The sequence below is a fragment of the Chiloscyllium punctatum genome, chromosome 37 (assembly GCF_047496795.1).
Source record: "Chiloscyllium punctatum isolate Juve2018m chromosome 37, sChiPun1.3, whole genome shotgun sequence".
NCBI lineage: Eukaryota > Metazoa > Chordata > Chondrichthyes > Orectolobiformes > Hemiscylliidae > Chiloscyllium > Chiloscyllium punctatum.
In genome coordinates, this window is record NC_092775.1 from 68,259,094 (window position 1) to 68,547,451 (window position 288,358).

The 288,358-nt window shown below is 41.0% G+C and overlaps 4 protein-coding genes and 1 long non-coding RNA gene across 10 annotated transcripts; 2 read left to right on the forward strand and 3 right to left on the reverse strand.

Moving 5' to 3' along the window:
- Window positions 1-7,609: 7,609 nt before the first annotated feature.
- Window positions 7,610-40,095, reverse strand: ccndbp1 (cyclin D-type binding-protein 1). 2 transcript variants are annotated; one of them, XM_072556971.1, is made up of 11 exons: window positions 39,945-40,095; window positions 35,479-35,538; window positions 31,564-31,643; window positions 31,400-31,481; window positions 29,488-29,584; window positions 26,616-26,689; window positions 24,500-24,576; window positions 20,885-21,135; window positions 20,200-20,260; window positions 19,216-19,262; window positions 7,610-8,307 (listed from the first exon to the last, which is right to left on the reverse strand). In XM_072556971.1, the coding sequence occupies exons 1-11, from the start codon at window positions 40,060-40,062 to the stop codon at window positions 8,199-8,201; spliced, it is 1,056 nt and encodes a 351-aa protein (XP_072413072.1). In that variant the 5' UTR covers window positions 40,063-40,095; the 3' UTR covers window positions 7,610-8,198. The 2 variants fall into 2 exon arrangements, with proteins under 2 accessions (XP_072413072.1, XP_072413074.1); XM_072556973.1 differs by lacking the exon at window positions 19,216-19,262.
- A 1,046-nt stretch (window positions 40,096-41,141) lies between these two features.
- Window positions 41,142-84,418, forward strand: LOC140463188 (uncharacterized). The gene is made up of 5 exons (XR_011954625.1): window positions 41,142-41,223; window positions 42,185-42,374; window positions 46,967-47,097; window positions 79,352-79,462; window positions 83,826-84,418. It is a non-coding gene; the product is annotated as an uncharacterized lncRNA (long non-coding RNA).
- znfx1 (zinc finger, NFX1-type containing 1) lies at window positions 50,391-113,644 on the reverse strand. Of its 3 annotated transcripts, none has more exons than XM_072556976.1 (15): window positions 113,266-113,644; window positions 112,696-112,711; window positions 101,879-102,013; window positions 94,909-96,816; window positions 90,030-90,161; window positions 83,339-83,487; window positions 83,106-83,249; window positions 82,241-82,361; window positions 73,168-73,400; window positions 71,931-72,070; window positions 70,057-70,211; window positions 67,190-67,335; window positions 62,829-62,939; window positions 60,062-60,157; window positions 50,391-55,361 (listed from the first exon to the last, which is right to left on the reverse strand). In XM_072556976.1, exons 3-15 carry the CDS (start codon window positions 101,997-101,999, stop codon window positions 52,920-52,922), a joined length of 5,898 nt encoding a protein of 1,965 aa, XP_072413077.1. In that variant the 5' UTR covers window positions 102,000-102,013; window positions 112,696-112,711; window positions 113,266-113,644; the 3' UTR covers window positions 50,391-52,919. The 3 variants fall into 3 exon arrangements, with proteins under 3 accessions (XP_072413077.1, XP_072413076.1, XP_072413075.1); XM_072556975.1 differs by having other exon boundaries at window positions 112,653-112,711; XM_072556974.1 differs by lacking the exon at window positions 112,696-112,711.
- Window positions 113,645-121,595: 7,951 nt separating this feature from the next.
- On the forward strand, window positions 121,596-150,685 carry LOC140463189 (aurora kinase C-like). 3 transcript variants are annotated; one of them, XM_072556977.1, is made up of 9 exons: window positions 121,596-121,647; window positions 123,176-123,232; window positions 129,988-130,297; window positions 138,369-138,423; window positions 139,080-139,271; window positions 143,565-143,703; window positions 145,397-145,545; window positions 148,781-148,955; window positions 149,658-150,685. In XM_072556977.1, exons 2-9 carry the CDS (start codon window positions 123,191-123,193, stop codon window positions 149,844-149,846), a joined length of 1,251 nt encoding a protein of 416 aa, XP_072413078.1. In that variant the 5' UTR covers window positions 121,596-121,647; window positions 123,176-123,190; the 3' UTR covers window positions 149,847-150,685. The 3 variants fall into 3 exon arrangements, with proteins under 3 accessions (XP_072413078.1, XP_072413079.1, XP_072413080.1); XM_072556978.1 differs by lacking the exon at window positions 121,596-121,647 and adding an exon at window positions 122,072-122,093; XM_072556979.1 differs by lacking the exon at window positions 121,596-121,647 and adding an exon at window positions 122,275-122,295.
- A 5,438-nt stretch (window positions 150,686-156,123) lies between these two features.
- fam210b (family with sequence similarity 210 member B) lies at window positions 156,124-213,839 on the reverse strand. Its single transcript, XM_072556980.1, has 3 exons — window positions 213,343-213,839; window positions 171,741-171,922; window positions 156,124-157,710 (listed from the first exon to the last, which is right to left on the reverse strand). The coding sequence occupies exons 1-3, from the start codon at window positions 213,601-213,603 to the stop codon at window positions 157,494-157,496; spliced, it is 660 nt and encodes a 219-aa protein (XP_072413081.1). The 5' UTR covers window positions 213,604-213,839; the 3' UTR covers window positions 156,124-157,493.
- Window positions 213,840-288,358: the final 74,519 nt, after the last annotated feature.

The window sequence follows — 288,358 nt, forward strand, 5'->3', positions numbered from 1 at the left end:
TCAAGGTACGAGCTTCATGGTGAATAGTAGGGCCGTAAGGAGTGTAGTGAAACAGAGGGACTTTGGAGTTCAGGTTCACGGTTCTCTGAAAGTGGAGTTGCAGGTAGACAGGGCAGTGAAGGCAGCTTTTGGCACACTGGCCTTCATCAGTCAGGGCACTGAGTACAGAAGTTGGGAAGTTATGTTGCAGTTATACAGGATGTTGGTGAGGCCACACTTGGAGTATTGTGTTCAGTTTTGGTCACCTTGTTATAGGAAAGATGATATTACACTGGAAAGAGTACAGAAAACATCTACAAGGATGTTGCCTGGAGGTCAATGGTCTGAGTTATAGCAAGGGATTACACAAGCTAGGTAAGCATTGTGTTCAATTTTGGTCACCTTGCTTTCAGAAGGATGTTATTAAACATTAAAGAGTGCAGAAGAAATTTACAAGGATGCTGCCAGAACTCAATGGTGTGAGTCATAGGAAAAGATCGGACAAGCTAAGACTTTTTTCTTTACAGTGTAAGAGACTGAGGGGAGATCTTACAGAAGTGGATAAGATTATGCGAGGTATGGATAGGGTGAATGCACTGAGTCGTTTTCCCAGGGCTGGGGAATCAAAGATAAGAGGGCATCAGTTTAAGGTTAGAGGGGCAAGAATAAAAGGGAACCTGAGGGGCAACTTTTTTTTTTACACAGAGGGCAGTATATATATGGAATGAGCTGCCAGCGGAAGTGGTTGAGGTAGGTACATTACCAATGTTTAAAAGGCATTTAAACAAATACATGGATAGGCAAGGTTTAGAAGGATATGGGCCAACTGCAGGGAAATGGGGTTAGTGTGGATGGACGTTTTGGTCAGCATGGACCAGTTTGGGCAAAAGGGCCTGTTTCCATGCTGTAGGACTCTATGACTCATGTCATTTGAAAAATTAGCGAGACAAAGGAATTGGGAAAAGACGACTGGACATTGCTCATGCAGAATAAGTTGACAAGTAAAGCACAGGAGTTTCATTCTTCACAGTCAGAAAAAGTTTCACAGGATTGTGACTCTGTAAAGACAAGTTAGTGGCTAAGGCATATAGGCAAAGCTTCCTGAATTTAAGAAAAAAGCGGGAGTAAATCTATATTAAATTCAAAGGGGTTAAAGCAAAGTAATTTTAGCATTAGAAGCTGAAACCATGTATGGAGAACTTAGACAGGTTGCTCTCTGAGAATAATTTACAAATGCACTGCATTTCATAATAAGAACCTACATCAAGAACTAACTGGTTACAACTAATAAACAGGCAGCAATAATGACAATTAAAAGCTATTCCATAAAACTACCTTTTTCTGTCGCTCAAATTCAAAAGGGATAGAAATTGGGTGAGTGAAAAGTAAAGCAGCCAAAGTAAAGAATGGGGAGCTGGGAATTCCCTAAACTTTCCTCAGGTCAGAAAGGTATGTTCTGAGGGTCGAGGGGAAAGTCAGAAGTTGAGGTGTTTCCATTTCAATAAGGAGGGGCATGCTTGTTCAGTATTCTGGAAGTTACAACGAAAACTCTTCAGAGTTAGAGCTGATATAAAAAAAAGCCCACAAAGTAAACTCAAAAGGAAAATGCATACCTAAGAGGTAAACACTGCTGAGTGCAGAGGAAATACATAGGATGGTTGAGAAATATGAAGTGTTTTTGATGAAAGGGAATACAACCCATATGTCTTCAAAGGAAGCATCCAAACCATAGGTATAATCAAGAGATACATCAGTACGCAAACTCGTTTACTGGAGAAAGATTAGGTTTCCCATTTACTAGCACTTTTGTTTTGACAATGAAAGCCAAAGTGCTGGTAAATGGGATAGGTGGAAAGTACATCCTGATTCTATTATACAAAGTTGAGTGACTTTTAATTGGACTAATGTTAGACAGGATAATTAAGATGGAATTGATTTACTTCTGGTGAATGATATACCAATAGTCAACATTATAGCTTCATCTATAATCACAAAGTCCAACTGAGGCTGAAAACATGCAACAGTTTCGCGAACGGGTTCCAGCTATTTTGCCATCATGCGCAGTAACCAGAGCAGCAAAATCCATCATCACAGATTGCAATAATACAGCACTTCACCTGATGAAGGAGCTGCATTCGGAAAGCTTGCGATTTCAAATAAACCTAGTGTCGTGTGACCTCTGAATAATATAAAAGCAAATGTTAGGAGAGCTGAAACTCTGTTTACGAATGAGGACAGTTCAAACAAAATGTTTGGCATAACTTTGGTAATTGAGACTCAGGAATCAGATTCAGAGTTAAGTAAATTAGCACAGACAGTTCACACTAAAACTGAAGAGTTTCAGAGTATTATTATATTAGAAACAGTTCTGATAAAGAAGTGGAGACATCTTTACAGACCTGTGAGTGAAGAATGGATAGTTGCTCATCAGATAATGGTGCTGCCTGGATATTGTGACGAAATATTGCAAATAGCACAGGAAATTCCTATGGCAAGATATATACAAATAAAGAAAATGCAGGCATCAATAAACAGATATTTTACATGGCCAGGACTTCATAAAGGTGCAAAGTGGTTCCGTAAAATGTGTCATATATGTCAGATCGTACAAAAAACATCAATTAAACCAGCAACTTTGGTATTTTTAGCAACTTTGAAGAACCTTTCAGTTGAGTGTTAGTGGATTGTGTAGGACTTGGTAATGATTTGGATGAGGGAACCGGGGGCATTCTAGCGAAGTTTGCCGATGATACAAAGTTAGGTAGACAGGCAGGTAGTACTGAGGAAGTGGGGAGGCTACAGAAGGATCTAGACAGGTTGGGAGAGTGGTCCAGGAAATGGCTGATGGAATTTAACGTGAGCAAGTGCGAGGTCTTGCACTTTGGCAAAAAGAATATAGGAATGGACTACTTTCTAAATGGTGAGAAACTTAATAAAGCCAAAGCACAAAGGGATCTGGGAGTGCTAGTCGAGGATTCTCTAAAGGTAAACATGCAGGTTGAGTCTGTGATTAAGAAAGCGAATGCAATGTTGTCTCTTATCTCAAGAGGGTTGGAATATAAAAGCAGAGATGTACTACTAAGACTTTATAAAGCTCTGGTTAGGCCCCATTTGGAGTACTGTGTCCAGTTTTGGTCCCCACACCTCAGGAAGGACATACTGGCACTGGAACGTGTCCAGCGGAGATTCACACGGATGATCCCTGGAATGACAGGTCTAGCATATGAGGAACGGCTGAGGATACTGGGGTTGTATTCGTTGGAGTTTAGAAGATTAAGGGGAGATCTAATAGAGACGTACAAAATAATACATGGCTTTGAAAAGGTGGATGCTAGAAAATTGTTTCTGTTAGGCGAGGAGACTAGGACCCGTGGACACAGCCTTAGAATTAGAGGGGGTCATTTCAGAACGGAAATGCGGAGACATTTCTTCAGCCAGAGAGTGGTGGGCCTGTGGAATTCATTGCCACGGAGTGCAGTGGAAGCCGGGACGCTAAATGTCTTCAAGGCCGAGATTGATAGGTTCTTGTTGTCTAGAGGAATTAAGGGCTACGGGGAGAACGCTGGCAAGTGGAGCTGAAATGCGCATCAGCCATGATTGAATGGCGGAGTGGACTCGATGGGCCGAATGGCCTTACTTCCACTCCTATGTCTTATGGTCTTATGGTCTTATGGACCATAACTGAAAACTGCAATGTCCTTACAATTATGAATATTCCAATCCTATTTTCAGAAGCCATTCCTTTAAGGACAACTAAAGTTAGGATATTGGCAGAAAGTTTAACTGTTTTTCTTTATTCATTATGGGCCATCAGTTGAGGTACAATCTGATCTGGGTTCAAACTTTAAGTCCAAAGTTTGAGAACATCATTAGCATTTTGGGCATAAAACGATGACATTAACTTTATCAATCAGGAAATACAGGGAGCTGTGGACAGGTACCATAAGAATCTCAAAACCATGATTTAGAAATAGTCACAAATACACAAGATCTGGAAAAAGGAATAGTTTTTTTTTGCTATATTCTACCAGAGTTTTTCCAAATACATCTACTAGGTTTAGTCCATTTGAATTCGATTATCAGATTGTAGAAAGTATCGGTTGTATCACATTAACATATTGAAAAGATTTCATCATAGGGAAGAGAATAAGGAGACATTAGACTGTCAAGTGGTAAGAGCACTTGAAGACAACAGAGAAGAGTTAGCAGTCATGAGACTAAAGGTCCATTAAGATTGATTAAGAAGTTCTTGAACCAAAAAGATGAATCCTCAATGTTGGACTACGTGCTCATGTTTATAGAAAGACCCACAGGAGCACGTAGGGTAGCACTGGAACATTTGAAAATTCCACAGGACAGAATAAAAGAATAGGCAGATATGCATTCAGCAGCTAGAATGTTTCAAGTGGGAGATAAACCACTGGTACTGTTGCCTTTGCAAGGTGTTAGTCATTTCTTCTAGAACGCAATAGTTATATTCCTGTGCGACACCATGCTGTACAAAAAAATCGCACAATACAAACACTTAAAGTGTTGATGATGTAATTGCATTATAGCCAACACATACTTTAAATGTTCGTGTTTTAGAAACAGCATTCCCTATTTACCCAATCACATTACCGCTCATTTGTGTTAATAAAAGGCACGTCATAGCAGAACTGACTGTACTGCTGAACTTTGCTTTCAGAGATCTACATAAAGCCGTTGAGAGGGCTTGTAATATAACTTATCTGGTAAATACACCAGATCGTAGGAAGAATCAGTTATGTCACATTAACATGTTGAAAAGGTTTCATCGTAGAGGAGAGAATAAGGAGACATAAGACTGTCAAGTGGTAAGCCTACTTAAAGATGACAGAGATAAGCATTGTGGAAGGACGACAATTAGGCAGTTCTCAAAACAAACCTCCTACATTTTGACTAGCTAACATATAAACATTGAGTCAATTAGACTCTATGTTCTCATATTTATGGAAAGAAAAATGGGAGGATCTTGTAAGACTGAGGTGGTAAAAGATGATAGAACATAGAGCACAGAACAGTACAGCACAGCACACAAACAGATGCTAAATGCAAACTTAAACTTTGCTGATATATCTACTCCTACCACTTCCCCTTACAGCACATTGCACCTGACCAAACTATGTATAAAAAAGTTTCCTCATGCAGCTCCCTTAAACTTTTCCCTTCTCAAATTAAACCAATGCCTCTAACATGTCATTTCCAGCCTGTGAAAAAAAGACTGACTACGGGTGGAATTAATGAACTAATTCCAGTTGTTTTAAATTCCTTTGCTTAAGAACCTTATTCACACCTTATCATGCCACTTGATCATGGCTTCAATTCATTGAAATGATTCATCTGCATAAGATCATAAAATCACAGAATGAAACAGATCAGGAAACTAATTAGCTTAATTTGTGTCCAGCTCCATGAAAGATAGCCATTTAGTTTCACTCACACTCATTCACCAGAGTCCTGAATGAGATTCACTGGAAGTACTTAGTATATATACATATACTTGCAGAGAAATTATTTCAGGTCTCTGACAAATGACTATGAGAGTGGAATTAAATGGCGATCTCGCTGTAGAGATACATGTGTGTATATTAGCTAAACATGATGTAGATGTAAGGTAAAAACAATGACTGCAGATGCTGAAAACCAAATACTGGATTAGTGGTGCTGGAAGAGCACAGCAGTTCAGGCAGCATCCAACGAGTAGCGAAATCGATGTTTCGGGCAAAAGCCCTCTCTCCACGCTTCAGGCTCACTGCTTTTATTCCTGATGAAGGGCTTTTGCCCGAAACGTCGATTTCGCTGCTCGTTGGATGATGTAGATGTAGGCGAGTCAGGACCAATAAAACGGTATCCTTATTAATTGGGTCTTTTGGCTAAGGTCAGTTCAAGGTAACAATAGCACCACTTGGCAGCAGGTTTGATGAAAACCTTAGGGTTACACATGGGAGAACAGCGCAAGTTCCAAAGGAAATAAAATAGAGTGAACAGTGGGCACAAGCAAGGGCCCTTGACCAAAGTCATTCCATTTCCTTCTTACTCCTTCCTCTCCCTTCAGTGTTGTTTCTCTTCATCCTCATCTTCCACTTCACCAGCCTTTATGTGCAACACATCACCCATCATCTCTCCTCTCAGTACTCTGGAGGGACCATTCCCTCACTGATACGGTAGTCGTCTCCTTAGTCACCCTCAACAGAGCCTCCCTTTCTGGCAGAACCTTTCCACAAATGCAAGAAGTTGCAAACACCTGCTCTTTTATGACCTTCCTTCTCATTATCCAAGGCTCCATTCTTCAGGCAAAGCAGCAAATTACTTATACTTGTTTTACTTTAACTGTGGTGACTGGTCACATGCTGTCTTCTCTATATTAGTAAGATAAACACAGATTGAGTGATCACTCATAGGTATTGCCATTCTGTTTATCAGTATGATTCCTATCTTTTAGTTGCTTATCATTTTCATTCTTCACCTCACTCTCATTGAACACGATAGTCCAAGGTCAGAAAAGCAATAAAGCCCAATATAGGTTGGGGGGGGGGGTGCGGGGGGAGTGCATTTTGTATTTCTCATTAGGTGCTGTACAGATGTCAGTTGTTCACAATTCTGCTATTCACACCTCTAATTATTTTGTTTCTTCTCCCAGTATCACTGCTCTAGCACTATATTATCCATTCTTTTGCCATTTATGCTCACCAGTCTTCCAAACATATCTCAGTCCATTTTTCTTCTTACTCTTCTCCATTTCACCAGCTTAAAACCAAATACATTTCTAACTTTATCCAATTCTGATAAAAAGGTAAAATGATCTGAACATCATTTCTCTCTCCAAGATGCTGTGTGACGAGTTAAATATTAAGCATTTGGCTTGACTTCCAGATTTCCTATATTTGCAGTACTTTTACTTTTGTAATGTCATTTATCTGATTTTGCTGACAATAATTAAGATCAGTCATTGCTGATATGCCTGGCTTGATTTTGTAAAGGTAAAATGGGACTCGACTAAGGGAATGAGAGTTCTCCAGATAGATTTATGATCTGTTTTAATATACTTTAACAGGCAATTTCTGGTCTGAATTACCTAGAATTGGACTAGATTGGAGATGTTTAACATCATGCTCATAAAACAAATAGTTTTCTCTACAGATGAAAGTTACAACTCATTTCATCCTAAGTAAAATTGCTACTGATTATAGAAGTAAGACAAAGGTTATAAAGTCATCAGATTCATTGGCTGGTTGTACAAATGGGAAAAGTGAGGCAACAGTTTACTGTTCAGTGAGTTCTACTAGAACAGGATTGGGAGGGGTTGGGAGCGAGGGGGGAAGGAGTGTGTTAGCAAAGGCTAGGGATCAAAGATGCCTGCCAGCAAAGCACAGAAATGCAGGAGTATCAACCAGGACTGTTAAAGCATACAAATGATGGGATGCTTCTAACGTGACACCTGAAAGAACAGCATTAGGGCCCAACTTCAAACTTACAATGACCTATTGATCGATGAATTGTTCGTAACCAACCAAATAATAGACCTGAACTAGAATTCAAGGTTAAAGGAGCCAACTTGCATCTGATATGAAATATGTGCCAGTTATTTTACAAAAGACACCAGAACAAATTATTAATAAAGAGCAGAATGACTTTATTGAACTCAAAACAAGCAAAAAAATTGCCTTTGACACAAACACCATTTCACTTGAAGAGTTTTTAGGTATCTCAAGTGCCATAATTTACTTCATATGCACAAAGAGTAATCAAAATTAATACCAACTTGCATTCAATTATTCCTTATTCTTTGTAATAAATGTACATGTAATGAAAGCTGGGCTAAGAGTGTTAAACATATTTCATAAGCAACTTTTAGCTTAACAGGGAGATTTCTATTCCAATGGAAGGAAAACTATCATAGGCCACAACTATTCCCAAAAACAAAAGCCATCCAATTTGATGGTGAAATGTTGCTGCAATTTTCAAACATGAGTGCTGAAATCCACACAAGTACATCAGTAAGTCAGGAGACCAGTGTGTCTTGAAGGAAAGGAATAGTGAACAGCTTTGATAATACATGTTCACCTAGAGAAATTGTAGGCTTATATATAGAAACACTCACTCATTTGCTAAAATGTTTACAACTATTTTTATTCAATGCTGTGTGCTTCTTAAATGTTCTATAGTTGATGATTTCGCCAAACAACACTATAGAAAACTTATGTACTGCTTTGTGTTAAATTCTTGACTTTATCCATATTGTGCTCAATTGCTCCACTTAGAAATTGCAACCAGCTGTTCTCAGATTCAGGGCACATGTGACTAGATCTAAACAAAGAAAAAAACAGCACTTGAAATGGCAGTATTATACAGTGCAGAAAAACAGTATGCAGACTGCTTATTTTGTCAGTTCCAAAAACGACAATTAAAACAGTTTGATAATTACATTGTAGAAACACATTAATGATGAATACTTAACATTTTCAAGTCAAAAGTAATTTATAGTACTGCCATTTGGTGTTTTTATACTGAAGCTATTCATCCCAGATTTAGTTCTTTCTTAGAAATCCAATTCTTCAGCTCTGAGTAGAGTTCTGCATGCAAGTGGCTACATATGGATACACAGAGCTTCTCACAGAATAACTTACAGACAGAATAACACACAAGACAGAATCTATGCTGTAACAACTTAAAATGATTAGATTAGATTACTTACAGTGTGGAAACAGGCCCTTCGGCCCAACAAGTCCACACCGCCCCGCCGAAGCGCAACCCACCCATACCCCTACATCTACCCCTTACCTAACACTACGGGCAATTTAACATGGCCAATTCACCTGACCTGCACATCTTTGGACTGTGGGAGGAAACCGGAGCACCCGGAGGAAACCCACGCAGACACGGGGAGAATGTGCAAACTCCACACAGTCAGTTGCTTGAAGCGGGAATTGAACCCAGGTCTCTGGCGCTGTGAGGCAGCAGCGCTAACCACTGTGCCACCGTGCCGCCCTAATTGCAGTTTGATTCATAGTCTACAGGATATTTATAAGTATCTTTCATTCCTGGCTTAACATTACATTCACTGTCAAGAAATGGATGAAGGGACACTTGGTTATGCAAATACATGAAGAAGGGCACACAATATAATTATCAAATAGTAATATGACACTTTTTAAGGCTTCTTAGGTTTAATATTTGAGAATTATGCGTTCAGTACAATAGAAGCATAAACTTTTTTCCGTAATAACTATGAAGATATGCTGTCTTGCATTTGAGATTCTTATCCATTTGAGGAAATCATTACCTCAGCGATTTCAAATTTTCCTGCTCCGAGCTGTTTTTTGTTGACATTTCAAAAACTGTTCTCTCTTTGCTGCCTGCCTTCCCCTCTTGCAGTCGCCACCTCCCCTTTCTGGCAGCCTGTCACCACTTTATCAGCCCCCCCTTAATCCCCTATTGTTTGCAGCCTCCCATTTCCCCCCTCCAATTTCCACACACATTCTTGTGGCCCTCCCCTTGCAGCTTTCTCACACTTTTCTGCAGGCTCCACCCCCCCTTCACCCTCACATACAGCCCCCTTCACCCAAACATTCTACTTGCTACCTCTCTTACCTTCCAACACCCTTGCAGCCTCTCCCTCTCTCGTCTGCTGCAAGAGCATGAAGATATTTCCACTTCTCCCAAAATCCACTTGAATCCTTCCTCACCTCTTGCTCTTCCATCAATTTTTGTTTTAATTTCAAATTGCCAGAATCTGTCCTGCTTTGTTTTGTATTCATACTTTACCTAATCAGCCTTCTCTACTGCACCAAAGTAGGTGAAACAGCACAGCAGTGAGCTAAAACATGTGGACTGTCAGTGCATACTTCCCCACATCTCCAACTCCCCCAAAGTAAATTAACATACTTCTGACCTTATCAAGAATTTCAATCGTCATTAGGAACTACATAATTCAGGATGAAACAAGAGAGACCTCATAACCTTTCATTGTTTGATATGGTGTGTTATCTCTACACTTTTTTTATATTTAATGCTTCTCATCATGTATGTGTTAAGCAGACTACAGGCTGAAGAGCCCAAATCGCAAGATAAATTTTCTGGTCCCTGAAATTCTTTCATCTTCACTGTGCCTTTTTCACCCATTCTGGCTCTGCCACTACACTCTGGAACCCTAAACTATGCTACGTAGGGACAGAAGTAGGCTAATCTGCTCCTTGAGCTTCTTCCACCATTCAGAGACCATGGCTGCTCTGTGGCCTCACCTGCCTCTGGCTCATACAAAAGGAAAACCTCAGATTTGAAATGATTTAACAACAGAATGTTTTGTCCTTAATAGGTGAATTTCACAAATGTTGTGTATTTGAACCATTTCTAAGCTTATGTCATCTGGATTACCATTATTACAAGCAATTCATCTCCCCTCTTTCAAAAGCCCTGAAGATTCCCAATTCTTTGTACACATTTTTGCCTTTCTTTATCTCCCCATCTTGATGTCAAATACCATAGAAATTATTCGGAGATATTTCTTTAAAATATAATGAGCTCTGTAGAGCGAAGTATTGTGAATGCTCAAGATCTGCAGTGTTGGAAAGCATCCATACAAAGTCCTAGGGCAATCAGCACAGATTCCCCACAGCTTCTGACGCACCCAATGGGTATTCTCAGCACATTCTGTTCTCATTGTAGAAAGGTAACTTGTTGACCTGGAGGTTGTGAGATTACAAGCAAGACACTGGCAGACAGAAGAATTGGATCTTACCGTCAGAATTTAGGGATCTAGGATTTAGGTCAGAAAACAGCCAACTTTAAAGCTTTATAAATAAAGACATTAAGTACAAGACCAGGGACATTATTTTAAATTTGCATAAAACTCTGGTTCAGCTTCAACTGTAATATGGTTTCCAGGTCTAAGCATCAGGCTTTGGGAAGGATATGAAGGCGTTGTTGTGACGGCAGTAATGGCTGGGGTAAAGTGTAGTGGAGACATTTACAACAGCTGTTCCAGAGCTGAGGAACTTCAGTTAGATAGATAGATAGGACAATGTGTGAAGGATGCTGAAAAGAATGTTTCTAGTAAATCTCCTTTGAAACATTCAAAATTATGAGGTGTGGACAGTATAGCTAGCTGGTAGAAGGATAAAAAGTGGTAAGGCACAGTTTTAAAAGAAACTGTAAAGGGTGTAGTGGCAAAACCTCTTTACAAAGAGTGGTTAAGATCTGGAACATATTGCCTTACAGTGTGGTGGAGATAGGTTCAACTGGGGAATTCAAAAGGGCAACTAGTTCAGCATTTGAAAAGGAACATGTGCAGGGTTGAGGGGGGGGGGGAAGAGGGGGGGGGGGCGGAAGGGGAGTGGCACCAAGGAAGTGCCTCCTGCACAGAATACAAGCACGATAGGCTGAGCAAAAACATTCCTAGCAATTTAGAATACAATTGTCAGGTGAACACAAAGCAAACAGGATCTAATAAAGATGTGCACTGCATCTTTAAAATTCTGATTTTTTAAAATTAAGAACGATAACAATTTAGCTCACAAATTTCTTGATTGTCGTGTTCAAATACAGAAGACTTGAATGAACTGTTCACTTCAATACACCCCTTTTACATTTACAGGAACATCCTATTTATGATAATCTACATCTATGTGGGAATTCTCACAATATTTTCAAAGTGCATGGGAGGGAATGGTGACAGGAACTCAAACTGTTAACCAGCCAACATTTCATTCTGGAATCAAGGCATTCCATTTCATAGCACACCGAGAAAGGGAAGGGAGCTGTACAATTGGGACTGGCTGCCATTGAAGGGTACAAGGCCCAAGTGGAAAGTATAATTAGAGTGGTAAAAATGACAACAAATAAACACATGAACTAACACTGGTCACAATGAGAATTTTTTAAACTGTTTCAAGATTTGAAAAATTACAATTAGATTTCAGGTCACAGTGCTCAAGTGAAAACAAAAAGTTGTGTTATGACCCAAATGTTGGTATGCCTTCAAGAGACATGTTCATAATATAATTTCCACATCATATGGGCGGCACGGTGGCACAGTGGTTAGCACTGCTGCCTCACCGCACCAGAGACCCGGGTTCAATTCCCACCTCGGGCAATGGTCTGTGTGGAGTCCAAAGATGTGCAGGTTAGGTGAATTGGCCATGCCTAAAATTGCCCACATTGTTCAGTGTACGGAAATGGGTCTGGGTGGGTTGCTCTTCGGAGGGTTGGTGTGGACTTGTTGGGCCGAAGGGCCTGTTTCCACACAGTAAGTAATCTAATCTAATCATAGCATACAAACAGAAGACATAAATATCCCAGATCCATTTTCCTTTTAAAGCATGATACTCTATTGTGCGTCTGTTGTAGTTCATAGCTTAATATTAGCCATTGGCTATATTGACACTTGTGTGCCTAAAGAATGAGATGCTCGTACATAGCAGTTGGTTGTAATAAATGTCTGCTTGATTCTTCAATATCACGATGTCTATGCCAAATTTCTTATTTTAGCGGTGATAACATAAGCATCAGGTAAAAATACCCTGCTGGAGGCAAACTCATTCCACTAAAATAACAAAAGTTAATGATTAGATCATTTATTCTTGCAAACAGTCAGCGAGTATACAACAGGCCTAAAGTCCTCCGCTGTGCTTAATAATTTCTATGACAGAAAGACCCTAGCAATTTACGCCACTTACTAATTGTTACATGAACTGTACACAAAACAAGGTAAATGAGCTTGTAGCATAGATTGAAATTAGTGGGTACAATACTGGGGGCATCACAGATGTGGCAGCAAGGAGATCAAGGCTGAGAACTAAATATCCAAAGATATGCGCCCTATTCAAAGGGCAGGCGGATGGGCAGAGGGGTCAGGGATGCCTCGTTGGTAAGAAATGAAATTAAATCAATAGCAACAAGTAATGTAAGGTCAGAAAGTGAAGAATCTGTGTGGGTAGAGTGGAGGATCTGCAAAAAAGGACCCTGATGACAGTTACGTACAGGTATCCTAGCAGTAGTCAGAATGTGGAGAAGAAAATAAATTAGGAGCTAGAAAAGGCACTATTACAATAATCATGGGGGGACTGGCAGACAGAAAATCTGATTGGTAGCAGATTCCAAGAAAAGGAATTTGTGGAATGTCTGCAAGACTTTCTTTGGAGCAGCTTGGCGTAGAACCCACTAGAGAACATGCAATTCTACATTTGGTGACGTGTAATGAAGCAGACCTGATTAGGGAGCTTTAGGTGAACGAACTGCAAGGGGGCAGAGACCACAATGTGATAGTACTCACCCTGCAGTTTGAAAGGCAAGAGCTAGAATTGGATGTAACACTTTATATTTGAGTAGAGCTAACTACAAAGGCATGAGGGAGGAACTGGTCAGAGTAAAGTGAAAGGAAAGTTTAGCAGAGAAGATGGTGGAGCAACAATGGCAAGTGTTTCTATGGGTTATTCAGAGGCACAGCACAAATTTACACCAAGGAAAAAGAAATAAGGGAAGTCAGGAACAGCATAGAAATAAAAGGGCAAACAATGTTGTGAAGATTAGTGGGAAGCTTTTAAAAACCAGCTGAGGATAACTACAAAATGAATAAGAGGGGAGAAGATGAAATAATAAGTTAAGCTAGCTAGTCATACATATGAAGAATTCAAGAGTTTTTTTTGATTTATGAAAGGTAAGTGGAAGAACATTGGAACACTGGAAAACGTAGCTGGAGAAATGGTAATAGGAAGCAAAGAAATGGCAAAGGAACTGCATAGGTACTTTGCATCAGTCTTCATGGGGGAAGATACCAGTGGCATACCAGAACTTTAAGAGGATAGTGGTGAGTGTAGTGGCCATTATTAAGGAGGCAGTATTGGGGGAGTAAGGACAGGCCAGGAAACTATAGACTGATGAGCCTGACGTTGGTGGTGGGCAAGTTGTTGGAGAGAATCCTAAGGGACAGAATGTACATGTAATTGAAAAGCCAAGGACTGATTAGGGATAGTCAACATGGCTTTGTGCATGGGAAATCATGTCTCACAAACTTGGTTGAGTTTTTTTTGAAGAAGTAAAAAGAGGACTGATGAGGGCAGAGCAGTAGATGTAATCTATATGGATTTCAGTAAAGTGTTCGACAAGGTTCCCCATGGGAGACTGGTTAGCAAGGTTAGATCTCATGGAATACAGGGAGAACTCGCCATTTGAATACAGAACTGGCTCAAAGGTAGAAGACAGAGGGTGGTGGTGGACGGTTGTTTTTCAGACTGGAGACCTGTGACCAGTGGAGTGCCACAACGATCAGTGCTGGGTCCTCTACTTTTGGTCATTTATATAAATAATTTGGATGTATGCATAAGAGGTATAGTTAGTAAGTTTGCAGATGACACCAAAATTGGAGATGTAGTGAACAGCAAGCAAGGTTACCTCAGATTACAACAGGATCTTGATCAGATGGGCCAATGGGTCGAGAAGTAGTAGATGAAGTTTAATTCAGATAAATGTGAGGTGCTGCATTTTGGGAAATTAAAACTTAGCAGTACTTAGACACTTGATGGTAAGGTCCTAGGGAGTGTTGCTGAACAAAGTGACCTTGGAGTGCAGATTCATAACTCTTCGAAAGTGGAGTCGTAGGTAGATAGGATAGTGAAGGCAGCGTTTGGTATGCTTTCCTTTATTGGTCAGATTATGGAGTACAGGAGTTGGGAGGTCATGTTGCGGCTATACAGGACATTGGTTAGGCCACTGTGGGAATATTGCGTGCAATTCTGGTCTCCTTGTTGTGAAACTTGAAAAGGTTCAGAAAATATTTACAAGGATCTTGCCAGGGTTGAAGGATTTGAGTTACAGGGAGAGGCTGAACAGGCTGTGGCTGTGTTCCCTGGAGTGTCAGAGGCTGAGGGGTGACCTTACAGAAGTTTACAAAATTACGAGGGGCATGGATAGGATAAACAGACAAAGTCTTTTCCCTGGGGTGGGGGATTCCAGGACTAGAGGGCATAGGTTTAGAGTGAGGGGAGAAAGATACAAAAGGGACCTCAGGGGCAAGTTTTTCATGCAGAGGGTGGTACGTGTATGGAATGAGCTGCCAGAGGAAATGGTGGAGGCTGGTGCAATTGCAGCATTTAAAAGGCACTGGAATGGGTATATGAATAGGAAGGATTTGGAGGGATATGGGCCGGGTGCTGACAAGTAGGACTAGATTGGGTTAGGATATCTGATTGGCATGGGCAGTTTGAACCGAAAGGTCTGTTTCCTTGCTGTACATCTCTACGTCTATGTCTATGTCTGAAGATGGATAAATCCCCTGGACTGGATGGACTACATCTCAGAGTTCGGAAGGAGATAGTTGAGGAGATTTGGATATGTTGGCGTTGATTCTTTCAGAAACACTGGAGTCTGGAGAGGATCCCAAGAGGACTGGAAAATGGACAATGTTACACACCTGTTTAAAGGAGGGAGGCAGAAGATGGGAAATTATGGACCAGTTAGCTGGACCTCGGTCATTAGTAATATTTTAACATCCATTGCTAATGCTGAGATTGCAAAGTACTTGGAACTGCACAGTAAAAATGGGCTGAGTTAGCACAGCTTTGTCAGAGTTGCCATGTCTGATAAATCCAATAGAATTATTTGGAGTAACAAGCACAATAGGTAAAGGAGCCACTGGACATAACTTATTTAGATTTCCAGAAGACTTTGGCAAAGTGCCGTGCTGGAGGCCACTAAGTAAGCTAAGATCCCATGATGTTAGGGGCAAGGTACTGGCAGAAAGTAGAGAGTGGAGATAAAGTGGTCTTTTTTGGGATAGCAGCCAGTGACTAGGGGTTCTGCAGGGAGCAGTGTTGGGACTGCAACTATTCATGTTATACATTAAGGAACTAGATGAAGGAACTGAGGGCATGGTTGCTAAGTTTGCAAATGACACAAAGATAGGGCAGGGACAGGAAGTGCTGAGGAGGCAGGGAGGCTGCAAAAGGACTTCAACAGATTAGGACAGAGGGTAACGAAGTGGCAGATGAAAAGCAATGTGGGAAAGTGTGAGGGTTATGCACTTTGGTAGGAAGAAAAGAGGCAAAGACTATTTTCTAAATGGGAAAAAGCTTTGGGAATCTGAAGCACAAAGGGACTTAGTAGTCCTAGCTCAGGATTCTCTCAAGATTAACTTGCAGGCCCAATTGGCAGTTAGGAAGGCAAATGCAATGTTGGCATTCAATTTGAGGGGGCTACAATACAACTGCAGGGATGCTCTGCTGAAGCTTCACAAGGTTCTGATCAGACTGCATTTGGAATACTGCCAGCAATTTTGGACCCTGTATCTCAGGAAGGATAGGCTGGCTTTGGAGGGGCCAGAGAAGGTTCAAAAGAAATACAGGAAGAATTAAGTGCTTGCCATATGAGGAGCGATTGAGCGTTCTGGGTCTATACTAAATGGAGTTCAGAAGGATTGGGGCGGTGGTGGTGGTGGTGAATTCTCATTCAAACTTACAGAATACAGAGGGATCTGGACAAAGTGGACATGGAGAAGATGTTTCCAATAGTATGCGTGACTAGAATCGGGAGGGCACAGCTCAGGGTCAAGAGATGATTCTTTAGAACGGTTATCAGGAGGGATTTCTTCAGCCAGAGGGTGGTGACTCTGTGGAACTCATTACCACAGAAAGGCTGTGAAGGGCAAGTCATACAGTGTATTTAAGACAGAGACAGATGGGTTCTTGATTAGCATGGGGATCAAAGGTTACAGGGATATGGCAGGAGAATGAGGTTGAGAAACATATCAGACATGGGCCAAATGGCTCGATTCTGCTCCTATATCTTACAGTCCAACACATAACAAACATGATCATAAAAATGATGCATATCGCCCCAATTTAAAAAAAATGCTATGCTAAATGATATGAGGAAGTCCTAAGGATAGGTTAGCTTCACTTGCCCAAATAAGAGAGTCTCTACACTCAAAGAAAATAAATAAATTCATTAATTTGGAAATTTAAATATAGCTGAAGTGAGTAGGCATAACTGTGGAAATTGTTTTGGATAAGAAAGGGATAGTGGGTACTTTTAAAAATCATGTAAACAATAATGGAAGTTCAGAAAGATGTCGTCACAGCGATCATCAAAACAAAACAAAGTAAAATTCTTTTTGGCATTTTGGCCTTTAAAGCTAGGGCTAGAATATAAAGGAGAAATGTTTGCTACAACTGTATAAAGTCCTTACTGGATCACATTTGGAGCAGTGTGTAAAATTCTGCACATCACATCGGAGAAAAATTATACTAGCTTTGGAAGAAACCTAACAGAGAAACACTACCATGTTACCATGGTTCCAAGATTAGATAAATTCAATTTGTACTCTATGGAATATAGAGAATCAAATGGTGATTTGACTGGCTGGATAGAGACCAGCTTTTTTTCCTATTGACAGCGAGAATGTAGGTTACAAAAAGGCATAACTTTAAAATCAGGGCCAAAACCTTCAGGGAAGGGCTGGCAAACACAATTTTACTAACAGGTGGTTGAGTTACCAATCTCACGCCCACAGAAATAGTAAATTGTTGCTTAATCGGTAATTTGATCAAGCAAAAAAACAATCGAGACTCAGAACACCAAAAGTTATATGATTTGAGGTGACACTTTAATACTGGTGTTTAAGTTGTTAAAATATTGTCTGAAATTTCACAATATGCCAAACTAAATGGAGCTAGAATATAAAATAATGATCATTCATTTCAACAAATGGTGGAGAAAGCCTAAGGTACTGATCAGTCACATTTCCCTTTCAAATCAATAGGAGGGTGTTAGGATTTAGACAAGTGACACTGTCGCCACCTAGTGACAGACAGTGCACAATTGAACAGACGAATGCTGTAAGGTAAAAACAATAACTGCAGATGCTGGAAACCAAATACTGGATTAGTGGTGCTGGAAGAGCACAGCAGTTCAGGCAGCAACCAACGAGCAGCGAAATCAACGTTTCGGGCAAAAGCCCTTCATCAGGAATAAAGGCAGTGAGCCTGAAGCGTGTAGAGATAAGCTAGAGGAGGGTGGGGGTAGGGAGAGAGTAGCATAGAGTACAATGGGTGAGTGGGGGAGGAGATGAAGGTGATAGGTCAAGGAGGAGAGGGTGGAGTGGATAGGTGGAGTCTGTGTGGGATGAGTTGGTTACGGAGGCATGCACTGAGGAATCAAATGTGGCTGTGGTACCGAGTTTGTTTCACGACATGGTTGAAGAGCTTCAGAGCAGAGGAAATGACCTGGGAGTTGCAGTGGGAGAGGGACTCCCTGAGATTCTTGGAGAGAGAAGAGGAAAACTTCTTCAAGGCAGGCATCCTTGCGAGAGGATTCGCAGTAGGGTTAAAATCAACAAGGTAAAAACAATAACTGCAGATGCTGGAAACCAAACACTGGATTAGTGGTGCTGGAAGAGCACAGCAGTTCAGGCAGCATCCAACGAGCAGCAAAATCGACGTTTCGGGCAAAAGCCTGCCTATTCCAGAACTCGAAGTGGTCACTCTTAAACTAAGTTCTTCCATTTAAAACAGAGAAGACAAGGTCTTGTTCTGCTCTGAGGGTCACAAGTCTTTGGAACTTTCTACTTCACAGACTGAAGGAGATGGGATCATTTGAATACTTTTAAGGCAGAGGTAGACAATTTCTTGACTAACGGATGAGTCTAAAGTTATGGGAGGAGGAGAATGTGGAGTTTAGACTACAATCAATTCAGCAACAATCTTACTGAATAGCAGAGCAGGACAGAGGGAACAAATGGTTCACTTCTGCTCCTAATTCATATGTTCATACATACATAGAAAGCATTTAATTTTATCTTTACACTTTGCATTCGATCTCTATCCCTTGCAAAGATGTAGAGTGATTTGAGTATGGAATGAACAGCCTAAGGAAGGGGCGGATGCAGATATAGTTACAACATTAAAAGACAACATTTCACTAAGTACATGAATAGGAAAGGCTTGGAGGGATATGGGCCAAATACAGACAGATGGGACTAGTTTAGTTTGGGAACATAGTCAGCATGAACTCGTTGGACCGACAGGTCTGTTTCCAATGCTGTGTGACTGTTTAGAGCATCGCTCATGTTTGAAGGCAAATGTGAAAGTGCGATAGATAGTCTTCAGATATTAAAAGAAAAATATACAGTATGCACACTGCAATGTGTTTAGAAATAAAAATTAAAAACCAAGAAATGCCAAGAAGAAAATATTTTAGGTTTTCTCAGCAGATCATTTAACTCACTTGGTTATTTCCAGAACTTTGTTCAAGACCATAGCAACATTTGCAGCCTGAAACACAATAATACTTTAATTATTTCAAAATAATTCAGATAAGAACATTTTGACAATATTCAAATAGTAAATCTGTGACTTTCTACTGGTGAGCAGAAGTGATCAAATATATCACGCACAGTAATTGTGGCCAACACATGGCAGTTTGAAAGTTCTCTTAGGGGTCTACAGGCCAGAAGAAAATAGCAGAAATCAAAAAAATTAGTTGATCACAACTTTCGCTTCAAGGAAAAACTGAAGAAGTCAACCTGTCTGATCGAGTCAGTGGCCTTTGCACCGAACATTTTGTTTTAATGACGCTTGGATGTCTAACACATGGATAAAAAGTTGAGCTGGAAAAAGCACAACAGGTCAAGCAGCATCAGAGGAGAAGGGGAGTCAATGATTCAGGTCAGAACCTTACACATGGCTATTTATCAAGATATGCTACAACAAAATGCTGCTTAAATCAGTTCATCAGCATTCCTTCCTATCTATATAGTGCCATGCCTAAAATTTCCAGAGTTCACTTCCAGGTAACCCCGGCAGTGATTTAGTAGAGACAAACCACTTTTTCAAAAAAGAGAAATACTGAAAAAAAGACAGATGGTGGGTGACAGAGGCCAACCTGTGCATTTGTTAGTAGGCACACAGCATATTGCCTCATTGTCTAGAATTGACCTAATTAAAGAAACAAGAAATAAACAGATTCCACCACAAATCTATTTGTACACTCAATGAGGTACGAGGGAATAAGTTGAGGACAAAAACATTCTAATTTTGTATTTCTGTACAAATCTGCACTGAGCACTCCTGGAATCAAGTTCCATCGTACCATTAAACAAAATACAAAAGAAACAAACAGTGCCATTTTGCCATTCCTACATTCTGCTTGAATCAAGACAAGCATAGTACAGTGCAACACTGCTGAATGCTTTTCAAGGCAAATACTCACATTTGTTCGCACAGTCAGGTAGTCCATTGGAGGGTAAAGACTCAAGACCAATTCATCAACACTAGAAGAGGTAAGCAATACATTTACCAACAACGCCTATAAACCTATCATGGCTTGTAAGGTTAGTACAGTATTCAAGTCAGGCAAGATTAATACAATGAATCCCTTGTCTACAAATGCATATTTACAGAAACATAATGTGTAAAATTTATTAGGAATCCATTAAAAAGAACTTTTATTTTTGTAGTGTCCAAAGCAATTTATGGATGAAATAGTATTTTTGAACTGTAATAAATGTTATTCCAGCAAATGTGTCAGCTAATTTGCAAACCACATTGAACTAAATGATCGATAACCACTTTTGGCCATGTTATTTTAGGAATGATGTTGGGCATGGCAACCCAAGAAATCTCCTTACACTTTCTCAAATAATGTCATGGGATCTTGTCCACTATCAGAGTCACTGATTTAACATCTCCCACCAAAGGTGGCAGCTCGGATAATGTAGATCCCTATTGCCTAATGATAGCTCAAGCTGGAATTGTTCACACGAGCTAATATTTGATTAAAAGGAAAATAAAACTCAAGTTCAAACCCAACCCAACCCAACCATATTTGCCTATCCCACAGATGTAGAAGATCTGTCACAGACAGGTTTGCATTTTATAGTAATACCACAACTTACCTGGGGCTAATTTCACTGGTAATGTCACCCAAATCATCCAACTGCGTTATGTGTTGTAAGTTGTTTACCTTCCCATGAGTTTTCATTGCTCCAGAGACCTTTTTCAAACAGGCTTTGGCTGCTTTTACTAGTCCCAAGCAAGGAGCTATGATTTGCTTGTCCGCTTCTGACCAGTAAGTGTCCCGATTTTCTCGAGAATCTGCATCATCAAAAATGTCACTGAATGGATCGGGATTGTCTGCGTTCTGAGCCTGCCAAATACATGCAACTTATTATTACACAGCTTCGAGAGAATTTATTTACCACTATCTTTAAACGGCTCAGTATAGTCAGCTCTTACAAATATCAGGTCAGTCTTAGACAGTGCCTCTGTTCCAGCATTGAAAGCTTAAATTTAACTTCTTTAGAAGTCAATCACTGGACCTAAAACATTGACTCTGATTTCTTTCCGCAGATACTGTCAAAGTTTGAGATTTTCCAGAAATGTATTTTTGTTTCAAACTTCCAGCATCCAGTTCATGGTTTTCAACGACATGCTTGGATCAACCATTTTTGATATGGAATATGTCCCTCAAATTACCACTTCTGGTGACAGGCTAATCAGACACAAACAAGTTTTTTTGTCTGCCTCAGACATCACTAGGCGTGAGAAAAGAAGAGGAAAGTTGTTTTCCTAACCTCTGGTCTTTGTACTTCTGGTTCAAGTCCTTATTGGCTGATTTTAGCTGAAAGTGATCATCATTTTAGATGCCACTTTTTCATTCAGTTAGTTTGTAACGAGAAGAAAACACACTGACAAGCCTTTTAATTATTACCAAGTTTCCATTTTTCTACCTCTCTCTAATCTCCGATTATACAATAAGCAAAGGCTCAGTAAAGAATGTGCAGTGATGTGGCACAATTGGAAAAGTTTTCAAGACATCTGAATGTACATATGAAAAATAAAACTGAAGCATTGAGAGATTAAATAAGAACAGAAAATGCCAGAATATTCAGCTGCTCATGTACTATTTGCAACCACTACCTTTCATGAGAACAGTGATCTACATTTCCACCAAGTGGTCAAAATGGGAAGCACAGTGTTCAATTTTTTTTTTGGTCAAACTATTTAAGAACATATTGATTTGCTTTCCACATTTTTTCATAAAAATGATAGCAGCTAATTTGCCCCACTTCAGATGCCACAGAACCGCTCTAACCAATGTGAACACCTTGCCCAATGTCGTACATGTGACAAATAAAAACAGAAAATGCTGGAAGTACTCAGGCAACATGTGTGGCAAGAAAAATATTCTAATCAATGACCTTTCATCAGAAAGAAGAGAAGTTGGAAATATGATAGACTTGAAGTAAATGGAAAATAGGGAACCTGGGTAAAGAACAAATGGGAAAATGTGTGATAAGGTGATAGAATCAGATCACCAAACCATACTTAACTGCATTTTCACATTTGGATCGTCAAAGAAAATATTTAAAATGGAATCCCCATTTAAACAAGTTACTTTTTTAAAGCACTTTTATTAGTATTTTGGTAATTTTTGTTTAAAAAGGTGCACTGCGCTCTGTGCTATTTTGGATGAAGTTTCCTACCCCACAATGTGAACTGTGAAGATGATTGCAACAAACTGGTAAATTAAGAAACTGTAGTCACATGCAATTTCACACAAATTAATGGAAAGAATGAGCAACAATAACATCACCAAAATCATGTAGTTTTAAAGAGAATGCAAAGACAAAGCTACTTGAACAGAGAGGATGAGTTGAGACAGTTACATAGCTTTTGACAGATTATGCAAGGAGAAACTGATTCAGTGGGCTGAAGGGTCAGTAATTAGAGGACACATTTTTGAAGGCAAAAGAGCCAGAGGTACAATGTGCAGATACTTCATTCCAAAGCACGGTTTGATTTGAAGCGAAGTCCTAGCTTCAATAGTGACTTACAAAGGGAATTTGTTAATCATTAGAAGAGACGAGTACAAACCAAAAGGAAAAGGGCAGGGATACAGGGACAGGGCAGGGACTAATTGAGAGCTTTATTCAGAACCAATACAGACAGATTAGCATCTAAATATATTTCCAAATTTGCAGATGGTACAAAACTAAGCAGCATTCTGTGTTGTGAAGAGGATGTAAACAGCGTTAGGAAGATTTGGACACGCTTAATCAGTGGGCAAGAACATGGCAGATAGAAGATAATATAGAAAAATGTAAGGTCATCCACATTCTTTTGGATGAGCACATGTAACATATACCTTGAATGGCAAGAGGTTGGAAACTGCAGATGTTAAAAGAGACCAGAGTGTCTTTATGAATAGGAAAGTGAAAGCTAACATGCAGGTGCAGCAAGCTATTAGGAAAGCTAATGGAACGTTAGCCTTTAATTCAAGAGGATTGGAGTACAGGAGCAGTGAAACCTTGCTTCAATTGCATAGGAGCTTGGTCAGATCATAGCTGGAGTATTGTAGGCAACTCGGTCTCTATGTAAGAGAGGGTGTCACAGCCATAGAAAGAATACAAAGGAAATTCACCAGATTTTTTCCCAGGATGGTGAGTGCTGTCCTATGAAGACAGATGAGGACAACTGAGCCTGTAATCTTTGGAGTTTCCAAGAATGAGAGGTGATCGCATTGAAATCTACCAAATATTTAACAAGATAGAAAATGTAGGTGAGGTTTCCCCATGTGGGGTGTCAATAACTAGGAGCCACGAGTTAAACATAAGGCAGGTGTCATTCAGGAGCAGGTTGCGAGAGGGTTAGTAAGTTTTGGAATTCTGTCCATTGGGCTGTGGAAACTTATTTGAGCATGGTTAAGTGAATAGTTCATTGATTTTTGATAACAAATGGTGTAAAGTATTGTGTGGACAATGTGGATTAAAGACTTTGGCATATTCAATCCATGATGATCACATTAAATGGCACAGCAGGTTTGAGGGGCTGAAAGATCTCATCCTCCTTCCTAAAGGATTGTATGCTCTCTGCATTCTGTATTACTCAATGAAATTAAAATATTATAGAGACACTTTAAAGTTACAACATGGACACAGCTATTCAGCTCAACTGGTCCAAGTCAGCAGTTACCTACATCTCCTTCTAATGTTTTGTTCGGTTATATTGAAAAACAACCATTTTTTCTAGGACTTAATTAGTTATTCATTCTTGACATGTTCAAATCAAATCAGCATTGCAACCATTGTACAATTTTTCTAATAGAACAGAATCCAATACTGCACAGATAAAGCTCCTAAAATTTCACAGACACATTAAGTTAATTTAGATTACTTACAGTGTGGAAACAGGCCCTTCGGCCCAACAAGTCCACACCACCCCGCCGAAGCGCAACCCACCCATACCCCTACATCTACCCCTTACCTAACATTACGGACAATTTAGCGTGGCCAATTCACCTGACCTGCACATCTTTGGAGTGTGGGAGGAAACCAGAGCACCCGGAGGAAACCCACGCAGACACGGGAAGAATGTGCAAACTCCACACAGTCAGTCGCCTGAGGCAGGAATTGAACCCAGGTCTCTGGCGCTGTGAGGCAGCAGTGCTAACCACTGTGCCACCGTGTTGTAGGTTACAAGTCTTGATTTGTATGTTCTATTTTTTGTACCTGTTCAATTTCTTCCAAAGCATCTTCCACAATAGCTGCATAAGAAGACATCAATGATAGAACAGCTGCCTGGTTATCTGTTGAGTACAAAGCAGGCAGACTGTCATTCATTATTATTGCTAAAAAAAATTAGAATAGGTAACTAGGTATGCTTGGCAAATTCAGAACACCTCTGTTACCTGAACATCAATTATCCGAACTTTGGATTATCTAAACAAGATCTCAAGGTCCCGTAAATGCTTCCTATGTTTACGATCAGATCAGAACAAAATACTCCCCACCTGTCCTGTTTGGATAATCAAAGTTGCTCTATAAATATGAGAAATTGGCTAGCTGAAAGAAGACAGAGTGGTGGTTTATGGGAAATATTCATCCTCGAGTTCAGTTACTAGTGGTCTACCACAAGGATCTGTTTTGGGTCCATTTTTATAAATAACCTGGATGAGGGCATAGAAGGATGGGACAGTAAATTTGTGGATGACACTAAGGTCGGTAGAGTTGCGGATAGTGACAAAGGATGTTGTAGGTTACAGAGGGACATTGGTAAGCTGCAGAGCTGGGCTGAGAGGTGGCAAATGGAGTTTAATGCAGGTAATGTGAGGTGATTCACTTAGGAAAGAGTAACAGGAATAATAAATGAAAAAAAAGAGTACGGGGCTAATAGTAAAATTCTTGGTAGCAGAGATATCTCTATGTCCAGATACATAGATCCTTGAAAGTTGCCACCCAGGTTGATCATGTTGTTAAGGAGGCTTATACGGTGTGTCAGCTTTTATTGATAGAGGGATTGAGTTTCAGAACCATGAGGTCATACAGCAGCTGTACAAAACTCTGGTGCGGCCACACTAGGAGTTTTGCGTACAGTTCTGGTCACCACATTAAAGGAAGAATGTGAAAACTTTGGAAAAGTTTCAGGGGTGATTCACTAGGATGTTGGCTGGTATGGAGGTAAAGTCTTACAAGGAAAGGCTGAGGAACTTGAGGCTGTTTTCATTAGAGAGAAGGTTGATAGGTGACTTAATTGAGACAGATGAGATAATCAGAGGGTTAGACAGGGTGGATCATGACAGCCTGGTTCCTTGGATGGAGATGGCTAGCACAAGGGTACATAGTTTTAAATTTAGGGATGACAGATATAGGACAGATGCCAGAGGTAGTTTTTTTAGATTAGATTACCTATCTTCTGCCCAACAAGTCCACACCAACCCTCTGAAGAGTAATCCACCCAGAGCCATTTCCTTCTGACTAATGCACCTAATACTATGGGCAATTTAGCATGGCCAATTCACCTAATCTGCACATCTCTGGACTGTGGGAGGAAACCTGAGCAACCAGAGGAAACCCACACAAACACAGGGAGAGTATCTGTGTGGAGTTTGCACAGTCATCGGAGGTTGGAATCGAACCTGGGTCCCTGGTGCTATGAAGGAGCAGTGTTAACCACTGTGCCCTTTTCTTTACTCAGTAGTAGAGGCGTGGAATGCACTGCCTGCAACAGTAGTAGACTCATCAACTTTAAGGACATTTAAACGGTCATTGGATAGGCACATGGACAAGAATTGAATAGTGTAGCTTAGAGGGGCTTCAGATTGTCACACCAACCTGTGAAACCATCGAGGGCCAAAGGGCCTGTACTACGTTGTAATGTTCTGTGTTCTATGTATTACACTTAAAAGAAAAAATATCACCTCAACATTTTGTTAATGACAAATCTCATGAGTAACTCGAACCCAATCATACATGACTCTTAGCAAAAAAGGTTCGAAGTGGTAGAGGCTCAGTAATCAATTCTTCAATTCCAAAGCACCTCCAAAACTTTATATGAGCCACAGTTAAATATTGATACGAAAAACATCAAAGTACGAATATTTATAGAGGAATCGACAGATGGTCGAAAAAGAGAAATGGGAGTGAGGAATGGGAGAGGGGGAGAGAAAGCAGAATGGGAGAAACAGATGAAAGGTGAATACCAGGAGAGCAAAATGGGGTTGAGGGGGGACAGGGCGGATAAACAAGGATTTTTGGTGGGGTTAGTGAGAATTGGGAAGGGAGAAAGGAATGAGGGGGAAAAGGAAGAGGAGAGGAAATTTATGACATATTTTGAAATCTACATTACCTTTTGGCAATTTAGAAAACTTGTCACAAGCTTCCCAAACTCCCCCTGTGGATGTCAGTTGGCCCTGTGATAAACTGAAGCCAAAAAAAATGTCACATACAAATCATGCAAATCTACAAGGGAAGAAAAGAGTACAATCGTAGCCAAAGCTTTAAGATCAAAATTATCTTATGAAGAATAATTCTTCAGCACATAAACACGCAGGGCTAAAATGGTGGTAAAGTTTAAAAAGAAAAATCAAACCGACTTCAAGACAAACTGAATTTCATCAAGTGGGTTTCACTGTCAGTTCATGAGCACATGGCCATAATGATCAAATTCTGAATTGCCAATTACAAGATTTTTTAGAAGTTGCAGTCATCTTTTACAAAGTTTGCTTTGAATTTACATTCATGCTAAAAGAAAATGAGACCATAATTTTAATTCTCTCTTTTCATCTTATCCTTTAACTTAAAATGAAACCTTGAGGTATTTCAAAAATCTGATTACACAGAAACATAGAAGATAGAAGCATGAGGTGGCTATTTGGCCCTTTGAGCCTGCCCCACCATTTATCATGATCATGGCTGATCGTCCAACTCAATAGCCTATACCTGCTTTCTCCCCATAACCTTTGATTCCTTTTGTTGCAAGTTCTAAATCTACGCACCTCTTGTATACACTCAATGTTTTGGCATCAACTACTTTCTGTGGTAATGAATTCCACAGGCTCACCACTCTTTGGGTGAAGAAATGTCTCCTCATATCTGTCCCAAATGGTCTATCCTGAACCCTCAAACTGTGACCCCTGGTTCTGGATACATCTATCATTGGGAACATCTTCCCTGCATCTACGCAGTCTAGTTATAGAACAGTACAGCACAGTGTAGGCCCTTTGGCCCTCGATGTTGTGCCAGCCTTTTATCTTCCTCTAAGATGAGACTAACCTATACACCCTTCATTGTACTAACTTCATGTGCCTATCTAAGGATCACTTAATGCCTCCAACGTGCTGGCAGTGCATTCCACGCACACACCACTCTCTGAGTAAAGAACCTACCTCTGACATCTCCCTTGAATCTTCCTCTAATAACATTAAAATTGTGCCCCCTCATGATAGATACTTCCACCATGGGAAAAAGTCTCTGCCTATCCACTATCTACGCCTTTCAACATCTTGTACATCTCTGTCAAGTCACCGCTCATCCTTCTTCACTCCAATGAGAAAAGCCCTAGCTCCCTCAAATCATTTTCACAGGACATGCCCTCCAGTCCAGGCAGCATCCTAATAAATCTCCTCTGCAGCTTCCACATCCTCCCAGTAATTAGGCGACCAGAACTGAACACAATATTCCAAGTGTGGTCTAACCAGGACTCTACAGAGCTGTAGCTTAATCGTGTGGGTCTTAAAACTCAATCCTCCTGCTAATTAAAGCTAATACACCACATATTTTCTTAATAACCCTATCAACCTAAATGACAACTTTGAGGGATCTATTAGAATAGTCCTGTTGGAATTTTATAAGTGTCTATGAGATATCCTTCGCTTCGCACCATCCCCTCCCCCTCCCCCTCCCCCCCCGCCCCCTCACCCCCAACCCATTTGAACTCCAGGAAAAATAATCCTAACCGAGTCAGTCAATCTCTCCTCATATTAGTCCCTTCATCCCCAGAATCAGCCAGGTAAACCTTCGCTGCACTCCCTCGAGAAAAGGAGACAGAAACTGCACACAATATTGTTGGCTGATCTCACCAAGGCCCTGCCACAACACATCCCTGCTCCTGTACTCTAAACCTCTCACAATGAAGGCCAACATACCATTTGCCTTCTTTACCACCTGTTGCACCTACATGCTTATCTTCAGCCACTGGTGCACAAGGATACCCAGGTCCTGCTGCTCACTCCCCTCTCCCAATGTACAGCCATTCAGGTAGTTACTTGCCTTCTTGTTTTTGCTTCTAAAGTGAATAATCTCACACTTATCCAAATTATACTGCATCATTCCACTGATGTGCCCACTCGCTCAACCTGTCCAGATCATGCTGAAGGATCTCTGCATCCACGTCACAGTTCAGCCTCCCACCCAACTTGGTATTATCTGCAAACTTTGAGATGTTACATTTTGTTCTTTCATCCAAATCATTAATATCTATTGTGAAAGCTGGGACCCCAGCAATTCACAATAAATATTAATGATTTGTATAACCCCTGTGGCACCCCACTAGTTACAGGTACTGCTTACCAATTTGAAAAAGGACCCACTCATTCTTAGTGCTTCCTCTCTGCCAGTTTTCTATTCGTCTCAACATGAGTCCATCATAAATTTACCTTTCGGAAAACTGTTTTGTGTTTGAATTTTGGGGAAAACAGCAAAGCTGGCTGAGTGACAGAATGCAAAATCCAAAATCAGATTCACTTTAAACTATTTACTACAAATTTTCCTCTTTTCCTTTTACCACCACATTCGCACCATGTAATGCACAAATTGTTTAATGTTAGACAAAAACAAAACACTAACATTATCCTGCTTGCTTAGATTAATGTCTTTGAATGTAATGTGTGGAGGATCTACTGGAGGCATTCCAAACAGGAGTTCAGTGCATATGGTAGGGTGTCTGCCGCTTTTGCATTGACAATCCATTCTGTAACCAGACTACTATAAATAACAGTTACAGTCAGTTCATGGAGAACTGTATATCTGAATTAAACTCACAGGTGAAGATTAAACATGGAAAGAGAGGTACCAAAGTTCACCAGTTTTAAAAGAATATCTGAGCAAAACATTTCTTGTTCTCCTGAAGGTATCATAGGCTTTGTTAAGTACTGGATTTTAAATAACAATGCAAGTTTGTTTTATATCGTCAGATGAATTGCGTAACTGAAATTTTGCACCTTTGAAGGGGTGTGCTCAGTATCACATTTAAAAGCTGAATGACTCCTTCCACTATGTCCACTGTGGCATCTCGAACTAATCGTCGTAGAGTTACACCTGATGTAGAAGAGACAATCATTAGCTTCTCTTGACCATCACAATCAATGATTTCTATCCATAATTTTTGTCGATACAAAATACATCACACTTAAACGCAATGTACTCAGATCCTTTTTGAACAACTTATTCAAAATCAATTTTTAAAAGAACAATATTAGAATACAGAAAATGCAAAACTTTCTATTATATACTCCTAACAGAAATGTTGAAAAAAACAGAAACTTCCCATTAAGTATACAAAATCATCTTTCCAAATATACCATTGTCAAATTTCAGCATAACCACAGAAACATTCTTCCAAGCATTATACACTAGAAAAGTGATTACAATGGGTGCATTAGCAGCAATGCTGAGTCCACAGATAACACCAGAATCTTTGAAAAGTTGTCACTTATTGGTGACAATTATTCTTCAGAATAAAATTGTGACAACTAATATTTTCCAAAACAGAACTTCAGCCCATCAGTTTTATGACTGTTGTTTAGATTATATCACATACTTATGTCGAATCCACAAGTTCCCTCCCAAATCACTTCTTATTCTAATTTGAAAATATTGCCTTTCTTTCAATGTCACTAGATCAAAAGCTTAGAACTTTCTCCTAATTCTTTGCCACAGAAAGCTGTGGATGCAGAGTCCTTGTATATATTTAAGGCCCAGGCAGTTAGATTCTTGATCAATAGAGGAATTGAGGATTATGTGAAAGAACAGGATGTGAGGGGTGTTGAACCTTCTGAATAGCAGAACAGGCTTGATGAGCTGAACAGCCTACTCCCGTTCCTTTTTAGTCTGGTGCAATGGCATTGTGGGGATACTTACACAAAATTTATTGCAGCAATTCAGGGTGACAGACTACCACTACTTTCCCAAGGACAACTAGATATGGACAAAGCATGCTGGGCAGGCAAGTAATGACAATATTCTATTAATGATTTTATTTTAAAAATGGGACCTATAAATTATCAGACACATTGTAATTTTCTTTCCCCTTCTGAAGTGACAGTGAGCCTGGCCAAGATGTTAAAGGAGCTTTCAGAGGCAGAGTGGGACATGGCTAGAAGGCTTTGGAAGTAAAAACAAAGACTTGAAATTAATACCAGAGAATGCAAGGAACCAACATACATGATTTTGCTGATGGGAAACGGGGTTGTGAAACATGCAAAATCGTTCAAATCAAACAGAATACAAGATTCCAAATTATGGGATGGGAACAAAAGGGCATGTAGGAAGGCTGGTGGAGTTAAGAGGAGAGGTATGAAAAACTGAGAAGATGCAGAAGAGTGACTTTGTTTTTATCTTCACTGGCCAGGAGCGCCATTTGATTGCTGCAAGGGTTAAGATGGTTAAATTACAGTCATAGCACTACATGCATTTCAAGATGCCTTACATTTCACCAACATGGACTGAAAAGGTCCACAACTGCATTAAATTCTGCAGTTTGACAGGAGGTATATGCAGATAATTGGAACTAACTACAAAGATCTCTTGGTAGGCTTATTTGGAAGGTCAAGTAAAGTTGTTTGCACTCAACTCAGTCACACAGAACAGGAAGGCAACTCAAACTTTCAAGTTGTAACTTAAAATTTAACAATGTCTTTCAGAACTGAGTTATGGTTCAAATGCAGTTCATGAGGAATAACAGTTTATAAAAGGTTAAAGCTGTGCAAGGTCAACATTCCAAGTCACTGACATACTTAATCTCACGCAAGAGAAATAATCCATCCAACATGTTTGCTAATTTTTCACAGCTATGGTATCTTTTTAACCTTTTTCATTCCAATGATCAATGTGTAGCGCTTCAGTAGCACTTGCCTTGACTCTTGGGTAACCAAAAGTATACAGTGGTTAAATTAAGGGTGCTCTTCTGAAAGTCTGCAGTGAGTTTCTGACAGTCCTAATATGGAAAAAAAAAAACTTTAAATACAGTATTGCTTCAACATGTTCAAGAATTGCAATCAGAAGTGCAGGTTACATACTTGTACAGATGGTAAGGGTGGTTTTGAAAAGGCCAGACTTAGCTTTGTTGCTTCGTGTGAGATTGCTTTGTAGCAGTCACCTAAAAGAAACATGTTCAGATAAGCTAGGCAATAGTTCAAACAAATAAAATAAAAGCTGGATGTAGTTACAGTGACCACAACTGAAACCACAAAGAGTGGAATAAGCCAGGCCTAATACAAGCTTAAATCTAAAATTTATTATGGAGGCAGAGTTTAAATTGCTATTGCAAAATTTTCCCCATTGTATTGTATTTGCTTTTAGTGCTACACGTTAACCTCATGGAAGTCATTAGTATAATCACGTTAGCAAAAGTTTCGATGAATTCAATGAAATTTTGATTCTGTCAAATAATAAAAATAATGCCAGATATTGGTTGGAATGAATATTGTCCTTTTCTTCAATCACAAGTTTTTGTAGAATTACAACAAAATAATGCTAAATTCCAACCTCCTATGTATCGTTAGTTTTACTTTCGAGAATTAACTTTTACTTTATTCAATAAGAACAGAGAAGATGGTAAAGGAGGAGGAGGTATGGCATTGTTAGTCAAGGACATATTATGGTGGCAGAAAGGACATTTGAGGACTCGTCTACGGAGGTTAGAAACAGGAAAGGAGCGGTCACCCCGTTGAGAGTTTTCTATAGGCCTCCAAATAGTTGCAGAGATGTAGAGGAAAGGACAGCAAAGATAACTCTAGATAGCAGTGAGAGTAACAGGGTAGTTGCCATGGAGGCTTTAACTTTCCAAATATTGACTGGAAATGCTATAGTTCAAGTATTTTAGATGGGTCAGTTTTTGTCCAATCTGTGCATCCTGACACAGTATGTAGACAGGTCAACAAGGGCCGAGGCCACTGTGGATTTTGTACTCGGTAATGAACCTGGCAAGGTCTTAGATTTGGAGGTAGATGAGCATTTTGGTGATAGCGACCACAGTTTGGTTATGTTTACTTTAACGATGGAAAGGGATACATATATATACATATATTATACACACACCACAGGCCAAGAGTTATAGCTGGAGGAAAGGCAATTAAGATACAAATAAGCAAGACTTAGAATGCGTAGGATCAGGAAGGTAAGTGCAGGGGATGGGCACAATTGAAATGTGGAACTTATTCAAGGAACAGCTACTGTGTGTCCTTGATAAGTATGTATCTGTCAGACAGGGAGGAAGTGGTCGAGCAAGGGAGCCGTGATTTACTAAAGAAGTTGAATCTCTTGTTAAAAGGAAGAAGGCAACTTATGTTAGGGTGAGACGTGAAGGCTCAGTTAGGGCACTTGAGGATTACAAGTAACCTACAGACTTATAAAGACCTAAAAAGAGCGCTAAGAGTCAAGAGAGGACATGAGAAGTTGTTGGCAGGCAGAATCATGGAAAAGCTTTAATCATGGAAAACCCTAAAGCTTTTTGTTGGTCGTATTAGGAATAAAAGAACGACTAGAGAAAGATTAAGTCCCAATCAAGGATAATAGTGGGAAGTTGTGCGTGGAGTCAGATGAGATAGGGGAAGCGCTAAATGAATGTTTTTCATCAGTATTCACACTGGAAAAAGACAATGTTGCCGAGAAGAATACTGAGATACAGACAACTAGACTAATTGGGTTTGAGGTTCACAAAGAGATGTTAGCATTTCTGGAAAGACAGAGATTGGGTAAGTCCACTGGGCCAGATGAAATTTATTCTAGGATTCTCTGGGAAGCCAGGGAGGAGATTGCCAAGCCTTTGGCTTTTATCTTTATGTCGTCATTGTCGACAGGAATAGTGTCAGAAGACTGGAGGTTAGCAAATGTTGCCCCCTTGTTCGGGGGAGGGGGGGGGGGGAAAAGAGTAGAGATCTTCCTGGAAATTACAGACCAGTGAGCCTTACTTCGGTTGTGGGTAAAGTGTTGGAAAAGGTTATAAGAGACAGGATTTATAATCATTTGGAAAGGAATAATTTAATCAGGGATAGTCAACACAGTTTTGTGAAGGGTAGATCTTGCCTCACAAACCTTATTGAGTTGTTTGAAATGGTGACCAAACAGGTCGATGAGGGTAAAGTGATTGATGTGATGTAAATGGATTTCAGTAAGGCATTTGATAAAGTTCCCCACAGTAGGATATTGCACAAAATACAGAAGCATGGTTTTGAGGATGATTTAGTGGTTTGGATCAGAAATTGACTAGCTGAAAGGTGGTGGTTGATAGGAAATGTTCATTCTGGAGTTCAGTTACGAGTAGTGTATCACAAGGATCTGTTTTGGGGCCACTGTTGTTTGTCATTTTTATAAATGACCTATAGGAGGGCATAGAAGGATGGGTTAGTAAATTTGCGGATGACACTGAAGGATATTGCAGGTTATAAGTTGCAGAGCTGAGCTGAGAGGTGGCAAATGGAGTTTAATACGGAAAAGTATGAGGTGATTCACTTTGCAAGGAACAACAGGTATAAAGAGCACTGGGCTAATAGCAAAATTCTTGGTAGTGTAGATGAGCAGAGAGATCTCTGTGTCCATGTACATAGATCCTTGAAGGTTGCCACCCAGGTTGGTACGCTCGCTAAGAAGGCATATGGTGTGTTAGCTTTTATTGGTAGAAGGATTGAGTTTCAGAGCCACGAGGTCAGCTGCAGCTGTACAAAACTCTGGTGCGACTGCTCTTGGAGTATAGCATACAGTTCTGGTCACCGCATTATAGGAAGAATGTAGAAGCTTTGGAATGGATTCAGAGATTTACTAGGATGTTGCCTGGTATGGAGGGAAGGTCTTATGAGAAAAGGCTGAGAGACTTGAGGCTGTGTTCGTTAGAGAGAAGGAGGTTGAGAGGTGACTTAATTGAGACATCTAAGAAAATCAGAGGGTTAGATTAGGGTGGATGGTGAGAGCCCTTTTTCTGGGGTGGAGATGGCTAGCAGAAGGGGACATAGCTTTAAATTGAAGGGTGATAGATATAGGACAGGTGTCAGAGGTAGTTTCTTTATTCGGTAGTAGGGATAACAGTAGCGGACTTGCCAACTTTAAGGGCATTTAAATGGTCATTAGATAAACATATGGATGAAAATGGAACAGTGTAGGATAGGCAGGCTTCGGATTGGTTCCACAGGTCAGGACAGCATTGAGGGCCAAAGGGCCTGTGCTACACTTAAATGTTCTATGTTCTATTAAGATTGGTATGAGTGGGTTTACCAATATGCTAGTCAGTCACAGGGCATGTGACATTGCCACAAATATTGGGATAGGAAAGGTACAAATAATGTTCTAAAATGATAATAAAAATGTAAACAGTTTTGCTACTTTCCTCTATATTTTTTCAATCGCAATCTTCTGACAGTTGGTTCTTGATCCTGTGCGTGCACAGATAGCAAATTTACCGTATTGCAACATGCATAGTAACATCCTTCCCCAACACAAGCATTTCCTCAAATGACAAATACTTATATACAGAAGCTAAAAATTCAAATAAGTAAAATGATCCTAAATTAATGCCAATATCTGAGTAGAAATCTTAAATTGTATATTTTCTAGTTCCTAGCCTTAGCTCCTTTACGTATCCAAAGATGACTTTAAAAATCATCCCCATCTACGTTTAATGTATTTTAGTCTATCTGATAAGCATTACAGAACACTTAGGCAAAAATCAACTAGGAGAAAGTGAGGACTGCAGATGCTGGAGATCAGAGCTGAAAATGTGTTGCTGGAAAAGCGCAGCAGGTCAGGCAGCATCCAAGGAGCAGGAGAATCGACGTTTCGGGCATAAGCCCGAAGAAGGGCTTATGCCCGAAACGTCGATTCTCCAGCTACTTTGATGCTGCCTGATCTGCTGTGCTTTTCCAGCAACACATTTGTCAGCTTACTTAGGCAGTCAACACTCAGTAATGCCTTCTCACATCTTTATAGATCAAGTACCAAACCTAGAGTTTTCCAGAAGTGCTGCAAATCAAAGTTTTCTGATTTCCACAACGATTCTCCCTCTGTTAAAAAGAGAAATATTTCCATGAATACATTGCTTTAGTGCGCAGATTATTAAGAGAACAAGTGCATCTCATTAAAAGCCATTTTTGCTGCGTTATCAAATTTCAACTGGAATAGTTCAGCACAAGTTGAACTCTCTATATTCGAACTGAGAAAGTGAGGCGAGAAGGTAAGCCTCAGGGCTCTCACTCCTGCAACCATTGCAGAGAATACATATATGACGAAAAGAAAAAAAAAATCTATAAAACCCTGACAATAGTACAGCACAGGAAGTAGACATTTGACAAATTGGAGTTTATGCCAGCACATTCAGACAGCAATCCAGTTGACTCCACTCTCCATATTTCCACACAACTCTTCTCCTTCAAGTCTTTATTCAATTTCATATTGAAGGCTTGCAATGGATGAAACAAATTTTTTTTTTTAAATGTAGGATTTCAGTAAAATCCTGATGCAACAGCTAACTGTTAGACCCCGGAGATCAGTGTTAATGGGACAACAGAAAGGAAAGAAACAAAAAGGTACTCGTAATTAAAATTCTGACCACTAACATTTTCTTGGTTTTACCACTGTACCTTCGGCCAATTATTTTAGACCAGTGACCTCTGATCTTCAACACAGTAATCATTGGAAAAAGTCTATTTGCTTAAGTAAAGCTAAATCTTCAGGATTTTAAAAAAAATCAAATATCCTCAGAATTCTACAAAATTAAAGCTACAATATAAATACAGGTCATAGGTGTAGATACTTTATTTGCAGTATGGCTGCAAAATAAGATTTTAGTCAACACACCAATAAACATTGCATGGTATCTTTACAGATTTTGAAAAGAAAAATCTAATTCTAAGCATTTCAAAAGAACTTAAGATGCAGAAGGGCAGGCTCAAATTTATTCAAAAGTTTTTAAAATGGTAAAACTTTTAACACATCAAATAAAGCAGAATATTATTTATAACAGAAAAACAACTGCAGAGTTCCAAGGTGAAGCAGCATCTAGCTGTCTTAATGAGTCATAAAAAGCTTGTATACAGTTACAGCAAGTAATTACGATTAGTGCAATGCAATCCTTTATTATCTGTAGAATTGAACATAAAAGCAAAGATGATAAACTTCAGTTACACTGTGCATTGGTGAGACCACATCTTAAATACCATATGACCCTTTTCTCCTTATTTAACAATGCAAATGCAATGGAACTGGTTCAGAGTTCTACTCAACTGAAACATGGACTTAGCAGGTTGTCTTATGAGGAGAGGTTGGACAAACCGAGCTTGTTTTCACGGGAGGTTAGAAGAGAGAAAGGTGTATTGACTGAAGTCTGCAAGATCTTCTAAATGGCTCTGACAAGTCGGATGTGGAAAAAAAAGCTTCCTCTTTGGTGTGAATCTAGTGCCACAGGGTACTGTTTAAAATTAGGAATTGCCCTTTCAAGGCAGAGGAGAATTGTTTTTCTTTTAGCATTGAGAAGGTGATAGAGGAAGGGGTTGTTGAAGTTTTTTTTTAAAGCAAGCGTCGATACAGTTTTTAGACATTAGACAAAAATCATCAGGGGTTAAAGGGGACGATTTTGAGTTAAAAACACAAACATTTCAGGTGGGATTCTATTGAATGGCAGAGTAGACTTGGAGAATCAAATAGCCTGCTTCAACACTCATTTTGTACATTTACAGAGACACCCATTCCTCAATACAACAACAAGCCTGGCAGGTTAACAATAAAACAAAACCATTCGATTAATTCTCAAACCAACCATTTCCCAGGTTTACAGAAAACCACTAGAGGGTTCCTTATGTTTCAAACTCCACTATGCTCCAATTTCATCATAGTTTCCTTTGCAGAGGTGTCCCCTCACATCACAGTGAACTACACTTGCCAATTCTCTGGTATCCACACAAACACAACCACACAAATAGAGTCTCATTTCACACATAAGTTTAGACAAAATTTCATGGACCTAAAAGGGAATGAAAATTGTCGTGGATCCAAATCCCACTTTCCTCTTGAATAAATATACAATTTCCAAGATTTATCTTAACAGTTCCAAGCTTCAACATTGACAACCATTGGAGCTATGTCTCTCTCAGCTAAGAAAAGCTAACTGGGAACATTGGAATCAAATGTAGATCACATGCAAAAGAGCACACATAACATGAACTCTCATTTAGATAGAAACTTCAACACAAAGCATCCCAACACATTCAGAGAAGTGCAATCAGACAAAATTTGATATTAAGTCATTAAGATAATATTGGGACAAATAATCAAATTACTTGACAAAATAATTCAACATCAGCAAACTAAAGAAGTGACTGAGGGTTGACCTTATGGAAGTTCATAAAACGATGAGGAGCATGGATAGGGTAAATAGACAAGGTCTGTACCCTGGGATGCGGGAGTCTAGATCTAGAGGGCATAGGTTTTCGACGAGAAGGGAAAAGATTTAAAAAGGCAACTTTTCCATACAAAGAGTGATGCACGTATGGAATGAGCTGCCGGAGGAAGTGGTGGAGGCTGGTACAATTATAACATTTGAGAACCATGATGTGATGGAGCTGAAGAAGGACTGAGGTGGACAAAGTTAAAAATCACACAACACAAGGTTATAGTCCAACAGGTTGATTTGGAAGCACAAGCTTTTGCAGTGCTGCTCCTTCATTAGGTAGCTGTCTACCTGGTGAAGGAGCAGCGCTCTGAAAGCTAACACTTCCAAATAAATCTGTTGAACTATAACCTTGCGTTGTGAGAGTTTTAACATTTGAAAGGCAACTGAATGGGTATATGAATAGGAAGGGTTTAGAGGGATATGGGCCAAGTGTGGGCAAATGGGATTAGATTAATTTAGGATAGCTGGTCGGCATGGATGAGTTGGACCGAAAGGTCTGTCTCCATGCTATATATCTCTATCTCTAAATGGGAAAGAGGCACATAGTATTGGAGGGAATTCCAGTGATTTCTTTTGTGATTCACTCCAGGGATGTGAGCATTGCTAGCAAGGCTAAGCATTTATTGCCCATCCCTAAATGTGCACAAGATGATAAGCTGTCTTCTTAAACCATTGTAGTCCATGTATTGTGGATGCAATCACAACACTGTTAGGTCCAGATTTTCAACCTAACCAACTTAAGGTAAACCCATCAATGGCCTGCAAAAATGCACATGATGCAAAAGTTAGAAACGCACATAATTATGATTGAAAGGCTTGAGAAGGTGACAGGTACAGTGGCATTTAGCCAGGAAGCGACTTAGGCACAAAAAATAGAATGTTCATTTAAAACCAAATCAAGGCACATATCAGCAGCCGATGCTAATAAATTGAGTACAGGGAAGGAGGCAGCAATTAGAACTTCATGCAAAATTAACCAAAATACTGACAAACACAGCAGGTTGGCAGCAACAGTGGGGAAAGAAATATTTAACATTTCAGGTCTGCAGTTTTTCATAATCATTCTAGACCTGACATAGTAACTCTGATTCTCTCACCAAGGCTGTACGATTGAATATTTTCTGTTTTTATATTTCAGAATTTTTGATTCTGTTTTTGAATTTACTTCTAAGGGATGCTTGAGCGTCACAGGTAAGGGGTGACCTTATACAGGTATATAAAGTCATGAAGAGCATGGATAGGGTAAATAGACAAGGTCTTTTCCCTGGGGTGGGGGAGTCCAGAACTAGAGGGCATAGGTTTTGGGTGAGAGGGGAAATATATAAAACAGAGCAGTGGGGCAACTTTTTCACAGAGAGTGGTACGTGTATATGAAACGAGCTTCCATAGGAAGTGGTGGACGCTGGTACAAACACAGAATTTAAAAGGCATCTGGATGGGTATATGAATAGGAAGGTTTGGAGGGATATGGGCCGGGTGCTGGCAGGTGGGACTAGATTGGATTGGGATATCTGGTCGGCATGGACGGGTTGGACTGAAGGGTCTGTTTCCATGCTGTACATCTCTATGACTCTATGAACTGCGTTTTTGATTAACTCAGATTGTGGGGTGGGGTGGGGTGGGGTGGGGGGATAGGTACAGAAAGGAGATAGGAGGTCTGCTGAAACAGCCTGGATAGCATAGGGATGAATTAATCCACTGAGGTTGGATCAGTGAGACAACTGAAGAGCCCCTCTACTGTACTGGAACCCAGCCTGGAGGCATCAATCAGGTGTCTACACCTGAATGTCACCTTCTTCCAGCTACCTCCACTGGCTCTGGGCTCCTACAGCCGGCTCTCGCCCCCCCTTTTACAGCTCCCTTCACTGTCACTGGGGTAGTACCCTGGCTGTGTCCGGATAGAGTGGAGGGACCCTCGACTCCAGGGCCTACCCGGGCTCCACAGCCCTCTCTCCCCTTACTGCGGGATCTGTCCTATCGGAGGATCCTGAGGCCTGCTCTCGCAGAGCCACCCGAACTCACCTCGCAGCTGTGACACCACCTCCCTTAGGCCGTTCACCAGGTTCCGCAACGGCAGCCGCACGTCGTCGCTCGCCTCCGAGTCTATGCTCTCAGCCGCAGCCGAAAGTAGCTCCTCCATCTTGACGTCAGGGCGGAGCTAGCAGTGCAAACAAGCGGTGGGCGGGGCTAGGGCGGAGGGGACGGGATTGTGGGAAGGGGGCAAGGCAGATGTGTGGGGCGGGGCCTCAGTGCAGGGTGCAGAACCGCGGGGCGGGGCAAGGAGGTGGAGGCGGAGCCAGCGTGAAGGGTGCAGGACCGCGGGGCGGGGCAAAGAGATGGGGCGGTGCCATACTGGAGGGTGCGGGACCGCGGGGCGGGGCAGGGCAAGGAGGTGGAGGCGGAGCCAGCGTGAAGGGTGCAGACCGCGGGGCGGGGCAAGGAGGTGGAGGCGGAGCCAGCGTGGTGGCTGCAGAACCGCGGGGCGGGGCAAGGAGATGGAGGCGGTGCCAGCGTGGAGGGTGCAGGACCGCGGGGCGGGGCAAGGGGATGGAGGCGGAGCCAGCGTGGAGGGTGAAGGACCGCGGGGCGGGGCAAGGAGATGGGGGCGGTGCCAGAGTGGAGGATGCAGGATCGTGGGGCGGGACAAGGAGATGGGGGCGGTGCCAAAGTGGAGGGTGAAGGACCGCGGGGCGGGGCAAGGAGATGGGGGCGGTGCCAAAGCGGAGGGTGCAGGACCGCGGGGCGGAGCAAGGCGTTCAGGGCGGGGCCTAGTGTTTGTTCAGATGTGGGGCGGGGCCTGAGCGGGGAGTACAGGATGAGAATAGAATATCCTTTATTGTCACTTGTTCTCCATTACAGGAGGACAGTGAAAAGTTTTTACAATGGCTACCTTTTAATGGTGCCATCTTCGGTACAAGTACCTAGGTATAAAGCTTACAGAAGTAGAAAAATATTGTGATGTTATGCAAAGGAGGATTAAAAGGAAAGCAGTAGCATTAGGTCTGAGAATGAGGTATAGATGTGAGGTAGTTTAAATATTGATGTAGTGCGTTTAAATTGCAGTTTGATTAAAAAATCCCCTGCAAACAGCAGCAGCTCAGCACTTGGCGCCAGGCCCCAAGTCCGACAACTTTCCACACACAGCTCCAGCCCACTCCTCACCGACACTCAGCAGCAACAAGTTGCCTCGTGCTGGGGTTAGCTTCACCTCATCCGGGACACGGCGGCTCACGGCGGCGCACGCGCACAGCTCCCGCCCAATCTCCGGGTGCGGGTCGGGTCCCTTGACTCCTTTCTCCAGGTAGGGGAAGGTAAAAGGTGGGCTGGCTGGTGAGGGTGAGGGTGGAGAGAAAAACTGCACGGTGGGGATTAAAAAAAATAGAAAGGAATAGGTAGTGGAGAGTGGAGGAGCTCCAAGTGGAGCATCGTATCCCGCCGCCATCTTGAGAGGGACGAGGGGTCGGGCAAGGTGATGAGGATGGGGCCAGTGCTATGTTCAGGGTGTGGGGGGTAGCCAAGAATGTTTTGATAAGTGGATTCAGAAAATCTGAAACAAAAACATTCAAATAGTGTTCGGGGGGAGAGAGAGAGAGTTTCTGTTTCCAGTTTTTGGGAATGATTCTGCTTATGCCCATTTACACCCCACTAGCCAAAAGGATATCAGAGAAAAATGGCTGCAGAATGCTTAGAGAAATGATGAATGATGCCCAAAACAGACTGGGTAAATACAACCGGGAAATCTTGCACCAAAAATCTTTACTCACTCATGAAACAGGCCATGAATGGACAGGCACAGTAAAGCAAGCCGCAGATATTATCCAGCGACAAACTCAGAAAATGAAAAAAAGCTAGACCTATATAAAAAAAACAGACAAACTTACGCAAAGTAACAACACTGACAACACAAGCATGGATAAAAAAAACTTATCTGACCGACCCCTAACAGACACTGAAAAAACCGTCTTAGTAAGAGGATTAAATTACAACTGCCAGGATGTGGACAAGAAAGATTTCTTAGCAGCATTAGAAACAACACTAAAAGAAAACCAAGTCACAGAATAAACCCAGCAAACGATCAGACAGGCAGTGGAACCAACATTAAGCAGAAAAAAGGAAGGGAACACATTCAGTACACAAGAAAGGAAAGCACTGGAAAGACTAAAAACATAAAGCCATTGTTATCCTACCTGCAGACAAAGTATGTTTGACAGTCATTCTAAACCAAAGAGACCATATTGAAAAAGTGAACGTATTACTTACAGATACCAACACGTACCAACAAGTGGTGATAGACCCGACCCCACAACTAGAGAACCAAATCACAGACCTGCTGTCTCGCTACCTGGAACACCGACTTACAGATTGGCCAGCTACACCAAAGATGAAAACACTTAGAACACTCAGGCCAGTCCATTCACTCCGCCCAAGAATTCCTGAAGACCATCAAAGACAGTAAGATAGAAGAGCATGAAATAATGGTCTCCTTTGATGTAACAGCCCTGTTTACATCAATCAACATTAACCTGGCCACAAACCCACCAACACACTAAAACAGCAGCTAATGAACTTGAAAGATCCGATACAGACAACAAACAAAACTAATGTTATTTACAAAATACCGTGCAAGGACTGTAACAAACACGACATTGGACAAACAGGCAGAAAATTAGCTACTGGATACATGAACATCAACTAGCACAAAACAACATGACCATCTCTCATGAGCATCCTTACATACCGAGGAGGAAGGACACCACTCCGACTGGGAAAACATATTTTGACTTTACCTCCCCCCTCACTGGCTTCAGCATTCAACAGAGCTCTCTCCACCATATTCTCCATCTCTGGCATTTTAAGTTCAAACTTATTTTCCCCATAACACTTAAACGCTTCTCTTTTCCAAGTCTCAACTGAATCAAGTACATTGCATTGCAGAGTATTTCAGATCATAAGCATCTGCTATATTAAAACAAAACTCTCATCACAATAGTGTTTTGCTTTTCATCTTAAAGATTTTCCGCCTCTGTTCAGTTCATACAATTTGTAATTTTGAAAACTTCTGTTGAATCCTCTTCATCTCTTCTCCAAGGAGTACAGACCCAGCTTCTCCATTTTATCCACATAGCTAAAATTCTACATCCCTGGAATCATTCTGCACCAAATCAAATGTCTTATATCCTTTATAAAGTGTGGTGCATAGGATGGAATACAATATTCCACTTGAGGCTGAACCAGAGTTTCGTACAGATTTATGATAACTTCCTTACTTTTTCACTTAACGTATTTATATATTCTAGTATTCCTCATACTTAATGAATCACTCTTTCAACATGCTCTGTTAATGTTCAAGGATTTGTACAAATATATCCCAGGATCCCTCTACTTCTGCGGTCCCTTCAGAATTGTCCCTTTTATTTTACCATACATTTCTTCAATTTTCCTACATATTTGAATGGCTTCACACTTCCACACATTAAATCCCCATGTTCCACCAACCTACTTAAATCGTCTTAATGTTTATTATTATGGAACAAAGAAAGAACAAAGAAAATTTACAGCCCAGGAACAGGCCCTTCGGCTCTCCAAGCCTGAGCCGATCCAAATGCATTGTCTAAACCTGCCGGTCAATTCCTAAGCATTTATATCCCTCTGCTCCCCACCTACTCATGCATCTGTCCAGACGCATCTTAAATGAATCTACTGTGCCTGCCTCTCCCACCTCTGCTGGCAACGCGTTCCAAACATCCATCACCCTCTGTGTGAAGTACTTACCGCGTGTATCCCCCTTAAACTTTCCACGTCTCACTTTGAAAGCATGACCTCTCGTTATTGAATCCTTCACCCTGGGTAAAAGCTTGTCCTATCCACCCTGTCTATACCCTTCATGATTTTGTAAACCTCAATCAGGTCCCCCCTCAATCTCCTTTTTTCTAGTAAAAATAAACTTAACTTACTCAACCTCTCTTCACAGCTAGCACCTTCCATACCAGACAACATCTTCGTAAACCTTCTCTGCACCCTCTCCAAAGTGTACACATCCTTTTGGTAATGTGGTGCCCAGAACTGTACACAGTATTCTAAATGCAGCCGAACCAATGTCTTGTACAATTTTAACATGACTTGCCAGCTCTTTTACTCAATACCCCTTCCGATGAAGGCAAGCATACTATATGCCTTCTTGACCACTCTATCCACCTGTGCAGCAACCTTCAGGGTACAATGGGCCTGCACTCCCAGATCTCTCTGTCCATCAACTTTGGCTCTTCCGTTCACTGTATAATTCACTCCAGAATTAGACTTGCCTAAATGCATCACCTCACATTTGTCTGGATTGAAAGCCATCTGCCACTTTTCCGCCCAACTCTCCAGTCTATCTATAGCCTCCTGTATTCTCTGACAGTGCCTTCTGCTTTCTACCACTCCACCAATCTTTGTGTCATCTACAAACTTGCTGATCATACCAACAGTGCCCTCTTCTAGATCATTTATGTATATAACAACAACAGTGGCCCCATTATTGACCCCTGTGGAACATCACTGGTCACCTTTCTCCATTTCGAGAAACTCCCTTCAACTACTACTCTCTGTTTCCTGTTGATCAACCAGTTCTTTATCCACCTAGCTAGAACACCCTGCACACCATGTGACTTCACTTTCTCCATTAGCCTACAATGGGGAACCTTATCAAACGCCTTACTGAAGTCCATGTATATGACATCAACAACTTAGTCACTTCCTTGAAGAGCTCTATCAAGTTGGTAAGGCATGATCTCCCCCGCACAAAAGCATGTTGCCCATCACCGATAAGCTCATTCCTTTCCAAGTATAAATAGATCCTATTCCTCAGTACCCTCTCCAGCAACTTCCTCACCACCGACGTCAGGCTCACTGGTCTGTAGTTACCCGGAATATCCCTACTATCCTTCTTGTACAGGGGGACAACATGAGTAACCTTCCAGTTCTCCGGCACCTCACTTGTATTTAAGGATGCCACAAAGATATCTGTCAGGGCCCCAGCTATTTCCTCTCTCATCTCCCTCAGCAACCTGGGATAGATCCCATCTGGTCCTGGGGATTTGTCCACCTTAATAACCTCTAGCATACCCAACACATCTTCCCTACTTATGCCAACGTGATCCAGACTAATTAAACTTCTGTCTCTAATCTCAAGATTCATCATGTTCCTCTCTCCAGTGAACACTGATGCAAAGTAATCATTCAGAATCTCACCCATTCTCTCAGGTTCGGCACACAGCCTTCCTTCATTATCTTTTAGTGGACCAATCCTTTCTCTAGTTACTTGCTTGCTTCTTATATAAGAATAAAATGGGATTTTCCTTAATTCTACTTGCTAAAGCTATTTTATGACCCCCTTTAGCCCACTTGATTCCTTGTTTAAGACTTGTCCTACTCTTCCGATATTCCTCCAGGGCCCGTTCTGTTCTCAGCTGCCTAGACCTTATGTACGCTTCCCCTTTTCCTCTTGGCTAGTCATACAATTTCTCCTGTCATCCATGGTTCACGAATCTTGCCCTTTCTATCCTTTTCCTTCAACAAGACATGCCTATCCTGCACTGCCGTTAATCTATCTTTGAAAGCCTCCCACATCTCAAATGTGGATTTCCCTTCAAATAGCTGTGTCCAATCCACATTTCCCAGCTCCTACCTAATTTTGATATAATTGGCCTTGGCCCAGTTTAGCACTCTTCCCTTAGGACCACTCTCTTCTTTATCTGCAAGTATTGTAAAACTCACAGAATTGTGGTCACTGTTCCCAAAGAAATCCCCCATTATCCTCCCAACCTTTTGCCCAATGTGGGAATGCACCTCAATTGCAACTGAACAATTTCCTTGATGCAAGCAGACAAGCTCATTGTTCCTCTAGAACTCTGCTGATCATCTATTACTTCAATTTTTCTTGGTTAGATCTATTCCAACCCATTAAAGTTGACGAACCATCCAAATTATTATTTTTAGTTTGGATTGACCTTTTTCATGAATGATCTCCACTTTATAATCCAACGATCAATCTCCCCTAAATGTTCCCCCATTGACACTTGATCCACTTGCCATAGAATTTCCCAGAACAAAATCCAGTCATGTGTTTTACCTAATTTGCACCAGCTAAGAACTGGTTTAGAAAATTCTCCTGATTACATGCCATAAACACTTCCCCCCTCTTCCATTTACACTACTACTGACCAAGCATTTATTAGCATAAATAATACTTTCCATTATAACTACTTTGTAGTTGTTGCATTTCTTTGTAATTCCCATGCAAGTTTGTTTCTCTATTAATCCCATGATGAGCAGAATAAACAAAGTAATTTAGTGGCTCCTTTATTGTTTCTTAGCTATAATCAACTAGATTCTATGATCCTCAAAGACATCCTCTTCTATAGCACTATAATATTATCCTTAATTAGCATTACTAACCAAGCTCCTTTCTTTCCTTCCCTACCTTTCCTAAACACCTTATCCAGAAATATTGAACACACATTTCTACGCTTCCTCAAGCCAGGTATTGCTGCAACATCTATATTCTGTTGTGACCACCAGACATTATAAGTCAGTAATTGTCTCATTTAATTCAAGACAAATTAAGTATTTTAGGATTGAAGGACTAAATGTTCCTGGACTTGTTTTAGAGATGGTGGGACTATTCTATGACGAGAGATTGAGCAGATTCTATATCTTGTATTTGCAAAGAATGCAAATTGATCTCATTGAAACCTACAAAATACTTAAAAGGATGGACAGAGTAGATGTAGGTGAGAAGTTTCCCATGCTGGAGAGTTCAGAACCACGTGCACTACTGAAAAATAAAGGTTGCCACTTAGGACTGAGATATTTTACTTTTACTTAGGACTGTGGAGATTTGTTTAACCCACAGTTTTGTGATTCTTTGGAATTCTCTACCACAGAGAACTAAAGAAGCTCAGTTAGTGAGTAAGTTTAGAAATTGATGGATTTCTGATTATCAATGGCATACAGTGTACCGTTGAAAACAAGCTAATTTATTCTGTAATTTGTTATCTCCACAGAGCAGTAGAGAACCATATGTGTACTACCTATCTACAGTATCTTGACAACATTGCCAAGCCTGGGCTAAGTGAGTGGTTTCCGACAAAGAGTCAAACTGGGGCCATTTTGGACAAGTTCCAGTTCTTGAAAGGTTAAGGAAGCCATTCAGAATGTTAGAGAAATTAAAGTAGATTTTAAAACTGCTACCTAGACATAGAAGTGAAATTCTTGTATGGGTATTATGATGCAGATATGGTATGTCAGACCATATCAGATCCATTAACATGGATTTGTAACACAGTGAAATTAAAACACTCAGTGACCCTGAAAATTGCTCAAATGTTCCTAACCAGATTTTACAAACAACTGATCTTGGACACCAAATTTATAATTAAACAAAAACTAACAATTTTTAATGAAAAAATGTAACTTTAGCAGAACACAGTTGAACTATGAACTAACTCCAATCTTCTTTAATCACCAACCTCCACTCACATACCACCATACAGTCACAGTTTACAAGATTTTTCTTTAAAACACAAGATTCATAAGTTCTGTCTGATAACCATTTTAAATGATGAATACCAAGCCTCCCTGAAATCCAGTGGTTGTAGTCAAGGCATGTAGGATTTTGCTTGAATTCTGAAGTCACTGGTCAATGTAAACAATGAGAATTTTATTGATTTCTTATAGACTGGACTTGTTTTCTCAGGACTTTTAATAAGTCGATAACTAGAGAGTAACTAGAGAGAGCAAAATGAAAAAAAACAGTTCTGCAGTTTCTAAGTCATCACTGCCTCTTCCCAAAAACCCGTCAGAGCCAGTTCTCTCCTTGTTTTCTCTTTTTCAACATTCTCTGTTGTTAGCTGGCCAGCATTGGTCCTCCCTTGATTGACCAGTTCAACATTTAACCAGCTGTCAGTTGCTGAGCATAACATCTCAGTGCCGAAATGTATACAGTGTCTTCAGTAATTAATTAACTTTCTTTCTTAGTCAGTTCCTAAAAGCAAACATCAACCTTTTGTTCTCTTCCTTTCTTTAGGGAAAAAAAAAGCTGCTTTTCAAAATTGAAGAAAAATAGCCATGGTCTCAACAATAGGCTGTCCGTAATGTTGATTTCAACAGATAAAAATTATATAATGGATATGGTCTATTCCAACATGCTAGGCTTGATAGAAAGTTGAAAGTCTTTGTCATTGAGGCGAAATATCAGAAAGGTGGATGTCAGCATTTTGGCCACAATGTTTTAAAGTGAGTGAAGTGACCAAAATGGAGCTATGTATTCAGGGATTACAAGCATCATATAGTAGTAGTTTGGTTCAATTCCAGCTTCAATCCCAAGATTGCCCACAGCTCTGATTAAGGAGCCAGAGAAGAGAAGAAAATCAATAATAAAGTAGTAGAATTTTTGGTAGGAACTGAAAGCAATTTTTTTTATTTCCAGATGTTAAAGTAGAGGAATTTCTCATTTACCTAAAGTTAGACAGGCAACTTGACACCACAGAAGTAGGTGTAACAGTGAGGGAAATGATAACATTGGGAGTTGCTTACTAATATGCAGTAATTTGTTAAGGACTGATAATATTTTTTTTTAATCATTTGTGGGATATAGGTGTTGCTGACAAATTCAGCATTTATTACCCATTCATAATTGTCCTTTATGAGGAGAGGGTAAGCCAACTTCTTCAACTGCTAAATCCCAAATGGTATTGGTACAACTAGTCCTTTTAAGGAAGAAATTTTAGGATTTGAACCAATGGTGACATATTTCAGAGTTAGGATTATGGGTGATATGGAGGAGAGATTCCAGGTGATATTTCCATGCACTTGCTGACCTGTCTTTCTGGAATCGTGTGTTTGGGAAATGTTTTGAAGAATTATCAATGTACTTTGCAGCTACTACATACTGTGGCTGAAGTGTGGGTGGGGGGACATACAAGTTGGCTCTTTTACTATTCCTGGGTGGCATCAAGGAGCTGCACTCAACCAGTCAAGCAGAGGGTAGTCCATTACACATGTAGATGAACAGGCTTTCAGATGAATCAGGTGGTGTATTACTTGTGCAGAATTCCTAGCCTCTGATATGCCTTGTATCCACAGTATGGCTGGTCTAGGTAAGCTTTAGTCAATGGCGACATTCAGAATTTGGATGTAGGTTTGCTCGCTGAGCTGGAAGGTTCATTTCCAGACATTTCGTTACCCTACTAGGTAACATCTTCAGTGGGTCTCAGGCGAACACTGTACATGATTCCTGCTTTCTATTTATATGTTTTTTTCCCCCCTCAAAACTCGCTAAGACATTCAGAATATTGTAGGTACAGAATTTAGGGCTGATAATGTTATTGAATGTCACGAGGTGGTGTAACACTTTCTACATAGAAGTAGTCAGTGCCTGACAACTGAGGCATGATTGTTATATTTTAATAATCAACCTACACCTGAAAATTGTACAAGTCTTTTTGCATTTGGTATCCAAGGAATCGTGAATAGTATTGGACATTTTATGGTCTTCAGTGGACATTACCACTTTTCACCTTATGACGAAAGGTTAGTATCTCATTTTTGAAACAGTTAAGTCTTTGGACTGTAATGAAACATATCTAATAACCAGTCATTTTCCTTTGTACTAGTTTTGGATCCAACCAGTGGAGAGTCCCCCCCCCCCGCCCCCTACCTCCAATCCCATTGACTTCAGTTTTACTAGGGCTCCTTGATATCACATTCTATCAAAAAGCTGTTTGTATATCAAGGTCAGCCATCTTTCTTCATCTCTGAAATTCAACACTTTGGCCATGTTTGGAGAAGAGCTGTAATTGGGTGATAAGCTCAGTGTCACTTGGAGAACCTAACCTAAGCATCAGTGAGCAGGTTATTGCTGAGTAAGGACCATCTGTTTATGGACCCTTCCAACACTTTTGGGGGTGATCAAGAGTAGACTGATTGGACATTGACAGGACAGGTTGGATTTGTCCTGCTTTTTGTACATAGGACATACCTGGGAAATTTTCTGTTTTGCCAGGTAGATGCCAATATCCTGTCTATGGGCATGGCTAGTTCTAGACCACAATATTCTAGCAACAGTACTGAAGACTTGTCAGGAACAATAGTCCTTGTAATATCCAGGAAGTGATTTAGTCAAATTGGATTATGATTGGCTGTAATGCTGGGGAATTCAGGAGGCCGCCGAGATGGATCATTCATTTGGTGACTCTAGTTTATGATGGTTGCAAATCCTTCAGCTTAACTTTTGCACTTAACAAATAAAAGTAGTAACAGTCTTGGATTTCACTTGGATCAATGGCTGAACTGGAATTAAATTGAAACACTAAGGAAAAGAAATCTCATTTCAACCCAAAGGGAATCAAGCCAGAGGGCGAAGTTCACTGCAGTGGTTTTCATGTTCCCACACTTATAACATATACAATATTCGCTAAAATATGTAACAAAGTCAACGTTTTGTTAGTTTATGCAGACTGTTTTATTAAATACATTTTGCCTATTAATTGGTTACATTTCATCCTTTGTCTTTAAGAACATGTAGTCTGTTAAAATGCATTGAATTTATGTTACAGACAGAACTTTAAGATTCATGGATTAATATGTACCAAAGAAACAGATATTTGATTCCTAAAATCTGTAACAAAACTAAAACTGGCAAAATTCAACAACTGATTCTATTAAAGCCACAAAAGAACTGTAATTCACAAACACAGTATAAGAAATACAGAGAACCAAATCCCCTTTTGTTCTGGAAACAAGACTAATTTGACAGAAGTTCATTATTTTTCTATACTTTTGCTTTTCTAAAATTTAATCCATACCATTTATCATGGCAACCCGGCTGCTACCTAACTGGATTACTCAGCCTGACAACAACCAACACCTTTAAAGGGATACCCATTCACTGGGTGAGTCCACACTACGATGGTAAGACCCTGGCAATTCAATTCATGCAGTTCAAAACTCTTTTTTCATTTTGTACTCGTTTTTCTTATTCACTACCTGATGCCATTCTGTGTCTGAAGATCTGCATAAGGCTCTTCTAATGTTATTGACCTTATCTGATAGATAATCCTAAGTAACACCTTGAAGACTCATAAGTATCTGCCGCTCAAGATATTTCTAATTTATCAGTTGATTTCAATTTAATTGGCCTGAAAATCCTGGGTCAAGTGTCAGGATGCATTTCATGGGAACTGCATCCAATGAGGTTCTGGGTCCAAATGGTGCTCTTTGATTTGCCTAATGTTGGCAGATAGCTGCGTTACAATGGGCATATTTCAGGCATGAGGGTGTGGAAGCAAAAAGCGTTGTTTGCTGACTGCTAGTCAGACCACAGAAGATATGGATCAGCCAAGGTCCTATAGTGCCAGTCTTATTTTACAAGTCCAGATGAGACACTCCCAGTGACAATGGTGTGTCTACGTCCTTGTTGAATTATCAGCCATCTGAGTAGAAGAAATGCTGCATCTGAACACCTCAAACTCCTCCTCATGACATGTTAAGATATGAGGGTGTGCTTGGAACAGACGGATAGATAGTGTGACTCCCCCACTCCAAAAAAAATTCACAGATCCTCAAAGTCAAGGCTGGTACTGATGTATTGGAACCAGAGGATATTTCACAGTGAATCTAGATTAAGATAGTGCCTAAAAAGACTGAAGAAATTTGGGGTCTTATTGTAACCTGTGAGTATATATCCAAATAGCCCATAATGCCAAAACCGTTCGAAATTTTAGCTCTAATCTTTTTAAAGAAAGCTATATTTCATTAATAAATTTATAAATAAAATCCTCTGCCAGAGGCACTTTGTTGTTGAACGAGATCTAGAGTGTGACAATCTAGAGTCCTCACTATTGCACCATCTCCTGCCAGGAATCTATATTAACCACAGCAGACTTTGAAGTGGAGACATTTCCTGATGTGGACTGTTTCCTCCTCAAAAGGAATCCAGTGCTGGATGTTGTTGCAGGAATACCCATCTATCAGAGATGCTAGAAGCCTGCCTGTGTGAAGGTCATTTTAACATTTATGAAAAAACTGCCTGGCATTTGACTGTTCAGGCATGATCACAACCTTTCAACACCAGCCTATTGCCTGCTGGATCAACTTCAACCAATTTGGACTGACCAAGATTATCTCAAATTATCATGCTGTGGTTCCAACTGAGAGCTTGGAAGACTGTTCAACAAAAGATTATATTGCCAAGACTACTCTTGACAATGGGATCTCTTACTTCCCCTCCTGCCCTTCTTTAAGATGATGGCTACATTTGACTGGACAGGGCTCAGTGTTTCCTGGTCGAACAGTTCTTAGTTGACTCATTGAAGTTTTAGTGGGAGAATATCTGAATGACTGCAGAGTTTAGTTTTCATGATTAATCCATTGCTTCATTTTAGCCAATGACTATTTATTTGTGATGAAGGCTGGTAAGAAGTAAAATCAAAAATACAGTTTGGTTTCTTAGCCAACTCAATAGAAGGTGCTTTAATTTTTTAACAGTAAAACTACTGAGTTTTAAGTTGCAACGGAAAAAGAAAGGCCCATTTTCATTACAAGAAAAAGTTGTTGAAGAATTGTATGGATGCTGAACTAATAATGGAGGTCCAAACATTTCGTAATTTGATTTGAGATTTGCAAGTATAAGATTGACTGCAATGCATACAAGCGTTGAAAGCAGTGTAGGGATAAAAGTATGTTTGTGCATGATTGATCATCCACCAGTGCTTAGTAGAATTGTTTTAAGATGCGTTATATATGAATTTAAACCAAAAAGGTGCCACACTACAATTGAACCATAATCATTTCTTTTTGTATTAGTAAGGACAAAACAAAAAATGCAGCCACTCAGAAATTAAGTCTGCTGTCCAAATGATGCGACATGATTTTCAGTATTCAGCTAGAGCTACCAAAATATCAATGTAAACAATACGAGATCTTTTTCTCACCAATGATTCACTGCATAGGAGTCAATTATAAAAATCTTCTAAGCTCTTCAAAATTCAACATATTGTTTGCAACATCTGACCAGGCAGAATGGCGAGCACCATCCATTTCTGAAGCCACTTGGTTGCTACGCTCCAAAGTATGGTTTCTGCCCCCTATTGCTGCATCACAATCTGGACATTTTGCACTTTCCATTGCACCTCCACATTCTGTGATAACATAGACGTGTCCATTTGGGCACTTATACCAGTGACCTTGACGAAGGCCCATTGCCTTCACTATCATCACTCTCTCCTTCTCAGATATAGCAAGACCGGTGTCAGGTAAAATTGACTTCAGTCGTTCCATTTGCTTTTTAACAAATATCTCATTATCTTCTGTGAACCTTTTTGTGCTTTCAAGAATCATTTGCACAGATGCAATATCATCTTGCGTTGAAGAATCTAACTTCTTACCTGATGCCAAAGTACACCGAATATAAAGGTCAGAAAGATATGTTAGCCTCTGAATTTCATTTTGCAGGTCAGTAAGCTCTTGTTCCGTGAATCTTCCTCTGGGTCTATCTACCCATTTCAGACATTCAAGCAACTTCGTTTTGAATTTCATTTTCATCTGAAAATTTAGTCTTTCCTCTTGATGTGTAAGTTCAGCAAGTCTAGAGAGAAATGCAATTTTATTTTCTACCATACTCAAACCCTGTAGTGGCAGAGGGTTCTGTAGTACATGCGCTAAGTCTTTATTTTGTTTAGGAAGCTGTTCAGCTATTATAGAGTGCCTCCTGAGTTCTAATTCTAACTGTTTTCTAACTTCGTTATTTTTCTCTGCATCTCCTTGGACAAGCTTCTTCACTTTTTCAATTTCACCAAGACTGTTCTTTATTATCGCCCCATAGCGAAGATTCTTCCTGATGGGCATTCGACACTTCGGACATTCCTTTAGCTTTATGGCTGTCTTAGTATCTTCTTGCTCCTGTTTCATATAATGGTCAAAAGCAGTCACCTCGAAAATATGGCTGCAGTCTTCGAGCTGAACGAATCTCGCATCAGGCTCATCTTCATTCCCAAAGAAAATTTCAGTGAGCTCAGCATGGTGGCATACACGACACAACTTGGGGCAAGGCTCACCACAGAGCCCAACACATGGGTGCTTACATTTAAGGAATTTTTTGCAAGGCTTGTTACAAGGTGGCCTGTCACATGGTTCTGAACAGAGCTTATGACACTTATAGTGCTGACAGACCCACTCACAAGGCTCCACACAAGGAGTACACAGCTCCCCACACTTCCTGCTACATTTACTGTGCTTGCATACATTTTCACAGCGTCGCTGGCATGGAGGGCATTCTTTTGTGCAAGGTTCCAAACACTCGTGTGAACATATTAGTAACCGTCTGCAAGGCTGCTTGCAACTTTCATGAAAGCGGCCTTCGTAGCAATGATGACAAGATCCTGGACACTGGTGGCCACAGTCGAGAAGCATTTTGCATTTTTCTTTGCAAGGAACGCATGTTCCAATCTTTGTAGCTTCTTTGATGCAACAGTCAATTTCCTGGACATGATTACATTTCAGGGTTATTGACACTTTTCTGGTGCACATTGCGCATTCTTCGCCACAAGCTGCAGCACATTTATGGCCACAGTGCAGGATTTTGGAACATGGTTCTTTACACACGAAGTCTCCTGGCTTCATAGAACAAGGCACCTTTTGCAAGTGTCCACACTGTGGAATCACTTTATCCACCTTTACTTGGCACTTGCCACATTTCTCGTAGCAGGACTTTGCACACCTATGTCCGTCCTCACAAAGTACTTTCTGGCATGGTTTTAAACAATTAAATTGCTTGTGTTCCATATCATACGGATGACATGCTCTAGTACAAACATGACCACAGTCTAGTCTGTATGCACAAGGTAAGCTGCAGCCTCCCTCAGGTACTTTGTTGAAATCTTCTGCTTTGGACACAAGCGTCATAGTTTTAGGGTGATTCTGACAGGTCAACATCAGTGAGGGACCGATATTGGCCTTTTCATGCAGGGTGTGCATGATCTTGCTCCAAAGAGGAACATTTGCCAGAATGCTCATGTTTCCTATGCAATAAAGACCTTTCTTGGCCCGAGAGAGAGCAACACAAACCCTGTTTGCTATTTGCAAGAATCCAACTTTGCCTGACTTATTACTTCTCACAAGTGAAAGCAGAATAATGTCGTTCTCCTCCCCCTGGTATTTGTCGACCACATGGACTTTCACACCAGCAAATTTCTTGGATGGCATCATCTTGCGCAAAGTGAAGAGCTGTCCTGTATATGTGGTAAGGATAGTAATCTGAGAGGGTGCGTAATCCTGACAGATCAGATAGTGACACAAGGCTACAACAAAGGCAGCTTCGTGCAGATTCTGATGACTCTTCCCATCCTGGATTTCCTCTTCAGGGTAATTGTGTTCCACAAAAAACAGGTTTGAAGACACTCCCTGTTGATGAATTATGGGAATGACGAGAGAGAGTTAAATAAAAATGCAAAGAAAATGTCAATGCAACAAATTCCACAGCTGACTAAAATTGCCTTATGCAGAACACATAATAAATTGATATAGATGGACTGGATGTATCTATGTTGCTGAGAAATTACAAAAATCTTCTTTGAAATTCCCCATTTAAAATGGAACTGGCACGGAAGCCTGGTATTCCTTTGTAAGAGGCTTGCGGCCTTTAATTTTGAAACCCTTCAGATTATTACAGATACAATGACCATTTTCATAAGTGAAATTAAATAGTACAGGCTATGTCACTGTACACATTACATCTCAGATATATATTAGTAACATTAAGCACTTCAATTCAGTCGTGTACTAGTGGTAAGGGGAAAAGCTGATTTGTTCTAGCTTGAATGCATTTGAAATTGTGTCCAGATCAGCCTCAGTCTGAGATTTTATCATCTGAGTTATCGGCAGCCTATGTTATTCAGGCTGTTTCTTTAAACAGAGTCAGCAGGATCAATTCAAGCATATTCATTACAAAGTTGGAGATTTTAAGCTACGTTTGTTATTTTAGTGTCTAAGGTGGGAAGTCTCTATACTCACAACCTTTATTCCTTTATCCTAATGCACTCTGTCCATTTCACAGATACTAAATTTCACAACCTTGATGCCATCCACATCTTTGCTGCTCATTTAACTTTTATCAAGTTTGGTCCACCTCTCACACATGTTTGCTAACCAATATTGGCCTTTGGTTAAGCTAAGCTTCTATTTTTAAAATTCTTATCCTTGTTGTCAAATCTCGACAAGGCCTCAACAGTCCCTCGCTCTGTAACCTCCTCCATAGTGTCTGTCTGTGCTCCTCTAATTCTGTCCTCTTGAGCAGCCTTAATTTATGGCTAAATTTTAAGTTGCACATTTTCTAAGCGAGCGTGTTCCAAAATGTGGATCAGAAACCCGAAAGGGGTCCAGAGCGTCGACTTTGGGATTGTGAGTTCTGAAGCCACAATGGCTGAAGCGGATCTCTATCCTTCTCCCCCCACTACTTTCAAAGGTCTTCTCCTCCCACCCCCCGCCTGTTTGTCATAGTTCACAACACTCAAACCTCAAAGTGGGGTCACAATTGGAAAGCACAGGAACATAGGAAAATAGGCACAGGAGTAGGCAATTCAGGCCATTGAGCTTTCTCTGTTATTCAATATCATCATAGTCGATCTAACAACACAATGTCTGTTACTCATTCTAATCCATATGTCACTGGTAATCAGAAATATATCAATCTTACCTTAAAAATACTCAAACATTGAGCTTCCAAGTGTTCTGTGACAGAGATTTCTAAAGGATCACAACCCACTGAGTAAAAAGAAAACCTTCTTACCTTGGATCTAAATGGGAACCCATTTATTTTTAACTTGTGTTTCCTGGTTCTCAACTTCCCAACCTATGGGAACATCTTACCTATATCTACCCTATCTACTCCTTTAAGTATTTTGGAGGTTTTAATGAGATCACCTCTTATTCTTCGAAATATTATTGAGTGAATCCTGTGAGTATAAAGGCAGTAGGAGTATACTTAAGAGGGAAATCAGGAAAGCCAGCAGAATCCAAAGGGATTTTATAAATACATTAAGGACAAAAGGCTAACTAGGGAGAGAATAGGGCCCCTCAAAAGATAGCAACGGCAGCCTATTTGTGGAACCCCAGGAGATGGGGGGGGGGGGGGGGGGGGGGGGATACAAAACAAGTATTTTGCATCAGTGTTTACTGTTGGGAAGAGCGTGGAAGATATAGAATGTGGGGAAGTAGATGGTGACATCTTAAAAAATGGACATTTTACATAGGTGATGGTGCTGGATATCTTAAAATGCATAAAAGTGGATAAATCTCCAGGACCTGATCAGGTGTACCCTAGAACTCCTTAGGAAGCTAGGAAAGTGATTGCTAGGCCCCTTGCTGAGATATTTGTATCATTAATAGTCACAGGTGAGGTGCTGTAACACTAGAGGTTGGCTAACGTCGTGCCACTATTTCAGAAAGGTGGTAAGGAAAAGCCAGCGAACTATAGACTGGTGAGTCTGACATCGGTGGTGGGCAAGTTGTTGGACAGAAACCTGAGGGACAGGATTTACATCTATTTGGAAAGGCAAAGACTGATTAGGGATAGTCAACATGGCTTCGTACATAGGAAATCATATCTCAAGAACTTAATAGAGTTTTTGGCAGAAGTAATGAAGAGGACTGATGAGGGCAGAGCGTTAAAAGTGATTTATATGGACTTCAGTAAGGCATTCAACAAGATTCCTCATGGTAGACTGGTTAGCAAGGTTAGATCTCATGGAATACAGGGAGAACTAACCATTTGGATACAGAACTGGCTTGAAAGAAGAAGACAGAGGGTAGTGGTGGAGGGTTGCCTTTCAGACTGAAGGCCTGTGACCAGTGGTGTGCCATAAGGATCGGTGCTGGGTCCACTGCTTTTCGTCATTTATGTATGTGATTCGGATGTGAACTTGGGAGGTATAGTTACTAAGTTTGCAGATGACACCAAAATGGGAGGTGTAGAGAACAGTGAAGATGATTAACTCGGAGTACACCGGGATCTGATCAGATGGGCCAATGGTCTAAGGAGTGGCAAATGGAGTTTAATTGAAAGAAATGTGAGGTGCTGCACTTTGGAATGTTTGAAATGGCAAATCAGAGCAGGACTTAATTGTTGCTGAACAAAGAGACCTTGGAGTACAGGTTCATAGTTCCTTGAAAGTGGAGTCATGGGTAGATAGGATAGTGAAGGCGGCATTTGGTATACTTTCCTTTATTGGACAGAGCATTAAGTATAGGAGTTGAGTGGTCATGTTGCGGCTTGACAGGTCATTGGTTTGGTCACTTTTGGAATATTGTGTGTAATTCTGGTCTCCCTCCTATTGAAAGGATGTTGTGAAACTTGAAATGGTTCAGAAAGATTTACAAGGATGTTTCCAGGGTTGGTGGATTTGAGCTATTGGGAGAAGCTGAACAGGCTGGGGCTGTTTTCGTTGGAGTGTTGGAGGCTGAGGGGTGATCTTAGGGAGGTTTAAAAATTCATGAGGGGATTGGATAAATAGACAAAGTCTTTTCCCTGGGGTGGGGAGTCCAGAACTAGAGGACACAGGTTTAGGGTGAGGGGAAAGATATAAAGGGACCTAAGAAGCAACTTTTTCATGCAGAGGGTGGTGCATGTCTGGAATGAGGTGCCAGAGGAAGTGGTGGAGGCTGGTACAATTACAACATTTAAAAGACATCTGGATGGGTATATGAATTGGAAGGGTTTGGAGGGATACGGGCCAAGTGCTGGCAATTTGGACTAGATTAGTTTAGAATATCTGGTTGGCGTGGACGGGTTGGACTGAAGGGTCTGTTTCCATGCTGTACATCTCTATGAGTCTATGATTCTAATACAGTTGGACCTTGCCCAATCTTCCTCTGAGAACAGTTCCATCATCCCAGGAGCAGGTTGTGTAAACCTTCATTGCATTCTCTCCGCAACAATAATATTCATCCTGAGATAAGGAGACCAGAATTGCCCACAGTGCTCCAGGTGCAGTGTAACCAAGCTGCTAGACGACTGAAGCAAGACTTCACTACTTCTGGATCCAAGTTTTTTTTTGCACGAAAGGCTAGCATTCTATTAGTCTTCCTGATAGTTTGCTGTACGTGCATGTTCGCCTTCAGTGACTTAACAACTAGGATACAAGGATGTACTTTTGTATATCCGAAATTTCTAACAGCATACCATTTAAGAAATACTCTGCACATCTGATTTGCCTACCAAAGTGAATAACCTCTAATTTTTTCCACATTATATTCCATCTTCTATATTCTTCCCATTTACTAAGCCCGTTAAAATTTTCCTAGAGTCCCATTACATCTTCCTTCCAAAATACCTTTGCTCTTAGCTTTGTATCATATGCAAATTTGGAAATATTACATTTGGTCTCCACCTCCAAATTATTGATATATAATGTGAACAGCTGGGGCCCAAGTATCGATCCTTGCGGTACCCCACTAGTCACAACCTGTAAACGTGAGATTGACTTATTCTTTACTACTTTCATTACTACATTTTTTATTAATCAATCATTAATTCATATCAGTACATTACATCTGATTCCATGTGCTTAAATATTTCTAATTAGTCTCCCGTGGGGTACTTTATCAAATTCTTCTGAAAATCAAGTGGACTATGACTATTGGCTCTCCTTAATCAATATTGCTGATAAAATCTTCAAAAAAACTCAGTCAAACGCAATTTCCTATGTTTGGAACCATTGTCCTAAAACATGGAATTCCCTCCTTAAATCTGTCTGCCTCTATCTCTCATTCCTCCTTGAAGATAATAGTTAAAATCTGCTTTGTTAACCAAGTGTTTGGTCATCTGCCCAAATACCATTTTACATGAATTAAGTGTCAAAATGTTTTTACATTGATTTAGTTTCAAATTAGCTTTATAATACTCCTTTGAAGGGGCATTTAATTACATTAAAGGCACCATATGAATGGAAGTGTGGACCAAAAGCTTTTATCATCCTAAGTGCTTCAGTGACTTCTCTAAATTACTTCAATGATCAGAGTAAAACTGCATTCGATATTATCCAATTTAGACTTGTTCCATTGCTCTCAAAATGGTTGATTCACAAATGTAGAAATGCAGACCAAACCTTGATATTTTCATAATTCATCACAGATGGGTGATTCTCTAGCTGTTCATAGATATGAGGACTCAATAATGCAGCTATTTCAGGCCTCATGCGATGCTGGAACAAAAAAAAATCATGACAGAATTAACATTTTCTCCCAAATGTTAACCTCCCCCATACAATCACAGTCACTATTCTGTAGATATTAAACTCATGGGGAAATGTAATGATTTATAGTCTATTGTGAGTATCTTCTTAACTCTAATAGAGTCGGTTACTCCCATGTGCAAAACTTGGCTTGTATCCCTATAATCTCCTTGTATGTCAGCATCACGTTGTAGCCTGAGAAAGATAGACATATCTTAACAATGTTTTAAGAATGTCACTAACTTTAAAAAAAAACATTCATGGGCAGGGCCAGCATTCAATGCCCATCCCCAATTACCCTGGAGAAGGTAGTGAGCTACATTTTTGAACCACTGTAGTCCACAAGGTTTGTGTACAGAGGTCAGTGCTAGCCAAACATAAGGCCACAAATCAGCATCATCTGTGCACAGCTTGTATGGTTTGCAAATGAGCAGACATCAAGAAACATATTAAACATCATGATAACTCTACACAGTCAACACAAACGCAATCCTCAGAATGAAGGAACAGAAGGATCAAACTCACAACTTTATGTGGTAGTTCCCAGGTCCGGTCTAGTCAGTTGGCAGCAAGTACCCTTCAGAGACTATGAAATGGCTCATTCAGTATTCTGAATGCTCCATGTTAATATTTGACAACTTTAACATTACTCATGTTCATATGGGTTATTTGTTCACGTACACAGTCATGTTAGACATTGATTTTCTTCAAGGAAAGGGAATGTTGTGATAGTATGCTTGCTAATACATAAAGTAGGTTTATTTAAAGAAATGATTATATAACTAGTTAGATCATAACGGGGAGAGAGACAATGTCACATCTTAATCAATTTGTATAATAAGCAGTATATGAAACAGCCTCCAAAAAAGTTCAGTATTCAATCTCTATGTTTCCCTTCAGCTTTAATTGCTTAAGCTAGAGAGAGAGATAATACAATAACTATAACTGGGGACATAGGGTGCTAGTGGCACTATTGTGATGCTCCACCCCAAACCTTAAGCACAACACACGAAGAGCTTACAACTGACATTCTCATTAAGATCAACATCACCTGTGTAGCTGCAACAGGAAAATTTGTTGCTGATTTTAAATTCATTGGATTTCACTTCAATCTTACAATGGCTTTCCAAAGCTTTGCTGCATTCTTCTGGTCATCCTCAAAGAGACTGGAAGTATGACTCCTGTGAGACCTTCAATTCTGACAGTAACCTTAACTTTGATACCTTGCTTCTCTGGATCAATAACGTTTTGGTCTTAGAGGCATAGTTCAAGCACCTACTTTAAACAGTCTGTATTCTAGATGCTTTCTAGCACATCTCTGGACATCTTGCTGTGACTGTATCATTTTATTTTTATCCCCTAAGGAGGGACTGTGGCTTTAAAAGCTGTCATGAACTGTAATGGCAGCAGAGCTGAGAACAAGCTGCCCCCTGAGTGGTATTGGCAGCATGGGCTTGTAGCCTGCAGGCAAGGGAGGGACCTGGCATCATGATTAATTAATAGTGGGCAAATATACTGATAGTAGAAAAGGACTCGGTGTCAAAGAAACAAGACTGCAGTGAACTCTGCACCTGAAATTGCCATTGCTTTTCTTCACTGGTTCAGATAAATCAGAGAATACAGTCAGTTACACTACTGACACAATCACTCTCGGAGATAAAGCTGGTGATCTATTTGCACCTTTTCACAAGGAGGTTCCAATTTAAATAATTATTGTCAGTGAGTACTCAATGTTATTGCCTCAATACAGCTTCTGCTATGTTGTATTATCCATTATCAGGTAATGTACACAAAACTGAAACAGACATACCGATTGAACACAGATTTTTAATGAGGCTTCTTCTTATTGCTGTTATTGTGCTGATCACTGCGCAAATTAAAGTAGCTACTGGCTCACATGACATTACTTCATTTCTTATGATGAAATAACTATTTACATAATGATATATACTAACTTAGTATTGTTCAAAACAAGATCAATCCAGGTTATTTTATTGAACCAAGTTGGAACAGCAACAACAGCAGGACCACTAGTGCCTCTAAATATGCTGGGCCCACACTGTCACAAGCATGAGCTACACCCAGAATGCTGCTGGGATTTCTCAGATCTGTAGCAGAGATTTGACAGCTGACCCTGTTGCTGTAGCATTGCACTGACGTGTGCATGATAAATGTGGAAACCATAGGAACATAATTGCTGGGAGTGTTTGAACAAAGCAACCTCAATTACCATGCAACAAGAATTTAGGAAGCAGCACTTCAGCTGGCTCTCATTCCTGCTCTTTACACCTGTTCACAGAAGGAAGGAATTTGTATCTGGGGAGGTTTTGCTCATCACAAATTCCCATGCGAACATTTACTTTAGATTAATACAATAGCAGGAGGGAATTTTTCAGCTCCAGCAAGAAACAGTTTATTATTTGTGTGGCTGTACTAGCTACTGGAGTAGCGGTTCTTGAGAAATTAGTAACAGGAGCTGTGAAATTTTATCCTCCCTGAAAGCCAAATATTGACCTATCAATTTTTGTAATATCATGGTTAGAAAATGACAACCTTTAATTTGCTCCAATTTAAGTTACGGCTATGTTCCAACAGCATTGAGGCAAGGTAGCTGAAAAATTTTGCATTCATCCATTCTCACCTGATAATCTAGTCGTACATAAGGAACGTTCACTTTTACAAGACGTTCAAACAAAGACACTTCCAGATAGAAGTTTCTGGCCAGATCGTATACTGTAGCACTTGGTCGAAGCTGTTAAGAAAGAATTAAATATTAATGACTGGAGTTAAAAGACACAGAAAACACACAAAATTCACATAATTGGCCCATAACAGATGATCAGACAGGCACATTAAAAACTCTTCAAAAGCATTATTAGAATGTTAAGATGACATTTCATAGTAGTCACTGGATAATCACCAAGAAAACCACACAGGCTGCAGATTGGCATATTATGAGAGAAACATCAAGTGTAAGATCATAAGGAAGTCTTTTGTGAAACCATAATGTATTGAAATTAAAGCATGTTCTTTTGGACGTTCAGCCTAGTCTGGCATAGGTTTGTGTAAAATAGCACTTTCATTGAAGTAGTTCCCAGTTTAGATGGTTACAGCTGCTGAATTACAGTTCAGGCTGTTGGTTACAAAAATCTTGTCTTGTTTAAAACCTAGACATTTCAGTGGACTATCTGAGATTTTGTAGAGCAATCCTGTTACATCATTTAAAAAAAAACATGCATTGCTAATATTTAAATAAGTGATAAACAGATTATGGTGTCAAAAAAAGTTGTGGCAAGGACAAAATGATTGACATTGAATGTATGCACAGGACCCCTGGGCAAAATTGTGTTCATCTTTACAATCTATGAGCATCAAAACAAATTTGTTTTTTTTTGGTTCTATTTTGAGGTTGATGACAAAAACTCACTTTCGGGACAACTGGAGAAAAAAGGTGACAAACCAAGTTGAAAAATAGTTAAACAAAAAGTTATTTGTATTTGCTTGTACATCTGCTCTTCAGATAGGACAGCACACCACAAGAAGTGGAATGTGGAAAGAAGCAAGAAGGGGGTGGTGGTGATGGGTTGTTTTTCAGACTGGAGGCCTGTGACCAGTGGTGTTCCACAGGGATTGATACTGGATTGACTTTTGTTTGCCATTTTTATAAATGATATGGATGAGAATATAGGAGGCATGGTAACTAAGTCTGCAGATGGCACTAAAATTGGTGGACAGGTTTTCTAAGATTAAAAAGTGAAATTGACCATTTGGATCTGAAGAGTGGCAGATGGAGTTTCATTTGGATAAATGCGAGGTATTGCATTTTAGTTAAACAAAGGCAAGACTTACGCAAGTAATGGTAGAGCCCTGGGCAGGGTTGTAAAACAGAGGGGTCATGTACATTATTCTTTGAAATTTGCATCACAGATAGACAAGGTGGTTAAGCAGGTATTTAGCACGCTTGTCTTCATTGCTCAGACTTTTGAGTACAGGAGTTGGGATGTCATGCTGAGGTTGTACAAAATGTTGATGAGGCCTCTTCTGGAGTACTGGATCATCTTGCTCTAGGAAGGATGTTATTAAATTGGAGAGGGCTCAGAAAAGATTAACCAGGATGTTGCTGGGAATGGAGGGTTTAAGTTATAAGGAGAGGCTGGGACTTTCTTCACTGGAGCATAGGAGGTTGAGGTGTGATCTTATAGAGGTTTGTAAAATCATTAGGGACATGGATAAGGTCAGTGGCAAGGCTCTTTTCCCTGGGGTGTGGGAGTTCAAAACTAGGGAAGAAAGTTTTAAAAAGGACATGAGGGGCAACCTTTTTTTTAACACAGTGAGTGGTTCATGTGTGGAATGAACTACCAGAGGAAATGGTGGATGTAGGTACAGTTGCAATATTTAAAAGACATTTTGATAAGCTCAGGAATAGGAAAGGTTTGGAGGGATATGGGCTAAATGCAGGCAAGCGGGACCAGTTTAGTTTCAGCGTGGACTAGTTGGACCAAAAGGTCCATTTCCATGCTGTACGACACTAAGGTCATTTTTGTATTCGTCATTTCGAAGGTAAATTTTTAGAAAACACATCGAGTATTGTGACTTCATGACGACAAACATCGCCATGAATTTTCCATTGCAACTGGTGAAGCTAAATACAGGAAACTATTCCTATATGTGCACACTATTACCTTAGTTTGGCTCATTGACAGTTCATATGCCCAAACTCTGCAGCATATCTTGCTGGAAGCAGATGTTGCTATTAGTGTTGGTCATTCCATTCATGTATCCTAAACTTATCTTTAATTTGCCATCTATTGCAAGATGCAAGTAAGTTTCATCACATGAAATGAACCAAATGAGGATCTTAACCATGAATAGTCTTTACCAATAAAATACTCTTGAACATTTTATTGGCACAAACATCAGTTTCCATCTTTCCCTCCTGGGCCCTTTCCCTTTCCAGAAATGAACACTCCTTTGGGGAAGAACTCAGCTCATTACATAAAAAAATTCAATAACACATGCACCAAATTAACAAACTGTTCAATTAGTCAAATTAAATAAATGCTAACTAGGGGTAGGGAAAAAAAATGGAGAAACAAGGGAAGGAACGAAATCAGAATTGTTGGAAAGGGAGATAAAGCACTCCAGCCCAAAGGTCCCACCACTCAAAGCGATGAGGCTTCTGGTGGACTAAAGGACAGTTTTTTTTAAATTTCATATGCTGTACATCTCTCTATACTGTAGTGATTGTAATGAGGTCAGTCAACTGGACATTCCATAATATGAGTTCCTTCAGTGGTCCCCTGGTCCAAACAAGGGAATATGGCTCACACAAAAGGGTAAATGTCAGGATATTGAGGCTGGAGTGCCTGATTCAGTGAGAGGCAGTACTGTTGTCAAAGGCTATGCATTTGTATATAAAGGGTTATTGGTAATGGGATACTAGTATCTGAAGAGTTACTTGATATACATTATTTCGTAATGTATTAATAATATTATGGACTAGACAAAACCCTCTTCAAAAATATCAAGAAGATACCCTAGACCCGAGCTTTTATATTATTTAAAGTGTGAGGTGATGTGTTCCAGATGTAATTTGATTGGTTACACTCCTCGGCTTTAAGCAAAACACACTTTACTCATCCTACAGGTAAAATAAAAACAAAAGAAAGAAGAATCGATATAACTTCGACTCTGTTGGAAAACTTAACAGAAAACCAGATTATATAACTGCAAAATAGCAACTGTTCCAACAGTGAAACCCATAAATACACCCTTGACAGAGGCAAGTTCAGTAAAGTGGTTTGTTTCTCCAGTTCAGGAGGAAAGAACACCAAGAGAAAGTTCTGTTCGAGAGCAGGGTATGGCAGCTTCTAAAACCAATTTCAAACCCAAACAACTACTGAAAGCTAAACTAAAAGCTTCATTCTATGGGAGCTTGACTCCACCCATTCATGCTGCTTAGATTGTTCCAATCTTAAAAGGAAAACCCAAGACCTCACGAAGTGTTTACTTTATTGGCTTGGAAAAGATAACTCAGTTCAAAACCTCTTTAAAAAGGACAAAATACACCTCTTAAAATCATAGTATCGTCACAGTAAACATAACTCATGATAACATCAAAATAAATGACTTCAAAGGAAAACTGTAACATAACCCTAGTATATGAATGTCCAATGACTATTGTTATGGACCAGACCAGGCCCCTCAACATATATCAAAAATATAGTCAGCCATTAACTTTATCATGTTTTAAGAGTAAATGTGAGGTGCTGTTTTCCAGATGCTATTCAAACTACTCAACGTTAAGCAAAACAATTTATTTAAGCATGATAGTTAAAGTAGCACAAAAGAAAGAGGAACTTGGAATAACCTAACTCCATTGGAAAACTTAACAGAATAATAGATACAGTAATTATTACTAATTAACTGTTACAATATAATAACATCCCAAATACACCCCTTTGGTAAAAGGCAAATTCAGGAAATAGTCTCACACACAGTTTACTAATCCAGGAGGAAAGAACATCAAAAGACAGTTGAGAGAGAGTATAGCAGCTGGGAGAGACCCACTGCATTCCAAATCTTCTGAGACCCCAGCAACAACTGCTGAATCTAAAATCACTGATTCGGTGGATGGGAGCTTGACCATATCCACTCAGACTACTTCTATTGTTTCACCTTTTAAAAAAACACCCAAGGCTTCTCAAGTTGATTGTCTTCTCATAGACTGCTCAGCACCTCTAATCTCTCTCTAAAAGAAATCAGGATAAAAGATACCTCTTAAAACCGTCTTCACACTATCATCTGCTCTCAATCAACTCTGACGCAGTTACTTTCAGCCTTGAAAGGACCTGCATTTCGAACTATGACAGTAGCATTCCCCCCTCCCCCAAACTGCTTTGAAAGAGTAGAGAAGATCATCAAAGAAAGCAGGAAGCAATGCTTAACCAAATCAAATGAGCAGTCAATTAAGTGGCAGAAGGGAAGAGCAGCTGTACTGACCTGCTGGTGATCCCCGATCAGGATAAGATGTTGGCAAGCACTGCTGAGTGTTGTTATTAAATGAGCTTCCAGAACCTCAGCTGCTTCCTCTACTACCACAATGCGGGGTCTTAGCTCCTGGAGTACCTTCCTGTATTTCGCTGCACCTAGTTGCATGGATAATTCAAGTCAATACTTTTAGTCATGGAGTCACAACTCCTGATTTTTGTACAAAGGTAAGTATTGCAGATGCTGAAATAAAAACAAGAAATGCTAGAAATACTGTGACCTTTCATCAGGATTCCAGATCCGCCTAAAGATTATTACTCCAAAATTTTAGGCCCAGGTTTTGTAGTGAGCCAGATTTGTCGTGATCTGTCACATCAATCTGGGAACAGTTGTGAGTGAGCCTGCAATTTCTCACCATTGATTAGCATGTCAGTTCTCAGCACAGGTCAGACTTCTGGTCATTTTCCAGGAGATTGGGTGAGGTTCAGAATAGCAACTTCATGCTTGTCATTTGTTACGGACCAGACCAAACCACCTCAAAACATATCAAGGACATAACCTAGACCTGAATTTTTATCTTATTTAGAGGCAAGTAATTTAATTGGTCAAATTTTAAGAAAAACATATTTTATTCTTACACTGCTGTTAAAATACATACAAAATGGCATAACTTTAACTCTATCAAAATACTTAATAAACTAATATATTATTTAAATACTGCTCATCTACTGTTCCAATATAGCAGCATCTCAAAAACACACCTTCAGCAAAGGCAAATTCAATAAAATAGATTTCCCTCACATGCTATCGCCTCCAGTGCAGAAGAAGGAACACCAACAGAATGAAACTAGCAGCAGAGAGAGAACTCAAACTTTTTTTCAGCAGCGGAGAGAAAGAGAGAGAGGGAGAGATGTATCTCGCAGCTTCATTTTGAACAACTGAAAGCAAAATTAAAATCCTGTGTCGGTTTCACCAATGCTTCTTTTGCCCAAATAAAAAAAACAAAGCGGTTTACTCCTCTTTTCATGGGGCAGCCACCTCTCTTCAAGAGAAACAGGACAGGACAAATCTCTCTTAAAGGCACATTTCATCGCACATGAGGGATTCAGTCAGCCCCCTGTAGTATCCGAAACATGGCCAGAATGAGGTGGTCACCTCCCACTGCCAGGCTAGGATAAGAGTGACCAGGATTGCTTTGAAACACCCACTCCCCATCCAACAATGTCGACTTGGAAATGATCACAGTTGCAAGTTGAGACTGGAATGGCACAAAGTTGGTCTGGCAGCTAAAGGGGCATGTCAGTCTGTAAGTTCTCCCCCACTCTCTTTCCTGGAACTACAGGCTGTCCCTTTTCCATGGTGGAAGGCCTCCCATTCGCAATACTGAGTAAAAATTGTATTGAGTAACATAGTGCAGTACACGGTCCCTTGTTTGATCCCAATGTCAATGAGAAAGTCTAAGCTCAAACTAATTAAGAAAAAGGTTATCAATCTCTCAATGAATTGAAGGAAATAATGAAGGGAAACCTATAGCTGTGATAGAGAAATGATTTCTCTCTGCTGTTTGAGCAGTGAACATGATGGTGTTGAGTTAGATGGGGCTATTGTCTTATTGTGTGTTTTCACAATTTGTTAAGGGTAAATAAGTCAGATTTCAGTCTGGGCTTGGACTTGTCCAGTGTAATATCAGGTAGGATCATAACAGGACACTGCTACCCCATCTGTGTTCTTCCAGCCTTTTTGTTTTGATTTTAACATTTTTGTGTTTTCAAATAACGGAGGGAAATTTACTTAAACCTTGCTACAGGTGACACATTTAAGAGGGTTTAAGAAATTCTGGGCTGCCACAATCACCACAATGTGATAAGGGACACTGATGACTACCAGGAGAAGCTGCTGTGCAGTTTGTACATATGGACTGTCAACAATGTGCAATGGTGACCTTTTGTCACAATCTATGACTTGGTATGTGTCATAAAATTCAGAGATGATATACCCAAGCAATGTTAAAACTCACGAAATAAAGACCCAAATTTGGAGTTATGATTACAATAAGAGGAAGTTAAAAGGTTGCCAAGCAGTGAGACTGCTGATCAGCAGACACTGAGTGTGTGCTTCTGGTTCATCAGGTCGGATTCTCCTCTTTCAAGCTGAAATCCACCCAGCCTAACCTCAGTCCTAACTCATTTCTCTCCACTGGGAGGGCATTTGATAGTCATAGTGGTCGCCTGACAATGCCAAAATGAAAAAGTCAGACTTTTAAGGAAGCAGAAGTATCCCAAACATCAGCGAGTCATTGGCCTTGTAGGTTTTAGGAGAAGCTTACGACTACTAAACAAGATAGGTGGGGACTATGTTTAAGGAAGACGACACCATTACAAGAGCTGGGGAGAGGGGAGGGCTGATGACAGTTACAGCCATTTCGATCACCTTCTACATGGTGGTCGCTGGAAACATCAGTAACTAGGATGGACACTAGGCAAATCTGCAAGGATTACAGTTGAGGAGGATGTGAGCAGCAATGAAGGAAGGGCACAGTGGAATCCAAATTGCACAATGAAACAGGAATAGGAACAGTCTCCCTGCTAGAATACATCTCACTCTCTGCCCGTTTCAGGCTGTATTGTCAAAGCCGTTTTTTTGGTCACCCTGTTAAGTGTGTCAGCAAAATTCCATACGCAGCATGTATATTTGAATGAGAAACCCATTTATAAACAAGCTTACATTTCTGTTACATACTAGTCACAGAGAAAATATCCTACTCCTACTTCCAACCCCATTCCTACATGCAAGTTGGTAAATCAAGTTGAGTATTTTGATGTCATTGTTACATAACCTGCATTGAGTCAGCACAGTAAGTAAATGTAAAAAGATCACACCTGTTGTTGTCATCCCCACAACCTTAGCCTCCTTCAGGACCCAGAGGTCTTCTTGTAGCCTTAACTCTGCCAACCTGTCAGCTGCTGCTTGGTAGAGCTGCTCATGCTGAATTATCCTTCGTCTTACGTCCGTTTGATACATGGACAACCATAACCTGGAATTTTCAAAGGAATTTTTATAGCATCTAATTCTTAGGGTGCTCACTGGTCTAAAAGTATTGGAAACAATGTGGGAACTTTTTCCTTTAAAACACCCACAAACCCAGCTGTTGTGTCGTGGCTGGGTATTCCTGGAACAAATACACGCTCCACCCTATTCCCACACTTCAGATGTGCAGGAAATTCAAGTACAGTTATAGTACAACTCCATTACTAGCCACTAGACCTGTTTGTTTAGATCATTTTCAGTTATTTGCACTTAGAAATTTGAAGGTGCTTCTGTGCTCAGATTCAAACTTACGTATAACATGATCCTGATGAAAATTGAGAAGGTGGTTATTGGGAAGATATTTCTTCTTGAGGGGGAGACCATGACAAGGAACACAGTCTGAAATAAATGATTCTCTTTGAGGATGGCAATGGGAAGAAATCTTTTCTATCACAGGGTCTTTAGTCTGTGGAATTCTCTTCCACAGAAAACAGTGGAGGCTGAGTCATTTTCAAGGTGGATTAGGTGGGTTTTTGATGGACAAGTCAATTAGGGTTATGGGCAGACAGGAAATCAGGAGTTGGACCACAATCAGACCAGCCATGATCTTAGTGAATGGTGGAACAGGCTTGAAGGTCTGAGTTGCCTACTCTTGCTCTTACGTCCTGTTTTCCTATGTTCTTAAATTTGGATTGGTTCTATTCCTGGGGTCTCTGTAGTTTCCAGACAGGGATTAAGAGTCCACTTCCATTTTCTTTATCGTCACTATCAAACAATGCTTCCTCAGGACAAGGGTGAAGAAAATGTGCCCTGTTATTTCAATTTGCTGGTGGCAAGTTCTAAAATAAGGTACCTCTTGCAGCATTTGATCAGTTTCTCAGAAATGCATGTTACATCTCACTACATTTAATACCTTCTGAACATAAAGGTAAAAAAGTTTTTTGAAAACCATTTCAGTAAAACAGATTAATTTCTATCAAATGAACTCATGTTACCAAAGTGGTGACAACATATTTATTGATTAATAAAACTCAATAACATCATGCAAAGTTTCTGTGGCATATATAACTTGGTTTCTTTTTTAATGTTGTGAATTTTAAATAGGAATTTTAAAACCACTTGCTAAGTCAAATTGTGTGGCTTCAGTAAACTGAGTTCAATGATTCCATGAGTGAGAATCATAGAACCCCTACAGCATGGAAGAAGGGCATTTGGCCCATTGAGTCCACACCTCCTCTCTGAAGAGCCCCCATCCCACCCTATCCCAGTAATCCTGCATTTCCCATGGCTAATTCACCTAGCCTGCACACCCCTGGACACTATAGGCAATTTAGCATGATCAATCCACCTAACTTGCACATCTTTGTCCTGTGGAAGGAAACCAGAGCACCTGGAGGAAATCCACACAGACACAAGGGGACTATGCAAAGTCCACACAGACAGTCGCTCGAGACTGGAATTGAAACCGGGTCCCTGACGCTGTGATGCAGCAGAGTTAACAACTGAGCCACCATGCCAAACACAAGAAATAAGTAGCTTCATTTGGGAAAAACCTCTTTCATACAGAACCCCAATAGGCTGCAGTAGAGGTATTTCTCTGAATGATAAAGCTCTGTTAAGTGGCAAGGTTATATGGTCTCAAGAACACTGGAGTTCAGCAACAAAAAGCTGGGCAAATACAGCAAGAAACCTTGAGGGAAATCAAGTAGCAGCACTCAGTTCTGACCTGTACAGGCGCCATCGATCTTTGAGAGGAAGCATCCAGATATTGAAAATTCTCTCCTCCTCTTGTGCAGTCATAGCACCACTCTTGCGGAGTTCCGCCTGTGCTTTCTGTTTCATTTTCTTCCTTTCACCCCGTTGCACCTGTTTTAAAACAGGAACAATGCACTTCAAGTGGGATTGAATAATCACACGAAAAAAATATATGTTGGAATAAAACGCAGTTTTAGGCAATGCAGGGGATAAACTTCAGGAATCTTTTAAATGATTACATATGTGATATGTTACTTCTACAATGTATTCTTTTCCAACTATGTGTTGGCTTCAGAGAATCTCATCCAGCCCACTTGGCCTCAAATCTCTAAGCAAATGCTCTGATGTGCACTGATAGCAGTAAGCTTCCCATTGCCATGGCATACTCTGAGGACTTTTATATCAATTTGTGCACGCTCATACTGATGGAGCGAAGAGTTGAAATTTCATCGACTGAATTATATTGAGGAGACTCCCCCACTGCCTTGCCTCAACTTAGACAGGGGAATTGTCTGTGCAAGGGAAGAATGGCTGCCCTAAGTTATTTAATCACTAATAAGCTGAAGATGGGATTTCTGCCACTTGGGGAGAGGACATCCCACCTCAAAGAGCTGCCAGCCAATCAGAGGCCAACAGCTCTCAAAGTAGCAGCAGCGCCAACATGAATAGTGGTCACTGTCAGTACTACACTTGGGCAATAAGAGGTAAGAATCAAAACTTTGTAACTGTCAGGGGTCAGCAGAGAGGGTAGGGGGTGCTGAGGTTTGGGAGTTCATTATGGAAGGGAAACCTTGGGAGTAGTTACAAATTGGGGAAGGGAAGTTGGGAGAAGAGATACTTAAATGGACCAGGGAACCACTTAAAGAGTGATATTGCCACTACTAAACCATGCGGGGAAATCTGTCGAGTTGGCCACCTGAATGCGAGTCTGTCCTGCCAGTTAAATGAGTGTGGTGGTGGGATGAAGTCCTCAAGTGGAAATATATTATCCACTTTTGAAGAGGCTCACTTGATCCACTGGTGGGCAGGTAGTATGAGTCCAGCCCTGCTACTGGTGTATTTACAGTAGGGTCTGAGTGGAAATGTAGGACATCCCACCTTGCTTTCAAACCTGTCAGCGAGAGAGCATTAAATCCAGCCCAAACTTCAGTGGTGAGTCCAACTAATCATGACAGCAGCTCTTTAAGTTTCAAAACCTCTGGATTCACCTGCCAGCCATCTTGGTCCTGTGGATTTCCTCTCTGAGCTCCCCGGTTGTTAAGATTCATTGCTAACAAGGTGTTTGCCAGTTCGTTGAGATCAGCATCTTGTTTCTTCTTGGTCCTCATTTTTGGCTCATCGTCATCAATCATTCTGTCTCTCTGGATAAGCTCTGCTTCCTCAGAGATTTGAATCAATTCATCCTCCATATCTTCATCTTCCAGATCCTCCTGCTCTTCATCTTCACAAAAAAATGCAATAAGAAGGTATATAACATGAGAGACAGGAGCAGGGTTGAGTCATATCATCTTGTTTATCTCCCATGCTTTTCAACTGGATCATAGCTCATTTTCCATCTCAACTCCATATCCTTGTCCAACTCCACCTCCCTTGATTTTCCAAATGTATTGTCTGCATTACGCTTACTTAATAATTGAGTACCATTGCTCAATAGGACAGTAAATTCTGAAAAGCTCAACCATCTGAGTGAAGGAAATTGTCCTCATCTCAGTTAAAATTGACCAATCCCCAATCCTAAAACTGTAATCCCTGGTTTCTAAACTATTGTCATATGATTCATTGAGAAAACTTCTCATTCCTCTAAATTCCACAAAATATAGGCCTATTCTAATAAATCTCACACAGAACATAGAACATTAGAACGCAGTATAGGCCCTTCGGCCCTCGATGTTGTGCAGACCTGTGAAACCACTCGGAGGCCCATCTAACCTGCACTATTCCATTTTCATCCATACGTCTATCCAATGACTATTTAAACGTCCTAAAATGTGGCTAGTCTTCTACTGTAGCAGGCAGTGTGTTCCACACCCCTAATATTCTGAGTAAAGGAACTACCTCTGACATTTGTCCTTTATCTATCACTCCTCAATGTAAAGCTATGCCCCCTCGTGCTAGCCATCACCATCTGAGGAAAAAGGCTGTCACTGTCCACCCTATCTAACCCTCTGATTATCTCAATTACGTCACCTCTCAACCTGCTTCTCTCTAATGAAAATAGCCTCAAGTCCCTCAGCCTTCCCTCCATACCAGGCAACATCCTAGTAAATCTCCTCTGAATCCTTTCCGAAACTTCCACAACATTGCTATAATGTGGTGACCAATACTGTACGCAATATTCCAAGTGCAGCCGCACCAGAGTTTTGTTCAACTGCAGCATGACCTCATGGTTCCAAAAATCAATTCCTCTACTAATAAAAGCTAACACACTGTACGCCTTCTTAACAACCCTATCAACCTGGGTGTCAACTTTCAAGGATCGATGTACCTGTACACCGAGATCTCTCTGCTCATCTACACTACCAAGAATCTTACCATTAGCCCAGTACTCTTTATTCCTGTTGCTCCTTCCTAAGTCAATCACCTCACATTTATCTGTCTTAAACACCATTTACCACCTCTCAGCCCAGCTCTGCAGCCTTTCAATGTCCCTCTATAACCTACAACATCCTTCTGCACTATCCACAACTCTACTGATCTTATTGTCATCTGTAAATTTACTAACCATCTGTCCATGTCCTCATCCAGGTCGTTATAAAAATGACAAACAGCAGTGGACCCAAAACAGATCTTTGTGGTATACCACTAGTCAACTGAACTCCAGAATGAACATTTCCCATCAACCACCACCCTTTTTCTTCTTTCAGCTAGCCAATATCTGATCCAAGCTGCTAAATCATCCTCAATCCCATGCATCTGTATTTTGTGCAATAGCCTACCATGGGGAACCTTGTCAGATGCCTTACTGAAATCCATATACACCACATTAACCGCTTTACCCTCATCCACCTGTTTGGTCACCTTCTTAAAGAACTCAATAAGATTTGTAAGGCACGACCTAACTTTCAACAAAACCATGTTGACTATCACTAATCAGCTTATTCCTTTCTAGATGATTGTAAATCCTATCACCTTTTACAACACTTCACCCACAACTGAAGTAAGGCTCCCTGGTCTATAATTACCAGGGTTGTCTCTACTCCCCTTCTTGAACAAGGGAACAACATTTGCTATCCTTCAGTCTTCTGGCACTATTCCTGTAGACAATAACAACATAAATATTGGCAATGTTATCCCTGGCTTCCCAGATATTCTTAGGATAAATCCCATCTGGCCCAGGGTACTTATCTATTTTTACACTTTCCAGAGTTGCCAATACCTCTTCCTCATGATCCTCAATCCCATCCAGTCTAGTAGCCTCTATCTCAGCAGTCTCCTCAAAAACATTGTCTTTTTCCAGTGTAAATACTGCCTAAAAATATTCATTTAGTGCTTCCCCTATCTCCTCTGACTCCACGCATGACTTCCCACTACTATCCTTGATTAGCCCTAATTTTATTCTATTAATTCTTTCATATCTATAGAAAGCCTTTGGGTTTTCCTTGATCCTATTTGCCAATGACTTCTCATGTCCCCTCCTGGCTCTTCATAACTCTTTTGGTCTTTCCTGGCTAACCTGTAACTCTCAAGCACCCTAATTGAGCTTTCACATTTTATCCTAATATAAGCTTTCTTCTTCCTCACCTCACAGGTCAATCTTTACTGTAATCCCGCTAAGATAAATACACCTTCCTTTGATGAAGAGACGGAAACTGTACATATAATTTCAGGTATAGTCTCATTATTTCTCCAAACTCCTTAGAATAAAAGTGAACACAGCACATGCTGTCTATAGTGCCTTTATTGTAATAACACATCCCCAATCACTTTTCATGTATGAATAAACCTAAGTTAGATGCCAAGCCATATTAATAATGTGATGGTCTAAAGATAAGGGAATTCAGTTTTGTGCATGGATTGGAGAAATTGGGGAGGTTGTCCTTGTAGAAGAGTAGGTTGGGAAGAGATTTGATTTTCAAAATCATGAAAGATCGAGGCATAGGAAAAATAAAGGAATTTCATTGGTGGAGAACCAGAGGACACCAATGGCAAAAAGAATCAAAGGCAATAAGAGGGCAAACCCTTTTAGGGAGCAAGTCATTAAGTCCTGGAGTAAGAGTGGTAGATGGCAGATTCAATTGTGACTTTCAAAAGGGAACTGGGTAATTCTTTTAAGAGGAAAGTTGGTCGGGCTAAAGGGAAAAGGCAGGGGAATGGGACAAGCTTGTGTTGGCCTTTGCAAAGAGCTAGTTCAAATATGATGGGCGGAATGACCTTCATATGCCGAGATTCAAAAAGGAGATATTAGGACAAACGTCCAAAGGTTTGGTCAAAGAGATCCATTTGAAGAGAAACTACGAAGGAGGAAATATTGGTAGAAAGGCTGGAGAGGTTGAGAGTGGGAATTCCAAAACATTTAGAGCCTAGAAAACTGAAGGTACAGTTGCAACTGTTGGAATGATTGCGCATTTCCAATTATTACTGTGTCAGAATTGCTGGAACACAGAAATCTCAGCAAGCAGTTATGATTAGAAGAGATAACCAATGTAGGGAGCAGCAAGGTCTTTGAATACAATGATAATAATTTCCAAGGTTGAAGTGTTGCCTAATCAGGAACCAAGGTGGGTCAGCGTGCATAGGGATGAACGGGGATTAGGATGTTGACCAGTTTGGACACAGGCAGTAAAAGTTTGAACCAACTCAAGTTTGCACAGAGGAATGAGGATGGTCGACCATGAGCACATTAGAACACCAAGTCCAGAGATGATAAAGTCATAATTGAGCATTTCAGCAATAAATGAGACGAAGAACGGACACAGTCAGGTATTGTGATTAAGGTGGAAATAGACAATCTTAATGTCAGTATCGATACATGGTTGAAACCTGACCTAGGAGTCAAACATAACAACAAAGCTATGATCAAGATTTGAATGCAAGGACATTTAAATTCCTCTGCATCATTATTTACTAGTGACATTATTAAAAATTTATTTTACTCTCTATCCTTCCTGCCAAAGTAGATAATTGTACAGTTGACTGAATCGTGCACAATCATTTAATCTTTCTGTAACCACTTCGTGTCCTCCTCACATTTACTTTTCCATCAGTTTTCCATTAGCAATCTTCTACATATTACACTCAATCCCCTCATCCAAGATGGTATTGATCGGAAATTGCTAAGTCCCTAACACTGATCCTTGCAGCACCCCACCAGTAATAACCTGCCAACTCAAAAATGATCTATTTTCTCTCCATTGATCTAAGCTAATACATTACTCTCAGCCCAGTGTAATGAGCCCTATTCTTGACATCTGACGTGAATGTGAAGCAACCCTTTCGTGATTTGGCACAGAGGACCCCTGGCCTCTGTGAAGTGTAGCACTACTGGGTCAACTATTCAAGTTAAAAGCAATCATTGCTTTAAAGACCAACAATGTATTGCCATTGCTGAAATAAGAAGAGGTTATGAGAGACAATTAATCCGCCCTCAAAATTGAGACTTAAGGTCTTCAGAATTTTATTTCTATATATATTGTATTTCCACTTATTACATATGTCAAGCCCTCTACTTTTCATTTGTTTTAATGATTGTGAGGGTATTCTGGGGTTTTAAATTTGTATAGCTTAAATTGTATAGTAGAAGATTAGGAATTCTTCCTTTTCTCTGCCAGTTATTAGAGTTAAGTGTGTTACAATAAACAAGTTATTTTCTGTTAATGATGTGAATTTCCTTTGTCCTGGATAGCAATGTCAGGCAAATTGGCTATTGTTTAATTGGGATTGTATACATTTAGCAACAGCATGTGCAATAGTGCAACATGATTATTGTTGCACTTCTCCCAGAGATTTAGGAGATTAGTGTTTCGGACCTTTTGAATGAGGTCAACGTAAAATTGGATGCGGAGTTAAAGTGCGTGGTAAAAGATAAACAGAAAGATGTCAGTTTTCACATACTAAAATAACATGCATTGGAAACAACTAAAACCATCCTGCCATTAGAATAGATATTCCTGATGGATTTAACCAAAAGTAACAAAGGCTAGACTGCTAAAATAGGAAAACAAGTGAAAAGTGGAATCGCCTCCCGGAACCAAAAAGGCAGAGCTAATTGAAATATTCACAAAACATCAGGGAACATGTGAAGTACAGGAGAAATTAGGTATACAAAGGGCTGAGTCACTCGAGTTAGCAAAAGCTCAATTGCGGTCCAAGCAGCTAGATTATGAAATAGAATTGAAGCTGATGGAAATAAAAAAAAAGGGAAATTAAACTTAAAAGCCTGAATTTGAAATATAGAGAGAGGTCAAACATAAAAAGAGTGCGTTTAAGAAGACAGAACTAGAGATTCATAAATAATGGGTAAAGAAAGGGTAAAAGTGGAGAGAGAGATAGGAAATACCATCTTAAAATCTTGCAGTTCACAGAAGTGACATCAGATGAAAAATTTGCAGGGAAAGTGTGTGGAGGCATTCTTTATGTCATTTGAAAAACTAGTAAGACAAAGTGACCAGGGAAAACTAGACAAGTTGACAGGTGAAAGACATGAAACATATGCATCACTGTCAGAGAAATTTCTATGGATTATCACGTTATTAAAATAGAAGGCTATTCTTGGTGAATAGGAGTTTGTTTCTCAAGCAAAAGTTTTGAAATTTGGGGAAGCAGCCTGTGCAAACATATACTGAATTTCAAAGGGTGAATCAACGTGATTGTGACAGATGGAAAGGAACATGAGGAGTAAACACCATGCATGAAGTTCTCAGTGAAATTATTCTCTTAGAAGAGCTTAAAAACTCATTAGCTTTTGTAGTAAGAACCTTTGTTGAAGACCAGAGAGTTACAACTGCTGGACAGACAGCAGGAATGGCTGATGATTGTGAAATAATGAATAAATGAAAACCTTTATTCCATCTAACTCAAACTCAAGAAGGATACAGAGTGGAAAAACAAAAGGATGGGAAGTAGCCAAGATAAAGAAAAGAGAGTTGGAAATGTGCTAAGATCCTCTTCTCAGATCAGGAAAGAAGGTGTTGAGGGTGTCAGTGAAATAATGTAGGATACCCTTGTTCAGAATGCTCAAAGTTACATGGGAAGCTCATGTGACTTATTTGGATTTGTAAGAGTGGGTCCAGAGAGGAGACTAAAGAAAACAAAAACACCAGAACAAACTAGCTCGGACTATAAAATGGAAGTTAACACGGCTGTCAGTGCAGGAATGGTGAATAAGGTAGGTGAGACATATAAAAGATCTTTTACAGAAAGTAATGGTAACCTCTTTTTCTTTAAATGATGCAGTTAAACACAAGAATTCTAAGAGAAACAGGAGCTACTGACACTCTTTTGCTGGAGAAAGAGATAATTTACCATTCAGAGAGTGCAATAAAAGCCAAAGAGTTAACAAACAAGGTAAGTAGAGACTATATCCTGGTTCTTTTTTACAAAGTGCAATTGGAAAGAGACTTGATGTCTAGAACAGTAGGAAAATAGTAAGAATTGCTAAGAAATTACGCAGGATCAGAGTTAACATACTCCTAGGTAAGGATATGGCTGCTGTGAAAATCATAGACTTTCTGTGGTTATGGGAAAAAACTGAGTAAGGTTAAAGAGATGGAACAGGCATAGCAAAAGTCCCAGGTATTTTTCCATCATGTATGATGACTAGAGCAATTATAAACAGTATGTCATCATTGTTGAAATTAAAAGGAATTAATAGGAAGAGTTTAATCCACCCATCAAATCGGGATTTCTGATCTTCAGAATTTAATTTTACTTGTTTTTTTTCTTTTAACTATCCACAAAAATGTATCAAACCGTCTGTCTTAATTGTAAACAACTGTGTAGGTATCCTCAGGTTTTATATGGGCATAATTCAAAACTGCATAGTAATTTCTTCTTTTCTCTTCAGTTGCTAAAGTTATAGAGTCATACGGCATGGAAACAAACCCTTTGGTTCAACCAGTCCACCTTGACCATAATACCAAACTAAACTAGTCCCACCTGCCTGCGCTTTGGTCCCTAACCCTCCAAACATTTCTTATTTATGTACTTATAACTTACTGTAAAAAATCTAACAGTAAAGCTAGAAATAAGCCTGAAACTCAGAAGCAGCTACAAGATCCAAGGTACTCTCAAACCACCATTTCATTTTAGTGTATTAGAATACATGAGTTACTTTTTTTAAGCTCTGAAATTCTTCTGTCCTGAAAGGCAGTCCATCAAACAAGCTGATCAGCTTGGTGGTCGAATTGGAATTTTATACATTTTGTGACAGCTTATCGACCAGTGAGGGGGTGATAATTTGCACACTCTTCCCAAGTTATGTTGTGACATAATAATACTGGGAAAGCAGATCAATACACTGGAGGGGTGGGATAAGTAGTCAGCTTGGCCCTGTTCAAGATGAACTGTAGTCTCTCCAGTCAGGATAGTTTTGGAAATTCTACCAAGGAAAACCATATCTTTTTTCAATGCAGTGACAGGAAGATTAAATTTTTTGGGCATGATAGCAACAATACTACAGGACAATCAAATGCTCCAAACTTGTTATTAAACTATGAATTGAAGATGGAGATTGAACTTGATGCTTTCATAACAGAGGTTAAAGGTTTTCTTAACCACGCTTGAAAGAGCATCAAATTAAGGTATAGCAGCAAAAACATACACAAAATAATTCACCCTATGAATAATGTACTTTGACAGCCATTTAACAGGTGGCAGGATCAAAGGTGACAAGTTTGCAACACAGTTTCTTCTGGGCTTTCAAGTTAAGGTTAATAATCACATAACACTGGGTTATAGTCCAACAGGTTTATTTGGAAATATTAGCTTTCGGAGCACTGCTCCTTCATCAGGTAGTTATGGAGCAGGATCATAAGACACTGAATTTATAGTAAAAGATTACAGTGTTATGCAATTGAAATAATATATTGAACAAACCTAGATCGCTGTCAAGCCTTTCATCTTTTAGAAGGGGTTGCAGGTTTCGGTTCATTAACATGTAAACCCCAGAATTTCTTTTAAGCCATATTCTCAAAATAGCTTAAGATTTTATTTAAGTAGTGACATCTCAGCTCAGACAATGCATTAAAGGTGTGCGGTTAGAGTCTGTATCCCAATCTTGAGTCTAACTGGTTCTATTTCCAAACTAGGAATTTATAATATGTTACATGGATGGACTGCCTGCACTAACTGCCTGCAGATTGTGCGCTTTTTGAGCAAAATAGAATATATCTGCAAATACAATCCTGCAAATGCAAACTCATCCCATAGACTTATACGTTTGTGTGTGCATATGAGAGAGAGAAAGTGTGAGTATGAGTGTGAGTGCACGTGAGAGAGTGTGTGTTTGCGTGTGTGCATGCTTGATAGAGTGTGTGCGTGTGTGATCGAGTATAAGCCTGTCAGAAGGTGTATTCATAAGGGTGTGTGTGTGTGTGTGCGCGCGCGCGCGTGTGTGTGTGTGTGTGTGTGTGTGTGTGTGTGTGTGTGTGCGTGTGTGCGTGTGTGTGTGTGTGTGTGTGTGCGTGTGTGCGTGTGTGCGTGTGTGCGTGTGTGCGTGTGTGCGTGTGTGCGTGTGTGCGTGTGTGCGTGTGTGTGTGCGCGATGTAACATTTTATAAATTCCTACTTTGGAAATAGAACCAGTTTGACTCAAGATTGGGATACAGACAGACTCTAACCTCACACCTTTAATGCATTGTCTGAGCTGAGGTGTCACTTTTTAAATAAAATTTTAAGTTATCTTGAGAATGTGACTTAAAAGTAGTCTGGAATTTTCATATTAATCAACTGAAACCTGCAACCCATTCTAATAGAAGAAAGACTTAACAGCAATCTCGGTTTGTTCAATATAGCATTTCAGTTGCATGACATTGTCATCTTTTGCTTTCTGTATCTTATGATCCTGCTCCACAACCACCTGATGAAGGAGAGCACTCCGAAAGCTAGCGCTTCCAAATAAGCCTTTTGGACGATAACCTTGTGTGATTTTTAACTTTGTCCATCCCAGTCCAACACCAACATCTCCACGTCATGGCTTTCAAGTTAAGGAGATCATGTTAATTGGTTAATGGTACTACTGAAAATAAAAGTCAGCAGGGGAAGTAACAGAAGATGATATTGTTTATATTTTAAATTCATTACAATTTTTTCTTTTAAATTCTGAACATGACAGTGAAGATTTTACCAGCATTCTCCATGTTCTGAGGATCTGCTCCAGGAATTGCAGTCACACTCATGAAACCAAGGCCCAGCCACTCTACCATTAATGAATACCTTGTTCCAAGGAAGCCAAAATCATCGAATACCTGTAAAAGCATTAAAATATCCAGTGAAAGTTAGTTTCTCTATCCTGAACACTGTTACTGGCACAACATACAGCATAAGCCCTCAGACAACCATGTAAAATGAGTTTGGTAATATTTTTAGACTTTAACTGTGTTAACAAACACCTTGAGTATTCCTAACCCCAGTGGAATCACACTTCAACTTTTAAATTATAAGCAAACTTCTTCAATTAGCACTGAGGCTTCCCAGCACTGATCTGAAGTAATGGCAAAAACAATACATTCCGTCCATAAGAACCAGAACTCAGAACAATCAGCTTCTGACGTCAACCAGTGACTTCTGTTAGCAGAGCATGCTTACAGGCATCAGTTGAGAACTAGATAGCAACTTGATAGCACCTCCAAGGTAAAAATCCGACTTTGAATTGGACCTCTTTAATGTTAATGTCGATCTCTCTGCACCTTCTCGGCACTGTAATATTGTATTCTGCACTTTGTGCTGTTACCCTGATGAACCTGTATAGAATAATTTATCCGTAAAGCACATTAGACAACACTTTTTACTGGACCTTGCTACACATGACAATAGTAAATCAAATCAAATCAAAATAGCTGTCAATAACATCTAGGCTCATCTGAAAAATATGCCCTTCTGGAAGACACACAAGCATTCTTATAAAACCACAATTTCACTGACGTCAATATGTTCGGAACAGATATTGCATTATTGGAAAAAATATAGAGAGACATCTTGTGTGATCATACCAGTCCATTCTGCAAGCTGTTCCAATGTACTGCAGAAATATATTTCTCTAAATACTGTTCGTGAAGAACCCCTTGCGTTGTGCACTCCAATTGCTGTGCTGCTGCTCGAATCTTCTGCTCCGATTCTCTCATTTGATTGGTGACCTTTATTGGACACAAATTGAAATGACTGAGTGATTTTTGCCAACAATAACACAAAGTCATGGGATTTCAGCAACATGCAGCAACCTTACCTCGAAATAGGCGCCTCGTAAATGTTGGGGAAGTTTTCTTCTGAAATCTCTGCTATTTCTCAGTTCCTTCAGTGTAAATCTTTTCAGTAGTTCACTGTTACTTCTTCCACCCACCCTGACTAGGCCAGTGTGCAAGAATCCATAGATCCCTGAACAAGAGAAAAGCACAAATGGACAATGACATTTATTATAAAGTTATCTGGCCCAAATGTTTCTCTGAAATAAAACAAAGAATTTCAGCTGCTGGAGCTCTGATGCAAAAATAGAAATTATTAGAGAAACTCAACAGCTCTGGCTGTATCCATGGTGAGAAAGTCAAGTTAATGCTTCGAGTCCAAAGACCCTTCTACATGATTAGATTAGATTCCCTACAGTATGGAAACAGGCCACTTGGACCAATAAGTCCACACCAAGCCTCCAAAGACAGAATTTCCAGTCCTGCCTTTGATGCCTTTGTGTCTGATACCTTGGACCTCTCTTCACACAGGAACTCAAGCCCATGACAAGCACAAGCTGAAACTTCTCGACACTGGCTCCCAAGAAGTAGGCCTCAACCAACTGATATCAGTAGCCGAACATGGCCAGCATCTGAATACCTGGCAGCTTCTGGCGAGCTGGAATGCCACTGTTAAGGCTTGCAATACTCACTGACTGGTGCTCAAATGATTGAGTTTTATCAGCAATGGGATGGTGAGTTAGTTGATGCCTAACACACCCACCCCCTCCTCACCCATTTGGCCACAAATTTGGAAAATCATGACCATGCTTCTTGAAAGTTCACAATGCCAGTTTCGTTTGTCAACTGATCCCTGGAGTTTCTCAGCAGAAATTTGAGGGATGACTTCAAGCTCTTTACTTGACCATCAATTGTTCAGTTATGCAGCCAGTTAAATTAGTCACTGTTCTGACTGAATTCCCTGCCATGGCAAAAGTGCATCGCAGTTTTCAGAAAAAAAATATTTTATCTCAACACGATCGTGCTGCACTCCCATTGCCTGATCTCAGCTCTGATCTGGCTTCAATCCACAACTCTGCGCTTAACTCTGGCTACAAAGCTAATTTCTGTAAACTCATTTCAAATTAAAAGCATCACATCAATATATACTGTACTGAAATGGCCTTTAGCAGAAATAAATGACAGTCTGCGTGACTGTAGTAAATGATTCCAATGGTTTTCCACTTGTTTGCAGCCTTTAACACAGCTCCTTTAATACATCACCTCATCATTCAGAGGGATAGGATAGACTTTATCGGGCTCCGCTCTGTTTATCTAGGCATTGACAGACAACAACCTCCATTGACTTCTCTTCTACTGGAGTCCCTCAAAGATCCAACTTTGAGCCTCAACTATTTCTTATCCAAATGCTGTTGCTATACAACATTAATCAAAAACATATCAGCTTCCAACATGTATGCTGCTAATACCCAGTTCCATATGACCCCACCTCTCTCAAGTGTTCCATTATCTCTGATTTGTCATACACTTTGTCACACATCCAATCGTGAACAGACAAAAATTTCTGCTAACTAAGTTCTGGAATGGCTCTTTTGCAAACTCCATTTCCAAGCTTGATGTTGTTTGTGATCAACTAAATGTTAGTCAGCATAATATATATCACAGAGTTCTTCTTGAGTCAGATATCGCACGTTTATTTACAAACCATTTATAAGGCACAAATATCACAGATTGTCCAAGGAGCAGCAAACATGGACAGATTACCATCTCACTCTTATTTTTTTCCCTGTTAAGAAACTGCACTATATTTCTGGCAGGACATTCTCCTTCAAAAATGTGGAGCAGACTTAAATCTACTTAAATCAGACTTAAAGATGCCTTGAAGTGCAGGATGATCACAGAAAGTCAAACCATTCCTCTTTCTCATGGCAGTAGTTAGGTATTTTATGATTTAAATGTCCAATTAACAGCCACTTCCGCAGCTCCTGTGAAAGAGCATCTAACGTAATTATTTGGTAAGGATACCAGGTGGGTAGGGTACCAGGGCACAAGTTCATAAGGTTGCCAGGTAAATGAGGGAGTCTTTAAAATTAGTTTGGGATATTAGGTCCCGTGGGTGGATATTATGTCCAGGAATGGGGAGGGGCATGTCAGGTCACATGGTGGGGGAGGTGGGAGGTCTGGTTTCTGAATGGAGGGGAAGATTGTCAGATTCCAGGGATTAGTGGATGTTGGGTCTCTGGGAGAGAGAGGCGAAGGTGGCCTTAGATAGAAAAGTGTTTTTTGAGTCCCAAAAGAAGAGGGAACTTTGGGTCCCAGGTGAACAGGGATTGTCAAGTCCAGGGGTGGGGGAGGTAATTTGTTAGGTCAGAATCCAGTGGCTATAAGGGTTCTGGGGGAGGTGTAGTTTGGAGGTGTGTGCCAAGTTGGGAGATCAGTTTAATAGCTAACCAGGAGTGAAACTTATCTTTTTAATTGCCTAATATTTCCAAGGTAACTCTGAACTGCAGCAGAACCCTCTGAATTCTCGGATTTAAATAGATGTTTTCAGAAAGTTCAAGGCACATAAGGATTGCTCATTGGAAATGTTAAATTCCCAGGCAAATTCCTCAGACTCTACTGTATCAGACCTTACGATTAATTTTGTGACAGGCATCTCTTGTGAAAGAGATGGAAGGAAGTGGACAATTTCTGGTTTGAAAGGGGCTTACCATGTGATTTCTTAGAACTGGAAAGTCTGAAGGTTAAAGGCGTATGGTGGTTCACCTACTGTTTATATATAAACATTGTGGAGAGGAGGCAAGCAAAGCTTTCATTAAAAAAGGATCTGTCACTTTCTTGAATATGCTCAAGGCTTTTTTTAATTATTATTTGTACATGGGATGAGGGCATCACTGGCTAGGCAAGCATTTATTGCTCATCCCTAATTACCCAGAGGGCAGTTAAGAATCAACCACATAGCTGTGGGTCTGGAGTCAGATGTAGGCCAAACCCAGTAAGGATAGCAGATTTCCTTCTTTTAAAGGACATTTAGTGAACTAGATGAGTTTTAGGACAATCAACAATGGATTCATGGTCATCATTAGGCTCTTAATTCCAAATATTTATCTAATTCAAATTCCACCATTTGCCATTGCGGGGTTTGAACCTCTGTCCCCAGAACATAACCTGGGTCTTTGGATTAAGAATCCATTGATAATACCATTAAGCTGTCATCTCCATAGCCTTCTGTAATAGATAATTCCACAGGTTCACTATCCTTCGAGTAAGGGAGAAAGTGAGGACTGCAGATGCTGGAGATCAGAGTTGAGAGTGTGGTGTTGGAAAAGCACAGCTGGTCAGGTAGCATTGAGGAGCAGGAGAATCCAAGTTTCAAGAATAAGCTCTTCCTCAGGAATTATGCTCAAAACGTTGATTCTCTGGCTCCTCAGATGCTGCCTGACTGGCTGTGCTTTTCCAGCACCACACACTTTGACGTCCTTTGAGTAAAGACAACCTTCTTTATCTTGTCCGAAATGATCTGCCCCATATCCTGATAAAAATGTCCCCAGGTTCTAGGCTTCCCAACCAGGGAAAACAACCTTCCTGCATCCAATCTGTCCAGCTTATTAGAATGTTATGTATTTGAATCAAATCCCCTCTCATCCCTCTGAACTCGGGCTCAGTCATATCAATCTCTCTTCATAGGGCAGCTCTGCCATCTCCAGTATATCAAACTTATTAGCCCCTCCTCCTTCCCACTAGTTTAAAACTTAGCGTCTTTCTCACCTAATTTTCTTCAGTTTTACCTGAAACATTAACTCTATTTCTTTCTACATCAATTATTATAGCAAGGTATTGGAAATATTCAATAAATAAGTGCCATGATACAGGATTGGGAGTTACTGCCAGACATTCCCCCTTCAAATGGGAAGCAATCTACCAACACTTGCCATCTAGGCTCCGAGAAAATAATTAACCACTGAGTTTGTCAATTTATTATTATTTGTACTCACACAGAACCTTTCTCAATTGCATATGATTATGTTTAGGGAAAGAAGATCAGGAAAGGTAAGTTTTTGAGGGGTTCCAGATGGTCAAAGAAGGAATTAGAATTTATAAAAAATGGGTTGCATGCGCTCAAGACGTCTCAAAGCAAGTTTCAGACAATGATTTATTTTTGAAGCACAGTCACTTGTTTTATTGAGTATACTCAAAAGAATGATGTATAAATGGTTTGTTTCACTAGTACAAAAGCAAACAGAGGATAACAAAGAGTGTAATAAGAAATGAGAGGATCAAATATGAAGGTAGGCTAGCCAGTAATATTAGAAATAATAGTAAAAGTTTCTTTCAGTACATAAGAAACAAACGACAGGCAAAAGTAGACATTGGGCCACTTCAAACTGATGCAGGGAGCCTAGTGATGGGAGATAAGGAAATAGCAGGAGAACTTAACAAGTACTTTGCGTCAGTTTTCACAGTGGAAGACAGGAGTAATATCCCAAAAATTAAAGGGTGTCACCGGGCTGAGTTGAGTATGGTTGCCATTACGAAAGAGATAGTGCTAGAAAAGTTAAAAAGTCTTAAAATTGATAAATCTCCTGGCCCCGATGGGATACACCCTAGAGTTCTGAGAGAGGTTGCTGAGGAAATAGCAGAGGCATTGGTTGAGATCTTTCAAGAGTCACTGGAGTCAGGAAAGGTCCCGGACGATTGGAAGATGGCTGTAGTAACCCCCTTGTTCAAGAAAGGATCAAGGCAAAAGATGGAAAATTATAGGCCAATCAGCTTAACCTCGGTTGTTGGTAAAATTCTAGAATCCATCATTAAGGATGAGGTTTCTAAATTCTTGGAAGAGCAGAGTCTGATTAGAACAAGTCAACATGGATTTAGTAAAGGGAGGTCATGCCTGACAAACCTGTTGGAATTTTTTGAAGAGGTAACAAGTAGGTTAGACCAGGGGAACCCAGTGGATGTGGTCTATCTGGACTTTCAAAAGGCCTTTGATAAGGTGCCACACGGGAGACTGCTGAGCAAGGTGAGGGCCCATGGTGTTCGAGGTGAGCTGCTGGGATGGATTGAGGATTGGCTATCTAACAGAAGGCAGAGAGTTGGGATAAAAGGTTCTTTTTCAGAATGGCAGCCGGTGACGAGCGGTGTCCCGCAGGGTTCGGTGCTGGGGCCACAGCTGTTCGCATTATATATTAATGATTTGGATGAGGGAACCGGGGGCATTCTAGCGAAGTTTGCAGATGATACAAAGTTAGGTAGACAGGCAGGTAGTACTGAGGAAGTGGGGAGGCTACAGAAGGATCTAGACAGGTTGGGAGAGTGGTCCAGGAAATGGCTGATGGAATTTAACGTGAGCAAGTGCGAGGTCTTGCACTTTGGCAAAAAGAATATAGGAATGGACTACTTTCTAAATGGTGAGAAACTTAATAAAGCCAAAGCACAAAGGGATCTGGGAGTGCTAGTCGAGGATTCTCTAAAGGTAAACATGCAGGTTGAGTCTGTGATTAAGAAAGCGAATGCAATGTTGTCTCTTATCTCAAGAGGGTTGGAATATAAAAGCAGAGATGTACTACTAAGACTTTATAAAGCTCTGGTTAGGCCCCATTTGGAGTACTGTGTCCAGTTTTGGTCCCCACACCTCAGGAAGGACATACTGGCACTGGAACGTGTCCAGCGGAGATTCACACGGATGATCCCTGGAATGACAGGTCTAGCATATGAGGAACGGCTGAGGATACTGGGGTTGTATTCGTTGGAGTTTAGAAGATTAAGGGGAGATCTAATAGAGACGTACAAAATAATACATGGCTTTGAAAAGGTGGATGCTAGAAAATTGTTTCTGTTAGGCGAGGAGACTAGGACCCGTGGACACAGCCTTAGAATTAGAGGGGGTCATTTCAGAACGGAAATGCGGAGACATTTCTTCAGCCAGAGAGTGGTGGGCCTGTGGAATTCATTGCCACGGAGTGCAGTGGAAGCCGGGACGCTAAATGTCTTCAAGGCCGAGATTGATAGGTTCTTGTTGTCTAGAGGAATTAAGGGCTACGGGGAGAACGCTGGCAAGTGGAGCTGAAATGCGCATCAGCCATGATTGAATGGCGGAGTGGACTCGATGGGCCGAATAGCCTTACTTCCACTCCTATGTCTTATGGTCTTATGGTCTTACCATGGCACTAACTGAAGTAGTATCACATATAAACAATGGGGCTGGTTCTGGTTGCAAGTGACTCTTGCATGATGTGATTTGAAGACAGGATTAGAACACAACAACCTGATTCTCCAACCCACACTCATCCTTCTTATTGTTCTGCACTAGCAGCTGAGTTACAAAATTTCAGTCTTATGTCTCAAACTGGTAACCAATACAAGGTTGACTGCAATGTGTCTAGCCATTCTGCATTTATCAACTGATCGATGAATGAAGCAAACTGCTCTTTGATCCAGATGTTAATGGAAGTTTGCCACATTGTATTAAATAGATTTATGCCATAAATAGAAATTGCAACGAGAATAACAAGATCATCTCCAAGGTATAGCACAATCACTCTCTAACATTTAGTATAAAGGACTCTACAAAACAAAAACATTTTGATTAAGTATCCAAGTTAATTTATGTAAATCTATTCAAGATGGTAAACGGGTTTATAGTCAGCATATTTGAATGACAATCCAGTACAACACTGGGGTGCTTAATAAAGTATACAAAAATGAAATTCAAGCTGATTGATGGCAGAACCTTACCTTCAAGAAACTGGTCCAGTGCATGGTTTGTATAGCACACCACCAGAATTGGAAATTTCCTTAAATATTGTTGCCAAACTGGCTCATTATTTAACAGTGCTTGCACGATTTTTAACCCCACATAGGTTTTTCCTGTAAATGATAAATCAGCAACACTTAGCTAAGGTTGAAGAAAAGCTTTAAAAGAGTATTCCAGATGATACCAACAATTTGGTATTTATCACCCACAAGAGTTTAAACATTCTTGTAAAAAAAAACAGAGGTGACTGCATTTATGTTATCTGGGATAACAGACCTGCCAGATTCTTTTACTCTGTCTCATTACAAACACTGAAACAGTCACTCTAAAGATTTATTCTACACATCAGTGCTAAGTTTGGATGTTTATTAGCTATCTTGCCAGAGAGGTTTGAGCAATCCAATTCTAAACATTTCTAAGCAGCACTCTTTGAACATACTTATTCCATTTGCTCTGTCTAGAGGCAACACACAATGCAAAATAAATGAAACGTAAGGAATTACTTTCATATTACAGATCCTGGGTCTTATTTATAACCACTCAATCAGCTGCTTGCCTGAAGAAAACAGACAGAAGATATTAGCTGACAGCCAGTTTGTTAAAATTACATGACCTGAGGTTACGTATCAGCTAGAAGCCCCTTAACACAGTTTCAACAGCATCCCCTGGTCAGGAAGTTGGGAGAATGGTGTCCAGAGTATGAGAGTCTAAGACGTTGCTGGTTTGATCTGACAACACTCCTGTTCCTTGTGGCTTCACAGTTAAAGGTTTCGCACGTGGGTGATATCACATGCTGGATCATCAGAACTGGGGAAGCTCTGCTCAGGACACAGTCATAAGGTCACATTAACCCTGACTTGCATATATATATGATTTACGCAGGCTCCTGATCAACCAACAAAACAGTGATGTTAACATCCCATGGAATGGGATGGAAATCAGTCATGGAACTGTTCCTATTTAGCTGCCCTTACACCCTGTAACCACCAGGCAGGAAGAAAGTTGGTTGAACTTGTCCCACTAATGGTGCCTCACCTATTCACACCACCTGTTTGCCTCTCCTGCCACCCCTCATCAAAATACATGGTCCCAAGTAGGACACTTCTCAACCAACATCCACCAATGACAGCAAGCATCAGAACTTCTGGTCTGATGTGAGATGCCTGGGCACTGACCCTTCACATTTTGTTGAGGTCAGATCTGGAGGGCACTGGTGGACAAAATCCCGGCCAAGGTAAATTCAGAATCCTAGGAGAAAGTGAGGACTACAGATGCTGGAGATCAGAGCTGAAACTGCGTTGCTAGAAAAGCGCAGGTCAGGCAGCATCCAAGAGCAGGAGAATCGACGTTTTGGGCATGCCCAAAATGTCGACTCTCCTGCACCTTGGATGCTGCCTGACTTGCTGCGCTTTTCCAGCAACACATTTTCAAATTCAGAATCCTTCCAGCTTCACTTCAATAACTCTTCCAACTGTGCCCCCAGGGGCAGCAAAATATCTTTCAAATTTCTGTGTGGGCAATTCATAAAAACAGAAATCAAACAAGATTGTCAGCATAAAAGATAGGATGAAAATAAATGACAAAATTACCATAGCTAATACTTAAATGATTTTATAGCACACTAATAGACCATTTGGCTTAACACATTTATTCTCTGCACGAGCCACCTCGTAACTTATTTTATCTCTTTCTCTCAACATACTCCTTTCTCTCTGTCCAACGTATTTTTAAATATATCCACGCTTTTCACCTCAGTTACTCTGTATGATATAGAGTACCACATTTTAATTGCTCTCAGGGTAAGGAAGTGTGTGTTGAATTCCTTACTGATTAAGTGAGTATCTCACATTCGTGGCTCCTATTTTTGTAACGGCACACCTTTTCCAGATATACCTTATGAAAGCCCTTCATAAATGTAAAGAGTTCCATAAAATCATCTACTTGACAGGAAAGAGCCCTAGATTATTCATTATTTTTGTACTTATTAGTGGCCTGATTGGCGGTTTTATTCTTGAATTAGATTCTTCACTTATTTATATACTTTCCAATTAATGTTTAAAAAGGATGGGAAACGACTGAGGCTACTTTACCTTATTGAGTTGGTACAGTTCATCTTGTCGATGTTACATACTGCTGCACTGTATGTCAATTGGGAAGGGAGTAAATATTGAAAATAATAGATCAGGTGCCAAACAAATGGGCTGCTTTGTCATGAATAGTATCAACTTTGTTAAATGTTACTGGAATTGTACTCATCCAGGCCAGTGGAGAGTACTCCATTATATTCCTGCCTTGAATCTTGTAGATGGTGGACAGAAACTGGGGACTTAGAAAGTCAGTTACTTGCTGCAGAGTTCCAAGCCTTAAATTTTCTAGTGTAGCTATACAAGGTTATGGGGCAATAGCTAGATTCTTTCTTGTTGGAGTTGCTTATTGCCTGGTACCTGTGCGGTGTAAATATTATTTACCACTAATTAACCCTAGTCTGGATGTTGTCCAGGGCCTGCTGCATGTAAACAAAGTCTGTTCAGTATCTGAGGAGTTGTAACTGCTGCTGAACCTTGTGCAATCATCAGTGAACCTACTTCTGATCTTATAGTGGAGGCAAGACCATTGCTGGGAGAGCTGAAGATGGTTGAAAATATTGTACATTGCATTACTTTTTTGACATGCCTACACAGAACAGTTTCAGTACATGTTTGTGGTTATGATTTGGGAGAACTGTGACTTAAAAGAGTTGCTTACATCATGTTCACGAGTTATCTGAAGGACATTTAAGTTGTCTGAGGAACAGCCTTCAGGAAGTGGCACAACTGTATAGCGTTTGTGAAGAGAAGATGCTGGAGACAGTTTCCCACTGACATTCCCAGGAAAATTTGTACAGGACAGTAAATGAGGTTTGCTGGGAGGGGAAGGATAGGTACATAATGCATGTGGTATATTGTGAATTCCTTTTTATATCTTCACATCCCTTTATCTATCAAATGGAAGAACGTTACTGGAAACTTTGGTGGAACTTTAGTTTTAGTTGCGATAAATGCAAGTTTTAATGGAACTGTCTCAATTGCTTCCCTTGGAACATCTGAGCTTTAAGGACGATCTGTTACTGAAGAAAAAGACTTGTTCCTTTGCATGAGATTTAGCAGATTGATTATTAGTTATGTGAAGGACTGCAATACATACATTTATTAAATTTCTAGGTGAAAAAAGTCATATTTACTTTTCAGATAAATCTCAGTTTAAATGTTTTGATGTATTTAGAGAGGAGCTCACACAAATGTGGCACAAACTAATTCTGCAAGAACTATAATGCTTTCAATGCTTAGCCCCATGGAATAAGTTGAGCCCAGGTTGGATCTAAATTAGCATTCCCTCCAAGCTGCACGGCTGCACTCCAAGGTTGCACACAGTGATTGGTATTAATACACTAATCATGGTACTGGCTTCCAGTTCTGGAAGTCGTTGCTGTGCACAGGCCTTGGATGCCTGTGCAGCTGGAAAGAAACAGAGAGAAAGCTGGTCAAAACTCCCGAGTGATGTCCTGAGCCTCAGATTATTGACCTCCAACAACTGCAATGATTTTTCTTTGTGCTAGGTATGATTTCAACCGGTGGAGAGATTTCCCCTTAGTTTCCACTGATTCTGTTTTTTCTAGGGATTCTTGATGCCTCACTTGATCAAATGTTCACCTAGAGCTCACGGGCAGTCACTCTCGCCCCACTTCTGGATTTTAGCTCTTTTGACGGTGTTTGGATTGAGGTTGTCATGTGATCAGAGAGGATTGGCTCCTGTTTCCTTTGCAATAGTCTACACCCCTTTCCATCACTTTGCGAATGATGGAGATAAGACTGTCAGGGCAAAAGTTGTCAGGACAAAGCTGAGGAATATACAGTATTACGTAGATGCCAGAGTTCTAGCTAGGCTAGAACAGCTAGGCTAGCGGCACGGCTAGTTCTGGAGCATAAGTCTTCAGTGTTATTGCTGGAATATTGGTTGGGCCCATAGCCTGTTCAGTACTCACAGTGATTTACTGAGGTCACGTGGAGTGTATCAAATTGTAGACTTGAACCTTTGATAGGGGGAGAGGAAGAGGCCAAGACGAATCATCCACTCTGGGTTATTGACCAAAGATAGTGCAAATAATTCAGCCTTGTCCTTTCACACTGATGTACCAGACTCATCCATTGTTAAGAATGGACATGTTTGCAGGGCTTTTATCTCCACTAGGTTTTTTTAATTGTCCACCTCCATTCATAAGTGGATGCAACAGGACTGCAGAACTTAGATTTAACCTATTAGTTCTGGGATCATTTGGCTATGTCTATTACATGCTCCTTTCAATGTTTAGAATGGAAGTAGTCCTGCGTTGTTACTTTATCAAGTTGACACCTCAAGTTTAGATATGCCAGGAGCTTCACCTAGCCTGTCCTCCTGCAAACTCCACTGAACCAGAATTGATCTTCTGACTCGATGGTAATGATAGAGAGGGGGAATCACCAAGACATGAGGTTACAGACTGTGATTAAATACACTAGTGGTAGCTATGCAAAAACAGTTAAATGCATTTAATTTGAGGGGGGGGAAGAGAATAGCACAATAGTTTGTGGATATTAGGCAGAGAAAGGATCGGCATTCGGTTGTGATCCCCCTATGTTATTTCAAAACTCAATGACACTCACACAGATGAGATGCTGGAAACTACTAAGTGCATTTTTTCGTATTCCACAGTGATTTCGTATTTTTAGGATAGAAAAGGAAAACACCGTAGGCGAACAATAGTTTTACAACAATAGTTCTAATTTTTAAGCCACAAAACATTCTATATAAACTAGAAGTGCAGATGCTCTTCTTTGAGTATACCTGTCCCAGGAGGACCTTGTATGATGGCCAACTCTTTAGTCAATGCCATCTGCAGAGCTCTCATCTGTGACTCATCCAGGTTCAGTTCTTCCTTTGTTGGCCATGATGCAGGATTAAGGACATTGATGTTGGTGTTCCTTTGCAAGTGTTCAAAAATTTGATCAGGATTTTCCTCAGGGTCTTGCGGTTTTGCATTCATTAGAACAGAAAAGTCATAGCAATCATTGAAATTCAAGTATCTTGGAACCTGGATTTCAGTATCACATTCTACAATGTACTTTTGAAAGGGAACATCCTCTCCTTGGATCTCCTGCAGCCCTTCGAGAACATGGCGGTAGGCTTCAAAATAAGCTGTTGTTTCAACCATTAGGAAACAATCCGAAGGTTCAATCTCAGCCAACAAGTGTCGGCTTCGCACGTTAAAAGACAAATGGACAATGCCGTCTTTCAGCTCTGCAGGATCCCGGTTAGACACAGTCGCAAACAGCAAAGTTTCAAAGTTATCTTTGGACATACACACAAGTGATCCATACAGCAGACGCTTTGAGTTTTGCCACCGGACAAACTTCAGTGGCATTGTGTCAAACTGGACCTTATAGCCTACACCAGTGGATGTGCAGAGTGGGACTATAATACGTGTGTTGAAATATACTCTAATGTCATCGAATTTTCTCCTCCTCAGACCCTTATCATCATAATTCTGAAGCAAATCTAATATTCCTTCTCTCAGTGGTCTTACAAAATCTTCCCTCAGAAGACGAAAATGGGTATCAAGGTAGACTTCAGTGCTTGCATACCTTTCAGTAATAAGATTAGGCCGCAGAAATGGCCTCTCCTCCAAATGTACTTCATTGTACGTGGGATATATGGTCATTGCTCTATAGTTGTCCTCAGGACCAGTTTCTTGATTGTCAATCATCATATGGGTATCTGTTCTGAGTGTTCCATCCCGTTTTCGCTCTTGCAGGTGATGAGTTATATTTTTGATTTTCTCCAGGCTATTTTCAATCTGTTCACCAATTGAAACTCCAGCGGCCCGTAAGGTATTCACCGTGGGATCCAAAACCGAAATCATCATAGACATTTCCTGAACTGAACTGGCTGGGAAAATACTCACCAATTCCTGAAGTAAGAATAGAATACTTTCAATATATTCAGGATATTGATGCCTACGGGAAGGCACTGCATCAGTACTCATCTGAACCACATAGCGAGGCAGTTGAACCTTCAGAAAGAGAGAGTCCTTTACAATGCCTAGCAGATGCTGAATGCTCTGTCTGTCAGTCTTTGACCTGCAGGCCTTACATAAAACTTTACAAATGAGTTGAATAAAAGATGTGTTTAGTTGTTGACTTAGTAAGTCTTTTAGGCCAGAGCTGTAGGCTAAAGTTATGACAATTTCAGAGGGCTCTTTGTCCAAAAGGCCCTCCATTGTTTTATAGCCTAACTTTCTCACAAACTGCTCTTTGTCCTTTGTATGTTCCTCTTTAGCTCCTTCTTGAGGCCTCCTTCTCTGGAAGTGAGGATTTCCCTGCACTTCAATCTGCCTGCCTCTACCACCCTCACGAAAGTCATTCCTTCTCCTCGGTTCATTCCTACGTTCAGGATGCTGATCCCTTCTGGCCTGTTGGGGGCCTTGGCGATTTCCCAGAGCAGGAGGAGCTCGTCCAGCTGGATTTCTATTGGGTCTCACAACATTTTGCCTCCCTTCTGCGTATCTGGGGTTGGGGTCAACGTGCCACTCTTGGTTCCTTCCCCCAGTCTCTCCAATTGCCAGCAGCTCCCCATGCCTGGGTGTGGAAAGTGCCCGTCGCAGTTGTTGTGCACCTCTCTGGTCGCCTGGTCCAACAGGATTCCTTTGGTTTCCATTATACTGCCGTCCTCGTGGTTGAAGTCGTTCCAAAGAGGCTATTGACATTAAAAAAACAGAAGGATGAATTACATATTTTATAGTCAAATTCTTCAGGCCATGTTTGTTGAAAACAGTTTTCTTAGCTGTTGCTATCCCTTGTTTTCATTGCAAGATGAGTAACAACATCTCCTTCTCCCCAGACTCACTGGGTAATTATTTATTTCAAAGAACTATTTGGCTATTACATTTGAGAGATCCACCGAATAATGTCTCTCTGTTAGAATGTTTTCAGTGTATAATCTATGAATTACTTTAAAGCACTGTACATTAACAGTAATCTAGTTATTAATGGGTTTATTATCAAAATATATGTTTTGAACAGTTCTATGAACATTAACTTCCATGGATTAGAACTATGGTCTGGCTCAACCGGTAAACTCACAGAATAGTTAAAGGGCAGGTCAACCAGGGTGTTTAAATTCACAACAGATTATTTTCAACCACAGTATTCATTGCCCATCCCTAACTGCCCTCGAGAAAGGTAGTGATGAACTACCACCTTCAACTGCTGCAGGGTAGGGTGTATGCAGTGTTGTTAGGGAAGGGGGTTCCATGATTTTGACCAGGCGACAGTGAAGGAATGCTGATATAGTTATATGCCAAGATGGATGGAGGTGGCGGAGTCCAATGCACCTGCTGCCCTTGTCCTTTTAGTTGATAGAGGTTCCAAGTTTACTCAGTGCTGTTGAAGGACTCTTGCTAAGTTTATAAACCAATTGCAAGCTCTTATTTTGCAACAGTTTTTTTACATTACCAACCAGTAGAGTTCAGTCTGCAGTTTGAAAGAGAGAAGGCAAAATCGGATGTTATGGTGTTACAGTTAAATAAAGGTAATTATGAGGGCATGAGAGAGGAACTGATGAAAATAGTCTGGAAGCAGAGCCTAGCAGGGAAGACCGTAGAGCAAAAATGGCAGGAGTTTGTTGGTAAAATTGAGGACACAGTACAGAGGTTCATCCCAAGAAGAGAAAGATTATCCGGGGAGGGATTAGACAGCCATGGTTGACAAAGGAAGACAGGAAATGTATTAAAGAAAAGAGAGATCCTAAAAAGTGGCCAAGAACACTGGGAAATCAGAAGATTGGGAAGGCTACAAAAACAGAGGATAACAAAGAGAGAAATAAGGAAGGAGAGGATCAAATATGAAGGTAGACTAGCCAGTAATATTAGAAATAATAGTAAAAGTTTATTTCAATACATAAGAAACAAACGACAGGCAAAAGTAGACATTGGGCCACTTCAAACTGATGCTGGAAGCCTAGTGATGGGAGATAAGGAAATAGCAAGAGAACTTAATAAGTACTTTGCATCAGTCATCACAGTGGAAGACATGAGTAATATCCCAACAATTAAAGAGAGTCAGGGGGCTGAGTTGAGTATGGTTGCCATTACAAAAGAGAAAGTGCCAGAAAAGCTAAAAGGTCTTAAAATTGATAATTCTCCTGGCCCTGATGGGCTACATTCTAGAGTTCTGAGGGAGGTGGCTGAGGAAATAGCGGAGGCGTTGGTTGAGATCTTTCAAAAGCCACTGGAGTCAGGGAAAGTCCCGGATGATTGGAAGATCGCTGTTGTTCTTGAACACCTTGTTCAAGAAAGGATCAAGACAAAAGATGGAAAATTATAGGCCAATTAGCCTAACCTTGTTGGTAAAATTCTAGAATCCATCATTAAGGATGAGGTTTCTAAATTCTTGGAAGAGCAGAGTCGGATTAGAACAAGTCAACATGGATTGAGTAAGGGGAGGTCGTGCCTGACAAACCTGTTGGAGTTCTTTGAAGAGGTGACAAGTAGGTTAGACCGGGGAAACCCAATGAGAGTGGTCTACCTAGACTTCCAAAAGGCCTTGGATAAGGTGCCAAACGGGAGGTTGCTGAGCAAGGTGAGGGCCCTGGTGTTCGAGGTGAGCTACTGGGATGGATTGAGGATTGGATGTCTGACAGAAGACAGAGAGTTGGGATAAAAGGTTCTTTTTCGGAATGGCAGCTGGTGACAAGCAGTGTCCCACAGGGTTCAGTATTGGGGCTGCAGCTGTTCGCATTATATATTAATGATCTGGATGAAGGGACTGGGGGCATTCTAGCGAAGTTTGCCGATAATACAAAGTTAGGTGGACAGGCAGGTAGTACAGAGGAAGTGGGGAGGCTGCAGAAGGATCTCGACAGTTTGGAAGAGTGGTCCAGAAAATGGCTGATGGAATTCAATGTGAGCAAATGTGAGGCCTTGCACTTTGGAAAAAAAGAATACAAGCATGGACTACTTTCTAAACGGTGAGAAAATTTGTAAAACTAAAGTACAGAGGGATCTGGGAGTGCTAGTTGAGGATTCTCTAAAGGTAAACATGCAGGTTGAGTCCGTGATTAAGAAAGCGAATGCAATGTTGTCATTTATCTCAAGAGGGTTGGAATATAAAAGCACCGTTGTGCTACTGAGACTTTATAAGGCACTGGTTAGGCCCCATTTGGAGTACGGTGTCCAGTTTTGGTCCCCACACCGCAGGAAGGACATACTGGCACTGGAGCGTGTCCAGCAGAGATTCACATGGATGATCCCTGGAATGGTAAGTCTAATATATGAGGAACGGCTGAGGATCCTGGAATTGTATTCATTGGAGTTTAGAAGATTAAGGGGAGATCTAATAGAAACTTACAATACATGGCTTGGAGAGGGTGGACGCTAGGAAATTGTTTCCGTTAGGTGAGGAGACTAGGACCCGTGGACACAGCCTTAGAATTAGAGGAGGTAAATTCAGAACAGAAATGCAGAGACATTTCTTCAGCCAGAGACTGGTGGGCCTGTGGAATTCATTGCCGCAGAGTGCAGTGGAGGCCGGGACGCTAAATGTCTTCAAGGCAGAAATTGATAAATTCTTGATGTCACAAGGAATTAAGGGCTACGGGGAGAATGCGGGTAAGTGGAGTTGAAATGCCCATCAGCCATGATTGAATGGCGGAGTGGACTCGATGGGCCAAATGGCCTTACTTCCACTCCTATGTCTTATGGTCTTATAGTATATTCTTAAGACTTCCAGCATATTCCTAACTAAAGCATATGTTATGTAGACAATGTTTGCTTTGCACAGGGCTTAGCTATAGGTGGTGATGGCTGTATTCATGCATGACATGTGAATGGTCAGTTTTAATTTTTTTATATTTGTTTATGGGATTGCTGACAAACTCAGCATTTGATGCCTATTAAACTTACTGTTGAACTGGGTAACTTGCATGTATATTTACTTGTATGTGACCACATTACTGAGAGTCTGTAATCACATAAGGCCACACAGGTAAGGATGGCATATTTTCTTTCCTAAAGGGCAGTATTGGACCAAGATGTTTTTTTTTTAATAAAACTCATTTATAGTTTCGTGGTCAATGTTACTGAAATTGTCTGATAACTCCAGATTTTTAAACTGAAGTTAAATTCCAACAGTGGTGGAATATAATCTTAATAGAATGGGCTTCAGATTGGTTCCACAGGTCGATGCAACATCGAGGGCTGAAGATTCTGTACTGTGCAGTGCTGTAATGTTCTATGTTCTTTCAGACTGGGACACTTGCCTGGGCCTCTGTATAATTAATCCAGTGACAAACCGACTCCCCTAAGTTCAAGATCAGTGTCTATCCATGTGCTGTGAGTTGTTATTCTGAAACAGATTCCTCAGTCTCAAATTTGCTGTAATAAGGTCACTTGTGTAAGTCAAATAAGAGAAAGAGAATGTTACTGTTAAAGGACAGAAAATTGAAGACAACCAAGCAATAGTAAACCAAAGAAATATAAAGAAGTAAAAAGCAGTGAACAGAGACGATTGGGTTAAAATGCAATGACAGGTTATAAATATCAATATTTTCTCACAGGAAGGGAGAGAACAATCAACAACTAACTCACCATACTTATGCCCTTTGGGAAAACAATACATGCACTTTTGATTTACTGGAAATACACTTCTTTCCCTACTAAAGACATTGCATGACTGTTTTTAGCTAAAACTCAGGCTTCCTAAGCATGTAAACTAACATTGAAATGTGCTATTTGAGAGCTGGCACTAAACATAACCCATAATTTCTGACACTGCAAATTCCCAATCTCAATTGTAATCACGAGAAGTCGAGGGATAAGGGCCTGAATCTTCTGATCTGGGTTGGATCCAACCAGATGAAACTAAATGTTTCCCACTTACTTCAGAGGAGTTTCTCGGGTAGGTTCCCAGGCAAGGAGCCTCCCCAAAGCAGCTTGGTCCAGACTGGGAGCCAGTACGGACAGCAATGCAATGGATAGGTGCTGAAACCAGACACCTCTTTCACAGCACTGCATATCTTATTCTATGGTTTAAATATCCAAAATAACTTTGACAGCTACCAACAGTGGAATACAGGGGGTAGGTAGAATGAGTTAGAGATTAGATTAGGTCGAGGAGTGGTCAGATCTTTGAAGGGTAGGGGCTAGCTAGGTAGTGGACAGTTGGGTTTATACAGAGAAGAATTAGGGATTGGATCCCTGGAGAGGCGGACGGGAATTGGGTCTGAGCAGGAAAGTCAGGTCTTCAGGATTCTGGTCTGGGCGTGTCGTCAAGGGCAGAGGAACTTCCAGTGTGAGTCAGTGGGTCCATTTATTAATTAACCAGGACTTAGATAGGGTTAATTCCTTTAACTTACACATTGAACATGTGAATAAGTTGCAGGAGTAGGTCACATAACCTCTTGAACCTGCTCCACTACAGAATAAAATCATGGCTGATCTGATTACTCTGCTTTCCCATCTACCCTCAATCTTTCACCCCATCTCTTATTAAGATGATATCTGGACAGAAGCCTTCTATTTCACCACAGACATGGAAGAATTAAATGGAAAGTTACTGCATGCCAGGCACAAGCACTTTCAAGCAGCCAATCGAAAATCATTCTAGCCATTGCCTTCTTGCAGACCAGTTCCTAGCTTGGAAAATGTTGAATATTTCAGCAGGACAGAGAGGGGGAAGAAATAACACTTGATAATACAAAGTAATAATGCGTTCTTCTCTGATTTAAGGAAAGATTTGTAATCTTTCACAATCCCACTCACCATCTCCTCTTCTAGAGTTCCGTCTTGGCCTTTCTGCTGCAGCTGCTCTTCTGTTTGTATTTTCCAACTCAGTTTCTTCACCCCTTCTCCTGTGGTTTGCCCTCTGCCAGTCAGGATCCATTTGAAAAAACTTCCCTGTGAAGACATCCAGCCATTTTAAATCACATTACTTTGCAACAAGAAGTGATATCTTCCATCAAAATATGATGTAAGGGCAAAGTTTCAGAAAAAGGGTGAACTAGAATCATTTGTTGCCCTCCTGGCTAATTTTTCCTGGCCTTAAGGAAAATTGCACCTTGATCAAGTGGCAATTATTATCTGTAAAACTGGATCACAAGCGGTGAAAATCTATGATTAAAAGGCTATCATAACCAAGACCAATCTTTTCATCACACAACAGCAATTGACAGCTGAAATTTCCTATTCCCAATCGAAGAGAATTGAGGCCAAGTACTGGCGCTTTATTGCTATTCCAGCTGAGATTGTATAACTAGGAATTGAGGGTTCTTGTCGTTCGGTGATAGTGTCCCTACTCCTACACCAGGTGACCTAGGTTCAAGTCCAGAGGTGTGTAATAACAAATTGATTAGAAAACTAGATTAAAAATATACATTCATATATATATAAAACAAGGAATTGAATCCCAGGCCTTCCTTATCTACATGGCTTAACTTTTCTATATAGTCAGCAACTGAGCAACACAGTGGGTGGTGATAGATTTGAGTATTAAAATCAAGAATCCACCAAAAGACTACCTGAGACATTTCAATGATATTGCACATTATTTGGTTGAAACATGTGGGGAAATGAAACCTAATATTCACAGTGTTTTAGCCGTTGATTCCCAGACAACCTTCCAGATCCTTGGGATCATTTAATGAGATATTTTTCAAGCAAATAAATTCTATGTCCTAATAAAACTGAGTACTTTTTTTTAAACTGATTCATTGTATTATGACTCAAAGGATTCAGCCAACAGCCTAATGCCTCAGGCCTGTCTTAAAGGAGGAGTATTTTCCTTATAGCTACAATTAGATCCACAACAATAGTTCTCTTCTTATTATGCTGCTGATGAATTCACATTCAAATTAATAGATCGGTTTCCTAGAATATAACCACAACTGGTCATTAATACTAGGAGGTGATAATAACACTAGCTAATAGAATCAAGTCAAAATTATTATTCTGACACCTGGTAAAAATGATGCCGCTAGGTATCAGTCCAATGGAATGTTACTGGGCTTTTCAGAATATTGTAGACATATGCACACAGAAATATATAATCCAGTAACTCGTATAGACAAACTAATATATGTTTGTATTGATTCTCAGTCTGACAGAATGGAGACCTTGAAGGCTTTCCAGCTGTAAATCATCTGCAAAATCCAAAAATGATGGTTTATATGAAAGAGTGATCAACTAGCATTATGATAATCCCATGTAACACGGGAGAAAATGCCAGGTGAGAAAAAAAGCTATTCGTAGGTATATTCCTGACCAGTAAACAGACTAAGGTACTAACTGCTAGAAGACAGCAAGTTCCAATAAAACATAGCAGTTTCATCTGTCCCAGTGTTTCAATTAAAGAAGGATTGTGATCCAGCATTAATTCACCTGATTCATTCCTGAAGTCAGTGGTTCCATTAATATAGGTCAGGAAAAAGTTTCAAATCTGAGGCTATCCTTCTAATCAGGTTGGTCATTAAAAGATTACCTACTAGCCCACTGAGATAACCTAATGTGAATGCAAATTTTGTGTCTTGACTAGAGTCAAATATTTGGAGTGTGCCTTCCATGGGCTAAATATTGGTTATTGGTTTTGTTAGAACTCCAACTGATCAGATTGGTTCGACAAACACTGGCCATCCTCAGGTGCCTCAATTAGTTGTTAGCCTTCAAAGTGTCACCATTTGTCCATATAAGGCATCATTACCAAGCACAATGCTATCCTGATGTGCTCCCAAACCCTTTCTAGCATTAATAATAAGAGTAGAAGTCCTGCCATTTTCCTCTTCCTGTTGCCTCAGGGTCATGGGACAAATGTAATTTTGTAATCCAGATGATGAGTTCAGCTAGTTCACCAGTGGACTACTAATCATCCACTGCAGCAACATACATTCTGAGAAGACGTCAATGCATGGGACATGGGTAAGGATCTCAAGTACCACAATGAAAAGCTTCCTCAGCCCTGGACCCTGTAAATAAATGCAGTAGTAATAGTGATGACTAAATCCTTTAATTGTGTTGTCACTGAAATTCATGTGGAAAGCAAAAACTGTTAAAGAAACACGATTTTTGCAAAACTGATGGCTATGATATTATGCAAGGGAACACTTGAATTTTTTCAGCACATGTCGATCCTATTGCCTACACACAAAGCACTTTAAAACAAAACCTTCATTTTATGGTGGACGCACTCTAAGTTAATAAATATGCATAAGAAACTGTTGACTGGGATAGGTACTGTTTACACAGTAACCAAAGTTTCTCCAGTAGCTCCTACTCTTTTATCACTGCAATAATACTTACCATAATACTCAAATCCATGGTATTATTCAATTACAAACAATAGAAAAAAGATACTGAAGTTCATATACTCAGTTATATTTATTACAATGAAACACTATATATAATTGAAAAGATTCTTTATAACATTATCTCAGTTTCATTTTCATTCTTGTCATGGCTATTATTTATGCTGCATATTTTTAAGAACTATGAACATTCAGTGCTATTCCTTTATCCAAAATATTTTGATGCAAAACAAAGCTGCAGAAATTACGATTGTCAAACGTGATTAAATGTATTCCTGAAGGCTACTCAGTAATTGGGTAATGCTTGATTAACAGCCAAGCAGTTATTTATCCTCATTTTCAATATTTTTATATCTGGAACAGAGAAATATTCGAAGGATTTTTTTTCTACTTACTCATGGAAGATGTGTGTCACTCGCCAGGGTGACAGTTATTGTGCATTACCAATTTCCCTTGAAAAGCTTGTGATGAGTTGCCTATTTGAACCATAGCAATCTTGGGGGTGTAGTTACATCCAAGTGCTGTTAATAATGAAGTTCCAGGATTTTAATCTCATGATATTTGTTCCAAGTGAGGATGATGTTTAGCTTCAATGGGAATTTGCCACTGATGACATTCCCATTGTTCTGCTGCGGTTCTTATAGTGGTAGAGGTTGCAGTTTTGGAATTTGCAAACATTCTCACTTTGGATCTCAATGATAAAGCAGCTAAAAAAGATGGGCCTTGAGGAATTCCTGCAATGCTGTCCCAGGACTTAAATTATAGATTCGCAGCAGCCATAACCTTTGTCTAAGGATAATGCCCATCCACAAAGAACCTTTCCTCCAATTCTCAGTGACTTGAGTTTTATTAAACATCTTCAATGCCATACATGATCAACTGCTGCCTTGATGTCAAGAACAGCCTTCTTTACCTTTTTAATCGCATGCCTAAAGTTCAGCTCCTTTGTCCATCTTTGGAGCTAAGGAACTAAATGACTCTGGCACAACCCAAATTGGCATCAGTGAGCACATTATTGTTGAGCAAACACTGTCAATAACCAATTCCATTGAAAATGTCCTTTTTCTGGACATAGAGTCAGAGTTATATGGCATGGAAACAGAATTTTTGCTCCAGCTCATCTGCGCTGACCAGATATCCTAATATAGTCCCATTTACCAGCTTTTGGCCCACATCCTCCTAAATCTTCATATTCATGTGCCCATCCATATGTATATTTGGGCAACTTTCCATATTGCAAAATAGATACCAGTATTGTTGCTATGCTTGAGAAAATTGTTTGGGAAATGGCTAGTCCTGAAAGACATAACAAAAGCAATCATTTTTATCCCTGTGACTTTCTTTAGGGTTGCACACAGCAGTGATCCAGAGATCAATTTTCCAATCACGGAGCCATTAAAATTTGCAACGGGAATGCACATAATATTTCCAGCTGATCGTATTACTTGTGTTTTTAGGTTTTGACTTCAGTTTAGAAGAATCAACAATTCAGTTCAGTAAACCAGTTTCCTCCTAGCAGAAAAAGTACATAAGAGACAACATTTTTACACAGGGAGTGATTAATTCATGGAATGAACTGCCAGATAAAGTGGTGGATGCAGGTACAGTGACAATGTTTGAAAGAATTTGGATAAGTTCATGAATAAGAAAGGTTTGGAGGAATATGGGCCAAGTGCAGACAAGTGGGACTAGTTTAGTTTGGGAACATGGTCGGCATGGACTGTTTCCATTCTGAGTATAAGAATCAAGTTTTCAGTTCAGATGAATAGTTACTCTAGCAAAAAGGTTTTACTTTCAGAAGTCTTCAATCTGTGACAGTTTGTACATAGTTTTCAAGTTGTCAGAATTGAATAGAGGTTTAGGCCATCAGGACTGGAAATAAACCATTTCTAGCAGCCCAAGGAGAATTATAAAGATTCAGTTAATAAAGAGTTGAGATATTCATGGAATGTGGGTGTCACTGCCAGCATTTGATGCCCATCCCTAATTATTCAATTAAGAGTCAACCACATTGGTGTGGAACTGAAATTGCATGGTTACTAGACCAGGTAAGGACACAGATTTTCTTCCCCAAAGAAGAAAAAAAGAACTTTTTTTTAAGAAAAATAACATTATGCCACTTTTTTTTTTTAAATTGAACTCAAATATTACCATCTACCATCGTGGGTTTTGAACCCATGTTCCCAGAACATTACGCGGAGGTTCTGGCTTGCGCGTCCAGTGACACTACCCACTATAGCATTGCCTCCCCACAAATGTGACTGAACATGCCAGATTCCAGAGTGAATCCTGACTTGCAAGAACATATGTTTACATTCTACAGTTAGTTTCTCTGATATTAGTCACTAAGGGGTGGTACGATGGCTCAGTGGTTAGCATGCTGTCTTCAGAGCACCAAGAATCCGTGTTTGATTCCAGGCTTGGGTGACTGTGTGGACTTTGTACATTCTCCCAGTGTCTGTGTGGGTTTCTACCAGGTGATCCGGTTTCCTCCCACAGTCCAAAGATGTGCACGTTAGGTGGATTGGTCATGCTAAATTACCCAGAGTATCCATGGATGTGTGGATTAGCCATGAAAAATAGGGGTATTACTGGGATAGGGTGGGTGCTGGATGCTCTTCAGAGGGTCAGTGCAGACTTGGTGGGCTAAATGGCATCTTTCATTACTGTAGGGATTCTATAATTCTATGAATATATTCACACAAGACTGTAAATGTTCTTAACAAAGTTTATTATACAAAATTTAAAAGAAACAAAGCTATTTATGTATAGCATGAGAGAATTTGGAAAATTTTTAATTGAAAAAAGCTTCAACTTGTTTCTCAGGAATATCCTTTACACATAGTCAAAATTCAGAGAAATATCACACCTATCTCAACTCTTTATTAACTGACTCTTTCCAATTCTCCTTGGGCTGCTGGAAATGGTTTATTTCCAGTCCTGATGGCCTAAACCTCTTTTCAATTCTGACAACTTGAAAACTATGTACAAACTGTCACAGTTTGAAGACTTCTGAAAGTAAAACCTTTTTGCTAGAGTAACTATTCATCTGAACTGAAAACTTGATTCTTATACTCAGAATGGAAACAGTCCATGCCAACCATGTTCCCAAACTAAACTAGTCCCACTTGTCTGCACTTGGCCCAAATTCCTCCAAACCTTTCTTATTCATGAACTTATCCAAATTCTTTCACACATTGTCACTGTACCTGCATCCACCACTTTATCTGGCAGTTCATTCCATGAATTAATCACTCCCTGTATAAAAATGTTGTCTCTTATGTACTTTTTCTGCTAGGAGGAAACTGGTTTACTGAACTGAATTGTTGATTCTTCTAAACTGAAGTCAAAGCCTAATCCAGTGGCCTCTGGCTTGCTTTCCCTGTCTGTCATAAACTCAGAAGTATACATAACACTTAACACCACAGGTATACTGAATCACAAGCTGTCTCAGAAATAACGTATTGAGGTTGCTGTTTCAAGCATTTCTGAACTCTTTAAAACTGTTACCTTCACAAAACTGAAATTAAAGTCCATTTGTCTGTATTTTTAAAAAATCCAAATTCCAAACTGAATATCTATGCACATTTATTATTAAAGGAACTGCAGGCTAACACATCATATTGACTTATGGTCACAATGCAATTTCAATGCCAGAAAAATAATGCAGGATAGATGGTAGACTTTGCTAGGACATAACTTGGACATTTTATTTAACCAGACAAACTGCAACAAGGTCAATCTGTTTTAGTGGGAAAAATGAAAGTTAAGTGTGTTCTGAAAAACCAGAGAACTGCAAATACTGGAAATCAGAAATTGATGGAATAACTCAGCAGGTCAGGCAAAGAGAGGCAGAGATAGGTGTTCTGCAGAAGGGTCGTTGGGCCCAAATTTTAAATTTGCTTTCTCTTGACAGAAGATGCCGATCTGCTGAGTTTTTCCAGCAATTTCTAATTTGGTTTTAAATTTGTTATGCATTACTTTTACTCTTTAGGTTGATGAAAATACTAAGTACATTTAGTACCACTGCAATTTATATTCCCCAGCCCTACTTCTCTTCTCCTAAAGATACCAGTTCTTCTTAGATTGCTGTTCCATTGGTGTTGGCAGCTGTCTAATACATCAAACTTGCAGCTGATTTGCATGTGCAAATTTTAGTAGAAGTGTTGAGTCCACTTAAAGGTGAAAGACCATCACTAACAAACCACACAACATTCTCAGCATCAGTGAACACAGGGAAACTTACTGATTTATTGGTAGCCCAGGACTCCTGTGGCCATGTTTACTACCTCTAATTGTTCTGATAATTTTAAGACATGACCCACTATCACTAGTTTCTATACATACAAAGAAGGACACCACTTTAACTAGGACAACACACAAATCCTCGGACAAGCAAAACAACAATGCGCACGAGAATTCTTAGAGGCATGGCATTCTAACCAGAACTCTAATAATAAACAATTGATTTAGATCCTATATACCTTCCCTTGAAAAAAAAATGACATCACCCACCTTAAGAAACCAATACCTATAAATATAGAGGCAGGCCAGACCAACAGCGCTTCACCAGAGATTTTCACTGATGATGTTACCTAGTATGGTGACAAAATATTTGAAAACAAAACTTCAAGCTCAGTGAGCTAACTTACATAATTATCATCAACCTGAGCTACAAAAAATTAGTGATTTTTTTTAAAGAAAATTAAGTAATATCTGAACCTAAAACTGTTCCTCTCTCCACAGCTGATACTTCATTTGCTCGGCATTTCCAATATTTTTGGTTTTCATTTTAGATTTTCAACATGCACACATAAATCCACCTTGGATATGAATAGCATAATGAGCACAACCAGACATAACATGTTAAAATCTTCCCACTCTCCATGACTCAGGATCACAGTTAGCAAGCAGAGAGACCTGCAATAAAATTTTATTCACACATTTTAATATCTGGACTCCAATACTCTGCCTAAGAATTTAATAAACACCAGTACATAATAGTACACATAACAGATTTAAAACAATCTATCCATTTCAATTCTAATCTTTGATTCCTATTTTTCCAATTAAGAATTTTCCTGTGAGTTAGAAACATTGATTACAATATTTGGTTAAAATTTCACAAATTCAATGAATGGTGCATTCTGAGATTTCTGACCTTAGGTGAAAGTATTCTAATTTTACTGTGAAAATTAACCTTCACAAGACTTAAACATTTGTCATGTTTATTCTATTCCATTATGCTTTGATCTTAAAGTACAACTTTGAATGAGTTCTTAATTGCAGTGATGTGCATTTTGCCAAAATGCTTGGGTCCACACTCCAATAAAATTGTGCTATAAAATGTAGTTTTTGTAGGTAATTGTAAGTTTTAATAAACTGTTGTAAACAATGGAGGACAATGTTCAAACACATTACCAACCATCTGGGACACATACTTTAAATTCCTTCATAAATGTTCTTTACAAGTTCATATTGCTCTAAATATGAATTTTTTTCTCCTTAAAAGTCAGGATATAGTAACATTTTACATGTCTGAAACTGTTTATGAACTATCATCCTGGTAGCTGAAGGCTGTCTGGAAAAATAAATATTTCACCTAGTCTTTAATGGAAGGTTTTCAATTTTCATTAGATTATCCTATGTATCTGTAAAATTGCAGGCCAATTGATTCTTCTTGCATTTATATTTGCGATATTAATTAAAACAAATGTTTATTTTTTCAGTGTAGATAGCTCAAAATTGGTTCCACCTTTACACCACTCTTCACTGTTGTGTTGCTTTGCAATTTTGTAGTGGGAAGGAGGCCATACATCACCTTCAGCTTAAAGGGCAGTATGGGTACACAACTGCTCTGGACCAGCATCAGCAATTGCATTAAAAAAAACTGGTGAAGAATAGCTATTCAGTTCAGTACTTCCTATCCGCAACACACACTGTACTTCAAACTCAGCTGGCAAAGCTTAAAAAGTGCCTCTCACTGATATATATCATGAAATTCACTCCTTGATCAATATAGTGTCCAGTGGAACTATCTGAGATGCCTTGGGTAGATTCACTGTCATCAATTCTTAACTTTGATATTAGTCTAAGTTATTGACAAATGTGGAAAGAAATCCTTTTGATTTCTTCAGCAGAAGATAGGGTCAATCTTGGTAAACAAAACAGATTCGTTACAGAGTACTTAATATCTAGTTACATTACATTTGTGTTAACATAATTGACAAGAAACCATCAGGCTGGACTTAAGAGTAACATTACTGTTAGCTAGCTGGACTCAGCACTAGAACTTGCCTTGCAACTTAGAATAACTGGCACAAACACTGGTTAGCTCCTCCCAACACATCCTTTGTACCCTGAGGTATGGAGACTCAGTTAACCCTTTTGAATACTAGCAGTCTTATACAACATAGTCACCATGCTCTATTCTTGTTATCAAATTATTTATACAATTGTTTTGGGTAAGTAAAGTTGGCTTACCAAATAGTTTTAGCGCTGTCCCATCTTTCCTTCCCACCCTAAACCCCCCCCCCCCCCCCCAAAGTCTCTGACTTTACAAATGACTGATGACATGGTTGGGGCAAAAGTCTGCTGCAGTTCATTGCAAAACTAGAAATGTTAAACAAATTTTTGATTTCCTAAATGCCCTTTGCAGATGATGCTCTCTGCCATTCATGTTTCTGTTGAAAGTTGGTTCCTCTGGAAGATCTTTAGTTTCTTCAAACCACGTCAGGAGAAAGTGATCTTTTTACATCACAGTAAGGTTTCAACCTTCTTGCCAGTTCTGAAGAATTTGAATCGTTAACTCTGCTTTGTCTCCATATAGATGCTCCCAGACCTGCTGAGTTTCTCCAGCAATTACTGTTTTTTCCATCTTGTCAGACTAACAGGCTTGATTTATGAGCAAGTACTGTTATCCCTATGAACTTTGCACTAGGATTGGCCTTACAACTTTGAATAACTGGTGCAAAAGTAGTTTCATAGCGCAATGATGGAAAAGATTTCACCATATGGGATTGGAGGGTGGTGGGAGACAGTACCTGAAACAGTTTGCATACATCACAGATAAGCTCCGCCCATCACGAAATGGAAGACGTCTTGGGCCGGAGCTCATCTTGTGATGTATGCAAACTGTTCTCCGTCACCGCTTCTGCGCTGAAATCTTTTATATCATTGTACTGTCAAACTACTTTTTCTATCTGACATCTACAGTAGACACCCCGTAAAAGCTTTTGTTTTGACACAGAATTACAGAACATGAGGTTATGATTCAACCTTTATCTAAGGCTTCAGGAAGGTAACAATACATGTTACCAAGTTTTCTGTTAACAAGGGAGAGAAAAAAAAGAAAAAATAGACTATTGACATACGCCGTCGATTTAGTGGCGATAGGTCACCACACGATGGAGCCGTCAATTTCTGGCATTGACTGCAAAGTTGTCAACAAGACAAAAGAGATATTAACAGGAGGCAGAGGGGAGAAAAACAAAACTGACTAGATATATTGTACCATCAGTCAGATGCAGCGGTAGCCACTCTCACGTACTCTGGCACGAACCAGTTACGTTTAATCGTCTTCCTGGACAAACAACGGTTGCTGAACATTTAGATTTAATGCACACAGGAATATTCCTCATCCAATCCCAAACGATAAACTGTTTACCTCCCACCGCCCCCACCCAACATATTTTAAAAAACACAATCATGAAACATGACAACTTTACGATCAGCTCCTGCCATTTTGCAGCAACAACAAACTTTGAGCTATTCTCCGTCTCCAACACGAAAGCAAAATTTAATTAATATTGATCATTTCCAGCAACTGAAATATATTCGCATAATGCATGTTAATAAAGGGTTACTTTAAATGTCAGTCAACTTTCCACAACAGGAACTGATCAGCACACGTATTTCCCCGTCCCTCTCAGTAGAGGTTAAGCTGCTTATTAAAGCTGTAAAATGATTTTTTCCCCTCCAATTTCCAGTAAAATACAAGTTTCTTTTTCAGTTGGTTACACTTTTACAGTTTACTGTGAAATTCCCCAAAGGGCCAAATGCCCATGGACTGGAACATTAATTGGAAGGGTGGGAAAGAAATAATTACATCAAAGTGAGTGTTTCTCTTTAAAGTTCCGGCGGTTACAAAATTAACAAATTTCAGTTTGTCCCCGTCGTGATTTAGCTTCAAAACTGAATTAGCGTCAAGAGGAATTTCACCCTGTGGTTACACCCGATACCTGTGGACGCTGGGTCAAGTTATAGCACCTTGTTGTCACTTACGCAATCAGTCAACATTCTGAAATGAAATAAACACAAGAGACGGCAGAAAACAGGTCAGCGTTTGGGAAGTGGGTCACCCATCTCCCCCACCCCCGCCACCCCCCAACACCATCAGCTCCGAGGGAGGCTGCACAACAACAGACCGAGAGATGGACAGACAGCCACATTTCCTGGACCAAGACCTTCACATGATAACACAACACGGGGACTTTTGGGGAAGTTTGTGTGTGTGGCGGGGTGTGCTGGAGAGAAATGAAATGAAAGAGATTAGAGACATCTCCCCGGCTAAACGTCGTTCCAATGACTTCTCGGCAAACACAATTACACTTCCGGATCGTCTGTGATGACTCCACTTGGTCGGGCTGAGTTGGGCTGAACTGTTGAATAATTTAGGGTCGAACCAGTCTGGCTTGTCACTGCTGATCAAAGTGAGGGGGCTTGCACCCACTACGATCGCCAACCCCCTTCCTGATGCTTACCCCTCCCCTCGGCACTCCGACTATAATAACCAAAATGAGACAGGTTGTCACCCCCAGCCTCCTCGCCCATTGTGCAGCAGGGGCTCTTTACCTGGCTTTCTTCCTGCTTCCTCCCCTCTTCAAGCTTCACGCCCGGAGAATGCTGCTAAGCCGTGGTGGCAACAATGAAGCGAACCGAGTCCATTTGAACAGAGAGAAAACAAAACAAAATGTCACTTCAGGCAAAACAATTGCATCGATTTCAGCCTGGCCTGCCCTGACGGTGTGTGTTTCGAGGGATCCGCTCCTCAGTCGACTGCACGATGGCCCTCTGCCTCTCTCTATATGAGATGCATCCGTTCAACACCCACATCACTGCCCCGTCAGTTTCGTTTCTCACTCGGATTTTTGATCCGAAACAACCAAGACTGCAATGAGAGACGGTCACCTGACCGGCTGAATCACTGGGCGGCCAGCTTGCTAAAGGCGAGTTAGGCTGTGCCAGGGTCATCTCGCAGGAGACTACGACCCCATCTTGCTAAAGGAAAACGCTAAGTGGCCTAAATAAAACACAGTTGCTAGGCAAAATAAGCCAAGTATTGCAGAAGCGAATCAGAAATCGAAATCATTGCAACATTGCATACTATAAGTTTTAGTTGTGAAAGCAGAAGAAAAGCAATACCAGAAAAAATGTACATTCAATATTAATCCGTATTATTGTATTCATAAGTTTGCATAATACTAAGGTCTCCTGTTACATTGTTGTTCCTTCTTATCTGTAACTTCTCGCCCGTAAGAAAATAGTTCATTTTAGCTCAGATTTGTCCATGGAATAAAAATGATAGGTAGACTTTTTTCATAATCTTTTATGGCCTGCTTCAGTATATTTCCATTTAGTTAGGAAATATAATACATAGCAAATACATTTAAGTTAGGGCAGAAAATTAAGACTTTCAATGGTTGAACAATGTGTATTTTGAATTCCATATTCCCATGTACCCTTGATAATTTGTGATATCATTCACTTTGAAAATATTCAACGAATCTGCCTCTGATTTCTGAGGCAAAGTATTTCAAAGTTGCTCATCAACTTTCCTAAAAGGGCGACCTCAAAATTTTAAACAGTGCCTCCCCATTCTGGACTCTGCTACAAGAGAAAACATTCTTTTGATGTTCACCTTATCAAAACCATTCAGGATTTTCAATCCACTTCAATTAAATCATCTCTCACTCTTCATAACTCAAGTGGAATTGAGTGCAGTCAATTCAACCTATCCTCATACCTGCAATGGGTGGGTTGTCTGATATCTCCTCTGAATTGCTTCCGCTGTATTTCCATTTGGCTGGTGGGGTAGACAGACTAAGAGTTAGACAAATTGGATAAAAATGTGGGACAATTCAAAGCCAATGAGGTTGATGAAGGCGACCAGGAAGATAATGCGCAAAAGGTTTTTAAGAAGGAGTTACGTATTGTTCTTAGGGCCAAGGGAGAAAGCAGCAACAGGTTACTGAGTTGGATGATCAGCCATAATCATATTCAGTGGCAGAGCAGGCTTGATGGGCAAATGGCCTACTCCTTCTATTTTCTATGTTTCTAAGTAAACAGACCAATATTGTACACAGTACTCCTGATGTGGTCTCAATAATGCTTTGTGCGTGTGTCACCATAGTCTCACCAGACCATAGGGGTTGCTCTCTTATTACAGAAAAGCGACTGGTGGTGATTTAACCTGAGGACCACAAGACCTCAGGTGAGGGAAGAGGTTGAGAAGAAGAGTCCTTCATGGGAACTTCAAACTGATGATGGGAATTGAACACATGCTATTGGCATCATACTGCTCTGTAAACCAACAATCCAAGCAACTAAGCTAAACCGATTCCCAATGCTTTGTACAGGAAAAACATAACCTGTCTACTTTTATGTTTCAATCTTCTTTTAATAAAGGCCAGCATTCCATTAGCCTTCTTAATTATTTGCTGTACCTGCATACTAATATTTAAAGACTTGTGCATTAGTGTACCTAGATTGCCTTGCAGTTTAGAATTTTATAAGTATTTTATATCATAGATTTGGGAAATGCCATCTAATTAGTCAGAGGTGGGAGAATGGGGTGATTTTGGAGAATGCTTGAAAAAGGATGGTGTAACCCAGATGTAAAAGTTAATTATGAAGTGAGGGCACTGTCTTCAGATTTACAGAAGGCTTCTGTTTGCCTTTCTTCTCACCAAATTATTCATTTTGCCCAACATCAGACTCTAAGTTTGAGCTAATGTTTGGGACCATTAGTTCCCATTCAGCATGAAGAATTTGTTGCAAATATGAGCAAATGTATTGAGTAGAATCACAAGTAGAACAATAAAATGGTAGTTAACAAAGTTTAACTCACAATCTGTTCTCACAAAGACTGGTTCCAGCTCTGGTTGATTGTGGTGCTGTTTCCTACAGTGTTCTTGTTGACTATGGTCTATCTTTTCTTCTTTTGGTTGTGCATTAGGGTCAGAAGACACTTGTTATGGACATTTTTAATAAATCAGTTCAGACTTGTCAATGACATACCTTGGACACAGATGAACTTGAGCATAGGCCTGCTGAAGCAAAGGTACCACTGCACCATAAGAGCACGATAGAGTCATAGAGATGTACAGCACGGAAATAGTCCATGCCGACTAGATATCCCAACCCAATCTTGTCCCACCTGCCAGCACCTGGCCCATACCCCTCCAAACCCCTCCTATTCATATAGCCATCCAGATGCTTTTTAAATGTTGCAATTGTACCACTTCCTCTGGCAGCTCATTCCATACATGTACCACCCTCAGCGTGAAAACGTTGCCCCGTAGGTCTCTTTTTGTATCTTTCTCCTCTCACCTAAACCTATGCCTTCTAGTTCTGGACTCCCCCACCCCAGGGAAAAGACTTTGTCTATTTATCCTATCCATGCCCCTCATGATTTTGTAAACCTCTAAGGTCACCCCTCAGCCTCCGACACTCCAGGGAAAACAGCCCTAGCCTATTCAGCTCTCCCTATAGCTAAAATCCTCCAACCCTGGCAATATCCTTGTAAATCTTTTCTGAACCCTTTCAAGTTTCACAACATCTTTCCGATAGGAAGACTAGAATTGCATGCAATATACCAACAATGGCCTCACCAGTGTCCTGTGTAGCCGTAACATGACCTCCCAACTCCTGTACTCAATAATTTAAACAAAAACCATGAGCCTGAGATTAAGGGGCTTATGTTCAAACAATTGATCTGACGAGGCAAATTAGACTTTTCTGGGTTTAGCCTTGTGCTATTGATTAGTTTATCCTAGAGAAAGGTGAAGCCTCATTTTAGCCAACCTGATTAGTCTACCAGTATTTCATCATTATATTGTAAACTTGTTTGTCCCCTATTCTTGACATTTTAAGCAGGAAACCCTTTAAGCAACATAATAAATTGAACACTTCTTCATTTTTACTACTGTCTTATTATGGAGCTCAGCAGCTGGAAAATGCTTCTCCAAGCTTCCAACCAGCTTAAGGTTAAAATATTCCCTGGCCCAAGCTTGTACAACAGCTTAAGTTTTCTTTCCACTATCTTCCATACATTAAAAACTTATATGGACTAATTGTTCAAATTGATTTGTTCATATATTTGGTTGTTGAATGTGAAGTGTGTTGTGAAGCACAGGTCCAGTAGTTTGAGTATGCCGTCTTTGTTGATAGGTTCAACGTCCTGTTGTCTGTTCTGTATGCCCAGCAGGTTGGCTATTGTTTCTCTGGCTAGGGTACTCAAACTACTGGACCTGTGCCTCACAACACACTTCACATTCAACAACCAAATATATGAACAAATCAACGGCACACCCATGGGCTCACCCATCTCTGGACTCATAGCAGAAGCGGTAATGCAAAGATTAGAACAAACAGTTTTACCGCAAATTCAACCCAAACTCTGGGTCAGATATGTGGATGACACCTTTGTAATCATTAAAAACACAGAAATAGAGAACACACACCGGATCATCAACACCACACTCACAGGAATCTGATTCACTAGAGAGGAAGAAAAGGACAACCAACTCCCATTCCTAGACGTGATGGTACAGAGAACACCGAACGGAGAATTCACCACAAAGGTACACTAGAAAGCCACACACACAGACCAAGTCCTGAACTACGAAAGCAACCACCTCAACACACACAAAAGAGGTTGCATCAAGACACTATTCAAAAGGGCCACAACACACTGCAGTACACCTGAACTACAAAAAGAGGGAGAACACCTATACAATGTATTCGCCAAAAACGGATACCCGTGCAATTTCATCAACAGATGCCTAAGGGAAAGACAACGGAACGAGGACATGCCGCAACCCAAAGGACTAGCCACACTACCATACATCAAGAGCATTTCCAAACTGACAGCCAGACTACTGCGACCAGTAGGACTCATAACAGCACACAAACCAACAGCCACTCTCAGACAACAACTCATCAGAACGAAGGACCCGATACCCAGCATGAGCAAAACCAATGTAGTGTACAAAATCCCATGCAAGGACTGCACAAAACACTACATAGGTCAAACAGGAAGACAGCTAACGATCCGCATCCATGAACACCAACTAGCCACGAAACGACACGACCAGCTATCCTTAGTAGCCACACATGCAGATGACAAGCAACATGAATTCGACTGGGACAACACTACTATTATAGGACAAGCCAACAGAGAACAGCCAGGGAATTCCTAGAGACATGGCACTTATCCACAGATTCAATCAATAAGCACATCGACCTGGACCCAATATACCGACCACTGCAACGGACAACTGGAACTGACAACCGGAAGCGGCAGATTCAAACCACTACAAATGCCGGAGGAAAGATCACAGGAGGCTCCCAAGCACTGAGGATGTCACCTAGACAGGGGACGAAACGTCTGCAACACAAATTCCCAGCTCGGCGAACAGAACCACAACAAACTCAATAACTAATAGTATTAAGCCACCTCAGAGAATCACCTTGATGAATCACCAGATTACTATCAAAACATACATCATATCCTGTTATCAAACATAACGCAGATCAAACACAGTGGTAGGAAGTAGTACGGGTGGATTTTTTGACGATTTAAAAATACAGTCACACCCTAGTTGCTGATTATGCGGAGTGTACTTGTCCAAGTCTGGAAATGGGTTTTAATATAAATTCCCCAATTATCAATGTCCTGGGGGTTATCATGACCAGAAACTAACTGGACGAGTCATTAACGCAATGAGTCCTGCTGGTGCTTTCTCACCTCCTGACACCTTTAAAAGACAGAAGTCAGGAGTGTGATGGAACACTTCCCACTTGCCTGGATGAGGGCAATTCCATCAATACTCAAGAAGCTTGAAACCAGCCTGAATAAATTTGATTTGGTACCACATCCACTATCTCCAACAAAGACACTCAGTGGCAGCAGTACATTGCCACCTATAAGATGCACTGCAGAAATTCACCAAGGTTCTTTTGACAACACCTTCCAAACCCATGACCATTTAGCAATACAAGCACAGTCGTTACATGGGAACACCAACACTTCCTACTTCCTCTCGAGGCCACTCACCATCCCGACTTGGAAAGATATGGCCATTCTTTCAGTGTCGCTGGTTCAATATCCTGGAATTCCCTCCCTAATACTGTTGAGGTCTACCTACAGCATATGGATCGTAACGATTCAAGGAGGCAGCTCACCACCACCTTCTTAAGGCCAACTAGGTTTGGGCATTAAATGATGGGTAATGCCCACACTCCATGAAAGATTTAAAAGAAAATGTTAAACAAATGATAGTTTTATGCATTGTGTTAAAAGGTAAGAATATGGACATGAGTATGAAATATAGGCATGATGAAGATATATACTCAACTAAGAGAGTCTCTTATGTGACAGCTGCACCTATTTTTCAAGTTCACAGCAGAGAGTTTCTTCTGTTGGCTTCTTCCATTACCTTATTGCACCTGCGGCCCTTCATTCTCTGCAGGCTCTGTAAAGATGTCACTTTGCAAGACAAATTATTGCAGCATCATGAAACAACAAGACATACACATCTTCCATATTTGACATTGAAGTCAACCACATTATCAAATGTTTTTAATAGTAGTGAGGACATGCACCTCAGATTAATTGCTGGCCTTTTGAAAATTCTCACAAGCAATGGATAGATTGATTGAGATCACACATATCATCATATGCAGTTTTGGCATCTTTACCTAAAAAATATACTTGACAAAGAGGGAGTGCAGTGCAGGTTCACCAGACTGATTCCTGGGAATGGCAGGTTTGTTTTTTGAGAAGAGACTGGCTGCTGATTAGGCCTGAACTCACTGGAGATTGTAAGAACGAGAAGGGATCGCAATGAAACATATAACATTTTGACAGGCCTAGACAGACTGGATACAGGGCTGCTGTCTCCATGGCTAGGGGGTGAGAAAAGAGGTTGGTGGGGGGGGGGGGGGAGGGGGGGTCATGTCCAGACAAAGGGTCACAGTTTCAGAATATAGGGCAAGTCATAATCAGACAGATGGTCAGAAATGTCTTTACTCAGAGGATGGTGAACTTATGGAATTCTCTGCCATAGCATGTTGTCGAGCCCAAGTCTTTGAATGTGTTTAAGATATAGATAGTTTTTTTAAGACTAAATGCATAAGGGAAGTGTGGAGAGGGCAGGGGTATGTCATTGAGATTGAGAATCAGCTACTGTCATGTTAAAATGGCCTACTCTTGTTCTTCCTTTCTATGTTCCTACAACTAAAAGGATAACGTAAATGCCCGAGCATCCACCATGAACCTTCCTTTGGGATAATCTAGATTACATTAAAGCAAAATCATAGAAGGAAAGGCTTTTAGGAGTTTTGTAAAACCATACAGTGTAACTTTGGTGGGAGAGCCATTGAAGCCCTCAAAAAAAAGCAAAGTTAATGCCATTTCCGTTATGTTTCTGTAATCCTCCCACTGAAGTTCCAGTAGATGGGAAGTAAACTGACCCCATAGTCAATAAGAGATGCATTTTCTGATGCAGATTTTCACATATTAGGTTCCAATCCCACACTCAGGGACACTGAATTATGACTACAACACTGACAAAATCCATTAGTATCAGGCATTATACCAACTTGTACTCAACAACATATCAAACCTATATGACCTGAACTCCCTGGCAAGAAAAAGCCTGATGGAGGGCTTTGGCCTGAAATGCCAATTCTCATGCTCCCCTGCTGTTGCCTGACCCATTGTGCTTTTCCACCACCACACTCTCAATTCTAATCTCCAGCATCTGCAGTCCTCAGTTTCTCCCAAGGAAAAACCACAAGTCTGACACATCATGTAAAGGATGACGATTTCATACAAGCTTCAGTTTTTAATTACTTTATAAATTGTTAATTTTTTGTGAAAACCTGTAAAAATCCAGTATAAATGCAAAGATAACAAAATAAAGTCACATGCAATGTGTCTGCCAGTTTATTGTTATATTTAACAAATCAGGCACATAACTAATAATTAGGTATCATTGTTTCACACTGGGAACATATACTTGGCAAACAATTATAAATTACAAAGATTTAAATAGATAAGGAGAGGAACATTGCAGGAGAAGAATAAAATTAAAGTCAAGCTGTCATCTATCATTTCTTTACATTCATATTCTAGGATACTGTGTGTATGATACAGAATTAAGAACTTGGGAGTTAGGCACGATGCACAGACAAACAAAAACGGTAAATACTCAGCAACTATTTGTAGAAAGACACAGAATTAAGGCTTGAGGTTAATGTTCTTGTATCAGAAGAAAATACAGTAAAATGGCTTATATCCCACCAGGACTAGATTAATAGCTTCCTGATTCTTCCTTTCAAATTTAATGTTAAAATTCATATAAGCCCAGCTAAAAATGGGGAAAATTCATCATTTTAACTGACTAGTCAATAGAAGATAGACATTTAAGAAAGAGAAAGGGACAGCTTAACATATTCTGTTTTCAAGGTAAAAATGCTGCCTGAACTGCTGTGCTCTTCCAGCACCACTAATCCAATATTCTGTTTTCATGCAGGAAGGGAAGCTGGCCTACCAGAAACTGTAGTTGAATCAAACTCCACAGTTAAAAAAGTGTGACAGATAAATGTAAATGTTTAAAATATGGAGGAAAAGAACAAACAAGAGAACTATCTATATATCTGCTTTAAAGAAAACCACAGGGCTTTATGACCTCCATGCATAACACTAGATTCACAACTTCCGGACGCCTCCGTGTCTGCGCATGTGTCAACCTCCCTGGCTGGAACAATAGCGACACAGACGGTGTGCGCGATGACGCTTGACGTCTGCTGCGTCAGTCCGTTGAAGAGCCGCCAATAGCGAGCCAGCGACAGGCGAGCGCCGGCCAATTGGCGCGCGGGCTCTGTTAAAAGGGTTAAAGTGCGGTGGATTTGAATTTAAACGGCCATAGGAGCTGAGGGAAACGGGCGGTGAGTCAGGTGGAGAGAGGGGGGGCCCCAGGTAGGGCTGCCGGGGGAAAAAAAAAGGAGAAAAACAAGTGGAGGAGAGGGGCTTGGGGCTGTAGGAGCTTCCCCTCCCCGCGTCGGTTTACGTTGTTGAGCGTTTGTCGGATGAGATCTGTCCGCTCCTTTCCCTCTCCCATGGCTCTGGGGGGGGGCCTGGTGATGTCTTCTCCAGTTGCGCTCCTGTTCCTCCCGGTATCTCGGACGGTGGGGGTCAGTTGGCAATAATAATCCACATCATCATCGTCATTCTCCCCCCTCCTTCAACAGGCCCTAACTTGTCTGTCAGGGTCAAACTGGGGTATGGTCAGGTGCCGAGATCGCCCCTGTCTTTCCCCCCCCCCCCCAGTATAACCCCTTCACTGGGATGTTTCCGAGCAGCAGCATCTGATTTGGTGGCTATCGATTGCAGGGTATTTGGAATGCATTAAATATTTCAGTAGTCTTTTGAATCCTTCATGGCTTACGAGTGAGTCCGCCCCATTTACCCCCCACCCCCACCCCATGGTAAATAATTGCCATTCTGTTGAAAATGGCAGAATCACATCCGAGGTATCCGTGGGTGCTGAGATAATTTCACTTGTCTTGTTCTTTGAGCTGAAGTTTATGATAGTGGTATGTTGTGGGATGTAATCTCCTTTTTTTAGGCTGGGTTAATTTACTCATGCGGGGAATTCGTTTCTTTTGAGCTTTGTTGCCATTCATCCAGTAGACGCTAGTCTTACTCTGGTGGCTTTGTACGAGAACCGTTCGGTTAATTACAAGATGGAGTGACAAATAGCACTTTTGTGTCTCATGCGCTTGTGTGGAGATTGGAATGACAAATGCCTGGGAAATCAGGTTCTAAAAATCAGGTTTTGCTGGGAGAACTCGCAGGTCTGGCAGGATCTGTAGAGCGAAAGCAAATTTAATGTTTCAGGTTCCAGTGACCTTTCTTCAGAGTTCCGTGTTTAGCGATGCTGTTGCTGGCTGATCCAGAATAAGCACATCCCAACTGGATTAGTGGGGGTACAGTATGCTTATCCGTATAATGAAACGTGGTTGCTACTAAGCCTTTAACTTGTGCAAAGTGGTCCTGTCCATTGGATTTTTTTTCGATACTAGTTGTTTTTGCTTTATTTTCTTCAAGCCCATGCAATAAAATGCAGAGGGTGTCACTATAAAGCCCTGAACCATTTGTATTTCAAATGTTTTCTATTTTGTGCCACCTCCACCCACCTATAGAATTGCACTTGATGGGCAATCCTGTTCATGGATGTGAAGAGTGAGAAAATGTACAGGGAGGAAATGGTGATTGCATTAACTGTTAGTGTGTAAACAAATCTCTCACATTTGGATTCTGTTCTAGAGTGAGTGTATTCCGGCCCAAAAGTAATTTTAATTTTGCTGCTTCAATGGGAAGGATGCACAGTGGGTTTTCATATGACCTAATTCTTGGAAAACTGTACATACTAGCTACTTCTGTCAGTACAATAACTTTAACTTCTACTTGCAGGATTTTTGATTGCAAATGGAGAAAAAGGTTGCAAGCCAAAGAGGACATGCTGGAAAGGTATATTTGTTGTCAATTGATGTGCTAAAAATTGGTTATGAAGCTGGTGAAATATTGAATAACTACTTAGGCATTAAGAAACAGGCCCTTCAATCCAACTTGTACATGCTAACCAGATATCTCTAAGAAATAGGAGTAGGCCATCTGGCCCTTGAAGCCTTCTCTGCCGTTCAATAACATCATCGCTAATCTACATGTGGCCTCGGCTCCACTTATCCACCCTCTCATCAGAACCCTTAATTTTTTGAACAATGTAGGAATTATCTAAGCTTTAAAACATCCTCCATGAGGAAGCCTCAACTACTTTACTGGGTATGGAATTCCACAGATTCTTGACCGTCTGGGTGAAGAAGTTCTTTCTCAATTGGTCCTAATTCTGAGGCTATGCAGTCTTGTTGCAGTTGCACCCACCAGTGGAAACATCCTCTACTTCTATCTTATCTGTTCCCTTACTAATTTCATATGTTTCTATAAGGTTTCCCCTGCCTCATTCTTCTAAATTCCAATTAATATAATCCCAGTTTACTCAGCCTGTCCTCACAAGCCAACTGCCTCCCTCTGGAATCAATGAACCACCTCAACCCCTCAAGTGCTAGTATATACTTTCTCAAGTAAGGAGACCAAAACTGCCTGCAGTACTCTAGTTGCGGCCTTACCCGCATCCAATACACTGCAATGTAATCGCCCTGCTTTTAAACTCCGTTCACTTTGCAACGAGGGACAAATTCCATTTGCTGTCTTATTTACCTGTTGCACCTGCAGGCCAACCTTCTGATTCATGCATCCAGGTCTGTTTGCACAGCAGCATGCTACAATTATTATGATTTAAGTAATAGTCCTTTTTACTGTTACTGCTTAACAAAATGGATGCCTTCACATTTATTAAAACTGTACTCCATCTGCCAGACCTTTGTCCCCACTCTTAAACTATCTATGTCCTTATCTGCAAACTTTGACACACTACACATGATCTCCCACTCCAAACCATGTACGTAAATTGTGAATAATTGCGGTCCCATGCTGATCCCTGAGGCATACCAGAGAACTATTGCTAACCAGAGAAATACTCATTTATCCCCACTCTTGGCTTCCTGTTAGCTAACCAATCCTCTATCCATGCTAATAAATTACCTGTAATGCCATGCATCTTAATTTTGTGCAACATCCTTTTGTTCTGCTTGCCAAATGCCTTTTGGATATCTTGATTCACCATGCTCATAATGTCTTCATAGATTTCCAGTAGATTAGTGAACCATGACTTAATTTCATGAGCCTGTGCTGTGTCTGCCCAAAGATACAATTTCTATCTAGATATCTTGCTATTTCTTCCTTGATAGATTCAAGCATTTTCCTCACTACAGAAGTTAAACTAACCAGTCTATAATTTGCCATCTTTTGTTTACCTTTATTTTAATAAACAGTGACATTACATTTGCTGTTTTCCAATCTGTTGGAACTGCCCCAGGAACCAGTGAATTAATAGAAATTACCAAGTGCATTTGCTGCTTTTGCCATTTCTTTCAGTACCTTGATGCATTCTATCAGGGCCAGGAGACTTGTCTACCTTTAGCTCCATTAGTTTGCCCAACACAACCTCTTTTTTTGTGATTGACTGATTGTTTCCACGTCCTCACCTACCTTTGTCTCTTTGACAGTTACTGGTATATTATTCATGCCCTCCACTGGGAGGACTGACAAAATATTTGTTTAATGCCTTGGCCACCTCCTCATCTTATTAAATCACCCTTTTCATCCTGTCAAGGAGCAGTGTTTACCTTGGCCACTTTCATTTTCTATATTTATAGAAACTTTTGCTCTCTGTCTTGATATTCTGAGCTAGTTGACGCTCATAATCTACGTTATGCTTCTTTACAGCTTTTTTGTGTGTGGCTTTCTATTGACCTTTAACGTTTTCCCAATCTTCTAGTTTCCTGTTGATTTGTCACTTGGTCTATCTTCTCTTTTAATTTGATGGCCTCCCTTATTCTTCTGGTGCCCAAGGCGGATTTCCCTTTTCCTACAGTCCTTGCTTTTCACTGATAATACTTCTGCTGAATACTTTGAAAAATTGCTCTGGAAGTCCTCTATTGCTTGTCAACTGTCCCACCATAACTTTGCTTCCAGCCTATTTTAGATCCCTCTTAACTCTTTCTCCCCCAACACTAAACCTATGCCCTCAAGTTTTGGACTCCTTAGGATACAGTGAGGTCTGCAAATGCTGGAGATCAGAGTTGTGTGTGTTACTGGAAAAGCACAGCAGGTCAGGCAGCATCCAAGAAGCAGGAAAATTGACGTTTTGGGCCGGAGCCCTTCATCAGAAATGAGACTGGGAGCCTCAAGGGTGGAGAGATAAATGGGAGGGTGGGATGGGACTGGTGAGAAAGTAGAAATAAGTGGAGGGAAAGGGGGATAGATCAGAGAGGAGGGTGGAGTGGATGGGTGGGAAGCAAGATTGACAGGTGGGACAGGTCATAAGGGTGGTACTGAGCTGGAAGGTTGGAACTGGGGTAAGGTAGGTGGAGGAGAAATGAGGAAACTGGTCAAGTCCACATTGATGCCCTGGGATTGAAGCATCCCGAGGTGGAAGATAGTGTTCTTCCTCTGGGCCTCAGGTGGTGAGGGAGTGCTGGTGGAGGAAGACCAGCACCTGCATGTCCTTAATAGAGTGGGAGGGGGAGTTGAAATGTTTGACCACTGGTGGTAGGGTTGTTTGGGTGTCCTGGGGATGGTCCCTAAATCGCTCTGCCAGGAGGTGTCCAGTCTCTCCAATGTAGAGGAGACTGCATCAGGAGCAACAGATACAATAAATGACATTGGAAGTGCAGGTGAAACTTTGGATGTGGAAGGCTCCTCTGGAGTCTTGGATGGAGGTGAGGGAGAAGGTGTGAGCACAGGTTTTGCAATGCCTGTGGTAGCAGGGCAAGGTTCCAGGAGGGGATGGTAGGTTGTTAGGGGGTGTGGAACTGACCAGGTAGTTGCTGAGGGAATGGTCTTCGCTGGGGTCCATTTGTAGATGGATATGACTTATGGTGGTTGGTGGCGTGGAAGGTTCTGACCTTGTTGCAATTGGAGGGGTGGGCCAATGTCCTGTACAGCTACAACATGATGTCCAAACTCCGTACTCTATGCACTTACCAATGAAGGGTTTATGTAAACTGACATTTTCCTAGCTGCCGTCAGTTCTGAGGAAGGATCACCAGACCCAGATATTAACTGATTTTGTTTTGGATGCTGACAGACCTGCTGAATCTTTCCAGCAATGTCTGCTTTTGTGCTATCTTTAACACCCTGTCTACCTGTGACTTGACTTTCAAGGAACTATGAACCTGCACGCCAAGATTTCCTTTTGTTTTGGCAGCACTCCCCAGGACCTTGTCAGTAAATGTAGAAGTACAGCCCTGATTTGCTCTATCAAAATGTAGCACTTCCTATTTTCTAGACTTTTTTTCCATCTGACTGCAGTTGTATTTATTGAGGCAGCCTCCTTTGTTCACTGTCACCAATTTTGGTATAGTCTGCAAACTTTTTAACCATTCCTCCTATATTCCATCCAAATCATTAATATAAAATGACAAAAAGCAGTGGACCCAGCACAGCTTAGGGAAAAAATGGTTAGTAATACAAAACCTGAATGTTTCTGAAAAGTTGGTGTATTCTCTTGGGCAATACATCTAACAATGAGTCAATTTGTCAACTAATCCTCTCCTACAAAACACAAATTTGGATTTCCCTTGTTATATCAGTTGATGGTTGAAGTTTCTGGGTTTATTATGCTCCAGATGTGATACCCCAGATTATTAAACTGTTGGTTGAGGAGGAATGAAGTGACTCCCCTTCCTCATTACTTCCAACTCAGTCTTCCCTCCCCTCTCCGCCCCCCCCCCCCCCCCCCCCCCATCAAAATGCAACAAGTGCACACAGCTTTAGAAGTGTGAAGCATCTCAAAAAAGACAATTTATAAAAGGACAGATGTGTCAGTCTTTGAAGCTTGTGAAGTTATCAGTTAATTTGGGTGATACTAATAACATTTGATAAATGAGCAATTGACTGAGGTTTGGCCTTTTAAGTTAGCTGGAAGATCTTTGTTCTGCTTAAAGCAAATCTTAGCAGTACTTGTACACTTAATGGCAAGATCCTAGGGAGTGTTGCTGAACAAAGACCTTGGATTGCAGGTTCATAGCTCCTTGAAAGTGGAGTTGCAGGTAGATAGGATAATGAAGGTGGCGTTTGGTATGCTTTCCTTTATTGCTCAGTATTGAGTACAGGAGTTGGGTGGTCGTGTTGTGGGTGTACAGGACATTGGTTAGACCACTGTTGGAATATTGTGTGCAACTCTGGTCTCCTTCCTCACGATATGGGATATGTGCTGGCAGGATGGAGAGATTGGTTTGGGATATCTGGTTGGCATGGATGAGTTGGACCGAAGGGTCTGTTTCCGTGCTGTACATCGGTGTATGACTGACTCTGTATGCTTGCTCTGGGTTTCCAGAAAGAGACAAGTAAATCAAGAATGACTTGGTTTTCTCATTTGTGACACTTAAACAAATCTTTGTCCACTAGTACCCACAAGCAAGACTTGAAACTGGCTTATGACCCCTGGTCTTGTGTTTTCCACTTTTAAGAATACACAAACATTGTCTTTTGTCCAGATTTCTGTCTTGTCCCCTCGTGTTTACACTGAGAACTCATTGGGGGTTTATAGTTCTTCATTTTAAGTCCTCTCCTTGAAGCTTCCTTGATACCTATGAATTGTGACATTCCTGACTCATTTGAGACTAATGATTCACGGATCTTTCAGGCAATCACTGAATAGCTTTGACCAAAACTTGCATTCTTTTGGTCTGCATGTCCACTTCTCTTTCAAAAATCTTTTGAAAATAGAAGTTTGATGTCTGCAAGTTATCCATGATTATGAACCTTTTGTGGTACTCTTAAACCAGTATTCTTGCTAATTATTCTGAATACAGCATGTGAAGCTTTGACAGAGTCTTTATCAGTACTCAAATTTACTGTTAGTATGAATCTGGGAGTTTAAATAGGTAATGATATTAGGTGGACACAAGTGCATATAAAGGAGGTTCATTTTATAATTCTACCAACTGTGGGTAAATACACCTACTATAAAATAATGTGGGAAGAGATACCGGAGGGATGATTCTTTTTTTTTGTGGTGTCTTTTATATAACTCAAACATTTGTAGTACCAAAAGACAGGTGCCTGGTCAATTCCCCTTTTTCCTTTTGAAGGATACTGAATGTGCCTGAGAATTGCGGACCAGTCAGTTTAAAGCCACTGCTAGGAAAAATAATGGAACCCTTGCTAATGGAGAGAAGAGAACATTGACTGACTGTTCATTATTAAACTTCTCATTTTGAAAATCACATTGTGACCAAGCCTTTTCTCCTGCTTTTGTTTTTGATAGGTAGCACAGTAGACAGGAACTTGCATCCACTGCATCTGTGATTTCAAAAAAGCCTTTGATTTAGGATACCCCATTATGGACTGATCAATCATAAAATATGAAATTTCATGACAAGTGGCCAATAGATTGTGAGCTGGCTTCAAGGAATGAAGCTAAGTGGAAATAAAGTAGCTATTCAGTGATCCACCAGGATCAGTACTGTTCATAATTTACATTTGGTGTTTTGGAATTTGGAATCAAAACTACAATTTTGATGTTTGTGGTTGACAAGCTAGGGAGGATTGTTGGAGTGCAAGAAATTGCACCCTGACATTAACTTGCAGATCTTCAGTACAGATAAGTAATGCTGATAGAAAGAATAGGCAACTTGCCTTGAAAGATTGGGGGGGAAAGGATTCAACTGTGCATAGATCAGTCACTAACAGTTAATTATTTTTTGCACGGCCACAAAAGTAAAGGAAATGCCAAGTTGTATTTCTGGTCGTGATTTTGGAATATTTAGCATTTCTACTTACCATTCTATGACCAGAATAGAGCCATCAGGATGATACTGAAAATGCAAAATTGTACATATTGAGAAAGGGTTGCTAGGATGGGTGCTCACTTGCAGGAGAAAACAAATGAGGGTGTTTATAGACAAAATATTTTCACCTCATGAGGAAGAACACCTAGAAGATATCAATGGCAAATGATCACCAAAAATCCACTGTGTACTCATTACCCAAGAGTACATTGTGACATGAGTACATTGTACCCATGTGACATTCACTACTATAAACTAGTTACTCTTCTATACGTCTTGTATAACTTGCAATATATATAAGGCAATTTAATTGTTTAATGCTTTGCTGAGTACTCAATACAACAAACTGGCTTGCACTAATTTTGTATCTTCAAACCGACTTATAATGAGGGTATCCTCTCTCATAGAGGACGCTACTAAGGTGATATGGTTTGGTATCTGAAACTCCACCCAGCTGAGGGGTTAGACTGACTCCTGCCTACCTATGATTTTTGGACTTGGTGTTAGTAATACTTAATTATCCTGTGCCTCCCCTTCTGCTTGCACCCACTGACACCAGACTAGTGTGGCTGCTTCCATCTATATGGGCACATGCACCCACCAACAGATATGCAACAAAATAAAGATTAATTTGTAGTTGTGCTGTATTTCAATGGTCAAAGCAGACACATGGATGACCTCTAGGTTCTTTTTATGGCATTCTGGATTGAAAAATTCTGAAACAATACACTTTCTGAGCCAGCAGAGTATTTGGAACAATTGCTTGGATGCTATTGTATGAAAAGCCACTTTTATTTTTCCTTTTTAAAGATGCCAGCCTTGGATGGTCCAAAACGTGTTGTAGAAGCAAAGCGCAATTCTCAGAATCAACCACCTACAGGGAGTTTGTCAACACAAGTGGTATCTGCTCCTAACTCAGGCCAGCAAAGTGTACCACTTCAAACGCGGGTTCTGTCTGCCAATTCTGTTCCAATCAAGCGTCCAGTGTTAACAAATCAAGTGAAACAGGCAGTGCAAGTGCCTTCCCAACTGAAACAGATTTGCCAGAAAGATGGTCAACAAACTTGTGAACCTCTTAAAAATCAAACTAGTATACAACCTGGTGAGGTGTCGAGTGATGGTATGTATACTTTCTCGCAATGTTAATGTTTATATGTCAGCATGCTGCAATATTTGTTGGTTTTGAAGCTAGCCACAACTGCTGAGAGATTTGGTTTGATGCCTGCCTTAATGTTCTGTGGACTATGCAGATTCAAAACTGGTAAATTATGGATTCAGGCAGTCAAGTTATTGGTAAATTTGTCCAACAGTTTTTAATTCCCAATGTGATACTTTTTTTAATTGACTAAGAATTGAAATCTTGTATATCCCAAAAATGGCCCCTAACCAAGATGTTCCACTAAAACTGTAAAACCGGCACCAGTCTGATGACAATAAAAATATCAGGCCAGGTATGTCCTGTATACACAGCATGCAAATCTAACCAGGCCAATTATTGCCCCATCAGTTTTACCTCCACCATCGAAGTAATGAAAGTACATCAGCAGTCCTATAAAGTTGTCCTTGCTCAGTTTATTAGCCAAGACTTCTCCGTTTCTGACCTTATTGCACATTGTTCAGACATGAACAAATCTGAATTCCAGATAAGGTGAGAATGAATGCCCTTGACATAGTCTGTATCAAGGAGCTCTAGCAAAACTAGAGCTGACAGAAATCAGGTCAATTTCTTCTTTGATTGGAGTCATACCTGGCATAAAGTAAGTTGTGGTTGACGGAGGTCAGTTTTCAGCTACTTCATCTATGACCTCGCCATGTAGTTAGAATTAGCAATCTTTGCTAACGTTTGGTAAATGTTGTGCATTAGTACCTTCACAGATATTGAATTAGTCCATGCCGAAATGCAACAAAATGTGAACAATAGTCAGGTTTGTGCTGATAAGTGGCATGAGCATTACTTGCAAAAAGTGCTGTCGTTGCTATTTCCAGTAAGTGTATAACTAATGACTCTAGAGTCAATGACATCACTTATCACTGAATGCTCTGCTTTCACAGCATGAGAGCTTACCATTGATTAGAAACTGAACTGGTCTAATAACCAAATGGCTACCTACTTAGATCAGAGGCTGGGATTTCTGCAGTCTGTAACTCGCCACCTAACTCTCCAAATCTTGTCTGCCATCTCCAAGGCACAAATTGGGTATTGGATGTAATTCACTCGTCCAGCTCCAACAATTAAAGCTTGACACCATCCAAGGCAGAGCAGCCCACTTGATTGGCACCATGTCAACAAACATTCAATCACTCCCTGCTACTGAGCATCAGTGGGAACAGTGTGTACTATTTACAAAATGCACTGCAGAAATTCAAGAATCTCCCAATCCACTTCTGTTATCATCTAGAAGGACAGGGATAACAGATACATAGAAATTAAACACCTGCAAGTTCATCTCCAAGTCACTTGTTCACCTGACTTGGAAATATGTTGTCAATTTTTTTCAGTTGCTAGTTCAAATTCCTAAAACTCCTTTCCTAGTCCTAATGTATTGCACATGGACTGCAGCCCTTCAATAAGGCAGCTGACCACCTCAAAGGCAATTAAGATAGGCAGAAAGGCTGATCCAGCCAACCGTGTTCACATCTTTGAATTTTTTTAAATTCACATCTGTTTACCATGCTTTGTATATTGTGAAGTAGAGCACTAGGATACCAACTGGGGAAATGAATTTATTCCAACAAAGATTTAAAGTAAATATGATGGGTTGAATGGCCTTTTGCCATACTACTGCCTTGTCTTTGTGCTATGTTATTTGGTTTGCAGCTCATGAGTTGGAAGAGAAATGTTTTGCAATTGGTGGGTCAGGATAAACTTGATAGGAGATAACGTTTAAATTCAGTGCTCATTGTATGTTTTTTAAAGAAAATTTAAGACTAATGCAGGTATGAAGGCACTAGTATATTTTACTGAACAGATTGGCCACTGAAATCTTTCAGTGGGTTGTTGTCTGACTGTAATTTTTGACTTGAAAGGTTTCTTTAACATTGTGTGTGTGGCAACATCTTCCCCCTGCACCCCCCCAATGTTTTTTGCAAATAATGCTTTATTGGTACAGGTAGTATGGAAACAGTAAATCAATGTCAAATTAATGAATAATGGTCAAGTGTACAATTGGCAAGGGTACAAAATGTCACTTCTCATGACAGTCTTTTGCCAGTGTTTTGGAGGTTTTTACTTTTTGTTCTTGTCATAAGATGGATTTTGTCGCTTTCCCCCTCCCCCATAATCATGCAAGTTATTTGCTTTTACTACCCAATATCAAACTAAGCTGGAATTATTGCTGAACAATATGTTGAAGCTTTGCTTGAACACTTGTTTGTAGTATACCTTACTATAATCACTGGAAACTTTGCATTTTGTTTGGCTTGGAGTGCAAGACAAAAGTTTGTCTTTTTCAGCAACATTTATAATCTCCTCTTATAGAACCTCAGGTAAAACTTGATTGCATAAGCATAAAGTGTTTATGTACCATTGGCTATAATGTCCCCAAATTTTCTTAACTTTTAAAAGATGAGCAGACATTAAAGTAGATGGAATAAAAAGCATGCTCTCATCAATATTAAAAATGAATAAGCAGCAAAATGTTTTCTGTAATTTTGACTTTCTCATCACTCATTTTCTCCCAAAAACTGAATTTGTTCTTCCGCTAGGAATTCCTTTCCTTGTTCCACTCCTTTTGTAGTCAAAGTCACATTGCGAACTTGTTACAGTATCTATGTGGCTCTGCATTATAGAACCAAGATTTGTCAATAGTAGCAGTAAATGCAACAGCTGACTAGCCCTTTGTTGCATCAAGGTTCTCTGCTATGATCACAGCCACAGATTTGGCTTAAAAAACCAAGCTACAGAAGGGAGGTGTGACTTGACATCACCACATGGTTGAAAATGTGTTGCTGGAAAAGCGCAGCAGGTCAGGCAGCATCCAAGGAGCAAGAGAATCAACATTTCGGGCCTGACCCCTTCAAGAAGGACTGGTGTCCACATGGATAAAAGCAAAAGTAGAGGCAATGAGAATCTGAATGAAGATGGAACGCTCTGCTAACTAGTCATACGTAGCATGAAGGAGGGTAATAGACAATAGATGCAGGAGTAGGCCATTCAGCCCTTCGAGCCTGCACCGCCATTCAATATGATCATGGCTAATCATTCCTAATCAGTATCCTGTTCCAGCCTTATCTCCATAACCCTTGATTCCACTATCTTTGAGAGCTCTATCCAATTCTTTCTTAAATGAATCCAGAGACTGGGCCTCCACTGCCCTCTGGGGCAGAGCATTCCACACAGCCACCACTCTCCGGGTGAGGAAGTTTCTCCTCATCTGTCCTAAATGGTCTATCGCGTATTTTTAAGTTGTGTCCTCTGGTTCGGCACTCCCCCATCAGCGGAAATATGTTTCCTCCTGCCAGAGTGTCCAATCCTTTCATAATCCTATACGTTTCAATCAGATCCCCTCAGTCTTCTAAACTCAAGGGTATACAAGCCCAGTCACTTCAGCCTTTCCGTGTAAGGCAATCCTGCCATTCCAGGAATTGACCTCGTGAACCTACACTGCACTCCCTCAATAGCTAGAATGTCTTTCCTCAAATTTGGAGACCAGAACTGTACACAGTACTCCAGGTACTCACCAGGGCCCTGTACAGCTGCAGAAGCACCCCTTTGCTTCTATACTCAATTCCTCTTGTTATGAAGGCCAGCATGCTATTAGCCTTCTTCACGACCTGCTGTACCTGCATACTTGCCTTCATTGACTGGTGGACAAGAACACCCAGATCTCTGAACAGCCCCTTTACCTAATTTGATACCATTGAGTAATCTGCCTTCCTGTTCTTGCCACCAAAGTGGATAACCAGACATTTATCCACATTAAACTGCATCTGTCATGCATCTGCCCACTCACCTAACTTGTCCAGGTCACCCTGTAATCTCCTAACATCCTCATCACATTTCACCCTACCACCCAGCTTTGTATCATCAGCAAATTTGCTAATGTTATTGCTGATACCATCTTCTATATCACTTACATATATTGTAAAAAGCTGCGGTCCCAGCACGGATCCCTGCGGTACCCCACTGGTCACTGCCTGCCATTCTGAAATGGAGCCGTTAATCCTACCCTTTGTTTCCTATTAGCCAACCAATTCTCTATCCAATCTAGTACTTTGCCCCCAATACCGTGCGCCCTAATTTTACTCACTAACCTATTTCACTAACTGCCAATAACCTCCCATTCTACCATAAGGGTAGTACAAAACTCTGCAGTTCTGAAGTACTTAGGATAATTCAGATTGCAACATAATCATTCCTCCAGATTGTCCCACATGTTGGACTGTAACTGAAGCCGATGTGTAAAAGTGACTTTGGAGGTTGTGTGGTCTTGGCTCAGCCAGCCATAAATTGATCTGGTTTTTTAGGAGATTGCAGTGGTAGATTCTGAATTCACCTTAGAAATCCACTTTTTCCTGGTGGGTTTGCAGCTCAACTTTATTCTCCTTCACTTAATGCCTTCAGTCTATGATTCAGGCAAGTTATTTCTCTGGCTTTGTTCAAATCTAGTAGCTTTATTACCCCAACAAACTGTCATGTGACCATTCTGAAGATGTAGATTACATGACTCCAATCTAGCAGTTTGTGTTCTTTGGCTGCAGCCAGGAAATGTTGCACTTGCAGTGTTATCTCCAGAAGTCCAAGATACAGATGTCAATCAATATATTAATTCATGTTTCAGGTAGTAAATTATAAAATTACTTATTCCTAAGTTTGGATACGGTAGCCCAATGAGCTCTGGCCTTCTAAGCTTACATCAAAGATTTCATCAGAAATATCTGAAGATAATGTGTGGTCATTGATAGATGACATATTCACAAGTGGCTGAAACATTGTGATAAATTTGAATCTACTAACTTCTGGAATTAGGTGAAAGTGAGGACTGCAGTTGCTGGAGACTAGTTGTGTTGTGGTGCTAGAAAAACACAGTAGGTCAGGGAGCACAAGAATCTGCATTTCAGGCAAAAGCCCTTATCAGGGATGATGAAGGGCTTATGCCCCAAACAGATTCTCCTGCTCCCTGAATACTATCTGACCTGCTATGCTTTTCCAGCACCACACTCTGACTTCTGATATTTCCTATTTGTGAATCTGTCTTGCTTCACCCCCTGCCCCACCCTGACTTAGTCTTCTGTTTGATGGTCTGTCTTGCTTTATTTTATTTTGAAAACTCTTTATTGCCCAGAGGACAGGTGAGTCAATCCCACTTTGTAGGTCGGGTGTCGCATGTAGCTCAGACCAGTTAAGGATGCCAGTTTCCTTCCCTCAAGGGCATTAGTGACAATTGGCAATGAATTCATGGTCATAATTAGATCATTGGATTAATTGCCAATCTCTCGTGAATTCAAATCCCACCACAACAGATGGTTGAATTCGAATCTGGGTTCCCAGAACACCATCTGCATCTCCAGATTAACAGACCAGTGATAATACCACAAGCTGTTGCTTTTGTGCTGACCAGCATTTATTGCCCATAATTGTTGCCCTTGAAGGTAGTGGTGAGCTGCTGTCTTGAATTGCTGCAGTCTGTTGTAGGTTGACCCACCATGTCATGTGAGAAGGAATTCTAGGATTTTGACCTAGTGACTATGAAGGAAAGGTGACATTTCTAGGACAGAATAGTGAGTGGCTTGGAGGGTAGTTTGCAGGTAGTGTTTCCACATATCTGCTGTCATATCCTTTTTGGTTGGAAGTGGTTGTGGGTTTTGAGGGTAATGTCTAAGGATCTTTGGGAATTTCTGTCGTGCATCTTGTTAATCATTACCACTGTTACTGAGTGTCTGGGAGCAAATGAGATGTCAATTTAATGTGCTGCTTTTGTCCTGGATGGTGTCCAGTTTCTAGAGTGCTGTTAGAGCTGCACTCATCCATGCAAGTTGGGAGTAATCCATTGCACTCCTGACTTATAGATGGTGGATAGACTTTGGAAAAACAAGTGAGTTACTTGCTGCAGTATTCCTTGTCTCTGACCATCTGATCCCTGGCTTTGTGATAGTGGGGGATATGTCAAGCTGAGTTTACAGATTGTGTTGGGTATAATCTTGCGGTTATTGGTCCACAGCGCTTCATGAACACTCTATCTTGAGTTGTTAGGTCAATTTGAAGTCTGTCCTATTTAGCACAGTGAAAGTGCCACTCTACACAAGAGTATTCTCAATGTGAGGTAGAATATTGCTCTCATAAGGTGATCACTCTTACGACATTCTGACCGTATTAGTAAACAGATGTCAGTAGACTAGTGAGGAAAAGGCCAATTGTTTTTCTCCTATTGGTTCTCTTTCCCCACCTGCCACAGAGCCAGTGTAGTTGCTATGTCCTTTAGGATCTTAGGTCAGTAGTGCTACTGCCAAGACGCTTTGATAGGGGACATTGAAATCCCCTGTCCAGAGTATATTTTCTTTTCCTTGCCACCCACATTGCTTTGTCAATATTGCTCAACACTGAGTACCGATTCATCCGTGGAAAGAAGTACATTTATCACCAGGAGGTTTCTATGGGACTTCATGGAGTGGTGAGAATTCCCAGTGCAACTCCCAACTGTTCATAGCACTGCTGCCACTTCTGATGTCCCTACCAGTGGGACAGGGCATGTATCAGGGATTGTGATGGTGGTGGCTGGGATGTTTCGGGTGGTGTTCTGCATATGACTGACTCAGTCAAGCTGTTGTTTGACTAGTCTGAGACAGCTCTCCTAGTTTTGGTGCTAGCCCCCAGCTATTACTAAGGAACATTTCACAGGATTGATAATGCTATTTCTTCATGCTTTATGATGCCTAGGTTGTCTGTCCAACTGCATTTCTTTTCAAGACTTTAGCAATTTGATACAATTGAGTGTCTTGCTTGTCCGTTTCAGGAGGCAGTTGGTTCAACCACATTGCTGTGGGTCTGGAGTCACATGTTGACCAGACCAGGTGGTGAAGGTCATTAGTGAGCGCAATGAGTTATCCAACAATTGCTGGTTTCATGGTCATCAGTAACTCTTAATTCCAGATTTTTAAAATTTAATTTTAATAATATGCAAGGCCCCGAACACTGAGTTTTTGGGTTAATAGTCTAGTAATAATACCACTAAGCCATCTCCTCACCACTGCAGTGTAGGAAAACAAATTAGTGTTCCATCCAAGCCTCATCCCAAAATGTAGTAGGCATACATAATAATGCATCACCCTCTGTACATTAAAGCTAGTTTTAAACCCAATTATTCCAACTTTTGAATTTGTAATTTGAAAAAGGAGGGAAGAACTGGGAGTTTGATCTTTGGTTATGTTAGGGGTGAGAAATTTTGTCACTTAAAGACCAGACTTTGGCACCTGAGTTCCAGTGGTGATAGTTGTGTAGAACTTTTAACCACAAGATTGTTTAACAACAAACAATAGTTGCTGCTATTTATAGTTTGTAGCCCAAGAGAATTATTATCTTCTGGTTTACATGCAATGGCAACTATTGCTTGGCATGTCTTTTTAACTGGCTTTTTAAACTGACTTTAAAATTCTAGAAGATTGGTGACTGAGTTAAACTTATCGGCACAAACTCTCATCTCATGTTTTCCCTATTGTCGTGGATAGGTTTGATGTCAAAAACATCTCAACTGTGCTATCTTTTCTTATCTTCTGAGTTAATTGAACAAAAGCCATTAAATTGCATCAATGTGTTTCGATTTGATTTTGTTTTAACCAACTGATTTCTCTTACTCTACAATGCCTTCACTCCAAGCATTTAGTCTTCTGAGAAAGAGAAGGGATGGGCATGTTAGAATATAAACCATGACCGGATAACTCTGGATATGGTTATAAAGCACAAGCTTTTGCCATTTTCAAAATGGGTAAACATTATTTTTTCAAAATTGGTACTCTGGTCTTTAATTGCACTTTTGAACAGAATTGATGAAGTCTGAATTTTGGTGTGTGTAACGTAGAGCAGATTAATTACTGAAGTTACTTGAGGATATGTGCATAAGTAACAGGAAAGGTGTTTTTTTTCCACAAACTAAAAGGGAACCAGAATCTAATTTTTGACTATCTTTTTCTAAAAGGAAGTTTCTGGCTATGGATTGTCTGTTGACAGCTTTGTAAATTTTTGTTTTATTAAATAGGAAAGACTACGAGTGCATCAACAGATTGTCATAGTACAAGTGAAAAGAAAAAGAAGTGAGTTGGTAACTTTTTTTAATCTCAACACTTCTCTTTGAATTTACTATCCTGGAAAAACTTCCCCTCCATCAATTCCCTTACCAATATTCATCTCTCCACCTAATTTTAAAGCCCCCATCTCTCGCCTTTGTTTCCAGTGTCAATCATAAGTTGACAGATCTGATTATTTGATCGCTTTGTTGAGTTGGTCTTCCTATTAAAGCCAGTTCCTTTCAGCGTCAGTATAAGTGTCTATTTTAAGTATTTAGGGCCCCTTAGACTTGCTAATTTTGTTGGGTTAATTTAAAATGTTGACCTAAATACTCTTGTCCAACTGAAGATTATGATGATCAAGCTCTACTATGAATGTAATGTCTATAGGTTACTAGTGGGAGAAATGAATTTTGGCCCCTTCTACATTGTCTTTTTTTCCTTAATATCCTAAGAAATGTGTTGTACTCAAATTTCACTGCTTAGTTCAATTGGACTTAAGAGTTGTGGTTTGAAAATATGGTTGGATGTACATTGATGAAACAATGATTTTGTTTTATGGACATTTTATTTATTAATCCTGAGATGCTAGGTAAATTCTTATTTTGGAAATGAATGCAATATTTCATGGCCTCTTTATTTCTGAAAATGCCAAAACAATCCAATGTATTTTCTTTTTATAGAAAGCAATGGTGTTTGGATGACTTTGAAATTGGGCGTCCACTTGGGAAAGGTAAATTTGGAAATGTGTACTTGGCCCGTGAACGACAGTCCAGATTTATCCTGGCATTGAAAGTGCTTTTTAAGTCTCAACTTGAGAAGGCTGGTGTGGAACACCAACTCAGAAGAGAAGTTGAAATACAATCACATCTTCGGTAAGTTACTATTTGTGGAGGTGTTAGAATGGGGTGTAAGGAAAATAGTGAGCACAAAACACACTCTCATGATTTTTTTTGTGTGGTGTTCATTCATAAGAGAAATATGCCTGCAAATTTGTCTGCTATATACAGTATGGACATTCAAATGCCCACTTAAGATTGGGCCAGCTCTTTAGTTACATATAGCTGTTTGTATGGAAAATAAATTGCTGCTTTCCTTTTTAACCTTTAAAATCAGTCTAAAATTGGACATATTGGCCCACAGATGTAGGTTGACAAAATTGTATTCCTTTGTAACTGGCATTGCTATTTCGTGCTTTAGGAGCTTGAATGTATTGCAGCTCGTTTGATGGCTTTCAGTTAACGTTTGATTTGTGCTGGAGTTTTGAAAAGCAGCCAAGATAATTTCCTTGACATTAGGTGTCAAGGAAACTGTGAATTACATGCTGCTGGTTAATATCCTAAATTTGAGATAGCTAGTGTCTTTTTTTCAATGACCTATTTTAATTTGAAACTTTTATTTTCTGAAATACCTCCAGGAAAGGTCAGTGCCTACACTATTCCCCTGCTCCATTTTGAAATGGGGTGGCTGTTACTTACAAAAGTTGGGTGGCTAGTTTTTGGTAGTGTTTTTGTACAGTTTCCCACATATTAATTGGAAATTCATAATATAAAATGTTAACTTTGGCATTACACAAATATTTTTCTTCTGGCTTGAAAAGAACAAACTAAAGGAGGGGCATACTTATTTCACTGGAAGATGGTTGTGGCTATTAGTTGGTCATCTTTGCTCCAGGGCACCCCTGCAGAAATGCCTCTGGTAAATGTCCTGGTCCAACTTCAGTGGTTTCATTGATCTTTCATCTCTGTCAGAAGTAGGGATATTTGTCACTGGATTGGTGCTAAACATTACATCTTTATGATCAGACTAATACTGAAGCAGTTCTTGTCCAAATGTAGCACAATTGGGACAATATCCAGACTTGGGATGGCAATAAAACTTACTACAAGTATAATTTAATTTGATTTATTGTATCTAAGTACTATATAACGAAAAGAGCAGTGCCAGCATGTCATAGCAAACAAGGACACATCATGGGGCTTAGAGCAAAGCATACATCTAGCTGTACAGAAGGTGAGAACACTGTAGATTTAGATTTTAAAAGTGTGGAATAATTAAAAGAAACAAGGAAAAAGAGCTGCTATGGAGGGCTTGCAAAGAGTTGCCCAGTGTCAGCACCATCTTGAATCAAAGAGCAATTCTAACCATGACCCTTGGAAATTCAATGGCATTACCACCCATTCTCAACATCCTGATATTAACTTTGACAGAAAATGAACACAAACCACTAACCACTCCTATCTAGAGGAACAAAGATACAGAGAAACCTTGATTATCCAAACTAGATGGGCTGGCAGTATTTTGTTCAGATAATCGATTTTGGCCTTAAACAAGGGAAGCCATACTGATCTAATGCTGTGCTCTACTGGAGAATTTGTTTAAATCTATTTTGATAAGTCTGCCATTTAAACTAATCTCTGCATTCTACAAATTGCAGGTTAAACTGAGAAGGACTAAACCCTTATCACTTAAATATATGAAATTCCAGCATTAAGCAAGGTCCCGAATAGCTTCTACAATTTTATAAGGACATTTCAGTTTCTGCTGAACTCCATGTCGCAGCAGAAAGACAGAAGCACTGCTTGCTTTGCTACTTTTTTTTTCTTCATGAGCACCCCAGTAAAGTGACACCATGCACTTTTGCAAAGGACTGTGTAACTAATCCTTGTGTTTTTAAAAATCCAGCTGCTGTTGCCTCAGATGCTTGTTTCTTTGTTTTTTGCTTGTTCTTCAGTATAGGTAACCTGAATTCGTTACTGCTTTGAGGTAATGTTTTTGAGACTTTGATCTTGATCAGATAATCTTATATTTGGATAAGTTGAGATTCCTCTGTACATGGAACACCAGCTGCAAGCCCCTCCTACCCTGTCCTGGAAATGTGTTGCTGTTCCTTCAGGGTAGCTTATCAAAATCTTGGGATTCCTTTCCTAATAGTATTGCTGGTCAAAACTAAAACCTTCACCTGCTACAGTCCCATTATGTAGAAGCTAGCTTGTGGCCTCATTCTGAAGGGTATCCACTGATCAGCAGTAACCCAACCAGTGACCTCTAAAACCAGAGAAAAATGTCATAACTGGGATAATACTTGCTGTTAATTGGCTGCCAGCTTCTATTTCCATAAAGTTGATGCATCCGTTTGAGAACTATATTTTTTGATGCTTTCATATCTATGCCAACCACTTGATGGCACTGTTCAGTGTTTGTTTGCATTTTGCATCTAAGAGTGATTCTAACTGGGCAACATTGTTAGCAGTCAGCATTCTTTCAAAGTGAAAGCCAGGACTGTACTTTTGAAGTGGACAGTGTAATGATGGTGGTGATGGGAGATACTAAATATGTTACTTGGGTCTTCAGTCCTTAGCAAATGCTAGCTGAGGACTGGCAGCTTCGTTGACTACATACAACAGAAAATTGTTTTCCTTTTGATTTGAGTAATTACCATTTTTGGGAGTAAGTTTTCACCTGAACTATTTCACCATTTGAATGCAGTTGTTTAGATGTGATTTGAACTACTTTAAAAATGCATTCTTCTAGATGGTTTGTGTTTACTGGGCAACCTTTTGCTTCAACTTAAAAATAACTTGCTGCTTTCTTCCTAATCATTTTGACCAAGCTTAGCTCTACAGTACAATATGCTTGAAATGTGCAATGTTTCCCTAACCTAAAACAACTTTTTTTTTAAAACATTACAAATTTATACTTCTGGTGGAGGAAGAATTGTCTGTGGCATGGCTTTGTTTTTTTAAATAGACTTGTTAAATTTAGGTGGCAACCTCTCCACTGTGGTCAATACTGGTTAGAAATGGGGGTCAAACTTTCAATCCAAATTGAAATGCTACTGCATTCAGAAGAGTCACTCGACTTAATGTTAACTCTGCTTTCTCTCCACAGATGCTGCTAGAATTGCTGAATTTCTCCAGCAATTTGTTATGGTCAATTTCTTGATTCAGTATCTGTAGTTGAGGAAGATCATAGTTTTGAGCATAAGCCCTTCATCATGAATGAGGCTTGTGGCCCAAGGGGGCTGACTGATAAATGGGGTGGGGCTGAGGGGAAGGTACCTGGGGATGTGATTAGGTAGATGAAGGGGAGAGTGAAAATGATAGGTTGAAAAGGAGGGTGCAGCAGATGGTGGGAAAGAAAATGGACAATTAAAGAGGGCAGTGCAGAGTTGGAAGGTTCGATCTGGGGGAAGGTGGGTAGGAGGGAAATCCACATTGATCCCATTGGAGGGTTGCAAGGTGAAAGATGAGATTCTTTCTCCAGGTGTCTGGTTACAGTTTGGCAGTAGAAGAGGCCCAGGATTTGCATTTCCTTGGTGCAGTGGGAGGGGAAGTTAGTGTTTGGCCACAGGGCAGTGGGGTGCTTTAGTGCAGATATTCTGAAACATTCCACAAGTTGGTGTCCTGTCTCTGATGTAGAGGTTCCTCATTTCATTGATACTCCTTGGAGGGTCACTAGACGTTTTGGGCCAAAGGGCCTGTTTACACACTAGGGATTCTGATTTCCCCTCCCCCTCAATTTATCCTAACCCTCCAACTCTGCACTGTCCTACCTGTCCATCTTCCTTCCCACCTATCCGCTCCTCTGTCCTCTGATCTATCCCCTTCACTCCCAAATTCATCTACCTATCTCATTCCTACCTCTTCACCCCCACACACACCCCTCATTCCCACTGAAGGGCTTATACTCGAAATGTGAATTCTGTTCCTCTGCTGCCTGACCAGTTGTGCTTTTCCAGCCCCATACTCTTCGACACTGATCTCTAGCATCTGTAGTGCTCTCTTTCTTCTAGGACGTAATCATAGTCTGTTTGTCTGACCTGACTGTTCAAAATTAAACTAGAGTATCTCAAAGGCCTTTAAACCCTACCACCCTTCACTATTTCAATGTGTGATTTGCAGCATCACTGAGAAAACATGTGAAATCTTTCTGAACCTGCCCCATTCCAATATTTGTCAAGTAAACCAGTTAATGGATTTGATAGATTTGTTTGAAATGGGCTGATGTTTTGACACAGCCAAGACTGGTTTAAGATGAGCTCTATCTAAATTTCAGACCATTGTCCTTATTTTGGCTTGGTATGAAGTGACTTTTCTATAGAAGTGACTGTTTTAATATTCAGAAGCTACATAACTATTGTGACTTATCTATTGTTCTTTCCACAGACATCCTAACATTTTACGGCTATTTGGTTACTTTCATGATGCTTCTCGGGTTTATTTGATCTTGGAGTATGCTCCCCGTGGTGAACTTTATAAAGAGCTGCAGCGATGTGGAAAGTTTGACGATGGACGAAGTGCTACGGTATGACATCATTATTTGCTCTTGGGAAGTGATCCAGTGTTGCTGTCCAATGTGAATCAACCAAACCAGGGTTACAGTTAAGCAATTCAACCTTTTCCTCCAGTGTTAGACACTCTTTGGTCATAGACACTAAGATATCATGCACATTCGACATGTGAACTGAAACAGCTTGCAAAAGAATATCACCTGTTTCTGACCATTTTTCTTCTGGTAACGTGGTCAATTTGTTCTATCAATTCAAGTTACATTACATTATTCATTCATTTGAAGTTTGCAATGCTGAAATACTTAGTCCTTTTTTTAAATTCTTATCCTATTCTGATAGCTTGAAACCAGTTTGGGTGGTGATTACAAACTTGCATGGAGTGCCATTAGATTAAAATGAAAGGAACATATTATGGATGCTGGAATGCTGCAAGTATTGAGTGGGTTTGAAGAAAATGGAGAACAGTTAAATGTTTAATTCTGCACACATTGCTGAACCTGAGTATTTTTAGCAATTTTTATTAATCACTGCTATTCAGTAAACTACACTGGAAAACGTGAAATGCAGTTAAACCTAAGCCTATTCTGTAGTATGGGTTCCATCTGTTTCAGGCAACAAAGTACAGGGATGTGTCTTCAAGACATGTATGGTTTTGAAATGTCAATAATATTTATTATTACTCTTATGAAGGTGTAAGCATGTACTGTACCTTTTCGAGAGTTAAAGCTGGCAAGCACTTGAGCACAAGTGTTGAAAAAGTTTAAAAATGTAACATTTGGTTGTGAAGCAACTAGCTGAGCTGTTGCTATGGTACACAACAAACTTTTTAATTTGGCCAATCCAGTTTAAATTATGCCTCAAGATACCAAATGTCAAGCAAATTTGAATTTTGCTGTTTTTAATTACATCAAACTAATGAGACAATCAGATTGCTTTGGGGTATAAAAACCAGGCACTTTGAACAGTGTGGCAAAGAGCAGCAACAACAGCCTGCAAAATCAGTCTCTGAAAGGTACCGATTCATATGAAATCTGTGCAGCAGAAGACTGAAGATAAGACCCAGAAAAATGTCCAGGAAGATTCAGAGAATCAACCCAGCTGATTGGTTTTGAAATTTGAGTTTTTTTTGTAAATCTTAACCCCCCTACACCCCGATTATCAAATCAGTATGTTGTAGAGTTGGAAGTAGATAATCTGAACAGACAAAGGAGGATTACAGTGTAGATAGTAGTTTTTTTTTGAATTAAAGAATAAATTGTTAATTTCTTTAAATAGTGGGATTTGACAGTTCTTTGTCACTCTCACTTTTACAGATTACAAGGCAAATTGAGATTTTTGTCTGGTTTAAACTAGCAGAAGGATTTACTCTAACACCTTGCAGCAGCTGAGTGCTACTTCATACAGACACAATAGGTGTGCATTAATTTGGCTTTCAGCTTAAAGAATAGAGCAGAACATGGTTACCTTTTTTAAATGTTCATCATTCAAGTACTCCCAAGTAACGAGATAGGAGAAGAAATAGAGGGAGTTCTAAGGAATTAAACCGAATACCAAAAGATATAATTTGAGTGAATGTTTGGAGGGGTAAGCTCTTTAGAGTAAGCTCATTAAAAATGCAATGAGTATCTGTAAGCACAACCAATGAGTCATTAGGGTTGACTCTGTTAGTACTACATAATGACTTGGTAATGTTTTTCCTTTTTACAGTATATATCAGAGCTGGCTGATGCACTTGTATACTGTCATTCAAAGAAGGTGATTCATAGAGATATTAAGCCAGAGAATTTATTACTAGGAGCAAATGGAGAGCTGAAGATTGCAGATTTTGGATGGTCTGTGCATGCTCCAGCATCCAGGTACTGATTCTATTAAACAACTTTTTTTTAGCTGCACGAATTCCATTTTGGGTTCATATATCTATCATGTATTTAAAGATTTTCTTTCCTATGAGTTCTGGTTTTGAAGCAAATTTTGATGCTTACACTGTTACTCATACTAAATGAAAAATAGATTTAGAAAGATGCTATCAAACATTTAAGTCAATAGATTTTTCTTTTCTGCACCCATTGACTCACTTATTAGTACATTCAATATGATAAAAGAATCTTTTTAGTGTTAATAATCAGCAAAAATCAATAATGTCACACCAAACCTTTTTTGTCTATGAAGTCAGTTGGGAGTTAGGATTGAAAGGGCATCTAGTTGTAGGCCTCAATGGGAGATGATGGCAAGCATTTAATAGAGATTATTCTTATGTACTGATCAATGACTGGAAATGTTAAGTAGTTATGGAGAGATGTGTGTAACAGGATTTCTTCCAAATGAAAGCCATGTTGTAGAGGATAGTTAAGTGAGTTATGGGTAGATGGCAAAGAAGACTCTCTGGCAGATGATCTTGCATGTTTAATGGGCTAAAGTGAACTAAAAAGTTGAGTCTTTCCACATAATACAGCAATGATCATCACTTCAGTGGCTGGACTATTCACACTTCATGATATGCTTGTAAAGTCCAAATGATTTAATTGTGGTATAACAGTGTTTTGAGCTTGGGTAGTGTGGCCATTTGCTCATCTATTTCATCAATATCTCTGCAGAAAAGTAATTACTTATCAGAAACCAATCCATTAAACTTTGAATAACCATTTCAGACCTGAGTTCAGTTTCTGCAACTTTATAAATTGCTCTAAATATTAGTGTCATTCTTAAGTGGGTCCCCTAGAGTTAAACAATCAACTTCCTGAGAGATATAAGGGCTAATTATATAAAATTGATGTGGTCTGGTTAGATTCCTCTCCTGGGCTGGATGAAATGTATCCCAGGCTGAGTCAGGCAAGTAAATAGCGGGACACTGGTAACTTTCAATAGATCTCTGGTCACAGGAGCAGGTCTGGAGGACAGCAAATGTGGTACCTCTAATCAAGAAGGGAGGATGGGATAAACGAGGAAACTTTTGGAATCAACTTGAACAGAACTATTCTGCATTTGCAGAGGCAGGGATTAATCCAGAACAGTCAGTATGGGTTTAAGGGAGCTCATGTTTGACCAACTTGATACAATTTTTCAGAGGTGACCACCTGAGCAAATGAGGGCAATATCTTTAGTCTACTTGGACTTCAAGGTCTTTAGTTAGTGAGATCAACAGCAAAGATAAATTGGATTCAGTTGGCTGGGTAGCAAGATGTTAAGGGGCATTTTTAACTGGAAGCTTGTGCCAGTGAGTTCTGTAGGGATCTGTATTGAGGCCCATTTTCTGATGGCGTGTTTTGATTCCTACTTGAATGGAGGTTTGATCAGAATGTTTGCAGATGATATAAAAATTTGAGATAGTAAATAGTGAAGATAGCCTTGGATTATAGGAGGATATAGGCTGATCACTGGCAACTGGAATTCGATCCAGATAAGTGTGCACTTGGGCAGGCCAAATGGGCAAAAAAAATGATTGGTAGGAGCTTGGAGCAATAAGAATGACCACTTTGTGCATGTCCACTGGTTCCTGAAAGTAGTGGGACAAGTAGGTAAGGTGGCTAAGAAAGCCTATGGGGTAAACTCCTTTCTTAGCCAAGGCATACAGTTGAAGAGCAGGAAGGTTGTGATGAAACTGCATAATACATAGTATAGATTCTCTAGCTGTGGACAGTTTGGAATCCATATTATAGCAGGGAGGTGATTTGCATGAGAAGATGTAAAAGGAAATCTACCAGGATCTTCAATTTGAAGAGTTAATGAAAAGAGATTGGGTAAACTGTTGCTGTCCTTTTTTTTTTTTAGCAGAGAAGACTAGGGAATAGACAGGAGGAAACCTTTTTCTGTTGGTGGAAGGATCAATGACCAGGGAGTTTACCTTTCATGGTAAGGGCAAAAGTTTTGGAAAGTATATGAAGAAAATACTTTCCTTGCTTCCCTGTGCCCCCCACCCCAAAAAAAGGCAGGAATCTAACTCTTCCTGTAAGGGTGATAGAAGCAGAAATCTTTTCAACATTTGAAGTAATTCAGATGATTCCTACTTTGCATATGGTTCTGGTCCGCAGGGACTGTTTCAACGTTGTGGAAGATAAAGCCAAGACTTACAAATGAAGTACTCGCTGATTTGATGTCAAGCTATTAACTTTTTTATCCCGTCAAATCCTCAGTGCAGAAATTTAAAAAAAAAAAGCTGGAAATGTAGATGAAAAATTGATCCTAAACACCAAGGAAGGAAATTGCTTGGTTTAAATCTAAGTTTTGGGCAAAATCACTGTCAAGGCTGCAATAACCTGCAGATCCAGGTTTGGGTAACTAATAAGATGGAGTGATTATAAATCTTCAAGTGACCCTTTCTTTTACACAGGACTTTAGTAATGTAGCTTTATAGTTTTGAGTGTTCTGTGTAATTGATGAAAATGATTCTTGAGGCTTCAGTTGGTGACTCCATTTCCTTCCAATTTTTCAATACCATTCTGTATAGAGCTGTTTTCTTGTGCTTGTCCCTACACACACTGAATCCAGTTTTTAGTTTTTTTAACTAAGTGGTTATTCTCCCTATCTACTTTGGCCACGCCCTCAGATTTTGTAAACTTGTTTAAAGTGTCCTTCGTCTTCTGACCAAGGAAAATAACAGTCCTATCTTCTAACCTTTCTTCATAACTAAAGTCTCATCCCTAAAACTCTAACTTTCTCCCTGTCTCCCACTAGTACCCTTTTTTATTGTATGCTGCCTTACATTTCTATCACCTCACTACTTCAACTTGTTGATATCCTTTTCTGAAGTTTGTTTGTCTTTCATTGTCATTTTCAAACTCTTGAAATTGTCCCTGCATACCAAAATCTAGGTCATGTGAAAAGTGAGTCCAACACCAACACAAGGGAGCTTGTACTGTTTCATTCTAAAATACCATTTTAACTGTTCCTTTTTGATCCTTCATTCAATTTTTTTTTAATATCCACATTACCTATAACTTTCCCCAAGTCCTTGTGATACCTCTATTGAATGTCTTTGGAAGTAGATGTACTTTGCATAGGCAGTCTGTCAAAATTAACTACTACTAGAAATAATAAATTTTAATAGTATGTTGGAATGTGTATTTTCAACAGTTTTGTTTTTTATTTGTACAGAAGAGCAACATTATGTGGTACCCTGGATTATTTGCCACCAGAGATGATTGAGGGGAAAATGCACGATGAAAAGGTTGACCTTTGGAGTCTAGGTGTTCTTTGTTACGAATTTTTAGTAGGTCACCCTCCATTTGAAGCAGCAGACCGTCAAGAAACCTTTCGGAGAATTTCTAAAGTGAGTTACCTGGATAAGTGCAAAGTTTCCATTGCAACTGTTGTTGTAGATTTGTTCTATAGTAGAAATTGCTCATCATTTAAGCTGAACCAAATGTCCTGACGTAGTCTAGTTTGCTTTCAGCAGGGATACATCTACATCTGTGTGTAAGGATTAGAAATTAGTTTTAAATTTTTAATTTTGTAGGATCTGAATCTAATAAAGGCATTAACTTCAAGCATTTGAGGGCCAGGTGATCACCATCTTTAAACATGCGATGTTCATTTTCCTGATATACAAAGTCACTAATTAACTAATTGCTGACAGAACCACACTTTCTTAATTTCCTGCATCCCCTTCCAACTAAAAATGATAACATGGAGGTAGGTATTTCTATCTCCTATCCTTCACCTAGAAGTTTAGCAAACTGACTTGTTGAATATCCAAGGTGGTGCATGTGGTTACATAAGATCAGTGTTGGGCTTTATTAATTTTCTTCCTCTGAGACTCTCAAATGCTCACATCAATTTTGTGCTAAGCTACAATCTAGAACTACTTGTCTTATCAGTATTTTGGGTAGTTTGACAGGATAAGGAAAATTAATTTGCACAAAATGAAATGCTGAGCAGTTTAATAAATCCAACAAAATTGTAGTTATGTATTATTGATTAAATGTGCCTACATCATCTGGTACTAAAACTATTTTGTGCTCTATCTTTTCAGGTTGACCTTAAATTTCCATCCTTTATAATGGAGGGTGCAAAAGATCTGATCACTATGCTGCTGAAGCATAACCCAAACCAACGGCTACCTTTGAAAGATGTGCTTGAACATTTTTGGGTGGTTAAGCACTCCATTAAATCGGCCTCTCAAAAAAAGGAACCTGTGACACCATCTGATCCCAATCTGTAAACCAGGAATGTAAAGGAAATGTGTAGGTTGAGACTTGGCAGTGCAATAACCATTTTGAGTGGCAGCAGCCATCATATTGTCTGATTGGAGTCCCGGAATCTTTCTTCCTGTCAGCAGATGACTCTGGTTCATAGAGAATTGGTGAATTTCTTAATTTACCTCCTTTAGAATTCACAATTTGTTTTCACTGGTGAGTGTATACTATGATGTTTTCACTAACGAATGGGATGAAATGAACCAACAAAATCCTAGTTGTGAATCTGAATTTTGCAACTGCCAGCACATGGTCGCTTTACGTAAGGAATTAGACGCACTTCAGGTTTTGTGCTAATAACGGAGTTGAACTTAAAAATATTAATTCTAATGTAATGGGATTGAACTTGGATTAAAAACCAGAAGGGCATTTGTGTAGCTGTTGCTTGCACTGCTTCAGACAATAACAATTTACTCCTTTGTGCCTAGTCAAAATTGTGTGGTCTGTTTCTTGGACTGTGTAAATTGTATGAGTTAATTACACTCCCGGTTGTATAAATACAATTATTAATGTTTAACTTGTCCAATGTCTTCTGTCAATGTACTTGTGGTATCAAGGGAGGTGATCTTTAAACTGCAGTTGTAAAATACTTTGTGCCAAAATGTCCATGATTCGATCAGAGTTGAAAATGGTAAGATTTGATATGCAGGAATTTTGATTTGCATGCAGTTTATGGATCCCCTATTTTCAATTTTCCTATTGAATTTCTTGATCTAGTTGAAAGTATCTCTTAAAGCTATGATTACAGTATCTATGAAGTTGATCTTGTCATATGTTAATAAACAATCTAGCTTTTAAAATTAAACTTTCCCTCCTGCCCCTTTATCCTTCAATTGTTACTGATCCCCTCCAGTTAAGGTGTTTGCTGTATTTCAAGACTACCTTCTTTCAAACTGAATTGTGATAATCTGAAAGTGGGGTAGGGGAGGACATACTTTTGCAATTCCTGAATCTTGAAGTGGAAATGATTTCGGTATAAGAAATGTTTTGGCTAAATATTTAACGCTGAACAAACTTTTTTTTTGTTTTGCTGGAGTATTTCAAACTGTGATCCAGAACTTTGGGTAAACTCAGTACACTTAGGACAAGTAATTGGGGTAGAGCTTGGGCAGTAATGCTGGGGAAATGAAGATTAAGATAATAATCTGATGAAGGCCCCTTTTTTTTTAAGGGACTTACTGGTGCTACCTGTGGCATAATGGAATGTGCTCTGAAGAATAATTGCTGTCAGTAATGGGGCTTGCAAATTTCTTGTACCTGTATAACAATGCTTGAGCTTCCTGCCCCAACACAGCAATCTCCCTTTTTTCTTCTCTCACAATTTGTTTTTTTTAATGGAGTTTCTTTAAGTGAAGTATTAAAAATGGGCACAATGGGTGAGTTTATGCACTGACAACCAAGTGGTGCTCAAAACTGGAACTTGCTGACTGACTTAAATTGGATTTGGTTGTCAGCTAAATTTACTGTGACATTACATGATAGAGACTACTCGATAGAGGTGTACAAGATGAGGCCAAGAGTTTATAGACTGTGGGTTTTTCCCCTGTAGGGCAGAAATGGCTATCATGAGGGGGGGTTGTAATTTGAAGGAAGATTTTAGAGGAGATGTCAGTTAGGTTCTTCATAGAGCAGTGATGCATGGAATGCACTGCCAGCAGTGGTAGTAAAGTTAGATGCATTAGGGACATTTTACATCATTCTTGGATAGGCACATGGATGCGAGTAAAATGAAGAGTATGTAGGTTAGTTTGGCCTTTTTAAAATAGGAAAAATGGTCAGCACTATATTGTGGGCCAAAAGGCCTGTAATATGCTGCACTGTTCTGTATTTTTTAAAATCTAATTTCTGTATGCATCTGACCACACACTAGATTTTCAACTGGGAAAAACAGCCATGGTTCTGACTGACAAATCTGGCATTAATTTAGTGTTTTTTTTTGGGTCCTTTTGGCCTTTAGTCAAGTGGTACCGTGGTGGCTCAGTGGTTTGCACTGCTGCCTCTGTGCCAGAGACCTGGGTTCAATTCCAGTGTAGGTTTCCTCCAGTAACTAGAGGGCATAGGTTTAGGGTGAGAGGAGAAAGATGAGACCTAAAGGGGCAACCCTTTTACAGAGGGTGGTACGTGTATGGAATGAGTTGCCAGAGGAGGTGGTGGAGGCAGGTACAATTGCAACATTTAAAGAGGCATTTGGATGGGTATATGAATGGAAGGGTTTGGAGGGATATGGACTGGGTGCTGGCAGGTGGGACTAGATTGGGTTGGGATATCTAGTCAGTGTGGACAGGTTGAACTGAAGGGTCTGTTTCCATGCAGTACATCTCTATGACTATGTACAGGTTGTGAATTGGCCATGCTAAATTGCCCATAGTATTCAGAAGTGTAGGTTAGGTGCATTAATAAATGAGCAATAGATTTAGGAAATGGGTCTGGATAGCTTACTTTTCAGAGGGTCGGTCTGGACATGTCAGGCCAAATGGCCTGTTTCCACACAAGGGATTCTGGGGTTTTAGGATTATTTGTTCAAGTGCAAAACCTGTTTATTTATAGAAGTTATCCCACAGATCATGAAAAACAATTCATTCAATTTGAGGAATAATGATCTTTCCTGGAATTGTCTTGTGTACCTGCATTGGGAATATGATTAAATCAAAGTCCATTTCTTCTAAACAAACAGTAATAGTCATGTTCCTGGGCAACCCTACACTAGCGAAGAATGGTGTTTTGTACAGTCCTTGCATGGAATTTTGTACGCTACATTGGTTTTGCTCATGCTGGGTATCAGGTCCTTCGTTCTGGTTTGAGTCCTAGACTCAGTTCAGAGTTGTCTGAGAATGGCTGTTGGTTTGTGTGCTATGAGTCCTAGTGGTTGCAGTAGTCTGGCTCAGTTCAGAAATGCTCTTGATGTATGGTAGTGTAGCTAGTCCTTTGGGTTGTAGCTGGTCACATCTGTTGACAAAACCCAAGCCAGAGAAACAATTGCCAACCTGCAGGGCATAGGTTCAACAGCCTGTTGCCTGTTGAACCTATCAACAAAGACTGCACACAAACTATTGGACCCGTACCTCTCAACACTTCACATTCAACACCCAACTATATGAACAAATCAACAGCACACCATGGGCTCACCCATCTCTGGACTCATAGCAGAAGCGGTAATGCAAAGATTAGAACAAACAGTCTTACTGCAAATGCAACTCAAACTCTGAGTCAGATGTGGATGACACCTTTTGTAATCATTAAAAACACAACACACAGGATCATCAACACCACACTCTCAGGAATCAGATTTCACTAGAGAGCAAAAAAAAAGGATAGCTGACTCCCATTCCACAAGTTGCATCAAGACACTAGTCAAAAGGACCACAACACACTGCAGTATGCCAGAACTGCAAAAAGAGGAAGAACACCACCTATACAATGTATTCGCCAAAACAGATACCCATGCAATTTCATCAACAGATGCTTAAGGGAAAGACAATGGAACAAGGACATGCCATAACCCAAAGGACTAGCCACACTACCCTACATTAAGAGCATTTCTGAACTGACAGCCAGACTACTGCGACCAGTAGGACTCATAACAGCACACAAACCAACAGCCACTCTCAGACAACTCACCAGAATGAAGGACCTGACACCCAGCATGAGCAAAACCAATGTAGTGTACAAAATCCCATGCAAGGACTGCACAAAACACAGGACAAACAGGAAGACAGCTAACGATCTGCATCCATGAACACCAACTAGCCACAAAACGACACAACCAGCTATCCCTTGTAGCCCCACATGCAGATGACAAGCAACATGAATTCGACTGGGCCACCACTACTATTAAAGGACAAGCCAACAGAGAACAGCCAGGGAATTCCTAGGGGCATTGCACTCGTCCACAGATTCAATCAATAAACACATCGATCTGGACCCAATATACCAACCACTACAATGGACAGCTGGAAGCGACAGATTCAAACCACTATAAATGTCAGAGGAAAGATCACAGAAGCGCTTCACAGGAGGCTCCCAAGCACTGAGGATGTCACCTAGACAGAGGATGAAACGTCTGCAACACAAATTCCCAGCTCAGCAAACAGAACCACGCCAACAAGTACCCGAGCTACAAATCTTCTCACCAACTTAGAATGATTCCAATTCAAACAAGTATTGTGTAAGGGTGGCATTATAGCGTGGGGTGTCTTCAACTTAAAAATTACTATCTTTAAAAGGTACAGAGCACAATGGGTATTTCATTGGGTACAATGAAGTTTGAACAAGTTTAAAAATTATATTGCATAACTGCATCCTGTTGAGTTTTTCTTTTGAAAGCTGCTGAACATATCCCTGTGCTGGTGGCTCCCTTGGGTGATGCAAGCAGTTAATCTTTCAAAGCCTTTGTTTGTTCAGGAAGATTTAAACAATCCTTAGATCAGCACATGGACGATTTTGGGATAGTGTTTGGGGGGGGGGGGGGGGGGGGGGATGAGCTGAGAATAGATCACAAGTCAGCGCAAAATCAAGGGCCTGTTCTGCGCTGTATTCTTCTATGTTCTAACTTCTGATTCCACAAATGTTCTGTTTAATGGAATCTACATAATGTATATACCTACTCTCACATTAATGTACCTGTTCAATTCATAACCTTTTAGGAGCACAAGTAGCAGGAGAGAAAAGTAAGGACTGACACTTTTTTTTAAACCAACTTTTATTTAACTTATATACATAAAACCAGCCTCTTGTTTCCAAGTTTCTACAATCTAGTTTTTTTCTAATATAAACAATTAACTGTACAGTAAATGATTCACTTGCAGATTTCAAATCTGTCATGTTTTGAAAATGTCTTTCAAGGCAAGTAAAAGTATTTACTTTTGTTTTTGTGGAAAATACTATCCAATCAAAGCATTACATTTTTGAAGTTTATTCAACTTCCACTGGTGAATCAAGTGTAAAAGTAACTAGTTTACTCCAGTAGAAGAAACAGATGTTAAAACTTATCTGGTTAAATTAAAACTTTTCACCATTTGCCTTAATGTTTGGCATACTGAAATTATTTACAGGTTAGTTATAACCCAATTCTGAAGGGTCTTAACACTTATGTAAATGCATAGTTTTTAAAAATTCAATGGTTCTACAGGCTATGTTTTACTTGTAGAAAACTGATTCACAGTAGAGGTTATATTGTCAATATATGGCTTTAGGCCTATGAGTACTAGCATGGTAAGTTTTAACTATCTATCACACTTGTATTTAAGTGCTTTATTCTGCAACATTGTTTTAGTTTAAATGCTGGTGAAGACTTGTTTATGCATCTCTAGAACTAATGGTAAAACAAACCTACACACTAGTGAAACTCTGCTCTGATCCTGTGGAGTAGTATATGGTATTTGTATTTGCTGCAGAATTTTCCTACTTTTTTGATTAACTTGAACATTGAAGAGGATAAACCAAATCACAAAACTCTATACTATTTTGTTACAGTAAAGGTTTCAATGCAGTGAGCACCTGCATTATTTGGTATTGCATTCTGGCAGCAATTTTTTTTTTCCTAGCTTTATACCTCCATTCTAAAATGTGCCTTTTTAAAAAAAATCTTGAGTTAGCAAATATAAGCAGAGACCAGTTTCAATGTCACTTACCATCTGTGAAAGAACTCTAAACTTGAATGTATGCATTAGTATTAACGGAGGGAGGAGAAATCTACCAGATATTTTGGTGAATTCCTAGTTTTAAAGCATGCCAATGTTGCACTTCTGATGGTCAGTACCCATGTGTTAAAATCAACATTAGACAACTCTTTCAAAAGAGAACCATTCATTTTGAGTTTGCAAAGCCTGGTTTTAAAAGGTAAAGATGGCTCTGGATTGACTATGGTAAGGGCTTTTGCCCGAAACGTCGATTTCGCTGCTCGTTGGATGCTGCCTGAACTGCTGTGCTCTTCCAGCACCACTAATTTAGTATAAGGTAACTTCAACTTGTAACTTTGAATACATTCAAGTCTAGTTTTTGCTTGGTCAGTTATTTTCCCCACTTCAGGATTTGGGATACTTGCCATTTAATAGAAACTTCATAAGTTTCACAATGCTCAAATTTAAGATTCCAAATAAATCTCTAATGTTACCATCTACTCATTTGAGTGTGCAGCAGCAAAGCATTAATAATTAAAGTTTAAGTGGTAATTAGAATACTATCACTTGCTACCACTCTGCCAGTAACTTACAAAATACGTAAAGACTCAAATGACAATGAAAATTAATCTTCAGTCTGAGGTCTTGTTTAATGAAACACCAGTGTTTGAAAAGGTCAACAGTAAACTATTATAATCACAAACAAATACTTGGACTGTACTAATCATACACAATGCAGCAAGGTATTGAAGTTTCCTTTGGTCCTAATTCACCCTCAATGGAATAACAATTATTGCTTATTGATTTTAAATTGATTTTTAAGTGAATAGTTGAGATTGGTGCTACTGTTGTGGTTTTGATTATTTAACTTAATATTTATGCTAGGTTAAACTTGTCTCTTGAAGTATTGAATTTGGAAAGTTGCATTAGCAGGCAGTACATACTAATTTGAATAAAATCAATTCACTTGTGTCAACACTTAGTCTGTAGTATGTATTAAGCTATTGTATTAATGAAGTTATTGGCTATAATGTGAATGAGCTAATATCTCATTTTCTGTTGCAGCTTCCAATTATGAGTTTGCATTGGACAGGTGTAGTGCAGTCCTAACAGAAGAGCCACGATTGTAGAGGGGTAGCCCCTGTTGACAGCTAATTTGTATGTAATGAGTTGGATGTGCATGGATTTATTGTATAAAATGTTCTTCAGAAGTGATCCATCCCTTTTTTTTAAAAAAATTGAAATACCAAAATTTCTACATCAGGATAAATAGCTTGTTCACCGTTACTTCTCCTAAGCATTTGCCTGTGTGTGCATAACAAACTAAAATTATTAGGTAACTTTTCTGGACATTGACGTCCAAATTTATTGCTTTGGCTAAGGAATGAATACAGGGGGCAATGCCTTCTCCATTCTTCCCTATACCATACTTCAAGCACTACTTTAGGGAAGTGCAACTTCATTTTAAGCTGCACATCATGGGAATGTTTGCATTTGAAGTGAACTGAAAGGCTTAACCAACAATCATGTAATGGAGTTTTAAATTAGTCTCACCTTGCTGGGGAAGTTAGTTGGGTGAGCAAGTCTGCTGAAAGAATACCCCCCTGTGTTCTAACAGCATGTTTGTTGTTTTTCCACACTGCTCACTTATTTCCTTCTCAAGTCAATAATTTGGCTGCATTCAAGTTTAGATTGTCAAATGGTACATATTGACAGTTAATTTTAGTTGTCTCATGCAAATATTTCCAATGATTATTACCTTCCCTGCAACTGACATTTCAGCTGCTGCAATCTCGGCAATAGATGCCTTTGTAAAAGTGTCCTGCACAAGGCTGAGATTGACACTATAGTTCAGCTTCAAGTTGAAAACAGCCATCAAGAGCACAGGCTTACAGGTAACTACTGCCTAACAATTTAAGTACTGCATTCACTTATGGATTTTTTTTCAATTGTCTAAGTCCTTTGCAGCTACAATCTTAAGATTCAAGTATTTCTTCATGGTTTGGAAGTAGATGCTTTAAAAAGTCCAATCTTGCGAAAGTACCTTACTATTAATGGCACAGAAATCAAAGTAATGCTCATTCGTACTGGAGCGAAGACCTTATGAACAGCATATGCTAGTACAAAGGTACTGGTACCAGCTGCCATTCTGGACTGCACGACTGCTTCACTAAATCCCATCTTGTAAAGGAGTGCAGCCACATCCACACCACTGAAAAGCAAAAAAAAAAGTTAAAGGCAATTCACTGTAATGAATTGTACTAGGGTTATTATTTTCAACCTATTATATTTGTTTCTAAGGAACCAATCTCTTAGAAGGTTGACAGAAGGTTTTGTTAATGGAAAGGTCAAAAACCAGAGGACATAGATTTGACATAATTAGCAAATGGTGACACTTTTTCCTGTGAGAACCTGGTTAGGATCTGGGCATACATTGTCTAAGGTGGCGGTGGAGTCAATTCAGTGTCTCTCAAGCAAACTGGTTCATTATGTAAAAAAAAAAGTTACTGCTATTAGCACCATACATCAATAGTAGAAGTGGCACAAGGTAAACTCTCCCTTCAGAAGACAAGTATAGATATGACTAGTTAAATTATCTCTAAAATGGAACAAACACTAGAAAACAAATTAAATCACTACAATTAAGCTTTTTTATGGAAAATTGAAATTGACCTGCCAAATCCTTTTTAAATAAGCACATGATTTTATGAAATATTAAGGTTTTAATTTTGTCTTAACGTATAGAATGTTATTATTGGAAGTTGATTAGAAGTTCTTGAACTTAGGACACATTGTTAAGGCTGGTACAGTACATAAAATAAAATGAGATGCTGCAAAACTGGAACTCTTCTATTACTTGATGAGATTGTGCCTACCTGTGGTGTCCTTTTAGTTTTACACACCCAAAAGGCATGAATGTTAGAATTCTTGCCACTTCTGCCTACAGTATCATATTCCAATATACTATAGGTTCTAACAAGCAAATATGTTAAAAATATTGAGGAAAGTGGGTCTAGTGATTTAGGGGTGTCACTGTCAGTTGACTGCAAATGCAAGAGTTCTTAATATTTTCACATTTTGACTAACTCAACTAAGTTTAGAGTGAATTGTACGCTGCTGCTATCTCTGCCCTTACCCTGAAGCAGTTTTGTTCCAAAATCTATATGAGAAGCTGCTCTTAAGTTTGACTTTTGAACTTTGGCCTATGATTATGGGATGGTAGAATTTCTGGCGAATGCCACACTTGGCCAAGTTACCTCAGGAATTGTGATACTTGTGGCTGACAGCTGGGCTGAATGGTGCCAGAAGCTGCTTATTATTGAGCCAGAAATAATTTAAATTTATAATAACATCCTAGCCAATAATGTACTCTTGAAGAGTAACGTAGGAAAACGCAGAAGCCAATTTGCATACAGGGTCTAAATGCAAATAGCAATTTAAAAATAGATGATCCAGGCACTGCTTGTGTTATGAGGTTGAAGGCATTGTACTTTTGAGGGGGTGAAAACTGCCAAGCACCTGTCATGTCAGTGTGCTGGAAAACTGAAAGATATAACATTTTGGCTGTAACTTCGATACCAATGTTTTACACAACTATTTGAATTTAACCAGTTTAAATTATGCCTTAAGGTACAAAAGCCCAATCAAATTTGAATTTTACTGTTTTTGACAACATAGAACCAATTAGTTATCCAAATTTTAGACAATTAGTCAGAAAGAGCCCTAATCTGCCATTGTCTGACAGACTGCCTGAAAACTCTCAGGCCAAGGTACCTTTTTCATATGAAAAATCTGTACAGTAGAAGATCGAAGATCTCCCTGCGTAGTCTACAAATAGAGGAAGATCGATACCAGAGACGACAGCCACTGTCTGGTTTTGAAGATTGAGTTGCTGTAAATTTAACAGAGGCTTTATTGTGTCAGTATATTGTTTACAGAGTGGGAAGTAGATAACAAACCTTTAAGAGAAAGGAGGCTTAGAGTTGTAAATAATTAAAGAATAAGTTTTTTTTTGTTAAATAGTGGAATTTGGGTAGTTCTGTCACTCATACTTTCTTAGATTAAGAGGCGGGCTGAGCTTTTGTTTGTTTTGTTTAATTAGCAGAGGGTTTACCAAAGTGTCATAACGGTTGAGGGATAAAGATCATCCCGAGTGCCAGGAGAATTTCAAATAAATAATGCTAGGTGATTTTCTTTTGCATCTACCTAAGAGAGCAGGTGTCCAAGCTGAAAGATAGCATCTTCAGTCAGTTAAATGGCAGTACTGTCAAAGGTAAAAGTTCAAAGCATTGATTTCTAAAGGCCATTTGCTTCAAAATATTCCTGCCAGTCACCCTTCACCACAACAAGTAATATGGCTCATCACTGAACCAATCAGCTGAAGTGAACTTGAATCCTTTCAAACCAGCACTGAAAATGAAAATAGGTTTGTGGAATAAAAGTACTTTTTTAAAAATTCCAAAACAACCATTCACTATAATAGATGCTTCATAAGGGCAAGCCACTTTTTGTTGACTCAGAATGTAAAGATCTATTAAACAAAATTAACATGGGTGGCACAGGGGTTAGCACTGCTGCCTCACAGTGCCAGAGACCAAGGTTCAATTCCCGACCCAGGCAACTGTCTGTGTGGAGTTTGCACATTCTGCCAGTGTCCTCCCACAGTCCGAAAAATGTGCAGGTTAGGTGAATTGGCCATGCTAAATTGCCCATCGTGTTAGGTGAAGGGGTAAACGTGGGGGAATGGGTCTGGGTGGGTTGATCTTCAGATGGTCGGTGTGGACTTGTTGGGCTGAAGGGCCTATTTCCACACTAAGTAATCTAATCTAAAACAAACATGATTGAACATTCAAGTACTAAGAGGAGGACAAGACAGCCATGGCTAACAAAAAGTTACAGCATAAAAGCGTACAATGTGTTGAAAATTATTGGGAAATATTTTAAAAGCCAGCAGAGGACAACTGTGGGGGTGGGGGGACAGGAGGGAAGAGACGCAGGCATTGGACCACTGGAAAATGAGGCTAGAGAAGTAAGGGGACCAAAGTTGGCAGAAGAACTGAACAAGTACTTTATATGCGGAAGACCCCAGTAGCATACCAGAATGTCAAGATTAATTATAAATTGGTAGGCCATAGCAAATTGGCAGACTATTTTGCACCACAGGAACTGTCTGCAAGTTTATCTTTGAACATAATTTTCACTTTTCTGATGCACCAGCATGTTGGCAAAGGAATGATGGAATATTCTTAATGCTTTCAATTTTGTTGGTGACCTGCTTCAAGTACTCAAGCTTCTCAATTTCAGAAATATTTCTGGTTTGTGCAAGTCCTGGCAGACCAGAATTAGAGAGAGCAGCTTGTATAGCAGATCTTAGAAGACAAACAGATTAGAAAGCCAACTGTCAGGCACAAAATTGTGGGCAGCATGGTGGCACAGTGGTTAGCACTGCAAGCTCTCAGTGCCAGAGACCCGGGTTCAATTCCCGCCTCAGGCGACTCTGTGTGGAGTTTGTACATTCTCCCAGTGTCTGCGTGGGTTTGCTCCGGCTTCCTCCCACAGTCCAAAAATGTGCAGATTAGGTGAATTGGCCATGCTAAATTGCCCGTAGTGTTAGATGAAGGGGTAAATGTAGGGGAATGGGTCTGGGTGGGTTACGCTTTGGCGGGTCGGTGTGGACTTGTTGGGCCAAAGGGCCTGTTTCCACACTGTAAGTAATCTAATCTAAAAAAATAAAATTTCAACAAGAGGAAATTCCTATTTGACAAATTATTTCAAAAGGTAAACAGTAAATTTTTCTATGGTGATACTAAAAAATAGGACTAACTCCATGGTTCGATGCAACTTAGTACTCAACTTTAACTAGCAATTATTAATGGTTCCAGGTTGGAAAACAGTTGCAAATGGAACCAAAAGTAGTCCTGGGTTTCTCAAGGTATTAAATTCACAAATGTGGTTTTGATAAATCAACAGAAAATGAGCCTAAAAATAAAGATTCTGGGTGTCTGAGCAGAAATCCCCTGTGTGAAGGTGTTCAGGGTGATTTCCTTTTGGTTTTGAGAACTCTCTCTCTTCCCGACCCCCAGAAATTAAAAGGTTTATGGTGAAATGAGTGAGACAACATCAAGGTAGCAGTTAACAGGGTGGCATTAAGGAGACCGAACGTTGGAGTTAGTGCAAGTTGGGGGCGGGGGGGGGTGTTCTCCACTAATTAGATTAGATTCCCTACAGTGTGGAAACAGGCCCTTCGGCACATCAACCCTCCGAAGAGTAACCCACCCAGACCCATTCCCCTCTGACTAATGCGCCTAACACTATGTGCAATTTAACACAGCCAATTAACCTTCCTTGCACATCTTTGGACTGTGGGAGGAAACCAGAGCACCTGGAGGAAACCCATGCAGACAGTTGCCCAAGGCTGGAATCAAACCTGGGACCCTGGTGCTGTGAGGCAGCAGTGCTAACCTCTGCGCCACCGTGCCGCCCATTAGAGTTAAATCTAACACAAATGAAGATGCTTTGTGGTTGTGTAGGCAAATCCATTTCCCCAGAACATCAGTGCAGGATGTCACTTCTTCAGAACACTGGCTGAGGCCGGTTTCAGCTTCTGCAGCAATTGCTATCCTTCCATCAGAAGGTCAAAATAGGAATGTGCAATCATGAGGGAACAATGCTCAGTTCCATCTGTAACTTCTCAGTTGTTGAATGCACTGTTTCAGTAAGGTACCATACGAGGCTTTGACTGATAAGTAGGAAATATCATTTGCAGCAAAGAAATGTCAAGCAATGACCACCTCCAATGAGAAAATCTTACCCCCTGCTTTTTACATTTAAAAGCATTACCATTGCTGGATCACCCAGTGGCTTAGGGTTACCAATGACCAGAATTGAACTGGACTAATCACCTAAATATCATGACTAGAACAGGTCAGAGGCTGGGAAATTTGCAGCAAATAACTTACTTCCCAACAAAGCCTACCTACCAATGTTCAAGGCCCAATTAGAAATGGGATGGAATGTTCTCAATTTTGCTCAAATTTGTCAGACTCCAACACAAAAATATCAACATAACTCAAGGCAGTCACCTGATTGGACTCCCCAGCCACAACTTTCTCAGTTGGCAGCGGTGTCCATATCATTTACAACATGTTGCACAGTAATTTACCCAGGCATCTTCTAACAGCATTCTCATTTGGGAGTAAAGATACAGGAAACCCTGTGCCACAACAGGTACATGCTCACAATCCAAGAGGCCCAACCCAACTTATTTTCCCTATAATAAGTGGTGGGAGAATTAACCCTGAATCTGGAAAACCATCTCAGCCATTTGTGTGCATGCTGTTAATGACAGCTTTCCGAGCAATTCTCTCCTGAGGATCTGGGAGCAGGTTGCCCAGAAAACAGGAAGAGCGTGTGGAACAACGCCAAATTAGGAAGAGCATCCCAAACAAATCATTTTTGTCAGTTTAACTGCTGCTGAATTCTGATAAGAATGTCCAATTAAAATCTCATTAACAGGCTTAATGCTAAATTCAAGTAACAAAATTACCATCATATAGAAAAGAAATCTTTTTTTCCTCTATGGTAGCAATTTGATGCCCTACAAAATACGAGAATTATGCTTTTCCACACACCTTGAAATACAATCCAAATTGTTACCACAGAGATGGTCATCCAGTTACTTGGTTTGGAAAGACATGGAATTTTAGTCAAATCAAAAATTGCAGCAGTCAAATCATGAAGCAGAAAATTAAAAGATATTAAGATTGAAATATTCCTCAAGCAGCTGCCACAATGATAAAGTGAATGGTATGGAGTGTGATTAATTAACTGCTGTGAGAAGAACTGAGCTGATCTGGAGAGCCCAAAATTGGTGGAGGAAGAGAATTCTACACTGTTGCAAATTAAACAAGGAAAACAATGCATCATTATCTGGAGTAGGATGGGGTAAGTGACATATTGGTCCATCCCTCTGAAGACAACACAAACTAGTTTGGCAAGGGGGTGGGATCCGGAGCTACATATCTGAGAGGAGGGTAGTTGTAGATGGGGCAGTGACAGGATGTAGTGAATCTATCGGCAAGGTTTTTCATGTGATGAATCAAAGGGATCGGTTAAAGTGTGCCTGCTTTAACGCAAGAACTGTCAGAAATAAGAGTGATGATTCTTACTTGGAACTATGATATTATGGCCATAATAGAGATGTGGGTTTCACAGGGGCAGGAATGGTTGCTTGATGTTTCAGGGTTTAGAACGTTTAAAAAGAACAGGGAGGGTGGAAAAAGAGGAGGGGGTGTAGCATTGCTAATTAAAGTGCATCACAGCTACAGAAACAAAGGTTGTTGAGGAAGGTTTATCTACTGAGTCAGTATGGGTGGAAGTTAGGAACAGCAAGGGAGCAGCCACCTCATTGGGGGTTTTCTACAGGCCCCCCTAATAGCAGTAGGGAGATCGAAGAACTCATAGGCCGGCAGATTATGGAAAAATGCAGAAGTAGCAGGGCTGTTGTTATGGGTGACTTCCACTTTCCCCAATGTCGACTGGAACTTCCTTAGTGCAGATGGTTTGGATGGAGCAGTTTTTGTCAGGTGTATTCAGGAGGGTTTCCTTACTCAGTACGTAGACAGGCCAATAAGGGGAGAGGCCATTTTGGATTTGGTGCTCGGCAATGAGCCAGGACAGGTGTTAGATCTCTTTAGCGACAGTGGCCACAACTGCCTCACATTTACCATAGCCTTGGAGAGGGAAAGGAGCAGTTACCAAAGAGAAGATATTTAATTGGGGAAAAGGAAATTATGACGCTATCAGACAGGATTTGGGAAGTACAGTTTGGGAGCAATTGTTCCACAGAAAGGCACAACAGACATGCAGAGACTGTATAAGGAGCATTGTTGCAAATGATGCTCAAATTTCTTCCTCTGAGACAGACATGAAGGGGTAAGCTTAAGGAGTTTTGGATGACGAGAACATAGAAGCTTCTCGTCAAAAGGAATAAGGCAGCTTACGTAAGGTGGAGGAAGTAAGCATCTGGCACAGCTTTAGAGGAATACAGGCTTGCTAGAAAGGAGCTCAGAAATGGACTGAAGAGAGGCAGGAGGGGGCTTGAAAAAGGCTTGGCAGGAAGGATTAGGGAGAATCCAAAGCCATTTTACTCATACGTGAAGAATAGGAGAATGATCAGAGAGAAGGTAGGGCCGGTCAGGGATAGCATAGGCAACTTGTGCGTGGAGTTTGAGCAGATAGGGGAAACCCTAAATGAGATTTTTGCTTCGGTTTTCACTAAGGAAAGGGACCTTGTTGTGAATGAGAACTTTGAGAAGCTGGGAAACAGGCTTGAACAGATCAGGATTGATGAAATTGATGTGCTGGAAAATTTGGCAAACATTAAGATTGAGAAGTCCCCAGGGCCAGACCAGATTTATCCTAGGATGCTCTGGGAAGCAAGAAAGGAGGTTGCAAAGCCTCTGGCAAAGATCTTTGCTTCCTCACTCTCCACGGAGTCATACCAGAGAATTGGAGAGAGGTGAATGTTGTTCCTCTTTTCAAAAAGGGGAATAGGGAATCCCTGGCAGACCAGTCAAGTTCTAGTATTGAGACTGGCTCTAATGCAACAAGCGATATGTCGGCTTCCAAGAGTCCGATTGTGTTAGGGGATTCTGTAGTCCGAGGTACAGACAGACGTTTCTGTGGCCAGCAGAGAAACAGCAGAATGGTATGTTGTTTCCCTGGTGCTGGAATCAAGGGTATCTCAGAGAGGGTGCAGAATGTTCTCCCGGGGGAGAGGGGCCAGTAGGAGGTCATTGTCCACATTGGAACCAATGATATAGGAAGGGAAAAGGTGGAGATTCTGAAGGGAGATTACAGACAGTTAGGCAGAAATTTAAAAAGGAGGTCCTCAAGGATAGTAATATCTGGATTACTCCAGTGCTACGAGCTAGTGAGGGCAGGATAGAATGATAGAGCAAATGAATGCATGGCTGAGGAGCTGGTGTACGGGAGAAAGATTCACATTTTTGGATCACTGGAATCTCGTTTGGGGTGGAAGTGACCTGTACAAGAAGGACGGATTGCACCTAAATTGGAAGGGGACTAATATACTGGCAGGGAAATTTGCTAGAACTACTCAGGAGGATTTAAACTAGTAAGGTGGGGGGGGGGGGGGGGGACCCAGGGAGATAGTGAGGAAAGAGATCGATCTGAGACTGGTACAGTTGAGAACAGAAGTGAATCAAACAGTCAGGGCAGGCAGGGACAAGGTAGGAATAATAAATTAAACTGCATTTATTTCAATGCAAGGGGCCGAACAGGGAAGGCAGATGAACTCAGGGCATGGTTAGGAACATGGGACTGGGATATCATAGCAATTACAGAAACATGGCTCAGGGATGGGCAGGACTAGCAGCTTAATGTTCCAGGATACAAATGCTACAGGAAGGATAGAAAGGGAGGCAAGAGAGGAGGGGGAATGGCATTTTTGATCAGGGATAACATTACAGCTGTGCTGAGGGAGGATATTCCCGGAAATACATCCAAGGAAGTTATTTGGGTGGAACTAAGAAATAAGAAAGGGATGATCACCTTATTGGGATTGTATTATAGACCCCCTAATAGTCAGAGGGAAATTGAGAAACAAACTTATAAGGAGATCTCAGTTACCTGTAAGAATAATAGGGTAGTTATGGTCGGGGATTTTAACTTTCCAAACATCGACTGGGACTGCCATATGTTAAAGGTTTAGATGGAGAGGAATTTCTTAAGCGCGGACAAGACAATTTTATGATTCAGTATGTGGATGTACCTACTAGAGAAAGTGCAAAACTTGACCTACACTTGTGTAATAAGGCAGGGCAGGTGACTGAGGTGTCAGTGGGGGAGCACTTTGGGACCAGTGACTATAATTCTATTTGTTTTAAAATCGTGATGGAAAAGGATAGACCAGATCTAAAAGTTGAAGTTCTAAATTGGAGAAAGGTCAATTTTGATGGTATTAGGCAAGAACTTTTGAAAGCTGATTGGAGGCAGATGTTTGCAGGTAAAGGGATGGCTGGAAAGTGGGAAGCCTTCAGAAATGGGCAGCACGGTGGCACAGTGGTTAGCACTGCTGCCTCACAGCGCCAGAGACCTGGGTTCAATTCCCACCTCAGGCGACTGACCGTGTGGAGTTTGCACATTCTATGTGGGTTTCCTCCAGGTGCTCCGGTTTCCTCCCACAGTCCAAAAATGTGCAGGTTAGGTGAATTGGCTATGCTAAATTGCCCGTAGGTGCAGGGGTAAATGTAGGGGGATAGGTCTGGGGGACTGCGCTTCAACAGGTCGGTGTGGACATGTTGGGCTGAAGGGCCTGTTTCCACACTGTAAGTAATCTAAATAAGATAAAAAGAATCCAGAGAAAGTATATTCCTGTCGGGGTGAAAGGGAAGGCTGGTAGGTGTAGGGAATGCTGGATGACTAAAGAAATTGAGGGTTTGGTTAAGAAAAAGAAGGAAGCATATGTCAGGCATAGACAGGATAGATCGAGTAAATCCTTAGAAGAGTATAAAGGAAGTAGGTGTATACTTAAGAGGGAAATCAGGAGGGCAAAAAGGGGACATGAGATAGCTTTGGCAAATAGAATTAAGGAGAATCCAAAAGGGTTTTTACAAATACATTAAGGACAAAAGGATAACTAGGGAGAGAACAGGGCCCCTCAAAGATCAGCAAGGCAGGCTTTGTGTGGAGCCACAGAAAATGGGGGAGATACTAAATGAATATTTTGCATCAGTATTTACTGTGGAAAAGGATATGGAAGATATAGACTGTAGGAAAATAGATGGAGACATCTTGCAAAATGTCCAGATTACAGAGGAGGAAGTGCTGTATGTCTTGAAACGGTTAAAGGTGGATAAATCCCCAGGACCTGATCAGGTATACCAGAGAACTCTGTCGGAAGCTAGGGAAGTAATTGCTGGGCCTCTTGCTGAGATATTTGTATCATCGATTGTCATAGGTCAGTGCTGGAAGACTGGAGGTTGGCACACGTGGTGCCACTGTTTAAGATGGGTGGTAAAGACAAGCCAGGGAACTATAGACTGGTGAGCCTGACCTCAGTGGTGGGCAAGTTGTTGGAGGGAATCCTGAGGGACAGGATGTACATGTATTTGGAAAGGCAAGGACTGATTCGGGATAGTCAACATGGATTTGTGCGTGGGAAATCATGTCTCACAAACTTGATTGAGTTTCTTTGAAGGAGCAACAAAAAAAAGTTTTGAGGGCACAGCAGTAGATGTGATCTATATGGACTTCAGTAAGGCGTTTGACAAGGTTCCCCATGGGAGATTTATTAGCAAGGTTAGATCACATGGAATAAAAGGGAGAACTAGCCATTTGGATACAAAACTAGCTCAAAGGTAGAAGACAAAGGGTGGTGGTGGAGGGTTGTTTTTCAGACTGGAGGCTTGTGACCAGTGGAGTGCCACAAGGATCAGTGCTGGGTTCCCTACTTTTTGTCATTTACATAAATGATTTGGATGTGAGCATAAGAGGCACAGTTAGTAAATTTGCAGATGACACCAAGATTGGAGGTGTAGTGGACAGTGAAGAGGGTTACCTCAGATTACAACAGGATCTGGACCAGATGGGCCAATGGGCTGAGAAGTGGCAGATGGAGTTGAATTCAGATAAATGCGAGGTGCTGCATTTTGGGAAAGCAAATCTTAGCAGGACTTATACACTTAATGGTAAGGTCCTAGGGAGTATTGCTGAACAAAGACACCTTGGAGTGCAGGTTCATAGCTCCTTGAAAGTCGAAGGTAGATAGGATAGTGAAGAAGGCATTTGGTATGCTTTCCTTTATTGGTCAGAGTATTGAGTACAGGAGTTGGGAGGTCATGTTGCGGCTGTACAGGACATTGGTTAGGCCACTGTTGGAATATTGCATGCAATTCTGGTCTCCTTCCTATCGGAAAGATGTTGTGAAACTTGAAAGGGTTCAGAAAAGATTTACAAGGATGTTGCCCAGGTTGGAGGATTTATGCTATAGGGAGAGGCTGAAATGACTGGGGTTATTTTCCTTGGAGCGTCGGAGTGGAGGGGCGGTGGGGTGACCTTATAGGAGGTTTACAAAATTATGAGGGGCATGGATAGAGTAAATAGGCAAAGCCTTTTTCCTGGGATCAGGGAGTTCAGAACTAGAGGGCATAGGTTTAGGGTGAAAGGGGAAAGATATAAATGAGACCTAAGGGGCAACATTTACACAGAGGGTGGTACGTGTATGGAATGAGCTGCCAGAGGATATGGTAGAGGCTGGTACAATTGCTATATTTACGAGGCATTTGGATGGGTACGTGAATAGGAAGGGTTTGGAGGGATATGGGCCGGGTGCTGGCAGGTGGGACTAGATTGGGTTGGGATATCTGGTCGGCATGGACAGGTTGGACCGAAGGGTCTGTTTCCATGCTGTACATCTCTATGTCTCTATGACCAGTCAGTCTTACATCTGTGGTCAGCAAGGTTTTGGGAAGAATTCTGAGGGATAGAATTTTTGACTATGTGGAAATACATAGCCTGATTAAAGGCAGTCAGTATGGCTTTGTGAGGGGCAGGTCATGCTTCACAAATCTTATTCAGTTCTTTGAGGAGGTGACCAGACAGGTCGACAAAAGTCGAGCTGTGGATGTGGTGTATTTGGACTTCAGCAAAGCATTTGTTAAAGTTCCCCATGGTAGACTCATTTGTAAAGTCAGGCTGTCTGGATTCAGAACAGGTTGGCTGACAGAAGGCAGAGAGTGGTCGTAGATGGAAATTATTCTGCCTGGAGGTCAGTGGGTGAGTGGTGTCCCGCAGGGCCTTGATCTTGGGCCTCTGCTCTTTGTAGTTTTTATAAATGACTTGGATGAGGAGATTGAGGGGTGGGTTAGTAAATTTGCCGATGACACAAAGGTTGGAGGTGCCGTTGGAAGTATCGAGGGCTATTGCAGGCTGCAGCATGACATAGACAGGATGCAGAGCTGGGCTGAGAAATGGTAGATGGAGTTCAACCTGGGTAAATGTGGAGTGATGCATTTTGGAAGGTCGAACTCGAATGCTAAATATAGGATTAAAGACTGGATTCTTGGCAGTGTGGAAGAACAGAGGGATCTTGGTGTTCAAGTGCATAGATCCCTCAAAGTTGCCATCCAAGTGGATAGGGTTGTTAAGAAAGCATATGGTATTTTGGCTTTCGTTAACAGGGGATTTCGTGTTTAAGAGCCGTGAGGTTTTGCTGCAGCCCTACAAGACCTTGGTGAGACTATACTTAGAATATTGTGCGCGGTCCTCGTCGCCCTAGAGTCGATAGCCAGAGATTTTTTCCCCAGAGCAGGATTGATTGGCATGAGGGGTAATAGTTTGAAGATATTAGGAGGAAGGTATAAAGGAGACGTCAGAGGAAGGTTCATTATGCAGAGAGTTGTGAATGCATGGAATGCGTTGCCAGCGGTGGTGGTGGAAGCAGAGTCATTAAGGGCATTTAAGCAATTGCTGGACATACACATGGACAGCAGTGAATTGAGGGGTGCACATGTTAGGTTATTTTATTTTAGATTAGGAATAATCCTCAGCACAACATAGTGGGCCAAAGGGTCTGTTCTGTGCTGTACTTTTCTATGTTCTTGGATGACTACTCAGGAAAACAAAGTTAACAGGAAGAAAATTCCAATCTTCATCAAAAGAAAATAAGCAACATAGAAAAAAACATGTTCCACGAAATGAAAACATTCCTTAAATTCCTTATCATAACAACTGCTGTTTGTTCTGATTCAAGTTAACCTCTTCGACCTAAATGGAATTTTTGAACGATATTAAAATCAGTGCTGCTTTACAACAGTGTGTTTCAATACAGGAAAAGAGATGAATGATGGAGCTCTAATTCTTCAAATTAATAAAGTCACATTCATATTTTTACTGAATTTCCTTATGTCAATCTTGATCTAGTTGAATGAGGAAAGATTGAAGCTTGCATGGTGCATAAATGTTTCCAGGAATTGCTTGGGTCACATGACTGTTTCTCTGACATACATTCAATGGCATTCTGGGTTTTTTAAAATTTGTTCATGGGATATGGGCATTGCTGGTAACACCACTATTTATTGGCAACGTTCAATTGCTTGAGCAAGTGACAGTGAGCTGCCTTTCAATTGTTGCAATCATCTGGTGTCTTCAAGTTCACAGCGTTCAATATACAATCATGACAATCAGTGAATTACTTCTGAAAACTGCGTTATTCAAGCAAACCTTACAAACCACTTGTTAGAAAGTGCATTCAAATAATTTCTAAACATGTTAGTCACTGGTTTTTGATGATGTTGACTCAGGGAAACACTTTGGGAAAGATGACTTCACATATTTGTGTGTGTTTTCAACAGAGTTGGATGCTGTTAGTAGCTCACGATGCAACAGTTAACGAAAGTCCCTCATGTTAGTTAATCTGAACTAGAAATTACATGAGCCATCTCCTGACTATGATCTAGTGGAACTCATTTTCATATATCTGGTTTTAGATAAAAAGTGAGAATAGGATCAGATTAAGCTGTGATGGTCTTCATGTTTAAAATATAAGCCCTGCCAAGGCTGACACATGAAGGGTAGTTACTTGAAAAATTATATCACTTGACACCTGATACACATCTTACAGCCTTATAGGAAGTCAGTGCCTTAGGACAGAAGATGAGAAAAGGGGCAAAATTTGGAGAAAAAATAAACGCTGCATAATCACATTGTTCGAAATATCCACTCATTATTTAATATGCTACCTGGACTAGAGGCTGGTCTTACGAGGAGAGGTTGACTGAGCTCAGATGTTTCTCTCTGGACAGAAGGAGGAAGAGAAGTGACCTGATCGAGGTGCACAACATAATGAGAGGCAGGGATAGAGTCGATAGCCAGAGACTTTTCCCCAGGGCAGGACTGACTGCCACAAGGGGTCATAGTTTTAAGGTGTTAGGAGGAAGGTAAAGGAGAGACATCAGAGTTAGGGTCTTTATGCTTAGTGTTGTGAGTGCATGGAATGCATTGGCAGTGGTAGTGGTGGAAGCAGAGTCATTAGAGGCATTTAAGCGACAGCTGGACATTCACATTGTCAGCAGGGAATTGAGAGGAGCGAGGTTAGGTTATTTTATTTTAAATTAGGATTAATCCTCAGCACAACATCGTGGGCTGAAGGGTCTGTACTGTGTGCTGTACCTTTCTCTGTTCTATTACAATTAAAAATGGATCCTTCAGAAAACTAACCTTGAAACCACCAGATAAAATATTCCAAGTGAGGTCAGTGATATTCCAACATGAAATACAACCCCTACAGCTCCATATTCTTTGAAGACTTGTTTCAGCTGCTGGGACTTGCTGAGTTTTTTACCATCACTGCTGTTAAATCTTCTGGCTTCGTTCCCAGTTGTTCCATCTCCACTTACACTCTGAGGAGGCACAACAAAGAGAAAGTTTATTGATGAAGATTAAACCAAAAGCAACAAAACACATCTTATAAAAATAAAAAGAAATGTGGATGTTGGAAATCAGAAACAAAAACAGAAATTGCTGGAAAAGCTCAGCGGGTCTGGCAGCACCTGTGGAAAGAAATCAGTGACCCTTCCTTATAACAGATGGTATCTAGGAAAATGTCAGTTTTTATGCAGATGATGAGTGGGTGGGTGGGCAGGGGGAAAGAGAGCTGTGCTGGAGAAGGAGGAGTAAACAATAGCTGAAGAGAAGGCCAAAGCGAGTTTTGAGAAGATTTGTAGCTCGGGTTGAGATTTTGGATGTAGGTTTGCTCGCTGAGCTTGGAGGTTCATTTCCAGATATTTCGTTACTTTACTAGATAACAATATCAGTGGGCCTCATGCAAAGCAATGCTGTAAATTCCTGCTTTCTATGTTTGGGTTTCTTCGGGTTGTTGATGTCATTTCCTGTGGGGAAGTCACTTCCTGTTCCTTTTCTCAGGGGGTGGTAGATGGGGTCTAAAACTCAATGTGCTTGTTGATAGAGTTCAGTTGGAATGCCACGCTTGTAGGAATTCTCAAGCGTGTCGTTAGATGTATTGTCCCAGTCAAAGTGGTGTCCTTCCTCATCTGTATGTGAAAATACTAGTGAGAGAAGGTCATGTCTTTTTGTGGCTAGTTGGTGTTCATGTATCCTGGTGCCTAGTTTTCTGCCTGTTTGTCCAATGTAGTGTTTGTTACAGTCCTTGCACGGTATTTTGTAAATGACGTTAGTTTTGCTTGTTGTCTGTATAGGGTCTTTCAAGTTCATTAGCTGCTGTTTTAGTGTGTTGGTGGGTTTGTGGGCTACCATGATGCCAACGGGTCTGAGTAGTCTGGCAGTCATTTCTGAGATGTCTTTGATGTAGAGGAGAGTGGCTTGGGTTTCTGCACAGGTTTTGTCTGCTTGTTTGGGTTTGTTGCTGAGAAATCAGTGGACTGTGTTCATTGGGTACCCATTCTTTTTTAATACACGGTATAAGTGATTTCCTCTGCTCTGCGTAGTTCCTCTGTGCTGCAGTGTGTGTTGGCTCATGGAAATAATAGAAGGCCAAAAGACAGACAGACAGACAGACAGACAGACAAAGTAAATAACGATCAGAGTGAGAGGGTGAATAGCTACTAATGGGGACCATTATTGGCTAACAATGGGTTGTATGTAATAGCAGACCATGCGATAATAAGGCCTGGTGACTGGGAATAGGAGTAAGGACATGGGACAGCTCAAGCCCTAAAGCTGTTGAACTCTATATTGAGTCCAAAAGGCTGTAGAGTTCCCAATCGGAAAATGAGATGCTGTTCTTCAGGCTCAGCCAGAGCACTGCAGCAAGCCTGAGACAGAGATTTGGGGTACAAGGTGGCGTATTGAAATGGCTGGTAAATGGAAGCTCAGGGTCATTTTTGCAGACAGAACATAGGTTTTCTGTGAAGCAGTCGTTTTGTTTTCCCCATTGTAGAGGAGACCTCATTGCGAGTAGTGAATGCAGTAGACTAGGATTGTATGAAGTGCAGGTGGATGGTGCTGCTTCATCTCGAATGTGTGTTTAGTTTCCTCTGATTCTGAGGGAGGAAGATAACTGGCAGATGTTACACCTTCTGCAGTTGCAGGGGTAGGTGCCACAGGGCTGTGTTGGTATCTTCACATATTCAGTGGGATTTTCCAAGGTTTGTGGCACTCAAACAATGGTCATGTAACAGTGTCAACTTGCTTCAAAGAAAAGAAAAAGCTGATGAAAGGCAATCAATTCATAACCTTCAAGGAATGAAGAAAAAGACTGGCATTTATATAGCACCTTTCATGACCACTAGATGGCTCAAACCACCTCCGATTTCTTGAAGTCTTTTTGAAGAGTTGTCATGGTTACAATGCAAGCTGTGCAGTATATTGTAGATTGTAATTATAATGTAAATTTGTAGCCAGCAAATTCCCAGAAACAACTAAATAATAATTGGATTTTTCTTTGTGACACTGATTGAGAAATAACTATTAGCCAGGATAACTCTCCTAACCACTTTTTAAAAGTGTCTTGAAGTCCTTATGCTCACTTCAAAAGACAGATTGGAGCCTCACTTTAATGTCTCAATCAAAGGACATATGGCAATGCAGCACTCGCCCAGGAATGCACTCAAAATAAGTAATGGAGTGGGACTTGAACTCAAAATGTCAGGTTACCAACTCCATTTATGGCTAAATACAGAAAAGTCATAGCATCTAAATTAACATGATTATTTTTCTTTAAATATTTGAAATGAATTACTCGGGCAGAGGGAAATCTAGATTTCCAATACTTGTTTGTGCATTAATCATTCAAAAATATGTTCTTGAAAAAGGGTTTTTAATCTACTTCCAATTACTTCTCATGCATTTGTACATAGTGAAGCTCACAATTTTAGTCACTAGTCATTAGGCAAGACAAAAAAGCTTAAAAAATGAAATATAGAAAATGATGGAAAAACACAGTGTATTCCTACAAACTGCAAGAGTGCAAAAACACTTCAGGCAGATCCTGATGAGCCTTGTCTGAAACTTTGTGATGTATATTTTTCCACCACAGAGGCTAACATGAGTAGCATGCTATATATTTCCAGCATTCACCAACTATCCAACTTGCATTCTGGAGTTTAGATTTATTGTGGCCCAGGTAACAGCATGGAGTACTGAGGCACACGGTTAGTGCATGTATGGACTTATCAGGAGATCCGACCTTTAGCACTTTATCAGATGACCAATGCTGGAACCCGCAACCAACGTTGTCTCTCCTGTCATAAACCTGATGGTTAGCGGTAGTTCACCACCACCTTCTCTGTGCGAACAGCAATAAATACTGGCCTAGCCAAAGTTTGGGAGAAGATTTGTAGCTTGGGTGCTCATTGTTGTGGTTCTGTTCACCGAGCTGGGAATTTGTCTTGCAAACGTTCCGTCCCCTGTCTAGGTGACATCCTCAGTGCTTGGGAGCCTCCTGTGAAGCGCTTCTGTGATCTTTCCTCCAGCATTTATAGTGGCCTGTCTCTGCCGCTTCCGGTTGTCAGTTCGAGCTGTCCGCTGTAGTGGCCGCTATATTGGGTCCTTGCAATCCCATGCAAGGACTGCACAAAACACTACATCGGACAAACAGGAAGACAGTTAACGATCCATATACACGAACACCAACTAGCCACGAAACGACACAACCAGCTATCCTTAGTAGCCACACACACAGACGACAAGCAACATGAATTCGACTGAGACAACACTACCATTATAGGGCAAGCCAAACAGAGAACAGCCAGGGAATTCCTAGAGGCATGGCACTCATCCACAGACTATCAACAAACACATCGACCTGGACCCAATATACCGGCCACTACAGCGGACAGCTCGAACTGACAACCGGAAGCAGCAGAGACAGGCCACTATAAATGCCGGAAGAAACAGCACAGAAGCGCTTCACAGGAGGCTCCCAAGCACTGAGGATGTCACCTAGACAGGGGACGGAACGTTTGCAAGACAAATTCCCAGCTCGGCGAACAAAACCACAACACTGGCCTAGCCAGCCATGCCCACATTCTATGAACATTCCTTTTTAAAAAAGGTAATATCTCTATACAGCAAAGAATTGACACTGTTCTTGGGTAACAAGAAGGTTTATTGCACGATTGTAATCAGTACAACTATACTTGGTCTGGTGATAGTGATTAGGACTATAGGGGGTCTCACTCTGAGAACATGAGTACACACACACACAGAGACAGCAGTGGAATAAATGGAGCAAGTATGGCCTTTTACCTTAACATTAATCCCTTCAGAATCATTACTTTGTACAACACTTGCCATGCAATAATTGATCAAATACACAAGAGTGAATTGAATTAATATTTTCAAAATTACTCAAAATTTTGATAGATTACAACTGCAGTACCCTCACCTGCCACTTGGTGAAAATAAATATAAATACGAGAGCATCAGCAACATAAACAATAAATGCCAGAATCACACAGCACGTCAAACAGGACCTCTGGGAAAAACAGCAGAGGAGTAAATGTCCTCCTTTAAGACTTGCCTGAATAGTTTGTGTTTGTGGGTGCCAGCTGATCAGCTGCAAGGCCTGAAACATTCCCAGCCCAGCTCCAAATTGTAAATTAGACAGCAAGAGTGCGAACAAATGGTAATCGCTGGCCAAACTAGATTGCAGGAAAACGTACAAGTTCCTATCACCAGGATCAAAAACTTAAGTGGTAATGATTAACAGTCACCAATTTGAAAAATCACGAAGTAAACAGACTTCAAAGATCCAACAGTCTTCCAGAATTCCATTATATAAAATATTCCTTGTGGAAGCATTTAAAAATCCTTCTTTAAATAGAGATTGAATTTCACACTGACTTGCAATTGTACAGCAGCTGGAATATAATAAGATGCCCAAGGCACTTCAGAATTGAAAGAGGTAAACTGCAGAAGTGCCAAAGCAAAAGGCAGGGTCGTAAGGGGTAGGTTTCACTCCAGCAATGCATGCTTTTATTGAGAAAATGGATAACAACTGAAAGCTAGACGGTTACAATCACCGAGACCTGACTAACATAGCCACCACCGTCAGGTCATTTGTAGGTACATCACATATCAATCCCCATCTTGGCAACAAGCAATGCAGCTTTGTTGAAAGCAACTGCCTGTCTGCAATCTTACAGTACAAAGGAAGCCCCTTTGGGAAGGTATTCTATCCTGCTGTATCACAAGGATTTACCAGAATATGGATAAAAATCATTTTAACTGCTTGCCAATGAAAATAAAAATGAGCACAAATTTAATGTGGCAGACAGATTTGGGAGAGTAAGGAGGTCAGGTCATATGCAACACCAGGGAGATTAATGATACCCTGAACCATTTCTGTGAAACTAGGTTAATGCAATGGATGGAGATTAGTAATTTTATTCAGAAATACATCAGCCTGGGATGATTGGAAAAATTCTGTTTTCTTAGATAAATGGTCATAGAAAATAGTCAAACCTGCACATTCATACACCTGGAAGCAGATAGGCTGCCAGAATATATTTTTTGACAAATAGGATAAATAGACAAGGTGTTTTCCCCGGGGTGTGTGTGTTGGGTGGGGGGGAGAGAGAGAGTCCAGAACTACAGCATAGGTGGAGGGTGAGAGGGGAAAAAGATATAAAAGAAACCTAAGGGGCAATGTTTTCAAGCAGAGGGAGGTGCTCATTGGAATGAGCTGCCCGAGTAAGTGCAGGCTGGTACAATACAACATTTAAGAGGCATCTGGATGGGTATATGAATAGGAAGGGTTTGGGGAGATATGGGCCAGGTGCTAGCAAGTGGGACTAAATTAGGTTGGGATATCTGGTCGGCATGGACAAGTTGGACCGAAGGGTCTGTTTCTGGGCTGTACATTTTTATGACTCTATGATCTATCCATCTTTTTAGAAGATTGAAAAAGAAATAGTCTCTCAGACAAGGGCTGTTTGCAGCAAATTTTTATTATGCTGGTTGGCAAATTTCTGTGCGACGATATTAATTCCATCTATAGTCTGTTAAATAACCACTGGTCATCGCTACTCACCAAAGATTTTTTTTTGGATAGGAGATATTATAATCAGGCTCAGTAACTGCATTCGCCTCTACCCCTCAATCCATATCACAAAAGGAACAGATGTTCTGGTCACGATCACATTGTTGTTTGGTGGCAGTTTTCTGTACAGTATACAGGAGTTTACTTTGTGCAAATTGGCTGTTGTATTTCCTGCATTACATTATGTGCCTACACTTAAGAATGAGGACAAGAACAACACTGTAAAATAATGCTCAGCCTTCAATACCTCACCACAAGCAGTGACAATACTTTCCCACTCAATGGCTCAACAGGGCCAATGACAATATAAACAAACACCTTTGCAGCTAACCTTTCAGAGGTCTCCTCAGAAATACATCAGCCTGGGATGATTGGAAAAATTCTGTTTTCTTAGATAAATGGTCATAGAAAATAGTTCAGTGACCCAGGTTCATACTTCTGATCTACAAATTGATAAAGACAATTTTCAAAACTGCACCTCCCTGTTCTATTTGCACCTTAAACTGTTCAAATCATCCCCTGTAAAATTCATTCTGCTAGAACCTTTATAGTATAAAAATAATCCACAAAAGACACACTCCAAATCCAAAAGATTAATATTTTATATTGGCACATATTTAACAGAAATATGTGCAAACACAATCCCAAACGCTTTTTAATTGCAATGACAATGAATTCAATAAAAATTGTAAAGGATAAAACTTACCTTCTCCATCTATCTTCACATATTTTCAAACTGGTTGTGTGCTTGTATGGAATAAAATTTGGAAAAGTGACGATTCTTTTAAAACTCTACTTCTCCCAGTTCTGCTCCCTTAGCTTTTATAAATTTCCCTGATATGGCACATAACACATTGGTTAACTAATGCATCTGAAAGAGTACTCTTGCCTCTGATGCCTCATACTTGGAGGAAAAATATTCATTGATCAAAGACTCAGTAGTAATTTGAGGCCTTTACAAAAGCATAGGTCTCCAATTCTGAGAGGCTTGCAGACATAATTGACATTGCACAGAGTGCTTGTAATGTTGAAGGTTGCTCCAGAGTAATTCAGAGACCCAGACTAATGCTCTACTGGTATTGTTTCAAATCTCATATGGGCAGCTGGTGAAATTGGAATTCATTTAATAGATCTGGAACATAGAACTAGCTGCAAGTGATGGCAACCATGATTCTAAACATTGATTATTGTACAAACCCATCTGGTTCAAGAATATCCCATTGGAAAGGAAATCTGTCATTCATACCTGGTCTGACCTAGATGTGACTCCATAACTACAGCAATGTGGTCCACTCTAAAGTGCTCTTTGAAATAGACTTGAATGGCTACACTAGTTCAAGGACATTTAGGGATGGGAAACATATGCTGGCCTTGTAAGCAAATTAAAACCCGTAGCATTCCTTAAATATACTGTAGCCAGCAAGTATGGGCACTTTGTAGAAACCAGCAGGGTACAATCCATTGCATTAATATTGGATGTGGGAGCACAATGTTTGACTAGATTTGCTATTAGCACACAGTAACTTGATAAGCTTGTTAGCACCCTGTAGGTCAAGAAGCCACTTTAATCAGATCTCAGCTAGGATCTGTCAAGCAAATTGCCTAGTTGGCAGGATAACAACATTGATAGCACAGACATGGCTTGGCCTTTCACTGTTAAATATTCATACAGCATTTATTTGAAAACATCCTGCAGCTATGACAAAATTTATAACCCAGATCAGGGCCACAATGTGAGAGTTAGTTTCATGTCATACAGTCATGGATACTGCAACTTGTTACACTGCGCTAAATATTGAAGCATGTTTTGGGGCAATCTTAACTCATGATTTATCTGTTTATACTTTGGAAAGACAAAAGCAGGTAAATTATCTATTTGGTAAGTGTCTCCATCATTGTATGGATGAGATCCACTTCCACATATTACTGCAGTGCAGCATAATGAAGACTCAAAAGTGCCTGAGAGCCATGTCTTTTCAGTACTTAAAACAAGAAACAATGTCTGTTCCTGAATGTCACCCAAACAAAGTTCACATCAACCACAGCTGATCAGCCAAATACTCCATGTCTATCATATGTTGAAGGAGAGACCTGGGAACATCTCGAGCTCTTTACATTCCTCAGGACTTGCCTCACGCAGCATTGATGAGGAGATCCAATGGTGAATCAGCTGCACTAGCACAGCCTGTCACAAACTACACCATCAAGTCTTTGAGAACAAAGTCAACAAATGTCTTAGTCATCAATATATCTCATACTATAGCGAGACCTGGATTGTGTATTAGCAAAGCAGAAGAGAGAGAGACCCTTCCACCAGCAACGTCTCCACCAAATCGCCGAAATTCAACAGCTGCACTTGGGAGAAGAGAAACTATTATCTTTCTACAAGCTACAAAACTCTCAAAAAAAAAATCAATGTCGATGGAATGAGCCAGCCACAGCGTCCATTGGGTTAAAAATTATTTTCTCTATGTCCTGTTTGGTAAACTTTTAGGTGGCAATCATATCAGTGGAGGCCAAAGAAAATAAATACAATAAAGACACTCGAACGCTCTCCATGTATTGCAGCAGCTGCACCATTAATGATGGGGAAAAGCTTGCTACTAATCTCTCAAAAGTATAAGAGAGATATATTCAGGTTTTGAGTCATATTTTAGTGATGAGGCAGACTAGCTACAGGGAAGGAAAGAAAATCCTGTGTTGCAGATCCCAAAAGTTCATGGGCCTTGCTGCTCCAAAGGCTGAAAATTGGCCTATTCAGCCACAAAGACCCATGGTAACCTATGACCCTGAACAGAAATAGTCATTGAAATGAAGGGTCATCAACAACGTTGACTACAAGCCTAGATTCCTGGAAATCCAGCCTTTGAAAGCCAAGCAACTCATTCCATTTTACATTTGGATGTCTCATTGGTTGGCTTAGCAAGAGCTTTGTCGGCCCAGAGATTTAGATTAGATTAGATTACTTACAGTGTGGAAACAGACCCTTCGGCCCAACAAGTCCACACCGACCCTCCAAACAGCAACACACCCAGACCCATTCCTCTACATTTACCACTTCTCCTAACACTATGGGCGATTTAGCATGGCCAATTCACCTAACCTGCACATCTTTGGACTGTGGGAGGAAACTGGAGCGCCCGGGGGAAACCCACGCAGACACAGGGAAATGTAGGATGGGTGGTTTTTTTGGACTGATTTTTCAAAGAAGCAACTATACTAATAGACCACAACGATCTGGTAGAATTAGCCATTTGACGTTTACGTACAGTTTAAATCCAGCTTCCCATTAATGTCGGAGTGGTCCTTGAGTGTCCTATACAATCATTAAAAAACCTGGAAATATCCAAGATATTTGCTGCTGTCACACGAAAGTACATTTCTTAAACATAATACCGTGTGGATGCTAGAAATGTGAAATGAGAATTTTATAAGCTTTGTGATGACAGACTTATGGTGTGTAGATGATGTATAATCATTAAAGAGTGAAATTGATTCCATCAAGTACAAACTGTGGAAGTAAATCAAATCAGCACATATTCTACATGGGATGGAGGAGGAACAGACTGCTTCAGCATCGTCTGCACCTAGCAAACAAAAGGCCACGTTTTACAGCATAATGACAGTGAGTTGATTGCTGGCTACCTGTGTGTGTGTGTGTGTGTGTGTGTGTGTGTGTGTGTAGGTGGAGGGGGGGGGGTTTGAGGTAGGAGGGAATAAAATTTGAAAAAAGGGACCTAAGAGCCAACTTTTTCATGCAGAGATGGTACATGGTTGGAGTGACCTGCCAGAGGAACTGTTGGAGGCTGGGACAACTGCAACCTTTAAAAAGCATCTCGATGGGTATATGAGGAGGAAGGGTTTGGAGGGACATGGGCCAAATGCTGGCAAATGGGATTACATTCATTTCAGATGTCTGGTCACCATGGATGAGTTGGACCGAAGGGTCTGTTTCAGTGCTGTACATCTCTATGACACTATGAATGCAGTAAGCACACAGTGATAACATCATAGAGATGTACAGATGGAAACAGACCCTTCAGTCCAACCCATCCATGCCGACCAGATATCCCAACCCAATCTAGTGCCACCTGCCAGCACCCAGCCCATCTCCCTCCAAACCCTTCTTATTCATATACCCATCCAGATGCCTTTTAGATGATGCAATTGTACCATCCTCCACCACTTCCTCTGACAGCTCATTCCATACACATACCACCCTCTGTGTGAAAAAGTTGCCCCTTAGGGCTCTTTTATATCTTTTCCCCTCTCACCCTAAACCTATGCCCTCTAGTTCTGGACTCCCCGACCCCAGAGAAAAGACTTTGCCTATTTATCCTATCCATGCCCCTCAATTTTGTAAATCTCCATAAGGTTATCCCTCAGCCTCTGACGCTCCAGGGAAAACAGCCCCAGCCTGTTCAGCCTCTCCCTATAGCTCAAATCCTCTAACCCTGGCAACATCCTTGTAAATCTTTTCTGAACCCTTTCAAGTTTCACTACATCTTTCTGATAGGAAGGAAACCAGAATTGCACGCAATATTCCAACAGTTGCCTAACCAATGTCCTGTACAGCTGCAACATGGCCTCCCAATTCCTGTACTCAATACTCTGACCAATAAAGGAAAGCATACCAAACGCCTTCTTCACTATCCTATCTACTTGCGACTCCACTTTCAAGGAGCTGTGAACCTGCACTCCAAGGTCTCTTTGTTCAGCAACACTCCCTAGGACCTTACCATTAAGTGTATGCGTCCTGCTAAGATTTGCTTTCCCAAAATGCAGCACCTCGCATTTATCTGAATTCAATTCCATCCGCCACTTCTCAGCCCATTGGCCCATCTGGTCAAGATCCTGTTGTAATCGGAGGTAACCCTCTTCATTGTCCACTACACCTCCAATTTTGGTGTCATCTGCAAACTTACTAACTGTACCTCTTATGATACGTCATAAGAATTTAGCAGGAGACTAAGTAGTATGATGGGTGGAGGATAAACTGTAGGCTTAATCCTTCCAATTACCATGCAGTAGTTTTTTTATTTAAATTCATTCAGAGATGTGGGTATCACTCACTGGGCCAGAATTTATTCCCGTCCCTAACTGCCATCGGAGACGTTGGTGGTGAGCAGTTTGCCTGAATTGTTGCAATCATTTGTTGTAGGTACACCCACAATAACTCGACTGTTCCAAAGGTTGAAAATCCGATTACACAAGCTGTAAAAAGCCTACACAATAGAACAGTAAGAGTTAAGATTGCAAAAGTTTCTACATAGTGGAAATAATGTGCCAGTTTTACTTGAGTGGTGAACAGCAGTGTTAATTCGGCAACAATTTGTTTGTTCAAATAAAAACCTTAGGCAAAAACCACTCACCTAGTGAGAATACGACGCCAAATCTGATTAATCCATAAGGAATACTTACAATTCCCCAACTCTGAGCCAATACAAAATGTTTTCAAAAAGTAAGAAGCTCAGATCTACTTCTTCCAAATAAATAAAGTGCCTTGTGAAGAAATAACTAAGAACTCAGTTGCACATTTTCCAAATAACTTGCATAAACTAAAAGTTATTATTAGAGATCAACGATCAGGTAGCTGAAGGAGCAGCGCTCTGAAAGCTTGTGCTTCCAAATAAACCTGTTGGACTATAATCTGGTGTGGTGTGATTTTTAACTTTGTGCACCCCAGTCCAACACCAGCTCCTCCACATCTGCAAATTTAGTCATGGCTGTGTTGATACTACTCTTACCTCCTAGCCACAATGTTCCAGGTTCAAATTCCACTCCAGGTTGTAAGCCTTTGCATATGTCATTCTACACACATACACACACAAAATCAAAATATTGTTCACTTCTGTATTGTATTAATAATTTTGAATCATATAACCATTGTTTTAATTCTTTTGATGAATGAAGGTATTTCTGGTCAAATCCTAAGTGGTTGGTTTGACTCATGGTGGTAGAATGTGCATCGGAGAAACTGGTACCCTGACCGAAGGACTGCATTATGGTTATTAGGACTGGAAGTCAGAATGGGAAGTTATTTGTCAAGTCACAGATAATTGCTACAAGCCCGAAACGGTGATAGAGCTGAGAGGAAGCTATTCTATTGTATTTGTAACCATAAAGGTAAGGGAGTTGGAGATAAAACCTCTGGACCAGAACAGGAACTATTACTCAGGCAGTTCACACAAGAATAGACAAGGTCAGACAGGAAAATCTCACTTGCACAATTCAGTGAGATTTTATGAGCTGCTGGGACACAGGTATGGGGATCTGTCTTGATTGCATTACATGTTTGATGTGGGGGCATTTTGATCATAGTCTATTACCCATGATTCCCACACATTTATCCTGCATGTTTAGAAATAAGTTGTACGTATATTGTGAGAGCCAGATTGTGATTCCAGCCCCAATGTATGTTACAAGAGAGCCTGAAGACCACTGAAGATGGAATAAAGATGTGGTGAATGCACAAAGGATTAGAAGGGAAGAAAAACAGAATTTTCAAGAGGGTTGGAGGGCTACCAGAAGCCAAAGGGACTGGCTTGGAAAGATTTAACTGTGAAGATAGGAATTCTAACACATGCTGCCAGAAGTACTAGGTTTCTCCACCACTTCTGCAGGAAATTAAGAACAGTCACAGTATTTGCTTTTGTTTTGATAAGATTTCTGTGAAAACTCACTTTCAAGCCACAGCTCTTTCCTCAGCGTCTGACTCCAACTCTGACCTATCTAACCTGGATTCCAGTTTAAGTTCCATCCTTGGTGTTTCAAATCCCCCAGGATTTCACTTATCAATAAGAGCGTGGAACACAGAAGGGTAAAGTACAGGAAGAAGCCCTTCAGCCCACTATATCTGTGCTGACCACGTTACCATTATAAACCAATCCCATCTGCCTGCACATGATCTGTTTCTCTCTATATGCTGCCTGTTCATGTGAGGTATCGAATGTTCCCCAGATTGATGTGATCATTGCAGCCTGAGATACACATTCAGTCCCATATATCAGCACACACAGCAGCGACTCTCAGCAACTCGAAACTGTCCTGGTCTATGTTCCATTTATTCTTCGACTCATCTAACATCTTAACAAGAAACTCTTCTCTTCCTTTCAGGTATTAGGGAATGCAAGCTCCAAAACCTTCCTCACATCCTGTTCCCTTTCCCCCCATCTCTCATTCTAATTGCCCCTCTGGTCATGGATTTACTACACCTTCTGACCTTCTGCTCTGTGACGCTGAATAATTGGTGCCATTCTATCTATTTATGCCCTCACTCCAATGAATTTCAGGCGCAGCACAATGGTGAATTCTTCTTTCATTGCCCTTATCTCCATATCCACTTCTTTGGACAGAAGTCTTCTTCTTCCTCCATGGAATCATTCACTACCCTCCCTTCATTTGGATGTCTGGCTCCATCATCTTACCTGCTCTTGGTCCATTACATTTGCTCCCTTAAATTCCTGCTCACCTCTGCCCCAACCGTCCCTTTTCCCAAACTTGTTGCACTCTGCTCCCAGAAGTGTGACCCTAGCTTTATTATCAAACCTGCAACAAGTATGGCACTGTGGTTGTCAGGCATATTGATCTCTACCTTGCAGAAAGCAACCAATGCTGGAGATCACAGCAGGTCAGGCAGTATCCATGGAAAGACAGCAAATTAACATTTCGTGTCTGGATGACTCTTCATCAGAGCTGAAGTGAAGTGTGGAGAGGACAGCATTTATGCCACAGTATTTTTTTGCTGGGATATTACAAAAGAAATTTTTACAATTCAGATCACACCTCCCACCCCTTTCCTCAAATCTTTCTTCCAATTCACTGATTATTTGTAATGCTTCCTGTTCTCTCGAGAATTGTTTAAAAAAAAATCCAATTCCACACTTTTCTCACCACCACCTGATCATCTTTGACCCTCCCCTTCCCTTGGTCTACATTTCCAGGGTCCACGTTGTCATTACAAACCCATGGATTCTCACATGGAACTTGACTGCACTCACTCAATAACCTGATCAGCCAGACTTTGCATACACTAGAGTTTTGGCTACACTTTATAATGTAAAAGGCAAACAAACCCATTACATACATTTTTTTACGTATTACAGTCTGTGGCTGTGTTAAACAGTAAATCTCCAGCTGCCAACTGTGTTCGGAGCTGTCAACACTCTTAAAGTATCATTAGGCGTGACATTTGCAAACAGCGTGAATTATATACATATCCAAATCCATTAGTGATGACGGAATTTTGCTTTTGCCCCAAAAGGAAACATGGCTTTAAAAGTGGGAGTAACTATTAGCCCTAAAGTGATGTTTTCTTACACCTGTACAGTTTCTATTGAGTTATCAGAGCCAATGCCATCAGCAATGAACAGTATGCAATCCATTTGCCTGCACGTCTAGGGAGCTCTGCTTCCAGACATGTCACCATGACAACAGTCACGAGGGCACTACCACCTGAGTGCCACTCCTACATCTAAGGGAACCATTTGGATAAAACAAAGCAGACTGGTGACCCAGAAAGGCTAATGCAGAAGCAAAGAACAGGAAGAAACAAATAGTGCCTGCTGCAGTGTAATCTGAGAACAAGATAGGAGTGTCACTGGCAAAGCCAACAGTTATTGGCCATCCTTAATTGCAAAACTGAGTGGCTTGCCAGACAGCTTCAGAAGGCTGTTAAGGTTCAACTATATCCCTGAATTCACAAAGAAGCCAGATCAGCTGAGAATTACATATTTCCCTCCCAAGAGAACATTAGTGAATCCACAAAAGGATTTTGCAATGATTCAGTAGTTTCATGGTTGCTATTCATGAGACCAGTTTTTTGCTCTAAAATTACTCATGAATTGCATTTGAATTCTCCCAGCTGAGATGGACTATGCACTTCCCAATCATTAATCTGGGCCTCCAGATTACCAGTTAAGTAACTTAACTACAAATAACCTTCAAGACGACAATGTAATGTGTTAATTGTCTTCAAATCGGAACATTCATCTAATAAGCAGAGATTGTTTAGAACAAACATAATTTGTCAAAGTGTAGTCCACTAATGTTTAGTGGAAACGGCGCATATTAGTATGCAAGACCCCATCCTTTGCAAATGGAAAGAACATATATATGCATTACCTCTATTTCAACTCAACAAAATTGGTCACAGCCATTTGCTGGTACATTTCTCACAGAATGCCTTGATCAGAGCCAACTTGCCAAGTTTAAAATTTACAACAAACCTGGCAGATAAGTGTCAATTTTCTAATTAATTTACTGAGAAACTGAACAGTCCTGGTCTAACCAGGTCCGCCCTATCTCTACCTATTTGAGATCAAAAATAAAATGCTTGAAAGACTGGGTTTGAAAGTTTTGATCTGTTTCTCCAAAACGTTTCCAGGTTTTTCTGTTTCAGATCAAATTCTTCGCAACAACGCTGTTTTGATTCTGTTTCACTCGTGGGCATAGCAACATAATGTTGTGTTACTCAAACAGTAATCCATGGGACCTAGCCTAATGATCCAAACCATGAGCTCCATCCCACCAAGGGAGTGGAGGAATTTAAATTTAATCTACTAAATCAATCAAGAATAAAATTGCAGTAACTGTAAAAGGTTACTGTGGGACCAATTAAATTGTTTGCGCAGAAAACTGGCATAGGCTCAACAGGTCAAATAACCTCCCTTTGTAATATAGCTGTGCAATAATTCTACTACGTTGTAAAGCTGAATCTGCTCACTAATCTCCATTAGAGAAGTAAACCTGTCACTCTTACCCAATCAGGCCCAGCTCAAGCTTGTTCCTGAGGTCTCTTATTTTCTTTCTTAAGGATTTGGCAGTACTGTCAACATTGCAGCATGGGTTCACAATTCTTGGTCAGGGTTTATTGCTTTGGTGTGAACGTTTTCCTGTTTGTGCCATGAAAAGCAGCTCTGACAGAATCAGTCAAAAGTGAAGTTTTACTTCAGAGCTGCAACTATCACCTTGGCAACTGGTCAGCTTTGGGAGTGAAAGAGGAAAAGGAAGGGCTATAAGAGCTTGTGAGGCACTGACCGTTGAGATGCTGGTGGAAGATGAAATCTGGGTCTTGCTGTCAAGTGTTTAGACTGGCACAAGGATATCACTCATGATCAATCGGTCAATCACAACTGCTGTTTCAAAGCAGCATTTGAGACTGAACGGCCTCTTTCTGTGCTATAAGTTTCTATCCTTTAATGTTTCCCAACACCACAGTTTCCTGTGAGGTCCCTATTATCACAAATGCCAATCTTTCAGGCAATTTGATTAACTCCACGTGTTATGAAGAAATGGCTGAGCATATTGGTAACAGCAAATGTTTTGGGCCTTGACAACACCTGAATTGTCATGCTAAAGACTTGTGCTCCAGAACTAACTGTGAGGTCTCCACACAAAAAAAAACAGCTTGCTACTTAAATTAATCTCGATCTGCACCGCATACCAGACTGGCTCAGTTGGTAGCACTTTTCCCAGAGAAAAAAAAAGTTTAAAAGAAACATAATTGGAAGTGAAAGGGAGAGAGGCAGGTCCAATTACAAAGCTTTAAAAGACATTTGGAGAGGTACATGGATAGGAAAGATCTATGGCCAAACATAGGCAAACAGGACTAGTTCAGTTTAGGAAACCTAATCAGCATGGACAAGTTGGGCCGAAGGGCCTGTTTCTGTTCTGTAAGATTCTCTGAACGTGTTAGTCATACTAGAGCATTGTTCTAAGGTATACAGAACAAGTGGGAGTAGTATCCGTCATTCTGAAGTTTTACTGTTTTATTCCTTTTCGGTTGATTCAGATTCAGAGGGCTAGGTTCAAATCCTACTCCTGGGGATTAAGCAAAATAATCAAAGTTGACATTCCACTGTGGCACAAAGGAAACGCTGCAGCATCAGGAGTGCTGTCTTTCAGATAAGATGTTAGATCAAGGACCTCTTTGCTCTCTGGTAGATGCAAACTTCCCGAAGTTCTTTGTCAAGGATGGGTAGGGTTTTTCCACATGCTTTGACCAAAAATAATATCTCAAACCAATGCCAAAAAACAGATTATTGGATTGTTATCCCATTGCTGTTTACTCGAACTTGCTGTGTACACATTAGCTGCCATGATTCCTATATTTATTCTAATAGTGACTACACTTGTAGAGGTTTATAACATCATGAGGGACATGGAAAGGATGAATAGCCAAGGTCTTTTTTCTGCAGTAGTAGAATCCAAAACTAGAGGGCATAGATTTAAGGTAAGGCTGGGAAGGGGGGCAAGATTTAAAAAGGACCTGAGAGGTCATGCAGAGGGTGGTGCAAATATGGAACGAGCTGCCAGAGGAAGCTGTGGAGGTGGGTACAGTTATAGTCTGACTCGACTACATTCCCTTGTCCTATTAATGGCAGCCTTGCATCCTGTTTAAGCCCAAATGCTCTGGAATTTCTTCACTAAAGTAATCAACCTTCATATTGCTCACCTCCCTCCAGGGCCTCCTCAAATTCCAGTTCTCGGACCAAGTTTTACATCAGCTCAACCCTTCTAGGGTCTCTTCCTCTGCTCCCACTGTTATTAAGTGGCTTTGGATATTTTTGTGAGCCAAATGCAATATATAACTGCATGTTATTATTATTGTTTCTTAAGAAATGGAAAGAATATAAAAACCAGGAGCAAAAGCAGGCAATCTAGCACCTCCAGTCTGTTTGATCATTTAATATGATCATGGCTGATCTTATCTTGGCATCAATTCCACTATTTCTGCCTGTAGCCCATAACCCTGAAAATCTATCTGCTTCTTAAAATTGATTGAGCAACCTGATGTTCACTGCACTCAGGAGTAGTGAATGCCACAGATTCACAACCCTTTGAAAGAAGTAATCTTTCTTTTATATGTCACCTCTTAGCCCAAAATTATGACTTTTGGTTCTTGATTGCTGCTCAAACAGAAACATCCACTCCATATCTATTTTGTTGATCCCCCTTAGTATCTTATATATCTCAATTAGACCTGTCATCCTTCTGAACTCCACTGAGTATAGGCCTAAACTGCTCAATTTCTCTTAGTAGGACTGCCCTTTCAGCTCTGGAATAATGCAGTGATCTGCCTCCAATGCAATTGCATTCTTCTTTAAGTCATGCGACCAAAAACTGTACGCAGTACTTCAGACACACAGTCTCAACGTCCTGCACAATTGCAACAACACTTCCCCACTTTTATACTCCATTCCCTTAGCGAAAAAAAAATTCCAGTTGCCCTCCTTATTACCAATTGCACCTACATAGTTTTCTGTATGAGGATGCCAAGATTTTTCTGCACTGGACCATTTTGAGGTTTCTCTGCATTTAGATAATTAAGTGAAATAAATACCTGGAAGCATTAACTGCCATATCTCAGTGACTAACTGCAATTTGTAGAGCTGAGAAGGCCGAGGAGGGGATTTAATAGAGTAGAGTAATTAAAGGTGTGCAGCATTTTGGTTGAACAATTAAAGAGGAACTATTTTCATTGGCAGGATCTCAATAGCAAGAGGGCACAACAATTGTGACCATTAGCAAAATTAGTGGGCTTTACAATGAGTTATGGTCTGAAATGCACTGGTGAAAGAGCGATGGAATCAGATTTATTAGCACCTTCAAAGAGAAAATTGGATGCATACTTAAAAAGGGGAAAAATAATGGAGGGTTATGGGCACAGACTGAGGCAGTGAAACTAATTAAATAAATCTTTCAAGAGCCAGCACAGGGATGAAGGTTTCCTTCTGGATGGTATCATTTATAAAAAAAGCAATTGTGTGAACACATTTGAAATGAAATAGAAAATTTGGTTGCTTCTTATCAACTTTGCACATCTGCTTCATTTATCTTTGGGAAAATAAAGAGAGTCGTCTGGAATGCACATATTAGCATTTTCATTACCATGAGTTTGGGCGGGCATGCGTGTCATTCCCCCAAACCATTAAAACCTACCAGGGTGGTGTTGAAACTCCAGTGTAAAAAATGTGGAAGTAACTTATAAGTCAAGGTTTTCCATTAAAAGATAACATTACGAGCTGCTCGCTTTCTTATCCTGTTGTGCAATCCCACTGGAAATAACGAAACTCTTATCTGTTCTCACAGCCTTGAAAATACACTACCTAAAAAGTTGCAACTGATGTTGTGAATCACCAAACATTTTTCTAATAAAAAAAAGTTACTGTGTCAAAGGGAAAAAAAAAATTTAAAAGAGGTGGCAGATTGGAATTCGAAAATGTAAAATTTCCACACTACAATAATCAGAGGATAAATATAATCATAGAAATGTGAATTTTTTTTGTGACAGCAGACTTTAAACTTGGAATCAATGAAACTCCTCTATGATGCCAGTGAAGTTCCACTCAGTTTGTAAAGGTGAAGGGTACACTGGCTACCTACAGCAGAATGATTTGTGGGGGACAGCTTAATTTTTTTTAATATTCATTTGTGGAATGTGAGCATCACTGGCTTGTTAGCATTTATTGCCAGTCTCTAGTTGCCTTAAGAAGGTGGCGATGAGCTGCTATCTTGAACTGCTGCACTCCACCAATAGTTTTGTAAACAAGCTCAATCAAGTATGTCCAACTTGAGGCTCAGGGGTAGAATCTGTCCTGGCACAATGGGACGAAAGGCCTCCTTTTGTATGCTACGTGGTTAGGAAATACCGAAAGAACCTAATAAGGCCTAACATCAAGAGAAGAACTCGACAAAAGAAGAGAAACAATCCCAGTCAGGGTAAACTAACTGGGAAGGGGAAATAGACAATAAAATAATACTTACTTGGACAGCACATTTAATGAAGTACATCAGGATCCTTCAAACGACCATTGTCAAGCAACACTTGTCACCAAGTGACGCTGGAAGTATTAGAATCATTGAATCCTTCCAGTGCACTGAGACACCATTTGGTCCATCGAGTCTGCATCAACCCTCTGAAGAGCATCCCACCCAGATCTAACCCCACCTCCATAGCCTGGATTTACCATGGCCAATGGGACCAAACACACGCATCTTCAGGCCATGTGAAGAAACCGGAGCGCCCACAGGAAACCCATGCAGATATGGGGAGAACCTGGAAATTCTCCAGACAGTCATCGAAGGCTGGAATCAAACCTAGGTCCCTGGCACTGTGAGGCAGCACTGCTAACCACTGAGGCAGGTGAACGAAAAACTTGGGTTTTAAGGGGCATCTAAAAAAAAGGGAAGGGATTTCCATACAGTGGCATCTATAAGTTGAAGCCCAGCTGTCAGGGATGGAGGATGAATATCAGACAGACACAAAGGTCAGAGTTGGAGATATCCAGAATTATAACAGAGATCAACAATTAAACAGCAAGGTTGAAGTTCAATTATAAAACTGACTATATGAATTAAATAAAGTTATTCATGCACAAAATTAAGACTTTATAGTTAAACACTAGATAATCTTAAGTTGGGGCAATGTAATACAATGCTCTTAAGTAAAGAATTTCGATAGTTAATACTTCAGGTCTTTTTTTTTAAATGATCTCTATCAATGTTTTAAATATAGTGTGTTGCGACATGTTACCAGTGTAGAGAACACGTGGAGCGTGTGTCACTCCCACAGCAACCATTCAACAGACCAAATGCTTTCAGAATATCACAGACCACACACAAGAATAATATCAATGCATTCCTCTCCACTGCTCGTTTGCCGCGAACACTTCACTTCCAATCTATGGCTTCTAGGCAAATAGTTTCTCAAGTAGCATCTTACAAAGCTCTAGGTTGGACTGGACTGCCCTTCCCCTGTGCTTTAATCAGACACTGACAGCCTTCAGTCTATATCATTCCAAAGTGCTAATTCAGTTCAATGTGACTGAAGTATTGTTGAACACCAAACCTCCCCCTTAGCATAAAACTTTGATCTATGAATATTTGATACATTACTAGCTTTGATTCACATAGTTCAGTGTCTCCAGGCACTTTGTACTTTCAAATTAATTCTGAGGTCGATAGATGGCTGCTTCTTTCAATTAATTTTATCACTTAAAATACTTTTTAAAAGAAAACTATTTCAGTTTTCCCAGTGCACATTCAGGTTTGTTTTCCCCTTCCCAAAGGGATTTAAACAACAGAAAATCACAATGTTTTTTACAGTTAAATTAATTATATTTGTGCAAGCAATTATTTACTATTACTAAATAATGCATCTCACAAGTGAATAAAAACAGGTTATTACGAACTGGCGTTTCAGCAATATTATTACTCAGGAAATATTCTCGCTTCATACAGCAATGGTCTTTCCAACTGATGGAATGCGACTATGTTGCCAGGAGATATAGAACATTAGCACTTAGAACGGAGGCTAATCTGCAATGACAGCAAAATCATGTTTCCCCAGTGTCTTTATCGTAGCATTTCAAAGGGAGCCAGACAATTTGAGCAATGATGCAATAACCACAACAGAAAACCACAACAAAGCCAGAGGTAGAATGCAGCCACGCTACCTTATTACCACAGAGGTTCAGTTGGAGCTACATTGCTGAAGTAGTATCGTTTCTACAGAGCTTTAAGTAAGTCTCTAACTTTAGCTCATGTCCTCAAGTGACAGCACAAACTCTCACCGCCTCTACTCCTGGTGACTGATCAGATGTGACAACATTTGGTCGATTAGCTAATCTGTTGACTCAACTTTCTCTCCCTACGCACAAACTATGCTTGCCACACATTTCCCCACCCCCAAAACACAAACACACCCACCACAAATTTCCTCTGCCCACATACACATATCTGTCACACATTCCAAACAGCAAGCCAGCATTTGCTTCCCTAACATTGACCTGCCTCCACTTATATTAGGCAGGCACTAAAGACAACTACCTCCAACAAATCTATCAGCAATGATACAATTAAATGTTTCAATGTGAAAGGAATGCCAAACCTAGACCTGCTAGGTAGGTCACTTGGGCTCTGATACAAATATGGATTGCTCTCTTTGCAGTTCACGCTATTCTTCATTATGGATAAGGACCACTGCAAATTCTAAATCAACTCAGTATTCAGTCACCTCCTCAATCAAAATCTAAAGGAGAACAACCTTTTGAAAAATGAAGCATATCCTTTTTGATGGATTAGATCTACTTGCCTGCCCTTCGTACTCCTCTCCAGAAACACAGACAGACAGAGACAGACAGACAGACAGACAGACAGACAGACAATGTGTGTGTCAGTTGTAATGGCCTTCCTGTATAACAAACATCACAACTGTATTGCCTTTAAAATGTGAAAATGTACCTCGTGATCCTGTCTCTAATCAAATTAATGATTTGCAGTCCACATCTCAGTATTTAACCCTTCACAATTCACCAGCTGCCTTCATAATCTGGAAAACCTCGAGGTTCCTCTTTCAAAAGGTAAACAGTACTCAGCCTATTCCCATCATGGAAATTTCCAATTCTCAGATTTATCTTTGTCGCTTGTGTTTCTCTCCTTCCCCACCAGCATTAACAGCTAGTCCTTCAGGAACACTTTCTGACAGACCTAACAATAACACAAACACCAAGCTTACTCTGATCGGATAGGTTTCATCTGTTCCATATGGCCAAATTACCTCATGGAACAGATGACGCATATTTAATTGGAGGCAGACTGTTAACAGATTTTTTTTTGTTATGAGATATTTTCTAACCAAAAAGATTTGTCTTAAAGTTTGACAGCGTTCTTGTCACTATTCAGGCAGATATAGTTAATGGAACAGCATACTCCACATTGATGTAACAGCAGACAAAGCATCGCAAAAATATTGAAAAATATTCATTAGCTTGGCCATATGATTACCATTTAGTTAGCAATGTTTTGGTGTTAGAAATTAAGTCAGTGGGTATTTGAAACTAGTGGAGTTTTACCTTGACTAATAGTAATAATGACACTGAAGTAAGTTGTACTAGACTTACTCAGGCTTGTTACAGCATTAAAAAAAAATCTATTGACACATCGTACAGATAAATCAATCCTCAAAGAAGTACCTGTCACTGTACACGGAATCATTAAATCTCTGGGCATCACGATGCCACTATATTCAACCTTATTCAATTATCAGCTTCTAAAAGTCTCTAGAGTGACTCACAAATTGACCACTGCATTCCTTTGTGCTAATCCCTTAAATGACATCGGTGTCAAAACTAGATAATGGAGATAATTGTTTCTTCATGCAGAAACAGTTCATGCAACACAGTACAATTTCACTCAAAACAATTTTTATTAAAAAGAGGAAACATTTAATGTTTATTTTGTATCAAAATGTTTATTTTGTACCATTTATCAATGCTATTCCAATAAGCTTTCAGCTATGCAAGTGTGTATCATATTTATTAAGATAGAATGCAATTCTTAAATGGAAACGATTTCTCTTTTTTGAAAGTATTATGTAACAAAAGGCGATGCAGGCTTTGCAAACATTAGCAGAGTCATCGAGACGAGTAAATGTTTGGGAACAGATCTTTGAGGAAATATTATTTTCAATGGTCTTTTAATAAAGGTAAACAGAGGTACTGCACACTTTCTCGCTCTCATGAGATAGAGGTTATACGTTTAAGTTCCCCATTAGCAAATAAATGGGCTTGACATTGGAGTACAATTTTGAGTACAGTCGATAAATCAAAAACTGGATGAGTGAGCCAGATGAGTTGATAAACCTGTCTGTCTACTCAAGTGGTGTGAAAGATTCCATGGTACATTCCAGGATAAATAGACGGGTTCTGGTTTCCTCAATTACCATCGATATAATCTCATTCAGGGCTTTTACTTAGCTGTGCCATACAAGTTTAGTTTGATTTTCAACTTTTCAGTGAAATGTTTACAATTTAATAAATATTACAATTTAGCTGATTGTAGACCAATTTGTGTGTCATCCCGCTGGTTTGACATAAAAATGAGCTTAAAAAAGGGGCTTATAAATCATATCTTCATAATTCATTTTGTTTTACGAACATAAATGCAACCAACTTCCTCAACTGAAACCCTCTCCAGCCCTTTCTAGGAGAATCACAGCACCAGAGACCCAAAGTTTGATTCCAGCCTTGGGTGATGAACTTGTGTGGAGTTTGCACATTCTCCCTGTATCTGTGTGGGTTTTCTCTGGGAACACCAGTTTGCTCCTAAGGTCGAAAGGGGTGCAGGTTAAATGGATTTGCCATGCTAAATTGTCCCATTGTGTCCAGGGATGCACAAGTTAGGTGAATTAGCCTTGGTAACTGCAAGGCTACAGGAATTGGGTGGGATGTGGATCTGGGTGGGATGCTGTACAGAGGGTTAGTGCAGACTCGAGGGCTGAATGATCTGTGTGCACTGTAGGGATTCTAGGATTCTAAAAACAGAAAAGTTCAATTTGGCAAATAGAAGATAAGAAATACAAATGAATATTCACTTTTCATGCTTTGGGAGTGAACAGTACCTAAAGTTACAGGTCAGTTTAGAAAATTAGGGATTTTTTAAAAAGTAAGAGATTTTAATGACAAGATCATCAAGATTAATAACTGAGAGTGTACAGCTTTAAATATAAATCAATGCTAAATTATGCAGTTCTGACCTTAATCAGATCTTTAATCTGAAGTAATACGCATTCCTGGAGCTAGAGCATTTTTATTTTAAATCTATGATGGTCTGATTTGATCTGTCATCAAAACAGTTGAATGTCGCATATATCTTCTCTCTGAGCAGAGTTTGTGCAATTTAAGCCTATACTCACGACAGGTTGGAAGAAAGAGAGGGAATCTAATTGAAGCATAAAAGATGCTAAAGGGGGTTGATAGAGTAGACAGAAAGCCTATTTTTTCCCCAGTGAACGAATCTAGAATGAGAGGCCATAAAAGGTAGAGCAGACTCGTGGGGCTGAATTGCCTAATCCTGCTTCATATTCTTATGTTTTTATTTCCACAGACAGCCCAAACATGTCAGTTTCCAATTACTGCCACAAACTTAACTTCAGCATTTGCAACACAAGAATCTTTGAAAGTCTTGATTGTAAGTACATCAATGACTTTGCACCTTCCTGGTCTCAGTGACAAATTCAGATTTTTGATGGGTGAAGTTAACTTAATCTGGAAAGCACTGATTGTTAGTACGACGTTTAAAGAAGTTCTCTCTCTTTTATTTTCTACTTCACATTGTTTTTGCTCATTAGATACTAAATTTCCTGTTGCCTAGCATTTTTCTGGTGTAACTTCATCTGCACATAGCATTTATGATTGTAGGACTGCACACAGATAGTGGCTGCTGTGTACTGTTTAAGGTTAATAGCGAGAACACCTCCTTTCAGTTACCACACAGTTGCTGGACATATTATCGTTACTGTTCATCTAGACCAATAAATAATAATACTACTGTATCTATATAGCCTTGTGTGAAGGATCTGCTATCAATTTGTCAGATATACACATGAAAGAACATCTTGTAGCCACCCAGCAGGACTGGTTAGTTGAACAGTATTTAATAAAAGAAGTAGATGTACTACATAAAGCAGCTCAATCATAGCTTCTACCGAACTCAGTAGCTGACCACAGAGCATACTGTCGATGTTCACCTTCATTTTCATACAATCACAGAATCCCTACAGTGTGGAAATGGCCATAAGGCCTAACACGTTCACACCAACTCTCTGAAGAGTAACTCACCCAGACCCATTCCCCTACCTTATTGCTCCACCATCTACCCCTGACTAATGCACCCTAAACGTCCCTGAACACCAAGGGCAATTTAGCATGGCCAATTCACCTAACCTGCACATCTTTGGATTGTGGGAGGAAACTGTAGTGCCCAGAGGAAACCCGTGCAGACATGGGGAGTATGTGCAAACTCCACACAGACAGTTGCCTGGGTTTGGAATCGAACCCAGGTCCCTGGCGCTGAGAGGCAGCAGTGCTAACCAACAGGGTAGTATTTCCATTTTGGTAATTATACCATCCACAAAATGACAGAAACTTGTCGATGTACACAAACATTACTCTGGTAGTCTGGACAAGCCAGTGAAGGTGCCGGATGTTGAATCCCTCACTTCACCTCAAATTTAAAAGATGTGGTTTATATAAATAATCATATAATTCACCAAATGAATTTTTCACTTGGAGAGCTGGTACAAACACATCGGGCTGAATGGTCTCCTTCTATAATGTAACAATTCTGTGATTCCCTCAATACAGATAAATATATATATATATATATATATATATATTCACACACACACCCACACGCAGAGACACTTTAAAAAAACACTTTTACAGAAGGGCCAATTTCCTAAGTCAGCAAGTATTGGTATAAACCTTTACATAATAGTCAGCTGTCAGCATTTGTCATTACCCTCTGAAATTGACTGCAGCTTTAGAATGTCTGGCACACACGGAAATCCTGAAGTTTCAGTACATCACACAGTGCTCCACCACAGGCTGCACTGCAGTTCTCACTGGAATCTCTGAGAATGCAACTTCCCTACTTCAACATCACAATTAAAAAGTCCATAAAAAGCTACAGCTTATTCTTTCAAACTAACCTTTTGATAATGCTGTAATTAACAACATCTAATAGACAGAGTTAGTGCAAAAATATGTTAGATTCCGAAAGCAACTGGTATGTCCATTGCTCAGGATATTTTAATTCATACATTCTATATATATAAATGCCCCAATCACAAACTTTCTCCATATGAAAAAAAGCTAGAGAATTTTCCTTTTGTCATTTTCTGCAGATTTTATTTGTGATAGAAGGAGCATGTCTGTGAAAATCCTATTATATGATTGGCTGTTGTGTAGCCTGATGGTTACATTAACAACTCCAGTGTTCAGTCAAGAATTTTGCGGCACAACTACTGCATAGGATGATCCCACAGACGACAATTAGTTAACTGCAAGATAATCTATTTTTAAGTGACGTTGGTTCGTGGATAAATAAATTTTGGCCAGGTCAGCAGGGAGAACTCCTAACTCCTCTTTGGAATAACACAGTGGGAGTTGACAGGGAAAGCTCAGGTCACTGTCTCATCTACAAGATAAATGTAACCAGATCTGTAAGAAAAGTAAAACACAAACAAACAATCATCTTCCTTTCTGCATAGATCATTGTTACGGTTGGTTCAGTTAACACCTGTATCTACAACTCGAACTACAAACATCTAGGCACACAAAGTCAATCCCACCAACTCACACCTTTAAACTTTTTTGTGGACAAGCATTCAAGATGTTCATGCACCTGGTCCCACTGCTCATCACAGCCCAGCCTCTTTGTCTGACACAGATCTGACTTTACATTGCCAATGTATATTTAAGAGGGACCGGAGGGGCAACTTTTTCACACAGATGGCGGTGCACATTTGGAACAAGCTGCCAGAGGAAGTGGTGAATGCGGGTACAAACATGTCATATAAAAGGTATCTGGATGGGTACATGAGAAGGAAGGGATTAAGGGGTTAATGGACTAGATATTGACAAATGGGACTTGATCGATTTAGGATATCTGGTCAGCATGGACATGTTGAACTGAAGGGTCTGTTACCGTGCTGTACAGCTCTATGACTCTAGAACTACCACTGTTCTCTTATGCAACAATAAGTTTTTGAAGCAATTTTATGAAGACTGCAAACTTCTCTTTCCAATCAAAAAATACTTTTGTCCAAACAGCGCACTACCTTGGGATATCGCAACATGCTTCACAGTCAATGCACTACATTTCTCTTCTGAGCATCCCCTGTTATAAATTACAGAAATAAATAGATATCAAGCAGCAAGCTCCCCCAAATACTAATGGGGTAAGTGATCATGGTTCGGAGGATATTGGCGAGGCCACTTTTGGAATATTGCATGCAATTCTGTTCTCCTTCCTATCAGAAGGACGTTGTGAAGCTTGAGGGTTCAGAAAAAATTTACAAGGATGTTACCAGGGTTGGAGGATTTGACTATTAGGGAGAGGCTGAATAGGCTGGGGCTGTTTTCCCTGGAGCGTCAGAGGCTGAGGGGTGACCTTAGAGAGGTTTATAAAATCATGAGGGACATGGATAGAGCAAATAGACAAAATCTTTTCCCTGGGATGGGGGATTCCAGAACTAGAGAGCATAGATTTAGGGTGAAAGGGAAAAGATATAAAAAGGGACCTAAGGGGCAACTTTTTCACGCAGAGGGTGGTGCGTGTCTGGAATGAGCTGCCAGAAGAAGTGGTGCAGGCGAGTACAATTGCAACATTTAAAAGGCATTCAAATGGGTTTATGAATAGTAAGGGTTTGGAGGGAAAAACAAGGTAAAAACAATGACTGCAGATGCTGAAAATCAAATACTGGATTAGTGGTGCTGGAAGAGCACAGCAGTTCAGGCAGCATCCAACGAGCAGCGAAATCGACGTTTCGGGCAAAAGCCCTTCATCAGGAATAAAGGCAGTGAGCCTGAAGCATGGAGAGATAAGCTAGAGGAGGGTGGGGGTGGGGAGAGAGTAGCATAGAGTACAATGGGTGAGTGGGAGAGGAGATGAAGGTGATAGGTCAAGGAGGAGAGGGTGGAGTGGATAGGTGGAAAAGAAGATAGGCAGGTCGGACAAGTCAAGGAGACAGTAACTGAGCTGGAAGTTTGAAACTAGGATGAGGTGGGGAAAGGGGAAATGAGGAAGCTGTTGAAGTCCACATTGATGCCCTGGGGTTGAAGTGTTCCGAGGCGGAAGATGAGGCGTTCTTCCTCCAGGCGTCTGGTGGTGAGGGAGCGGCGGTGAAGGAGGCCCAGGACCTTCATGTCCTCGGCAGAGTGGGAGGGGGAGTTGAAATGTTGGGCCACGGGGCGGTTTGGTTGATTGGTGCGGGTGTCTCGGAGATGTTCCCTAAAGCGCTCTGCTAGGAGGCGCCCAGTCTCCCCAATGTAGAGGAGACCACATCGGGAGCAACGGATACAATAAATGATATTGGTGGATGTGCAGGTGAAACTTTGATGTGGAAGGCTCCTTTAGGGCCTTGGATAGAGGTGAGGGAGGAGGTGTGGGCACAGGTTTTACAGTTCCTGCGGTGGCAGGGGAAAGTGCCAGAATGGGAGGGTGGGTCGTAGGGGGGTGTGGACCTGACCAGGTAGTCACGGAGGGAACGGTCTTTGCGGAAGGCGGAAAGGGGTGGGGAGGGAAATATATCCCTGGTGGTGGGGTCTTTTTGGAGGTGGCGGAAATGTCGGTGGATGATTTGGTTGATGCGAAGGTTTGTAGGGTGGAAGGTGAGCACCAGGGGCGTTCTGTCCTTGTTACGGTTGGAGGGGTGGGGTCTGAGGGCGGAGGTGCGGGATGTGGACGAGATGCATTGGAGGGCATCTTTAACCACATGGGAAGGGAAATTGCGGTCTCTAAAGAAGGAGGCCATCTGGTGTGTCCTATGTGGAACTAGTCCTCCTGGGAGCAGATACGGCGGAGGCGGAGAAATTGGGAATACGGGATGGCATTTTTGCAAGAGATAGGGTGGGAAGAGGTGTAATCCAGGTAGCTATGGGAGTCAGTGGGTTTGTAAAAAAATGTCAGTGTCAAGTCGGTCGTCACTAATGGAGATGGAGAGGTCCAGGAAGGGGAGTGAGGTGTCAGAGATAGTCCAGGTAAATTTAAGGTCAGGGTGGAATGTGTTGGTGAAGTTGATGAATTGCTCAACCTCCTCGCGGGAGCACGAGGTGGCGCCAATGCAGTCATCAATGTAGCGGAGGAAGAGGTGGGGAGTGGTGCCGGTGTAATTACGGAAGATCAACTGTTCTACATAGCCAACAAAGAGACAGGCATAGCTGGGGCCCATACGTGTGCCCATGGCTACGCCTTTGGTCTGGAGGAAGTGGGAGGATTCAAAGGAGAAATTGTTAAGGGTGAGGACCAGTTCGGCCAAACGAATGAGAGTGTCAGTGGAAGGGTACTGTTGGGGACGTCTGGAGAGGAAAAAACGGAGGGCTTGGAGGCCCTGGTCATGGCGAATGGAGGTGTAGAGGGATTGGATATCCATGGTGAAGATAAGGCATTGGGGACCAGGGAAACGGAAGTCTTGGAGGAGGTGGAGGGCGTGGGTGGTGTCTCGAACGTATGTGGGGAGTTCCTGGACTAGAGGGGATAGTTATGAGCCAAGTGCTGACAAATGGGATTAGATTAGGTTGGGATATCTGGCTGACATGGACGATTTGGACCGAAGAGTCTGTTTCCACGCTATACATCTTTATGACTCTTCATAGAGTCATAGTTAACGCAAAACTTTAATTCTATTTCTCACTCCACAAATGCTGCCAAATCAGCAGATTTTTCCCAGCACTTTCCATCTCCAGCAGCCACAGGTATTTTATTTTCATTTTAGTGGTAAGTAATCAAATGTGTTTTTGTGATAATATTTGGTTGAGGGAAAGGTTCTGATCAACACCTCATGAAAACCTCCCCATTCCTTTTTCAATCGTATATTGAATGCTTTATCACAACCCAAAAAGAGAGACATATGGAAGTAAAGCATTTGTAAACAGTGAACTCCCACAAATAGCAGTGCGGTAAGTGATCATGATTCCGAAGAAGGGTCCATAAGGCAAGAGATATAGGAGCGGAATTGGGCCATTTGGCCCATCGGGTCCACTCCACCGTTCAATCCCATTCTTCTGCTTCTTCCCTGTCAACTTTGATACCCTTACTAATCAAGAGCCTCTGTCTTAAAGACACTCAATGACTTGGCCTCCATAGTCTTCAGCAGCAAGGAGTTCCACAGATTCACCACCCTCCGACTGAAGAAATTCCTATCTCAGTTCCAAAGGGTCATCCCTTTACTATGAGGCTGTGCCCTCGGCTCTTGGTCTCTCCTACCAGTGAAAACCACTTCTCCACTTCCATTCTATCCAAGCTTCTCAATATTCTGTAACTGTCAGTCAGATCCCCCATCATCCTTCTAAACTCCATCAAGTATAGACCCAGAGTCTTCAACTGCTCAAGTGACAAGCCCTTCATCCCTAGAATCATTCTTGTGAATCTCTTCTGGACCCCCTCCAAAGTTAGCACTTCCTTCCTTGGATATGAGCCCCAGTACTGCTCATAATATTCCAAATGCAATTTGACCAGACCCTCACACAGCCTCAGCACCCTGCTTTGTATTCTAACCCTTTTGAAATGAGTACTAATATTATGTTTGCCTTCCCGACTAGGAAATGAACCTGCATGTTAATCTTATGAGAATCTTGAACTAGGACTTCCAAATCTCTTCAGAATTCTGAGGCCTTTCCCCATTTAGAAAACAATCTATGCCTCTATTCTTCCTATCAAAGTGCATAACCTCGCACCTTGTGTTCCATCTGCCATTTTTCTGCCTACAGTTCTAGCCTGTCAAGTCCTTCTGCATCCTCCACACTACCTGTCACTCCACCTATCTTTGTGTCATCCACAAATTTAGCAACAGTGCTTCATCCAGATCTTTAAATGTATAACATGGATAGTTGTGGTCCCAACATAGACACAAGTGAACTCCAGTAGTCACTGGCTGCTATCCTGAAAAAAAAAACCATTTTATCTTTACTCTCTGCCTTCTCAGTCAGCAAATCCTCTATCCATGCCTGTACCTTGGGCTCTTGTCTTATTTAGCTGCCTCCTGTGCTGCAACTTGTCAAAGGCCTTCTGGAAATCCAAACTGATCAGATCCACTGGCTCTCCTTTGGCTAACTTGTTTGTTATCTCCCAAAAGAATTCTAACAGATTTGTCAAGCATGGTCCACCTTGACGTAGTGCTATTTTACTGTGCACTTCCAAGTACTCTGCAATGTCATCCTTAACAATGGACTCTAAAGTCTCAGCAACAACCAAGGTCAGGCTAACCAGCCTATAAATTCCCATCTTCTGACAGCCTTCTTTCTTAAACACAGTGTTACATTACCCATTTTTCAATAGGATTTCTGGGAGCCTCCCTGATTCCACTGATACCTGAAGGATCACTTCAATGCCTCCACAATCTCCTCAGCTATCTCCTTCAGAATTCTGCACTGTAGTCCATCTGGTCAGGCTGAGTAATCCACCTTCAAACCTTTCAGCTTCTCAACACCTTCGCATTAAATGATGGCTACTAAACACATCTCTGCCTCCTTATTCTCTTGAAGTTTTGGTATCTTTCACTATGAAAACTGGTGCAAAAGTACCTATTCCATTCCTCCACCATTTCTTTGTTTCCATTATTATGTTTGCAGCCTCACTTTACAGCAGTCCAAAGTCCATTCATGCCTATCTAAAAAAAACCTTTGTGATCTTTTTTATATTACTAACTAGCTTACTCTCATATTTAATTTTTTTCTCTCCTTCTTGCTTTTTTTAGTTGCCCTCGGTTGGTTTTTTAAGGCTTCTCAATCCACTTGCTTCCCAATCCTTTTTACCACATTGTATGCTTTTATCTTTTGTTTTTATGCTGTTCCCGATTTCTGTCAACTCTGGCCAACTCTTCCCTCAGCTACTTCTAGTCAATTGTAATATGATTACATCTGATTCTAACTTCTCCCTCTCAAACTGCAGGTGATTTCTATCATGTTACAGTCACTGCTCCCTAGGGGTTCCTTCACCTTAAGTTCCCTAATCAAGTTCTCGTCATTCATGAGCAGTAATTTTTTTTTTACACAGAGGGTGGTTCGCATATGGAATGAACTTCCTGATATTATGAAGGTGTAGAAGTGTATTGTACTTTTAAGAAAATTAAAAGCTACCAGAACTACCTAACAGCACAATGCAACCTTTTGGTCCACCAGCTAGTGTAGCTGGTTGCCTGGATACAAAAACAAATTCGAAATAGGCCAATCAGTTTAAATTTTACCCCAAAAAATACCAAACTCCAATCAAATTTGAATTTAGTATGTTGACAACATTAAAAGCCAATGACACAATCTGATGCTTTGAGGGTGTAAGATTGGGAATACGTGAACAGTTGGGGGAGAACTGCCAAGCCACCAGCATGTACAGACTGCCCAAAACACAGCTCTCTTAAAAGGTATATTTATCTATCAACGACCTGTGAAAGAGAAATCCTAAGAAGAAGAAATTCTCCAGAAAATACAACAGCTGCCGGTTTTTCAAATTTGAATTTTTGGTAAATCTTAATTAGGGGTTTTATCGAACTAGAATTATAGAAGGGAAAGTAAATGATTGGTTAGAGAAAGGAGTTGGAAATAGTTGTCAATTAATTATTCTGCTACATTTTAAGAAATAAAGTTGTTAATTTTTACTTTAAGTAGTTCTCAGCCTCTCAAATTTTCACAGATTACTGCATGGGATAAATCTTTTCTGTGTTGCTGGTTTAAGTTGAGCAGGAGGGTTTACCCCACGTCATAACATGGAGCAAGTAGTGGATGTGGGTACAACATTTAAAAGACATTTGGATAAGTACAAGAATAGGAAAGGTTTGGAGGGATATAGGCCAGGAGCACGCAGGTGGGACTAGATAGTTTAGGATTACATTTGGCATGGACTGATTGAACTAAATGGTCTGGTTTCTGTACTCTATGACTCCACTACACATCACTAAATCCAGAATTTCCTGTTCCCTAGTTGGCTCTACCACAAACTGATCAAAAAATCCACATATTCCTTTTTCAAGGAATCTGCTAGCGATCGGATTTTCCTAATCCATTGGCACATTTGGGGGGGGGGGGGGGGTGCTTGAACATAGACTCTGATTGGAGTCTGTTCTATTTTGTGGTTCCTCAGCCCTACCCACACAGATTCTATATGTTCTGACCATACGTCACTTCTTACTATTGATTTCATTTCATTTCATTACATTTCTTACTAACAAACCGTCTGTCTATCTTTTTGATAATGTGCATATCCTTGGATATTTAGTTGCCAGCTCTGATCCACTTGCAGCCACATCTCTGTGATGCCCACAACATGCCAATTTTAATCTATTTAGAAGTTCATTTACCTTGATTCAAATGCTACATGCATTTAAATACAACATAGGGTCATAGAAATGTACAGCATGGAAACAGACTCCTTGGACCAACTCATTCATGCCGACCATATATCATAAATTGGTCCAGTCCCATTTACCAGCGTTTGCCCCATATCCTCTGAACCCTTCCTATACATACCTTTTAAATGCTGTAATTGTACCAGCCTCCAACGCTTCCTCTGGCAGCTCATTCCATACACGTACCACCCTCTGCGTGAAAAGGTTGCCCCTTAGGTCCCTTTTAAATCTTTCCCCTCTCATCTTAAACCTATGCCCTCCAGTTTTGGGACTCCCCCGCTCCAGGGAAAAGACCTTGTCTATTTATCTCCATGCCCTCATGATTTTATAAACCTCGAAGATCAACCCTCAGCCTCTGACGCTCCAGGAAAAATAATCCCATTCTATTTAGCATCTCCCTATAGATCAAACCCTCCATCCTTGTAAATGTTTTCTGAACCCCTTCACGTTTCACAACATATTTCCTATAGCAGGGAGACCAGAATTGAATCAGTCCTTCGTTGACCATTCCTCTTCTCATAGTTGTTCCCTTATGTGCTCTGCCTGAAGTTAGATTAGATTAGATTACTTAGAGTGTGGAAACAGGCCCTTCGGCCCAACAAGTCCACACCGCCCCGCCGAAGTGCAACCCACCCATACCCCTACATCTACCCCTTACCTAACACTACGGGCAATTTAGCATGGCCAATTCACCTGACCTGCACATCTTTGGACTGTGGGAGGAAACCGGAGCACCCGGAGGAAACCCACACAGACACGTGGAGAACGTGCAAACTCCACACAGTCAGTTGCCTGAGGCGGGAATTGAACCCGGGTCTCTGGCGCTGTGAGGCAGCAGTGCTAACCACTGTGCCACCGTGCCGCCCATAAAGATTCTTGATCCTTTCCATACTGTCTGTCCTACTATTGGTTCTGCAAACTTTAATAGCACCCCATCAGGCCTCTGCACCCCCCTCCCACTCCCCCCACCACCCCTAACTAATTTAAAGTGCTGGTGACCACCACACTCCACCTTTTCCCAAGGATCCTGGTCCTTGTGGTTCAGGCTGATTCAGCTGGAACCATTTCCAAAGCTACATTTCCCTTCTATCCCAATACGGAGGTCGGTGCCCCATGAAATGGAACCCCTCTTCCCCACACCAGTCCTTTAACCCCATGTTTACTTCCCTAAATCTTGTCCCTTTGATACCCGGAGTCAAAATATTAACTCTCTTTCTCTCAGCACAGATGCTACCAGAACTGCTGAGTTTCTGTAGCAATTTCTGGGTTTTGTTTTGTTTAAGACAAACAGAGCCTCAGTTTCATGGTTTCTCAGAAGTACACCATCTCTGACAGAAAACAGCTGGAGCATTAGGCTTGGACATGTGCTCAAGCCTCTTGAATCTATGAACTCCTGACTCAGAAACACAAGGACTATTTCTAAGCTGCAGCTGAAAAGTTCCATAGTACTTCAATTTTTTTTTGAACTGATGCCCTATATCCTATTACTAAGTACTGTTACTTCACATGATTCCAGATCTCCTCAAATAAGATGGAAGAGTAATGATACAGCATTCTCTACATTTAGTAGAGAAATAGAAATGGAGATTAATAAAACAAAAACGTGCATTTAGATAATGCTTTTCACTCCAAACTGCTTTACAGTCATTCTTGTAACATGCAAATTGGCTGCCATAGTTCTATTCAGCAAACGTCCAGAAAAGGTAAGATGATATTAACCAGATAATATGTTTTAGTGATCAGGGGAATAATTACTTGGCAGGCCACAGGGGATTAAAATAAATGCAACATTTGCCATTACATTTCAATCCTAGGCAGGCATACAAGGAACATTCACCAATTTTGAGGTAGTGTGGCCCCAGGAGTGAACACTGTGGAGTGTAGTCATCTGAATGACCTTATTGTACCTCAGTGGTTGGGTGCACATCAGAATTTGAAAAGGCATTGAAGCAGTCAAAAGCAAGCAAACTAAGAAAATCAGTCCAAATACTTTAATTTGGAGGTCCAAGGGGTTTGGCAGCAGTGGACACCAGAGACCAAACATATATCTTCATAAGAATTTTTATAATTCACAAAGTGATTAAACTTACCTATAAAATTATTGTGCATGTTTTTGAGTGCTGTAGTTAAATCTTTTACTCCACAGCTTAACTCTTAACATCTAAAAAGTTCCAGCAGAAACACATACACATTAGCAAAACAATTTCTCTCAAACTAGCAACTTACTCCTAATTTTCCAAACACAACAACATTAAGAAAAAGGCGACATAGATGCCAATACTTGCATTCATAAAATACCATTCTCTTTCACTTAATGACAGCAATGCAGTAAGGATCCAATAAGTTTGGTGCTGTTGCAAATAAATATCTAACTGTGCTGCAAATCTTTTTGTTTAATTCCACAGTGGAAGGGCATTTGGTTCTCAAGCAAAATAGTTCATACTTTGCCTTTTAATTCAGACAGAGAAAAAAACTCAATGAACTTGATTATGTAGAATCCTGACAGAGTTAGCTGATTAGCAAAGTTAAAATAAACCACACAAAAATGTTATAGCTTGATCCTGTTCATTATGGTTCAATAGTTGTAAATGTACCAGCATGATTCTGCTTTTGAATTATCTTCTGAGAACAATGGCAGATGCAAGGGTATTGCTTCATCAGCACGTGGTGCTATCCTGAAAAAGTTACTCATCTTCCGCAGAATTTCTTAATGTGCTTGGTCACAGAGCTATTTCAATCAAGCACAAACTTGTCCTGATCCAACATTCTTCTACATAATTTGTAGTGGATGAGATGGGGGGAAACACGATCTACGGCAAACCAGGAGCTCGGATCCTGGTTGCTTTCTTGTGCTCAATAGCCCATTGACACCGAAGGTAATGGTGGCAATCCCAATGCAACATCAATGAAGGCTGCAATAGAGAATGATATGGGAGGTGCTGGTGCTGGATTGGAATGTACAAAAGTTGAAAATCACACAACACCAGGTTATGGTCCAACAGGTTTATATGGGAGCACTAGCTTTCGGAGTACTGGCACCTGGCACAACTACCAGATGAAGGAGCAGCACTCCAAAAGCTAGTGCTCACGTATAAACCTATTGGACCATAACCTGGTGTTGTGTGATTTTCAACTTTGTACATTCCAATCCAGCACCAGCACCTCCAAAGTGTGATTTTTAACACAATAGATGATGGAAGCTTCAACACACTGATGTACTCGTGATGTTTTTAGCCTTAACAACACTCACAGATTTGCTGAACCTACTTCAACCAAAGCTACAGAAGGTAGACCTGGAACACATTGCCCTGCTTTATAGACCAACCGTCAGTAACCAAATTAAAGCACATCACAGCTGACTAACAATTTTTGTTTAAACATTACCTTGACCATAACTTTCATGCAACAAGGACAATCTATTTCACAAGCCATGACTTTCACATGGTATTATTGAGCCCTTGGTTGTTATTGAGTTCACTAAGATAACACTACAAAAGTGTGAATGTGACAAGTGAGCATACGAATCAAAGTATACACTCTTCAGAAATTTTAAATAAAAAAAAAGACTCATTAAGTTATTTTCTGCCTGGGGCATAGTTTTGCCCTTTCATAACATCATAACATACACTGTAAAACCTGTCATGCAGCTTACCACATACAAGCTCCATTGGATATATTCAAAATAAAGGGATCATTGCTTTGTCCACTTTATGAAAAGGAAGATTAGCAATTAAATTCAGCTACCGCAATAATGTCTGAAGATACTGGTCAAATCAACATTCGTGGCTTTATGAATATGTTCACTGAGCTCATTATTAAATCTATCCATTCAGCTGACTTCATTTCAACAAGGATTTCAGATCCAATTTGCTGTAAATCATTACTAACCTATTTGTCTCATACAATGTCATCATTTCAAATTAATTACAATAATTGTATGTTTATATTATTAGCTAATTATGCAATCATAATGTCTGGTTGTTTTCAATTCTAAAGCATTTGTACGGAGTTCACTGATTCAATATCTTCTTCAGGTGGTCACTGGGTTTTCAAAAGTGCTGTCTAAGGACCTTTAATGAGTTTCTGCACTGCATCTTGAAGGCAGTACATACTGCTGCTACTGAGCGTCAGGAGTAGATGTTTGTAGATGTGGTGCCAATCAAACAGACTGCTTTGTCCTGGATGATGTAAAGCTTTTCAAGTGTTGTTGGAGCTGCACACATCCAGAAAAGTGGGGAGTGTTCCATCACACTCCTGACTTGCACCTTGTAAATGGTGGACAGGCTTTGGGAAGTCAGGAGGGGAGTTACTCACCTCAGTATTCCCAGTATTCCCTGCTCTTGTAGCCATTGTGATTATGTGGTGTGTCCAGTTGAGAATCTGGTCAATGGTAACAAAGATGTTCATAATAGTGGATTCAGTAACACCATTGAACATCAAGGGATGTTCCTAGATTTTTTTCTTACTGGAAATGGTCATTGCCTATCAATTACACGTCACAAATGTTACTTGCCACTTGCCAGCCAGTGTCTGGCTATTGTCCAGATCATGTTGCATGGAATTGTAACATGGAATCACAAATTGTGCTGAACATTGTGGGGATGTTCGTTGATGATTGCACAATGTTCAGCACAATTTGTGATTCCATGTTACAATTCCATGCAACATGATCTGGACAATAGCCAGACACTGGCTGGCAAGTGGCAAGTAACATTTGTGACGTGTAATTGATAGGCAATGACCATTTCCAGTAAGAAAAAAATCTAGGAACATCCCTTGATGTTCAATGGTGTTACTGAATCCACTATTATGAACATCTTTGTTACCATTGACCAGATTCTCAACTGGACACACCACATAATCACAATGGCTACAAGAGCAGGTCAGAGACTGGGAATACTGAGGTGAGTAACTCCCCTCCTGACTTCCCAAAGCCTGTCCACCATTTACAAGGTGCAAGTCAGGAGTGTGATGGAACACTCCCCACTTTTCTGGATGTGTGCAGCTCCAACAACACTTGAAAAGCTTTACATCATCCAGGACAAAGCAGTCTGTTTGATTGGCACCACATCTACAAACATCTACTCCTGACGCTCAGTAGCAGCAGTATGTACTGCCTTCAAGATGCAGTGCAGAAACTCAAAGATCCTTAGCTCATTCCACACACAAACCATTCTGTCTAAAAGAAATTGCCCCTCATATCCTGTTTAAAGTTTTCTCCTCTCACCTTAAAAAATATCCCCCATTGTTTTGAACTCCCCTACCCTAGGAAAAAGACCTTTGTCATTCAACTTATCTATGCTCCTCATGATGTTATAAACCTCAGTAAGATCACCCCTTGATCTCCTATGCTCCAGTGGAAAAAGTTTCAGGTTTTCCAGTCTACTTTTATACGTCAAACCCTACATTCTCAACAACCTACTGGTAATTTTTTTTCTGAACCTTCTCTAGTTTAATAATATCCTTCCTGCAACAGGGCACCCAGAACTGCATACAGTACACCAGAAAAGGCCTCACCAACGTGCTGTACAACTTCAATATGATGTCCTGTACTCAAAGCGTCTCAGCAATGAAGGCAAACTTGCCAAATGCCTTCTTAACCACCCAGTCTACCTGGGATGCAATTTCAAAGAATTATATACCTAAACCCCGAGGTCTCTCTGTTCTACAACACTCCCCAGAACCCAACCATTAATTGTATAAGTCCTGACTAAGATGAAGGTTTCACAGTGCTAGCTCAGCATGCTTTTTGTGACAATAGCAGCATTTGGTAACCCACAACGTCATCTTCCACAATACATATTTTAATTTCACACCACCTACCCGAAACAAAATGTGACAAGCAACTTATTGTGACTCTCACAAAAATAATTTGAATTCTGTCTCATTTGGTTTTAATGCTGAGTCATTGTTGTTTGCGATTTAAAGTATATTACACGATAAATATACATTTATTGAATACCCTTAAAATACTCCTTTACTGATTACTAATTGCAAAGTTATTTTATATTCCACTGAAAGCTGTAATTGATTGAATGCTTCATTCTGAATTGTCTCAGATCTATTACACCACTGCCAACTACAAAACCAGGAAAAATTGAGACTACACACACCAACTGGAAACACAGAGTCTGTTTTAGGACTAATTCATTAAAATAACCTCATTAATCTTTAAAATACTGCCAGGAACTTGCATGAATAATGTTTCTGGATTATGATACCATAGTGAAACACAGAAGATTCTTAAGATGTTTTACAGGTGGACAGGGAGAGGTTTGTTTTCCCTGACTGGGCATCCCGATCGTGGGATCAGTACCAGGATAACAGACTGGGCATTTAGAACTGAGATTAGGAGAAATTTCTTTAAAGATTCTTGAACTTTGAAACAGATGACTCCATGGTGCTTCAATGATAATACTGAAGGTTTAAAGGACTCTCAGAGTTAAAAGAGTATAATATGCAGGTAGAAAAAGGATTTGAAGCCTAAGATCAGCCATGGTTACATTGAAGAGCACATTTTAAATAATTCCTATCAAATAGGTGAATGGGCTTCATTGGAATTTCACTGGAAGTCCTGCAAATATTAAATATTTTGTGTGATTCATGCTCAAAAACACAACTAGAGATAACTCTGTTCATTTCTCAAGCCAGCTTTATGTTTTTTTTACTTCGCCATCAGATCACCAAATAAATTAAAACACTAAACCCTTCTGTCAAATGTAAACCATACTGTTTCCATAAAAAAAATATGTAGGAGCTCTCAATCTCCATAGTAAAGTCCACCCAGAACTTTCAGTTTTAGCCTCAGTCATTTTCAACCGTCTGTCTTTACTTGCTCTGCTTACATGTAGCAGCTGTCATTCTTCAGTGATCCAGCTTGTTACCACTTTGTTCAGTTCATATACTCCTTTCCTATTGTGTCGTTTATAAACCTTTGAGGCATTCAAAGTTTGAAACAAGCTGTATTCCAAGACACCACGTTCCTACTTAACACAAATGCTGTCCGTGGTTAGCAAAGTTTCATATAATGGAAGTTGCAAACAAATAACCCTTACTTTGCTGCTGCAAGGAATTAATGCAAATGTATCTTATTTTTAATGAACAGGTGCATAGTTACAGACGTTGAGGTCAGTCCAAACCAAATGGTGATTTCAGAAGACGTTGTCATGTAAAAGCCAAAATACCAAAGCTGTAAACATACCCTGTCTTCAGGAAATCATCAAACTGCTATCCAATAAGTTGCAAAGAAAAAACGGTTTGGGACCTGTTTGCATTGGTTGTATTTACATGTGAACAGTTAAGCAAAGAGAGATGCAACAATTTAAACCGCACCTTAAATTTATCCCGGCCTCGCAGACATTCATCCGCTTCCCCTAGGGGTTATCTTAATTCGCAAGTGGCGGAGCAGCGAGCTGTCCCCAGACTTATCTCTTCTCGTCCTCCAATCGTGCAAAACAAAAAAATAGCCTAAGCTCTCTGACTCGGGGGCTTGTCTCGCTGCTGACCTTCGCCCGGCCAGCGTTACTGTATCTGACAACTCTCCTCCAGTGAAAAATGGCACAGCTGACTTAAGGCAATGTTTGTTTTATGATGCAGCTGTTGATCTAACAGGTTATTAGGGGAGTGAAAAAAAACCCAACAACTGTAGCTGGAGAAAGTGTTAGGAGCCGCCGACACATGACTTTTTTTTTGGCTTAGGCGCCGCTGTTATATAATAAATAATTAAAAATACAAACAACTTTTCTTTTGCGCCGTGGCTGAACAGATGATGTTCACGTGTTAGGCAGACAGGAGTTCCTTGTTCCTGATGTTGCCAGCAGACTGACTGGGGAAGGGAAAGGGAAAGGAAGAGGGGGTGGGATTCAGATTGCAAATCTTCCCGCAGCAATACTCACCGTGCGCAGCCCTCTCAGTACACCGAAGCGGGGCTCCGGCCATCCCCGGGCGGCTGCACAGCTCACTCCCCCGCTGCAGTGACTCCGTGCTCCGCTGCTGCTGCTGCTGGTGGTAGTGGCCGCCCGGCTCCGGACTCCTTTCCCGATCGCCGCCCCAGCTCTGGCGGCGCAGCGGGCTCCTCTCCCCGGGCACCGAGGAAGCAGCAGCAGCAGCAAGGCACGGCTCTGCCCGGGCTGCTGGAGGAGAAAAGGCGAGAGCATCGTTGAAGTGTCGGGGTGGGTGTGTTTGGTTCCTCTTAAACCCCTCTCCTCCTTCTGTCCCTGTCTAGCCACACACACACACAGAAGAGAGTCCTGAGCAGAAGGATCTCCCTCTCTGTTACTGTGTTGCAGTGTTACAGCTGCTACTTACTAACCCCGGAGCCCACACTATTCCTCTTGTCTGGCGTCTCCTCTCTCCGCGTGATTCAGCTGTTGTCAGTTTCACACTAAAGCCCTCCTTCCCCCAGACACACAACACACACAAAAAAATCGACAGAGAGATGCCTCATTGGCCAGGAGCTGACCTGATTGACAGCCAACCATCCCATACACACAAACACATGCTTCAAAGTCCCAACAACACATGAATTTGGAGAATAAACAACCACAAGACAAAGAAAGAAAAACACAAAAGGCACTGCGTGTTAACACACACACACACACAAATCATGCATTGAAGCCCAAAGACCTGCAAATTAGGGTTTCGGAAAAACGAGAGAAGTTCGATGCCATGCAAAAACATTGACGATCACAATGTTTACACACACACAGCGCAGGGAAGGCAGGACAGCTACTTAAAATACAAATAAAAATACTCATGTGAGAACAGCCGGGACACACCAGGCCCGAGGAATTAAAAACAGCCTCGTTTCTCAACTGAGACCGAGATTTCCACTGTCCTGGGTGATATAGGGACGGCACTTCCTGAAGTTGCTGGAATTGTGCGTGAATGGATCAAGTGCATTGAACATGACGTGGCACACTAAACGCTAAAGAAAATCTACAGAAAAATTCATTTTGCTTTTTTTTGTCCCCGCCGATTGGGAATTTAAAAGTGTATTTTGCAAGTGAAAATAAATGGAAGAAAAATCAACAACCGTGATATGGGAAACTCTTCAGGATTTTATGATGTACAATCATATGAGAGTGGTGACTATTGACCATCAGGGAGGAGAAAAAGATCTTGTGCAGTAAGGTTCTTTTGGCTGGGAGAAAAATGTTTGCTTTCTCACTCTGCTTTGTTGTCATGGTATGACTTTAATCAACATCACACCACTGAAAGGACACAGAATGGTGCCTGAATTTTGACCCCAACATTTCAGAACTTTAGCTCCACGTTCGTGTGTTGTTGAACTGGAAATGTACTTAAGGCGTCCTTTGAAAGCCTAGGAAATTGTAACTGATGCTGAAGTCATTACATTAACGGATGGTTCCAACTCAGAAACAAGCAATTCACCTCCTCTAAGCCTGTTTGAGATCCTCTGCAAGAGTAACCCAGTTAGCCGAAACCTGGCAGTTTCTGCATGTGCTTTATCATCTCTAGATCTGCAATTTTTTTGGGAAATCTTGAAGGAAGTTGACCATTAAAACGTGTTAACCTTTTGAACCGGAAGAATGTGTTCTTATTGTATCATTTGTTTCTTTCCAAGACCCTGAAACTTCTGGCCTTGGAGAATGTTGTAGCTGCAGGTTTGGTCACTGGTATTGTGTTAACTAAACATCCTGTACGTGACCAGCGCGTTTACCTTCCACAAAGAAAAATAAACTTCCTACAAAATATGACGTTAATTTTATAGTTGTTTCTATCTTATGTCTCCTTTCTGTTCATTGATTCAATCTTCCGTTGCCTTACAGAGGAATCCATTTTACAATCGCGATGGAATTCCTTCAAGTTAGTCCTTTTTTTCCATTTGTTTGAATAATTACTAGAATGCAGAAATGTATTTCACTGTTCAAACATGCATTTTTGTTTGCATTGATAATCATTAGGGATAAAAGTTATCTCGTTTTAAACAGGCTTTTATATTGATATCTGCCATCATTAGCAGAGCTGTGATTTAAAACAAAGACTTGTGAACTGCGAGAAATGTACCACAAAGGCTTATGCCTGAAACGTCGATTCTCCTGCTCCTCGGATGTTGCCTGATCTCCAGCATCTGCAGACCTCAATTCCTCCTAAATTCAGTGTGGCGGAGGACACATGTGTAGTCCGGGTCAAGAGGTGAGTTTAAATATTTGCATTTGGAAGAAGAAAAGTAAAATGAAAAACCTATTAATATTACTGGAGTCCTCAGAACTTAAACCAATAAATATGCTAGAAAGCATGCTATTAATATAATAATCATAAAAATTAAACATGGACATTGAAGTCAGAAGACAGGTATGCATTGTAGCATCCAAAGCGAGTCCAGTATTTAATCTCAAAACTGTTTAAATACAGAAAGACCTTTGCAGTAAACCACTGTTATGATTCAACAGTGGAAGGTGTTGTGCATTGGAGTTGTTTTGGTTTGAGTTCAAACTACTAACAGCTTGTACCTATTGTCGGTCAGGGTTGTGTACTCAAGGCAAACTAATTTTGATTTGATTTAAAATTTTCTGTGTTACATTCAAATTTCAGCTTCATACGTATGGAGTGGATTTATTGGCAAATATGCCATCCTTTTCAAGTCATACACTTTGCTTCCTTCAATGAGTGACATGGTCTAAAGAAGTAAACTTGATAAACCTGAATTGATTTGGAATTCATTTCAGCACAGTCACCCTTTTTATAATTCTAAAGGACCACATCATAGATATATACAAAAGTACAGCAGGAAAGGAGATTATATGACCCATAATACCAATGCCAGCTCTTTGCAAAGGCTTTCCAGATAGCCACATTCCCCAGCTTTTCCCCATAGCCACCTTCAACTTTTCAAAATTCTCTGATGGAAGTTACGATGGAATATGCTTCATCAATCTTTCAGGGAACGCATTACTCATAAAATATTGTTGCCTCATGTTGCTTCTGTTTCCTTTTCCAATTAGTTTAAATCCCCATTCTTTGATTCCCAATCCTTCTTGGAACTGTGTGACTGGGGGACGTCATGGAAGCAGATATGATAGCAAGGTTTAAGAGGCATTTATACAGACACATGAACCGGCAGAGAATAGAAGGTTATGAACTATGTGCGGGTAGACGGGATTAGTTTAGAATAGCATCATAGTCGGCATAGATGTGGTGCGCCGAAGGACCTGTTCTCGTGCTGCACTGTTGTATGTTCTGTATGTGCTGGATTTTACTAGTTTAGGCAGAGGATGTTTTTGCAGCAGGGAGGGGAGTGGTGTATAAGCTAACTACCACATCACCAATCCACCTTATTACCCAAACTCACCTCACTAATGTGTTAGGGACGGATTGCCAAAATCAGCAGCCTACTTGCAATTTTTAAGTGAATAATTAAGGGTAATTTAGACATGTTGACTAGTCTATTGGACTGAATCACATGCTGCCCACACCATAGTATGACTGCTGTGAGCAGTCATTTGGGAATGCGCAGCTTCCCAACAATTCTGCTAAAAGTTGCAGTACCTAGCAACAAACTGCATAACATAATCAGGAAGGTCCAAGTCTTTGTGCCACAGTCTATATTGCTTTAGCCGAACTTAGTTTGTTTAGAGAAACCTTGTGATGCAGTGGGTAGCATCTTTGCCTCTAAGCCAGAAGTTCTGGGTTAAAGTCATCAGAACATGGAGTACATCATTTAGCCCCTCAAACCTGCTCCACCATTGTATAAGTAGACAGGCAGGAGGCTGGAAAAACACAGCAAGCATCAGGAGGTGGAGAAGTCAATGTTTGGGTGTAACCCTTCTTCAGAACTGGGGTGGGTATGGGGGGAGTTGCAAATAAAGGGGGAGGCAGGGCAGGATGGTGAAGTGGGGATGGGTGAAGACAGGTAGAAGGTACAGAATTCTCCAATTTCAAATAACCTCCCTCCCCATCCCTCAACTCCCTTCCCAGCCCCCTAAGTGCCACTGCTCCCTGCCACCAACTGGATCCATTCCTCCCATTGACCAAACAGGTCAGATCCTCTACCTGTCTTGCCCTATCCCCACTTCACCATCTTGCCCCGGCCTCCTGCTTTATCTGCAGCTCTCCCCACACCGACCGGCCCAGTCCTAAAGAAGGGTTACATGTAAAACGTTGACTTCTTCACCTCCTGATACTGCCTGACTTGCTGTGTTCTTCCAGCCTCCTGCCTGTCTACTTTGGATTCTAGCACTTGCTGTTTTTTTTGTCTCTGTCACCATTCTATAAGATCATGGTTGATCTGTAGCCTAACTCCATGTGGATAAAGTGAAGACTGCTAGGATATATTTCCTTCATCACCCTTATGTGCATTCCGTAAAGACCATTCCCTCCACTTCTCTCCTGAGAGGTCCACACTCCCCACCAACCCACCCTCCCCTCCTGGCACCTTCTCCTGCCACCACAAGAATTGCAAAACCTGCGCCCACACCTCCCCCCTCACTTCTATCCAAGTCCCCAAAGGAGCCTTCCATATCCATCAAAGGCTTGCCTACACTTCCACACACATCATTCACTGTATCCGTTGCTCCTGATACAGTCTCCTCTGCATTGGGGAAACAGGATGCCTACTTGTGAAAAGCTTCAGAGAACATCTTCAGGACACACGCACGGAGTAACCCCACCGCCTCATGAAGCTGAATATTTCAACTCCCCTCTCCCACTCCCTGATGAACATGAAGGTCCTGGGCATCCTCCATCTCCAAACCCTCACCACCCGCCGCCTGGAGGAAGAATGCTTTTTCTTCCATCTTGGGACCCTCCATCCAAATGAGATTAATATGGATTTCACCAATTTCCTCATTTCCCCTCCCCCAACCTTATCAAAGATCCAATCTTCCAACTCAGCCCTCTTGACCTGTCCATCCGTCCATCTCCCTTCCCACCTATCCGCTCCACCCTCCTCTCCAACCTATCACCTTCACCCCCACCTTCATCTACCTATAACACTCTCAGCTATCTTCCCCCCAAAGTCCCACTCCCCTCTCATCTACCTCTCAGCTCCCTTGGCCCACAAGCCTCATTCTTGAATAAGGGCTTATGTCCGAAGCATCAATTCTCCTGCTCCTCGGGTGCTGCCTGACCAGCTGTGCTTTTCCATCATACACTCTCAATTCCAGCCTAGCTCCATATGCCTCCCTTGGGTCCATTGGACCTGCATGTTCCTCGATATCCTTGCTTCATAAAGATTTGTGTATCTCAGACTTAAACCGAATGAGCATTGATGGCCATTTAGAATCATACAGCATTGAAAAAGACCCTTTGGCCCAAATCATCCGTGCTGACCCAGTTTCCTAAGCTGAACTAGTCCCATTTGCCTGCATTTCACCTATATCTCTCTAAATCTTTCCCATCCATGTACCTGTCCAAATGTATTTTAAACATGCTCGCCTCTGCCACTTTCTCTGACAGCTCATTCCATAATGCACCCTCGGTGAGAAAAAGTTGCCATTCACCTCCCTTTTTGCACTATCCATCATGGAGGTTGTAGCGCTATGGAGCAAATCTGCTTTCAGGCTGAGGAAGAATTGACTTAGAATAAAAACAACTATAATTGTTCTCTATAGGCCTTACCCAGGATGAGAGAGAGCGCCAGTACACTGTTTGCTAATCTAAGGCACTTGCCACGTATTATTTCTCCATCAGTGCCAGGTGGGTTAGGATAAGGTTGCTATCTGGTAGGTAAAACTAATGACTGCAGATGCTGAAAACCAAATACTGGATTAGTGGTGCTGGAAGAGCACAGCAGTTCAGGCAGCATCCAACGAGCAGCGAAATCGACGTTTCGGGCAAAAGCCCTTATTCCTGATGAAGGGCTTTTGCCCGAAACGTCGATTTCGCTGCTCGTTGGATGCTGCCTGAACTGCTGTGCTCTTCCAGCACCACTAATCCAGAATAAGGTTGCAATCTGCCTTCTTTACAATCACAATCTGTTGCTGTTCATTGTAACATGAAAAATGGTCAAATGGGCAAAGTTCCAGGAGACACAGATGGAACTGTACTCCATCAGGGGGCAATGTCCTTTGCTGAGGATGGAAATTTAGAAGGAAATGATGCTGTCCCAAGCATTTGCTCCGTTGGGTTCACATGTTAGTAATAATGCTCCTTTTAAATAAGTGATTAAAGGTGTTTCTGATCAGTGATAAAGCAAAAAACTGCAAGTCATTGCACCTTATGATGGGAGTGGTTTAAAGATTAGTTCGTAATTGCTTTTGTTATTTTAAATAGGGGGAACAAAAACTATTTTACTTATGCATTATACCCACATGCTGGCCTAGAAAACTTGCAAAACCAGTCAAACAGCTGAAAAAAGTGGAAAAAGAAACAACTTGAATTCGTATTGCATTGTTCATGATCTCAAAATGTCTCAGCGTACCTTACTTTGTAGCTCTTTGAGTATGTTTGAAGTGTAATTGCTCCTTGAATAAATAAAATATGGCAGTGAACAATATGATGAAATATTTCTGGATTAGTGGTGCTGGAAGAGCACAGCAGTTCAGGCAGCATCCGAGGATAAGCCTGCCTATCTCCTTTTCCACCTATCCACTCCAACCTCTCCTCCCTGACCTATCTCCTTCATCCCCTCCCCCACTCACCAATTGGACTCTATGCTACTCTCTCCCCACCCCCACCCTCCTCTGGCTTATCTCACCATGCTTCAGGTTCACTGCCTTTATTCCTGATGAAGGGCTTTTGCCCGAAACGTCGATTTTACTGCTCCTCGGATGCTGCCTGAACTGCTGTGCTCTTCCAGCACCACTAATCCAGAATCTGATTTCCAGCATCTGCAGTCATTGTTTTTACCAATGTGATGAAATAATCTATTTGGTTTTGGTTGATAAATGTTGGCCAGGATTCCATAGGGAATTTTCCTGCCCTTCTTCTAAGTAGTCCATGGGACATTTTGTATTCACCTGAATCAGTTTGACATTTATCTGATAAGTGGAACCTCTGGCAGTGCATTGCCTATCTCAGTCCTGACTGGCCACACAATAGCCTTAAAAATTAATGATAAATCAAAACAACCGGCTCTGAATGTAAGTCAAATGGACATAAGGAAAGTGAAGCAAGGTAAATACTTTCCAATTTTGACAGAAATTTTCCAGACCTCTTTGAACACAGGGTTAGTCCCGAGGGGCTGAGGAATTGCAAATATGTCACCGTTAGTTAAGAAAGGGGCAAATGATAACATGGAAAACTATAGAGCTGTCAGCTTGACATCAATAGTGGGAAAACTGATGGAGGCCATAATATGGGATACAGTAAAAATACACTTAATAAAAATGAGTTATTACTAGGCAGTTAACATGGCTTTGTCAAGGGGAAGTCATGTCTGATAAATGTAATTGAATTCTTTGACGAAGTGGCACAGTCTGATGAGGGTATTGCTGTAATTGAGGTGCATTTGGACTTTCAGAAAGCGTTTGATATGGTGCTATATGGCAGGATGGTTAGCAAATTAGAAATGTTTGGATTGATGGGTTCTTTGCAACATGCAGTAGAAGTTGGCTAAAAGATAGGAAATAGAGTGTAGGTCTAAATGATCATTTGTGAGGTTGGAGATGAGCTGAAAGTGGCATTCCCCAGGGATCGGTGTTCAGGCGCTTGCTTTTTTTGATTTTTATACATAATTTGGAGTTGGGTATTGAGGCAAAACCTCTAAATTTCTAGATGATACTAAGCAAGGGAGAATCGTGAATTGTGAGGATGATGCTAGTGACTTCAGAGGGACAGTGACCAGTTGGTCAATGGGCAGACACCTGGCAGCTGAACTTCAATGCAGAGAAGTGTGAGGTAATGCACTTTGGTAGAAGAAACACAGAGACTCAAAAGTAGAGTCGCAGGTAGATAGGAAGAAGGCGTTTAGTATGCTTTCCTTTATTGGTCAGAGTATTGAGTATAGGAGTTGAGAGGTTATGTTGTGGCTGTACAGGACATTGGTTAGGCCACTTTTGGAATATTGCATGCAATTCTGATCTCCTTCCTGTTGGAAGGATGTTGTGAAACTTGAAAAGGTTCAGAGAGGATTTGTGGGGATGTTGCTGGGGTTGGAAGATTTGAGCTATAGGGAGAGGATGGGTGGGCTGGGGCTGTTTACTCCAGAGCATTGGATGCTGAGGGATGGTCTTGTAGAGATTTATAAATTCATGAGGGGCATAGATGGGACAGATGGATAGGGTCTTTTTCTGGGTGGGGGAGTCCAGAACTGGAGGGTGTGGGTTTAGGATGAGGGGGAAAGATATAAAAAAGACCTAAGGGGCAACATTTTCACACAGAGGGTGGTACGTGTATGGAATGAGCTGCTAGAGCAAGTGGTGGAGGCTAGTACAATTGCAACATTCAAAAGGCATCTAAATGGGTATATGAATAGGAAGGGTTTGGAGGGATATGGGTTGGGTGCTGGCAGGTGGGACTAGATTGGGTTGGGATATCTGGTTAGCATGGATGAGTTGGACCGAAGGGTCTGTTTCCATGCTGTACATCTCTATGATTCTATAGTACAACTTTGAGGGGGGAATTCCAGGAACAGAGGGACCTTTGATCCACGTGTATGATTTTCTGAAGGTGACAAGGCAAGTTGAAACAATTGTTAAGAAGGCTTCCAGGATCCTTAGGTTTATAAATAGAGGCATAGATATAAAAACAAGGAAGTGACGCTACACCTCTGCAAATCATTGCTAAGACCACATGTAGAGAATATTGTTTCAGTTCTCATTTAAGGAAGGATGTTAAAGCCCTGGAGAGAATATAAAAGGAGATTTAGTGAAACAGTACCAGGAATAAAGAATTCTACATTCAAGGAAAGATTAGAGAGATTGGGCATTTTTCTCCATGGAACAGAGAAGATTGAGAGGTGATCTTATCTAAATGTTTAAAATCATGAACGATTTTAACTGGGTAAAGAAAGATATTCTGTTTCCACTAGTTGGCATGTCATTAACTAGGGGTTACAATTTCAAGGTTGTCAGCAAGAGAGCTAAGATTACGATGAGGAGAAACCTCTTTACTCAGAGAGTTGTTAGGATTTGAAAGACTCTGCCTGGGAAAGTGGTGAAGGCTGATTCCATAGGAGGTTTCAAAAGAGAGCTCGATATATGTTTAAATGTGCTGAAGTTAGAGGGCTACGGAGATGCGGCTGGAGAGTGGGACTAGCTGGGTAGCTGTTCTGGGAGCCGGTACAGGCATGATGGTTTTAATGGCCTCCTTTTGTACTGTAAAGTTCTATGAGTCTATTATTCAATAGTGGTGAAGTCAGAAATGACTAGAGTTTAAAGGATTTAAAATAAATAAATACTACTGTGAAAATTGAAGTGGTTCAGTAAAGATTTACAAAGATATTGCCAGGGTCAGAAGGTCTGAGCTGTAGGAAGAGGCTGAATAAGCTGGGTCTATTTTCCCTGGAAGATTGGAGGCTGAGGGGTGACCTTATAGAAGTTTGCAAACTCATGAGGGGCATGGAAAGGGTGAACAGTCAAGGTCTTTTCCCTAGAGTAGGGGAGTCCAAAACTAAAGGGTGTAAGTTTAAGGTGAGAGGGGAAATATTTAAAAGGGACCTAAGAGGCAATGTTTTCATGCAGAGGGTGGTGCATGTATGGAACAAACTGTCAGAGGAAGTGGTGGAGACAAGTACAATTACAGCATTTAAAAGGGATCTGGACGGGTACATGAATAGGAAGGGTTTAGAGGGATATGAGCCAAATGCTAGCAAATGGAATTAGGTAAATTTAGGGCATCCAGTGGGCATAGATGCGTTGAACTGAAGGGTCTGTTTCCATGACTCTAATTAAAGAATGGGAATATAGACATCACATAATATTTTTACCTGGAACCAAGAGCATGGTACATTTGCAAGAGAAAATGGAATTTCTGTCACCTCTATTGTTACTTGACATCCCAGTCCTAAGAAAGATGACTAGAGTTGAGGTGAGCTGATTTGATTAATTTAAGTAAACCATTCTTCTTTTTAAATAACTTAGGGAACATATCAATACTATTGTCACAAGATAATTATAACCAAACTGTCCCAAAGGTACAACCAAGTCAGTATATTTTTCTCTCTGGTTCTGATTATTTGCTATTTATTTCAGTCATGAACTGTTTTTAACATTAGAAGTTATTTATAATAATTGTCTTTTGATAAGATATTGGACTAAGGCATGACATGCAAACTTGTTCAGCACTCATATACTGTTATTGGTAAACATAACTGACTGTCAGATATCATCAACTTATCTTGAAATTGGTATGCAACAGGCAGTATGAAAACAACATCAGATTGTCAACTCTGCAACTTGTTTCTATCAGTTTCAATTCTGTCTTCTGATTAATGTGATGAGACATTCCCAGTGGGAAAAAAATTACCTTGTGAAATGCTAGCAAGTGAATACATGTTGAAACGCCCTCAGCATTATTCGTTTTGGCATATCTGGTGGCATTCCTTTGTAAACCCAAATTCAGATACAAATTAAATAAAATGACAGAAGTGATATGCATTATACCTTAATACATCATTTTGCTGTCGATTGCAAGTTAACTGTATTCACAAAATATGCAACCTGCAAATGCATGAAAGTTCCCCAGCAACTGGAGATCTTTGTATAAATCATAAGCATGTTATAGAATTTCACATGCAGAGGCAAGTTATTTAGCCTATCATTGGTCATCATGGTTCCCTGAAGAAAGTTAGATTAGATTCACTACAGTATAGAAAAAGGTGCTTTGGCCCAACAAGTCACACTGGCCCTTCAAAGAGTAACCCACTCCCCTAACACTATGGGCATTTCAGCATGGCCAATTAACCTGATCTGCATATCTTTGAACTGTAGGAGGAAACCAGAGGATACCCACACAGACACATGGAGAACATGCAAACCCCACACAGACAGGCACCTGAGGCAGGAATCGAACCTAGGTCCCTGGTGCTGTGAGGCAGCAGTGCTAACCACTGAGCCACCATGCCACCCATGAAGGTATTCTCTTCGTGCTTTTCCCAAACCATTTTTTTTGTTTTTTTTTAAAAAGTATCTGTTCACTCCCTTTTAAAGATTGTGAATTTTTATTTTACAACAGCATCTGAAAGGTCATTCCATTACCTAGGTGATTCAAAAGAGAAGTCTGTTTAATGCCTAATGTCTGACTCAATGCTGTTATCATTTCAGAATGGTTCCAAAATAATAGAAGAATTGAATTAAATGAAATAGTACTGCAATTGAAATGCATTAGAATTGCATAATCACCTTTTGTGTCTGCCTATTGGGTCAGTACGGTCTGTCTGATACAGTACTCTATCTGTGCTGTGTTGTCTGGAAGATCAATGATGCTGCTTTGTCTCCCCAGAAGCTTTCCCTAAGCTGCTGCCTTCTTCAACTGATGGTTTTTGGTAAATTGGCATCTACATCTGATGTCACGGGAAGATGAATTTTGACAAGATGTTCATTTTGTTTAACAATCGAAAGAGAATGAATATGGATTTTAATGAATATGATCTTGTATGCAAAATTGCAGCCTGTCATTCAGTAAAGCTCAGTGAGTAGTTCGTGGTTATCAATTTTAAGATTCACTTCTTGTGAGATCAATGTAATATATTGTGAAGCTAGATGTGAAGAAAGCACACATTAAAATGGAATTAATATGCTAATAAATTCATTGTGACACATCATGCTGTCCAGCAACCACAAAGCAGAAGATTTCTTATGTGAAATTATTTTTAACACAAAAGGAAAATTATAGTTTTTCTATGCAGGGAATGTTAGTTCATGTTACTTCCATCTGACTGCTTCATGTAAAAACCTAAAGAACTGTGGATGCTGTAAAGCAGAAACCAAAACAGAAGTTGCTGCAAAAGCTCTGCAGGTTTGGCAGCATCTGTGAAGAGAAATCAGAGTTAACATTTCAGGTTTGTTAACCTTTCCTCAAAACAGGTTCTGAGGACGGGTTACCGGACCCGAAACGTTAACTCTGATTTCTCTTCACAGATGTAGGCAGATCTGCTGAGCCTTTCCAGCAACTTCTGTTTTTATGACTGCTTCAAGTGTCTGTTCAATGAACTCTCAGAAGTTGTTTACTATTATACTGTACTGAAATGTTTCAAACTTCAGAAAATTTACAAACAATGCACTTTTTCCTGGAAATCTGCCCTGATAATGTAATTCAGGACAGTTAATTAATATGAGGAAATTATAACTAAAAACCACACAGCTGGACAGCAATCTCAAAAGATTAGATTATCTTCAATAATGCTAGAGTATTGTTCAATGTGCAAGTTATATTTGCAGAAAACATTATCATGACATTTACTATAACATACAGATAACTTTGCCCTGCTTTCCATCTAGAGTAAGAGACAGACAGTGATAAACTGTTGTCTTTACTGATGTACCACACACCGCTTGGGGAACAAGACTGGGTTGTGGATGGTTGAGTAACTACAATTATGTTCTCAATCTGCTCAAGTTTTGAATAAACGTGTAGCCAGAAAAGCAGAATCTAGCTCTATGTTGATTTTTTAAAAATATTTACTCATCAGTTGAGAGTCTTGCTGGCTAGGCTGGCATTTATTGCTCATCTCTAGTTGCCCTCGAGAAGGTGGTAATAAGCTGCCTTCTAGAACCGCTGCAGTCCATATACTGTATGTTGAACCACAATGCACTTAGAGAGTCAATTCTAGGATTTTGACCCAGCAACATGAAGAAACGACAATATATTTCCAAAGAAGGATGGTAAGTGGCTTGAAGGCGAATTTGCTGGTAGTGGTGTTCCCATGTATCTACTGCCCTTGACCTACGAGATTAAAGTGGTTATAGGTTTGGAAGGTGCTGTCTAATAATCTTTGTGAAATTCTGCAGGGTACCTTGTAGATAGTATATACTGCTGCTACTGAGCATCAGTGGTGGAGGGAGTGGATGCTTGTGAATGTGGTGCCAATCAAGAGGACTGCTTTGTGTCAAGCTTCTTGAGTGATGTTGGAACTGCACCATTTAGGTATGTGGGGAGTAGCCCATATACTCCTGACTTGTACCTTGTAGATGATGGACAGGCTTTGGAGAATCAGGAGGTGAGTTACTCACCACAGTATTCCTAGATTCTCACCTGCTTTTGGAGCCACTATATTCATGTGAAGGGCGGTAAAGACAAGCCAGGGAACTATAGACCGGTGAGCCTGACCTCGGTGGTGGGCAGGTTGTTGGAGGGAATCCTGAGAGACAGGATGTACATGTATTTGGAAAGGTAAGGACTGATTAAGGATAGTCAACATGGCTTTGTGCGTGGGAAATCATGTCTCACAAACTTGATTGAGTTTTTTGAAGCAGTAACAAAGAAGATTGATGAGGGCAGAGCAGTAGATGTGACCAAATGGACTTCAGTAAGGTGTTCAACAAGGTTCCCCATGGGAGACTGATTAGCAAGCTTAGATCTCCTGGAATACAGGGAGAACTAGCCATTTGGATACAGAACTGGCTCAAAGGTAGAAGACAGAGGGTGGTGGTGGAGGGTTGTTTTTCAGAGTGGAGGCCTGTGATCAGTGGAGTGCCACAAAGATCGGTGCTGGGCCCTCTACGTTTTGTCAGTTATGTAAATAATTTGGATGCGAGCATAAGAGGTACAGTTAGTAAGTTTGCAGATGACACCAAAATTGGAGGTGTAGTGGACAGCGAAGAGGGTTACCTCCGATTACAACAGGATCTGGACCAGATGGGCCAATGGGCTGAGAAGTGGCAGATGGAGTTGAATTCAGATAAATGTGAGGTGCTGCATTTTGGGAAAGCAAATCTTAGCAGGACATATACACTTAATGGTAAGGTCCGAGGGAGTGTTGCTGAACAAAGACACCTTGGAGTGCAGGTTCATAGTTCCTTGAAAGTGAAGTCGCAGGAAGATAGGATAGTGAAGAAGGCATTTAGTATGCTTTCCTTTATTGGTCAGAGTATTGAGTACAGGAGTTGGGAGGTCATGTTGTGGCTGTACAGGACATTGGTTAGGCCACTGTTGGAATATTCCATGCAATTCTGGTCTCCTTCCTATCGGAAAGATGTTGTGAAACTTGAAAGGGTTCAGAAAAGATTTACAACGATGTTGCCAGGGTTGGAGGATCTGAGCTACAAGGAGAGGCTGAACAGGCTGGGGCTGTTTTCCCTGGAGTGTCGGAGGCTGAGGGGTGACCTTATGGAGGTTTACAAAATTGTGAGGGGCATGGATAGGATAAGTAGACAAAGTCTTTTCTCTGGGGTCAGGGAATCCAGAACTAGAGGGCATAGGCTTAGGGTGAGAGGGGAAAGATATAAAAGAGCCCTAAGGGGCAATTCTTTTACGCTGAGGGTAGTACGTGTATGGAATGAGCTGCCAGAGGATGTGGTGGAGGCTGGTACAATTGCAACATTTAAGTGGCATTTGGTTGGGTATATGAATAAGAAGGGTTTGGAGGGATATGGGCCGGGTGCTGGCAGGTGGGACTAGATTGGGTTGGGATATCTGATCGGTATGGACGGGTTGGACCGAAGGGTCTGTTTCCGTGCTGTACATCTCTATGACTCCATGTGGTGATTCCAGTTGAGTTTCTGATCAATGGTAACCCCCTAGGATGTTGATAGCAGAGGCTTCAGTGGTGGTAACACCATTGAATGTCAAGGGGTGGTGGTTAGATTGTTTCTTATTGGAGACAGTCATTGCCTGGCATTTGTGTGAATCAAATGTTATTTGTCACTTGTCAGCCCAAGCCTGGATATTGCACAGATCCCATTGCACATGGGCTGCTTCAGCATGTGAGGGGTCGTGAGTGATGCTGAACATTGTGCAATCATCGGCAAGCACCCCCATATCTGACCTTCTGATGGAGGGAAGGTCATTGATGAAGCAAATGAAGATGGTTGGGCCCAGACATTACCCTGAGGAATGACAACTTTGTATACTTTTCACTGTACTCATGTATTCCTATACTTGAGTACACGTGACAGTAAAAGCGAATTCTAATTCTAAGTAACTCCTGTAGGGATGTCCTGGAGCTGAGATATATTTATAAAAGACCGTAAATGAATATTTATCATCAATTTGTTTTTACAAAATATTGACCAACAGTGGTGAGACCGAAAGGCAGCCTTTTAAATTACTCGTGAAGCTGTTCAAAGATTTGTCATGACCAATGATCTGTTCAGCTAGTAAAGGAAAGAAGTCCATTAAGCAAGGGCTTTCAATGTAATTAAGTAGAATCCACTAACTGCCTATGTAGCCAATAAAATAACTTATTTGGTTGGGTTAATGTATTAAGAAAAGCGTGATGTAAAACCTCTATGTGTTCAATTAGTAAGATTAAGGTTCCACAGACTGTATTGTGGGCCACAAGCTGTAGTTCTCTAATCTCTTCTAATACTCTTGACAAGAATGTTAAGCGGAGGATATGAATTTATTTTAAGCCTGGTGCTTCTCTGTTGGAAGCACATGTATTGATTCGACTTGAGATTCCAGTCAGCGGCTGTACAAAGAGCCCCTGTGTCACGATGGTTTATTATTAATGACCAGGAACAGGATTATTTCCTTCTTTAGAGAATAGACTTTGATTTCTACCTTTGAATATATTCTGGCTGTGAAGACTACTGGAATAGACGGTATCTCGAAAGGGGTCTGGTATAAAAAAAACAGTAATCCTTTTGCTTGTAAAGAGAAGGTAATTTTTCATTAAAGACATTCGTTTTTTATCATTGAGCCTGATGTGTCACAGTGAATTTATTAGCAAGTTTATTCAATTCAAAGTGTTCTTTCTTCACATTTCACCTTTCTCAGTTCATTGCTTTGATTTCCTATGAATGGCAATTATTTCAGAAGCTGTATTTCCATATCATAAATCAAAATTAATTCTTGTCACATTGCTGTGATGTTTATTTACATTCTGATGGTGGGGCAGGGGAGCGGGGAGATGTGAAAAGTGGTTAAGAGGGAATAAAAGAAAGAACTGGGGATGTTGGAGATCAGAAGCAGACAAACACACAAATTACTGGAGTAACACAGCAGGGGTCTGACAACATCTTTGAAGAACGAAAACTGAATTAGTGTTTTGTTTCCAGTGTCTCCTCTTCAGAATCTGGTAGAAACTAGAGAAAAGCGGTTTTTACACTGATGATGTGGATTGGGAGGGATAAGAGGAGATGGAGTCCAGGAGAGAGCAAGAGCAAATAGTGGGCAGACAAAGGGATTGTTGATAGTAAGCCAGGGAAGAAGGCTGTGTAGAAAAGAGCTCATTTCGCGATAGGACCTGGGGTTGTGAGGGTAAGTAGTAGATGTAAGAGGAGGTGGTCATGTTCTAAAATTATTAAACTTGATGTTGAACTCCTAAGACTGTAAGGTCCTGAAATGGAAGATGCGGTGATGTTCTTTCAGCTTGTCTCGAGCCTTGTTGGAACATTGCTGCAGGCCTGAGACCGAGACCTTGGCCGGGGAACTCGGCGGTGTGTTGAAGTGGCAGGCAGCTGGAAGCTTGGGAATCATTTTTCCAGACAGAAGTCAGTGTTCCACAAAGCATTCACCCAGTCTGCGGTTTATCTCCCCAATGTAGAGGAAATTAGGAGAGGTCATTAAGAAAGGTCGCTGGACTCTAAAAACGTTAACGCTGTTTTCTCTTCATAGATGCTGCCAGACCAGCTGAGTTTCTCTGTTTTTGCTTGTTTCACATCCATAGTTCTTTGCTTTATTGAATAAAGATATGTCCTGACTGTAAATGTGTGCAGTCACAAGTCCTGTAATTGGTCTTTTCGAGATATTCGGGGAGCCATTTGGGATTTATTCAAAGGGAGTTCCAGTCTGGAGTGGCAATTCGAGAGTGGAAGAAAACAGAAGTTGAATAGTGTTCCTCAGGAACACTTGCTGTGAGCACACTGGATAAGCTGAGAGTGAAGGAGTTAACCTGCTTTCTGCTCCTTACCATTTCCTTTTTAACCAGTTTATCTACAGCAGAAGAGAGTTGTGAAGATTTGTTGTGCCCGACATCCCACAGATATACTCACTTTAGGGAAATGTTTAGGCTGTGACTTTGCTCTTTCTTTTCACCTATGAGTTAATCGAGGCATAATCTCACATTTCATAATTTTTTGGCAAAAATAAGTTGTGTTCCGGTGACCCTTCATACTTTAAGGAATCTCTTAGAAGAGGAGAAACAGGTGAAGAGGTTAATGGAGAGAATGGAAGTATTTTAATGTGTTAGAAATAGTTGAGAGAAGATTTACTCGACTAATAGCTGGAATGAATGGATTGCCTTATGAGGAAAGGCTAGACAGGTTAGGTCTATATTGTCTGGAGTACAGAAGAGGTCAAAGGTGACTGAATTGAACTATGTAAAATCCTGGGAGGACTCGACCAAGTGGATGTGGAAAGGATGTTTGCTTTTTGGGTAGAATCTAGACTTTAAAAATAAGGGATGTCCACTTAAAATGGAGATTAGGAAAAAATGTTCTCTCAGGAAGGTGTGAGTCTTTCGAATTTCCTTCCTCAGAAGGCATAGGATGCAGAATCTTTGAATAGTTTTCAGGGGAAGGTAGATAGATTGCTGGTTACTAGGAGTGAAGGGTTATTGAGGGTGGGCATAAATGCAGAGGTGAAGCTAAAAGCAGATCAACCAGAATCTTATCGAATGTCAGATCAGGCTCAGAGGGGCGAGTGTGCTTGTTCCTAGTTTCAAATCCCAGAGCTTAGGGCTGATGTCACTGAAATCATTGGCTTTTGCGTGTCACCATGGCAATCCCACACTGTGCCCCATAAAGCTATATCATATCAGTGGGCTGAATTTTAACAGAAATTGGCTAAGAGTAAATTTTGGTGAATTTTCTGGAGAGTTTCTCTCCATGAGCCTTGACAAGACTTACCTATTGTCTGAAATTCATCTCATCACCGCAAGCCCCAGTTGCCATGTCCTTCTTCATGCCAGAGGCAACATTACTTGGCATTCCATATGGGATAGGAGCAGGGGTAGATCATCTGGTCCATTAAGCCTGCTCCACCATTCAGTAAGATCATGACTGATCTTTCCGTGGACCCAGCTTCACTTACCCATCTGCTCACCACAACCCTTAAATCCTTTACTGTTCAAAAATCTATCTTTACCTTAAAAACCTTCAACCAGGTAGCCTCAACTGCTTCACTGGGCACGGGAATCCACCCTTTGGGTGAAGAAGTTCCTCTTCAACTCTGTCCTAAATCTGCTTCCCCTTATTTTGAGGCTATGGCCTTTAGTTCTAAGTTTCACCTCCAGTTGAAGCAACCTCCCTGCTTCTATCTTATCTATTCCCTTCATAATCTTATGTTTCTATAAGATCTTCCCCTCATTCTTCTAAATTCCAATGAGTATATTCCCAGTCTATACTCTTCCCATAAGCCAACCCTCTCAACTCTGGAATCAACCTCCTCTGCACCCCCTCCCGTGTCAGTACATCCTTTCTCAAGTAAGAAGACCAAAACTGTACACAGTACTCCAGATTTGGACTCACCAGTACCCTGTACGGCTGTAGCATAACCTCACTATTTTTACACTCCATTCCTCTAGCAATGAAGGACTATTGCCAGGGAATTTCTGGATTCCTGGCACCAGCATCATTATTGAAGCTCAACTGGGCATCAGGCCAAGTGCTGCCAGCTAGGAGTTGCCCTTTGTCCTTTACCATGCACATCGTGGGAGGGGCACCAAAAACAAACATTTCTTAGGACATTTAGCTAGCACAGCTGACCCTTCATTTCAAATACAAATGCACATTCATTAATGTATTGCTTTTTAAAATCTAAGGTACATGGATTACCCGATCTTAGCCTCATCTGACATTAGAATCATGTCCACACTTCCCCACTAGCATCACCGTGGTACACTGTCCTCCTTTTGAAGCTAGTTTGGTTGTGACCATAAATCACTCCTCTTCCTATGCCCTCCATTGCACTGCCACCGTTCTCCTTACATGTTGTGTTTCCCCCATCACAGTTATTTTCCCAACTGCAACCCACCATGCTGCTTCCATTTCCCAAAAAAGACTTCCCATACCCTTTACCACAGAAGTGGACCCTGATAACTCCCCTTTGAATTTCTTTGAGCTGACCCTCAGGACTGACCACATCCCAAACCGCTGACTGACTTGAACAGACAGCTCCAACTGATATCCGACCAGACCCCTCACTGCTCTCTGTGCAGATCCTCAACTGACTTACTGCAACTCACCAGTCTGGATGCACTGGTCTGGCAGGACTCAATGTGACCGTTTCCTGGAGTATACTGATACAGAACCCTAACCCGGAGCACCCAGGGCCAAATGACTGTGTGCAAGATCCTTGGCTGATATTGGATGTTGTCCTTGACTCACTGTGTTAGCAGTGCCTGACTGAAGACTCCTCCCTTGGCCTGAGTGAGGACAGTGCACCTTTGACTTTGAGACATGGCCATTTGGTTGAAGCACATGCAGGGTATTTGCCTGCATATACTGCTGGCACATGTGGTGTAGATGTGGAGATTGACATAGCTCGGTGCCAAGCACCATGTACCCTCTTGACTGCTAACTATTGATAACCATGACAAGCTGCCTAGATATGTGCCTGTACTAAACAACAAGGCAAAACAAAAATCAAGGGGTCAAACATAAAAAAGTAAGACAAGAACACAAGGTAAGACAGATGCAATGTGAATGAGTGCAAAGAGAACAAGTGAAGATCCCTAAGATGCAGCCTAGTCCCTTCCATGAGTTAGGTGCTTATTCCTGCATGCAAAGTGTCCTGGCAACAAGTTTGCAAAGATGAGTGCCAGTGTACGGCAAAGTGCAGCTTTGAAGTGCAGAGCTATACTGTAAGTGGATCAGAAGATGTGCTGAGGCAGGTATATGGTCAGTGTGAACCTCCTATTGGAAATTGGGCTTCCCCCTTAAACCTGTGTCACTCAGCATTCCATATTTGGTACTTCCTGTGTCGCATGAGACATAAGTTAATTGTACCACATTAGTGACTAGCCTTCCACTAACATAAACAAATAATTTATAAGGTGCTACACTACTCTATTTTCAAGACAATGTTTTTGGAGATAGGAAACATTTATTCTTAGAAGGAATGAAAGCTAATCTTCAAATGGAGTCAGGCCAGGGGACAACTGTCATCGTGATATCATGAGTGCTGCCCATGGTCATTGGCCAAGAGGGTTCAGACAAGTGATTGATAGCAGAGTTGGCCCAAAAATATTCCATGTCAACAGAGATAAGTGGTGAGAGATGGCTCTGAGCAAGAGCAGGCAGATGAGTCACATTTTAGGAGCAAATTACTGCAGATGCTGGAACCTGTACACAAAACAAAAAATGCTGGAAATCACAATGGGTCAGGCAGCATCCATGGAGACAGAGCAAGCTAATGTCCAAAGATGTGCAGGTCAGGTGAATTGGCCATGCTAAATTGCCCATAGTGTTAGGTGCATTAGTCAGAGGGAAATGGGTCTGGGTGGGTTACTCTTCGGAGGGTTGGTGTGGACTGGTTGGGCAGAAGGGCCTGTTTCCACACTGTAGGGATCTAATCTAATCTAATGTTTCTAGTTGAGATAACCTATCATCATCATCATCTACTTGAGGAAGACTGAGGGTTTGCCTATATCAGCCCGAGTGAAAGACAAACCCACCAAAGACGGCCATGAAAGACTGCAAGCTGTCTGAGACATGACAGTGTGCTACATCTACTCCTTCATTCTCTTTGGGATCAGTGAAGCATTCTTACTAATTCACTAATGTATTATATCTGAACTGCTGCTACTTAAGAAACTGAATAAATTATTCAAAAGTTGCTCCAATTTATTGGCAGCCTATGTTAGGTAACTGTGATCAAAAACCCCACAAAATTAACATTCAGTGGGTTGGGGAGGAAGGAGCAGTGGGGCTTCAGGCTGTACCTATCCACAGAATGTTGCCTGAGATGCTGGTGACTGCTGAGTACACTGGAGCCTAGAGGAGCACATGGCAAATGGAGTTACCTGATACTTAGTCTGACTTCTATGTTGGGTGTTTTCACAGCCTAATTCTGTCTAGTGGGTGGGAAACTGCACATCAATGGAATGAGTTTAGGTAATAACGGCATGCTAATGCATGCAAATAAATGCAAAGAGATCTCTCGCCACTCGATACTGAGGTTCTTATCTGGCCATTCAAAACGTGTTGGAGATTCAGACTTTTACCTCTTGATGTTATGAATCTAATTTCTGCTAATCTCACCTTGCTTTCCCAACTGTCTATTCGTTCAGTGACTGGGGAGATTCCACCCAGTATTTCTGAAAGTTAATTATTGATAAGAGTGAAATTTTATTAGCAATTTTGCATGGCTGTTGATAGGGTAATCTTTTGTTTTCTAAGAATTCTCTCCTTTTCTAAGGTAATGATTTACCTTGAACATGAATGCTCACTCTGCCCAAGTGCTAAACCCATTATGAGTTGGTCTCACATGCCTTCCTAGTTGGCATGGAAAAACTAGAAATGTAACAGGACTTCTTTCTGTCAACTATCTAACTTATACTTAACGTTGTTCTAAATTATACAAACTATGATTATGAGAGTATGGCATGAACCATGTGGTTAATCTCCTGACACATTTTAAGAATCTATAAAGCACAGATTAGGATCATGATGTAAAACTCACCACTGTTCTGGCTGAAGGCTACTTTAGCAATGTTCAAAAAACTCAAACTTATTCACGACAGCAGCAGATGAGCTGAGACAGGCAATGTAACAGAGATTGAAGCAAGTGAAAAATGGCAAGTACATGGCACCAGAATTTCGGCTCATGGTGAAATAGGATGCCATGGTTACAAATGGTCTGGTTCAGTCTCAGACTCTGGCCAAAGAAATGGATTGAGTTGACAGCTAGTGAATAGAATTGTTTGGCATGGACAAAAGGTGACAGATTGCCAGGCAGAAATAGTTTGGGTGTTTAATCTACAGTATTCCCAGGCAACTCTTAAACTGTCTCATAAAACGAAACCCCTGGCTCACATTCATTGAGTTTTTGAAGAAGTGATGAAGAAGATTGATGAAGGCACAATGACAGATGTTGTCTTTTTGGACTCAGTAAAGCATTTAGCAAGGTTCTGCATAGGGAACTGGTTAGATGACATGGAATACAGGAAGAGTTAGACATTTGGATACCAAATTGGTTTGAAGGTGGGAGACAGAGGGTGCTGGTGGAAGGTTCCTTTTTAGACTGGAGGCCTGTGACCAGCGGTATGCCACTAGGATCGGTGCTGTATCCACTGCTTTGTAACAATTATGTAAATGATTTGGATGTGACATAAGAGGTATTGTTAGTAAGTTTGTAGATGATACCAAAATTCATGATGTAGTGGTGTGGACAGCGAAGAAGGTTAAATTAGAGTACAATGGGACATTGATCAGATGGGCAAGTCGGCCAAGGAGTGGCAGATGGAGTTTAATTTAGATAAATGTAAGGTGTTACATTCTGGAAAGGCAAATCAGGGAAGGACTTATACACTTAATGGGAAGGTAAAAACAATAACTGCAGATGCTGGAAAGCAAATACTGGATTAGTGGTGCTTGAAGAGCACAGCAGTTCAGGCAGCATCCAACGAGCAGCGAAATCGACGTTTCGGGCAAAAGCCCTTCATCAGGAATAAAGGCAGTGAGCCTGAAGCATGGAGAGATAAGCTAGAGGAGGGTGGGGGTGGGGAGAGAGTAGCATAGAGTACAATGGGTGAGTGGGGGAGGAGATGAAGGTGATAGGTCAAGGAGGAGAGGGTGGAGTGGATAGGTGGAAAAGGAGATAGGCAGGTCGGACAAATCCAGACAAGTCAAGGAGACAGTGCTGAGCTGGAAGTTTGAAACTAGGATGAGGTGGGGGAAGGGGAAATGAGGAAGCTGTTGAAGTCCACATTGATGCCCTGGGGTTGAAGTGTTCCGAGGCGGAAGATGAGGCGTTCTTCCTCCAGGCGTCTGGTGGTGAGGGAGTGGCGGTGAAGGAGGCCCAGGACCTCCATGTTCATTATTGTCCCTGTGCTTTTTAGACTTGAAAGACTAGTAGTGTGCTGTGTGGACCACTATAGACTTTGATTCTCTTGTTGACAGCCTGAGCTAGGTCCCTTTAAACTGGAGGACCTTTAACATCTTGTATTCACTTTACAGAGGATGTCTTTCCTGATGTAAAGGGCAATTTCTTCCTTTCATCATTTTCTCAGTGGTTGCTTCCAATGAGTTTTATGTTCCACATTTTCAATCTATGTTAACAGATTTTATTCTCATCCTGTTGATAGATTTGTTCTTAAGCATATCATTGTTTTACTTCAGCACATTGATTGGTTTGGACTGTCATTCACCTTCAGCAATTACATTATGATGAAACTAGCATGCTCACTTCCACATTTCTGCTTATTAAGGATTGCTTCTGGCTTGGCATGATAACTGTCACAATTACTGAGGATTCTTTCTGCAAAGATAAGGAAGTCAAATCTACAGCTTCAGTATGCCTCTTCTCAGCATCGAACCTCAGACTTGAATTTGTCATAGCTGCTTGTTCACCAAGTTGTGTCACGCTCCAACTTACATCAGTTAAACATTCATCAACTGGTTCAAGTGAGGTGTGCAGTTCATTGATGATCTCTTTGCTCGCTTCAAAAGAAGGGTCACTGGACTAAAAAGTTGACTCAGTTTTCTCTGCACAGATGCTGCCTGACCTGTAGAGTTTCTTTAGAAATTCCTGACATTATCATCTAAATTTGCATAGAAATTTTGACACAAAAACGGGACTAATCAGTTTGTATTTATCCTCCAAGCGAACCATCCTCCAATTGAACATTGATTGCAATCAAATGTGCTCTATTATCACTATCATTAATTTCCTTCCCTTCAGTTGACTATAATTAACTCCTGAATGTTGACATGGATTCTCAATTCATCACTCTGACAGTGTTTTCAGCATTTTCCACTCATCTTTGTAGATCAGGTATTCCTAAAGTGGAGTGTGGGACCCTGAGTGGGGTTGAAAGCTAAAATTTTAGTCTGATGATCTCCAAGGTCACAGTTGCCATCACAGAGCTCCAACTAACCTCACCTCCCTTCCCTCACACTCCCACAGATCTTCTCTCCCCTGTCCCTCACTCCCATAGTTCTTCCACACTACCTTCCGCTGCTGTTCTCACAACTCTTATATTTCTCACAACAATTTTCAAACCCCAAAGTGGGAAAAGTTTGGGAAACATTGGTGTTAAAGAAAAGATTTTTGTGTCTTAGGACCAACATTTCTGATGTTTACTCAAATATCCAGATCCCTTAATTATACCAGCCTGAATCTCTCAAAAGAGTTAGGCTGATTTCCAATTATGGTGCATATTAAAGTGAGGCCTTTTGGAAAAGGTTTCTGACCATCTGTTCTAACTTCTTTTGCAAATGTGGTTGGTAAATGGCTTCAGCATGAACGTTTATGTTAGCCCCAAGTACGGATAGTGTTTTTAACATAGCAGAGGGGTCTAATAACAGAGCATGCAAGGAAGTGTAATGTTTGTTTGATGGACATTCTTATCACCTTGTAATATGTTATTCTTTCTTTAATGTGGTTTTTCAATGCCTACATGCTTACTGACATTTGATTAAGAAGTGTGAAGTGGGCAAAATTGTTTGATTGGTTGATTGATTGGCTTATCTGTTGTTACATTTACTGAAGAACAGTGAAAAGCTTTGTTTACGAGCAGTACAGGCAGATTATAGTAAGCAGGGATGTACAGATCAAAAAGCTCTTGACGTTGATGCTATTGGTAGGTGTGATTTGGAGATGCTGGTGTTGGACTGGGGTGTACAAAGTTAAAAATCACACAACACCAGGTTATAGTCCAACAGGTTTAATTGGAAGCACTAGCTTCTGGAGTGTTGCTTCTTCATCAGGTGGTTGTGGATTACACAATTGTAAGACACAGAATTTATCGCAAAAGCTTACATTGTGATGTAACTGAAATTATACATTGAAAAATACCTTGGTTGTTTGTTAAGTCTCTCATCTGTTGGAATACCATGATAGTTTCACTTCTTTCATATGTAAATCACCAAACATTTTTTTAAAAGTTACATTCTCAGGTTAACTGTAACAATTGGTGTCAGCCAGATAATATGTTGAAGGTGTAAGTCCCCTGTGTTCCCTGTCTGTGCCATAATGTTTAGACTGATTTGAATCTAAAAAGTGAGTTAACAGAGTCTTACATGGTTTCATGCAGTTTTTGAGCAAAGTACAATGTAACTCTGCAAATACATGTATACGTGTGCATGTGGGTTTGTGTGTGTCTGTGTGTCTGTCTGTCTGGGGTGGGGGTTGTGAGTGTGAGAGAGAGTGTATATGTGAGTGTAGAGTGTCTAAGTCTGTGGAGGTTTCATGTGTGTCTGTAGGAGTGTGTGTGGGAGTGTGTGTGTGTGTCTGGGGTGGGGGGGGGGGGGGGGATGTGAATGTCTGTGAGAGAGGGTGTATATGTGTGTGTGAGTGTGAAGTGCTCTAAGTCTGTGAGAGGATGCATGTGTGAGTGTGGGAGCGTGTGTGCCTGTAGGACTGACTGTGTGTGTATAGTGCAATGGTGGTCACCAGTAGTGTGACATGAACCCAAGGTCCCGGTTGGGTACCCATAGGGAGGACCTCAACTGGGATCTTGGGTTCATGTCACACTACAGGTGACCACAATTGCACTATACACACATACACACAGACACTCCTATACACAAAGACACACGTATAGACAGACACGCACACAGACACACACACTCACACACTCCCACACACACTCCTACAGACACACATGAAACCTCCACAGACTTAGACACTCTACACTCACATATACACTCTCTCTCACACTCACAACCCCCACCTTCATACATGCATCGTCTCAAAGACTTAGACCTCTTTACACTCACACACACACACGTATACCCTCTCTCTTACAGACACTCACATCCCCCACTCCAGACCCACACAATCCCACACTCACACATGCACCCTCTCACAGACTTAGACACTCTACACTTACATACACACACATCTCCACACACACACACACACACACACACACAAAAAAAAACCCCACATGCACACATATACATATACGTTTGTTGGGTGAATTTGTACTTGCAGAATTACATTGTACTTTGCTCAAAAGCTGCAAGAATCCATGTAAGACTCTGTTAACTCACTTTTTAGATTAGAATCAGTCTAAACATTATGGCACAGACAGGAAACACAGGGGGCTAACACCTTCAACATACTATCTGCGCTGACACCAATTGTTACAGTTAACCTGAGAATGTAACTTTTAAAACATTTTTGTGATTTACACATGAAAGAAGTGAAACTATCATGGTATTCTAACAGATGAAAGACTCAACAAACAATCAAGGTATTTTTCAATGTATAATTTCAGTTACATCACACTGTAAATTTTTGCTGTAAATTCTGTGTTCTCCACAACCACCTGATGAAGGAGCGGCACTCCAAAAGCTAGTGCTTCCAATTAAACCTGTTGGACTATAACAATTTTTAATTGGTAGGTGTGGTTGATTGGCAGCTTTATGAGGTTATAAGATTTAGATTTAGATTACTTACAGTGTGGAAACAGGCCCTTTGGCCCAACAAGTCCACACCGCCCCGCTGAAGCGCAACCCACCCATACCCCTACAATTACCCCTTACTGAACACTACGGGCAATTTAGCATGGCCAATTCACCTGACCTGCACATCTTTGTGACTGTGGGAGGAAACCGGAGCGAACCCATGCAGACACGGGGAGAATGTGCAAACTCCACACAGTCAGTTGCCTGAGGCAGGAATTGAACCCGGGTCTCTGGTGCTGTGAGGCAGCAGTGCTAACCACTGTGCCACCATGCCACCCACCAATAAGCTGATTTGTTTTGACAGTATAGGTTCCCAAACACTCTGGTTCTGTTATCAGTTTCAGGAAACTTCAAAGATTTCCCAATGACTCATTGGTTCTGAACATCAAGAATATAGGACAGTGAATATAGAAGATGAATGGGAAGCATGTAAGAGACAAGCTGTAATAAAATGGACATGGTATAGTGGATGGGCATAGAGATTGGAGGGAGGCATGGAGAGGGTTTAGCATCAAGAAGAGAGACATGAGATGTGGGGGGGGGGGGGGGGGGGTGGAGGGAGCGGGGTGGAATTGTGGGCTAGGGAGATTAATATCCCAGAGATTGAAGGTGGGCCTTGTAATCATTGTGCCTGGATACACAAATGCCTCCCTGCTGCTTTAAGCCTGAACCTTGGTCAGTCACATCTCAGGGACAAAGGTCTGTGAGAGAATGAAGAATGAAGGAAAGTTAGGAAAAGACTCAATATGCCTTGCCCAAAGCAGAAAGGACAATCCAGACCCATGTAAACCAAGACTTAATGGGGTCTCTGTGGATCAATTATAAAACTATAAGAAGAATTATCTCAAAATCAAGCTCTGCCTTTCTGAAACTGTCACCTGGCAAACATTTACTGTGCTCCTTCAACGTTTTCTCCTCTCATTTCGTGGAAGATGTTTTGTTTAAATGAGCATGTAACTGTCCATGATTAGCATGTGTGATGCATTAATTGAATAAGAGATGAGGTTGGACAACAATAAGTAGGATTGAGATAGTTAGTATTGGACTGTAATGGGGATTAGCAGAATGCAAAAATATCACGTGTCCAGGTCTGTGCAACCTCAGTGGAACATTACATCCTATGTTAGAGGCATCTGTTCCCAGTGAAACACGCTAAATCACTTTCATTCTGTCAAAGGCCATGTAACGTATAGATTGCCCTACCATTGTACCCATTGGATCTAAAAAGAAAGCTTTGTCAGAGTAACCACATGTAAATATATATGACCTATCCTTGAACTAGAGAGGCAGACAGCAGAATAAACACATTTTTTTTCTACAAAAGAAAATAGAAGAAAATATGCTTAATTTAAAGACTAAGTACAAAGGCTACATTTATTCTTAAAAACAGTTTTAAAAGAACAAATTTGCACTTTCTCAAAATCATATTAAAAGTGGCAGGACTCTAGCGTTTATTTAAATTACAATCAGAAGGTCAGCATACATAGAGCAACCTCATTTATGAACTCTTTGTGATTGTAGTAGGTATTCATGTGGGGGCTTGGCAGCCCTCAACACTTCACCATTGTGTTCTGCATTCCACTATCAATCTTTTCTCAGAGAACTCTAATAGAATGGGTCACAGGGTTTCTGTCTGGCTGAGCTCCAGTTTGTAAAGCGTGAAAGGGAGGAAACCAGCCAAGAATAGGAATAGTTGAATCTGGAGGCAACAGATGAGGCTTTCACCAGTGATAGAGCTAAGGCAGAGTCAAAATATGAGATGGAACTGCCCAAGTATTCAAACAAGAAACAATTGGTTATCCAGCAAAGCTTTCCAGTTGCTGTTGAAAAATCTCTTAGAATCGTCGAGTCATAGAGATATACAGAACAGAAACAGACTTTTTTGTCCAACTTGTCCATGCCGATCAGATATCCTCAATAAGTCTCGTCGCATTTGCCAGCATTTGGACCGTATATCTCTAAACCCTTCCTACTCATGTACCCATCCAGATGCCTTTTAAATGTTGTAATTTTACTAGCCTTCACCACTTCCTGTGGCAGCTCATTCCATACATGTATCACCCTCTGCGTGAAAAATATTTCCCCTCTTAACTTAAACCTATGTCCTCTTGTTCTGGATTCCCTCACCACAGGGAAAAGACCTTGTCAATTTACCCTATCCACGCTCCTCATGATTATATAAACCTCGACAAGGTCACCCCTTAGCTCCAGGGAAAATAGCCCCAGTTTATTCAGCCTCTCCCTGTAGCTCAAACCCTCTTTTCTGAGCCTTTTCAAGTTTCACATCATCCTTCCTTCAGCAGGGAAACTAGAATTGCATGCAATATTCAAATAGTGGCCAAAGCAATGTCCTGTATAGTCAAAACATGACCTCCCAACTCCTATACTCACTACTCTGACCATAAAGGCAAGGATACCAATGCCCTCTTCATTATCCTATCTACCAGTGACTCCACTTTCAAGGAACTATGAACCCGCATTCCAAGGTCTCTTTGTTCAGAAACACTCCCCAGGACTTTACCATTAATTGTTTAAGTCTTGCCCTGATTTCCTTTTCAAAATGCAGCACCTCAGATTTATCTAAATTAAACTCAATCTGCCAATCCTTTACCCAACTGATCAGGATCTTGTTTTACTCTGAGGTAACCTTCTTCACTGTCGACTACACCTCCAATTTTGGTGTCATCTGCAAACTTATTAACCATTATCTCTTATTTCACATCCAAATCATTCATATAAATGACAAAAAGCAGTGGACTCAGCACCGATCCTTGTGGCACACCACTGGTCACAGGCCTCCAGTCTGAAAAGTGTGAGATATTGTGTTATAGGTATCTTTGCTAACTTGCTCACCAATTCGCTACATTCATTTATACCACATTTCCATTCATTTACTCATAACCCTTTACTAATCCATTGTTTACTATAACACGTTTTCATTCATTCATACATAAAACTAGGTTTTTGTAGTGTATTTTACTATTATAAGATGGCCTAAATTAAAAGATTACTACCAAATCTATTACTGCTCCTTCACGGCTTCAACCCTTATCAGACCTATTTACATCAAAATGAATAAATATCAAGGGCTATTAACCTATTCAAAAACAATACCATCCTGAGACCATGTTTCCATGACCTACCCGAAATTATGGATTCAGAATTGGCTGGCTGACAGAAGACAGAAAGTCGTTGTAGATGGAAAATATTCTGACTGGAGGACAGTGTTGAGTGGGGTCCCGCAGGCTCTGTTCTTGGGCGTCTGCTCTTTGTAGTTTTTATAAATGACTTGGATGAGGAGCTTGAGGGGTGGGTTAGTAAATTTGCAGATGACACAAAGGTTGGAGGTGTCATCGATAGTATAGAGGGCTACTGCAGCGTGACATAGACAGGATGCAGAGCTGGGCTGAGAAATGGCAGATGGAGTTCAACCTGGATAAATGCAAAGTGATGCATTTTGGAAGGTCAAACTCGAATGCTGAATATAGGATTAAAGACTGGATTCTTGGCAGTGTGGAGGAACAGAGGGATCTGGATGTGCAAGTACATAGATCCCCCAAAGTTGCCACCCAAGTGGATAGGGTTGTTAAAAAAGTGTATGGTGTTTTGGCTTTCATTAACAGGGGGATCAAGTTTAAGAGCTGCAAGGTTTTGCTGCAGCTCTACAAGTCTCTGGTGAGACCACACTTGGAATATTGTGTCCAGTTCTGGTCACCCTACTATAGAAAAGATACAGAGGCTTTGGAGAGGGTGCAAAAAAGGTTTACCAGGATGCTGCCTGGACTGGAGGGCTTGTCTTATGAAGAGAGGTTGAATAAGCTCGGACTTTTCTCTCTGGAGAGAAGGAGGAAGAGAGGAGATCTGATCAAGGTGTACAAAATAATGAGAGGAATAGATAGAGTCAATAGCCAGAGACTTTTCCCCAGGGTAGGATTGACTGGTATGAGAAATCATAGTTTGAAGATATTAGGAGGAAAGTATAAAGGAGACATCAGAGGTAGGTTCTTTACGCAGAGAGTTGTGAATGCATGGAATGCGTTGCTAGTTGAGGTGGTGGAATCAAAGTCATTAGGGACATTTAAGTGACTGCTGGACATGCACATGGATAGCAGTGAGTTGAGGGGTGCGTAGGTTAAGTTGCTATATTTTACATTAGGATTAAGTCTCAGTACAACATCATGGGCCTAAGGGCCTGTTCTGTGCTGTACCTTTCTATGCTCTATGTTCTATGAAACATTATAATACTAATCAGCCATTACAAACCATCTCTCAGGATCTGAATAGATTATAGAACATCAAACAGTTTCCCCAACTGGTAAACTGGATGTGGAGGTGCCGATGTTGGACTAAAATCGACAAAGTTAAAAATCACACAACACCAGGTCCAACAGGTTTATTTGGAAGCACTAGCTTTCGGAATGCTGTTCCTTCGTCAGGTAGCAAGTGAGGCAGGATCATAAGACACAGAATTTATAGCAAAAGATCGAAGTGTCATACATTTTATGTGTCATTTTATAAATTCTGACTTTGGAAATAGAACCAGTCTGACTCAAGTTTGGAATACAGACAGTGTCTGTAACAAATTTGGGATACAGGCTTTCATGCTATGTCTGAACTGAGATGTCACTTTTTTTATAAGACCTTAAGTTATTTCGAGAATTTGACTTGAAAGAAGTTCTGGGATTTACATATTAATGAATCAAAACCTGCAACCCAATCTAAGTGACTAAAGACTTAACAACAGTCTAGGTTTGTTCAATATGTCACATCAGTTATATGGCACTTCGATTTTTTACTATAAATTCAGTGCACTATGATCCTGCCCCACCTGATGAAGGAGCAGTGCTCTGAAAGCTAGTACTTCCAAATAAACCTTTTAGACTATAACCTGGTGTTGTGTGATTTTTAACTACATTAACCAGGGCAGCTGTCCCCTTTACTGTTAAAACATCGCTTCCATGAAATTGCATGAATGAATGAAACTCATACCGACAACTCATGACCCAGCTGTAGTAATTAGTTTAATATTCTTTATTCTTTAATTATGTGCATGTATAATTTCTAACTCAATTAGAGCATATAGGCCTAGTACTTTTACTAACATTACTAACTTAAAAGACAATAGGACTAACACCTCTTCATTATGCAAACTCAGACCAGACAGACATTCTTAATCCCATCAGAAGTAGCAGCCATCAGTTAACAAATGTTTAAACCATTCCCTATTTACCCAGGACAGAGGTCACCCAAATCTTTAAGTACAGCAGATGAAACAATGCAGTGACAGAATTTTTATATATGTAGAAGCTGCGTATAAAGAAGCTACTGTAAGAACTATGCTACGGTATTCCATTGCCGCCTCAATCTGTGCTACTGTGATTGCTGAATAAAGAAGCTATTTTCACCAATCCCCGATTTCAGTCATTATTTGAACACAATCCCACTAAAAGCAACCCTCCACCACCACCCTCTCTCATACATTCACAGAGTTCTATAGCACGGAGACAGGCCCTTCAGCCCAAACTGGTCCATGCTGACCAAAATGTCCATCAGCGCTAACCACATTTCCTTGCACTTAGCCCATGTCCTTCTAAACCTTTCCTATCCATGTATTTGTCCAACTGCCCATTAAATCTTGCTAATGTACTAGTCTCAACCACTTCCTCTGGCAGCTCAATCCATATGTGTACCACCCTGATATGGAATGAATTGCCAGAGGATGTGATTGAGAAAAAGTGTCTCCTATCTTCAGGCCAGTTCTGTATCCAAATAGCTAGTTCTCCCTCTACACAGTGTAATCTAACCTTGCTAACAATGAGGAACCTTGTTGAACGCCTCTCTTCTTGGGCTTTTTGTGGGGGATCTGGAATATTTTTACATAATGTTGTAGCTCTTCCTGTGCAGCCTTTGGTTACAGATTCCCATTGCTTGTTGCGTTTTCCAATATTTTTGTGTTATTTGAACTATCTGTTCAGCTCATGTCTACCACTCTGATCCTTCCGTGCAATTTTACTTTTATTTCCTGTTGCCATAGGGATAATAGATTGAGAACAAACATCAAGGTGGATAGTCTAATCTGAGAGGTAAATGTACATTTACCATTATTATGCAAGCTTTCTGTCCTTTATTTTAATCAGTTTGCTGACCCATTCAAGAGTACTATTTTTTGCAATGGTATCAGTGGTAGCAGACCTTTGAAATTGAAGGTTGACAGCTGTCAGGCCAAATGAGTCTTCAGAAGATTGAGGAGCCTAGTCTTGGAGGGGCAGGTTTTTCCCATAGTGGGGATATATTATTTCATGGTTGGCTTCTTTCTCCTTTCTCTGCCACTGTTATTCGATCTCGTGGTGGAGTCTCCAAACTTCAAGGTGTCTTGCGCTTTGATGGATCCAGAGGTGCCAGGCTGAGGAGTTGGCAACTTTCTCCTCCTAGTCAGTGGTGTCAGTGCCTCTGTGCTTTCAGGTGACCTAGAAACTGTCCTTATAGCTATTCCTTTGTCCACGCCTTGACCTTTGTCTAACAGAGAGAGAGGAGAAAACCTGTCAAAGAGGGTGGTTTTTAATCATTTGGATGCAGTGGCCTGTCCATTGGAGCTAGTTCTTTGTGGAGCTTAATGGAGGATGCTCACATTGGTATCCCATTCTTCCCATTTGATCTCCAGATATTGTTTTCCCCTGTGGGAATGGCTAGGACCAGACAGCATAATCTCAGAGTAAGAGGTCGCCCATTTAAAACAGAGATGAGGAAAGAATTTCATCTCCTTAGACAGTCATGAAACTGTGGAATTCTTTACTGCAGAGGGCTGTAGAGACTGGGTATTCCAGCCTTGGGTGACTGTCTGTGTGGAATTTGCACATTCTCCCCGTGTCTGCGTGGGTTTCCTCTGGGTGCTCTGATTTCCTCCCACAGTCCAAAGATGTGCAGGTCAGGTGAATTGGCCATTTTAAATTGCCCATGGTGTTAGGTGCATTAGTCAGTGGGAAATGTGTCTGAGTGGGTTACTCTTCGGAGGGTTGGTGTGGACATGTTGGGCCGAAGTGCCTGTTTCCACACTGTAGGGACTCTAATCTAGTCTTAATTGTATTCAAGATTGTGATATGCAATTTATAATCAGTAAGGGAATTAAGAAATATATAAAAAAAAGGAAGGTGGAATTGAGAAACCAGTGCACTCAGAACCTTGCCAGAATGAATGTCGCGTAGGTCATATATATTGTATTTATTTATTTGACATTGTTATGACCCTTGTTTCATAGAATCCCTAGAGCAGACTGTTCACTGATCAAGCCTGAACCTTCCCCAAACTCAAGATATCGCAAAGCGCTTTTCAGTCACTGAAAAATATTTGAAGTGTAAAGGCTATTGTAATGTAGGAAACACAGCAGTCAATGTCTACACAGCAAACTCCCACAAATGATCATAGAATCTCTACAGTGTGGATGCAGGCCATTCAGCTCATTGAGTCACACGAATCTGCCGAAGAGCATCCCATCCAGACCCACCCCCTTAGCATATCCCTGTAATCCTGCATTTCCCATGGCTAATCCACCTAGGCTGCACATCTCTAGAGCCCTGGCCAATCCATCTAACCAGCACATTTTGGAAACAAGACCATATGTAACCTGACATGGAAGAATGTGCAAACCTGACATGGAAGAATGTACAAAGATAGGTGGAGTTGTGGACAGTGAGGAGGGCTGTTGTCGGCTGCAGAGGGACTTAGATATGATGCAGAGCTGGGCTGAGGAGTGGCAGATGGAGTTCAACCCTGCCAAGTGTGAGGTTGTCCATTTTGGAAGAACAAATAAGAATGCGGAATACAGGGTTAATGGTAGGGTTCTTGGTCAGGTGGAGGAACAGAGGGATCTTGGGGTCTATGTACATAGATCTTTGAAGGTTGCCACTCAGGTGGATAGAGTTTGTAAGAAGGCCTATGGAGTATTATCGTTCATTAGCAGAGGGATTGAATTCAAGAGTCGTGAGGTGATGTTGCAGCTGTACAGGACTTTGGTTAGGCCACATTTGGAGTACTGTGTGCAGTTCTGGTCGCCTCACTTTAGGAAAGATGTGGAAGCTTTGGAGAGGGTGCAGAGAAGATTTACCAGGATGTTGCCTGGAATGGAGAGTAGGTCGTACGAGGATAGGTTGAGAGTTCTCGGCCTTTTCTCGTTGGAACGGCGAAGGATGAGGGGTGACTTGATAGAGGTTTATAAGATGATCAGAGGAATAGATAGAGTAGACAGTCAGAAACTTTTTCCCCGGGTACAACAGAGTGTTACAAGGGGACATAAATTTAAGGTGAAGGGTGGAAGGTATAGGGGAGATGTCAGGGGTGGGTTCTTTACCCAGAGAGTGGTGGGGGCATGGAATGCGCTGCCCGAGGGAGTGGTAGAGTCAGATTCATTGGCGACCTTTAAGCGGCATTTGGATAGGTACATGGATGGGTGCTTAATCTAGGATGGAAGTTCGGCACAACATCGTGGGCCGAAGGGCCTGTTCTGTGCTGTATTGTTCTATGTTCTATGTTCTATGTTCGACACAGACAACTAAGATTGGAATCAAACCCGGGTACCTGGTGCTGTGAGGCAGCAGTGCTAACCACTGAGCCACCATGCAGTCCAGCAGTGTTTGAAAATAAAATTGTTTGCTACTCTGAAAGAAACAAATTCAATAAATGCTCCTTACATTTGGACCAATATTAATGTAATCAAAAGCTTTTTGTGGATTGCATTTCTATTACATATTCCTGTTAAAGCACAGCTTTGCTTAACAAATCATCTTAGATCATTTGATTAGAATAAAATCCGATCAAACTGATGGTTATTATTGTGTGGTTCTACTATTAATTCAGTTTCATCTTGCAATTCCACACATGCTTATTTGCCATTTGTTCTTCAGAACTGCTGATCCTCTGGTTTGGCCAATAGCATAGAGAAGCTATCTGCCATCCTCAATTGGATAGTGAGCTGTCTGTGGGAATAGTGCCCAGCCAGCCTCACTTCTGGCCTACTTGAGTCTGCGCTCCCCATTTGGTTACGATGTTGGAATCGTCAAGCCTGTGGGAAAATTCAATCACTGCTCTTGGGCAATGAAAACAAATAATAATAATATGCATTGAATCTAACTAAATGCTGTTTAACATGTATTTTAAGGGAGATGCATTTAAAGGGAAATCTCACTGCATGTATTGCTATGGCGAAGTGCTAAATGAAAACCAGGTGTTTAGCACAGGCAGGACAAAATATCTGAGGAAGAGTCACTTTTACATTTCTTCTATGCTTCTTAATAAGCAGTTTCACTATACTGGCTAGGGCCTTGAAGCACATAAAACCAAAAAATAGAAACATCTCAGCAGATCTGGCAGCGTCTGTGGAGAGAAAGCAGAGTTAACATTTTGGGTCCAGTGACCCTTATTCAGAGCTGAAACACTTTGATGCACATAGCTTTTCTCTGCCTTTATCAATAAATGGTGTCAGGAGATACAATAAATCTGAAAGGAAGAAAGTACTTGAATAAAAAACGTATCTAATTAATAATTAAGACAGCAAGCATATACCCTAGACAGAGGATAGAGGAAATATTTTAACGTAAATCTTATGTTGGCTTTAATAAGATCTGGAGAAATGGATTTCATAGCTGGGGCTAGTCATGTGCAAACCACACTTTACAGCAACTTTAAACCAATATTTTTTGAAAAGAAAATTGTTTTAGGAGAGCTTAGTCTCAGCACGCTGTGGTTTATGACTCATGGACTCTTGATTTTCATATGTAGTGCACTTTGTGTAGATACAAACTGAAAGTGGAACCTGCCAACATTTTCCTCCTCTTATACTGCAATAAAAAGGAAGCTACAATGAATACATGAAAGGGTTCTGTACTCCCGTTCATGAGTTCATATAAGAAAGGGAAATCTTACTCCATAAGCACACCGCAGGTTGTAATTTGGGAAAAATTTGTGAACTCTATGTTACTAGCCCTAAGGAAACAGGTGGGAAGGTTCATAAAATGGTGCAGGATGGTGGGTAGAGTACCCATCATCTTCCCAGAGCCGTGCCACATTCCCAGCGGAAGGGAGCATGGAGGACGGATGGTCCTCTGGCCCACAGCACTATTGAACCACCTAAATGGCCAATCATTTACTTGATTTAGATAAATACTGTTGGCAATTAATCAATGGCTGAAGGTGTAATTAAGCTCCCACTGCAGCATAGTTTCTCCTGTCTCTGCTCTCTAATCGGCTAACATTAGTGCGGGTGTGTTGCCTCACAGTGATTATTCTCTGTGTGTTCTGGTCTCTTGAGCAGCCTGAATTTTAATCACTCACTCCACCATTGATTGATGTGCCTTTAGCTGCCAAGGCCCAGACTCTGGAGTACCAAAGTATTCTTATTTGTAAAGACTGCATTTGCATTGTTGTTTGATCCCTCATTTTAAAATTTTAAATTATTTTTAATTCCATCACTCCATTTGCTATCTCCTTTGCCCCTCCCCCCATCAAAGATATTCCCTAAAACACATTTCTTTGACCAAGCTTTTCAACACCTATCCAAATCTCTCCTTAAGTCTTAGCATTTTTACTATGTTAAAGACATTATATAAATGCAAGTTGCTGTTCTGATCAGAACCTAAATGAAGAATGACTATTCAGATGAGGTATGGATGCAAATCGAAAGCAAGAAGGAACTAGCATTAAAAAAGCACATTTCACGATTTTAGGATGCCTCGTCATCTCAAGTGCTTTATAGCCAAGTAGGCACTTTTGCATTGTTGATGCTGTTTTACTGTAATGAAACACAGCAGACCTCAAACTGGCTGGTCTTGATTAGAAACAGTGCATTTGTTTTGTAATAAGACTCCTGTCATATTTGTTAAACTTTGTTTAATTTGTTCAATTTTCTGTCTCTCATTTGAGTACTGGCACAAAGAGTCTGTATCATAATAAAAACAACACTGCTCCATGCTTATGGTGGAGCCTCGTGAGTTTGATGCCTCGTTCAGTTAGACGTCAGTGTCAGTGCAGTTTAACCACAATGAAATGACCATTAGTGCTTCAGCAGATGTGGCAATGTGCTCATTTGTCATGTGTTTGTTTTCCATTATACTCGAGCACCATGAGTAATGATTTGACTGTCGTCCTTTCATGGTAAAATGGTAATGGAATACGAGGCAACAGTGCAAGTCAGTCAGCAGGTAATAATAAAGCTAATGTGAGACTTTTCAGTATTCTGATCCAGTATGGTCGCAACACATGGGTAAGATAAATGTGACAAACAAATCCAACATTCGTTTCTTATAGAGTTAACTTTATTTGTGTTGTGCATCTTAAAATCCGAACTGAAATTCTTGCAGTACCTCTCAGTTCTGCACATATTTACTTCAGACAAACTTAAAAGATTGAAAGTCATTTAAGCAGCATGTTTATTGAACATCTGTACATTGCCAAATGTTTTGCACTTTTCATTTTAAATGTATAAACTAAAAGAAAAATGACGCAGATTTGCCATGCACAGCTTACACTGACTGCTTCACAAACTTTCTCTTGTGGTTAGTGCAGTACAGTTTCAGTAGAGATTTTCCAGTGAGTTGTTTTGTGAACTCCACCCACTTGAAAACTCCACTGTGGTGCCCTTTTGAATGTGAATTTAGGTGGTCTTTATACGAGACAGTGGTTTATCCACGGGGGATGTGATTGTTGAGGAGTAAAATTAGATTGACTTTTTAACTGACTTTACATGATGTGGTTACAACCTGCTGACTACAGCTTATTATGCTTCAGCAACTAAACCATGTATCGTGTGGGCAAGTTCCAGATGAATCATATCCATATCCTGATGTGTCAAAACAAGTACAGGTGTATATTTTTGGTGTGGTCTATAATTGTACCTAATGGTGACAGAAAGCATCTTTATTACATCTGAGATTGTCTCTAATTTTCAGAGCCTCTATCTGTAATTTTCAAGTATATTGTTTGAGGATTGTGCTCAGTTTTGGTGGACTGATCCACCACTGAGAAAAAAAAAGGCTCGCTTTTGTATCATGCCCTCAGCAGCTGGGTCTGACCAATTTAGCGCCGACCCTGGATGAACAGTTTTAATCTGTGTAATTTATTGCCATGTCATTTACTGACTGCTTTACAGGGGAGTTCCTAGAACAATTTTTGTAAGATAACCGCTCTATGTGATCAGTGAAACACACACAAATTTCCAGTATATGTTTTTACCCCATCTTCCTGAACTGTGATTCATCACCTTGTGTGTTGAACTGATCTCTGATTTCATAGAAAGATAGAGCACATGGCATGGACAAATTTTATTTTGAAGCATTTACCCACTTTTAAAGTTGCTATTGAATCTGCTTCAGACATCTTTTCAGACAGTTCATCCAGGCCCATAAAATAAAACTTTCCCCATTTTGCCTGTATCTTTTCCCAATGACCTTAAACCTGTGTTATCCTCTGGTCATTGACTCCTGTACAGCTGGAAGCAGTCTCTGCTTAATCTATCTGAACTGTTCAGGGTTTTGAATATGTCTATAATTTTATCGTTCGACCTTCCCTGTTCTAAGAAGAAAGACAGCTTCTCCATTCTGTTTGAGGGCATGGATTCCTTCACCCTTTGTTTCATTTTAGTAAATCATTCTTATATCCTCCACAAGGCCTGGGTATCCTTCCTAAACTGTGCTGAGTATCTTCCAGCTGGGGATAAAATAGTGATTTATAAATGTTTAAACAGAATTTCCTGGCTTTGGCATGCTGTGCATTTATTCATTCAGCTAAGGATTCCACACTGAACAAAAAAAATGCAAAGAACTGTGGATGCTGGAAATCAGAAACAAAAACAGAAATTGCTGGAAAACCTCAGTAGGTCTGGCAGCACCTGTGGAGAGAAATCAGAGTGAACTTTTTAGGCTCAGGGTCACTGGACCCAAAGCATTAACTCTGATTTCATGGATGCTGCTAGATCTGTTGAACTTGTGTTTTCTGTTTCTGTTTCTGTTTAATCACTTCTCACTTCAGTGCTAATTTGTAACAGTGCTTTCTATTTCGTCAATCTGTCTTCATTTCCTGAAATCACATTTCAGATTTTGTGCCATCTACAAACTTTGAGATTATGCCCTGTACTCCTAAGTAGAAGTCATTGATGTATATCATACAGAAGAGTAGTCTTAATATTGACCCTAGAGCAAGAAAACAGCATATTTCCCTCCAGTTCGAAAGAAAAACTATTCACCACTAATTACTTGACCAGTTTCACAATTATTTTTAATCAACTTGTTCAGACTTTGTATAATACAGCTCCAGGGGAGATGGAACTTGAGCCTGGTCCTTTAGGCCTTCTGGTAGGAACACGGACACTCTGACACAAGACTCCCTTAGCTGACCAGTTTCTGCTCATATGGCCATTGTTCTTTTAATCAGGTGGGCTTCCATTTTCAAAACAAGCCTAGAATGTGTGCCTTTGTAAAGTCCCAGGCTCATGTGCCACCTGCTTCAGAGACGTGTAATCCCATACCTGAACAGGTCGATTGGAAAATATCTACACATCATTAACTGCACTGTCTTCATCAACATTCCCCATGAATTAACGATTTTTGAGAAGTTTTGTTAGCTCGCTGAGCGAGAAGATTTGTTTTCAGACATTTTGTCACCATACTAGGTAACATCATCAGTGAGAGTCTCTGGTGAAGCACTGGTGGTATGTCCCACCTCTCTATTTATTGGTCTTGGTTTCTTAAAGTCAGCAATAGCTTTCTCTTTCATTCAGTTAAAGGTTTCCTGCTATTTTCCCAATTTTTTTCCAGCTTATCAAGAGTATAATGGACTTAGCAGGAGATTATAAAGAGAATAAACTGACTCCATAAGCTGACACATAAAGAACACTTTAAAAATTCTCAAACTGGAAGAAGATTCCAGAAGTAAATGAAATTGTATTGTCTAGTAGACAAATAATATGAAACACATCATTGGGAATGTTTTCTTCTCAACTATGAAGGACTGAAACCTTGGAAGAAAACATATTTCTTATTAATACTAAATTTTCTGCTTCCTATTGCATTTTAGGTCTAAAGGCTGAATTTTACCAGAAATCAGCTAAGTATTATTTTCATGGAGGCTTTCTCTGTGTGAGGCTCAGTGAATTTTCTCACGCTATTGTACCAATTAATTCAGTACAATGCCCCTATTGTGCCCATCTCGTCTGATGCTAGCCTGATTTTTCCACTTGTCGTAGACATCACTGTGGAGATATCCATGAATCCCTGGCTCCCAGGCCCATCTTCGAAGTCTAGCTATGTTCCTGGTCAAGTGTTGACAGTCCAGGGTTACCCCACACTATTTGTGTAGTCGGACAGCATCAATAAACAAACACTTCTCAGAGGACATTGTTGATACAGCTGACATTTCTTGCATGTACACCTCTACATTCCTGCACCTATTACTGTTTAAGCACCAGGTCACACCACTTATCTGTCCATTGCCACATCTCTTACACTCCTCTCTACGTCACTGCTTCCTTTCCTTAAAGCCCACCATAGACAGCATCTTATCATTGTCCAATGTGGGGCCACGAGAATGAGGGAACCTTCAAACCAATCACTTTTATTCAACAGCAGCAAAGGCTAAGAGAAAACAAAGAAACAGAAGCCTTTTGGAACAGGAGCAGAATGTTTACCTTTCAAGAAACAGCAATTTTATTATCAATGAATGATCATTGCTGCAGCTCTCATCTACTCGAAAGTGTATTGATTATGTTCTGAGTGGCTTGTGGCATCTCATGCTGCACCGCACTGCCTCACAGAAGGTGATGTTCCTCCTGCTCACAATCCTCATATTCCTTCTCAGAAGTCCATTTCCATTCTCCCAACTCATCAGGGTTCATTAAACCCCTTTTTACATTCTCCAGGTGCACTTTGCTTGGACTATGTGGCATACTACTGCAAAGCCCATCCAGAACAATCCAAGCATCAGAATCTTTGGTGTGCCTATTTTGACCTGTTCTACCTGCTTTGCACAATGATAACCATTCCAGTTCAAATGGGAGATCTGAGGAACCCTGGAGTTTGGCCTTCAGACCTCATCATAAAGTAACTTTGTTATAAGTCCAAAAGGAGAAAGTGAGGACTACAGATGCTGGAGATTAAAGTAAAAAAGTAAAGTGCTGGAAAAGCACAACAGGTCAGGCTGCATCCGAGGATCAGGAGAGTCAACGTTTCAGGCATAAGCCCTTCATCAGGAATGTCATCAGGAGTTGATAAATGATTGAGTTACAAATGATTGAATTAAGAACAGGAGTAGGGTATGTGGCCCCCCTTGAGCCTTGATTCAATAGGATCATGGCTGATCTGATTATTCCATATTCCAGACTCCCTCTCATAACCCCCCCGGGCTGATCAAGAATCTGTATACCTCTGCCTTATAAATATTCAAACCTTGTCCTTCAATCATGCTTTGAGGAAGAGAGTTCCAAAGACTCTCAGTCCTCCAGGAGAAAAGACATCTCCTCATCCATGTCTTAAATCGGCAGCCCTTTATTTTTAAGTAGTGACCCCAAGTTCCAAATTCTCTCACACTGACCTGTCAGGACCCGTCATGATCTGGTTTCAATCAAGGGGTGACAAATGGATTTGGGGTTGGTTAGCTAAGTTGGTTGAACAGCTGGTTTGCAATGCAGAGTAATGCCTACAGTGTGAGTTCAATTTCCCACATTGGCTGAGGTTATCATGATGGACTCTCCTCTGAACCTCTCCCTTCACATGAGTTGTGGTGACACTGAGGTTAAAACGCCACAGCCTGCTCTCTCTCTCTCTCTCTCTCTCTAATGTGAGAGCAGCCCTAAGGTCCAAGAGGACAATGGCAACTTTATCTTTTACACGGATTTGTAGAAAGATTGGTGTGCCTCTGTATCCATGAGTAAAGACTTTTGGGGGATCGGCAGGAATGTCGGAGATGTTGGGAGCACTGTAATTCAGTGGCTGGGTGGGGGAGGGAAGTGTTGAGGTTGAGTGCTGTCAGAGTGCCGTTAGAGCTGAGAAGTCCCATTTGGGAGGTTTTGAACTGCTGTTGGAGGTGCTGGGTGTGTGAAATGGGTGGTGGTGGGAGCAGATAGCTGGTCAAGGCCAGGACTGGACAGTGATCTGTACAGTACTGGGGACCCTGGAGATTGCAGTTGGATGTCAGATCAGAGATCATGCACCAGGTAGGCAATGATGATTTAAAATACCTAGCTATTTTTAGTGATATGATGTTTTCTTTGGGTTTTGCTGGAGGCAATCAACATTAGCAATGATGGCCTCAGTGTAAACCAAAGGTGCATTGAGGACCATAGCATGTGTTTGGAAATATTTGGTTTCAAATGCCTCCATCAGATGTAGGTAAAGGATGCCTCTTTCACTCCTTCACAGTGATGGGGTCTACCTAGCACATGGTGAAAGTGTGTGTGCATACTTTGAATGGGAATTTAGGTCTCTAAACAACACCTGTAATACCTAAATGATGTGTGTGATTGAACAAAATTTCATTCCTAAATCTGTCTCATTAACCCGTTCATTGCCCATTCTTACAACTTCTGTGCAGCACTCAATCTTCCACATTGTCTATGTCCTCGGACAGTCCATTCAGCACCAATTCAACTTCTCTTTGTACCTTCCTTTTATTAACTTTGAGATCGTTCCTTCTGGTTCAAGGGATTGTGGCAATCTAGAATACATGATTAGTTTTAATTTTACCTTGACCCTTAATTTCCCTCAATCTTTCAGTCTTCAAGGTAAAAATGGCTCCAGGTTCTTTAACCTCTCCTCACAGCTCTGATAAATTGAAGCCCTCTGGAGTGGGGTGGAAGGTAGGGGGAGCTAGTGGGCCAGGGAAAGCAGGGATGGCATTCCTGCCATTTTTCCAATCCAGAGGAGTTCTCTTAACAATTTTCCTGCTCAGGCCAACTTCGAGAATCGAGTGACTAATTAAGGAACTTGTTCCATCCCTAGCAGCGTTCTTTCAGGATGGATGGCCTTTTGTGGCACAGTTGAGAGTGTGTTGCTGGAAAAGCACAGCAGGTCAGGTAGCATCCGAGGAGCCGGAAAATCAATGTTTCGGGCAAATGGCCTTCATCAGGAATGCGGCTGGTAGCCTAGAGGGTGGAGAGATAAATGGGAGGGGGGTTGAGCTGGGAAGAAGTTAGCTAAGAGTGCAATAGGTGGATGGAGGTAGAGGTAAAGGTGATAGGTTGGAGGCGAGGGTGGAACGGATAGATGGGAAGGAAGATTGACAGGTGGAAGAGGTCATGGGATGGTGCTGAGCTGGAAAGTTGGAACTGGGGTCAGGTTGGGGGAGGGGAAATGAGGAAACTGGTGAAGTCCACATTGATGCTCTGGAGTTGAAGGCTCCTGAGGTGGAAGAGAAGGCGTTCTTCTTCCAGGTGTTGGGAGGTGAGGGAGTGGCGATGGAGGAGGCCCAGGACCTGCATGTCCTCGTCAGAGTGGGTAGGGAAGTTGAAATGTTCAGGCACAGGGTGGTGGGGTTGATTGGTGCGGGCGTCCCGCAGATGTTCTCTAAAGGACTTGGCGAGAAAGCATCCAGTCTCCCCAATGTAGACGAGACCGCATTGGAAACAACGGATATGAAAATGATATGTGTGGAAGTGCAAGTGAAACTTTGATGGATGTGGGAGGCTCCTTTGGGCCTTGGAAGGAGGTGAGGGAGTGGGGGGGGGGGGTGGGAGGGCGTGGGCGCAGGATTTGCAATTCCTGCAGTGGCAGGGGAGGGTGCCAGGAGGGGAGGGTGGGTTGTTAGGGGATATGGACCCAGGTAGTCACGGAGGGAATGGTCTTCATGGATAGAGGATACGGGTGGGGAGGGAAATATATCCCTGGTGGTGGGGTCCATTTGTAGGTGGCAGAAATGTCGGCAGATAATGCGATTCATATGGAAGTTGGTGGGGTGGAAGGTGAGGCCGGGGGGGGGGGGGGGGGGGGGGGGGGGGATTCTGTCATTGATGGGGTTGGTGGGGTAGGGTTCAAGGGCCGAGGTGCAGGATATGGATGAGATGCGTTGGAAGGCACTTTCAACCATGTGGGAGGGGAAATTTCGGTCTTTAAAGAAGGTGTGTTCTGTGGTGGAATTGGTCCTCTTGGGAGCAGACGGGGTGCAGGCAGAGGAATTGGGAATACGGGATAGCACTTTTGTAGGAGGCAGGGTGGGAGGAAGTGTAATCCAGGTAGTTGTGAGAGTCGGTAGGTTTATAAAAAAATGTCAGTGTTGAGTCGGTCCTCGTGGATGGAGATGGAGAGCCCCAGGAAGGGGTCAGACATGGTCCAGGTGAATTTAAGTTCGGGGTGGAATGTGTTGGTGAAGTTGATAAACTGTTCGACCTCCTCATGGGAGCACGAGGTGGCGCCAATGCAGTCATCAATGTAGCAGAGGAAGAGGTGGGGTGTGGTGCCAGTGTAACTCTGGAAGATGGCACCTTGGCAGTATCCCTGTCACTGGACCGAGAGACTGGGGTTCAAGTCCCACCTGCTCCGGAGATCTGTCATAATCTCAGAGCAACCTGATGAGAACATATCTCTACCAGGATTAGGGCATGGGGACGCTGAAGGGAAAGTCTCCTCGATGTGGAGGGAGACCCCCCCCCCCACCCCCAAACCTCCACTCCCCTCCCTCACCACCATCCAGGCAAACTAATAGACTTGGCATTGAAACACCATTCACAAACCATCCCAATCTAGAGTTAACTAAGGTAGAAGCTGGAAGGGAGCAGGTCCCCTGCCTGACTTTACTCCACACCCTCCCCCTCCTTCCCCCCCCCCCCCCCCCACCCCCAAATTACCTCAGGGGAAAGTATTACATTCCAGCCATTATCACCAAATGTTTAAGCTCCATCCATTTATTTGTCTCAAGATCTGATTATCACTTCTCATTCCTGCTGCATGCTGTGCTTCCAGTTTCAGTGAATTGTCCATGGTTTACCCCACCCTTTTCTCCAATTGCCTAGCTGTGAACTTTTAGTCATGCTTGATGGTTATTTTTATTCTTTCATGTTCAGTTTGAGCTTCCTATGGATTATTTTAAGCATCTTGTTATGCAGTAGCATTGGAAATTGATTTTAAACAAAGTTGACATTTATGCTGAGCCTTCCCTGAACTCAAGCTATCCCCAAATACTTTACAGTCACTGAAAATCATTTTGAAGTGTTGTAATATGGGAAACGCAGCAGTCAAACTGCACGTAGCAAACTCCCACAAACAGTAATGAGATATTCATAGAATCCCTACATAGAATCCCTACAATGCGGAAGCAGGTCATTCATCCCATCTCACCCTCTGAAGAGCATCCCATTCAGACACACCCCCCTCGTAACCCTACATTTCCCATGGCTAACACATCTAATCTGCACATCCCTAGACACTATGGGCAATTTAGAATGGCCAATCCAGCTAAACTACACATCTTTGGATTCTGGGGGATGCCAGAGCACCCAGAGGGGACCCATGTAGACACACACAGAGACTGTGCAAACTCCACACAGGCTGTCGCCCAAGGGCTGGAATTGAACCCAGGTCGCTGGTGCTGTGAGGTTGCAGTGTTAACCACTGAGCCACTTTGTCACCCATGACAAACAGATGACTTTTTTTTACTGCTGTTGGATGTGGGATAAATGTTGGCCAGGACAGATCCCTCTTACCGTTCATCAAAATAACGACATGGGATCTGTCACATCTGCCTAAAAAAAAGTACCTCCGGCAGTGCAGCGCTCCCTCAGTACTGCACTGGATCGTCCGTTTAGAGTACATGCTCCATTCTCTGAAGCAGCATTTGAATCTACCTGCCTGCTGTCCACTGAGCCATGGCTGATATCAGATTGAACCAAATTTATACGGTTGAACTGTCGACTTGCAGTGATTATTGAAACCTTTACTTGTCTAACAAATACCATTATCCACACCAACAGAAAGCAGCCAGAGACAGAGATTTCACAGGAATTGTACAGTGACTGTGATGAGGAAGGACACTGTGATGCACAGCTGTTGTACATTTCGAAGAGGAGATGGTTAATGAAGAGACCTTGGTTCATACATTTTCGGTTGTTAATAAATGTCTCACAATGTTTGGCCTAGCTGACCTGTTGCATCTGATTTTCAATAGAGGTTGCTACTGCACGTGGATTGTGAAGACTTGGCACCTAATTGTTTTCCTGGTCGGGTTAAAAGTGGGCGAGCAATGTACTGAATACTAATCTACAAGAGGAAACTGTACAAGTATCAACGGTCAGTTGGAAAGGCCAAAAAATCACCATGGGCAGCTCTTGCCAATACACCCCCTGCTTGTACAGATGCTTTGAAATTCAAAACACAGCCAAGCTTTTTTCTCAGCTCCATTGAAGAGGCTTTTAAAGAGCTCCCAAACTGTTGGTAGCTTTGCTTGGCAAAACACAAAGAGTACAAAATGATATGGCTATCACACAGCTTATGGCAGGTATCACAGAAAGCTTTAGAAAAAGAAACAGTTTTTTTTACAGACACCTTTCACAACATTACAAAGTGCCTAATACCAATTGTAGACACTGCTGCACACAAGAAACACTTTTACCAATTTGCATACAGCAAGATCCAAAAAATAGCAATATGGCACTTGTTATAAAGAAAACCCAGGAAACATCTTGGCCAGCAAACTGGAGACAGCTCCCCACTCTTTATCAGAAATTTTCCATGGAATATTTTACAGATGCCTAAGAGAGATGAAAGGCTGAATCAGACTTTTGATAAGTGTCAACCTTATCAAGTCTTTAGGCGCAGCCTAATGATATCCCTGACGTGCCTTTCTCAGCTCCTTAACTACATAACAAACCTCAATCGTATCCCTATCATCCCATACTAGCCCTATCTTAACGCGCAGCATTTCTGGAACAACTTGTCACTCAGTGGATACGCACTCGCTTGCTCACCCCATATTGAAAGGCCACAGCACACTCGGTGATGGACATTCAGCCAGAAGATATTAAGGAAGGGGAAGCTGTGATTCTCTATCAGCGACCCAGAGACTTTGGTCAATGGAGTAGCCCGGACGAGGAGTGTTTTCAAGACCCTGATTGATTTGAGTTCACAATCTAGATCTGTATGATCATGGTCTGGAAGAAATGTCAACAGTGCACAAGAAGGTCAATGGTTTTCTCTGTTCTCCCTGGCTCAGTATCAACACCCTTCTCTTACCCACTTCAATTCACTCTCTATCTAATATTGCAGCCCCTACCCCACACCGAAGCCCATATTCTGCTGTTCCCATTATGTCTGCATCATCTTACCTCACTCACTCTTGTGTCTCCCTGACCTCCCACACCACTGACCTTGCATGGCCTCTGCACTGCCTCCTCACTTGTCCAGGCTGCCTCACCTCCAGCAGTAACAACCGTGTCACCTACTTTCATCTCACTCAATCCCCCACTCTCCCATTCCAGAATATAGCTCACAAAAGGGCCCAGAAAAGTGGAGGGGTGCCCAACATCATACTCCTCACCCACTGTGAGGAGACAAAACTGTCCGTCATGAGAGAAGACCAGGAACACTCCCGTGAAGACATGGAGATATCCATTTCCTGCCAACTGCGTAAGTACAATCCTTCATTCCACTGCAACCCTCACATTAGCCCTGCTGTTGGTCTCAGTCATTGCACACTGCTGCCAGCCATTGACTGTGAAGCCTGCTCTTCTTGTATCTTGCAAGTACCAGCAGGATGTCCACATCTTCGCTGAAGAAAGGGCACACTCTTTCAGATGCCATGTCTTTGACTTCTGAGCATGAGAGTACAGAAGAAGCATTCGCAAGACTTCCTCCTGCATCTCCTGCCAGCTCAGATACTGACACCAGAGCAGGAATATCACACGTAGAAATGTTGGGAGCACAATCTAGCAAGCATTGTATGTGACAATTCCACAGCTGGCTGAGGAAGAAATGCCCCAGGTTCTGGTTCTCAGAGGACCACAGGAGACCAGACACCTGACTCAGCCCCAGGTGAGGGGATAGGCTGGCCATCGATATCCACTATAAACTCACCGACTCCCATACGTCCTCTTGTCCTACTTCCAGTAAAGATTTGATTCCACTCTCCCAGTTTCTCCATTTCTGTCGCATCTGTTCTGATGTTGTCAACTTGGACAAGGGGATCTCCAAAATCTCCGCCTTTTTCCACAACTGAGTGTTTCCCACCACCATGGTTGAGGAAGAAGGTGGACATTTCAGAGGACCCTTCAGCTGTGCCTGACCCATCTACTGCACTTCGGCCCTCACCCCTTCTCTGTCCTCCCACAACATCAAGAAGATACTTACCATCCCACTAGCATCTGCATCTTTGGTTCATTAGTTGTCATTTTCACCACCTCCAGAGGCTTCCACCACCAGACATATATTCCCTTCCCCTCCCCTGACAGCCTTCCAAAGGAACCGTTCCTTTGGGGATACCCTGGTCTGCTTCTCCTCTATTCCCAAACACCTCCCCACACACCTCCCCCTGCAATCGCTGAAAATGTTACACCTGCACATTTACTTCCTCCGTCCTCAGTACCCAAGGGCCCAGACATACCTTCCAGCTTTATGTACACTTCAGTCAATCATGTCTACTATACTCACTGCTCACAATGAGGTCTGCTCTACATTTGGGAGATAAAATGCAGACTGCATGATTACTTTGCGGAACACCAACATAATGTCTGTAAAAATGACCGTGAGCTTCCAGTTGCCTGCCACTTCAACACATCTAGGAGAAAGTGAGGACTGCAGATGCTGGAGATCAGAGCTGAAAATGTGTTGCTGGAAAAACGCAGCAGGTCAGGCAGCATCCAAGGAGCAGGAGAATCGATGTTTCGGGCATGAGCCCTTCTTTAGGAATTCAGCACATCACCCTGTTCCCTGGCCAACATCTCTGTCTCTGACTAGATGCAGTGCTCCAATGAAATTCAATGCAAGCTGAAAGCATAGCACCTCATTTTCAGCTTGGGGACCCTGCCACTTTTGGGACTCTATTCAATCATTTTAGGGCCTGAGCACCTTCTCCCATGTCCTTGCTCCAACACCCACACACCAGGCCTTGTCATCACATAGGTTGGTACCATAACCATTCCAAGTAGCAGCTATAGCAGTCTCTCTGCCCGCGGGGGCTACATTGCAAGACCTACTGAGGTAGCCCAAAACCGCGGATAGGAGCAAGCCCATTCATTTAAATGGGAAACGCACCTTTCCAGCAGCCTCCTGGTCCCTGGTTCTGGAATGTTCTCTATAATATGTTTGGGCCATGGTAAACTGCAGGTAACTTAAAATGGAGAAAAAGGTTCCGTGGATACGGATGTCACACTGTATTCATTCTCCCAGGCTAACCTTCGTGCATTATTTTGATTGGCCAATTGTTGTTCTCTCTCTCTATCTTTCTCTCTTTCTGGGCTCCATCTCCACCTATTATTTACTACCTGCCACCACTCCCCACCACTCCACCCTCCCCACCCACCCCCAAAACATCCCCACCACCCTGAAACCCCATCTTCAGCATATGTATCAACTTTTTCCGAGCTACAATCAATTATCAATTCTGAAGAAGAGTTTTGGACTGGAACTTTAACTCTGCTTTCTCTCCAAATATGCTGAGTTTTTCCAGCAAACTCTTTTTGTGTTTCTGATTTCCATCAGTTCTTTGGAGACATTTTTGTAAATTCTGTCTTCACATCAGTAAATTGCCTACTTGATTTAGACAGATATGACCCTGCAGGAAGCGCAGGAAACACTTTAGTCACTATCCAACCAATTGACCTATCATTTGGGTGAAGCTTCATATGTTTCTTTCTCATTTCAGTTGACCCAGAGAATTTGAATTTACTAACAGATTGTCCACAAGAATAGTGCCGGAAGATTGGAGGAGAGCAAATGTTGTCCCCTTGTTCAAGAAGGGAGCAGAGACAACCCTGGTAATTATAGACCAGTAGGCCTTACTTCGATTGTGGGTAAAGTGTTGGAAAAGGTTACGAGAGATAGGATTTATAATCATATAGAAAGGAATAAGTTGATTAGGGATAGTCAACAAGGTTTTGTGAAGGGTAGGTTGTGCCTCACAAATCTTATTGAATCATTTGAGATGGTGACCAAACAGGTGGATGAGGGTAAAGCAATTGATGTGGTGTATATGGATTTCAGTAAGGCATTTGATAAAGTTCACCACGATAGGCTATTGCACAAAATATGGAGGCATGGGATTGAGGGTGATTTAGCAGTTTGGATCAGAAATTGGCTAGCTAAAAGAAGACAGAGGATGGTGGTTGATGGGAAATGTTCATCCTGGAGTTCAGTTACTAGTGATGTGCCACAAGGATCTGTTTTGGGTCCACTGTTGTTTGTCATTTTTATAGATGGCCTGGATGAGGGAGTAGAAGGATTGATTAGGAAACTTGAGAATGATACTCAGGTCGGTGGAATTGTGGATAGTGCTGAAGGATGTTACAGGTTACAGAGGGACATAGAAAAGCTGCAGAGCTGGGCTGAGAGGTGGCAAATTGAGTTTAATGTGGAAAAGAGTGAGGTGATTCACTTTGGAAGAATCAACAGGAGTAAAGAGCACTGGGTTAATGCTATGATTCTTGGTAGTGCAGATGAGCAGAGAGATCTCGGTGTCCATGTACATAGATCCCTGAAATTTGCCACCCAGGTTGATAGGGTTGTTAAGAAGGCATACAGTGTGTTAGCTTTTATTAGTAGAGGGATTGAGTTTTGGAGCCGTGAGGTCATGTTGCAGATGTACAAAACTCTGGTGCAGCTGTTCTTGGGGTATTGTGTACACTGCATCAGGTCACTGCATCATAGGAAGGATGTAGAAGCTTTGGAAATGGTTCAGAGGAGATTTACTAGGATGTTGCCTGGTATGGAGAGAAGGTCTTATGAGGAAAGGCTGAGGGATTTGAGGTTATTTTCGTTAGAGAGAAGATTAGATTAGATTAGTCATTAATAAGCTATAATCCTTATTAATAGACAACTTCCCACGTCCAACCTCAAATATCACACTGAATGTGCATCTACTTAAATGATACAATGAGTTACCCTTAATGTCGAGAGACACCTTCTTTGCCATTCTGCTACAATTCTTCATTGTTCAGGCGCGTGGGAGTCTTCGCTGATGGTATTAGTTTGATGTCCATCCGGAAAGGGAATGTTTGCATCAGGAGAGCACACCCACACGCTAGATTTTGTGCTCATTGTTCAGAAGTAGGACTTCGATCCCACAACAACTTTCTGACTTGCAGACAAGAAAGCGACCAATTGAGCCACGGTTGGCACTTTTCATTTAACTTCACGACTACAACACGTGACACTCATGACATCACAATGCATTCATCTAAAATATTCATTCATATAAATGGCCAATTTGAACAGGCAGCTAAAACAGCTGGCTCAGTCATCAACTCCCACTGATCCATGCTTTGTGAGGGATATGTTTAGCCACAGTAGAAACATCAGAAAAGCATTGAGTTCACAAAGGGCCCATTAAAGAACTGCAGCAATGAATACAAGGTTTCCTGTCTCCCATGCAGAATACCACACATACACTCAACCACTGCACAAAGTGGAATCAGATCACTTGCAGTGTATGGCTGTGAAAACCTGGATCACTTGCTATTTGTGGCAGTGTTGCGCAGACACTTGACAGTTCAACTATCATTGTCAAAATGTACTCAAGAGGTCTGTTGTGCAAATAATTAAATCTTACCTATATGTCCATCTTGAGCTGGTGTCCTATTACACATATGTTTGATTGATTGGCCATTGATAAGCCAAATGTTTGCATCATTTCTGTTAACACTACTAAGCAAAACAAAATGGAAACTTTATACAATACAGTTAACCATTGATATTACTTTGTAATGGATTTCCTCACGAAGGAGGAAATGGTCTTTCTCCCCTGGCTGTAAAGGCTTCTACCTGGTGGGTTCACCCTTTCTTATATCTTTTTACCTTAACTATCATTAGCTCTGTTCTTTAATCTTTTTCTGTATTACAGGCTGTTCTGCTATAACAGGCATTTCATTAAGACAAATTCATTGTAATGCGATTGACGAACTGAGGACACTGTTACTAAAGCATGAACTTTTAAAACATGTATTAGCTGTAATGTGATTACACTAGCATCGTATCATCAGTGGATCTGATGATGTGATTCAAGCTGTGCGTGTCCGTACAGCCGTGGGTCAGTGGGTTGAACAGCACTGGACTGAGCACACAGCCCTAGGGGGCCCCGTGCTCAGGGTGATGGTGTTGGAGATGCTGTTCCCGATCTGTACTGACTGAGGTCTCCCAGTCAGGAAGTCCAGGAAACAGTGACAAAGGGAGCCAATTAGGCCCAGAGGACTCAGCTTTCCAATCAGGTGCTAAGGATTTGATAGTGTTAAATGCAGAACTGAAGACTACGAACAGTAGTCTGATGGTGGTGTACTTCTCCCGGTGGATGAGGGCCAGATGGAGGGTGGTGGAAATGACATCATCTGTTGAGCGGTTGGGTCGATATGCGAACTGCAAGGTATCCAGTGAGGGGGCTGCAGGGTCTTAATATGCCTCATCTCGAGCCTTTCAAAGCACTTCATGATGATGGGTGTAAGTGCAACAGGGCAGTACTTGTTGAGATAGGACACTGAAGACTTCTTCGGCACAGAGACAGTGGTAGCAGCCTTGAAGCACATTGGAACGATGGCACAGCTCAGGGAGATGTTGAAGATATCATAATTGAACAGTGTGTAATTTAGTTTCTATAATAATAATTTGAATTAAAATACCTTTTATTATAGAAAAATGTCCCAAGATGAAGTCAGGCAGAAACTCATACCAATCCAATGAATGAAATGTTAGAATGTCAGAAAGCTTTATCAGATATAGGTGTTAAGGACCAGAGAGAGGCAATATATTTGGAGAAGAAATTATGGAACATGGGACTAAGATGGTTAGTTGCCAACTTCATAGTGATATAATTTATGATGGTATCAAAAGTTTCTGTTTACTCCCATGTTGCAACATTTGAAAGGCATTTGGATGGGCATATGAACAGGAAGCTGGCAAATGGGACTAGACTTATTTAGGATATCTGGTCAGCACGGACACGTTGAATCAAAGGGTCTATTTCCGTGCTGTATATTTCGATGACTCAATGCATCACATGATATCCTCTGTAATGTGCCTTCAGAATTCCTTGCATAAAACTGTAATAAAACCTATACAGACTCCATCGAATGCTCCAATACAGAGGAACGTCGATTATCAGGCATTCGATTAACCGCTTTTTGGATTATCCAAACAAGATCGCAAAGTCCTCATGATTGGCTAGCTATGTTATCCTGCATTTGATTATCCAGCATTCAATTAACTGAATGGAATTATCCCCCGCCTGTGTCCTTCAGGAAATCGATGTCCCTCGGTCATTAACTTCACTCAGGAAGAATAAATTGATTTTTGAAATTAATGTTCCCACTACGAATTGTAACTTAATAGTGAATAGGTTTGAATCAGGTGGAAAGTTTAAACTTTGGAAATTTAAAATCTCAACCTGCTCACTTATGGTTTTAATGGAGACAGACAGGGAGGTAGGCCATGAATCCATTTTCAGGAGGTGGATTAGTTACCAAAAGTTTGAAATAGCTTGTGTTTTAACCAGCTTTCATTTTTAACTCGCATAAGCTGGAGTTTCATAGCCTTGGGAAACCAAATTGGTAAAGGGATACAAGAAAGGGTAACTCCACCAGTTTACGGAGCACCTGATGGTCCAGAGGGAGCAGGATCGTTTCCTCCAGGACCACCATCTGTAAATGATTCAAGTCCTGCAAACTACAAATCCATTAAGGACATAAGGGTAACTAGGGAGAGAATAGGGCCCCTTAAAGATCAGCAAGGTGGCCTTTGTGTGGAGCCACAGGAGATGGGAGAGATACTAAACAAGCATTTTGCATCAGTTTTGACAATGGAAAAGGACAGGGAAGATATAGAATATAGGGAAATAGATGGTGACATCTTGAAAAATGTCCATATTACAGAGCAGGAAGTGCTGAATGTCTTGAAATGCATAAAAGTGGATAAATCCTCAGGATCTGATCAGATGTACCTTAGAACTCTGTGGGAAACGAGGGAAGTGATCGCTGGGTCTCTTGCTGAGATATTTGCATCATCGATAGTCGCACGTGAGGTTGGCTAACGTGGTGTCACTGTTTAAGAAAGGTGGTAAAGACAAGCCAGGGAACTATAGACTGGTGAGTCTGACATCGGTGGTCGGTGGTGGGCAAGTTGTTGGAGGGGAATCCTGAGGGACAGGATGTACATGTATTTGGAATGGCAAGGACTGAATAGGGATATCAACTTGGCTTTGTGTGTGGGAAATCATGTCTCACAAACTTGATTGAGTTTTTTGAAAAGTAACAAAGAGTATTGATGAGGGCAGAGTGGTGGACTTGATCTATGTGGACTTCAGTAAGGTGTTTGACAAGCTTCCCATGGGAGACTAGTTATCAAGATTAGATTTCACAGAATACAGGGAGAACTAGCCATTTGGATACAGAACTGGCTCAAAGGTAGAAGACAGAGGGTGGTGGTGGAGGGTTGTTTTTCAGAGTGGAGGCCTGTGACCAGTGAAGTGCCACAAGGATCGTTGCTGAGTCCACTACTTTTCATCATTTATATAAATTATTTGGATGTGAGCATAAGAGGTAGAGTTAGTAAGTTTGGAGGTGTAGTGGGCAGCAAAGAAGGTTACCTCAGATTACAATGGGATCTTGATCAGATGGGCCAATGGGCTGAGAAGTGGCAGATGGAGTTTAATTCAGATAAATGCGAGGTACTGAATTTTGGGGAAGCAAATCTTAGCAGGACTTATACACTTAATGGTAAGGTCCTAGGGAGTGTTGCTGAACAAAGAGACCTTGGAGTGCAAGTTCATAGCTCCTTGAAAGTGAAGCCGCATGTAGATAGGATAGTGAAGAAGGAGTATGGTATGCTTTCCTTTATTGGTCAGAGTACAGTTGCAGCTGTACAGAACATTGGTTAGGCCACTGTTGGAATATTGCGTGTAATTCTGGTCTCTATCTTATCGGAAAGATGTTGTGAAACCTGAAAGGGTTCAGAAAAGATTTACAAGGATGTTGCCAGGATTGGAAAATTTGAGCGAGAGGGAGAGGTTGAATAGGCTGGGGCTGTTTTTCCTGGAGCATCGGTGGCTGAGGGGTGACCTCATAGAGGTTTATAAAATCATAAGGGGCATGGATAGGATAAATAGGTAAAGTCTCTTCCCTGGGGTGGGGGAGTCCAGAACCTAGAAGGCATAGATTTAGGGTGAGAGGGGAAAGATATAAAAGAAACCTCAGGGACAACTTTTTCACGCAGAGGATGGTATGTGTATGGAATGAGCTGCTAGAGGAAGTGGTGGAGGCTGGTACAATTGCAACATTTAAAAGGCATTTGATTGAGTATGTGAATAGGAAGGGTTTGTAGGGATATGGGCCGGGTGCTGGCAGGTGGGACTAGATTAGGTTGGGATACCTGGTCGACATGGACGGGTTGACCGAAGGATCTATTTCCATGCTGTACATCTCTATGACTCTTTGCTCATGACCGATTATTGAAAGATTATCGCGCCTTGAGATTAACATAAATCATTCCTGGCCCCATTATGCTGTACCTAGCTCCACTGTAATCTGTGATCCAAACTCAAAATAGTTTGGCCATATTTTACTGGGGAATCATATCAGTATAAAGAAACGAAATAAAGCTCCTCCAACACAAAGGGATCACTTCAGCTCTTATGAGGAGTGTGAAGACAGGAAGTGAAGTCTGTGAACAAATGATAGAACAATGCAACGATCAGGGTCCTGTCAATTAATGAGTGAAGGTAGGTGAAAGGTGAGTTCACCTTTTCTGGCAATCTCGAGCACCCTTCATACTGGTCAAGGCAGTATGAGCAAAATAGTGCAAGAAGACATGATATAAATTTCAAATACTGATTTTAAAATTGTGGTGAGATACTGGGAGTGAAGATACAGAGTGAGATTGTTTATATTTCTCTACCTTATACATTTACATCTTATAAATGCTTCTATTACAGTTCATTACTTAAAGAACTAATATAAGGAATTTGGGAAAGGATTTACTTGCTTATTGTTAACCTTTGTCAACTAGCAAGGCTTAGAGTACGGTTGCTACTGTGTGCAAGTGACTCATGATTCAAAGTACAATGCTCCCTTGATTGTAGTACAAGGTACCACCATGATGGATCAGAACTCTGAAGTACCTATGGACATATTGAACTTTTGATTCCACCATGAGGTTTTTTTAAATTATGACTGCTGATGCAAATTCAGTGAAAGTCTTGCACAGTCCTTTGGAGACCCATGGAATGTCACACCTGTGGACATACCTGTTTTCCCTAACCTGAGTTAGGGAATCCTCAACTGAAAGACTAAGAAAAAAGATAACCAAAGGTTGACTACACCTCCCCTCCCCTCTTAACCAAAAGCCATCTTCTGCAAACGTGTTTAAAATTGACCCTTATACAAAGAAAAGACGTTTAAAAATAACTGAAACCCCCGACCTGTGTGTGTTACTGAGCACCCTTCATACTGGGTCAAGGCAATATGAGCAAAATACTGCAAGAGGACATGATCTAAGTTACAAATATTGATTTTAAAATTGTGGTGAGATGCTGAGAGTGCTGCTGTGCTGTGAATGCCACAGTTTTAGGGCAGCTGTGTGGGCGGCACGGTGGCACAGTGGTTAGCACTGCTGCCTCACAGCGCTAGAGGCCCGGGTTCAATTCCCGCCTCAGGAGACTGACTGTGTGGAGTTTGCACATTCTCCCCGTGTCTGCGTGGATTTCCTTTGAGTGCTCCGGTTTCCAAAAATGTGCAGGTTAGGTGAATTGGCCACATTAAATTGTTAGGTGTAGGGGAATGGGTCTGGGTGGGTATGCTTCGGCAGGTCGGTGTGGACTTGTTGGGCCGAAGGGCCTGTTTCCACACTGTAAGTAATCTAATCTAATTAATTAAGCATCCCTGAACTGCAGAGAAACAAAGGGAAAAGACACTCTCTCAGTCTACTGCTATTGGAAGGACCCACGACTAAAGAATTTAAATCAGCCTGAAAAGTCAAGAATCTCTAAATCAACTGCTTCATGCTACCTGCTCCATCTAATGTAATGTGCAAAATTCTCTCATGTACTCTTCACAAATGGTACAGAGACTGATCGAAATATCATCCTTTTCAATTTTATCATGCTTGGACTCATGTATCATTTTTAATTTGTCTGTATGAGTGATCAATTATTATTTCTTTATTAGTGACTAATAAACGTACTCTTGTTAACTTAGGAAAGGCTGGTTATATTGATTGATTTAGAACATAAATTAATTTCTTTTGTGAAAACGGGAATGCACAAGGGAAGGGTTCATTGAAATTTGCTTCATTGAGAGCAAATGAAGGAGGGAAGTCAGTGTATCCCTCCTCATCTCGGAACTTAATGATTTGTGGTATCCTGTCTAGATAACAAATTATATCTTGTCCAGGAACTGGTGATAACAAAAGCAACTTAACATGTTGCTTTGGGTAGATTGCTGTATTAGTTGAATAGTGTATTTAAATCAATGATATAAACTGGGGATTTGCTCATGCATGTATAATTAGGAGTAAATGGAATCTGTGGTGATTAGATTAAAAAGCGTTTGCTAGTAATATGTTGGTCTGTAAATACATCTTTATAAAAGCATATAAAGATAGCCATCAATTAGATCCTTCACCAGCTGAGCTTCTGAGAATAAAGCAAGCCAGTCTTCCAGTGGAGTCATTTCGTGAAAGGGATCTAACCTGAGTAAACATAAATATTTCATTAATTGAAAAGGCTCATATAGAGTCATAGAGCCACAGAGATGTACAGCATGGAAACAAACCCTTCGGCCCAACCCGACCAGGTATCCCAACCCAATCTAGTCCCATCTGCCAGCACCTGGCCCATATCCCTCCACACTCTTCATATACCCATCCAAATGCCTCTTAAATGTTGCAATTGTACCTGCCTCCACCACATCCTCTGGCAGCTCATTCCATACACGTACCACCCTCTGCATGAAAAAGTTGCCCCTTATGTCTCTTTTATATCTTTCCCCTCTCACCCTAAACCTATGCCCTCTAGTTCTGGACTCCCCGACCCCAGGGAAAAGACTTTGCCTATTTATCCTATCCCCTCATAATTTTGTAAACCTCTATAAGGTCACCCCTCAGTCTTCAATGCTTCAGGGAAAACAGCCCCAGTTTGTTCAGCCTCTCCCTGTAGCTCAGATCCTCCAACCCTGGCAACATCCTTGTAAATCTTTTCTGAACCCTTCCAAGTTTCACAACATCTTTCCGGTAGGAAGGAGACCAGAATTGCACGCAATATTCCAACAGTGGCCTAGCCAATGTCCTGTGCAGTTGCAACATGACCTCCCAACTCCTGTATCCAATACTCTGACCAATAAAGGAAAGCATACCAAACGCCTTCTTCACTATCCTATCTACCTGTGACTCCACTTTCAAGGAGTTACCTCACAAATAATGAAAACCTTTATTTTCTTTTGAAACATTTGTAAAATGTACAATAGTTTCTGTAGACTTCATCCTAGAGAGCCATTTTGTCTCTTTAAATATTCAGCAGGGTATGGGAAGTGAGTAGTCTGATGAAATCCGGTAAAGTGTCACTTCATGGTGTGATGTGAAGAGTTCACCCAATAGAATCAAAGGGCAGATTTTCTTTGTGTGACAGTTGGTGCTTTTTTAAAACCTTAAAATGCTGTCTAGCACTTTGCTAAACCTGTGATGCTCTGATAATAGGGTTTACAAGTCGCAACTGCTTTTACTAAAATCCTTCCCACTTATTTTCTAATCTGCATTAGTCATACCTTCCTTTGTTTTAAACCTGCCACGCCTTCAAGAATGACTCGCATTAAGAAAATAAATTTCCACACTTAAAAAATGCACTTTCTCAATTATAATTTATAATATAAAGCATTTTACACTTGCTTCTTTGAAATTGGGTAGGTTTTGCTAATATTTAGAGCATTATCATGTTCAAAATAAAGATTGGCATTAGAGTACAACCAAGGGAAAGTTAATGTAGGTGTATTTTATTTTAACTCGGTTATACTATCTTGGCAGAGGTGCTTTTTATTGCACAGCTTCTACCTACAAGTGATTTGGAGATGCCCATGGGGATGGTCTCAACTGGAACCTTGGGTTCATGTCAAACTATAGGTGATCCCACTGCACTACATACACACACACACACACACACACACACACACACACACGTACACACACGTACACTCACACAGACCCTCCCTCATACACAAGCTCTCTCTCATACGCTCACACATACACGTCCACACGCATATGCACCCTCTCACACACTTATACCCTTTTACACTCACACTCACACACTTACACAGACTTTCTCACAGACAATCATAACTCCTCCCACACACACACCCACATGCGCACACACACACATACGTTTGTGGGGTAAATTTGTACTTGCAGAATTACATTTTATTTTGCTCAAAAACTGCATGAATCCATGTAAGAGTCTGTAAATCCATTTTTTAGATTAGAATAGTTTGAACATTGTGGTACAGACAGTCTCACACCTTCAATTGTTAAAGTTCACTTGAGAATGAAACTTATAAAAAATTTTGTGATTTACATATGTAAAGAACCGAAACCAACGTGTTCATTCTATAAGATGAGAGACTTAACAAACAATCGAGGGCTTTTTCAATACATAATTTCAGTTACATCATAGTGTAAACTTTTGCTATAAATTCTGTGTCTTATGATTTTATACTCCACAACCACCCAATCGAGGAGCAGCATTCCAAAAGTTAGCGCTTCCAAATAAATCTGTTGGACTATAACCTCGTGTTGTGTGACTTTTAACTTTCTACCCACAAGGAAATGGTCACATTACAGTAATTTTCCTGCATTTGACTATTGTGCTTCCCCAATAGTCAATTTGACTATTGACCACTTTCCCCTAGTAAATTTAGAAACAGAAATTGTTGGAAACATTCAGTCAGCATCTTTGGAGAGAACAGACAAGTTAACCTTTCATTCAAAACCTTTTCCACTCAAACTGGAAAAAATTACAAATATTTGGTATTGAAAAAAAAACTGAATGAAGCCAAGAGGGTGTAAAAATATATGATATTTGTCTTTACATTGTTCCTCTAATTGAGTTGTAGGCATTTTAACTGAAGGTTAACTGGTGCCACATATTCTGACTGAAGAGAGACAAAAAAGCTGCAGCTGCTGGAATCCAAGGTAGACGAGTAAGAGGCTGGGAGAACACAGCAAGCCAGGCAGCATCAGGAGTTTGAGAAGTTGACCTTTCAGGTGTAACCCTTCTTCAGGACTGGGGATGGGTGTAAGGGGAGCTGCAGATAAAGGGGTTAAGAGGGAGGCAGAATGGTGAGGTGGGGTTAGGTGAAGACAGGTAGATGGTACGACCTGGTTGGTCGATTGGAGGGATGAATCCGGTAGGTGGCTGAGCTGTTAATACTTCTAAAACTTTCTGTTTTGGATTTCCACTGTTCTGCATTTGTAACGGAAAACTTCTTACATTTGTTTGGTATCTTTTAATATAAAGAAACATTTCAAAATGCTTTACAGGAACATTTTAAAGCAAAACCAGGTGCCAAACTATACAAGGCAAAATTGGGGCAGATTCCAAAAGGATTGGTCACTAGGATAGGTTTTAAAAAGGTCTTAATGAGAAGTAGACAGACAGAGAGATTTAGAGAGTAAATGTCAGGGTGGAGGCTAGTACAATTGCAATATTTAAGAGGCATTTGGATGGATATATGAATTGGAAGGGTTTGGAGGGATATGGGCCAGGTGCTGGCAGGTGGGACTAGACTGGGTTGGGATATCTGGTCGGCATGGATGGGTTGGACCGAAGGGTCTGTTTCCATGCTGTACATCTCTATGGCTCTATAACTAATTAAAATCAGAGATGTTTTGGAGGCCAGAATTAGATAGCTACAGATACCACTGAGAACCATGGGAGTGGAAAGCATGTTGGTCAGGATTTTATCAGGAAAGTTGAGTCCAACAGTGAATTGACCTGTGTAATTATAACTTAGGCCTTTGGCCACTTGGCCACAATAGTCGAAGTAAGTAGGTCCAACATAAAATTGGCTAAAACAGTTTTTGCAAGCAAGGCCCGATGCAACGCAAAGAGACCAAGGTTACCACAGGTCAAAAGCAAACAAGGATCATCCCAGAACTATCTTGCATATATTGAACACCAGGAGAGTTGTCATGACCTGAAACTTGTTAAGCAGTATTCGGCTAGAGCAATAGAGTAATATACATTACATTTATATATCCCCCAGTTTTGGGCCGGATGCCTTGGCACCATATCATAAAAGGAGATAGGTACACCTAGGTGACCTGGCCTAAGACCATTGGGTGCTGTGACCCCTGCCCTGTGACCCCATCAGCTGAAGTCAGAGAACATTCCAGAATGGATCAGAAAGGAGGGATCAGAAAAGACACCTGGTGGCCATTCCCTCAGCAAAGACTTGGCCAATAAAGACTCTATGTGAGACCCACCTTTTACTAAAAAGACCATAAGACTTAGGCGCAGAAATTAGGCCATTCAGCCCATCGAGTCTTCTCCGCCATTCAATCATGGCTGATAAGTTTCTCAACCCCATTCTCCCGCTTTCTCCCTGTAACCGTTTATCCTCAAGAACCTATCCATTTCAGTCTTAAATATACTCAATGACCTTGCCTGCACAGCCTTCTGTAGCAATGTATTCCATAGATTCACCACTCTCTGGCTGAAGATGTTTCACCTTATCTCCATTCTAAAGGGTCTTCCTTTTACTCTCAGGCTATGCCCTCAGGTCCTGGTCTTTCCTGCCAATGGAAACATCTTCCCAACATTTACTCTATCCAGGCCATTGGGTATTCTGTATACTTCAATGAGATTCCCCTCATTCTTCTAAACTCCATCATAATAAACCCAGAGTCTTCAAACGTTCCTCATATGTAAAGCTTTTCATTCCTGGGACCATTCACGTGAACCTCCTTTGAACACGGTCCAGGGCCAGTACATCCTTCCTGAGATATGGGGCTCAAAACTGCACACAGTACTCCAAATGTGGTCTGACCAGAGCCTTATAGAGCCTCAGAAGTACATCCTGCTTTAATACAAAAAGCTAAAAACAAAGAAAATTACAGCACAGGAAAGGCCCTTCAGCCCTCCAAGCCTGCACTGATCTAGGTCCTCTATCAAAACCTGTCGCCTATTTTCTAAGGATCTGTAACCCTTTGTTCCCTGCCCATTCATGTATCTGTCTCGATACATCTTAAATGACGCTATCGTTCCCCTCCTACCATCTCTGCTGGAAATCCGTTCCAGGCACACAACACCCTCTGCATTAAGAACTTTCCACATATATCTCTCCTAAAGTTTTCCCCTCTCACTTTGAACTCATAATCCCTCATAATTGAGTCCTCCACTCTGGGAAAAAGCTTCTTGCTATCCACCCTGTCTGTACCTCTCATGATTTTGTAGACCTCAATCAGGTTCCCCCTCAACCTCCTTCTTTTCAATGAAAATAATCCTAATCTATTCAACCTCTTCTCATATCTAGCACCCTTCATATATTTGTCCGGATTGAACTCCATCTGCTATTTCTCTGCCCAACTCTCCAACCTATTTATACATGCTGTATTCTCTGATACATTCCCCTTCACTATCTGCTAATCTACCAATCATAGTGTCATCTACAAACTTGCTATTGAGGCAACCTACACTTTCCTCCAAATCATTTATGTATATCACAAACAATAATGGTCCCAGCACTGATCCCTGTGGGACACCACTGGTTACAGTTCTCCATTTTGAGAAGCTCTCTTCCACTACTGCTCTCTGTCTCCTGTTGTCCAACCAGTTCTCTATCCATCTAGCTAGAACACTCTGGACCCCATGTGACTTCACCTTCTTCATCAGCCTACCATGGGGAACCTTATGAAACGCCTTACTAAAATTCATGTATATGACATCGACATCCCTTCCCTCATCAATCATCGTTGTCAAATCTTCAAAGAATTCTATTAGGAGAAAGTGAGGACTGCAGGTACTGGAGATCAGAGCTGAAAATGTGTTGCTGGAAAAGCGCAGCAGGTCAGGCAGCATCCAAGGAGCAGGAGAATCAACATTTCGGGCATGAGCCCTTCTTCAGGAATGAGGAGAGTATGCCAAGCAAGCTAAGATAAAAGGTAGGGAGGAGGGACTTGGGAGAGGGGCGTTGGAAATGTGATAGGTGAAAGGAGGTTAAGGTGAGGGTGATAGGCCAGAGTGGGGGTGGGGGTGGAGAGGTCAGGAAGAAGATTGCAGGTTAGGAAGGTTGGGGCTGAGTTCGAGGGTTGGGGCTGAAACAAGGTGGGGGGGAGGGGAAATGAGGAAACTGGAGAAATCTGCGTTCATCCCTTGTGGTTGGAGGGTTCCTAGGTGGAAGATGAGGCACTCTTCCTCCAGCCGTCGTGTTGCTATGGTCTGGCGATGGAGGAGTCCAAGGACCTGCATGTCTGTTAGGTCTGCAAGACATGACCTTCCCTGCACAAAACTTATCACTCCCTATCACTGATAAGCCCATTTTCTTCCAAATGGGCTTATATCTTATCCCTCGGTATCTTCTCCAATAGCTTCTCTACCACTGACTTCAGGCACACAGGTCTGTAATTATCTAGATTGTATCTGCTACCCTTCTTAAACAAGGTGACAACATTAGCAATTCTCCAGTCCTCTGTTCAAGAATGCTGCAAAGATATCTATTAAAGCCCCAACTATTTCTTCTCTTGCTTCCCTCAGTAACCTGGGATAGATCCCATCTGGACCTGGGGACCCGTCCATATAAATGCCTTTTTGAATACCCAACACTTCCTCCCTCCTTATGCCAACTTGACTTAATCAAACATCTATCCCTAACCTCAACATCCACCATGTCCCTCTCCTTGGTGAATTCTGATGTAAAGTACTCTTTAAGAACCTGATTGAGTTTTTTGAAGAAGTACAAAGAAGAATTCTTTGAAGATTTGACAACGATGAGTGACGAGGGAAGGGATGTAGATGTCATATACATGAATTTTAGTAAGGCGTTTCATAAGGTTCCCCATGGTAGGCTGATGAAGAAGGTGAAGTCACATGGGGTCCAGGGTGTTCTAGCTAGATGGATAGAGAACTGGTTGGGCAACAGGAGACAGGGCAGTAGATGTGATCTATATGGATTTCAGTACGGCGTTTGACAAGGTTCCCCATGGGAGACTGATTAGCAAGGTTAGATCTCACGGAATACAGGGAGAACTAGCCATTTGGATACAGAACAGGCTCAAATGTAGAAGACAGAGGGTGGTGGTGGAGGGCTGTTTTTCAGACTGGAGGCCTGTGACCAGTGGAGTGCCACAAGGATCGGTGCTGGGCCCTCTACTTTTTGTCAATTACATAAATGATTTGGATGTGAGCATAAGAGGTACATTAGTAAGTTTGTAGATGACACCAAAATTGGAGGTGTAGTGGACAGTGAAGAGGGTTACCTCAGATTACAACAGATCTGGACCAGATGGGTCAATGGGCTGAGAAGTGGCAGATGGAGTTTAATTCAGAAAACTGTGAGGTGCTGCATTTTGGGAAAGCAAACCTTAGCAGGACTTATACACTTAATGGTAAGGTCCTAGGGAGTGTTGCTGAACAAAGACACCTTGGAGTGCAGGTTCATAGCTCCTTGAAAGTGGAGTCGAAGGTAGATAGGATAGTGAAGAAGGTGTTTGCTATGCTTTCCTTTATTGGTCAGAGTATTGAGTACAGGAGTTGGGAGGTCAGAGTATTGATTACAGGAGTTACAGCTGTACAGGACATTGGTTAGGCCACTGTTGGAATATTGCATGCAATTCTGGTCTCCTTCCTATTGGAAAGATGTTGTGAAACTTGAAAAGGTTCAAAAAAGATTGACAAGGATTTGCCAGGGTTGGAGGATTTGATACAGGGAGAGGTTAAACAGGCTGGGGCTGTTTTCCCTGGAGCATCGGAGGTTGAGGGGTGACCTTAGAGAGGTTTACAAAATTATGAGGGGCATGGATAGGATAAATAGACAAAGTCTTTTCCCTGGGATTGCGGAGTCCAGAACTAGAGGGCATAGGTGAGAGGGGAGAGATATAAAAGAGACCTAAGAGGCAACTTTTTCACACAAAGGGTGGTACGTGTATGGAATGAGCTGCCAGAGGATGTGGTGGAGGCTGGTACATTTGCATAATTTAAGAGGCATTTGGATGGGTATATGAATAGGAAGGGTTTGGAGGGATATGGGCCGGGTTCTGGAGATGGGACTAGATTGGGTTGGGATATCTGGTCGGCATGGATGGGTTGGACCGAAGGGTCTGTTTCCATGCTGTACATCTCTATAACTCTGTGACTCTATAATCTCTGACTCCACGCATATCTTTCCTCCTTTATCTTGAGTGGGCTAACCCTTTCCCTAGTTTCCCTCTTGCTCCTTATATATAAAAAAAAGGGCTTTGGAGTTTTCCTTAATCCTGCTCACTAAGGATATCTCATGGCCCCTCTTAGCCCTCTTGATTCCTCATTTCAGATTGGTCCTACGTTCCCGATATTCTTCCAAAGCTTTGTCTGTCTTCAGTCGCCTTGTCCTTATGTATGCATCCTTTTTCCTCTTAGTTAGTCTCACAATTTCACTTGTCATCCATGGTTTCCTAATCTTGCCATTTCTAACCCTCATTTTCACAGGAACATATCTCTCCTGAACTCTCATCAACCTCATTGAGAAGGCAGGGAGGCTGCAGGAGGATTGCACAGGTTAGGAGAGTAGGCAAAGAAGTGGCAGATGGAGTACAATGTGGAAAAGTGTGAGGTCATGCACTTTGGTAGGAAGAATAGAGGCATGGATGAATTTCTAAATATCAAATGTGGATTCACCTTCAAAAAGCTGCTACCATTCTACATTCCCCACCTCCTGTGGAATTTTGGTATAGTTGGCCTTCCCCCAGTTTATCCCTCTTCCTTTAGGACCTCATCCTTGTCCATGAGTATTGTAAAACTTATGGAATTGTGATCACTATTCCCAAAGTAACCCGCTACTGAAACTTCAACCACCTGCCTGGGCTCATTTCCTAACACCAAGTCCAGTATGGCTCCTTCCCAAGTTGGGCTATTTACATCCTGCTTTAGAAAACCCTCCTGGATGCTTCTTACAAATTCTGCTCCATCCAGACCTCTTTAACACGAAGTGAATCCCAGTCAATGTTGGGAAAATTTAAATCTCCTATCACCACCACCTGTTGCTACTACATCGCTCTACATATTTGTACCTCTATCTCACATTCGCTGTTGGGAGGCCTATAGTACAGTCCCAAACATTGTTAATGCATCTTTCCTATTTCTGAGCTCTGTCCATATTGCCTCACTGCTCGAGTCTATCATAGTGCTCTCCTTCAGCGCAGCTATGATAAGAAATTGAGCTTCAATGAGCCTGATGTGATTTAAACATGCAACCTTCTGATTGGGAGTCAGACACACTACCGTTACACCACAAGCCTAGACTGTCATCGCTGCATTTACCTTCCTAACTATTGACTCAACCTGCAAGTTTACCTTGAGAAAATCTTGGACTAGAACTCCCAAGTGTCTTTGCACTTCAGACTTCTGAATTTCCTCCCCACTTAGAAATTAGTCCGTGCCTCTATTCCTCCTACCAAAGTGCATGACCTCACACTTTTCCACATTGTACTTCATCTGCCACTTCTTTGCCTACTCCCCTAACCTGTCCAATCCTTCTGCAGCCTCCCTGTTTTCTCAATGCTACCTGTCCCTCTACCTATTATCTGCAAACCTAGCCAGAATGCCCTCAGTTCCTTCATCTAGATCGTTAATGTATAAAGTGAAAAATTGTAGTCCCAACACTGAGCCTTGCTGAACACCACTTGTCACTGGCTACCATCCTGAGAAGGACCCTTTTATCCCCACTCTCTGCTTTCTGCCAGACAGCCAAACTTCTATCCATGCAACACCTTGGCTCTGACACCACGGGTTCTTATCTTACTCAGCAGCTTCCAGTGTGGACCTTATCAAAGGTCTTCTGGAAGTCCAGGTAGACTACAGCCATTGGCTCTCCTTGGTCTAACCTGCTCATTACCTCCTCAAAGAATTCTAGCCGATTTGTCAGGCATGATCTCCCCTTGATGAAACCATGCTGACTTTGCCCTATTTTACCATATACTTCCAAGTTTTCAGAAATCTCATTCTTCACAAAGGATTCCAGGATCTTACTCACAACTAATGTTAGGCTAATTGATCTACAATTTTCCATCTTTTGCCTTACTCCCTTATTAAACAGGCGTGTCCCGTTAGCGATTTTCCAGTCCTCTGAGATCCTGAGTGCCCTGCTGGTAAGTCTCAGTGAATTGAATCCAGCAGTGCAATGAAGTACATGTGTGTTTCAGGCAGTTAGCTTAGTTTGGGAAAAGTTAACTTAATTTGTGTCAGAGTTATTTTCTTTCACTTGTGAGTGTTTTAATAAAATTAAATTTGAACCGCAATTCTTTCTTTGTCATATGTAAAGATATCTGGGAAAACGCCTTTATGAGTAATAAATTGGGAGAAAGTGAGGACTGCAGATGCTGGAGACCAGAGTTGAAAAGTGTGGTGCTGGAAAAACACAGCAGGCCAGGCAGCATCCGAGGAGCAGGAAAATCGACGTTTCGGGCATAAGCCCTTCTTCAGGAATAAATTGAGTAATAAATTGGTCAAACTGTCTGGGTAGAATATTCCACAGGCGACACTGTTTAAGGACTGCACCCTCAGATATTTGAGCCACACGTTTTGACCTTGTATAATCTTTATTCTATACCTAGAGTTAAATCAGTTTTTCTTTTTGATCATACTCTAGTTTTCTTACTCACTCATGGTCATTTATTGTAATATTTGGTTTTAAACACTGCTTTAACAATATTTTTTGTGTTTTCCAAGTCAAGTCAAGTTGTCATAGTCTTACTAGACCATAGGGCTGCTCTCTGTTTGGAGAGACACAACTGGTGGTGATATAACCCGAGGGCCACCATACCTCATTGCCATGGATATTATTCATCTATGGTTTAAGACAAGAATATCGTCCATAACTGTGTTCATGCTACTCCTGCAAGAGTTGATTGTTTGTTTGGATATGATTTTGATTAATCTTCTTGGTAAAGTTTTCTAAACTGGGCACATTTTCATTTCCTTCAGTGTTTTATTAATTTTTTTTCTTTTAACTCAGAAGCTGGTAGAGAGTTTGCAAAGACAAATTGAAATGATTTCACTTCTGATATAAGCACGGTGGACTGATCGTAATGATTTTTGGCTCTGTGCAAGTTACATCTAGTTTGTTGGAGAGATTTCCGTTGCGGGGCATGGCAACATGTAAAGACCACGACACCAAACCATGCCAGCCTGGTCCAGGGTTGCCACCCAGGTTAGCGCTGTTTCCGCCATCTAGAGAGGTACACAGCACTTTGAGGAAGAAGGTCAATGATCTCTTCACTGCTCGAGTGGAAGTGCCTTCATTATCTCTCTAATTCCTCGCAATCACTCTTATGGCTGCTACTGTCCCCACCTTACACCGAGGTTTATGTTCCACCACTCTCATTATTGTCTGCAACATCTTACCCCATTTACTCTCACTCATACCACCCCACCATGCCCACTTGCTCAGGGCACCTTCCAACCTGCACCAAAAGTAATGACCATGCTACCTACTTTCATCTCCCTGCTTTTCTCTCATTCTAAGAGGAAAACAGCCATCAATATGGTATAAGGACTCAAGACGGGTAGCATTTGGCTCCTTAATCTATGTGTGGACAGTCTCTTTACTCTGCCTCCTCTGCGTGGCTGACTGGGTTGGTATCAGAGACTGCCCTTGCCTTCCTGTGCTAAGACCACTTGAAGGAAGGGTTAGGTAAGCGTTAATTATACTCTCCTTGGCTTGTTTGAGGCCTGCTGACAGCCAAGACAGGCTTTCATCTTTTTGTATGTGCTAAACAGATGGGCAAGGTAGAAGTAATGTTAGCTTGGTATCTCTGACTGAGGGGGTAGAGTACATTAAGGGAAGGCAAGGCAGGAATTCTATGAGCATCCAGGTAGGGTCAAAGTGAGTGAATGCTACAAAATTGAACAAAGCACCCAGAATTGCAGTCTGTTCCAGTCCATAAGCCAGGTCCATGTCCCTGAGGACAGACTGTCCTTACTGCAGCAGTACAATGATGGTTGCTGGTGTAACCTGAGGTACAGCATTGCTGTCCAGAAGTGTCCTGTAATTGGTGATGGACCTTATAGAGGTTGGCTTCTATTGGGAAGCGTGCGCCCATGAATCCATGGATGTTGGTGCTTAGTGTCCAACATTAAGGTAATTTGGACCAAGCAGTGAGCTGAAATCCCCAGGTATCCACTCTGGTTTCCTTATCAGGTTTTCTCATCATGTGTCTTTTTTGATAAGCTTTCTCAGATGGAAAGCTGAATGATTATGAGGGGAGCTGGGCCATCAACAAAGTGTTTTACAGCCAATAATCCCCCTTACCTTCTCACTACTGCCTGATGAGAAACTTGCTTTGCTGTCTGTGAAAATCACAAAAATTGGAATGAGATGCTCCCAATATTGAGTTTGATGTTGCCAGATGTTTCATCCATAGTTCAAATCTTGTCATAGCTCATTTCTCTCAGATCCCTATTAGTTTCTATCCTACATTTTGGGTTACTGGTTGATGAGCTGTAGCTCGAGATAATGTCTCTGCTGTGATCAGAGTTTGCTTTGGTACTTGGCTGAGCTGTGGGAATTCTTGGCAAAATTCTGTCTAGTCGCCACACTGTAGGATTTAATCTTCTATGTCTAGAAGATGCAGTTGTATACATTCATTATTGCCCTGTAAAGATGCTCTTTGATTGTGTAAGTTAGAGAATCTCATTAACTTCTTGCACTTTGAGGTGAAGAGTGGTGATTATCTGACCTTTTACATGAAGAATTGTGCCACTTGTACATAGCAATATAATTTTTGATGGCTAGATATCTAGTGCATCCAGCCTTCCAAATAGTCAGCCATTTCTGTAGCATTTGCTTCAGTGTCAAGTTTGAAGTTAGTTTTAATGCTTCTAACTTATAAAATAACTGGCCTAAATGTTAATTCTTGACCCTTTACTTCAAGAAAATCTATCTCATTTCTTTACTTATTCCTAATGTTGTGGATGATCTGCAATATCAGAAATATTCCCCTGCTTTCTTCCTTTGTTTATATTCATATTTTCAGAAACTGTTTAAAGCGCTGTCTTCCCTCATTGGAAACTCTCTGAATTCTGCTGGACAAACTTGCGTTTGATGCTGCAGTTTAGTTTCATAATGTGAGCATTTGAAAATGGCTGCTGCAGGGGTTTCCCACTCTGGGCCCCATATTAGTAGGCTTCTGAGCGAGTGTGGATATTACCTTTGTGCCCATCCACCTAAAAGATTCATCCATTACATTGAACTACTTCTTTGAGTATTAGATTGTTCTTTTGTCCGCAAGAAACCTGACTACTTTTCATTGTGGATGCTTACAATAAGTGGCCATAGTCTAGGTCTGTCAGGAAGGATTTGATGGATTCCCCAGACCTTTGAGGTCTCAGATTGGATCACGTTCCCTTGATGATGAGTTTCCATTTTGGGCCAGGATATACATCAAACTATTTTTGGATGGTGTCAAATCTGCTAAACTCTCATGTGTCTCCAACAAGGACATTGTCAGCAAATACCCCACCGTGGACAGGAATGTACAAAACTGGTGTTCCAGTTCTTTTGCATGCAAAACTAACATTATTCAATACTTTTGAACTGCTTTCCCTACAATTCCCATCATTGGTCTCCCGATGGATCTTTGGAGGTTTGGCTGAGAAAAGGGTAGCGACTGCTCAACTGGTGTTGACATTGCTACCAATTCTCAGTGGGTCTTTCACCAAGCTTACTCTTTTGACTTTTCTCCTGAAGAAGTCTCCTTCTTATATCTTCCTGTGGTTTTCATCAAAGGCAACAAATTGCGTGTAGATTAGTGCTTCCACCCTGTTGCCATGATTGTGGTTTGGGTCTACTTGAACGCCATTTGGATATTTCGTTAGTTTAATTGGTACCTGTTTTGTATTGGGAAGGTCTCCCACTACTTAAACGTTCGTAGGGTCAGATTCCAGTAAATTTCTTCAAAGTACCTTGATTTACACTATAGTGCATTCTACAGAGTCATAGAGATGTACAGCCTGGAAACAGACCCTTCGGTCCAACCGGTCCATGCCAACCAGATATCCCAACCTAATCTAGTCCCACCTGCTAGCACCCGGCCCATATCCCTCCAAACCCTTCATATTCATATACCCATCCAAATGCCTCTTAAATGTTGCAATTGTACCAGCCTCCATCACATCCTCTGGCAGCTCATTCCATACACGTACCACCATCTGCGTGAAACAGTTGCCCCTTAGGTATCTTTTATATCTTTCCCCTCTCACCCTAAACCTATGCCCTCTAGTTCTGGACTCCTCGACCGCAGGGAAAAGACTTTGTCTATTTATCCTATCTATGCCCCTCATAATTTTGTAAACCTCTATAAGGTCTCCCCTCAGCCTCTGACACTCCAGGGAAAACAGCCCCAGCCTGTTCAGCCTCTCCCTGTAGCTCCGATCCTCTAACCCTGGCAACATCCTTGTAAATCTTTTCTGAACCCTTTCAAGTTTCACAACATCTTTCCTATAGGAAGGAGACCAGAATTGAATGCAATATTCCAACAGTGGCCTCACCACTGTCCTATACAGCTGCAACATGACCTCCCAATTCCTGTACTCAATACTCTGACCAATAAAGGAAAGCATACCAAATGCCTTCTTCACTACCCTGGCAGGCAGCATGATGGCACAGTGGTTAGCACTGCTGCCTTACAGCGCCAGAGACCCGGGTTCAATTCCTGCCTTAGGCGACTGACTGTGTGGAGTTTGCACATTCTCCCCGTGTCTGTGTGGGTTTCCTCCAGGTGTTCCGGTTTCCTCCCACAGTCCAAAGGTGTGCAGTTCAGGTGAATTGGCCATGCTAAATTGCCCGTAGTGTTAGGTGTAGGGGTATGGGTGGGGTGCCGGTCGGTGTGGACTCGTTGGGCCGAAGGGCCTGTTTCCACACGGTAAGTAATCTAATCTAATCAATAAAGGAAAGCATACCAAACGCCTTCTTCACTATCCTATCTACCTGCAACTCCACTTTCAAAGAGCTATGAACCTGCACTCTAAGGTGTCTTTATTCAGCAACACTCCCTAGGACCTTACCATTAAGTGTATAAGTCCTGCTAAGATTTGCTTTCCCAAAATGCAGCACCTCGCATTTATCTGAATTAAACTCCATCTGCCACTTCTCAGCCCATTGGCCCATCTGGTCCAGATCCTGTTGTAATCTGAGGTAACCCTCTTCGCTGTCCACTACACCTCCAATTTTGGTGTCATCTGCAAACTTACTAACTGTACCTCTTATGCTCGCATCCAAATCATTTATGTAAATGTCAAAAAGTAGAGGACCCAGCACCGATCCTTGTGGCACTCCACTGGTCACAGGCTTCCAGTCTGAAAAACAACCCTCCACCACCACTCTCTGTCTTCTACCTTTGAGCCTGTTCTATATCCAAATGGCTAGTTCTCCATGTATTCCATGAGATTTAATCTTGCTCGTCAATCTCCCATGGGGAACCTTGTCAAACACCTTACTGAAGTCCATATGGATCACATCTACTGCTCTGTGTATGAAGAGGTCACCTATGAGGATACATCTTTTTCTCTTAGAGAAATATGAGTCTTTAGAATTCCCTTTCTTCGAAAGGCAGTCAACACAGATCTGAATATCTTTAAGGCAGAGGTACATGGATTCTTAAATACTAAGGGGATGTAAGATTAATGACAATATGTAGTAATGTAGGTTTGAGGATCAAATCACATCAGCCATGACCTTACTGAATGATGGAGTGAGCTCAAAGGGCCAACTGATCTACTCTTGTTCTTGTTTTTATGTCTGTCTATTCACCCCTCCACTAAAACCCCCTTCATTTTTGTCCACTCCCCATTCTGTGAGGACCCATTTTTTGTGCATTTTTGTGTGTTTAACACATAAATGGAGCCTTCACCTTCAAATACTATGGTCTCCCTACCTGGTCTAATATGCCTCACCTTCCAGTGATTCATAAGAACGTCAGAAATTGAAGCAAGAGTAAGCCTTGTGAAGTCTGCTTCATTAATCAACACAATCATTCTTGATCTTTCATTTCACCTCAGTACAATGTGCCTGTCTCCTCCCAATATCCTTTGATTTCCTGAAATACCAGAAATCCCTTTAGCTTCAGCCTTACATATTTTCAATAACAGGACACCCATAACATCTTAGTTAAAACTATTTTCTTAAAAAGTAATAGAGAATTCAGGTGAAATATTCAGAAGGAGAGATTAACTGAACAAAGGGAGAGGAAGGCTCCATCACTGTAACCAGAGAGAGAGTTACTTTACACTGGAGAGGTATCAGCATGTACGGCTGATAGCTCTGTGAATTGTGACTCATAGGATTGTGGGTTGAAGTGTCATTATTGACCCACACATAATCTAGGCTGACATTTTCTGGTTGTGGTACTGTCTGCAGATTGCCTGCTATATTTGCATATAAAACTGCATGTTCTTCAACCTGAGGGTGTAAGCTGCAATAAATGTGTAGGTACATTTAGTGAGCTCCTGTGACATTACTTACACCCAAAGACCTTCATCCCAGGCTTCATTTTTGCAAATAGCTTCAACTAGCAAATGTTATGAAAGAATGTGGTTCAAAATATTTTTTTTTTAAGTTTATGTGGATCCATTTTGAACTTTTAAACAAATGACCCTTTACAATGGAAAAGGTACCGTCTATAGCAGTGTTAACGTTGCATCTGTAAGGAGTGGGGAGCTAGAATGGAATCACAGTCTGGGAAACTTTCCGAAAATACTCACAGGGACTGTTGCATTTTGGACACAGCAGGAAAGAATTTGATACCAACCTGAGAAGCATCAGCCCATTTCTCTTTCTCTCTTTCTTTGTAATTCACTTCAGCAAAACATCTGAGCTGGATATCCACCAAAAGTTAGTAGACTAGATTCCTCACCGTGTGGAAACAGGCCCTTCAGCCCAAACCGACTCTCCAAAGAGTAACCCACCCAGACCCATTCCCCCTGACTAATGCACCTAACACTA

What these genes read in the sequence shown, in the direction of transcription:
- ccndbp1 (XM_072556971.1), bottom strand. Translation starts at nt 40,062, where the DNA reads ATGGAGGAGCTACTTTCGGCTGCGGCTGAGAGCATAGACTCGGAGGCG. An exon ending in CTGAGCACACCCCTTCAAAG is followed by an intron (nt 26,690 to 29,487) that starts GTGCAAAATTTC and finishes TTTTGGCTTCAG; the next exon opens with TTTATCACAGGGCCAACTGA. An exon ending in AAAGTTCTGGAAATAACCAA is followed by an intron (nt 8,308 to 19,215) that starts GTGAGTTAAATG and finishes TTCTTTGTTTAG; the next exon opens with ATCTAGTCACATGTGCCCTG.
- fam210b (XM_072556980.1), bottom strand. Translation starts at nt 213,603, where the DNA reads ATGCTCTCGCCTTTTCTCCTCCAGCAGCCCGGGCAGAGCCGTGCCTTG. An exon ending in TACTGAGAGGGCTGCGCACG is followed by an intron (nt 171,923 to 213,342) that starts GTGAGTATTGCT and finishes GTGCCTCCTCAG; the next exon opens with AGTGTAAGTGGAGATGGAAC. An exon ending in TTTTATCTGGTGGTTTCAAG is followed by an intron (nt 157,711 to 171,740) that starts GTTAGTTTTCTG and finishes TTTGCTTTTCAG; the next exon opens with TGGTGTGGATGTGGCTGCAC.
- LOC140463189 (XM_072556977.1), top strand. Translation starts at nt 123,191, where the DNA reads ATGGAGAAAAAGGTTGCAAGCCAAAGAGGACATGCTGGAAAG. An exon ending in TGGTGAGGTGTCGAGTGATG is followed by an intron (nt 130,298 to 138,368) that starts GTATGTATACTT and finishes TTTATTAAATAG; the next exon opens with GAAAGACTACGAGTGCATCA. An exon ending in GTGCATGCTCCAGCATCCAG is followed by an intron (nt 145,546 to 148,780) that starts GTACTGATTCTA and finishes TTATTTGTACAG; the next exon opens with AAGAGCAACATTATGTGGTA.
- znfx1 (XM_072556974.1), bottom strand. Translation starts at nt 101,999, where the DNA reads ATGGATCCTGACTGGCAGAGGGCAAACCACAGGAGAAGGGGTGAAGAA. An exon ending in TCAGAACATGGAGAATGCTG is followed by an intron (nt 73,401 to 82,240) that starts GTAAAATCTTCA and finishes TTTTTTGTGAAG; the next exon opens with ATGAAGAGCAGGAGGATCTG. An exon ending in TGTGGGGATGACAACAACAG is followed by an intron (nt 67,336 to 70,056) that starts GTGTGATCTTTT and finishes CCATGCAACTAG; the next exon opens with GTGCAGCGAAATACAGGAAG.